The sequence below is a fragment of the Typopeltis vanoorti genome, chromosome 9 (genome assembly GCF_054136105.1).
Source record: "Typopeltis vanoorti isolate ZY-2024b chromosome 9, IOZ_Tvanoo_1.0, whole genome shotgun sequence".
NCBI classification, from domain to species: domain Eukaryota; kingdom Metazoa; phylum Arthropoda; class Arachnida; order Uropygi; family Thelyphonidae; genus Typopeltis; species Typopeltis vanoorti.
Window position 1 is genome coordinate 145,578,315 of NC_143557.1, and position 288,358 is coordinate 145,866,672.

General features: G+C 37.0%; 1 protein-coding gene and 1 pseudogene across 3 annotated transcripts; one reads left to right on the forward strand and one right to left on the reverse strand.

Annotated features, from left to right (window-relative positions):
* Positions 1-283: 283 nt before the first annotated feature.
* Positions 284-207,698, forward strand: Mvk (Mevalonate kinase). 3 transcript variants are annotated; one of them, XM_090397738.1, is made up of 9 exons: positions 284-702; positions 18,593-18,740; positions 31,387-31,537; positions 53,687-53,919; positions 74,315-74,363; positions 112,873-112,963; positions 155,134-155,253; positions 178,702-178,858; positions 207,089-207,698. In XM_090397738.1, exons 1-9 carry the CDS (start codon positions 631-633, stop codon positions 207,193-207,195), a joined length of 1,128 nt encoding a protein of 375 aa, XP_090253864.1. In that variant the 5' UTR covers positions 284-630; the 3' UTR covers positions 207,196-207,698. The 3 variants fall into 3 exon arrangements, with proteins under 3 accessions (XP_090253864.1, XP_090253866.1, XP_090253865.1); XM_090397740.1 differs by having other exon boundaries at positions 178,742-178,858; XM_090397739.1 differs by lacking the exon at positions 155,134-155,253.
* On the reverse strand, positions 16,864-17,671 carry LOC150103665 (serine/threonine-protein phosphatase 2A regulatory subunit B'' subunit beta-like; annotated as a pseudogene).
* Positions 207,699-288,358: the final 80,660 nt, after the last annotated feature.

Genomic DNA, 288,358 nt, shown 5'->3' on the forward strand with positions numbered 1-288,358 from the left:
TAGTTCTTCGGCATGAAACTCTTAGATCGTAGTTTTCGATCTCAGAGTTTCGCATACTGACTGTAAAATAATAAGGCATTTTTATCCCCTTAATTTAATTAACTTCGCCAGAAAAAAAATAGCCGTTTGGCTTTTTATATTAATAATAATAATAATAATAATTGTAATTCCTCAGCAGTTACTGAGGAATTACAATGGAATTACAATAAGTTTCTGAATCGTATGCACTTCAGATCAATCTTGATTGATGTAGGTATCAGAATTTTTTGTGCTTAATGGATGATTAAATGGTTCAAAACTGATTAAGTGTAATAAAAATGCAAACTATTTTTTAAAATTTAAGTAACAATTTTTAAACAGTTTTGAAAAATGGTCTGTGTGATACCACAAATCATCCTTCAATTATTATAGCGTCATGGTGAGGCTATTCACTATAGTAGTTTTTAGCAAGCTATTTACAGGAAAATGTAACAGAAAATGCATCTCGTAATGTGTCTTACAGGTTAAGCAGCGCGTCAGTTCCTTTATTTCCTCAACTTAAAGATACCGTAAAGAGTTTTGAATGGTTTATATGTTTAAATAAAACAGTTTCACCAATACACTTTCTTTTAAGATTACGTGTGTGTCACCATGGCGACAATACACGTGTCTGCACCGGGAAAAGCCATTCTTCACGGTGAACATGCTGTTGTGTTTGGAAAGGTAAGTTTTCTTAAGTATTGAGTTTTTTGAAAACCTCCTAAATTTTGTGTATGTTTTCCATTGCATACAGAAGAAAGTGTTGTTGGAAAAGTTATTTCCAGTTACCAATATCACCACAGTACTTCAGCAATAGAATAAGATTGAATTAATTATTAAACAAGGTGTGACATTGTATTAACCTCCATTTAAAAAATAAATGAACAGTAATTGACCATGTTAGTCAATGTTAAAAGGTAATGTTAATGTAGAAGAAATGCTGACTTTTTTATATTTTATTTTTTTAAGTGACTACCTCCCATGAAAGATTTAAGCTGGTTTGACCAGAGTTTTTCTTTTGTTTTTGTTATTTTTATATATTATATAAAAATTAAAATATAAATAACAAGAAATAGCATTTCTTGTTATTTATATATTTTTCACATAAGCCAGAAACCTTGCTCTAGAACCCAGATATGAACTTTTTCAAGCCATATCAAATCAGCTGAGTGATATTGTCACAACAGATGATGAAATTCATCTCCCACCTAAGCACATGCTCAGCTTCTGTTGTAAGCGCTGTTCAACATGCATGGGAATGATAATGATCCTGAGGGCAATAACCATTTGTTTGTTGATAATGCAAAGTTGGGAAGGATGCTGTCAAAGTTCCCAATATAGAATTGCTACTGAGTGATACATCCTACACCACACAACTATGGTCACTCAGGTCTAACAAACCATGTATTGAATACCTTGCACAGAATCATATGGAAGAAAACCACCATCACCGCAAATATGTGTTTAAAGACTTTAGCATCAGTAGCAGACTTAAAAAAGCAGCCTAATCTTAATAAATATGACTGTATTATACTTCCCAGAATTTGGGAAACTTTCTTGCCCAATATCTCAGACTTCCCAGCAGCACATAGAAGGCACTCTTCATAGGAAAAGAGTCTTAATTTATTCTAATCTAATTTCTTCAGCTTATTGTTTATTGTGTATTTTTGTGTGTTATTAAAATTTTAACATTGTATACCTGAGGTGAAATATTGAAGTGAAATATTAGTAAATTATTCCATTAAAATGAATCATGAATATAAACCAGTGCCTAAGCCTAATACTCATTTACTAATTTTTACTGTGGATTTAGAGTTGGAAGTTTTTTTTCCCACTTGGTTAGACTTTAATAAATTTAGTTTAATCCTTTATCCAAGTGTAAGCAAACAACGTTTGCACCTGAAGTATCTTCAGGACTGAAGCAACTCCTGGTAAAGGTGGACCGCTCTAATCACCACTTGTCTTAGTAACTCCCATAATGCAAAGCACATCTCCTTGCAGACATGTATAATGCTATGAATTAAGGTAAGGGCCACTACCAAGACCAGTTTTGACCTTTATTGAGGTTTCGTCAGTGGGAGCCAGACCTAGAGGTGGTGATACTAAGGTGGAAGCAATGGAGAAGTCATATTTACCTATACGAGTTGGCAAAAGATGTCTCACCTTATTATTAAATTACTCTGGATTTAGAGAAAGATGTTGGAAGTTTTTTCCCACTTGGTTAGACTATAATAAATTTAGTTTAATCCGAATCTCCATTGCTTCCACCTTAGTATCACCACCGCTGGGTCTGGCTGCCACTGACGAGACTGCAATAAAGGTCGAAACTGGTCTGGGTAGTGGCCTTTCCCATAGCATTATACATGTCTTCATGGAGATGTGCTTTGCATTATGGGAGTTACTAAGACAAGTAGTGATGAGAGCTTGGTCCACCTTTACCACAAGTTGCCTCAGTCCTGAAGATACTTAAGATGCAAATGATTTACACTTGGAAGTATAAATTTATTATACTAATTTTTACCCTACTCTCATTAATGAAATTAGTTTGCCTATGAATTTCATTATTATTATTAATATTATTATTACCCCAAGACCTCATGGAGTCAAAGACTCAGCTGGGAGATCCTTTTATCACACACAGCTCATGATACTGTGTCTTAAATACACTCAAACTCCTTGCAGACACCACACTCTCAGGCAAGGCATTTATTCATTACATATTCATTTACAACTCTGATGAAAAAAACCTGCCTCTCACTCCCTTAGTTACACCCTCTTTATACTGTTTCCAGGGATGACCTCTGGTTCTTCCCTGATTTTCCACTATTTTCTGTAGAACTTCTCCAGCATTGATCCTATAACAACCCCTTACCAATTTGTCATATCTCCCCTCTTCCTCCTGTCCACCAGACTCTGCAAATTACATCTTCTCAATTTTTCCTCCTACTTGAGATTCCAGAGGTCAGATACTACCTTAGTCAGTCTCCTTTGGACCCTTTCCAACATCTCTTCATCCTTCTGAAAACCAGGTGACCAAATCTGGGCACAATAGTCCATGCATGGCCTAATCAAAGCCTTATACAATGGAACAAAACAAGAATCTCCCTACTTCTACATGTCATTGTCCTCTGCATCATTCCCAGAAGCCTTTCTGTTGTCTTCACCATTTTGGCTATGTGTCCCCTGAATTTCAGATCCTTATCCACTATCACCCCCAGTTCTTGTATTTCCCACACCTCCAACAATATATCCTCACCAAGCATAAATTCTGCATCCCATCTTTGTTTTCCAAATTTTAAAACCTTACATTTTACAAGAACTCGCATCCCCATTTCCCTGCCCAATCACTCAATTTGTTCAAGTCTTCTTGTAAGGCCACAACATCTTCGCTACTCTTTATGGTTCTTCCCAACTTTGCATCATCTGCAAACAACTGAATATCTCTGGAGATCCAAATCTTCACTATTATCAGTGATAATAGTGAAGTTAAACATAATGGCCCTAAAACACATCCCTGAGGCACTCCACTAGTGACTTTCCTTTTCCTGGATATCGCTCCCCTATACACAACTTGTTGATACCTATCAGATAGCCAGTCTCCAATCCAGTGCACTAATATAATATCCACCCCTATTTGCTCTGGTTTGACTGTCAACTTATCATGAGGTACTCTGTCAAAAGTCTGCATAATCCAGATATATTACTGTGTATCCTTCTCCACTGTCCAAGGAAGCAGTTATTTTATAAGTTTATAAGTAAGTAGATTACTAAAACATGACCTTCTCTTAGCAAATCCATGCTGTCCATCAAAGACAATACCATTGTTGTCAACCCAATTCTGGATTCTAGTTCTCACAAGCTTTTCCAACAACTTAACCAAACACCTGACACACAGATAGGCCTATAGTTTGATGCTTGAGTTTGATCACCTCCTTTATGAAGTGGCACAATCTTGCCCTCATTACACTCCTTAGGAACTTGACTGAGTGCAAGACTTGTATTAAAAAAATATGTCAAGGGAGGGTCAACTCCTTGGCACGTTCCTTCAGAATATGTGGTGATATATTATCAAGTTCCACAGCCTTATTAACATCTAGTTTGCTCAACTCCCGCATACACCTCTTGCTTGCTTTCAGCCAGTCTCTCCTCCCCATCATCAACTGCTCTAAATCTCTCCATGAAGTCACATTCACAAAATTGAAAGACCTTCATGAACTGCTCATTTAGTATCTCCACCACACATTCCACAACAGCTGTTTTTATACCATTATCTCCAATCTATGCCATCCTTCCATAATCATTCTTTCTTTTGCTGGCCATATATCGAAAGAAATTCCTTAGGATTCTTTTTGGCTTCATTAGCTAACTGCTGTTCATACCTCTCTTTAGCTACCCTCACCAACCAAGTCACCTATCTTGCCTGGTCTTTGTAGAACTCATGGAATTGGTTACTTCCACTTCTCTTATGCTGCCTCCACAATGCCCCTTTTCTCTTTATCGCATGCTTAATCTCTTTATTGATCCATCTCACATCTACCTTATTTAACCTTCTCACTCTTGGAATATATTTAGACAATGAATCTACTAGATAGTTTTTTTAGATCCCCAAGCTGCATTGATCTCTTTTCCAGCTAACTCCTCATTCCATGCTACACCCGCAAGCTGTCTGCTGAGCTTTTCATAATCACTCCCCCTTGTGGTTCTACATATACCCTTTTTTCACTGAGGTCTTCATACTGCTGGCAACCATCCAGGTAATCACCTCATGATCACTCTCATCAATTGGTGGATGATTTGACACCTCATTTATAATTACATCCTCTGATGATATGACCAAATCCAAGACCCTCAAACCTCATGTTCCCTCTGTTACATACTGTCTGAGGTAGTTATCCCTCAAAACTCAAGAAACTCATTTACTTTACTTCCAGTTGCTACCTCATCATTCCAGTCTATATTGCCATAATTAAAATCACCTATAACGATCACCCTTTTCTTATTTACTTGGTTAATTTTATTATACATTTCATTATCACCACCACCCACATTTCCTGGTCTATGACAACATCCAGCCAAGTATTTGATTCCATTCACCTCTTCTCACACCATACTGCCTCAAAACCACTGGCACTATTTCCCTCTTGCACTATGCTTTGTATGGACATAACTCTTTCTCTATCATCAATAGCATACTCCCTCCATTTTTACCCCTTCTATCCTCACGAGACACATCACATCCTTCTATATCTATTCCTGTCAGGATGTTGTCCTCTTGGTAAACAGATGCAATTGGTGCAACCATTTCATCTACCTTGTTTCTTATACTTCTAGCATTTTTATACAAACACAACAGCAGCTCATTTCTGGATCTACAGCTAGTTCCACTGATACCACTCAGTCGATGTGATCTCTCCATGCTTGACTGGAGTCATTTCCCTTTCTGCTTATTAATTTTAGAATCCTTTTCAATTCCAACTGTTTCCTCTTGATTCCAGGTCGTCCCATTCCTTTCCTGTCTACACATGCCCTCACCTCCTCTTGGAGCATCCACCTTTCTCATGCTGTGTACCTCTGTCCCCTCTAAGCCTCCCCATTTCCCTGCTCCTCTTGCACACTCATTCTCTCATTTTCTATACTCATACCACTCACTTCTCCATTCATAACCACCTCTTCAATCTCCCCTGTCTACTCTCCTGCTCTTCCACATCACTTCCCACTTGATCTGATTCATTCTCTCTACTCACTTCTCTACCTTCCAGCAGCAGTCTCTCTAAGCGACTTGCACCATAACCATTCAAATGCTGTCCATCGCTCCCATATAGTTCACTTTGTCCTTCAAACTCATTCCACACATTAACAAACTGTACTCCCGTCTCCTTACACATTTCAGCCAGCATATCATTCATAATCCTTGCTCTCTGCCTCATCTCACAACAGTCATATCTTGGCAACATGCTGACTACCCTTCCTGTCACACTATTCTCTTTTATCCTTCTATGCAGCCTCCTGATATCCATTCTGACGTGCTCTTTGTCCTCTGTCAAATCATTCGTACCCAATGTTCCCTCTAAGCTGTGCGCAAGTGCGTGTGCACACATTTTACAACTAGCGCACAAAACAAAAAATATGCTCACACTAATTTTCAAGATGAAATTAAAATTTATTAATTAAAGAAGTTCCGCCTAAACATTAACCTATAGATTGTTTAAAAATACGGTAACTCGGCAACGCTCAAGAGAAAAGGGGGTCGAGAGTTAGAAAATTAGAAAGATTGAATGATAGAGAGAGAATGTGACACATGATTTGTTGTAATGGTTTTTACCCGAATTTTCTTAATTTCATTCTGCATCCATTTCATCTTTTGCCTCATCCAATCCAATTCAACTTCCAAATCTTGTGTCACATTCTCTCTCTATCATTCAATCTTTCTAATTTTCTAACTCTCGACTCCCTTTTCTCACTTTCACTCTCATTCATCCTTCTGAGTTTCCGTACTTTCGGTCCAACGTGTGTCCAACTTTTGCTATCATTCATTCTTTCGATTTTTTCCACTTTCAATTCTTGTGTCATGCCATTTCCGGTTTCATTCGTTCTCTCGATTTCGTTGCGTTCCACCACTCTTGCCTTACTTTTGTCCTTTTAAACATCTGTTACGGTTTTCAATTCATTTGTTTTTCTTTTTCACTTATTTTTTTTACATTTTTTTCGCCTGTCTTTCGAACGTACACTCATTTTCCCCCACGACATTCTTGCTACTCACACTTTCTGTCATCGATTTCATATTAGCATTCATCAATTTCTCATTCACATCACACTTCGCACACACCCTCATTCCATCTGCCCTAAACATCCACAAATCATTTATGTAATTGAAAGAATACATGTAGCACACCTCACACTTAACGAAATGACTGGTCTAAATTAAAGTTATGGAATGACAAAGCCACTGCCATGTTTCCTCTGCCTGTTACTACTGTAAGCTCTAATAATAATGAATTCGTAATTAAGTTTAGGCAAAAAATTCCCCACACTAATCATACTAGTGGCACACAACTTTTACAGCAGTTCTTACTCAAACAAATACTCATATATACTTAATTATTCCAAGAATAACTTATCTCAATCTGGAAAGAAGGAGTAGCCATAGTATTCAACACAAAATACGAGGCTAATATTCAACACAAAATACGAAGCAGTCAGTTCTCAAGTAGAGTAATGTGGGCAAATATGAGAATGGGGAACTGGACAATGAGACTTATTTGTGCCTGTGGTCCCACAGAAGGTTCTACTACGGTAGAAGTGGAAGAATTTTTTGAGGCTTTAGAAAAAGCTACTGACACAATGAAAAAGGAAAAGTTGGTCCTTGTTAGGGATTAAATAGCAGAGTAGAAAATGATTGCGAGACATACAAAAATAGTTTGGGAAAATTTCGAGAAAAGAGCAAATCTAATAATAATGGCAAATATCTGTTGGATTTCTGCTCAGGACATGGACTGGTTATTACTAACACCATGTTCCAACATAAAAATGTGCACAAATTCACATGGAGAGAAGAGGCAAGGAATGAGAAACGTCTCGTTGACTATGTTATTGTTGATGTTTTCTCCCTGGTGCAGGACACCAGAGTGTACAGAGGATTTGAAATTGGAAGTGATCACTATTTAGTCTTGAGCAAGATAAAATTGAATTTCATACTGAAAAGAATAACATGTAAGAAAGTTTTAAAGCAAATAAAAGTTGAGCAGCGTTCGGATGTGAACTGTAGACTAAAATACACAAAGATTATTAAAGAAAAAATGAAAGAGTTTGAGAACAGGAATCAAACCTTGGAGATTCAGTGGCAAACTCTGAAGAAAACGTTGATTGATTCTGCCAGAGAGGCATGTGGTGAGGTTGTCTGCAAGGATAAAAAAAAAATCAGAACTCTCTGGTGGACACAGTAAGTTAAAGAGGCAGTGAAGGAAAAGAAGAAAGGATATCAAAAGTTCCTGTCAAATAAGTCAGCTTTTACTCTTAGAGAATACAGAGAGAAATGCAAGAATGCTAAACACTGTGTAAAACTAGCTAAACAAAAGTCATGGGAAGACTTTGGCAAGAATATAGAAAATAAATATCAAGAAGGTGGCAAAATATTCTGGTGGTTGTTGAAGAAGCTTAGGAATGGAGAAAAGAGTGCTGTAAAAGGAGTTAAAGATGATAAAGGTGACATGAAAACGGGAGAAAAAGATATTCTTGAAGTATGGAGTAATTACTTTGAAACACTGCTAAATGAAACAAGCAGTGATGACAGCACAGTGGTAAAAAACACTGGCCATGCATGCAGTCAGGAATACATATCCATACTTGAAGTAGAAAAAGCCATCAAAGGCTTGAAATGTGGAAAGGCAGCGGGAGTAGATGGTATTCGACCAGAAATGCTGAAGTATGGTGGTATAAAAGTCTTACAGTGCCTGCACTGCATAGTTCAGAAAACCTGGACAGAGGGAGGAATTCCTGATGGTTGGAGTAGAGCTCTCATAGTACCCATATATAAAAAGAGAAATAAAACTGAATGTGAGAATTACAGAGGTATTTCCCTACTGAGTGTTCCTGGGAAGATCTATGCAAGTATACTTGAAAAACGGTTGAGAAGAATTGTGGAAGAAAAGCTTGGTGAAGAACAAGCTGGAATCAGGCCAAATAGAGGCTGTCAGGACGAGATCTTCACTTTATGACAAATAGTCGAGAAAGCATGGAAATATAACAAAGATCTCTATTTAAGTTTTGTCGATTTGGAAAAGGCATATGACAAGGTGCCAAGAGAGAAGCTATTCAATACGCTACAGTTATATGGTGTAAATGGGGCATTATATCAAGCAATACTTAGTCTTTATTTGAGTTGTAAGTCAGCAGTTAGAATTGAAGGAAGTACAGGAAGATGGTTTAATGTTAAATCTAGTGTGAGACAAGGATGTACATTATCCCCTCTATTATTCATTATCTATATGGATCACATTATGAAGGAAAGTGGTATTAAACATGATATCAAAATTGGAGATGTTAATGTCAGCTCTTTGCTTTATGCGGATGATGTTATACTTCTAAATAAATCTGCTAATGTCTGCAAAATTCTCTGACTAAATTGAATAGCTGTTGTAATAGATATGGTATGAAGGTCAGCAATAAAAAGACAAAGACAATGAAAATAGGCAGAATCATTGAAAATGTCAACTGTGTTGTGAATAGAGAACCTGTGGAACAAGTAAAACATTTCAGCTACTTAGGCACGATTTTTACTGAAGATGGTAAATTAAATATAGAAATAGACAACGGAATCAGCAAAGCTGGTATGGTGGGAAGTCAGTTGAATAAATTCATATGGAATAAGAGAGAAATTAGTCGGAACACTAAATTAGCTGTATACAAGACAGTGTTCAAACCAGTTTTAACTTATGGATCTGAGAGCTGGGTCAGAAGTGAAACACTTGACCAAAGACTAGAGACCGTAGATATGAGAGTCCTGAGAAAGATTATAGGCATGAACAGATGGCATCAATGGCAATATCATATTTAAAACGAGGTTATTAGGAAAGAACTTGACATTGTCAACATCCAGGAATGCGTTAAGCTAATCTTAGGTGGTATGGTCACTTAAACAGAATGGGCGAAGAAAGATTAGCAAAACAAGCGTTCTCTGCCAGGTTGGCAGCAAAATGACTCAGAGGAAGGCCAAGATATAGGTGGATTGATATGGTACAAAGTGCCTTAGATGATAGAAATATAAGATCTGATAATGTTGGAGTCTTGACAAGTAACGGACTGATTTGGAGGAAAATTGTAGATAGGAAGTTAGTAATGATGTAATTTTTTTCACGTAGTACTATCATATCCTGTAAACCCCTTGAGATTACATGACAGGAATTTGATGATGATGATGATGATGATGATAATGGAGGTCTTCTTACACATGTATCATACATTATGTTACACATTATCACCATTTGATTCCTATGACTCTTCATATTTCCAGACCATCTGTATATCACATCATTCTTTAATATAGTTCTTTGGCTACTCATAGTTACAGATGGTGAGATTTCAATCTATTGATGTTAAAAGTTGTGAGATCCTGATGAATAGTTAGGTTCAGATTACGAGCAATTTTATGAAATTCACGGACTAAAGAATTCAATATATGTAGTCCTGTAGGAATAATGCCTGCTAAAAGAGGTAACCAATATGTTGGAGTCGATCTAATAGAGCCAGTAATTAATCTGAAGGTATTATTCAATTGAGAATCGATAATCCTTGTGTGAGGGCTATTTAGCCACACAGGAGCACGATATTCAGCACTTCAGAATACCAAAGCAAGGGCCAAGTTTGAAAGATGAAGGTCACAACACCCACGATTTGGTCTGAAGCCAGCTTGTTCTCTTGGGACATATTTAAAAATTGCAGAGCTTATTCTATTATAAATAAGTCTTTCAAAGAGTTAATAACAACAACTGAGGAGATAAATAGGTCAGTAACTTTCCAGTTTGTAATTAGGCTTACTAGGCTTTAAAATTGAAAGTATTTTTGCTTTTTTAAAAATAGTGGGAAGTTTACCAGTTGTATGAATGTCAGTATAGAACTTAGTTAACCATAATCTTGCATTTCTTCACAGATTAATCAAAAATTCTGGATGAATGTTATCAAAACCAGGAACATTACCATGCTTTTATTTCTTTAAGGCTGCTTCAACTTCTTGTAGCGTAAAAGGGCATGCAAAATTTGAAGTTATAGGTGAAGACTTGCCAAATTCTTTTAATTTTCTCTTAATATATCTTGTATGTTTTTTATTGATTTCGATACACGATATATTAACAATATGTATTACTAGTTGATCTGGAGTAATGATTCTTACTTGTTCTTTAATCAAAGGAGCACTACCACCTAGTTTCCTAAGAATGTTCCAAGCTTTACATGCTGGAATGAGTAAAGTCTATACCTTCAACTGTATTTACCTATTTTTTCCTTTGGGATATATCCAAGTTTTCTAGAAGTTTGTCTGCTGTTTTGAGCTCATTTATCTGATATTCCTTATAAACTAATTCAAATTCTTCGCTCCAACCATGTATATGGTTATGTCTAATACCTCTAGGAATACTTTTCTTGATAGCAAGCAGGACTGCACCTATAAATCGATGAAAATTACTACTTATTGGAGGTATCCAGCGAATACATTTGTCAAGTTCATTTGCATATTTATTCCAGTCAGCCTTTTTAAAATTCCAGCATATGGGATAGGCTTTGATCTTACAAGTGGAATAGAAATACCAATGTCAATTAATATCGGTCTATGTTGACTATGAGGAAAGTTAGTTAAGACCCTTCTCAAATTTTGCATAGGGTGACCTGAATTATTTTTGCTCACAAGACATAAATCAGGCTTATAATCTCTTTTCCAGGCTGCAGATATAAAAGTGCCTTTGTCTTTGGCATCAAAGACTAAGTGAAGATTATTTAGTTAGATCCAATCAACAAGTTTTTCACCACATTCGTTGTTGCAAGTATAATTCCACTGTTCATGGTGACTATTAAAGTTCCCAATATAAATTGCGGGATGTTCAGCAATAGGAATAATTTTTTCCGGCCAAGGTGATCCAGGTGGCTTATAAATATTCGTAATTGTAATATCTTGAACTTTTATCACTATTCTATGTATGTTTTCTTCAATATTTTGAGATAGAAGAAAAACTTCTTTAAGACGATTTCACACGTACGTTGCTATTCCATATACTTCATGATAAGTTGCACCAATAGCAGTGTAACCTGGAATGCAACCTCTTTTAAGGAGCTGTTCAGGATTAGCAGCACATGTTTCCTGGACAGCAATCACATCAACATTGTTGGTCAACAATAATTTTGATAAATAATCGCATTTGGCTTTGCTAATAGATTGAATATTTAATTGACAGATATGTAGTGTAGGGCCAATGTTTCTAAATTCTGGTTTCTGCAAGTCACTATATTCAGTAGACATCATGAAATTGGCCAGGAGATCCTTAGGATGGACTGGCTGCCTATCGCTGTTGCTCATTTAGCACCACCTAGGGGACACGTATAGTTTTAGGATCACTATGGACATGAGCAACTTTGTCCTCCTGTTTTTTTACTGTATCAATCCACCTATATCTTGGTCTTCCTATAGGTCTTTTTCCTGCCAACCTGGCAAAGAACACTTGTTTTGCTAATCTTTCCTCTACCATTCTGTTTAAGTGACCATACCATCTGAGACTAGCTCTGCTAACGCATTCCAGGATGTTGACAATGTCAAGTTCTTTCCTAATATCCTCATTTTTAATATGGTATTGCCATTGATGCCATCTGTTCTTGCCCCTAATCTTTCTCAGGACTCTCATATCTGCAGTCTTGGGTCAAGTGTTTTACTTCTGACCCAGCTGGCAGATCCATAAGTTAAAATTGGCTTGAATACTGGCTTGTATACAGCTAATTTATTGTTTTGGTTAATTTCTCTCTCTTATTCCATATGAATTTATTCAGTTGACTTCCTACCATACCAGCTTTGTTGATTCTGTTGTTTGTTTCCATATTTAATGTGCGATCTTCATTAAAACTTGCTCCTAAGTAGCTGAAATGTTTTTACTTGTTTTATAGGTTCTCCATTCATAACACAGTTAATATTTTCAATGTTTCTGATTCCGATTTTCACTCTCTTTGACTTATTATTGCTGATTTTCATACCAAATTTATTACAACAGTTATTCAATTTAGTCAGGGAATCTTGCAGACTTGTAGTGGATTTATTTAGAAGTATAACATCATCTGCATAAAGTAAAGAGCTGAGATTAACATCTCCACTTTTACTATCAGCCCAAATACACCAGATCAACAGATCAAAATATATATATACAAAATCAATTAAAAAAAAAGCAGTGTCTCAAAAAAAAAAAAAAAAAAGGTAAACAGTAGCATTCCCTAGGATTATGTTCTTGGGCCCCCTGATGCTTAACTTGTTTGTAAATGGTATATTATGTGGACTGACTGGGGATCTTCAGTTGTTTGCTGATAATGCAAAGGTGGGAAGAATTATAAGTAGCACTGCTGATGTTAATTTCCTTTCATTCATGTGTTCCTTAATTATAATTAAATTTTTTGTATATTTAAAAATAATTTATTAACTAAATTAATGTCTTGTAATTTTTTTTGAATATCTATTAATGCAGATGGAACTATTCTCATGCAGCCGATAGTGCACGTGATATCACATGCTTTCAGTCGAATGTCCTTTTAATGGTTTCCTATAACTGTATTTATAATGGCTAGAAATTTAGTCAAAAATTGTATTCAAAATATTCTCCAAATATAAAATAATGTCTAGAACATATTTCAAGGTAAAAGTAATTTTATAAATAAAGACAATAAAAAATTAAATGTAAGTGATTCTGGCAATAATATTTTAAGATGAAAGTTATATCCTGTTTTTATATGACCAGAGAACAAATTCATATTATATTTTATACTAGCAATAAATTAAAATTTCTCTTCCTTTTCATTCATCAGATGATGGATTGACTCCTGTATGAAGAAATCTTTGCCATTTGGCTCTATCTTTCACCATTTATTCTCTCACCACTTTGAAGCTTGATAATTGTATCCTTTCCTTCCAAGACTGTAACCATATTCTTTTTTTAATAGCCTACATATCTTAAAACCAATTTTGCTTGCAAATAAAATAATGGTTATCTAGTTTTAAACAATCACATGATAACTTCTGGCATATTGTTATTATTAGCTTGTTATTAAAGTTATCTGTATTTAAAAAAGAAAACTGCACAGAACCATTGTAGGTGAATTGAGAATGAGGTTTGTAACCAAATTTCCTGTCAGTTTGACATTCATTCAATTTGTAAAATTATTAAAATGTTTTTTAAGATCTCTAAAAACAAAAGACCTGACTATGAACCATACTCAGGGTCTGTTGCACTAAACACTGCCCAATATTTATCAGCATAAGTAAGTTACTTGCTATAGACATACTGATGCATGCACATGCAGTGTGAAAATATATGGTCTGACTATTCATATTGACCACAATGTATTCAAAATATTCTCCAAATATAAAATAATGTCTAGAACATATTTCAAGGTAAAAGTATCTAGCAAAATTCTATAAGAAAACATATATTATTATTATTATTATTATTAAACAATACCTCATGGAGTCCAAGACTCATCTAGGCGGTCCTTTTATCTCACACACACATCTCATCATACCGTGTCTTAAACACATTCAAACTCCTTGCAGACACCACACTCTCAGGCAAGGCATTCCAATCACTCACAACTCTGCACGAAAAAAACCTGCCTCTCACTCCCCTACTCACACCCTCTTTATACAGTTTCCAGGGATGACCTCTGGTTCTCCCCTGATCTCCTGCTATTCTCTGTAGAACTTCTCCAGCATTGATCCTATAACAACCCCTTACCAACTTGTAGGTCTCTATCATATCTCCCCTCTTCCTCCTGTCCACTAGACTCTGCAAATTACATCTTTTCAATCTTTCCTCATCCTCGACATTCCAGAGGTCAGAAACTACCTTAGTCAGTCACCTTTGGACCCTTTCCAACATCTCTTCATCCTTCTGAAAACCAGGTGACCAAATCTGGGCACAATAGTCCATGTGTGGCCTAATCAAAGCCTTATACAATGAAACCAGAATCTCCCTACTTCTACACGTCAGTGTCCTCCGCATCATTCCCAGAAGTCTTTGTGTTGTCTTCACAATTTTGGCGATGTGTCCCCTAAATTTCAGATCCTTATCCACTATCACCCCCCAGATCTCTTATTTCCTCTACTTCCAACAATATATTCTCACCAAGCATAAATTCTGCATCCCATCTTTGTTTTCCAAATTTTAAAACCTTACATTTTGCAACATTGAACTTACATCCCCATTTGCTTGCCGAATCGTTCAATTTATTCAAGTCGTCTTGCAAGGCCACGACATCTTCACTACTCTTTATGGTTCGTCCCAACTTTGCATCATCTGCAAACAACTGAATATCTCCATCCAAATCTTCGCCAATATCATTAATATACAAGTTAAATAGTAATGGCCCTAAAACAGACCCCTGAGGCACCCCACTCGTGACTTTCATTTTCCTGGATATTGCACCCCCCACACACAACTTGTTGATACCTATCAGATAGCCAGTCTGCAATCCAATGCACTAATCTAATATCCAACCCCATCTGCTCTAGTTTGACTGTCAACTTATCATGAGGTACTCTATCAAAAGCTTTTGCGAAATCCAAGTATATTACTGTGTATCCTTCTCCTCTGTCCAAGGAAGCAGTCACTTTATTGTAATAAGTAAGTAGATTACTAAAACATGACCTCCCTTTAGCAAATTCATGCTGTCTGTCAAAGATTATACCATTGTTGTCAACCCAACTATGGATCCTCGTTCTCACAAGCTTCTCCAACAACTTAACCACAACACCTGACACACACAGATAGGCCTATAGTTTGATGCTTGAGTTCGATCACCTCCTTTATGAAGTGGCACAATCTTGCCCTCTTTCCACTCTTTAGGAACTTGACCAAGTGCAAGACTTGTATTAAAAAAATATGTCAAGGCAGGTGTCAACTCTCTGGCACATTCCTTCAGAATACTCGGTGATATATTATCAAGTCCCACAGCCTTATTTACATCTAGTTTACTCAACTCCCCAAACACCTCTTGCTCACTTACAGTCAGTCTCTCCTCCCCATCATCAACTGCTCTTAATCTCTCCATGAAGTCACATTCACAAGATTGAAAGATCTTTATGAACTGCTCATTAAGTATCTCCACCACACATTCTGCAACAGCTGTCTTTATACCATTTCCTCCAATCAATGTCATCCTTCCATAATCATTCTTTCTTTTGCTGGCTACATATCGAAAGAACTCCCTAGGATTCTTTTTTGTCTTCATTAGCTAACTGCTGCTCATACCTCTCTTTAGCTACTCTCACCAACCAAGTCACCCTCCTTGCCTGGTCTTTTGTAGACCTCATGAAATTGGTTACTTCCACTTCTCTTATGCTGCCTCCACAATGCCCTTTTTCTCTGTATTGCATGCTTAATCTCTTTATTCATCCATCTCACACCTACCTTATTTAACCTTATGCCTATTATATACACATAACTTATTAAAAATGAAAGAAATGCATTTCACTATGGACCTGTTAAAATAAATACACACTTTAAAAAGATATTTTTAAAAAAAATTATGATTGAAGACAATAAATATATGTACATAGTAAAAATATTTTTTCATTATCAAATAAAATAACTGTTCATTTTATGCGGCAAGTATTCATAGAGTTATTCCAGTCTTCACTATGGTATATAACCATGGTCCAATCATTCAGTTTGTTCACATCATTAGTTCATGCCAGTGAATAAACCAGAGACACTTTGCCACTAAACAGACAGTGTTGTAATAAAAATTTAAAAAAATGCACTACACATAAAAGTATGGTACATCTCATCCAGATGAAAGCCTTATCCACACAGTAATTTTTATTTCAAAATATAATTTATTCTTTTTACATCCAGGAGCTGTAATCTTTGCACATATTTTTCACAGGAACTGTAATGTTTCACTTTTTTTTTTTTAATATGACTACTTAATACCCTATATTGTTTTTTTTTTCCTCTGTCTTGCTTTTTCCCCCTTTTGTATTCATAAGTCACTTCACAAAGAGCTCTTCTTTGGCAAGAAATGTGTGTGCAATTATGTTCGTTAGAGAGAGTAGCTTTTAATAATGGTAATCAGCATAATCATACTCATCATCTTCTATATCTGAGCTACCAAGAGGTTGCACTATTCTGTGTGCTAATTTGTCTAGGTTTGGAGAGAGGTCATCCTCTTCTTGATCATACTTCTCATACATGATATCATCCTGATGTTCAGCATCCCCTTTTCAGCCACTAATAATTCATATTCTTCTGCAGCATACCTATCCCAATCAGACATCTCAGGACCTTCACCATCATGCTTTGGCCTTTGTGAAGCAAATGGATCCCTCTACTCATGGTCTAAGTATTTTTCCAAATTGAAGAATGTGTCAAAAAAATTGAAGTCATCCTAGATTTCTTAAGATCTGAAAGTGAGATTCTGCCTGGAACTTGTGGCTTAACCATGTCCAGCATTTGACATAAGCAATCCTTAAATTGCAGTGTTTCAAATCCCAAAGCTTCCATGCAGTTGCTGCAGTTATTCTTCATAAAAATACTGTAATTCATATATGGACAGATAACCATCATCATCCAGTATCCATGCAGCAAAACCAATATTCAACTCCTTGGATGCCTTTTATCTTCTTCTGATATGAGATACCATACAAACTCTGTATAACTCATCTTACCTTTTGCACTTGACCTCTTGTAACTGCACCAGAGAAGATTCTGTCAATCATTCTGGAAGAAATTGCTCCATCATTATGCCTTTTCAAATCATTTTTGTCAATGAATAGATCATGGTCCTTATCTAACTCCCAAAACTTACAGTAGATTACATAAAAATGTTCATAAGAGAAATATTCTGTTATCTGGTTGATATCTTCTTCCTCTTCTAAAAGAGAGAGGACCTGAAGAAAATTGCTTTGATTATTCATTTTAGACCATCCTATTAAGTATTTCATTGTTTCCAAGTTTTCAAAATTATGAGGACAAGACTGCCAAGATATGTAAATTTTTTTACCTATAATTTTCTAAGATTATTGAATTTTTGTCCTCATCTTTTCATTGTTTTTGTTTTGCTTAGATTGATTTTCATTCCAGAAGTTTTCCAAATTAAAGTGGAAAGGAAATTCTTCTTTCACTACGCGTTATTCCCGCTTCCTATGCAGGGTCTGCGTGTTACTTAGATGCGACTACTTGTTAGCACCACTCCCAACTGACCTGTTGCCTAGTCTACTGCTGGGGGGGGATATAATTTTTGGCTGTAGAAGCATATGTTCACAGGGCCGGTTAGCTTGCTTGCAGGATGAAAAATGGCAGATAAACTGGCGGAAAAAACCCTACTGCCCGCACCCAAGACTGGCTAACTTTGCTATGCCTAAGGAAGATCCTCAAGTTCCTCACGTCTTCGATGGGAATCGAACTTGGGACACTCCTCCTTCCCCAGGCATATGGTTACGAAGCGCAAGGCCACTAGGCTAACTGCACGGACTAAAGTTGAAAGGAAATTAAAGTTAATTATTCTTAACATGGTAGTAGTCACCACAATTTATTGAAATTATCACCATGTTACATTAAAATAAAGGATTCAAGTTTACTTAACATTTATACTACTCAAAACCCTCAACTTGAAATACACTGTACATTATTTTCTCACACCTGCTTTATTGTCAAATTTAAAAGGCCTGAATCATCTGGTCATATTGAATAATATAGAGAATATTGCTTGTAGTTGGAAATTTTTTTGCAACTTTAACCAGGAATTTGTATTTTGCTATAATTTTATGGAAATAAAACTATAGCAAAATACAAACTTTATAAAAATTTATTATTCTTAATTAAATTTTTCATTTCAGAAAGCCATTGCAATCAGCATAAATCTGTATACCAATTTGTCGCTTAAGTTTTCCAAATCAAATACAGTCAAACTTCACCTGAAAGATCTTGGAATAGAAAAGGCTTGGGATGTTTCAGAAATTGCAGAAATACCACTTTTTTTTTCTGGTTTGTAACTTTTAGTACAGTTCATTTTTCTTCAAATTTTTATAGTGAATTTCTATTAGTCTGAACACTTGAAGTTCAGACTAATAGAAACATTTCCCAATTTACATTAATGTATTTTATTTCTTTTTTTCATAGTTTTTGGGAGGATGGGTGTGCATAAGTGGCATGGATTGAACTGACTGTTTAGCCAAATATGAATGCAGTGTTTATTTACAAATGCCAGGAGTACCACAAATAAGGGAGGGAAGTTGTCAGATTGATTAAGTAAGTTCACTTTATGGGATAAACAAGAATAGAAATGAAAGAATATGGTGTTCTCTGAGGATAGGAGGAGCATGAGGGAGAGATATATTGCTGTTGATAATTATTATTATTATTATTATGATACAGGCACCTCCATGGAGTCCAAAGACTCATCGTGGGAGACTCAGTCTATTCACACAATCTATCATACCTCTCCTTGAACTCATTAACAGAAAAAGCACTCACAACTCACTTTAGCAACCTATTCTATTCATTCACCACTCTCCAAACAAAAAAATCTAGTCCTTGCATCCCTACTGACCACACCTTTATTCAACTTCCAGGGATGACTTCTTGTTCTGGTCCCTCTAGTGAAGTGCTGAAACATTTCTCCTGCATCCATCCTATAAAGTTCTTTAAGCAACTTAAATGTTTCTATCATATCACCTCTTTTTCTGCTATCAACCAACTTCTGCAATCATCCACACACCTTCATTCTATCCTCTGATTTCCTAGAGTACAGTACCGTCAATGTGATACACAGCTTGTAATCTATTTATTCCAAAATGCATAACTTTACATTTCTCGACATTAAACTGACACCAACAAACTGATAGCCTATTTAAATCTTCCTGCATGCTCTCCACATCATCACCACCTTGATTTACTATTACTCTATCTAATTTCGCATCATCAGCAAACAATTGAATACAGTCATTCCTCGACTTATGTCGGTGTTCCGTTCCATCAGGTAGGACATAAGTCGATACATTAAATCAACAGAGTTATAGGGGTTAGGGACTTAACAGTAATAAGTATACCGTCATTTTAATTTTTAAATCTTATTATAAAACTGTACTGTGCGTTACTGCTGCTATAAAACAGGAAAATAATCACCTGAATCTTCCTCCACAATCGCATCTTCATTATCTTCCCTATGTGAAGGACCAGGCTGCGGCTCTTCTGGTGTAACCTTTATTTTTTTGATGAAAATGTTCAATATGCTTTGCTTATTCCTCCTTCTTTTCATCATAAATTTATTTATAGCAAGTAAACGCATCATATGCTTTCCTATCTACTAATAAGTAGCGTTGAACGTTGGGGTCCATGTCTTCAACCATTTTGAGAACATCACTAATTGCAGAGAACATTTCTACAAGACCCTTCACTGTGAATTGTTTAACTACCTCTCATTGTTTCTCTTTTTCTTCTTCTTCCTTTTCTTGTTCTTCCTCTTCTGCAACACGTTGTTCTCCAGTTTGATCAATTCTTTTGTTGGTCAACTCTTCAGGGGCACTTCCTATGAGTTTGCTAGGCCCACTATTTCTTTATGCAATTTACAAAGGTCTTCATTTTTTTCAAAACTTTCAAAATCGTGCACAAACCTTTTTAATGTCTTTTTCCATATGCCATTCACATTGAGAGATCACTTCATCCCAAACTACAGCAATATTTTTAATAGCATGATAAATATTGAATGCTTTCCAGAATTGCATGAGAGTCTGGTCATTTCCTTCATTAGCAGAAATGGCTTGTGAAGAAGTTTTCCATAGATAATAAACCTTAAACACTACGATAGTGATGAAGCAATGACAAGGTCCTATCAGTGATTGGAACAGCTACTTTTATCATGCATAGAGGACCTGAACCAAAAGCACATACCTCTTAGCACTGTGACCATAACTGCTAAGGCATTAAGTCTCTTCAACATGTTGAAGGAGAAACCAGGTCCCAATTATGACTATGAATTTAATGCTTCTTCCGGTTGGTTTATGAGATTCAAGCAGCATTTTGCACTGCATGAAGTGAAGATATATATGGTGAATCTGCAAGTTCCGATAGAAGGGTGCTAAGGAGTTTGTGGAGAAATTGGATAAAATTATTACGGAGGAAAATTATTTGCCACAGCAAATATTTAATATGGATGAGACCTCCTTGTTTTGGAAAAGAATGCCCGAGCAGACAATTCATCCACAAAAAGCTAAAATCTATGCCTGGTTTCAGAGCTCTTAAAGACTGTGTTACAATTCTGTTAGGAGGGGGGGGGGATGTGGATGAATATAAACTGAAACCATTTGTGATATGGCACGGTGAGAGTCTATGAGCCTTCAAAAACATTAGGAAGCATACTCTTCCACTTCATTAGCGGAGATATAAGAGGTCGTGGATGTCTCAAAAATTGTTTGCAGATGCTTTAATCAACTGTTATGCAAGTGAAATGGAAAGCTATCATGTGAAAGAAAATGTAGAATTTAAAATTTTATTAATTTAATAGAGAATCCCCCAGGTCATCCATCTTATATCAGTTATCTTCACCAAGTTCAGAGTCATGTTTTTCCCTCCAAACATCAACTTCATTGATGGAACTCCCTGATCCAAATTAATGGGTCAGGGAGTTTCAGTAGTGCTTAAGGTTTATTATCTATGGAGAACTTTTCCACAAGTCATTTCTGCTAATGAAGGAAACGACCAGATTCTCGTGCAATTCTGAAAGCATTCAATATTTATCATGCTATTAAAAATATTGCTGTGGCTTAGAACGAAGTGACCTCTCAATATGAGTGGCATATGTAAAAAGACATTAAAAAGGTTTGTGAACAATTTTGGAAGTTTTTTTAAAAAAATGAAGACCTTTGTAAATTGAGTGAAAGGAAATATGGACCTAGCAAATAACCTGAATCTCGAAGTGAATGATGACTACATAGTTCAACTCATAAGAAGTGCCCCTGAGGAGTTAACCAACAAAGAATTTGTCAAACTGGAGGAACAATGTGTTGTAGAAGAGGAAGAATGAGAAAAGGAAGAGGAAAAAGAGAAACAAGGAGAGGTAGTTAGACAATTCACAGTGAATGGTCTTGCAGAAATGTTCTCTTCAGTTAGCGATGTTCTCAAAATGGTTGAAGACATGGACCTCAATGTTGAATGCTACTTATTAGTAGAAAGGAAAATATGCATTTTCTTGATGCGTTTGCTTGCTATAAACAAATTTATGATGAAAAGAAGAAGAGGAATAAATGAAGCACACTGGACATTTTCATCAAGGAAACAAAGAAGAGCTGCAGCCTGGTCTTTCACATAGGGAAGGTAATGAAGATGTGATTGTGGAGGATGATTTGGGATATTATTATTCTGTTTTAGAATAATAACTAACACACACAGTACAGTTTTATTATAAGGTTTAAAAATTAAAATGACAGTATATTTATTACTTTTAAATCCCTAGTCCCTATAACTCTGTTGATTTAATGTATAGACTTACGTCTGGACCGACTTACGTCATGCCTGATGGAACGGAACTCCGATGTAAGTCGAGGGATGACTGTATATTATTTCTTGGTATCTTTAATTTGTAAGTACACTCTACTGATTTTTTTTTTAAATTGGAGTACTAGTGGATTGCTGACATCATTATTTGTGAATTGGGCTTTCAGAGAACAAAATATCTTGCTTAATTGGTATCAAGCTACTTTTGATTTCCATAATCTCCAAGTTTGAGGTACTGAACAAGTTATGTGATTTTTTTTTAATGTTAATCCCACACTTGAAAAGTTAATAATCTATAGCACATTTTATACTGTGGACAGTGTTAAATAATCCAGGAACTTCTCATTATAAACTAAATGTGTAACTGTAGCAAACCACTTTGCATCCGTAGTGAGCAGGATAGTGATGGTCTTACACCAGGCAGTGAAAGTCATATTTAGAGTATTTATAGTCATATTTAGTCATATTTATGACTATTTAGAGATGTCTATAAACATCCACACCAGAGTGGGATTCGAACATACATTGCGTTCATTGAAAACTAGAGATTTTCTGGATACTTACCTACCAGGCCAGATATGGCTAAGAGCTGTCTTCATTTAAATTCTCTATATACTCTGATTTGAAGAACACCATGTACAATGAAGTTTGCATATTATACAAAATACAAATGGTAGGGATTGTTTTGTTCTCTTAAATTTTCTAGTATTCAGTAACAACAGTAACACCATTTCTGTTGCAAAAAATCATCCATTATCATACATAATAATGATGTATGATCATAAACATACATCATTTTGGAATAATAATCATAAGCATGCATCATTTTGGAATATTCAGCATTAGAAAATTTAGATGCTGTACCTAATTCAACATAGAGAATCTGAAACAATAAACTTCTGCAGTAATAAACTTCTATAATGAGTACGCAGCTTTTAGTTTCTTTGACGTTTGAGTGCTATTATGCAGAAGTAATATATGGATCTTGCATTATGTTTTGAGACTGAAGGTGGCATAATTTTTTGAATCCTTTGTAAACGCGAATTGTAAATTCTTGAGTAATAAATATTTCACCAAGTATATTTGTTGGGTAGAGCAATAGTGAATGCACATGATGTCAAACTTTTGCAGGACGATTTGGATAGATTGGAGGACTAGGCTAAGGTGAAAGGATGTCAATTTAATGTGGCAAAGTGTAAGGTTATGCATTTAAGAAAGGATTGTAATGCACTAAAAGAAAGGATTGTAAGGTTATGCATTTTGGGGTGAAAAGATTAGCAGCAGTATACCACATTGGTGGAACTGTACTCAAGGAGATTCATGAAGCCAGTGATTTGGGAGTGTTGGTGGATAGGGAGTTGAAGTTTAGGGGGCACATTGCAAAAGTGGCTAAATCAGCTCATCAAATCAATCACTTGGTTACTGAAGAATACTTTGACGAGCAGAGACAAGCAAGTTATTGTTTCTCTATATCAAGCCTTGATAAGACCCCATTTGACTACTGTGCCCATATTTGGGTGCCAGGGGGTTTCTTCTTGATGGGGATGAGGTGGAGAGGATTCAGAGGCTAGTGACCAAGATGATAGCAGGTCTATGGAATGAACCTTATGAGAACAGGTTGAAGATTTGTGGGTTGTTGCAGAAATTGGTTGATAGGCAGAAAAGGGGTGATAGTAAAATTAATGAAACAGAATATGATAGAAGCTCTGATATTTAAAGGTCCTGGTATCAGAGAAATTGTATTCATTCCTTGGATACCCCTCATTCCATTAGATTGTCCATATAAATTCAAATAGTTGCAATTTCCAATAAGAGTTTGCTTTGCAATGATGATTAATAAAGTCCAAGGATAGGCCCTTAGATATGCAGGTTTAGCTTTAAGAGTTGAATGTTTCGGATATGGACAGTTATATGTAGTATGTTCTCATGTTAGCAGTCCTGAGAATTTAATTATTTTTGTCGAGGATGATGAAACTTCTAATATTGTTTACAAAGAAGTGTTATAATGCTCACAGTTCTACACCATGACAAAAGCACCAAACACCAAGTCAGTACCCTGAAGTCAACTGCAGCAGTATAAGTTCACCTTAGTGAAGCTGGAGGTCTTAGGTAGTATATAAATAGAAAAGAAGTCATAAAAAATGATAAAAAGAAATTACATATAGCTTGCCATGGTACTGATGTGCTACAGATTTATCATGTTTTATGGAGACATGAAAAAATATGGCCACGGGAATGAGGAAATAGTGGTTAGTGAGTGGACTGCATTGCCTGAGAGTATGATGAGTGCTGGAATATTGAATGAGTTGAAGGCATAGTTTGATATGCTTGTTGTGGGAAAGTGGGGACTTTGCATAGTGAATCTTTTGATTCCATGCAGGTCTGATGTTAATAATAATAAAAGAAAATATATAAAAGAAATACAGTGGTGCCTTGGTTAACAACGGCCTCAGATAGCAACATACTTGGTTAACAACGAGTGGCTGTAAGAAAAAAATCTCTTGGTTAACGACTCTCGATTATGTGAACCTCTATCTGATCTAAAAAACCGGAATTTTCTGATCGCACTCAGCCACGCGTGGGAAGACGTTGAATAGAGAACAGCCACGTGGCATAGCTGTGAAGCTTCGATATGTTTGACCCATCATAGCCAACGTTTTCCGTTTATTGTTTCTTTTCTTGTAGTGTACTGTGCTTTATTTTAAAATTTGTGGTTATAAATGCGTTTTATGATGAAAATTTATGTGTTGGTTCATATAGGCAATAAATCGGCGGGTGCGTGTCACTGTTCATTTGCCATCAAAAGGCAAAATCAAATCTCATCTGTATAATAATTGTTGTATCTATAAGCTGCTAATCAGTGTATGTTATGGTAAGTGCTGTATCTAATATTGTCACCTTACAAGCAAAATGCTCTAAGTCAAAAACTGCAGGTTTCGAATTTAACTGTTAACTTTTATTTCAAAAAGTTTTTTTTTTGAACTTTTACTTTTATTTTCAGGTGACGATATGTTCTTTGTATCCCTTGTCTTAGTGTTGTACAATTTGTAATAATACCGTATTTTGCATATCTCTTTTATTTATAGAGTGAATTTTTTTTACCATGTGACAAAATGGGTCCCAAAAAAGAAAGCTAGTGAAGGTAAAAAAAAAGAAAAATTTTCTCTATTGAACAGAAGAAAGAAATAATAGCAAAACATCATGAAGGTGTGAAAGTTATGCAGCTAGCTCGAATATATGAAACCAGTCATTCTACAATATCAACCATTTTGGCTAAAGAAGAACTTATGGTAGCTAAGGTTGCTAAGGGAACTTCAAGGTCGAATGTCAGAGGGCTTCTTTTTGAGCAAATGGAAAATCTATTACTAATTTGGATCAAAGAAAGAGAAATAGGGGGCGATACTACATTTCAAAATGCAATCTGTCAGAAACAGATTTAACAAGATTTGAAAAAGAAGACTTCAGGATCAAGTTCTGAGGTAGATGATGATGATTTCAAAGGTAGCAGAGGTTGATTATGTCTCAAAGCAGCATGGAGGAAACTATGTCCTTCCTTTGGTAATGAAGAAACTTCAGATGAAGGACACAAATTGGTAAAAGGATATTGTGGCAACTGCTTATGATCTTAACTTAGAAGTAGAGGAAGAAGATGTTGAAAAATTATTGGAGATGCATGACTAAGAACTGACTACTGACGAGTTAAAAGAACTTTTCAAGCAGCAATGTGAAGAAAAGGAAATGAAAATTTCATCTGAAGATGAGGATGGAGAGAAAGAACAAATTATGACTGCTGAAATCAAAAATATTTTGGCAAAGTGGGAGGAAGTTCAAAATGTTGCTATGAAATGGAATCCAAATAAATCTGAGGTTATCAGAACTGCAGATCTATTTAATGAAAAGTCCATGCAGTTTTTCAGAAACATTTTAAAAAAGAGGCCAAAGCAAACAACCCTTGATATGTTTTTTACAGGTCTATCATCATCATCAATCATCATCATCAAATTCCTGCCATGTACCCTCAAGGGGTGTACAGGATATGATAGTACTACATGAAAAAAATTACATCATTATTAATTTCCTATCTACAATTTTCCTCCAAATCAGTCTGTTACTTGTCAAGACTCCAACATTATCAGATCTTATATTTCTATCGTCTAAGGCACTTGGTACCACATTAATCCAGCTATATCTTGGTCTTCTTCTGGGTCGTTTTGCTGCCAACCTGGCAGAGAACGCTTGTTTTGCTAATCTTTCATCGCTCATTCTGTTTAAGTGACCATACCACCTGCTAACTTATTCCTAGATGCTGACAATGTCAAGTTCTTTCCTAATATCCTCGTTTTTAATATGATATTGCCATTGATGCCATCTGTTCACACCTATAATCTTTCTCAGGACTCTCATATCTGTAGTCTCTAGTCTTTGGTCAAGTGTTTTATTTCTGACCCAGCTCTCGGATCCATAAGTTAAAACTGGTTTGAACACTGTCTTGTATATAGCTTATTTAGCCGACTAATTTCTCTCTTATTCTATATGAATTTATTCAATTGACTTCCCACCATACCAGCTTTGCTGATTCTGTTGTCTATTTCTATATTTAATTTACCATCTTCACTAAAAATCGTGCCTAAATAGCTGAAATGTTTTACTTGTTCCACAGGTTCTCTATTCACAACAACACAGTTGACATTTTCAATGATTCTGCCTATTTTCATTGTTTTTATCTTTTTATTGCTGACCTTCATACCATATCTATTACAACAGCTATTCAATTTAGTCAGAGAATCTTGCAGACTTGTAGCCGATTTATTTAGAAGTATAACATCATCCGCATAAAGCAAAGAGCTGACATTAACATCTCCAATTTTGATATCATGTTTAATACCACCTTCCTTCATAATGTGATCCATATAGATGAATAATAGAGGGGCTAATGTATATCCCTGTCTCACACCAGATTAAACATTAAACAATCGTCCTGTACTTCCTTCAATTTTAACTGCTGACTTACAAATCAAATAAAGACTAAGTATTGCTTGATATAGTGCCCCATTGACACCATATAACTGCAGCGTATTGAATAGCTTCTCTCTTGGCACCTTGTCATATGCCTTTTCCAAATCGACAAAACTTAAATACAGATCTTTGTTATATTTCCATGCTTTCTCGACTATTTGTCATAAAGTGAAGATCTGATCCTGACAGCCTCTATTTGGCCTGAATCCAGCTTGTTCTTCACCAAGCTTTTCTTCCACAATTCTTCTCAACCGTTTCTCAAGTATACTTGCATAGATCTTGACAGGAACACTCAGTAGGGAAATACCTCTGTAATTCTCACATGTAGTTTTATTTCCCTTTTTATATATGGGTACTATGAGAGCTCTACTCCAATCATTGGGAATTCGTACCTCTGTCCAGGCTTTCTGAACTATGCAGTGCAGCCACTGTAAGACTCTTATACCACCATACTTCAGCATTTCTGGTCGAATATCATCTACTCCTGCTGCCTTTCCACATTTCAAGTCTTTGATGGCTTTTCTACTTCAGGAATACATATATGGATATGTATTCCTGACCGCATGCCTGGTCAGTGTTTTTTACCACTGTGCTGTCATCACTGCTTGTTTCATTTAGCAGTTTTTCAAAGTAATTACTCCATACTTCAAGGATATCTTTTTCTCCCGTTTTCATGTCACCTTTATCATCTCTAACTCCTTTTACAGCACTGTTTTCTCCATTCCTAAGCTTCTTCAACAACCTCCAGAATATTTTGCCACCTTCTTGATATTTATTTTCTATATTCTTGCCAAAGTCTTTCCATGACTTTTGTTTAGCTAGTTTTATACAGTGTTTAGCATTCTTGCATTTGTCTCTGTATTCTCTGAGAGCACAAGTCACTGCCTCTTAACTTCCTGTGTCCACCATGGAGTTCTGATTTTTTTTATCCCTACAGACAACCTCACCACATGCCTCTCTGCAGAATCAGTCAATGTTTTCTTCAGAGTTTGCCACTGAATCTCCAAGGTTTGATTCCTGTTCTCAAACTCTTTCATTTTTTCTTCAATAATCTTTGTGTATTTTAGCCTACGGTTCACATCTAAGAACTGCTCAACTTTTATTCACTTTAAAACTATCTTACATGTTATTCTTTTCAGTATGAAATTCAATTTTATCTTGCTCAAGACTAAATAGTGATCACTTCCAATTTCAAATCCTCTGTACACTCTGGTGTTCTGCACCACGGAGAAAACATCACTATCAACAATAACAAAGTCAATGAGACTTTTCTTATTCCTTGCCTCTTCTCTCGATGTGAATTTGTGCACATTTTTATGTTGGAACATGGTGTTAGTAATAACCAGTCCATGTCCTGAGCAGAAATCCAACAGATATTTGCCATTATTATTAGCTTTGCTCTTTTCTCCAAATTTTCCCAAAATATTTTTCTATGTCTCACAATTATTTCCTACTCTGCTATTTAGATCCCCAACAAGGACCAACTTTACATTTTTCATTGTGTCAATTGCTTTTTCTGAAGCCTCAAAAAATTCCTCCACTTCTACCTTAGTAGAACCTTCTGTGGGATGGGACCATAGGCACAAATAAGTCTCATTGTCCAGTTCCCCATTCTCATATTTGCCCACATTACTCTACTTGAGACTGACTGCTATTCAAAAAGATTAGCCTCGTATTTTGTGTTGAATACTATGGCTACCCCTTCTTTTCCTTGATTGTCATTGCCTGAATATAACATTTTGTATTTATTGCTCAGAAAGATCTCACCAGTTTTGGTCTTTTTTGTTTCAGTCACCCCTATTTTGTCGATCTGGTACTTATCTAATTCCTCTACTAGCTCCATTTCTTTGCCATTCAGGCTTCTTACGTTAATAGTATCGATCTTTAACTCTGGTGATGTTGAGTTGGGGTGTGTTTTCAGATTTGTTCCAGTAGCTGGCTTTTCGCTGTTCACCCTGGTTCCCTGGCGAAAACAACGGAGGCCTTGTTTAACTGGGCGACGCCCCAGCTGGCATGAAATTTTGTCATGTTGTACCATCATTTTTTATTTTGGTTTAACCAATAAGAATACAATTTGGTTGGCTAAATCCCAAATTGCCAGCCCATCCTCGTTCATTCAGTATCCAAGTAGATACCCAACAGGGTGCACTATGCGAAGGTGATGATTGGATATTAGGTCAGAAGCCCTGGTCGGTTCTCTGCATTCCTTTAAAGGCACATTCCTTTACAGGTCCATTTGTCAAAAAACTCCGAAGTGAGCCTAGTTGTCCTTCCGATGAAGATTGATAATTAAAAACTGTTTTCATGAAAAATTCATTTTATTAATGTTAATTTTTTTGTAGCAAATACATATACTGTATAAATCAGGGGGTTCCCAACCCTATGCACGTGGGCACCATGGCGCCCATCAACCAATTTGTGTGTGCCCACCGCTGTTCAACCGTGTGCCGTATAGTTCGAAATAATCATGCAACAATTCATGGCATGCTATATGACGCATGCGTTAATGACACATGACGAGTATTAAACGCATACAATGTAAAGTAGACATGCATTCGAAGTTGTTCATTCCACTTTCTGAACTGGAATATCATCATTTTCTCCTAATTATGAAGCACTGGCCAATGAAATGCAATGCCAAAGATGACACTAACTTACATATATATATTTAAATTTTTATATAATGTAAACTTTTAAGTAATAAAACATTTGATTATAATGTAAACTTTGTATGTATTCATTTAACAAACGAATTCAAAACATTTGCTTGAAAAAATAGATGGTGCCCGTCGTCCTATCGGTATTTTAGAATGTGCTCTAGGAAACAAAAAAGGTTGGGAACCCCTGGTATAAATGATATATATAATAAATAAATGATATTTACCATATTTTTATGACATTTTAAATGAGTTTTATCTGCATTTTTAATATGTACTATGGTTGTGGGGAGGAGCCAGAACAAATTAATCAATTTTCAATTAAATCTTATGGGGAATCGTGCCTTGGATAACGACGGTAATCCTGGAATGGATTACCATCGTTAACCAAGGCACCACTGTATAAGAATAAAATGTGATTAGTAGTCTCAAGCAGTAAAGATATAACGCTGAGTAACTCAGGTGGTAATGAATGGCAAAATGAGAGGATGTTAGTGAAACAAGCTAAAGGGAATCCCTCAGAGTTGTTTTGCCACGTGCATTTGCAAAGAACGAAATATTATAGAAAGACAGTTTTAATGAATACAGATGGTAGGAGGTGATGGTAGCAGAAGAAGAAGAAATAGTTGAATTACTGAGTAATAATTTTGCTGGTGTGTGTCATTCAGGTGAAGAGAATATAGTGATAATATGATAATATGATCACTGTACTGATAAGATAATACAGTGATAATATTATCGAAATAGATGTGAGAATAGTGGTAGATAATCTGGAGGTGCTCAGAATATTACGGAATCATGATGTGAATACAATAGTTGGATTAGACAGGAAGATTAGATTATCCTACTGGAAGTTATGTCTAAAAATGAATAAGAGATGCAATTATCAAGGATGTGTGGGACTAAATTTTTATCTGGGGAGTATTAATGAGTTGCCAAAGGGTATCTAGCTTACACTGACTGCAAATGAGTTTAACCCTCCAACCAGCCATGACATCTATAGATGTCCAGATAAATCTGGATACGAAGCTCTAAAACCCATTGAATAACATGGATAAGAAGTGCAATTTGGTGTCACTATTTCATCCACATTGGCCAGTAGGGAGGTTAAGAAGAGGTATGAAAGTCATTGTGTGGATTAGAGTGAACCTTCTGCAGTGAGGCCTGCAATTCTATGGAGATGTCCAAATAATAATATATATCTGTATATAACTCAATGAAATCACTAAAAATTATAAATAATGTCAAAGAAATAGAAAATTTAAGAAAACTTTGGTTTACTCCCCAAAGTGTAAAATGGGGCCAGAAGGCTGATTTTAGTTTGAGATCTTTGGTCTATACAGAATTGTTTTCTATCATGTAAATTACCAGCAAGAATTCTTAGATAAATAATTGAAATATATAATTATAATAACCTTCCTATTTTTAAAACTGTATTTTGAATATTTTATTTATTTTTCCTCCAGGTGATGATCTAGATATAGTAGAACCAAGCGTATCTTTCCTGAATTTGATTTCTGAAAAAGTTAAACTCCATGAATTCACACTTGAAACTGAGAGACAAGCTATTCTTGTATTTTTCTTTTTATACATTAGTGTAATGAAGAGATTATCTAGGTAAGATAGATGTGCAGTATAAATAACATATTAATTTCCTCTCTTTCTTTCACTCTTCATTTAGCACAATATGGATTCCTATCACATTCAAGTTGATATGTTATCTGTTATCGCTTGGGTAGCAATTTTATGAGATAAATAGCCTTTTGTGTATGATGCAAGAACAAAAAATAATAAAGCACGAGGCTGATGTAATGGTTTTTCAGTTTGATTGTTCTCATATTGTAGAGAGGAAAATTTTAGTGCGGTTTTATTTACCAAAATGCAGGGTTGTATACTCTCGTTGAAAGATTTTAGTCACTTAGTTATACTATAAATTAAAGATGCCAAGAAACTATATTCTTGGTTTCATCCTTTATCCAAGTGTAAGCAAACAAAGTTTGCGTGTGAAGTATCTTCATGACTGGGCTACTTGTATATAGAGGCTAATGACTTCACATTAATTGCATTAGTATCCCATAATATAAAACACATATCCTTACAGACTTGTATAATGCTAAGCAATATGGGAAGAGCTACTACCCAGAACGGTTTAGTCTAAGTAATGGTTTAGAAGTCAAAAAGGTGTCACACCTTATTACTAATATTTAAAGGTACCTGTGGCATAACTATAAATAATAAATTATGTGATAACACAATAATTAACTTTAATGAAATAAAGGTACAAATATTTCATACTGAAATTAACAGTACATCATCAGTGTAGACAAGAAGCAATTCAGAGGAATGGAATACAAAGTACATAACAGTTGGTGGCTTACCAATTAAAACTGTTACCACATGCTAGAAATTAATATTAATAAATTGTAACTTTATTTCATTAAAGTTAATTACTGTGGTTATCGTGTAATTTATTATTTACACCTTATTACTAAAATACTCTGGATTGGCAATAAATGTTAAAAGTTTTTCCACTTGGTCATACTATAAATTAAAGATACTAAGATTTTAGTAATAAAGTGTGACACCTTTTGACTACTTGTTTATGGAAATATGATTTCTGTATTATTTCAACCTTGGTATCACTTCTGGGTCTGGCTCCCACTGATGAGGCCTCAATAAAGGTTAAAACTGGTCTGAGTAGTGGCCCTTGCCATAATACTTAGCATTATACATGTCTGTAAGGATATGTGCTTTGCATTATGGGATACAAAGGCAATTGATGTGAAGTGACTTCATGCAAACTTTGTTTGCTTACACTTGGATAAAGGATGAAACCAATAATATAATTTCTTGGCATCTTTAATTTAACGTATACTCTGGGTTGCTTGATTAGCGTGTTAATGACAACAGTGTCAAGTGAAGAAAGTGAAAGGTTATATGTAGTGAGTCCAAAGTTCAAAGGCCTGCAGATTATCATCTGTGAATTAAGTGAATTCAGATTATCTAAATATTTACATAAACCAGTTGTATTGGTTTATTAAGTGCTATTTCACTTATACAAGGTGATCCACAAGTCACAAAGGGAGTTTAAAATATGAATACATTCTTTGATTATTAATTTTTTCATTTTTATTTTTTTCAGGTATTCTAAGGAACAATTGGGAAATTAATCATGGAAAAGTTCACAATCCAACAGTGAACTAAAATCATGCAATTTTATTTTGAACATCAGCATTCGATTATTCTAATGAAAGAGCATTCTTCTTTATCCCATAGTCCACAAAGACTGTAGGAATAGATATTAGGAAATATTCCTTGGTTAACACTTTGTTTTCTATTTTGTAAGTGAAGCATCTGTCCATATTTTATATTGTTTATCCAGTTTCTTCGAGGTCTGCCTTTTTTTTTTTCTTTTTTTTTTTTTCAAGTTCCTGGAATAAGTCTTTCAAGAACTTGCATTTATAGATATGACTAGGCCACATATGTTGTTTGTTCGAATCTTAGTTATGATGTTATCTTTTCGACCGGCAAAATTATTTTTTGTCTTACTTCAATATTTGTGATAAGATCAGTGCATGGTATCTTTAGAAATTATCTAAAGGTATCTTTAGAAATAGCACCTCATTTCAAATGCCAGCAACCTCTTTTCGTCATCTTTTAGGAAAGTCCAAGTTTCACTTCCATTTAGAAGTACTGAATTAACTAGTGTGTGAATAAGGTGTAATCTATTTGTAATTGTAAGCTTGTTATTTTTACATAGTGGTTTTAGTTTTTGGAATGCTGTTGTTGCTTTTGCAATTTTTGTTCTAATATCCTGTCTCGATCTGCCATCTTTATTAAAGATATTGCCAAGGTATTTAAACTGATCTATTATTATTATTATATGAGACCTCCAGGGAGTCAAGGACTCATTGAGGGAGGCTGTAAATTACCCAACCCAGCTATCACACCTTCCCTTAAATTATTTCACTCACTCACTGCTCTCTGGGAGAAAAACCTACCTCTTACTCCTTTCTTGACTGAGAACAACCTTAACTTCCATGGATGACCCCTTGTTCTCTCTCTCTCTCTCTCTCTCCCTGCCTTCCATATAACGAAAAATTTCACAATTTAAAATGCTATAACACCCATTCAAAAGTTTATAGACCTTTATCATATCACCCCTCTTTCTCCTGTTAACCAGAGTGTGCAATCCGCATACTCGCAATCTGTCCTCATAATTTACATCCCATAATCTGGATATAATGTTTGTAACTCTTCTTTGCACCCTTTCCACAGCTTCTTTATCCCCTTGGAACCTGGGAGACCAAATCTGTGCACAGTAATCCAGGTGTGGTCTTATGAAAGCATTATAAAGAAGCAAAATTACTTCCTTATCCTTACTTCAACATAGCAATTATCCTCTGAGTTGTATTTGCAACTTTCGCTATGTGACCTTTGAACTTTAAATTCTTATCAAGAAATACACCAAGATCCCTTGCCTCTTCAGTTTCTTGTAGCATAACCCTGCTAATATAATATGCCGCTGGAACTCGAATCACACCAAAGTGCATAACTTTATGCTTACTAACATTAAACCGACAGCCATTTTACTTTGCCAAGATTTCCAGTCTGTTCAAATCAGTTTGTAATTGCTGAATGTCAGTAGCATCCCTGATTGCCCTGCTTATCTTTGCATCATCGGCAAACAATTGCACATCTGATGATAGACTCTGCTTGATGTCATTAATGTATAGATTGAACAATAATGGCCTAAGGACTAAACCCTGAGATACACCACTGGTTACTTTAAATCTGGGAGATTCACACCCACTATATACCTCTTTTTTATACCTGTCTGTCAACCATCCCCTGATTCAAGTTAACAGATTATATTCCAATCCCATATTCTGCAGTTTACGCAACAGCCTGTCGTGTGGTATCCTATCAAATGCCTTAGAAAAATCCAACGTTATCATAGTGTATCCATTCCCTTTATCCAACTTGGCCGTAATATTGTTATAAAATATGAGCAAATTGCTAAAACATGACCTTCCTTTAGTAAACCCATGCTGTTCCCCGCAGAGTATAGAATGCTTGTCTACCCATTTCTGTATGCAAGTTCTTACCAACTTCTCTAAAATCTTCACTACCACACCAGAGATACTAATAGGTTGGTAGTTGGACACATCAGTTTTTGCACCACCCCTTGTGCAATGGAACTATCATACATTTCTTCCATTCCTGTGGTATCATTCCTGAGCTGAGACTGAAGTTATACAAATGTGTGAAAGGCCTAGCCAATTCAGCTGAACATTCCTTTAGCAGACAGGCTGATATTCCATCTGTTCCTATTGACAAATTCTTATCCAGGTTATGCAGGAGCTCTTCAACCTCAATTTTCATGAATCTCTAACTCTTCATCCAACGTAGCAGTAGCACTGAGTACCATGCTACATACACCTGGTTGATCTATCTTAGCAAATTGATCACTCATTAACTGAATAATCTCCTTGGCTTCTGACACTCATGTGCCATCTGCATTCAATAAAGTTATTCTCCCACGTTCATTCTTTCTTTTGCTTGTGGCATAACAATAAAATTATTTTGGATTGATTTTAGCTTGCATGGCCAATTTCTTTTCATATTCTGTTTTAGCTTTTCTCACAATACTTATTACTTTTCTTGCCTGAGCTTTATATATTTCATAAATCCACTCACTCTTATTCTCATGATATTCTTTCCATATCATCTTCTTCTTGTGGATCTCTTGCTTATTAAGGCTGCATATCTATAGTAGGATTTTTCCAATTTTTACCACAATACTTCCTTCTTGACAAATATTCACAGACAAATATCTGTGCTTCAAATATTTGTCTTCAATGACAAATATCTGAAGCACAGATATTTGTCATTGTTTTTGATTTTTGGAAGCCATTTTTTTTTAAAGAATATAAGCTAATTTTGTGGTGATTTCCTGAAAATCTGATTTGTTTTCTGCTAAGAGTTCAATCATCAGTAAATTTGAGATGGTTTATTCTTCTTCTTCTTACCCATCACTCAAGTATCACAGTTCCCCAGGGCTTACAACATATTCGAGGAAGCAGTTAAATAACATTAGTGATAATTTGCATTCCTGTCTCACTCCATGCTCTGTGGAAAGGGAGTGCTATAATTCACCTTGATTTCCCTTTGATTTCAACCATCATTTCAGAAGATTAGTACAGGGTTTCAATGAGTCGTATTATTTTGCTGTCTGTTCCATAATGTTGCAGAATTTTCCAAAGGGCATTATGCCAAATAGAATCAAAGAGCTTTCTGTAGATTAGAGATAAGTTGATGGAAGTTTTTTCACTTGGCTATGCTATCAATTATATATTTGGTTTAATCCTTTATCCAAGTGTAAGTGAACAACGTTTGCACCTGAAGTATTTTCAGGACTTGGGTAACTCGTGGCAAAGGTGGTATAAGTTATCATCACTTGCCTTGGTATCCCATAATGCAAAGCACATCTCCTTGGGGACATGTATAATGCTATGTATTAAGGGAAGGGTCACTACCCAGATCGATTTCGACTTTTATTGAGGTCTCATCAGTGGGAGCCAGATCCAGAGGTGGTGATACTAAGGTGGAAGTAATGGAGAAGTCATATTTCCATATGCCAGTTGCCAAAAGGTATCATCACACCTTATTAACATTCTATGGATTAGAGATAAGTTGATGGAAGTTTTTAATCCAGAGAATTTTAATAATAAGGTGTGATGACACCTTTTGGCAACTGGCATATGGAAATATGACTTCTCCATTACTTCCACCTTAGTATCACCACCTCTGTGTCTGGCTCCCACTGATGAGACCTCAATAAAGATCAAAACCTGTCTGGATAGTGACCCTTCCTTTAGTGCATAGCATTATACATGTCCGCATGGAGATGTGCTTGGCATTATGGGACACTAAGTCAAGTGATGAGAACTTATACCACCTTTGCCATGAGTTGTCCCAGTCCTGAAAATATTTCAGGCACAAACTTTGTTTGCTTACACTTGGATAAAGGATTAAACCAAATATATAATGGGCTTTCTGTAAGTTAATAAAATTATGGTACATTACTTTATTATTATTATTATTATTATTATTATTATTATTATTATTATTATTCAGGCCTTTATGGAGTCAAAAGACTCATCGTGGGAGGGCCTTTCTAAGAAACACAAGTCTATCAAGACTCATCGAGGGAGGTCTCCTCCTAGGGAATACAAAGTATATCATTCCACTCCTTAAATGCATTGACCGTTCTCGATCTCACCACTCCATCAGGCAGTGCATTCCATGGTTCAACCACCTTCCATGCAAAGAAACCACTCCTCGCCCTCTTTCTCACAGTTACCTTTCGTAACTTCCAGGGATGGCCCCTTGTCATGACTCCTTCCTGCTATTCAACCAAGCGAAGGACCCCCCCCCCCCCCCCCAGTGTCAACCCTATAACCACCTCTCAACAGTTTAAAAGTGTCTATCATATCACCTCTCCTTCTTCTATCAACCAAACTCTGCAGTCCACACTCTCTCTCTCAGCTGATCCTCATAACTAACATTGTACAGTCCTGAAACCATCTTTGTTATCCATCTTTGTACCCTTTCCACAGTTAATTTATTCCCTTCTAATCCTGGGGACCAGATCTGAGAATAATAGTCTAAGTGTGGTCTGATCAGAGTCTTATACAACGGAATGATAACCATTTTATCTCTGCAGGTCAGTGTCCTTCTCATGATTGCAGCAATCCTCTGTGTTACCTTGACCACCTTTGCAATATGTCCCCTAAATTTCAGTTCTCTATCAATCATCAACCCCAGATCTCTTGTCTCCCCTACTTCCTCCAGTTTAACTCCTCACATAGAGTATGCAGCATCCCATCGATGTGTCCCAAACCTTAAGACACCTTACATTTTGCTGCATTAAACTGAAACCCCATTCATTTGCCCATCTATCTAGCTTATTCAAATCCTCTTGCATGGCTACCACATCTGTACTATTACTAATAACCCTTTCCTGCTTTGCATCATCTGCAAACAACTGAATATTCCCTTGCAATATATGGACAATGTCATTGATATAAAGGTTAAACAATATAGGTCCCACACTGAGCCCTGTGGAACACCTGCATACAATTTAGAAGACTCAAATATAAGACCTGATGATATTGGAGTCCTGACAGATAACAGATTAATTGGATAAAAATTATTGATAGTAAGTTGGTAATGGTATAAACATTTAATGTAGTGCTATCATAATATCCTCTGCATCCCTCTCTCTTTGGGGTATGATGATAATAATATATCTTTCAGTATATTAGTAATTTTTCATTATACTCCTTATTTCAACAATAAAATGACTGTTGTTCCTTTTCTTACTTTAGTAAGTGCATTATATACTGCTTGAAAAGAAGTCAATAGACACCATAGTATGAAGAATTAACAGCCATGGTGCCCACCATTATAAGATGTAGCACATTCTTTTGCTGCGAAGACTTCAGCAGTCCTATAGGGCATACTTTCCAGAAGTGTTAGATAGTAGCGATCAATGGGAATTTACCATTCTTCCTGTAGGCATGTAATGAGGTTCTGGACTGTTGTGGGAGAGACATTCCTTTATCTCATCTGATGCTTCATTTCATCCCACAAATGTTCAGTGGGGTTAAGATGAAGGCCCTGTGGAGCCTAGCCAAGTGTAGTGATGCCGTGTCCACAAACCATGCAGTTACAGCATCAGCTTTATGATGTGGTGCATTGTCTTACTCAAAGAGACAATGGTCAGTTGTTTAGAAATGCTACAAAGTAGGAACCATTGCGTTATCCAGAATGTTCATATATCTCTTGGAGTTCAGTGTTCATAGCACTACAAATAGAGGTCTGAGACTAAACCAGGAAATACGGGACCATAACTTCACACTGCCACCTCTGAATTTAATAGTTGAGGTTACACACTCTGCTAAGAGACGTTCACCGGGCATCTGCCACACCCACACTTGTTCATTTGCTCGGTAAAGGGCATTGCTCCATAACATAGCTTTCAAAGCTTCCATATCCCACTGTACATGCTATTTGCACCACTGAAGATACCCCTGCACGTTGATTCAGATAATGTTTGCATATTGCAGTCCTACCATGGAAATGTATGTATGAGCCTTGGTTCTCAATGTTTTTGTGCTCATTCATGCACCATTCGATGCACAGAACTCCGCATTCAATGTGTTAGCCGACGAATAGCAGTTTTTATATAATCTCAATATTTTATATGAGGGTGTGCTGAAAAGTTGTGATAATTCACCATGAAGAAATTGAGGTAGATTCCTTTCAAGTATTTCTTTAAATTTGGGAATAAAATATAGTCAGATGGGGTCAGGTCTGGCGAATAGGGTGAATGAGTCAGACATTGAAAGTCCGAGTTGTGTATTGTCTGTTGGGTTTACCATAAAATGGTAGCTCAATAAGCAGATCACGAGGCCTAGGAAGTATTAAGAGAGACCATATGAGTTTCTCTGAACTTTTCCATAGCCTGCATCCAGAAGTAAGTCAGGTTGGCTAGGACATCTACTATGGAACATGAATGCTGGAATCCATACTGGGATCACTAAATGGCAAGTCTCCAAGTAGTGGAGCAGGTTAATAATCATCATTAATTAATTGGCATTTAATTACCTTTCCATTAGTTTTGTAAGTACTGAGGTCATAGCAATTATAGGGTGATTGGTTGATATTTATCCTCTTTTTTTTGGGAACAGGCTGGGTTAAAAGCTTGTTTCCAAGCTGTTGGATAGATGCCAGATGAATGTGACAGCTTTGAAGAGACAATACAAGATATGTGTGAGTTCTGGAGCCCAAACTTTAAGTACGACTGGAGGAATACTATAAGGACCAGGAGATTTATTTCTATCAAGACAACTGAGTATTTTTTCTGATGTTCTTCTGGTAAAATTTCAGAGGAGGCATACTGTTGACAGTTTGCGGAATAGCTGCAAAAAATCTGCTTTGTTCATCTATATGAGAATTGGGAGACAAAACTGATGCCAAGAGATCTTGATTTATCCATAGCAGATGTCACCGTTATACCTTCAGGATGTGAGAGAGGTGAAAACATGGAGGGACAGAGGTTGCATCCCACAGCCTTGAGGAAGGACAAGAAGGCTTGACTGCTATTTGGACAGGAGACAAGCTTATTGAATTTTACCCTTACAAAGTATGCTTTGTGTTTGTTTCAGTTGTTACTTGCTGTCTGCTGTAAGCTGAGTGAGTGGCTGGAGTTTTTGACTGGAGCCATTGGGCATACGAGGAATTTTTGGTTTGGCTTTGGCACAATTGTTGGAGAACCCAGGTTTGGATAACAGGTCCTGCAGTTTGAATAGAGTAGAGAATAAAAGAGCTCGATACCAGTGAGAATAATTTATATTATTAGATCTGAGCAGGTGCTAGGATTAGAAGAGTGGAAGCAGTAATCACTCCATGAAAATGAGATATTGATGTCCTGGCAGTCATCCCATTTGGCACATTGTAGTGCCACAGGGTATGACTGAAAATGACTGGGAGAAGTCATTAATCGCAACAAACAGTTCCAACTTCTTTTCCATCATGGTCTGTAAAGCTCGAGAAGGTAAATCACTCTAAATTGTGGATACTGAAATCAATAAGGGTGATTATCTTGCTATTAGAGTAATTGGATTATGTGATTTACTTTAAGAGATAAATAGTCAAATAAATGGGTCAAGTCATCAGAGTTAGAACAGTAGAAGTAGGAAATGAAGGCAACAAAGTGAGGCAAAGATATCTTGAGCCAAAGCAAATCATATAAAAGGGATTCCATGTCTGATAAGATGTGGAATCCCCTTTATATGATTTGCATGTTGAAAAGTTGTGATAATCACCATGATGGAGCAAAGCAAATCACATAAAGGGGATTTCATGTCTGATAAGACATAAGATATCAATTACACAATTATGCTTCAAACCAAACAAAAATAACATGCAGAGATATTTTAAAAACTGCAACATTTAAATGTCTAACTTAGACAAGGGTGTGTTGAAAAGTTGTGATAATCACCATGAATGAATTGAGGGAGAACCATGTAACTTGCACATTATTCTACATATTCCCCACAAAGTGTTATACACTTGTTACAATGCTACTGCATTATTTGCATTCCTCTGAGAAAAGTCTTTCCTTTGTTGCACAAACCAGTTCTCAGCTGTAGATATGATTTCGTCATCTGTGGTAAACTTTGTTCCTTTTAAGTGTTGTTTTAAATTCGGGAATAGGAAATAGTCAGATGGGGTGAGGTCTTGCGAATAGGGTGGGTGAGACAGATGTTGAAAGCCCAAGTTGTGTATTGTCTGTTGGGTTTTGTGAGCAGGTGAGTTGGGCTGCAAAAGCAACTCTTTTCTGCTCAGTTTCCTGCAGTGATTTTATTATTATTATTTCAGGCAACTCCAAGTAGTAAACCGACTCATCAAGGGAGGCCCTAACATCATGTCAAGAACAACTATTCGACATTCACACAGTATCTATCATACCTTGCCTTAAACTCATTCACGGTGTTGGATTCTGAATGAAGAGAAATTTAAATTATTAATACTCTCTTCAGAATCCAACATAATCCACCATGGCAAAGGCTACATTTGTAAATATTATTTAATGTAAATCACTTATTTATAAATTAATATTCATATAACTACCTATAAATTGATTTAATATTTAATTATTTAATCAAGAATGTGTACTAATAAAGAAAAAAACTCTGTATTGAAATATTATTAAGTTATTTTATTTATTGCTATGTTAATATTATAGGAGTTTGTATTCAACATTTAACTGAGTATTAATTGAAATGTAAATATTCTTTATTTGTTCCTGTTTGTAGAGGTATAACGTTATGCAATGCCTCAATTTTAATATATTTTGTTTTGCTGTAATGGAAACGTATGTTAGATAGCTTGCACGAGTTTGGAACAGAGCGTGAGGGAGAATGTTGAAAGTTTACTAGAAAGGATTTTAGTAAAAGAGAGCACGAGAATAATTTAGGCGGGAAGAAGGGGTATATAAGCTAGGAACACTGAAAAAAGAGAAGGATATTCTAATTCGGCATTCGGAGAAGGAATCAAAAAGGAGATTGATTCGGGGAATCACAATGCGATAATAGCGAGTCGGTGAGTCACTCAAGTAGCTAATTAAAGTCTACTAGTCAAGAAGCGGTTGGCTAATAAGTTGAAGAATAACAAATAAAGCAACGGAAGATAGCTAAGTGACTACTGAATGACTAGTGATACTTTAGTTGAGATTTAATTTCAGGGCCGACCTTTCAAGGACACACGGAAACTTGAAGCATAGCACGGAGTAACTAGAGAATAATTAGAGGCAACAAGGTTGAGTTTAATGATAGCTGTGTTAAGAATTATAGTGCCTAAAGGATTAATTGAATGCCGGAGGAATGGGCAACTGTGCATATAAAACTTCAAGTTAAGGAATTATTGTGTGTTACCTTAGTTCATGAGTGATTAGTAGAATACTGAATTAGTCAAGTGATGTCTAAGATAGTACAAGCGATTTACTTCATGCAAGAACGTTTAATTATGTGTATTGTGACCATTAATTAATTCAGTTATTACTAAGAAGATTTATTTTAATGAGTGCTGTTAATTGTTTATAGTGTATACAGTTACAAAAGGTGTTCGCATATAAGTAGATGAAGAAGGAAGATTATCGGTAAGAATATTCCAACCATTGATATTCCTATGCAGAGATATATGTGAGTTTCTTCCTAAAATATCCCTATATTAACAGTAACATTTTTGCAGAGATTAGCTGAAGTGTGGATTTAAAGGTGTATACTTGTGAAAAAGTGTTGTCACCATTATATTGTATTTGAAACTTAAGTAACTGTGAGATATTTGTGTAATTAGTTACTGAGGAACTTTATGACTTTGAGCTTTACCAAGTGGTTAATTGAATTTTGTGAAAGCTGTGTTTCAGACAACAGATTTACCATTGCTTAAAATTATATGACTGTATTATCAGAAGAGCTAAAATGTTTATAATATCTTATTTAGTGATTTGAACTTAAGTGTATAATTTGTGATTCTAAATTAAATGTTTGTTTTTGTTAATCTAAAGTTGTATTTTGCCTGAATCTCTATTACTGCACCATCTATAAAAATATTCGAACCAAAGTGGGAGAGATAAGTAAGTTAAATAAACTCGGCCTGTAAACAAAATAACAACAATAAAAGAGAAATAATTGCGAGTTGGTTTTTCTTCAATTCTTGAACTAATTCAAATATAGAGTGGCGCAGTCTATAAATATAAATTTTCTCTATATTTGAACTAGAAATCAACTAACAACCTATCAACTGTTTAAGAACATCGTAATAACTAAATATCGGATCCAAAGTATGGGTTAAGACGAAATAGGATCCAACAAAATGGTGCAGCAGTCGACAGGATTTGATTCCACTAATATTAGTTAAGATATCAAGTATTAATTTTAAGATAGTATTAGCTAAAGTGATCCCAGAAACTTTAAAAGTAATTTAAAGGAATTAAAGTGGACAGGTTGTAAACTAGAATCAGGCAAAGAAAGAAATTGTTTTAGGATTCTGAATTTCTTTGTTTTTTGTTTTTAAGCTGATAAAAATTAAAATGGCAGTTTCATCTAGTTCAGAGATGGAAGACCGTGAATTTTTCAGAAGTGTGAATCCCCAACAGGTAGTTCCCCAGTTTTCAGGAGAAGACTCTGATGATGTGTTATCATTTTTTACTTTTATTGAGAAACTCAGAGAAACAGCAGGTTGGACGGACTTTCAGTTGTTGATATTACTTAGAAACAAGTAGTCTAGATGGGGATCTAATCAAGGCTCGATATAGAGGAACAATAACTTGTTTGTTCAAAAGCAATTGGCCGTAACTTTTGTCGAACACTATTCCCACCCCTATCACACCCCGATGGCTCTACTGCCTCATGATGATGGTAAATGTCCCTGAACCATTCCAGACACCCAACATGCAATCCCCCTTATATCCTTTTGCCAGGATGAAATCAGAAAAATACTGCCCCAATTAGACACAAAAAAGTCTCTTGGCCCCGATGGAATTCCCCCAATTGTTCTGAAAAAGTGTGCTCCAGAACTGGCCCCTATCCTGTGTCACCTATATATACTCTCCTACTCCACTGGAATATATCCCACAAACTGGAAATTGGCCTATATTCAGCCCATTCCCAAGAAGGGTGACAAGTCACTGCTATCCAATTACCGCCCTATCTTGCTTACCTCAGTCCTGTCGAAGGTAATGGAAAAAATCATCAATTCCCACCTCCTACATATCTTGAAGATGCTCACCAAATAAATGACCGCCAGTATGGATTCTGCCACTGCCGATCAACAGGAGATCTACTCGCATACGTCACCCATCTCTGGACAAATGCTATGGAGAGGTTTTGCGAATCTCAAGTGGTTGCACTAGATATCTCCAAAGCCTTTGACTGGGTCTGGCACAAAGGCCTACTAGGCAAACTACCATCATTCGGTCTGACCCAGGACCTGTAGGTGGATCACCAGTTTTCTGTCTGGACGCACACTGTATGTGATGGTGGATGGTTACCTATCTTCGCACCACTCAATTAATGCTGGGGTCCCACAAGGCTCCTTCCTCTCACCAACCAACCCTTCAGTATCTCCTATTCTTTCAGAGCTGTTGAATAAGTTTTCTGAATCTCAGCAGACTTTTCTTGCAACATGAAAAATTTGATGAAGATCACATTTCTGTGTTTTTGAATTTCTTCAAAACCTCTGACATGTCTTCTTATATATCCTAAAAGAAAAAGAACAAATTATTACAATTTGCTGAAATTCAGGAATAAAAGAGTTTTAAGATACTTTCTTTCTTGTGGTTATATCACGTGCTTCAATATCATTTTTTTGTTCTAGGTGTTTATGAGAACTTTTCAGATCCCCCCCCCCCATATATCTAATTCTTATGTTATATTTTAAACTTAATTGCTCCAAGTATTATTTCCCACCTATATTCAACCTATATATTAAAGTCAGTCATCTAGTAAGATAATGTATTATTATATTTCTATTTTAGTTGGTTAGAATGATTCATTTAATGATGTAGTTAATGGCCTTCTGATGATGTGCACTAACCTTGGATGAAATATATTGGAGTATTTGAATGAATTCTATATAATTTGGTTCTTTATAATCATTGGTGCCTCAAGGGCTCACTTTAGTGAGTACAAGCATGGCAAACCTGAGGTACCTGATGCTGGACCGTGCCTTACTTCACATAATATACATCTGTTATATTATCTGTAGACTGGTCCCCTCCCCATTTTTCTTTCCTTCTTTCTTTTCTTCTTGCTCCTTCCCCCCAATGCTATTAGAATATTCGAGGGCTAGAGGTGAATCTTTCCCATTTTGCTATTTCATCTCATTTTATGTGGAAAGGGCCTCTGCAACCCTACCAGTTTCTACTTGCAGTGGCTTTACTCTAAAATGCTAATATGGTTGTGCCTTATAACACATCTCATGCTGCATTGGTTGTCATGCAGAATAATCAGAGCCACATTCAGGGCCTAGGCAGACGGTCCTTTTCAAGAAGTATATTACAGTCTCCATCAAAAGTCAGTGATACTGTGAATGAGCAACACAGAAGGTATAAAATTAATCTTAGAAGGGAATTTTGCATAGGCACATGGAATGTTCGGGGTCTGCAGATGGATACTCTTAAGATTGTCTGTAAAGAAATGGGTAGGTGTAAAATTGACATCCTGAGAATTACAGAGACCAGATGGAATGGAAAAAGTCACTTCAAAAGACAGGATTTTAAGCTAGTTATTTACTCAGGTGGTAACTTAAAACATCATGGGTAGCTTAGCTGTGATACTGAAAAAAGCTCAGACAAGAATCCTTGGTTATAATCCCATTAATGATGGATACTTTCATTAGACTTAAGGCTCAGCCTACCAATATATCAGTTGTGGTAGTTTATGCACCCCACACGGATAGGTCTGAAGAAGTGAGTGAATGAGGAATTTTATGAAAAATTACAAACTGTTTTGGACTGCCTACCAAGGAGAGACATACTTTACGTCTTCTTCTTATTATTATTATTGTTATGTTACACCTCCAGGGAGTCCAAAGACTCATTGAGGGAGAGTGTGCCAACAGCATCGAACGATTGTTCCTCTTCCAACTACTAACTGCGCTCAAACTTGCTTAACTTTTTGCGAGCCATTAGTAGCAGAGGCTCTACCAATCAACCAACCTTTGCTGGCGACTTAAATGCAAAAGTGGGAAAGGATATGAGAGTCAGGCCGGAGTGTGGCATGTCTGGTCTGGGTGAACGTAACACCCGTGGTGAAAGACTGTTGGAATTTGACCATGCTAACAGATTAATTATTACCAATACTTGCTTCCTGAAATATCCATGACAGACCTATACTTGGACATCTAACATTGATAGATCAAGGCACCAGATTGTGATTACATCCTGGCTCTCCAGCAGTGGAAGACGAGCATCTCCGATGTGCATACTTGTCCTGGAGCAGATTGTGGTACAGACCATCAGCTAGTAAGAGCCAAAGTAAGACCTGCTGGGTGCCTGACCTGGGACTCCGAAAACTCCCAGGTCAGGCGCATCCCACTAGATTGGATGTTAGAGTAATTCCTAGTGGATTCACAGAAGAAACATCAACTCGGTTGGACGATTTTTTGGAGACCAATGAGGAGAACTCAAACTTACCAGAAGTGAGTTTGTATCTGTATTATCAAGGTGATAATACAGGATACAGCGAAGAAGCATCTCGGCCTAATAAGAAGACCAAGAGACCCATGGATATTAGATTCAACATGGGAACTAATCAAAAGAAGGCGGTTGGAAAAACGAAGAGACACAGGGACTGAAGAATACAAGAGATTACATAGAGAAGTCAGAAGAGTCCTCAAGCAGGACAAGGAAAAGTTCTATACTAATAAATGTAAAGAGATAGAGTTTCAGATGAGCAGGCACAATGATAAAAGGATGTTTTATTTAGCAAAAGTTTAAGCTTTAATTGAAGGTCATCAAAGACAGGAATGGAGCATTACTAACAGAAGAGTTGGAAATCAAAAACAGATGGAAAGGAACTGTGCAGCAGAGTGGATAAAGAAAATGTGGAGCCCTCTCACCAGGAATATTTTGATTTGAAACCTCCTCCACTTAGGCATGAAATTGAAAGAGCAGTTAAGCAGCTTAACAGCAATAAGGCCCCAGATGCAGATAAAATCCCAGCAGTATTAATTAAAGCCACAGGGGACGGAGGGATAAGAGTGTTTCATAGATTGATTACAAGGATATGGGAGACAAGATCATAGCCTAGAGACTGAAAGGAGTAAGTCGATTTTCATACCGCTACATAAGAAAGGTGATATGAAGGTGTGCAAGAACTATACAACTATTAGTTTAATATCTCATGCAAGCAAAATTTTACTGAAGATCATGCTAAATAGGATTGAGGCCAAAGTTGAGGCAGAGATGCCCAAGGAACAAGCAGGTTTTAGGAAAGGTAAGGGCACCAGAGATCAGATCCTTTGCCTTAAACAAATTATAGAAAATTTTAAAGAATTCAGACTCCCTCTGGTAATGTGTTTCTTAGACTACTCTCAAGTGTTTTACTGTGTTCAGCATGTGAAACTGTTGGAAGTAATGAAAATAATGGGTTTTCCTCAACACACCATCTGGTTGATAGCCAACTTGTACAGGGAGCACGAAGCCACAATAAGAACAGGTGTTGGATTGACTGATTGAGTACCTGGGATCCATTATTAATGTGAAGAATTGCTGTTCAGAAGATGGCAGAAGAAGGTTAGGAATGGCTAAAACAACAGTCAGAGACCTGTCTAAAATCTGTAAGGATGGATCTATCTCCATGGAAACAAAGTTGAGGATTTTGGATGCAGTTGTTTTTCCAACAGCAACTTATGGATGTGATAAGAAATGGATATCTGCTTTGGACATGTGGTGTTTCAAAATCCTGTTGAGGATTTCATATACTGAAAGGCGTACACATGAATGGGTGTTAGAAAAGATCAGTAAAACTTTAAGGCTCCTTAAGTATATTGACAGAAGAAAGTTTTTTTTTTATTATTATTTGACACCTCCAGAGAATCCAAAGACTCATCAAGGGAGGGCACCTGCTCTGCAGCTGTCTGCCTCCATCACTCCACTGACCTCAGCTACCTTCATCATATACACCAGCACCATCTATCTACTGCCCATTGTCACCACTAATATTTTCACAGATAATCACAAACATCCATGCCCATGGCAGGATTCGAACCCGCAGTCTTTTGGCTGGAGAGCGGATACGCTAACCACTTGTCCAACCAGGCCGGCTAAAAGTTAAAATATTTTAGATGCATAGAAAGAATTTAAGGGGGACTTCTCAGAACAGTAATAGAAGATAAAGTTCTTGGAAAAAGAGGAAGGGGTAGACCATCAATGAGATAGATGGATGTGTGTGTGTGTGTGTGTGTGTGTGTGGAGTGACTGATCTTCATAGAGTTGAGGCCGCCAGAAAAGCAAATGACAGGACTGCATGGTGAAGCCTGGTGTGGCACATCACCGAGCATCGGAGTGACCATATGGCATCTATAGATGCCCAGTGAACATATAGACAGATAGATATACAATTATTGGAGGAAGACGATCAAGAGGGATACTGAAAAGAACTTGGCTACAGTCTTTGAAGGAAAGGTGACAATTATCGAGTTTCAGAGAGATGACAGAAATGGCCAGAGATAGAATCAGATTGCAAACATTTGTTCATAGGAGACGCAAGTCATTATTTGACAGATGAGAAAGAAGAAGAATTTTTGTTACATGTGTAAGCTGTGAAATTTACTTTAATATGTTTCATATTTGTATCTGTGATGATTCATTGACTTCAAAATCAGCACATTGTGAATTCTAAAGAACGAGGCTCTAATATATAAAAGTTATAAATATTTACTGTAAACATATAAATATATACAACAGGTACAATTTTCTATATTAACTAATTCTGTTTAAGTATATCTGATATTCATACTCTCTTTAGAATTACAATCAGTTAATCCCAGTATTCTGTATACCTGTTTCTTAAATTCAAGATAAAATGATAGAGGTGAATGGAATGAAATACTTGGTAAGATGTCAAGAGCAGTCGATGATGTGGAGGAGAGACTAACTGTAAGTGAGCAAGAGGTGTATAGGGAGCTGAGCAAACTAGATGTAAATAAGGCTGTGGGACTTGATAATATATCACCACGTATTCTGAAGGAATGTGCCAGGGAGTTAGCATATTTTTTTGATACGAGTCTTGCACTGGGTCAAGTTCCTAAGGAGGGCAAGATTGTGCCACTTCATAAAGGAGGTGATAGAACTCAAGCATCAAACTATAGGCCTCTCTGTTTGTCAGATGTTGTGGTTAAGTCGTTGGAGAAACTTGTGAGAACTAGGATCCAGAATTGGGTTGACAACAGCAGTATTATCTTTGATGGACAGCATGGATTTGCTAAAGGGAGGTCATGTTTTAGTAATCTACTTACTTATTACAATAAGGTGACAGCTTCCTTGGACAGAGGAGACGGATACGATTTACGAAAAAGTGGTCCCCTCGCATTTCACCTCCTACATTTCGCTCCCTGTAGATAATGAGTAGGTTACAGAAATGTAAATACAGTCAGCTTCCGATAACTTGAATTTTTATTGAAGTCCCAGCCCCTTTAGTGGAGATTCAGTGTTAAACTCTCTCGATTACTTGAACTGAACTTCCGATAACTCTAACTTTTCCAAACAAATTTTAAAAATTACATTCATGTACAGATTGTCATGTAGCTTTTAAACTAATTTCTCCCCTTTTGTTATGTCTTCAGGGTTCTTTTTCCATTGTGAAAGGATTAACTGGAACCGTTAATCCTTTCACAATGGAAAAAATACATACTCGACCACAAGGGCGATAGTCAAATGTTAGTGACTGACATGGTGGGGAGGGAACAGTGACTAATCTTATAGGAGTCTTTTCAATAACAAGTGAATCTTGTTCTGATTTGTTTAAATTCAAACAATAAAAGTTCCTGCATCTGGCTCTTCTCACATTTCCTGGCGCAGTGGACAGCATGCATTTGCTGTTTTCAGTGCCGCATTATTGGCTGTGCATTGCGTGAACAAGCTGGGCATTGCAGGCAGTGCAATATCTGCATAGTAATTTTGCATCTTGATTGATGAATCCTGTGTGTACAATGGCAAAAAGTATTCCATCAATAAGAGGCAAAAGAAAATTGGTAGATAATGACCACATTTACGTGTTTTCAAAGACAACTGTAGATGAACAACATGGAATCTGGGTTTGCAAAAAATGTTCCACCTGCAAGGGGCATATTTGGACAGAGGGTTTGGAAGTCCCAGTTATGAAAGTCGTAACTAAACATAACCATGTAGCTCAAGCTACAAGGTCGGAAGCATTGCAATTGATTGGTCAAATACAGCAACATGCAACAACCACGAACGAACGGCCACAGCAAATTGTTGCATCAGTAATTGCAGAAGCTCATGCCAATGTCACGGCATTACTTCCTAAAAAGGATTCACTTAAACGAACCATTTGTTATGTTCGATGCAACAATGGTACTCCTGCTTTACCGAGCAATCTCCAGGACCTAGTAATTCCACAAAATTATTATTGATGGCAATGTGCAATAGTTTTTGATGTATTATTCTCAGGACGAACTGCTCCTGGGTCACATGCTTATTTTTTCCACTAGTAACAATCTTCAGTTATTGGCACATAGACAGGAGTGGTTTTCTGATGGAACTTTTAGCACAGTGCCCACTCAGCTTCATACAAAACATGTGGTTCAATTCAGTGAAGTTATTCCAGTGGTCTACATGCTTCTGCCAAACAAAACTCATGCCACATACATCAAGTTGCTTCAAGAAGTTAAAAAAATCTACAATCGGCTCTTCAACCTCAGTGACTTATGACAGATTTTGAACAAAGTGCCATGCAAGTCTTCCAACAAGAATTTCCTGGCATTGTAAATACCAGTTGTTTTTTCATCTTTCCCAAAGCGTTTTGCAAAAGGTACAGAATGAAGGTTTAAAAGCCTGATACGAACAAGACCATGAATTTGCTCATTGGATCTGAATGATTCTGACATTGGTATTTATTCCTCCTGCTAACAATATTCAAGCATTTGAAGATTTAGTTGAAGCTGATGACTTTTCCATTGAAGCTATGGTGATTGCAAACTACTTTGAAGATGCATATGTTGGAAGAAGACAATAGAGAGGCCAGCAATTACCCATTTTTGCCATCGGGCTGCACAATTTAAATTACACAACTAATTGCCAGTAATTCAGGCAATCAAAGAAACAAGACGTATGCTGTAATTTCTGCTAGAGTCCAAAGAATGGTCCAAGGTTTTCAGAATCGTAATGTGATTGATTACCTTAGAGGCATTGCAGACAACTTCGAGTTTTAAACAATAATAATGTGCATTTATTCTATTAAAACAAAATAAATTAGAATTATTAAAAAATTAGGTGTGTTATTTACATTTTTGTAGCATGCTCATTATCTACAGGGGATGAAATGTTCTGGAGGCAAATTGTGCGAGGCGAAATGTGAGGGACCACTTTTCCGGATCCTGAAGGATACACAGTAATATACTTAGATTTCACAAAGGCTTTTAATAGATTACCGCATGATAAGTTGATAGTTGAACTAGAGCGGATGGGGTTGGATATGAGATTGGTGCATTGGATTGGAGACTGGCTATCTGATAGTATCAACAAGCTGTGTATGGGGAGCGATATCCAGGAAAAGGAAAGTCACTAGCGGTGTGCCTCAGGAGTCTGTTTTAAGGCCATTACTGTTTAACTTGTATATTAATGATATTGGTGAAGATTTGGATGGAGATATTCAGTTGTTTGCAGATGATGCAAAGTTGGGATGAACCATGAAGAGTAGAGATGTTGTGGCCTTACAAGAAGACTTGAATAAGTTGAGTGATTGGGCATGGGAATTGGGATGCGAGTTCAATGTTGCAAAATGTAAGGTTTTAAAATTTGGAAAACAAAGATGGGATGCAGAATTTATGCTTGGTGAGGATATATTGTTGGAGGTGGAGGAAATAAGAGATCTGGAATAAGTGGATAAGGATCTGAAATTTAGGGAACACATAGTTTATGTTGTCTTCACAATTTGGCCTCTTCACATTTCCTTCTAGGAATGATGCAGAGGATACTGACTTGTAGACGTAAGGAGATTCTTGTTCCATTGTATAAGGCTTTGATTAGGCCACATATGGATTATTGTGCCCAGATTTTGTCACCTGGTTTTCATAAGGACAAAGAGATGTTGGAAAGGGTCCAGAGGTGACTGACTAAGGTAGTTTCTAACCTTTGGAATATCGAGTATGAGGAAATATTGAGAAGATGCAACTTACAGAGTGTAGTAGACAGGAGGAAGAGGGGTGATATGATAGAGACCTACAAGGTTCTACAGAAAATAGTGGGAGATCAGGGGAGAACCAGAAGTCATCCCTGGAAACTGTATAAAGAGGGTGTGAGTAGGGGAGTGAGAAGCAGGTTTTTTTCATGCAGAATTGTGAATGATTGGAATGCCTTGCCTGAGACTGTGGTCTCTGCAGAGAATTTGAGCATGGTATGATGAGCTGTGTATGATAAAAGGACCTCCCAGATGAGTGTTTGACTCCGTGGGATCTTGGGTAGTAATAATAATAATGAATTTTAATTAGATATTCAGGATAAGTAGAATTGGGCTGTATGAACTCATATCGTTCACTTTCTAGCTAACTGTTAAATACAGTTCTGTAGTTTCACTTGGCAATATGGAAATTTCCTTTGCAGCACTTATTATATCTTAATTTCCTTAAATACAATAGCTAAAGATCTCACTTGACTAATTCTTGAATATGTCTTCCAGTTTCCTTAATGCATGTTTCTTTCAATTTTATGAAGTAGGCATGAAGAATAATCACTCAGACAATTAGAATATATTAATTAAGCAGTTCCGAATGCATTTCCAATAAAAGGACTTTTACTGCAGATTCCATATTGCTGCTTGGGTAGCTGCTTGTTTCTCGTATACAAAAGTTCGATATATTACATTGTCAAATTATTACTTCACTTTTCCTCCTCAGAGAGTAGTTAAAGATGCATATAAAAACTTAACTCAGTAGTTATTAGACCTTTTTTTTTTGGCTCTCCTCTCTGCTTGCATATTCTTTGCTGGCTAGCATTCCAGTTACCCTGTGACAGCTGGGTAAACAACATATATTAATTTATAACATACACAACATTTTTGTTATTCCCTAAGGATTACAATATATGGTAAATGAGTTTATTACTTAAATTCATTTAAGTCTCATTTCATTACGCTACTGCTTAACCACACAGCGGTTCTGGTAATACTAAGCATATACAATTGTATTAATAAATGCAAACATGCATTTTTAGACTACTTTATCATATAACAAAAACATATTCCTTATTAACGAAATTTTTTATTCATTATATACAAAAACTGTAAAAAATGAACATAAGTAAAATGATACTGAGATTTTGACAATTATATATTCAATTTGGGATATGCATTGAGAAGTTTAGATTTGATGAATTAATTCTGTGGCATTTTCAAAAATTGAATGCCTGATATTCAAGAAGTAGTAATTATATGTTAATCCATTTTATTTCAGTCCATTAAAGGCGGTTAAAGTTGTCATTACATCTCAAATACCTATGAGTTCAGGACTAGGATCCAGTGCATCTTACTCTGTTTGTTTGGCTGCTGCCTTTCTTGCTGCATGTAAAAAAGTGGAGTCACCATTGATGCAAGATCATCTAGTATTAATTAGTAAATGGGCATTTCAAGCAGAAAAAATACTACATGGCTCTCCATCTGGAATAGATAACTCTATTTGTACATATGGTAAATGTTTTTCAGAATTATGTGTTCATCTTTTTCATGTTTAAAATCAAGACTTTATTTAGTATTAACTTATCATACATCAAGTTTAATTTAATGTTTAATTTATGGAAAAAAATCTTTGCTGAGAGTACAGACATAAAAATTTCCTATACAAAATAAATAAATAAATAAAATAAATAAAAATAAAAGATAATAAAAAATTCCTCTCCAAATATATATAAGCATGGCATATTTTACACACAGCTATCGTGACACAAGTTGCAGCTGCCCAGCATTCTTTTACAATGGGAATCCTACTGAGCACTTCTGCTCTGCCTCTTGTTTTCCATCTGCTTCTATTCTCTGGATCAGCCATCTTTCCAAACTTTTTAATGACTATTATTGTCATTTATTAAAAATAAAAAAAATTTTTTTTTTACTCTCTTAGTCTCTTCCTATAAGACACTAATGTGCTGTACATTTTGCAATCTCTTATGTGTAAATTGAAATAAATATATATAGAAAAAATGTTATTGTAGATGATTGAAACCCCAGCACCCTTTACTCAATTTCTAAGCTTTTTCAATAGCCTCCATACATTTTGCATCTTCATTGATATTGATAATTATTACGTGTTTCTTTGTGTTTTCTGAAGGTTACCTACTAACATGTGTCAGGAACTCCATATCTCTAAAAAGAAAATTTTTTCTCCCCCCTTTTTTCTTTGTCAGCAGCCCTCTCGAAAAACTTGAAACTCCTCTGCTTCTTCCTTTGTAGAAAGAAACTTCTCTAGAGCCATTTGCACCAAAAGTCTCACTGATCAGTTTCCCATTTTAAAATTTATCCACTTCATTTGTATTTCCTCATGATATTTTGTCATATTGTATTATAGTTTTTGTTTGTGGTTTAAGCCATTACAGAATATAGTTTGATTGACACAGTCCAAAATTGCCAGTCCATCCTTCAATGTTCATTATTTGAGTGGTACCTAATCACAAAGTAATATCACAAAGAATGATTGCACATTGAATTAGAAGGCCTGGATTCTCCACATTCCTTACATGCTGTATCGAGGTATTCTCTCAGTCATCTAGCTTTGAACTTTAAGTGAACCCTTAAGTGACCTTTGTTAAAATTTTATACCACAAAATTTTCATATCATCATCATCATTAGCAGCAAATTCCTGACATGTATCCTCAAGGAGTGTACAGGATATTACGATAGTACTACATTGAAGAACTTACATCATTACTAACTTCCTATCAACAATTTTCCTCCAAATTAACCTGTTATCTGTCAAGACCCCAAAATTATCAGATTTTATGTTTCTGTCTTCTAAGATGCTTTTTACATCTTAGAATCCACCTACATCTTGGTCTTTCTCTGGGTCTATTTCCTACTAACCTGGCAAAGAACATCTTATTTTGCTAATCTTTTCTCTCCCCTTCTGTTTAAGTGATTATACCAAATGAGATTAGTTCTGCTAACACATTCCTGGATGCTAACAATGGCAAGTTCTTTCCTAATATCCTCATTTTTTAATATGATATTGCCATTAATGCCATCTGTTCACACTCCTAATCTTTCTTAGGATTCTCATATCTGCAGTTTCTAGTCTTTGGTCAAGTGTTTTATTTCTAGCCCAGTTCTCAGATCAATAAGTTAAAATTGATTTGACCACTGTCTAGTATACAGCTAATTTAGTGTTTTGACTAATTTCTCTCTCATTTCATATAAATTTATTCAGTTGACTTCCTACCATACTGGCTTTGTTGATTCTGTTAGTTATTTCCATATTTAATTTACCATCTTCACTAAAAATTGTGCCTAAATAGCTGAAATATTTTTTGCTATACAGGTTCTCTATTCACAATGCAATTGACATTTTCAATGTTTCTTCCTGTTTTCATTGTCTTTGTCTTGTTATTGCTGCTTTTCATACCAAATTTATTACAACAGTTATTCAATATAGTCAAGTAATTTTGCAGATGTATTAGATTTATTTAAACTTGATGTCCCATACAATGAGATCCTAGAGAGGATTCTTGATGGAAGACTGAGGAAGGAGGTGGAGATTGCAAAGGAGCAATTTGGCTTCATGCCTGGTTGATCGACGACAGATGCTATCTTTGGGTGACGACAGATGATAGAAAAGTTTAGAGAGAAACAACGGGAGCTACATCTGGTTTTTATTGATCTGGGGAAAGCGTATGCCAAGTAAAGAAGTCTGGAGGTGTTTGAGGGAGAAGTAGTTACCGGAGAAATATGTCAGGTTGGTGCAGGAGATGTACAGAAATGTGAAGACAAGAGTTCGAACCTGCCTGGGGGAGATAGAAAGTTTTCCAATGACAGTTGCATCAAGAGTCAGCATTAAGTCTGTTCCTGTATATTATTGTGATGGAGGTGGTGACGGAAGAGGTGAGAGAAGACGCACCTTTGACTATGTTTTATGCAGATGACATCGCGCTGTGTGCAGAATCAAGAGAAGAAGTGACAGCTAAACTTGAAAGTTGGAGAAAAGTACTGGAAGAGAGAGTTATGAGACTGAGCAGAAGTAAGACAGAGTATATGTGTTGCAATGTGGATGGCAACCGGCAACCAGGAGACAGATCTAGAGCAGAAAGGAGATGTCATCAGCAAGGTCAGTGACTTTAGATTCTTAGGTTCAACAATGAAAGAGGATGGTGAGGCTGAGAAGGAAGTGAGATGCAGGATACAAGCAGGATGGAAGAACTGGAGAGAGAGAGATGGCTGGAGTGTTATACAGTATGCTATGGATACTGTGGCTCTGAGGAAAAATAACATCAGCAGGATAGAGGTAGCAGAGATGAGAATGCTTAGGTTGATGTGCGGTGTGACCAGAAAGGATCGTCTGAGAAATGACTATGTAAGAGGAACGGTGAAAGTTACGAACTTAGGAGCAAAGATACAGGAGGCAAGGTTGAGATGGTTTGGTCAGGAGGAGGGAGGAAGGATGATGAGGAGGGAGAAAGAGTAGAGGAGGAAACACGGACAGCCAAAGAAGAGATGGAGTGAGATGGTGGAGGAGGACTTCAGGATGAAGAACTTGGATGTGGCTACAGCCCAAGAAAGGAGGTTGTGGAGGAGACTCACCACAAACAGCACCCTACTTTAGTGGGAAAAGCTGCAGAAGAAGAAGATTGGATATATTTAAAAGTGTAACAGCATCTACATAAAGGAAAGAGACGAAATTAACATCTCCAATTTTGATATCGGGCTTAATACCTTTTGCCTTCATAATGTAATCCATATAGATGATGAATAACAAAGGGGATAATGTACATCCTTGTCTGACACCAGATTTAACATTAAACCACACCTTCCTGTACTTCCTTCAATTCTAACTGCTGATTTACAACTCAAAGACTAAGTATTGCTTGATATAATGCCCCATTGACAACATATAAATGTTGAGTTTTGAATATCTTATCTCTTGGCACCTTGTCATATGCTTTTTCCAGATCTAAAAAAATTTAAATACAGATCTTTATTATATTCCCATGATTTCTCAACTATTTGTCGTAAAGTGAAAATCTGATCCTGACAGCCTCTACTTGGTCTGAATCCAGCTTGATCTTCACCAAACTACCCTTCTGCAATCCTTCTCAACCATTTCTCAAGTATACTTGCATAAATCATACCAGGAACACTCAGTAGAGAAATATACCTCTGAAATTCTCACATTCAGTTTTATTTCCCTTTATATATATTGATATTATGAGAACTCTACTCCAATCATCTAGAATTCGTCCCTGTGTCCAGGTCCTCTGAACTATGCAGTGCAGCCACTGTAAGACTTTTATAACCTCCATGCTTGATTATTTCTGGTCGAATATCATCTACTCTTGCTGCCTTTCCACATATCAGGCTTTTGATGGCTTTTTCTACTTCTAAAATGGATATGTATTCCTGACTGCATCCCTGTTGAGTGTTTTTTACCAATGTGCTATCACTGACTGTTTCATTTTGCAATTTTTCGAAGTAATTACGCAATACTTCAAGGATGTAGCCGGCCTGGTTAGCCAAGTGTTTAGCATATCCGCTCTCCAACCAAGGCTGCGGCTTCGAATCCCGCTATGGGCATGGATGTTTGTGATTGTCTGTGAAAGTAATAGTGGTGATGGTGGACAGTAGAGGGCATTGGTGTAGACGAGGCGGTTTGTGGATGAGGTTGAGTGGTGGAGACGGAGAGTTGCAGAGTAGGTGCCCTCCCTCAATGAGTCTTAGGATTCCCTTGAGGTGTCAAATAATAATAATAATAATAATATCTCTTTCTCCTGTTTTCATCACCTTTATTATCTCTAATTCCTTCAACAGTTTCCAGAATATCTTGGCACCTTCTTGATATTAATTTTCTATGTTCTTACCAAAGTCTTCTCATGACTTTTGTTTAGCTAGTTTTACACTGTGTTTAGCTTTCTTACATTTGTCTTTGTATCTTTAAGTTGACTTATTTGCCAAGAACTTTTGATATACTTTCTTCTTTTCCTTCACTGCCTCTTTAACTTCCTGTGTTCACCATGGAGTTCTGATTTTTCTATCCTTGCATGCAACCTCACTATATGCCTCGATGGCTGAATCGATCAGTGTTTGCTTCAGGATTTGCCACTGAATCTCCAATGTTTGGTTACTGTTCTCAAACTGTTTCATTTTTTTCTTGAACGATGTTTGTGTATTTTAGTTTCCAGTTCACATCTGACAGCTATTCACTTTTATTAACTTTAAAACTTTCTTACATGTTCTTCTTTTCAATATGAAATTCAATTTTATTTTGCTCAAGACTAAATGATGTTCACTTCCAATTTCAAATCCTCTGTACGTTCTAGTGTCTTGCACCAGTAAGAAAACATCACTCAAAAATAAAATAGTCAATGAGACTTTTCTTATTCCTTGCCTCTTCTCTCCATGTGAATTTGTGTACATTTTTATGTTGGAACATTGTGTTACTAATAACCAGTCCATGTCCTGAGCAGAAATCCAACAGGTATTTGCCATTATTACTAACTTTGCTCTTTTCTCCAAATTTCTCCAAAATATTTTTGTATGTCTGACAATCATTTCCTTCTCTCTCTCTCTCCAACAAAGATCATCTTTTTCTTTGTGTGAGTGGCTTTCTCTAAAGCCTCAAAACATTCCTCCACGTCTATGTTAGTAGAGCCTTCTGTGGGATCCTAGACACAAATAAGTCTCATTGTCCAGTTCCCCATTCTGATATTTGTCCACATCACTCTACTTGATATTGCTTGCCATTCAATAAGATTAGCATCGTATTTAGTGTTTGATTATCATCGCCTGAATTTAACATTTTGTATTTATTGCTCTCAAAAAGAAAAGATCTCGCCAGTTTTTGTCTTTTTTTGTTTCATTCACCCCTATTATATTGATCTGATACTTATCCAATTCCTCAGGCTAGCTCCATTTCTTTGCCATTCAAGCATCTTATGTTAATAGTACCGATTTTGAACTCTGGTGATGTTGTGTTGGGGTGTGTTTTTTTTGGATTTGTTCCAGTGGCTGACTTTTTGCTGTTCACCCTAGTTCCCTGGCGATGCCCCTGCTGGCATGAAATTCTGTCATGTTGTACCATCATTTTATATTGTGGTTTAATGTTTAATACAGAAATTATAAGTTATCGAAAAAGTTAAATTTAGTTTCTTTTATTACAACTAAGTTTTTGAAGGTTTTAGTTATGCTTGTGAGACTTTTGTTTCTGCTTTCTGTCCATTAGCTTATTAATTTTGTGATGAATTGAAGTGAAATCCTAATGCAGACAGTCAGATAGCTGCAGGCAGTTCCTTTGTTTTGTTTTAAGCACCGTCATGGCAGAAAATAATTTCACAAAGATATGTGGTTGAAAAACAAAGAAGAAATCTCATTGCTATTTCATGGAAATTTGGATATTCATTTTTCATTCTTATCTAGAATTTTGAATTACTCATAGAATTAATAGTACTTTGTAGTCCTTTGTCTGATAATAATTCAGTAAGTTGGAGGGTTTTTTTCATGTGAAAGGGCTTCACAAACCACATATTTTGCTTCTAGGGATCCTCATGTTCGGGATAATACTTTTCAAATGATAACAAGTTCAATTGGCTTGCAATAATATCTGAAACTGCATTCTGTGAGTAGAAATCATCTGCTTCCATAATATAATATGAGTACAACTGAAACATTTCATTATTTCTTTCTGCAATCATATTAAGCCAGAGATTGAGTTTCTTTTTGAATGATTCGATCTTGTTCCGAGCATTAAATATTGTTATATCTGGACCTTGAAGTTTTAAATTCAACTTGTTTATATGAGAAAATATGTCGGTGAGATATGCCAGCCTGGCTACCCATTTTTTTATCTTGGAAATAATGGGACAGGTCACTTTTCTTTTCAATTAGAAACAGCTCAGCTTCCTTTCTGAGTTCATATAACCACCAACGAACTTCAGAATGGAAAATAAGATTTTGATCATCAGAGCCCATTTCATCACACAATGCTTTTACAAGTCTTGTATTTAATGCACTGTTTTTTATATAATTAATAATTTCAACAGATTGAGACAGGACTTCATTAAGCTTAGGTGCCATTTTTTTGGAGGCCAGGTTTTGCTATGAATGTGGCAATGCATTGACAATAAGTTATTGCCTGCCATAACCTTAATTTTAGTGACTAAACATGAATTTCTACCTCTAAGACAGGCAATAGGCAGCGGCATTAGTACAAACTCCAACGCAGTTTTTTCATTTGAGACCGCTCTCTTCAATGAAACCACTTAAAACTTTGAAAATTTCACTGGTGGTAGTGTGTGTGTAGGAAATTCAGAAACACTTAAAATGTCTTCATGTTACATGAAGACATTTTAAGTGTTTCTGAATTTCTGAAAGTTTCATGATGTCAATAGGCTGTACATATGTAAGTCAAATGCTGTTGTTCTGATTATCTGTAGATTTGTCCAGTTATAATGCAAACAATTTTGATTTTTTAATTTTTTTCATTGCGTTCTGTTTCTGTATCATCTGCCATATCAGATATCTGCTCTTCACCTTTTAAAACACAGATATCTGTCTTTCATTTTACTTGCTGCAGACTGGCCTAATACTTTGTTGCAAGCAGCAATCAAAGAAGGCTTAATGAGTTCTTCGCCAATGGAATACGGATTTTTACATTTAGCTATCTGTAATAATATTAAATAGGATATCATCAGAAGTGAAGTGTCAGTGGTTGAAGCTTGGGAAATAATTTTCTTTTCTATTTTAAGTGCACCTCTTTTACTCATAAAGAATTCAATGGTTTTGTTGACTAGATCGGAATGTTTTGTGTTGCCATGGGTAAGTTGTAAGGGCTTCATAGCTTCATTTCCCAGAACAGTAGCACAAATGACACATTGAAGTTGTGGCATTTGGTCAGCGTGAGGTTATTGTGTTTTCTTCTTCTTCTTCTGCAGCTTTTCCCACTCAAGTAGGGTCGCTGTTTGTAGTGAGTCTCCTCCACAACCTCCTGTCTTGGGCTGTAGCCACATCCAAGTTCTTCATCCTGAAGTCCTCCTCCACCATCTCACTCCATCTCTTCTTTGGCCACCTGTGCTCCCCCCCCCCCCCCCACACATCCATCTGAATGACCTTTCTTCCCACATACTCTTCCTCCCTCCTCCTCATATGACCAAACCATCTCAACCTTGCCTCCTGTATCTTTGCTCTTAAGTTCGTAACTTTCACCATTCCCCTTACATAGTCATTTCTCAGATGATTCTTTCTGGTTACACTGCACATCCACCTAAGCATTCTCATCTCTGCTACCTCCATCCTACTGATGTTATTTTTCCTCAGGGCCACAGTTTCCATAGCATATGTCATAGCTGGTCTCACTGCTGTCCTGTAGATTTTGCCTTTTAGATTGATTGGCTCCCTCTTATTGCATAGCACTCCAGCCATCTCTCTCCAGTTCCTCCATCCTGCTTGTATCCTGCATCCCACTTCCTAATCAGCCTCACCATCCTCTTTCATTGTTGAACATAAGTATCTAAAGTCACTGACCTTCCTGATGACATTTCCTTCCAGCTCCAGATCTGCCTTCTGGTTGCCATCCACTTTGCAACACATATACTCTGTCTTACGTCTACTCAGTCTCATACTGAGGTATGAGACTGAGTAGACGTCAGCCAAACTTTCCAGTTTAGCTGCCACTTCTTCTCTTGATTCTGCACACATCACGATATCATCTGCATACAACATGGTCCAAGGCGCATCTTCTCTCACCTCCTCCATCACAATATTGAACAGGAACGGACTTAATGCTGACCCTTGATGTAAGCTAACTGTCACTGGAAAACTTTCTGTCACATAATATATGTGACAGAAAATATATGTGACAAAAAATAGCCTGGCATATTTCTTCGGTACCTTCTTCTCCCTCAGACACCTCCAGATTTCTTGCCTTGGCACTCTGTCATACGCTTTCTCCAGATCAATAAATACCAGATGTAGCTCCCGTTGCTTCTCTTGAAATTTTCCATCATCTGCTGTAACAACCCAAAGATAGCATCTGTTGTCAATCGACCAGGCATGAAGCCATATTGCTCCTTTGCAATCTCCACCTCCTTCTTCAGTCTTCCATCAAGAACCCTCTCTAGGATTTTTATCCTAGAGAGGGTTCCAAAGGAAAACTTTCCCCTCCAAAAGGAGGGAGAAAGCTGGTAGTTTTCCCCTCATTTTTACATCCTGGAGATTTCTCTGTAGTGTTGAGTGGAAGAATCACTATTTGTTGCATCACAAACACCTTCAATAAGAGATTTCTTAACACTAAAATTAAAAGATTTCTTAACACTAAAATCTCTACTCTTATTCATATTAAAATTTAAATCTGTAGGCCTATTACTTTTAAAAAATCATGGCACTTGCATTTCACAAGCATTTACATTTACACATAGCATTTACACACTGCAATGCAAACTTGCGAAGAAACAGTATTCAGTATTACTAGATTTGAGAACTGGATACAGACTGCCTTGATCTTCAATATCAGTGGAAAAATTTTCTTTATACTTCCTTGCTGATTGGTCACTAACATTTGCAACACTGATGTTATTTTGTTCAGTTTTGAGAAGATACGGTGCCCATTGTTGTAATCGGTTTGTAGGCAATTTTTCCCGATCATTCATAAATACTTCCATGTTTAAAAATATGCAGCTTAGTCACTAACATTTGCTACGCAGATGTTGTTTAGCATTCTGACACATTTATGAATATTATTCCCCTCAGAATATTTCCACTATAAAATATTTATTCATGAAAAATGCTTAGAAAGCTAAAATGACAAATTCCAGGAGAATCTCTTGTTGCCCATTATAATTGATGCTAGGCCGTTGAATGGCAGTTGAGAAACACTGCTTTAGGGGACTGTGTTCCATCATATTCAACAATTGCCAGATTGGTGACCAAGTTTAAAACTGTGCATGCTGAAACAACAGATGTCCCCAGGGTCAAAAAGATCTTCCACAAAAATCATCACCCCCCCTGAAAACATTGATGCAGTGCATTGCCATGACCCCAAGATATTTGTCTATCCCCAAGGGATAGACGAATATAGACGAATATCAGCCAAAAACATTGTAAAGATTCTGGAGATATCCAGAGAGTGAGTTTGGGTCATTATCCAACATCTGGACATGCAGAAGCTCAGAGTAGTAGGTCCAAAGTGTTTGAATGCCAACCCAAAGAGAGAACACATGCTGTCATCTCAATCGATTTGTAGTCATTTTGAGAAATCAGATGCAAATTTTAAATTTGTATTGTGACTGCTGATGAAACATGGCTTCATCACTATGACCCAGAGACAAAACAACAATCAATGGAGTGGAGGCAAAGCTTCTCAATGGCCAAAGAAGTTCCAAACCCAAAATTCAGCATAAGATTTATCATTGCCTTTTAGGATATGGATGGTAATTGAGGTAGAACCATGTAAGTTACATGGTTCTACCTCAATTCCTTCATATTGATTATCACAACTTTTCAACACACGCTCGTACTAAGTTAGACATTTAAATGTTGCAGTTTTTAAAATATCTCTACATGTTATTTTAGTTTGGTTTGAAGTATAATTGTGTAACTGATATTTCATGTCTTATCAGACATGGAATCCCTTTTATATGATTTACTTTGGCTCAAGATATCTTTGCCTCACTTTGTTGCCTTCATTTCCTATTTCGACTGTTCTAACTCTGATGACTTGACCCATTTATTTGACTATTTATCTCTTAAAGTAAATCACATAGTCCAGTTATTCTAATAGCAAGATAATCACCCTTATTGATTTCAGTATCCAACTTGTTTACCTTCTTGAGCTTTACAGACCTTGCTGGAACTGTTTGTTGCCATTAATGACTTCTTCCAGTCATTTTCAGTCTCATGCCCCACTGCACTACAACGTGCCAAATGAGATGACCATCAGGACATCTATATCTCATTTTCATGGAGTGATTACTGCTTCCACTCTTCTGATCCTTGCACCTACTCAGATCTAATAATATAATTTATTCTTACTGGTATTGAGTGCTTTTATTCTCTACTCTACTGAAACTGCTGGACCCATTATCCAAACTTGGGTTCTCCAACAATTGTGCCAATACCATCCAAACCAAAAATTCCTCATATGCCCAATGGCTCCAGTCTACTTGCAAAATTAAAAAGTTTAATTACTTTGAAAGGTAATTAAATTCCACTTAATTAATAATGATTATTGACTGCCAATTGCCCCACTACTTGGAGACTTGCCAATTAGTAATGTAAATTTATCATATCCTGTATACCCCTTGAGGGTACATATCAGGAATATTCCAGGTGTGCTAGGTGTTCAGTGCTTATCCACGGGATAGCAATATCATCAATATTATATTTTTGAATTTATTCCCATTAAAGACTAATAATATATTTCGGCATTCATGTTCCACAGCAGATATCCTAGCCAAATCTCACTTCTTCTGGATGCAGGCTATGGAAAAGTTCAGAGAAACTTAAGTCATCGCTCTTGATACTTCCTAGGCATTTTATGGAGTTTGGCATCAAGACCTGCTGATTGAGCTACCATTTTATGTTATTCCTCCTTTCCTTTGTGAATGGATTGCCAGCTTCCTCTTCAGTTGTTCATTGTAGGTTATGGTGGATGGTTTCCTTTCATCAAATTTTTTCACCTCGCTCCTGGTGTTCCTTTGGTTCTGTGCTTGTGCTTTCACCTACACTGTTCCTTGTATACATCAGTGATCTCTCTCTCTCTATGAGGTTCAATTCTATTCTTAGGTTTGCTGATAAGTGTGTCTCCTCATCTTCGTTTTCATTTTCAAAACCTTTTAATGCCCAGTGTAATTAGTGCTTGAAGATCTTCTCTAAGAAGTGCTGTTAACATTAAATTCCATGCTACTCAAATGGGGTAAGGACAACCTGGTGAATTTTAATGCCATCAGAATGCAATTTTGTCTCATTTCCAGAAAGAAAAGCCATACCTCACTTCTGATAAAATTCTACTCGCTAACCAGGATTCCTTTCCTCCACAACCCTGAACAGTTTATAAAGCAAATCTCTGCCCAATCTTTTCCAACATTTGGGATAGTGGCCCTAACACCTCCCTCATAATGCTTGGTTTTATTCAGAAACAAATTGATAACCCTTCCCCCTCACATTCTCCTTCCAATCATTTTCAATTATTCCATTTGTTCTTAACTACGCTTGAGCAATGTACAAACATGAGTAGCTGCTGTTCAATACTTGTATACAGTTCATCTTCAAATTCATCAAACAAACTTCTCCTTCTCTGCCTTCATTACTTACACATCTGCTCTTTGAAATAGTCTTTCCCATACTGTTTCCCCAATGAATACACTCTTCAATTCTTCAAAAAGCACGTTTTTTTTTTTTTTTTTGTCCTTCCAACCAATTATCCACATGCATTACTATTTTGCTATAAGTCTTGGAACTACTTTTGTGTGGCTTTAATATATATATATATATATATATATATATATATATATATATATCAGTTAAACATATATTTATTGCTAGAAGAAATATTAAAATTCATTCTTTTTCCTTCCCTTTAGTGTTACATTAGAGGTCAGATTCACTAGAAATCAGGTAGAATAGCTGTTGATCAAATCATTGTCTCTGTAGCATACTGTGTGAAATATAATATAGCTTGTCTGTGTGTGTGTATGTATATATATATATATATATAAATATATTTTTATGAAAAAAAAAAAAAAAAAAATTGAATGACTAGAACCGAGATTTAATTAAAAAGGTTTTAATATAAACACACTACTAGTTTCGGCCTGTAACAGCCTTCTTCAGGTGACATTATAAAAGAAAAAACACTAAACATTGAGGGTTAAAAGACTATGAACATCATAGACAGTCTTTATACATAATTAGCATTAAAACGTTGTAGTTGTATTTGAAGCTGTTCTTTCATTTGTTGCATTGTTGGGAGAGTGCGTGCTTGCTGCATCACGTGAACGCCAGTACATGATTACAGCTGAATGACTATCAGGGAGGTTGTAGCTTAAGTTGTTATTTAGATGAACAGGATTGAAGATGATTTCTCTCGATTCCACAATTTTTCACATAAATTAGCAAAAGTTCTAAAAAAATACAATATCAGAACCTTGTTCACTCCACTTCCAAAGATCCGTTCCTTAATTAGCCACCCAAAACCTTGTCATCATCAACTCAAATACCCTGGCGTATATAAAATATTATGTGACTGCGATATTCCTTATTTCGGGCAGACAGACAAATCTGTTGAAATGCGTATGGAAGAACACATGAGAGACATTACTTACAAGAGACAGCGAGCAAGTGCATTATCAAGTCATATCCTCTTCTCGGCTAATCCTAATGATGATAACCAAAGTCACAAAGTCTGCTGGGAAAAATCTACAAACATCTTCCGTTGCAGTGACGAAATAGAGAGAAAAATTGTGGAATCGAGAGAAATCATCTTCAATCCTGTTCATCTAAATAACAACTTAAGCTACAACCTTCCTGATTGTCATTCAGCTGTAATCATGTACTGGCGTTCATGTGATGCAGCAAGCACGCACTCTCCCAACAATGCAACAAATGAAAGAACAGCTTCAAATACAACTACCACGTTTTAATGCTAATTATGTATAAAGACTGTCTATGATGTTCATAGTCTTTTAACCCTCAATGTTTAGTGTTTTTTCTTTTATAATGTCACCTGAAGAAGGCTGTTATAGGCCGAAACTAGTAGTGTGTTTATATTAAAACCTTTTTAATTAAATCTCGGTTCTAGTCATTCAATTTTTTTTTTTTCATAAAACTATGTATGTTAACCGAGTCAATGATCATTCTGTCATATATATATATATATATATATACACACACACACACACAGACAAGCTATATTATATTTCACACAGTATGCTACAGAGACAATGATTTGATCAACAGCTATTCTACCTGATTTCTAGTGAACCTGACCTCTAATGTAACACTAAAGAGAAGGAAAAAGAATGAATTTTAATATTTCTTCTAGCAATAAATATATGTTTAACTGATATATATATATATATATATATATTAAAGCCACACAAAAGTAGTCCCAAGACTTATAGCAAAATAGTAATGCATGTGGATAAGTGGTTGGAAGGACAAAAAAAAAAAAAAAAAAAAAAATCGTGCTTTTTGAAGAATTGAAGAGTGTATTCATTGGGGAAACAGTATGGGAAAGACTATTTCAAAGAGCAGATGTGTAAGTAATGAAGGCAGAGAAAGAGAAGTTTGTTTGATGAATTTGAAGATGAACTGTATACAAGTATTGAACAGCAGCTACTCATGTTTGTACATTGCTCAAGCGTAGTTAAGAACAAATGGAATAATTGAAAATGATTGGAAGGAGAATGTGAGGGGGAAGGGTTATCAATTTGTTTATATATATATATATATATATATACTAGGGGCTCTGCACCCCCCCCCCCCTGGCACCTGTGCCCAACCCCCTGAGTTCCGGGCTGGTAAGCCAGAGACATAAAACATGACATAAAAACGTTTCAAATTTCGGCTTATCTTTTTATATATATAGAGTAGATATATATATATATATATATGTATGTATATATATGTTGATCATTAGTTGCATTTACTTGGTGATTAGATATGTTCATCTTGTTTTGACTGACTGGAACTGAGAAAACAGATAACAAGGTAATTTAATGGAGCACACAACATGTTTCATCAAAACGACTTCTTCAGGTGTGGTAACACTTAAAGGAAATTTAAAAAACCATTAAAACACTGTGCCATTATAATAACAGACTTGTGAACTGAAGTTAAATTTGAATTGTCGTTATAGTCCGTTCTGTTGTTGTGCAAATGTGAGCATATGAGTTCATACATATGCCAGTATCTAATGGCAGAACTATGTGAGTCAGGTAGACAATAACTGAGGTTGCTGTTGATGTGGGACAGGTCTAGGACAATTTCTTTGGGTTCAACTATGCATCGTTCTACTTCATCATGATAAATATAAATATTTGATGTTGCATTCCAATCTACTCCATGTTGGCGGCCTTCATCGTTTGTGTTCACTGAAAATAAGACGTGACCTGTGCGCTTGCTCTGATTCTGTTGTATAAAATGTCTCTCTGATGTTTCTCTAACCTTAGGAGGATTTCTCTAGCCTTAGTAGGGATGTTTCTGATATTTCTCTAGCCTTAGAGAAATATCAGAAACACATATTATTTTATATACACCGGGGAACTGAAGATGGTTATGAGCTTGTTTTGGGTGGCTTAGAACTGACCTTAGTTTTGGAAGAATTGAAAAACACGTTTTTATATTACATTTTTTCAAAATTCTTTCTATTTCTGGGAGAGCGAGCTGATTTACTGTAAAGAAATAACACCCTTGGGGTTGTTAGGGATCTCTGTGTTGTTTCGAGGGTGCTGGTAGTTGCCTCTTAATGTTTTTGGAAGAGTATCCCTTATTTAAGAAAGTTCTTTCTAGATATTTAGTCTTCTTCATCGGACAATACTGAGTGAGCATGATGAGCCAATGCAGAAATGACACCTAACTTTTGTACGGGATAGTGATGTGAGAATGCATGTAGGTTTCTATCTGTGTGTGTGTGTGTTGAGTGTGTGTGTGTGTGTGGATAAAGGATTAAACTAAATATTTAATTTATAGTCTAACCAAGTGAAAAAACTTCCAACTTCAGACAGATGGCAAACAACTTTAATCAGCACTTCGTGAACTCTGTCCAGAAACTACAGGAAACATTTTCTCCTCACACAAAGAAACATTCTCCACTAGGACCACCAGCAACCCAGTGAATGTGGTTCCCCACAGCAATAACAAAAGAAGAACTGTCACTTGCAATTCAACAAATTAACCCTAACAAAGGACCAGGAATAGACCAAAAGACATCAAAAAACACTCGACTAACTTTATCCAGTTAAACTAAAACTGTTAAATAAAATCTTCGAAATGAGGCACATACTTAAAACACTAAAGACGGCATTAATCGCTCCCATACATAAACATGGAAAAAGAAACATAAGTAATTACAGACCCATTGCCACCTTTTCTGTAATCAACCAAATCATGGAGTGCATTGCATTGCAAACTCTCCACATACATTGAAAAATTCCAATATAGTTTTCAAAAAAATAAAGGAACAGCAACACTCCTGTAAGATTTCAGAGACCTAATAAATGCTGGATTAGATAAAAACAGAATACACAAAATCTTGTTGAACAAACTAACACATATTGGAATCAGAGGTCATCTACTCTAGTGGTTCAAAGCATACATGTAAAACAGAAAGCACATCACACATATAGCATCAGCACACAGCAAAGAGGTACCGGTAAGCTGTGGAGTACCAAAAAGGACTGTTCTATCTCCACTCTGTTTAACATATACACACAATATTAACCATCTTCCCCTAAAAAGTAAAATCTTCTGATATGTACACAACACAGCTATAGTATCAATTCACAATAATGTAAATATCGCTTACAGAAACATACAGCACGACATCAATCAAATCACTGAAAATAACTGGATAACTGAAAATGGAATATATATAAACCCTGAAAAACAAAGCTAATGATATTCAAACATCCCAAACCCTACTCATAGAAATAAATATCTCACTGTCCAACATCCATTCTCCTATACACAAAGTGCTGATCTTAAAACCACAACCATCACACAGGTGAAAACAGTGTTATCTCAGACTTCACTTCGATGCTGATCAAATTTGGAATAGCTATACAAATCATCTACACAACAAACTCAGGATTATAGCAAGCAAACTATATTGATTAAAAGACATTGCTCTGACACACACAAAAATACTAATCTATAAAGCATTAGATGAAAACATTTTAAGATACACAATTGCATCATTTGCATTCTGCACAGACTACAAACTTAACAGATTACAAACGTTGCAAAATAAAATGGTAAAACTGATATTCTTGGAACAAAGAGAACAGCCCACACTCGGTACTAACATACTATTGGTTGACCAGCCAGCCCCTCGTATATGGGCCCAACATAAAAAAAAATTGGCAGCAAGGACAGAACACAAAATATTTAAGGTGAAACACTTATGCCACTACACAATCATGTTAAAACATTACTTCAGTCCAACCTACAGAATAACTAGAACAACATATCAGATAAGACCACAGTCAACAAACTACATAACATATAAGTATAATAATCACTACGAAAAAGCCACTCGAAACTTCTACATACCTGACATGATAAACAAATTGCCATTTGATGACAGAAACTTAGGGACCTACAGAGAGCTGAAGCAGGTGCTATATGAATGTTATAGCAAGACTGAAAATTAGAGGGAAATCACGCTCTCTCTCTCTCTCTCACATACACACACACAAACCGATAATAAATCCCTCTCAAACAGCATTACAAGGACACAGACACGGCATATCCAAATCCCCCCCCTCCTTCAAAAAAGTTAAACCGTGCTCAAACAGTGATAGTCTGTGGGCATATGTACTCACCTCTACATGTTAACTGGAAAAAAACATTTATATATATATATGTATATATAATTTATATTAGGGTTAGTTACCCAAGTAATTTTATAAGCTTGGTTATTTAACTCCTAATCCCAAGTATGAAAACAATTAAGTTAGCGGCTGAAACATAGTTCAAGTTTGAAGATGGTACAACACCAGTGCAACTCATTGTAAAGGTGGTTAAAGGTCTGATCACTATTCTTAGTATTTTCCCATAAAGTGAGATGTACTTTACATATATATAATGATATATATCATTGTAATAAATTTTTTAACTTGGAGATATTGTATATTAGGATAACCAAGTTATTTTATAAACTTGGTTATTTTAACTCCTAATCCCAAGTATGCAAACAATTAAGTTTGCGCCTGAAACAAAGTTCAAGTCTAAAGATGGTACAACACTAGGGCAACTCATTGTAAAGGTGGGTAAAGCTCTGATCACTATTCTTAGTATTTTGTTGTACTATCTTTAGACTTGAACTTTGTTTCAGGCACCAACTTAATTGTTTGCATACTTGGGATTAGGAGTTAAAATAACCAAGTTTATAAAATAACTTGGTTATCCTAATATACAATATCCCCAAGTTAAAAAATTTATTACACCTATATCTCCTCCAAAGATTTTTATTAAAAATAAAAACACCTTGTTGCAACTTCTATAGGTAAAGTTGATAAGGCTCCGTATTACTATAACCTTGGTATTATTTAGGGTCTAGCTACTCACTGAGGAGACCTTCAAAAAGGTTGAAACCAGTCTGGGTACTGATCCCACCCATAATGCATTGCAGTATACATCTTCTGGTGAAATGTGCTTCACATTATGGAAAAATACTAAGAATAGTGATCAGAGCTTTACCCACCTTTACAATGAGTTGCTCTGGTGTTGTACCATCTTTAGACTTGAACTTTGTTTCAGGCGCAAACTTAATTGTTTGCATACTTGGGATTAGGAGTTAAAATAACCAAGTTTATAAAATAACTTGGTTATCCTAATATCATCATCATACGTATCAAGGATTTAGGCCTAGCATGACTTGTTCCGGCCTTAGAAGTCATCGTTTAAGAGGACGTCCTGGTTTTCTTTTTCCTAATGGCTTGTACTTTAAGGCTTGTTTTGGTAATCTTTCTGTTTTCATTCTTTGAACGTGTTCCATCCATTTATGTTTATATTTTTTAATTTTTTCTATTACTGGTTCTTGGTTTAATTCTTTCATAATATCTTCGTTTCTTTTGTGATCAAATAGGGTATACTTTGCAGTTTTTCTCATAAACTTCATTTCTGCTGTTGTTAATCTTTGGTTTGTCTTTTTGTTTTATTGTCCAGATTTCGCTTCCATACATTAAGACCGGTAAGGCTAATGTATTGTATACTTTTAGCCTGGTTTGTTTTCGAACTAGGTTTGGTTTAAATATAGTGTTAATTACACCTGTTATTTTTAAATATTTTGCAATTTTTACGTTTATATCTTTTTCATTTTCATATGTGATCATACATCCAAAGTAGTTAAATGAATTCACCTGTTCTAAGATCTTGTTATCTATTACTATTTTAGTTCTTGCTAGATGTTGTCCTTTAAAGACCATAGTTTTTGATTTTTCTGTTGATATTATCATACCGTAATCTTTGGATATCTCATTTAGATTTAAAATAGCTTTCTGCAAGTTATCTTCAGAATTTGTAATTATTATTTGGTCGTCTGCAAAGAGGAGAGTGTTTAAGTTAACTGTAGGTGAAAGTTTAATTCCTTGGTGTAAATTTTTACTCCATTTTATTGTTATTTCATTTAAGTAGATATTAAAAAGAGTTGCTGAGAGGGGACATCCCTGTTGGACCCTTTGGTTTATCTCTCTTGTATATGATAGCTCGTGATTTAATCTTATTTGTATTTGATTATTTTCATATATACTTGTGATAGCTTTTAGGATATTATTTGGTATTTGTCTTTCTTTTAATATGTTAAATAATATGTTTCTTTTAACTTTGTCAAATGCTTTTTCAAAGTCAATAAATGCAATATGTGTTTCTAAATTATATTCTCTTCTTTTCTCTACTATTAATTTTAGGCAAAAGGCTGGGTCTATACATGATCGTCCTTTTCTAAATCCATTCTGTACCTCTAGAATAAAGTTTTTGGAATATTTCATTAGTTTGTTATTTAAGATTCTGCTATATATTTTGTATCCTAATATATTTATCATTATATATAAGTTTCCAATCCCATACATATAAACAGTTAAATCGACACTTGGCTAGCAACTGGTATTGAAACAAAACCACTAAGCCACCACCATCTATTATCTTCTTCAGATAAGCTCTGCATAAGTTTCGAGGAAGAAAACAGAAATGCCATCAAAACAAACAAAATTATTATTATAATAAATTTAGTTTAATCCTTTATCTAAGTGTAAGCAAACAAAGTTTGCACCTGAAAATATCTTCAGGACTGGACTGAGGCAACCTGTAGTGAAGGTGTACCAAGCTCTCATCACTCCTTGTCTCAGTGTCTCCCATAATACAAAGTACATCTCCCTGCGGACATGTATAATGCTATGCATTAAGGGAAGGGCCACTACCCAGACTGGTTTCAACCTTTATTGAGGTGTTGAAAGTTTATTTTTCACTTGGTTAGAGTATAATAAATTTAGTTTAATCCTTTATCCAAGTGTGAGCAAACAAAGTTTGCACCTGAAAGTATCTTCAGGACTGGGGTAAGGTGGTACAACACCAGGCCACTCCTTGCAAAGGTGGAGCAAGCTAACAACACTCCTATCTCAGTATCTCCCATAATGCAAAACACATCTCCTTGCGGATATATCTAATGTTATGCATTAAGGGAAGGACCACAACCCAGACTAGTTTCGACCTTTATTGAGGTCTCTTCAATAAACTTCCAACATCTTTAGAGAAAGATGTTGGAAGTTTATTTTGCACTTGGCTGGACTATAATAAATTTAGTTTAATCCTTTTATCCAAGTGTACACGAACAAAGTTTTCGCCTGAAAATATCTTCAGGACTGAGGCAACTCGTAGTAAAGGGATATATGGGGGATACTGAGACAGGAGTGATGAGAGCTTGGTCCACCTTTACTGCAAGTTGCCTCATAAAAATTCTCATTATTATATTTTAATGAAGTTTTGCAAATGACTTTGTGGAATTAGACCATTTATTGTTATCAGAGTTGAGCAAATACTTGGTGTAGTTTCAGCTATAATAATGGAGGGTTATTACTTTGAAAAATATATTTTTATTTCTGAAATTAAAAATAGTTTTTACATTTTCAGATATATTTTTAACAGAAAAAGTTTATTTTAGTTAACTTATCATTACAGGTGGTGCCCTTTTATTTCAGAATGGAAGTATTATTGATACATTGTCTTCGTAAGTATTATTATTATTTCTAACCTCCATGTTGATATAGATTCATCATCAGAGGTCCACCTTAGTCTGTCATACTACTCTTTAAACTTATTTACTGATCCACTGTTTGCACTTTTATTGCCCTTTCACAGAATGCTTACTTACTTTTGTCTTTGTTCTTTCCTCTGTATGAAAAATTTTTCCTGTGTCAGTTCACTTGAACCTTTCAACAGCTTAAATAGCATACCTGCTCGCCAACTGACAGGTTATGGGTTCAAATCCCACCTTTGACATGAATGTTTTGTAAATGCCTGCTTCAGACGAGCATGATAGTTCTTTGAGTTTCATAGGACTTGTCTTGATTGTTTAAAAAAAAAAAATCTCTAACCAAACTCTGTAGTGTCCATGTTTTCAGTCTCTCCTCACAACTAACATTGTGCAGTGCCAATATCATTTACATTATCCACCACCAAGATTACTTCATCCCTTTCAGATACCAGTGACCAGATGTAAGCATAGCAATCCAAATTTGATCAGAGTTTTACACAATGGAACCACCACCTTTTATTTCTGCAGGTCAATCCTACTCAATATTTGAAGCAATAACCTGGGTTGTCTTCACAATATATCTACACTCACCCCTAAGATCATTGTAGAAAATTTTTTCACTTGGTTACAAAGTAAATTATACTTATCAAGAAATTATGTTATTGTTTAATCCTTGGTTAAAGATACCATTTCATTTGGTTACAAAATGGAAAAAATTTTTACATCTGTCTTTGATATAGAGTATTTTAATAATTAGGTGATACATTTATTTTTTGCTAATTGTATATGGAAAAATATATGACTTTTGCATAAATTCAATCTTGGCATCTTTCTGGGTTTGGCTTCCACTGAAGATTTCAATAAATGTTGAAACTGGCCTGGGTAGTAACCCTTCCCATAATACAGAGCAATATACACATCTAATAGGAAGTGTGCTTTGCATTATGGGGTGCTGGGGCAATTAATATGATGTCAACAGTCTCTATACAAGTATACAGCTTCATATGAAGATGCTTCATGTACAAAGTTTATTTGCTTATTATTATTATTATTATGGGCAGCTCCAAGGAGTCCTTAAACTCATCAAGGGAAGCCCAACTTCATGTCAAGAACAACTATTCAACATTCACACAGTATCTATCATACTTCACCTTGAACTCATTTACAGTCATGGCACCCACAACAGACTCTGGCAGCTTATTTCACTCATTTACCACTCTCCAAGTAAAAAACCTAGCTCTAACACTCTTGTCAACCACACTCTTGCCCAGTTTCCATGGATGGTCCCTAAGCCCTCCTACCACCAGTCCTATTCTCAAAAATATCTTCTGAATTAATATAGAAACCCTTCAGTAATTTGAATGTCTCAATCATATCACCCCTTTTTCGCCTATCAACCAATTTCTGCAGCCCACAAATCTTCAACCTGTTCTCGTAAGGTTCATTCCATAGTCCTGCTATCATCTTGGTCACTAGCCTCTGAATCCTCTACACCTCATCCCCATCAAGAAGAAACCCTGGCACCCATATCTGGGCACAGTAGTCTAGATGGGGTCTTATCAAGGCTCGATACAGAGGAACAATAACCTGCTTATCTCTGCTTGTTAAAGTATTTTTCAGCAACCAAATGATTTGATGAGCTGATTTAGCCACTTTTGCAATGTGCCCAATAAACTTCAACTCCCTATCCACCAACACTCCCAAATCCCTAGCCTCATCAGTCTCCTGGAGTTCAGTTCCACCAATGTGATATACTGCTGCTAATCTTTTCACCCCAAAATGCATAACCTTACACTTTGCCACATAAAATTGACATCCATTTTCCTTAGCCCAGTCCTCCAAACTATCCAAATCATCTTGCGAAATTTTGACATCCTGTGCACTCACTATTGCTCTGCCCAACTTTGCATCATCAGCAAACAAGTGAACACTTCCTCTCAGATCCTTTCCTATATTGTTAATGAACAAATTGAAAAGTAGTGGTCCAAGAACAGAACCCTGCAGCACACCACTAGTCACAGGTTGTCTTTTGGACTCTACTCCTGAATAAATCACTCTCTGATATCTCTCCATCAATCACCCTCCTATCCATCTCACCAACCCTATATCCATCCCCATATGCTGCAGTTTATTAGAATTCCATGTGGTATCCTGTCAAAGGCCTTAGCAAGGTCCAGTAGAATCACTGTAAACCCATTACCCTTATCCAGTTCAATGGTCACTGTGTTATAAAACGTGAGCAAGTTACTGAGGCATGATCTACCCTTCACAAAACCATGTTGTCCCCCATACAGTATCCCATTTTCATCTATCCAATCCTATATTTCTTTCTTGACTATTTTCTCCAAGACCTTGACAACAATTCCTGATATGCTGATCGGCTGGTAATTTTCAACAGCAGTCTTGGAACCTCCTCTATGCAATGGAACTATTTTCCCCTCTTTCCACCCCCTTGGGTCTAACCCAGACCCGAGACTCAAATTAAACAAAATGGTGAAAGGCACTGACAATTCTTTAGCCACTTCTCGTACGGCACGAGCTGGTATACCATCCAATCCCGCAGATGAATTGACATTGAGGTTTTGTAATAGACTATTCACCTCCACTTCATTCACCACAATTCCCATATAAGCTGTTGGTTCTTCCATTTCTGCAATGTCACCACCAGGATGATATACTCTTGCAAAGTGCTCACTCAGTAATTCTACTATATCAACTGATTCGGTTACCTTCCTACCATCGGCATTCTTTAAGATCATTCTGCCATATACATTTTTTCTTTTACTTGCAACATATCGAAAATATTGTTTGGGATTCTCTTTAGCCCGCATGGCTAATGTTCTTTCATAATCCGCTTTTGCTTTTCTTACCACATTTGTTACCCTTCTGGCCTGGGCTTTATACCGTTCATGTGCCTGCAGGTCACCTTTCTCCTTAAATTCTTTCCACAGTTGTTTATTTTTTTGCAGCTCAAGCTTAATGGTGTTATTCATCCATTTAATCCTACTTGATTTATTATTCGGACTCTAGGTATACAGTCAGCCATTGCCTCCTGCAAACACTTCTTAACCACCTCTCATGCACTATCAATATCCAGCCCTTGCAGTTTTACATGCCATGGCATTGAACCAATCAAACTCCTAAGTTTGTCATACTTACCAGCCTGATAATTCCACATGTACCCTGTCTTAATTATAAATTTCACACCTTTAGCCACCTCCAAGTTAAGACCCTATGATCACTCTCACCAATTGGTGGCAACGTGGTCGTATTCATTACAGCGAAATTCTCAGATGCAATTACTAGGTCAAGCACTCTCTGACCCCTAGTATTTTCCATTACATGCTGTCGCAGATAGTTATCCCTTAATAACCGCATAAAATCCAATTCCTTCCTCCCATGTGTCCTCTCCTCCCTCCAATCAATGCTACCATAGTTGAAATCTCCCATAATAATTACCCTCCTTCCACTCATTTCTTCTATTTGCTTATGCATGCTGTCTCCAACATCTTTTCCATCGCCTGGTCTATAGCAGCACCCAATTGTATATTTTGTTCTGCTAGCCTCAATCTCACACCAAATGGCCTCAAATGTGCTCTTTTCTCTATCCTGCAATTCAGGTTCTATTCTCCTTGGCTGCAGCTCATTAGCTATCATCAATAATACTCCTCCCCCCATTTTATTCTCCCTGTCATTCCTGAACACACTATACCCCCCCCCCCCTCACATTCAATCCCACTAGCTATATCATCTTCAGTCAGCCATGTTTCACTAATGCCAATAACCTGTGGTTTGGAAGTGCCAACCAAGGCCAAAAATTCTTCCTTCTTGTTCCTAATACTTCTAGCATTAGTATACATGAATTGCAGACCTCCGTTGGCCCCATTCCTACCTTGATGCCTTATACTAACTATCCCATTCTGATTTGTTGTCCTTATTCTCTCGGGCATATTATACTCATTCATACACTCAACTGCCTCCCTAAGGTCTGCATATCTACTTCCCCCACCCTTTAATAAATCTAGTTTCCCTGATTCTGCACATCCACTTCATTCAACAACACTTTTTCAAGTCTCCTTACACCGAATCCATTCAAATGCAAACCATCCATCTTATATAGATCCTTTCGCCCATCGAACTCACTTTACACATTCCCAAATTCCACACTAATCGTCATACATAACTCACGCATAAAATCATTCGCCATTATGGCCCTCCTTTTAAACATTTCACTGTCATACCGTGGCAAAAGACTAATCATTCTAACTCTCTCACTCTTTTCTTTTGCTACCTCAAACAATTCATTCAGGTCCTCTATCATTTCCATTTTATTTCCTTTGAAATCATTCATACCTGCCACAACTATCATTTCTTTCACTCTTTGCTTTTGCTCCCTAATTGACTCACTTACATCCTTAATGGTCGCACCAGGTTGGTACGATTTTGTCAAATTCTCTACTCTCACATCTCGTACTAATGAATCTCCATACAGCACTCGCCCCCTTCATTTTGTTTACATTCACACTCATACTCTTATTTTTCCTATCATACTTTTTTTTATTGGCTGGTACACTCGGTAGACATTTGTGCATACCCTCCATCTGCCGCTTTGATCTATGTATCGCTCCGCTCAACAGCGCGACCTCACTCATTGCATCTATCTCATCTTTTTTATTATGTGATAAACCATTAATTTGCTCTGCATTAATGCCTTCATTCATACTTTCTACATTCACGCCCTCACAGCTCTGGTACAGCCTTACAATTTCTTATCATATCGCTGTTTTCTACATTCTGAAATTTGACAAACATATCAAACTCATGACCTGAAACACACTTTAATTCCTCATTTTCCCTACATTTTCTGCACATATTCACTCCACTATCATCATCTAACCATACTCCAACCGCTCTCTGCAATGCATACATTTCGCAGATAGTACACTGAATAATCTCCTTTATGTTACCGTTATTGAACAAAGATGGTGAACCATTATTACTAGCCGCCATGTTTCTTCTTACCGGAGCCATGTGCTATCGTATCTTATCGAATTAATAATTGAAACAACACCAAAATACACAAACAGACACACTAAGATACGAAAAGCAAACAAAACTACGTAATATTCAAGCAAAATTGTCAATGATAACTTAAAATAACACTTATCTTATCAGGAGCTCTCAACAAACACCACACACGACGAGTCCCTCTAGCGGCCAAAAACAATCATATATTTAATCCTTGTGTTTAACCCTTGACTGAAATTATATTTGGGTCAAGGGTTAAACAAGAATATAATTTCTAGGCAAGTATAATTCACCCCAGGATCCCTTCCCTTGCATCCTCATTCCTTCCAGTACAGCATAACTCAATCAGTTGAGTATGAATTCCCATCTGTGGATCCCAAATTTCAAAACCTTTAGTTTGTTTTAGTTGCATTAATCTTATAACCCCATTCATTTGCCAACTTTTCCAGTTTATTGAAATTGTCTTGATAAAACATCAGCACTATTACTAATAATTCTCTCAAGCTTCACATCATCTGTTAACATCTGAATATCTCTGTATCATTCACATAAAGATTGAACAGTAATGATCCTAGTACTGAGCCTTTATGGAACTCCACTTATAACCTTCCTACTCCTTGATGGTGCTCCCCATATAGTCAACTCTCTGATATCTATCAGAAAGCTGGTTATCAGTAAACTAACCTGATATCCAAACCCATATGTTGAAACTTACGTACCAAATTAACATGTCGTACCTTGTTAAATGCATTTGCACAGTCCTAAAACAATGACAGTATATGCCTTATCGTTATCCACTGCTCTTGTTACCCTATTATAAACGGGCAACCCTGACTAACAATGCAAGAGTGCTCCCCTACCAAATCCATGGTGGCCTGCCTAAATAATACTATCCTCATTTTCCCAATTCTCTATATGAGTTTTTACCAATTTTTCCAAAATGTTAACTACAGGAGAAGTACAAACTGATCTGTAGGTTGACACTTCCATTCTACCACCACCATTATGCAATTGTGTTATCTTATCCTCATTTCACTCCTTGCATTTTGTCCCATTGCAAGACTTTCATTAAACAACCAGGATAATAGCATGGTCAGTTCCATAGCACATTCCCTTAAAGCATGTATTGAAATTCTATATACTCTTCTGCCTTAATGTCATCTAGAGTGCTTAGTGTTCAGAATATATCATTCACTTATAATTCTTTACCTCTGCTTATTCTTTACCTTGATACTCATCTGTGTCATTGCCTTGGTCACCTAGCTGCCATCTCCAGCAGTGTAGTCATTTTTCCTCCTACTTTTCACACAGTGAAAAACTCCTTGGGATTCTCCTCGGATTGCAACACTAGTCACCTGTTATATTCTAATAGCTTGTTCCTTATTATACTAATAACTTTCTTATCATGGGTCTTGTATTCCTCATGCAATTGTTCTTCACTTCTCTCTCTCTCTCTCTCTCTCTCTCTCTTTATTTGCTTTCCATAACCTTTCTTTCATCTTCAATTCCTGTTGAATTTTCTAGTCATTCACTTTACTCCACATTACTTTATCTTCACTTGAGATATACAATCTATTATTGCTGTTAACAATTTTTTCTTAACTGTCTTTCTTGCACTATCTCTCTTTCTTCAAATTCTTTAATCCATTGTAGTGCTCAAAGCTGATTTTTAAGTCTATTATACTTGTCTGCCTTATAACTTCATAAAATCCACATAAATTCCTTCCTTCCACCTTGATACTTCTATATGCCTGTTCATCCTCTAAGTCAGGACTACACGGTCCTGATTTAGAGGATGAACTGACCTACCTCAACTGGGGGGAAAGTATGACATCTCAGTCACAATCCTCTGATGCTAATTGCCAAGTCCAAAACTCTTGATTCTTCCACAAATTGTTCCACAGATTTTCTGAAATTTTGTTATTTTTTTCATCTATATCTTTATCTTTTAGATGCATTATTATGTAGCCTAAATAATTGAACTGTGTCATCTATTTTATTATTTTATTTTGATCTGACATGATCTCGACCTTTAAATGCCATAACTTTCATTTTCATTTGTGAAATTTTTAAATTATATTGTTGGCTTATTTAATTCATAAATGATTTTTGAAGGTCATCTTCATTGTCATATAATTTGATCATGTAATCTGAATAGAGTTAGAGATAAACTACATCCCTGTCTAACATATTGATTAATTTCAGTCTTTTCTTTGTTAATTGATTACCTAACTGTAACTGTATTTTTGTATCTTTATATAAACTTTTGTATAGCTTGTACCAAATGTAATGGATATCCTTGTTTTTTCATAATATTGCATAGTTTTTCTTTGTGTATTTTTGTATTTCTATATTTAATTTACCATCTTCACTAAAAATCATTATTAAGTAACTGAAATGTTTTACTTGTTCTATAGGTTCTTCATTCACAATGCAGTTGACATTTTCAATGATTCTGTCTATTTTCATCGTCTTTGTCTTTTTATCGCTGAACTTCATATCATATCTATTACAACAGTTATTAAATTTAGTAAGAATCTTGCAGACTTGTAGTGGATTTATTTAGAAGTATCACATCGTCCGCATACAGCAAAGAGCTGATATTAACATCTTGTTAATATTAACATCCAATTTTGATATCATGTTTAATACCACTTTCCTTCATAATGTGATCCATATAGATAACGAATAACAGAGGGGATAATGTACATCCTTGTCTCACACCAGATTTAACATTAAATCATCTTCCTGTACTTCCTTCAATTCTAACTGCTGACTTACAACTCAAATAAAGACCAAGTATTGCTTGATATAATGCCCCATTGACACCATATAACTGTAGCATATTGAATAGCTTCTCTCTCGCCACCTTGTCATATGCCTTTTCCAGATCGACAAAACTTGACTATAGATCTTTGTTATATTCCCATGCTTTCTCAACTATTTCCCCGTAAAGTGAAGATCTGATCCTGACAGCCTCTATTTGGCCTGCAACTAGCTTGTTCTTCACCAAGCTTTTCTTCCACAATTCTTCTCAACCATTTATCAAGTATTCTTGCATAGATCTTGCCAGGAATGCTGAGTAGGGAAATACCTCTTTCCCTACTGATGCTATGAGAGCTCTACTCCAATCATCGGGAATTCATCCCTCTGTCCACGCCTTCTGAATTATGCAGTGCAGCCACTGTAAGACTTTTATAACACCATACGTCATCATTTCTGGTCAAATATCATATAGTCCTGCTGCCTTTCCATATTTCAAGCCTTTGATGGCTTTTTATACTTCAAGTATGGATATGTATTCCTGACTGTATGCCTGTTGAGTGTTTTTTACCACTGTGCCCATCACTGCTTCTTTCATTTAGTAATTTTTTAAAGTAATTACTCCGTACTTCAAGGATATCTTTTTCTCCTGTTTTGATGTCACTTTTATCATCTCTAACTCCTTTTGCAGCACTCTTTCCTCTATTTCTAAGCTTCTTTAACAACCTCCAGAATATCTTACCGCCTTTTTGATATTTATTTTCTATGTTCTTGCCAAAGTCCTTCCATGACTTTTATTTGACTAGTTTTACACAGTGTTTACACTATTTCTTACATTTGTCTCTGTATTCTCTCAGAACACAAGCTGACTTATTTGCCAGGAACTTTTTGATATGCTTTCTTCTTTTCCTTCACTGCCTGTGTTCACCATGGAGTTATGATTTTCTATCCTTGCAGACAACCTCACCACATGCCTCTCTGGCTGAATCAATCAGTATTTTCTTGAAGGCTTGCCACTGAATCTCCAAAGTTTGGTTGCTGTTCTCAAACTCTTTCATTTTTTCTTCAATAATCTTTGTGTATTTTAGTCTACAGTTCACATCTGAGAACTGCTCAACTTTTATTCTCTTTAAAACTTTCTTACATGTCATTCTTTTCAGTTTGAAATTCAATTTTATCCTGCTCAAGACAAAATTGTGATCACTTCCAATTTCAAATCCTCTTTACACTCTGGTGTCCTGCACCAGGGAGAAAACATCACTATCAACAATAACATAGTCAATGAGTTTTTTTTATTACTTGCTTCCTCTCTGCATCTCTCCATGTGGGGCATCTGTTTGTGGTGGAGGTGACCTCCCAGTGATGGTGCTGGCCCTTTTTATTCTTCCTGTTTTTCTTTGCTTTTCTTCCCGTATTGTTTGCTCTACTTCTCCTGAGTCTTTTTCATTATCCTTTTTCCAGACCACCATCACTGGGATCCAACGCCCTGCTGCCCCTTTTGCCATGTGGTGCGACCCGTGGACATCCGTAAAGGGGGATCCTGGTAGTCTTGAACTACTTTGTCCCCTGCTTCGGTGAGACGGCTGGTACTTGATGGCCCAGCCAGGATCAATCGGCTAGTGGGCTTGCCTGCAAGGGTCAATGGTGTTTCAGTAAGTCTCACCCCATGGTTCGGGGTCGGGATTCTAGACCTGCTGCAGTGCCGGTATAGCGTCCTGCGTAGCTCTGGTGTTCCACTCCTGAGTGCAGTCTTTGCTTGCCATGTAGTGGTCATCCATGTGTGGCTCCGTGGTGGGTGGGGATCTCTGGCACCAAATTAAAAATTCCTTAAATATGAATTCTTCATTATCAAATGTTGGGACTTTGTTAGGGTACTATCATCAGGGACCCTAACAAAGTCCCATCCAAATACTGATAATATAGACACAGCATATGGAAACAGAAGTAAGAAACAAAAGATATCGGATATTAACATAAATGTACCAACCTTTTTAATCATTCATGGAACGGGTGAAAAACCAATTGTGAAAATGTCGCCCTTCTTTATTCAAAAAGGTTTAGAAGGACTGGCAGGATCTCCCAAAACTGTCAAGAAATTGCTTTCTGGTTATATCCTCGTGGAAATAATGTGCAAACAACATTCTGAGAAACTACTGAGAGAAACGACAATGGGTGGAATACAAATTGCAGTAACACCTCACAGAACACTCAATTCCAGTAGAGGAGTAAATCAGAATGGGATCTCCTTGATGTTCCTGATGAGGAGATATGTTCAGAGCTTAAAGATCAAGGAGTGATGGGTGTGAGGCACATCCTGATATGCAGGGATGGTTGCCTGGTCTCAACCAAGAACATCATCCTTACTTTTGATACACCTAGGCCTCCGACATCTGTAAAAGCAGGATATCTCAACTGTCCTGTTAGAATATACATCCCTAATCCTAACTGCTGAGATGCTTTAAATGTCAAAGATATGGTCGTGCCCCAACTGCCTGTCGTGGTTCTACTACCTGTGCCCGATGTGGTAGTAAAGAACATGAAAATAAATCTTGCTGTGAAAAAAAACGCTAAATGTGTCAACTGTCAGGGAAATCATCCAGCATACTCTCGTGCATGTTAGAAATGGAAAGATGAAAAAGAGATACAAAAAATTAAAACAGAACAAAACATAACATATCAGGATGCAAAAAGAAAGCTAGCCATCATTACAGCTGTTCTACGATCCTCTTATGCTGAAAAAGTAACAATTAAAAAGTGCCAACAGCAACTCAGACATGTATGTCCATTCTATGATTTGATAATTTCACCATATCTGAACTTTACGATCGCAAGTGCTTCTCTGTTGAGCACATTAATCACAAGAGCTATGGCCTTACTCCAGAGACAACATCAAAAATGGTCCCATTCAATGAAAAACTCATCTGTCAAAAAAATTATGGTGGAAACTTCACTCAAAGATAAACCACCAGACACTCGCACAGAAAAAATGGATACCTCAGTATCCACTGAAAGCAAACTAAGTATACCAACTGACCCTAAAACATTTGATGTTCTGAACACTCTACCAGAGGAAGAGATGGACACTGGCCCTCATACTTCCCTAAAACAGTGGATAAATAAAAATCTGACAAAGGTAAGCCCTCAACCTCTCGAAAACCAGACAAGTCAATAAAATCAAAACAATAGGAAAATTTTTACAATGGAATTGTCGTGGGATCTGCCAGAATATTGACAATATCAGGATGTTGCAGAAACACAAACCTTTCTGTTTGTGTCTACAGGAAACTTACTTAAGACCCAACGAGGACCATACCTTTAGGAATTTCACTGTTGTATGTAAGGATAAAACTGGAGATGGTTCTGCTCACGGAGGAGTAGCTATCCTAGTGGGCAGTCATACTCCTTTCCATCAGGTCCAACTTAATACTTCTCTGGAAGCGGTAGCGATTCGCTTCTCTGTGGGATTCCTTATTACACTATGTTCAATTTATTTACCACCAAATGCTGAGTTAAATGAAATTGATCTTGATAACCTTATCTCGCAACTGTCTGAACCCATACTTTTGATGAATGACTTTAATGGTCACAGTACTCTATGGGGTAGTGCCAACACTAATAGACTAGGTCGAATCATTGAAAAAATTCTTGATAATAATAACCTTTCCCTTCTAAATAATAAACTCAATACTTTCTTCCATATGCCTACCCGCTCATATTCTGCAATTCATCTTACAATCTGGTCCCCTTCCATTCTTCCACTGCTCATTCCAACATATATTATTATTATTCAGGCCTCCATGGAGTCAAAAGACTCATCGTGGGAGATCCTTCCTAAGAACATAAAGTCTGTCAAGACTCATCAAGGGGAGCCCCCCCCCCAAGAAACACAAAGTCTATCATACCACTTGTTAAATTCATTGACCATTCTTGCTCTCACCACTCCATCAGGCAATGCATTCCACGGTTTAACCACCCTCCACGCAAAGAAACCACTCCTCACCCTCTTGCTCACAGTTTTCTTTTGTAACTTACGGGAATGGCCTCGTGTCATCACTCCTACCCGCTGTTCAACCAAGCGAAAGAACTCCCCTAGTGTCAACCCTGTAACCACCTCTCAACAGGTTAAAAGTCTCAATCATATCACCTCTCCTTCTTCTATCCACCAAACTCTGCAGTCCACATTCCCTCAGCCAATCCTCAGAACCAAAATTGTACAGTCCTGAAACCATCTTTGTCATCCATCTTTGTATCCTTTCCACAGTTAATTTATCCCCTTCAAATCCTGGGGACCAAATCTGAGAACAATAGTCTAAGTGTGGTATGATCAGAGACGTATACAATGGAATGATAATCTGCAGGTCAGTGTCCTTCTCATAATTGCAGCAATCCTCTGTTACCTTTACCACCTTTGCAATATGTCCCCTAAATTTCAGGTTTCTATTAATCATCAACCCCAGATCTCTTGTCTCACCTACTTCCTCCAGTATAATTCCTCCCATATAGTATGCAGCATCCTATCGATGTTTCCCAAACCTCAAGACCTTACATTTTGCTGCATTAAACTGACACCCCCATTCATTTGCCCATCTATCTAGCTTATTCAAATCCTCTTGCAGGGCTACCACATCTGCATTATTACTAATAATCCTTCCCAGCTTCGTATCATCTACAAATAACTGAATATCGCCTTGCAATCCACTGGCAATGTCATTGATATAAAAGTTAAACAATATAGGTCCTAGTACTGAGCCCTGTGGGACCCAACTTGACCCTCTGCCTCCTAGAAACTGCTCCACCATACACAACTCTCTGATACCTATCAGACAGCCAATCCTGAATCCAGTTGACCAATTCTGACATCCAGACCCATGTGCTCCAACTTAAATATCAGCTTATCATGTGGCACCCTGTCAAATGCCTTCGCTAAGTCTAAGAAAATTACAGTATATGCCTCTCCCTCATCTAATGTTCTTGTAACTTTATTATAAAAGGCTAGCATATTGCTAAAACAAGAGTGCCCTTTCACAAATCCATGTGGACTCTCACAGATAACATTACCCTCATCTGCCCAATGCTGTATACGGTCCCTCACTACTTTCTCCAAGATCTTAACAACTACTGATGACACACAAACTGGTCTATAATTAGACACTTCCAGTCTGTTACCACCCTTATGCAATGGCACTATCTTGCCTTCCTACCATTCCCTGGGCACCTTTCCTGCAGCCAGAATATGGAAGTGATCACTTTCCTGTTCTTTGTGCAATGTCTTCACAGGAACCATGTTCACCCACATGGATACCTATATGGAAGATGGACCAGGCTGACTGGAACACTTTCTCTCTCATCTTGCAAAATTTAATGCTGATGCCATCAGTCAAACATCTATCAGTGAAGCTGTAAAATATATAATAGAATGCATTGTCCTGGCAGCAACAACCTCCATCCCAAAAACATCATCTCGATTTCCAGTGTATCCAAAACCTTGGTGGAACCCAGAATGTCAGGCAGCCAAAAAAGATCAACACAGAGCATGGAGCATATTTCATAGATTACCCCCACCACATCAAATTTAATAACTTTCAAGCATGCTTGAGCCAAACACGTTTTGTAAGACGTCAGAGTCAAAAACAATCATGGATCCAATTACTACATAAATTAATCAAATGACTAGTCCAAAAATTGTATGGGATAAAATCCGGAAAATAAAAGGCCGATATAGTGCACATTGTTTGTCCATCTTAGACTGTAATGGAAGTGTTCTTGCTGATCCCAAAGCTATTGCAGATACTTTGGGAGAAACGTTTGCTAAAATCTCAACAACAGCTTCATTTTCTCCGGAATCTTTATTACTGAAAGAGCAGCAAGAGAAAGAAAGGCTTAATTTTTCCACCATTTTTCAGCCATATAATCAGCCATTTGCCAAGGAACTAAAAAAAGCTTTCCTACAATCTTACTCTAGTGCAGTAGGACCTGATGGCATCCATTATGAAATGATAAAACACCCACCATCATCTTCTATGGATCTTCTTCTCTTATTATACAATAGCATACATGCAGAGGAAGAGTTTCCAAATTCTTGGCATAAGTCAGTTGTCATTGCTATCCCAAAACCAACTGTCTATTGTCATTCTATTGCTCTGACCAGCTGTCTTTGTAAGATACTACAGAAAATGGTTAATGCCAGATTTCTCGTATTTGGAAAGCAACAGTCTTCTTTCGAATACACAATGTGGTTTCCATAGACATCGATCAACTTTAGACCATTTAGTTCAGTCAGAAACTTGTATAAGAGATGCATTACTGAAGCGAGAAAATCTTGTCTCCGTTTTTTTTGACATGGAAAAAGCTTATGACACAACCTAGAGATATGGCATATTAAAAGACCTTTGTAACCTAGGTCTCAAAAAGGACACATCCCTATATTTATTAAAAACTTTCTGTCCAGGTGAACTTTCCAAGTCAAAGTGGGAATTACGCTATCTCCGCAAATTACCATCATTCGGTCTGACCTAGGACTTCTGTAGGTGGATCGCCAGTTTTCTGTCTGGACGCACACTGTGTGTGATGGTAGATGGCTCCCTATCCTCGCACCACTCAATTAATCTTGGGAACCCACAAGGTTCTGTCCTCTCACCAACCCTGTTCCTGCCAATGACCTACTGCAATTGACCTCCAATCCAATACACAGTTTTGCAGATGACAGCACACTACACTCCTCGCTTGCATTTAATAAGCCTTACCCTACACAACTCACCTCATCTTACAGAACATCAACCACCACCACCCTCAACTCCGATCTCCAAGCCATTCTACAATAGGGTTCGGATAACCTCATAAATTTCAATGCCAACAAAACCCAGTTCTGTACTATTTCCCATAAAAAATAACAACTTTTTCCCAGTATCCTTTTCGACGATACCCAAATTTCCAGACAGCCTGAGATCTCACTCTTCGGAATCACCCTCACATCAAACCTCTCCTGGCATAAACATATTTCAAACATTGCATCCTCACCCTCAAAAAAACTAGGATTTCTCTTCTGCCCAAGACGTTACTTCACCCCTGAACAGCTACTAACATTATACACGTCACAAATCTGCCCAACTATTGAATACTGCTCCCACATATGGGGTGGGACCCCTAAAAGCTCTTTCAAAATGTTCGACTTAATACAGAGGAGAGCAATTAGACTTATCAATGATCCATCCCTTACCAACTCTCTCCCCCCACTTTCACACAGACGTTTGGGTGCTCTGAAGTAAGTATGTTCTACAAATATTTCCATGGGAAATGCTCATCCGAAATAACATCAATAATTCCCCCTCTCAGTAGTAAGCTCATTGGAACACGTGCAGCTGCTGCACAACATCCCTTGACAGTACACCTAGAAACATACAGAACAAATTTCTTTTCCCCTTCCTTCATTCCTGCAACTGCTGCACTGTGGAACAGTCTGCCACCTGCTGTGTTTCCCAACGAATACAATTTAGTCATTCAAATCAAATGTAAACAAATTCTTCCTTTCCCAACCCACCACCCATACACAATACTAATGTAATATAGGTTGACCAATCAACCTCCTGTGTATGGGCCCAACATAATAAAAAAAATTAAAATAAAATAAAAAATCTTGACCATATCTTTTAGAACAAGGTGTTCCCCAAGGCTCTGTCTTAAGTTTAACCCTTTTTGCTATTAAAATCAACTCAATCATTGAACAGCTTCCTCCCACTGTAGACAATGCTCTATATGTTGATGACTTCACAATTTACTGTCACTCACGTAACATGAGGGTAATTGAAAGACAACTTCAGCAAGCAATTGATCATGTCTCTCTCTCTGTGAGCTCTTAATAATGGGTTTAAGTTTTTGATAGAAAAAAAAGTGTCTGTGTACACTTCTGTCGAAAACGCACTCATCACCCAGATCCTGAACTGTTATTCCTGAACTGAAGAATGGGACCTACTGTTATTCCTGAACTGAAGAATGGGACCTACTGTTATTCCAATAACTACAGAAACCGAGTTCTTGGAACTCATTTTTGACAGAAAACTCACATTTCTAGTGCAGATTCATCAACTAAGAGAAAAGTGCAAAAGAACTTTGACCCTCCTTCGTACTCTATCCTCGTCTGGGTGGGGTACTGATCGAGCTTCATTGCCATCTTTATCGTGAACTTATACGTTCAAAGCTGGATAATGGGACACAAGTCTATGGTTCGGCAAGACAGAGTAACCTATGAAGGTTGGATTCCTTCCATCATCAGGGTATATGGATAGCTACTGGTGCCTTTTGCACCTCACCCACTCCAAGTCCCTATGTAGAAGCAAATGAACTGGCTCTATCACTTCGACGGAAGCAGTTATCTCTTAATTACGTCCTAAAAATAAAATCTCTCCCAGATCACCCTACATGGAATAGTATCTTCTCTCTGCATTGGGAAGCTCAATATCACACACATCAAACTGCTATACATCCTTTTGGTATGCATATTAAAGGAATTGTGCAAGCTGTTAGTATAAATGTTGACAACATTAGCTACACTAAACATAACAACATTCCTCCATGGCAGGTTTGCACACCATCGTGCAACCTCTCACTTTGTCAGCTACAGAAATCTTATACCCCATCATCCATTTACCTACAATTGCTTAATGCACACAGAGCAGCACACGCTGATTTCGTACCCATCTATACTGATGGTTCAAGAACTAACACCTCTGTTGGCTGTGCTGCTGTGTTTCCTGACATTATTATCTCAAATCAAATCCCACCAGACTGCAATAATTATACAGCAGAGTTACATGCCATTCAGCTTTCACTTATGCATATAAAAGAAAACTGCTGCCAAAAGTGTATAATTTATACAGACTCATTGAGCTCTTTACAATGAGGATTATAAAATAATCCTCATCCAGTACTTTATGAAGTGCTACACCTGCTTCACAAAATGAAAATCCTTAATTTCGATGTTCAGTTCTGCTGGATTCCCAGCCACGTCAGAATTAAAGAAATGAAGCTGCAGCTGCTAAATCAGCCCATACCTTCTCCACATACTATTTGACAGTTCCATATACATACTACAGACAACTTATAAGATCAAAGCTAATTGCTCAGTGGGAGTTAACATGGCAAGAAACATCAACAAACAATTTTTTCAGTTAAAAATGCTTTTAAAGCCTCGAGGTTTATGTCACATTATTGTATATTCAATCCTTTGGTTTGCAGGTAGACTTGTGTGTCGTTAATTTCTAGAAGGATGGAGTCCCACAGGCCAAATAGGAAGGAAAATTATTGTAATGCAACAAGCAGCAGGCCAGCATCTGACCTGGTAACTATATTTTCTTCTTCACCAATTAAATGTTATACAGCACTTAAGATTTTTGAGTAATTTTTTTACAACACTCACAGCATCTTCTCGTGCACTCCATGGAGTTTCTACTACACGCTTGGTACTTTGACCAGTGACTGAGGTCAGAAAATCCAAGTGATGGATTGAGGAAGAAACAAACGTGAACAAATGCTCCACAGTTCCAAAAAAGGTAACAGAATTCACAGCAACAAAAGCTGCGTGTACATCTGCCAGATTCATCGAGTGATTTGAACATATGACAAATTCCGCTTTTCCATTAATTTTCTTGATGCATCTCTGAACGCCAGTATGTTGACCAGCCATCACAGCAGCATTGTCATATGCAAAGCTGTATAATTTAGAGGAGACCTCCACACAGCCTTTAAAGGAATGAAGGAGAACCGACCAGGGCTTCTGAACTAATGTCCAATCCTCACCTTCTCGTGGTGCACCCTGTTGGGTATCTACCTGGATACTGAACGAACGAGGATGGGTTGGCAATTTGGGATTTAACTGACCAGATTGTATTCTTATTGGCTTAAATGGGGCTTTGTCTGGTTAAACAAGGCCCCCATTGTTTTTGCCAGGGAACCAGGGCGAACATCGAATAGTTAGCTACTGGAACAAATCTGAAAACGCACCTTAATTCAACATCACCAGAGTTAAAGATTGATACTATCAACATAAGAAGCCTGAAAGGCAAAGAAATGGAGTTAGCTGAGGAATTAGATAAGTACCAGATCGACATAATAGGGGTGACTGAAACAAAAAAGACCAAACTGATGAGATCTTTCTGAGCAATAAATACAAAATGATATATTCAGGCAATGACAGTCAAGGAAAAGAATTTTTTTTTCATTGTGTCAGTAGCTTTTTCTAAAGCATCAAAAAATTCCTCCACTTCTACCTTACTAGAACCTTCTGTGGGACCACAGGCACAAATAAGTCTCATTATTCAGTTTCCCATTCTTATATTTTTCCACATCACTCTACTTGACACTGCCTGCCATTCAAGAAGTTTAGCCTCATAGTGTTGAATATTATGGCTACTCCTTCTTTTCCTTGATTGTCATTGCCTGAATATATCATTTTGTATTTATTGCTCAGAAAGATCTCACCAGTTTTGGTCTTTTTTGTTTCAGTAACCCCTATTATGTCGATCTAGTACTTATCTAATTCCTCAGCTAGCTCCATTTCTTTGCCATTCAGTCTTCTTATGTTGATAGTACCAATCTTTAACTCTGGTGATGTTGAGTTGGGGTGTGTTTCAGATTTGTTCCAGTAGCTATCTTTTTGCTGTTTGTCCTGGTTCCCTTGTTTAACTGGGCAACACCCAGTTAAATTTTGTCATGTTGTACCATCATTTTCTATATTGGTTTAAGCCAATAAGAATACTATTTGGTCACTTAAATCCCAAATTGCCAGCCCATCCTCATTCGTTCAGTATCCAGATAGATACTCAACAGGGTGCACCACGAGAAGGTGAGGATTGGACATTAGTTCAGAAGCCCTGATTGGTTCTCCTCATTCCTTTAACACGTTCGCTGCCAACTACGAGTATACTCGTAGTTGGCAGCGAACGTATTAAAGGAATGAGGTAGTTGGTAAACCAGCCACAAAAGCCAGCTACGAGTATACTCTTTTGACGCTTACCACCGGCAACAAGATTACTGTACTGACCTTGAAGAAGTGAAAATGCTTGGCTTGTGGAGCTAGCATCAAAACTGTATATTCTCATAGATGGTATATGCTCTGCACAAGCCAACTACAAGTATACTCATATGATGCTTACCGCTGGCAACGAGATTACCGTACTGACCTTGAAGAAGTGAAATTGCTCAGCGTATGGGAACAGACTATGCTGAAGTAGCGTGGCAGCGAACGTGTTAAAGGCTATTTATCATACGTTTATATCACTCGATGAATTTGGCAGATGTATATGCAGCTTCTGTTGCTGTGAATTCTGTTATCTTTTGTGGAACTGTGGAGCGTTTGTTCACGTTCGTTTTTTCCTCAATCCATCACTTGGATTTTCTGACTTCAGTCACTGGTCAAAGTTCTAAGCATGTAGTAGAAACTCGGTGGAGTGCACGAGAAGATGCTGTGAGTGTTGTAAAAAAATTACTCGAAAATCTTAAATGCTGTAGAACATTTAATTGGTGAAGAAGAAAATATAGTTACCAGGTCAGATGCTGGCATGCTGCTTGTTGCGTTACATTAATTTTCCTTCTTGTTTGGCCTGTGGGAATCCATGCTTCCAGAAATTAACGACACACAAATCTTCCTCCAAACCAAAGGATTGAATATACAACAATGTGACATAAAGCTTGAGGCTTTAAAAGCATTTTTAACTGAAAATAGGGACATATTAGTTAAAAATTCAGCTTAAAAAATTCAATCCATGACTATCCCCAGATCGTCACAAATTTCTAGCTTACGCCAAAGAAATTTGTGACGATCTGGGGATAGTCATGGATTGTCAGTGTAGAAAGAAGAAACTGATGGCAGGTGAAAAATCATGAGATGCTGAATTGTCATATGAAACTGAGTTGAGGAGAGGAATGTTTTTTTTACTGGACAGAGTGATCACAGAAATCACCACGTCATTTCAACAGCTTAATGTTCTTGCTGAAAAATATGTCTTCCTTACTCCATCGAATCTTTTGAATGATAAATATGAATGTTAACTAAATTATGATTACAAATGACATTAATAAGGAAGAGTTCCTCATTGAGAGAAAAAGACTTGGAGTTTTATTTCTGTTTTCTGCTGCACAAGACAAAACAGTGACGTGGAAAGACAGTCTCCCTTGAACTTTTGCACTTTATTCTAAAATACAGTCTCAAGAACTCGGTTCTAAATATCATAATACTACGGCGAATTTTCCTCACAATTGCTGTAAGTGTTTCTGGTTGTGAGAGGAATTTTTTAAAATTATAATTAATTATGAATTACCTAAAATCTACAATGAGTATCTTCCATTTAGGAAATCTTGCCATATTGTCTATAGAACAGCAATTGAGTGATGACTCTGACAATGTCATCGATGATTTTTCTAACAGAGAAGCAAGAATGTTGGAATTAAAGTTTTACTTTAAAAAATAAAGCAAACAATTTATTTCCCTATACATTGTTTTGACTCTTTGTAGTATTTTGGTGTGTATTGAGAGGGGGTGGCAAACTCAGGGACTGCCCGGGGGGGGCAAAAGCTCTAGCTACGCCACTGGCTCTGCAATATAGTGTATACCCTTCTCATTTCTCATTCCGCTGTTCCTGCATGAAGCCATTTCTGCTATATTCCACTCTTGCAACTAGTTTCCCCTACCCTCACTCGTGTGCACACACACACACATGCTTTGCCAGAAAACAGCAGTTTCCCCAAATGCCTACATCCTTCTCTAGTTATATAATCTACATCATGCTTACAGCTCCTTTCTGTTCTCAAATGTATACTCTAAGCATCTACATATTTCAGACCTCTTCCTACACATTCTCTCTATCATTTCATTCATTATTACTGCACTTCTCCTTCACTTTGCATTACCATACCAGGGTAACACACTCACTGTATTCTGTTTCTCGTATTTCTGCTGCAGAATCCCTAACATTGATTTCAAATCTCTTGCCAGACCACTTTACCTCATAGGTTATTCATACTAACCCTCACTGTCATCTTTTCAACATTATCACCCTCGCTTCATTACCATTGCACTGTCATTCCTCCAGGCAAGCACTCCTCTAACATTCTACTTTGCACATCCTGAATTATCAAATCTCCATATATCACACCTCTTACAGCTTCATTCATTCTTTTCTGCTTCCACTCTCTCTGCTTAAGTATTTCAAAAATGTTTTTCTCATTTTCTCATTAAAAGAAACTTCTGACCACTTAATTTAATTTTAAATTAAATTTAAAATATTTACAAATTTTTTAAAGAAATATTTGAATTATTTTTTCCCCCTTAAATTATTTAGAGCTTTGTAGTGTTTTACCTATGTTGTATATATGTTTTTTGATGCATTCTCCATAATACATAAAGCACTTATTCTATTATATCTGACCATTATGCATATACTATGCTGCAGCACTAGCTGGTTAGATGTTAATGAAATTTGGGATCTTTACTAACATTTGTCAAGATAGTATTATGAATTTTGGTTTAAATGAAATCAGTTTTAGTTGCAAAATTAGCCAGGAATTCTATAAAATTATAGTAGGTAATTAAAGTTTACTGTCATTATCATCTTCCTCATCTGCATAAGGTAGGTTGAGGCCACCATTAATAAGTTTACTGTACACAAGAAAAAACTGTGTTGTAAACAAATGATATCACTGTGCAAGATTGCTATTTCATTATTGGTTAGTTGTGCAGTTTTCCAAATGGATATGTTCAGTCAAACAGCACAATGATTTTGTAATAAATACAGTATGTTATAAATAGTCTAGTGGAATTGGCGTGAGCCATGATTTGGGTATGAAATTAAGCTTTTTTTGATATTTCCTTTAGGATCATCATACTTGTTAGATACAAAAGAATCCACTGACTGTATGATCATGAAATGTTGATTAAACAAAATCTTATTTTTAACTATGAGGATCACCATTGTCAGTTTTTTTTTGTGCATCTCAAGAATATTTTGATATTTTGCTAATCGTAATTTTGCTTTATGTTATTTGCATAATGTAGTCTAATCATGAGATCTTTTCATTGAAGGTATTCTAAACGAGTTTTGGTTATAATAAATTAGTTTAATCCTTTATCCAAGTGTGAGCAAACAAAGTTTGCGCCTGAAAGTATCTTCAGGACTGGGGTAAGGTGGTACAACACCAGGGCAACTCGTTGCAAAGGTAGAGCAAGATACCAACACTCCTGTCTCAGTATCTCCTATAATGCAAAACACATCTCCTTGCAGATATGTCTAATGTTATGCATTAAGGGAAGGGCCACTACCCAGACTAGTTTCGACCTTTATTGAGGTCTGTACAGTGGGAGCCAGGCCCAAGTTGAGATACCAGGCCGAAGCATTAGCAGGTCATCTCTACCTATGGGTAGAGATGACCTGCTAAACTCTACCACTGGGTAGTGGCCCTTCCCTTAATGCATAACATTAGACATATCCGCAAGGAGATGTGTTTTGTATTATAGGAGATACTGAGACAGGAGTGTTGGTAGCTTGCTCCACCTTTGCAACGAGTTGCCCTGGTTTTGTACCACCTTACCCCAGTCCTGAAGATACTTTCAGCTGCAAACTTTGTTTGCTCACACTTGGATAAAGGATTAAACTAAATTTATTATACTCTAACCAAGTGAAAAATAAACTTTCAACATCTTTCTCTAAATCCAGAGTAATTTATTAAAAAAGGGTGGCACACCATTTGGCAACTCCTATAGGTAGAGATGACCTGCTAATGCTTCTGCCTGGTATCTCAACTTGGGCCTGGCTCCCACTGAAGAGACCTCAATAAAGGTCAAAACTAGTCTGGGTAGTGGCCCTTCCCTTAATGCATAACATTAGACATATCTGCAAGGAGATGTGTTTTGCATTATAGGAGATACTGAGACAGGAGTGTTGGTAGCTTTTTCCCTGGTGTTGTACCACCTTACCCCAGTCCTGAAGATACTTTCATGGGCGAACTTTGTTTGCTCACACTTGGATAAAGGATTAAACTAAATTTATTATACTCTAACCAAGTGAAAAATAAACTTTCAAAATGAGTTTTGGTTAGTCTTCCAGAACTTGGGGGAAAAAAAAGTACTTGGATATGGAAGAAAGTACTTGGGAGCAGCCAGTAGGCATCAGAAGGTTGCTTATAGTGGAGTGTAATCAAAACAATTTGGGGTGATGAGGAGTGCACCAGAGCTCTGTACCATAAGCACTACTCTTTAATTGGTACATTAATGATAAAATGGAAGATGAAGAGGGTGGATATTCAGTTGTTTGCTGATGTTGCAAAACTGGGTAGGACAGTAGTTGATAAAGGTGATATGGATATCTTGCAGGATGATTTAAATAAATTAGCATTGTGGGCAAAGGACATTGGTTATCAATTTAATATTGTAAAATATAAGGTCATGCACTTTGGGATGAAAGGATTACATATTTCATAACATATTGATGACACCAGTTTACAGGAAATTGATGAGGCTAGAGATCTGGGATTGATGAGGGATAGATATTGGAAGTTCAGAGGACCAGAGGGACAAGGGGTGTACAGAGATATAGAAAGATTCACCTACTTTGAGAAGCATATAGTATAAAAATGGCCTGTTTAAATGTGATATTAGAGCATGTATTGCTGTAATATCACATTTAGAAGGACAATAAAATATAGCTAGCTACAATACTACCTCATCGATACACTTGTTAATTTTGTCTTACTATACGGATTTGAGAGTTGGATGTTACTAAAAAAAAAAAAAAAAAAGGAAGATGAGAAAAGACTAGTGGCCTTCGAGATGAAGTGCTACAGAAAACTTTTGAGGATAACTGCACGTATAACAAATGATGAGGCTAGAAAGAAAATCTTTAACATTGCCAGAACTCAAGAAATATCATCACGAAAATACATCAGAATTAGCTCTGGTGGCTAGGCCATATTATTAGATCAAATGTACCCAAAATAACACTTCTATTAAAATACACTGCAGGCAATCTAAAATCACCTGGATAAATAATGTTAGACAATTATTGAGAGAAACACCTGGAGAGAACATGTTAAGACCATCACCTTCATAGTGCCCCAACAGTCTACACAAACTATGGGGAAGAAGAAGAATATGTTAATTATCCTTTCTTTTAGGCTTACACGGTGATCCAAATGCATTTTTGAAAATTATGGAGACAACTACCGTGTTTGAATAAAAACTTTAGTTTAATATAACTAAAATCTACATTCGACATTTCGACCTTTATGTCAAGGTCATCTTCTGGAGCATACAACTATACACAGGAAACAAGCTACACTACAATCAAACTGGTTTGTTAAAGACACTGACCAACCACTACAACACTGGTCGGCCTGACCTCTGGTGGAAAAAAAATATACATCAACGCTAGAGTCCTATTATTAGTGTTATCTGTTGGTTGTAGAATACATTGGGCACAACGACAAGTATCTATCTATATACATATATTAACATCATGTACACATTCCAGCCAGTTGGTATGGAATGGTTTCTAATACTAGCTGAGGATTGGCTAGAGTTCTGACTTATGCTGGATCTTATATATTAGGTAGGTTGAATGTGTGCCATCCAGATCCTTGGAATTTTCATGCCATCTTTGTTGTTAATATTTAGGTGGTTTATCAGGATTTTGCAGGCTTCCTTAAATTTCCTTTCGTATCAGGTTTTTGTACGGTGTAAAGAGCAGGTGCTTTTCCAGTTGATTTGGTGTAAGGTGTTGAGTGCGTGGTCTGAGAGGCCTGCTTCACCATAATGGTTATATTTAATTTGTCTAATGTGTTCTTTCTTGCGTATAGGGATTGTCCGTCCCGTTTCACCAATGTACGGTAAGTTACAGGTGCAGCGGATGCAATAGACTCCAGGATGTGCTAATGGGAGGAGAGGATCCTTAGAGGAGTTGAATATGGTTTTAAGTTTAGTGGGTGGTTTAAAGGTGACATCGAGGTTATAATGTTGTAGGATTCTGTTGATTTTTTCCGATAACCCTTTAATGTATGGGATGGTTATGGTTTTACTGTAATCTGGATTCGTTTTTGTTGTAGTTTTATGGAGTATTTTATTAACAGTATTTTTGTTATAGCCATTATTTATGAATGTGTTGCTGATGATTTTTAGTTCTTGTTTCAGGGCTTGCTGGTTAGAGAAAATTTTTGTGGCTCTGTTTTTAAGGGTGTTAATGACTCCATATTTTTGTGATGGGTGGTGGTATGAATTAGCACGTATGTATTGGCCAGTGTGTGTCTATCCTTCATGGTTTACCGAAAACCGACACACACTGGCCAATACTATTAAATATTAGCCACCTGAACAAACAACACGAACGCATACAATTTACCATCGAAATCCAAAATTCACTCCCGTTCCTAGACATGTGACTAGTGTGTCGATGGTAAATTGTATGCGTTCGTGTTGTTTGTTCAGGTGGCTAAGGAATGTGTTTAGCGTTTGTCGCCCGTGCGGCCAGATCGCAAACACGTCGTCAACGTATCTAAGCCAGACTGTTGATCTTAGCATGGCGGAATCAAGAGCCCTTTGCTCAAAGGTTTCCATGTAGAAGTTAGCAATTGGGGGGGGGGGGATAGTGGTGAGCCCATGGCTGTGCCTTCTTTTTGTAGGTAGAATTTGTTTTGCCACACGAAGTAACCGGACTGTAGTATGTGGGCAAAGAGGGCCGTAATGTCGGGCGGAAATTTGTTCTGTAGTAGGAGAATTGTGTCATTGATGGGGACATTAGTGAAACGGGCAGAAACTGACTAATAAGTCTTCTTTGTCGAGTGTTATGTTTTTAATTTTGTTTATAAATTGTTGTGTGTTTTTTATGTAGGAGGGAGAATGACCTACCAACTCCTTGAGTGTTGCTGCTAATTTCTTGGCTAAGTGGTAATTGGGACTGTCTATTCCTTCCACGATTGGTTGAAGGGGCACATTTTGTTTGTGTATTTTTGGAACCCAATATATTTTTTTTGGGGGGGGAGGGGCAGGCAGAGTGGGGTTTGAGTTTTTTAACTGCCACTTCTTGGCCACCAGACATGGTTAAAAAACTCAAACCCCACGTACTACAGTCCGGTTACTTCATGTGGCAAAACAGATTCTACCTACAAAAAGAAGGTACAGAGGCTCACGACTATACCCCCCCCCCCATTGCTAACTTCTACATGGAAACCTTTGAGCAAAGGGATCATGATTCTGCCACAATAAGACCGACAGTCTGGCTTAGATAAGTTGACGTGTTCGCGATCTTGCCGCATGGGTGACAAATGCTAAACATATTCCTTAGCCACCTGAACAAACGACACGAACGCATACAATTTACCATCGAAATCGAAAACCAAAATTCGCTCCCGTTCCTAGACACACTAGTTACACGTCTTCCTTCAGGCAGTCTATCCTTCACGGCCTACCGATAACTGACACACACTGGCCAATACATACATGCTAATTCATACCACCACCCATCACAAAAATATGGAGTCATGAACACCCTTAAAAACAGAGCCACAACAATTTGCTCTAACCAGCAAGCCCTGAAACAAGAACTAAAAATCATCAGTGACACATTCATAAATAATGACTATAACAAAAATACCGTAATAAAATACTCCATAAAACTACAACAAAAACGAATCTAGATTACAGTAAAACCATAACCATCCCATACATTAAAGGGTTATCGGAAAAAATTAACAGAATCCTACAACATTACAACCTCAATGCCACCTTTAAACCACCCACTAAACTTAAAACCATATTCAACTCCTCTAAGGATCCACTCCTCCCATTAGCACATCCTGGAGTCTATTGCATCCGCTGCACCTGTAACTTACCGTACATTGGTGAAACAGGACGGACAATCCCTATACGCAAGAAAGAACACATTAGACACATTAAATATAACCATTATGGTGAAGCAGGCCTCTCAAACCATGCACTCAACACCTTACACTAAATCAACTGGAAAAGCACTTGCTCTTTACACTGCACAAAAACCTGGTACGAAAAGAAATTTAAGGAAGCCTGCAAAATCCTGATAAACCACCCAAATATCAACAACAAAGATGGCATGAAAATTCCAAGGATCTGGATGGCACACATTCAACCTACTTAATATATAAGATCCAGCATAAGTCAGGACTCTAGCCAATCCTCAGCTAGTATTAGAAACCATTCCATACCAACTGGCTGGAATGTGTACATGATGTTAATATATATATATATAGATAGATACTTGTTGTTGTGCCCATTGTATTTCTACAACCAACAGATAACACTAATAATAGGACTCTAGCGTTGATGTATAATTTTTTTTTTTTTCCCCACCAGAGGCCAGGCTAACAATTGTTGTAGCGGTTGGTCAGTGTCTTTAACAAACCAGTTTGATTATAGTGTAGCTCGTTTCCTGTGTATAGTTGTATGCTCCAGAAGATGACTTTGACATAAAGGTCGAAACGTCGAATGTAGATTTTAGTTATATTAAACTAAAGTTTTAATTCAAACACGGTAGTTTTCTCCATAATTTTCAAAAATGCAATATGTTAATTATTTATCTCTTAAGATGTTACAAAAAATTTGGTTTGAAAATAATTTTTTCAGAATAATTTGATTGCGGCACATTTAATCCGTCTCTCTTGACTGTGTACCGCTTAATTAGCGGTATACAGGAATAAAAAGGCGTTAGCTGATTTTATTTTTTTTTTAATTTGATTGCGTTTATCTAGTCAACTGATATTTTTCAAAATGTTCCTAAATTCATATTACTTGAATTATAACAAACATTCGCAGCTTTCAGAAGGATAACTTCTTCTAAAGATAATACAATCCTTATTCTGTAATATTGTCAAGTAGTAAAACCAGAAAAATCACACAACTTGTACATTTGAAATTTCTAGCAAAATCTATAAAAAATTTAACATTAAATAAAAAGTTAATTTAATGGGGCTGGCAATTTGGGATTTAGCCGACCAAATTGTATTCTTATTAGCTTTGTTGGATCCTGATTGATGTGTCTGAAAGGACAGACTATTCACTCAGGATTTAACATGTTTAAAATGAAGGCTGAAGGAAGAAAAACTTGCACTCCAACAGAACACAAGGGAAATTTCTAAATTTATAAGAAAATATTTTCCTTTTACGTAAGATATCATAATACTATATTGTTTTATTTATTTATGAGAAGAGAATTATTTGTTCATTTGAGATGACTTATTTTTCTGTGAATCACTGAGTAACCTGTGAGCAAAGGTCTAATGGTTGCATGCATGTTAAATGAAAAGCCCAAGGCAGTGAAGTACACGGAAAGCAACTCACGTTCGCCTTCCGTGAAAGAGCGCTCCCAAAGCAGGGAGAAAGTAAGGGACCAACCTGGGGACGTGTGGGAAATTCAGAAGGAAAAAGAGGGCGCTAACAAGAGAAATAAAAGGGGCTCGCGAGGTCAACGAAGTGCTCTTTTCTCATCTCATCGATTGTTGTTCCGAGGTCTTCCTGTTCGAGTGGATCGTGCACAAGACAGCGATGTGTAATGGCGGGAGATTCAAGTAGTCTGTTCAGTGAACTCCTGATGGAATATCAGCGTGTGATAGCGAGCGCTCTCCTTGGAAGCGGTTGGAGGCACGGGCATGCCCGCAGCTAACCTCCAACAACGAGGAAACGATGCTGTATTCGAAGATAGGCCTACCGAACTACCAGACCCTGCACGTGGCGTGATGGAAGATCCAATTCGCGGGCAACACAAAAGGTTGAAAAGACCAGCAGACCTGATTCCAGCTCAGTGATGGTAAAATAGACTTTTGTTTGTTTCATGTTAATTAGAAAGCATTGGAGAGAAGAAATTACCTTGTGATATGATTGATGTTTGGACAGTCCAGCTAATGATCTCTAAGTAGAATTTTGTGATATGTAGCATAATTGATGTCCATCTGGCATATTGTCCTGGACCGATTTATTAATGAGAGACATAGAATCAAATTTGTGTGATATATATTACAGGTAGAATTGAATTGAGATTGCTTTGATATTAAGCCTCAGAGCTTAGAAGTAAAAAAAAAGAGAGAGAGTTATTGTTTGGTAGTACTGTGCTTAATGATATGCTTAGTTTTGTTTGATATGATTTTTGAACTAATTTAGTGTGAATTGACTTTATAACCTAGAATTGATTTTGCATGACTGAGTTTATTGAATATGTGGTATAATATAACTGTAAATGTGTTTCAAGTTTCAAATAAACATGTATTTTGTTTAATTCTGAGTCTTACCTGAATATGATAGTCAACTCGCACTCATAAAATTCTGAACCATAAGCGGGAGGGGATTGATAGTTAAAGAATTAGTTTAAAGGCCACGACTGTCAGTAAGGGTTTACTAATGAGTTCATGCATAAGAATCTGGGAATGTCTCACTGAATAGAAATCCACTCTATTATAGGATATAAGCTGGTGCAGCATTAAAAAAACAAATTTGCATATATCCGAAAAGGGGACAAACTCAAAATTTTGGTAAGCATAGATATGACTGCAGAGTAGATAATAGGAAGAAGTAAAAGTAAGGGTTTAGCAATAGGTAACAATCTAACAGCTTAAACCAGTGTAGAAAATGATGGTACAACATGACAAAATTTCATGACAGCTGGGGTGTCGCCAGGTTAAATAAGGCCCTAGTTGTTTTCGCCAGGGAACCAGGGTGAACAGCGAAAGTCAGCTACTGGAACAAATCTGAAAAAACACCTCAACTCAACATCACCAGAGTTAAAGATCGGTACTATCAACATAAAAAGCCTGAATGGCAAAGAAATGGAGCTAGCTGAGGAATTAGATAAGTACCAGATCGACATAATAGGGTGACTGAAACAAAAAAGACAGAAACTGGTGAGATCTTTCTGAACAATGAATACAAAATGTTATATTCAGGAAATGACAATCAAGGAAAAGAAGGAGTAGCCATAGTATTCAACACAAAATACGAGGCTAATCTTGAATGGCAGGCAGTCTCAAGTGGAGTGATGTCGGCAAATATCAGAATGGGGAATTGGACAATGAAACTTATTTGTGCCTATGGTCCCACAGAAGGTTCTACTAAGGTAGAAGTGGAGGAATTTTATTGAGGCTTTAGAAAAAGCAACTGACACAATGAAAAAGGAAAAGTTGGTCCTTGTTGGGGATCTAAATAGCAGAGTAAGAAATGATTGTCAGACATACAAAATTATTTTGGGAAAATTTGGAGAAAAGAGCAAAGCCAATAATAATGGCAAATACCTGTTGGATTTCTGCTCAGGACGTGGATTGGTTATTATTAACACCATGTTCCAACATAAAAGTGTGCAAAAATTCACATGGAGAGAACAAAGTTTGGTTTTGGTTTATAGTTTATTTGGCACAAAAACTACAAAGTTCATATTGTGCCATTCTAAAGGTGTAATTTAATAAAAAAAAAGATGGCACACCTTTTGGCAACTCCTGTAGGTAGAGATGATCTTGCTAATGATTCTGCCTGGTATCTCCACTTGGGCCTGGCTCCCACTGAAGAGACCTCAATAAAGGTCGAACCTAGTCTGGGTAGTGGCCCTTCCCTTAATGTATAACATTATACATATCTGCAAGGAGATGTGTTTTGCATTATGGGAGATACTGAGATAGGAGTGATATTAACTTGCTCCACCTATGCAACGAGTTGCTCAGTGTTGTACCACCTTACCCCAGTCCTGAATATACTTTCAGGTGCAAACTTTGTTTGCTCACACTTGGATAATGGATTAAACTAAATTTATTATTGTAGATAGGAAGTTAGTAATGATGTAAATTTTTCATGTAGTACTACCATATCCTGTACACCCATTGATGGTACATGTCAGGAATTTGATGATGACGATAAAAATTTAATTAACTAATTATAAAGAGTAATGTTTTATTCGATTAATAGTACACAGTAAGTACATTGTACTGCATTGACAATAAATACACTAACTGTATAAATTAATACTGAATCAAGACCTGCTGTTAACAGTAATGAAGTCATTGAAATAAAATTGAATAGTATTTAATAGAAATTATTGCCATAAGCTGTTATATCCATATTTCTGTATATATTTACCTATTCATGCCTGTAAACTATGAATCTTCATCATCATCAACAACCATGGATCCAATGCCCATAGGTGTCTGCTGCCATCTTGATATGATTCTTCCATTGCATTCTATTTGTGCAAGATGACTCAGTTTATGTATAGAGTTTCCGCACCATTTGACGATGTCATCAGCCCATTCTCTGTTTGGTCTTCCTCTTTTGTTCTTTCCTTCAATCATTCCAAACAGCAACATTTTTAATTTTCTCTCGTCATTCATTCTACATATATGGCCAAATAGATGTAGTTTTCTTTTGGTTGTATTCGTCTGTAGATTTCCTCATTGTTCACTTTCGGTATCCAGCTTATTCTCAAGATCTTTTTATAGCACTTCCTCTCAAATGCCAATATCCTCTTTTCAGATTCTCTCAGGAGTACCCAGGCCTCGCATCTATAGTGCATGCTGCTGAAGATCCATGTTTCTACAATGCACAGTTTAGTTTGCATCTTTATAGCTCGGCTCTTCCATATTTTGTCCATGGCTTTTAAAATAGTTGTTGCTCTGGCTAATCTAATTTTTATCTCTTTTTTGGGATCCAAGTCATACGTCATGTGGCATCCAAGATATGTGAAGTATGTAAAAATGTGGAACACTTTTTCCAGTTGAAATCTGTCTATCGTAACTCTGTTCAGTAACTCCTGTTGGCCGAATATCATTGTTTTAGTTTTTTCAAAGTTGACATTTAATCCATATCTTTTTTCTTCTGTGTATAGTGTTTGCAATGTCTGTTCCAGCCTTGTGTTAAATTTGGAATGAACACTAAAATTGTAATTTGGTGTTTTATTCAGATTTAACATAAAATGCAAAATTTCCCTAAAGAGAATTACTTGTAAATAGATAATAATAGAAATCCTTGTACATATAATAATAATAGTCCATTCATATAATTTTTCTATGTAAATATTTTGTAGATGGTCCTTAAATAACTAGCAAGAAATAAAGTAATGTAGTGGTGATATTGTAACAAGAAGGTCAGAGTTTAGAGTAAACTATTGTAATCTGGTTATAAACACGACCTCAGGCAGTTGTTATATGAACCGAAGGCATGTTTGTTGGCTGCCCACGCGAGAAAGCAATGAGAGGAGAAGGTGCGGTGTGCAAGGAGAATTAAGTGGCGTCTGCAAATCAGTGACGTATTAGAGAGAACAGACACGGAGCATATAAAAGTTATAGCGACACGAGTTTGCGTTCTTTTTGCCTTTTTCATTCCTAGTTCAGGTTTTGGTGTTTTCCTCCCTCTGCGGTTTTTCGTGTGGAGGGTTGTAGCTTCGAGGGCGACAGAGTCGAGAGGGAGTCAGTGGTGGTGATATGGTCAGAATAGCAGAATTGTCCGAGCATAGCCATCCATGCGACGGGATAAACAGCGTATGCTGTAACTTCATGTAGCTCCAGCCGTACTCTTCTGCCAGACAGATTCTTGGACATAAGGTAAAGAAGTGATTCATGATTAAGGTCATCACCAGGAAGTCAAGGCAAGGAACAACAGCTCGATGTATAGGGAGATGACCTGAAGGAATCCTACAAGAAGAAGACACGATGAAAAGTATTTCCTAATGAATTTGTCTGGTTGGTAACATAAAGCTTTATTTCTTATTGTATTGTGTAATTGTTAGGCTAGAGTGAGCTACAGTGTAAAATTTCCTGTGGATCGGACTTGTTAAGACAGATTTTAAGACTTTAGTGCCTATTCCTCTAACAAGGATCTTTATAGTTATGGAAGTGTAGAGTTACAAAAATTATCATTAGTTTTAAGGTTAGTTTGAATTCAAAGTATTGTATGTGCATTAATTGAGGAAGAAGTAAGGCATTCATCTACATATTTGTGTTAAGTAATCTGGTTATAGACATTTTGGATTTGTTAATATCACCTAATGAGAGAAACCTATTGTGAACTAGATCTTATTTGTTAATTTTTGCATAAATAATTTTAGGCACCTTCATTTAGCATAGTTTTGATTAACATGTATTGTATTTTAGAATGAATAAATTTCTTTGTTTCTTAACCCAAAATACGTGTATGATTTTCCAAGCCAATGCCCCACATTCTAAAAATATCAAACCTGTATAAGTAAAAGCGTGGCAACTGCTGTTTAGAAATATTAGTAAGGGCTTGTTTAATGTTGATATTTATTGGAATCATGATAATCTGTAGGTCAAATCCCTGACAAGAAGTTTTCTCTTGAATAGGAATCAAGATGGTGCAGCTAAACAAATAAATTTTCTTGGTTCCGAAAGGGACTCGATACCAGAATTTATAGATCAGAGAGAATTCTCCTTGTTTGAAGACTTTGCACTTGATTTAAGATTGAAGGAGAGGCCACGAAAGATTACAACAAAGGCGCAGTGGACAAGGGATATAGTTGAGGGTTAAACAAGACAAGATTCAGGATTGAAAGAGTTTTAAGAGGCAGTTAATACAAGCAATATAGAAAACACATTAAATAGTAAAATAACAGAAATAACACTTGCTGCATCTTCTTCAATCAGGACGATGTCATCTGCAAAGCAGAGGTAGTTTATTTTCATGCCATTTATTGAAATGCCTCCACCTTCTTCTTTAATCTTATCTAGTGTTCTTCCCATATGTGTGATGAAGATGATTGGTGATATTGGGTCCCCTTGTCTAGTGCCTTGACTAGTGGCAAACCAATCTCCAGTCTCACCTGCTATTCTTATTTTTGAATCAGAATAGCAGGTGAGCAAATCAGTTTATTGTCCACATTGGATTTCAAGACAGCCCATGTTATATTTTGGTCAATATTATCAAATGCTTTTTGGAAGTCCGCAAAACAGCAATATATCTTTTTGTTCTTTCTTCGAGCTTTCTCTGCTATAGTCTTAGTGCGAGTATTTGTTGCACTGTACTTCGATCTTGTCGAAATCCGGCTTGCTCATCTGGAAGATGTGCCTCCATATGCCCCTTCAGGCGTTCTGTTGGTATTTTCATCAGCACTTTGCCAAGATGACTCATTAATGCAATAGTTCTGTAATTGGTGCATTTTAAAGCACATCCTTTCTTATGAAGAACAACCAAGACCAATTTTTTTCTACTCTCCCCTGATCACCATATTTCATTACATAGCTTATGTATTTCTTTTACAACTGATTCTCCCCCATATTTTAGAATCTTGCCTATTATGTTGTAATTTCCAGGACTCTTGTTGTTCTTGAGATGTTTTAAAGCCTTATTCACATCTAAGACAGGACTATAGGTTATAATAAATAACCAATAGTCCTGTCTTTCTTTTTATGATAATCTTACTCAGTTAATAAAATGTCTTCACACATTGGATAACCCACGAGTTAGATAATCAGAAAATCCTACTCTAGAAACCAAATACAGTACTTTTTTAAGCCATTTCAAGTCTACAATAAGTAGAATAATGGTCTCACACCAGCCAATCATGTTCATAAACATTTATATTTGTTACAGGAAGATCTGAACTTGAGTTTTTACATCTGTTATTCTGCATTCTTTCTACATGTTTTGTCTTGATAAAGGGATAAATTTGAATGCATCCAAGGCCTGCCATTAAGAATCTGTCGATGTTGTGACAAGAGCTAGAACTGTTTATGTGATTAGCATGGTTGTTATTTTCATTGTAAAAAAAAAGATAAATAAGCTTGGGAATGTGCCTTGGTGTTAGTGGTTTTGGTCACAAAATGGCTACTCATATCTGGAGGATAATCATGCAATCTTTCAAGTGGTTATTTTATCTGTTCCTCAGAACTTGGGTAGCCATTTTAAATTTTCATTCAAAACATAACTTGGTTTGGTGGGAGGTGTATATATATATATATATGCATGTGTGCATTACCAGTCTATATTAAGATCTGTTGCAAAGGCAAGGTCAGCTAAAAGTTGCTTTGTTTTAAAGGAACTTTATGTAGTCCTTATGTTCTCCACACTTAACCTCAGTAAGGAAACAAAACGGATGAAATCCTAAGCATTGTTAAGTAGGTTGGAGATGTTGTTGAGAGCACAGCTTGATTTATATTTGTTCAGAGAACAGATGAGTTGTTCAACCGGACTTTTAGAGCTTTAGAAACTTTAAGCCTTTAGACCTTTGAAGCCTTTAGAAACTTGAACATATAGGAAGGGGCACTCGTGTGGTGAAAGAAGTAGTGGTGTGTAAAGAGCACTCCAGTTTCAGATAAGTTTTTTGAAACAATTAATAGTATATAAGTGTGTTCATGAGTAAGAGTTGCTATAAAGGTTGTGTGCTTATAGTGTTATTAGTGTGTGGGATATTTTGTTTAAATTTATTTACAAATTTGTTGATATTAGAGCTTTAGCAGTAACCAGCAAAGGAAAGATGGTGGTGGCTTTGTCCGTACAGGAATTTAACTTCGACTTAGTCGTTTCACGAAATGCGAGGTGTGCTATATGTACTTGTTTGATTACATTGATAAACTGTAGATATTTAAGACAAGTGGAAGGAGGGTGTGTGCGAAGTGTGAGCTGAATGAGGACTTGATGAGTGGAAATATGTTGATGAAAGAGAGTGTCAGTAACGAGAATGCAGTGAGGAGAATGGTGCTTGTCTGATAGAGGACAGTGAAAAAATGTTAAAGTTTTGAAAAAGAGAATGAGTGATCTGAAAAATTTGATTGATGGTAAGAAAGATGAAAGTGATGCAAATGAGGCAGAAGGCAATGAAATTGAGAGAATGAATGAAAGCGGAAGTGTGATACAAGGTTCGAAAGCTCGAAAAATCGAAAGAATGAATGACAGCGAAAGTTTGATGCAAGGTTCGAAAGTACGAAAACTCAAAAGGATGAATGAGAGTGAAAGTGTGATGCAGGGTTCGAGAGTTCGAAAATTTGAAAGAATGAATGACAGCAAAAATATAATGCAAGATTTGAAAGTTGAGTTGGTTAGGATGAGGCAAGAGATGAAATGGATGCAGAATGAAGTTAAGAAAATTCTGGAAATGTATGAGAGAGCAAAAATTATGTTGTTATAAAAGAGGTAACAAAAGACCCTTGAGTGGTGTTATATGGTGATTCAATTATTAAAGGTGTGCTGGATGAGAGGATACACAAAGTATGTTTTACTGGAGGTAAAATGAGTACAGTGATTGAGGCATTAGATATGAGAAGTAAGCGAGCAAAAGGGTTTGTAGTTTTAATAGCTACAAATGACTGGACTGCGAACAAAGAACATGTTAGATTGGATATCAGGAGATTGCTTAGATGTATAAAAGAGAATATTGTGATGGGAGAGGTAGTAAGCGTATTGCATTTAGGTATGGTGGTGATATGAGGCAGAGCGCAAGGATTATGAATGATGTGTTAGTGGAAATGTGTGAGGAGAAAGGAGTGCAGTTTTTTAATGTGTGGAATGAGTTTGAAGGACGAAGTTAACTGTGTAAGAGTGATGGACTGCGTTTGAGTGGTTTTGGTGTAAGTTGCTTGGAGAGACTGCTGCTGGAAGATAGAGAAATGAGTACAGAGAATGAATCTGATCAAGTGGGAAACGATGTGGAAGAGCATGAGAGTAAGACAGGAAAGATTGAAGATGGTTATGAAGGAAGAGGTGAGTGGCATGAGTATAGAGAATGGGTGTGCAAGATGGACAGGGACGTGGGGAGGCTCAGGGTGGACAGGGGAACACAGTGTGAGAAAGATGGATGCTCCAAGAGGATGTGAAGGAATGTGTAGACAGGAAAGGAAGGGGATGACTTGGGATCAAGAAGAAACAGTTGGATTTGAAGAGGATTCTAAAACGAATAAGGAGAAAGGGAAATGGTTTTTGAGTTGAATATGGAGAAATCAAGTTGAATGAGTGGTATCAGTGGAACTATCTATAGATCCAGGAATGAGCTGCTGTGCTTGTATACAAACGCTAGACATGTAAGAAACAAAGCAGATGAAATGGTTGCATTAATTGAGTTTGTTCACCCAAAAGTTATTTACTGCACTTATCATACCTCTTCTTGAATTCATTTACAGATGAAGAACTCACAACTGAGTCAGGGAACGCATTCCACTCATTCACCACCCTCCAAGCAAAAAAAAAAATCTAGTTCTCACACCCTTGTTAACCACACTTTACCTTAATTTCCAGGGATGACCTCTTGTTCTTCCATCACTATCTCCCAGCTGAAATATTTTCCCCTGCATCAATCTTATAAAAACGTTTTAGTAATTTAAATGTTTCTATCATATCTCCTCTTCTCTGCCTATCAACCAACCTCTGCAATCCACAACAGACTCTCATTCTATCAATGTAGGGAGCATATTTTACATCACTCACCAACTTAGTCACCCTCCTCTGAACATTACCTACAACCTCCTCATTTCTGAGGAATCCAGGTGACCAGACTTGATCACAGTAATCCAAATATGGAAGTATCAATGCCTTATAAAGGGGAATAATAACCTCTTTATCTCTGGATGTTGGTGTGTTCTTCAGTAACCAAGTAATCTTATGTGCAATCTTGGACACCTTAGCAATGTGCCCTCTGAACTTCATCTCCCTTTCCACCAACGCCCTCCCAAGTCCCGAGCCTCATCAATCTCTTGGAGTACCGTTCCATCAGTGTGGTACACAGCTGGTAATCTTTTAATCCCAAAATGCATAACTTTACACTTTTCCACATTGAACTGACATCCATTACCTTTTGCCCATTTTTGCCAGCTTATTTAAATCATCCTGCAAACTCTCAACATTAGCTTGATTTTTTATTGCACTACCCAACTTTGCATTATCAGCAAACAACTGAATATCTCCCTTCCAGCCATTTCCTGTATCATTTATGTACAAACTAAACAAGAATGGCCCAAACACAGTGCCCTGAGGCACACCATGGTCACCACCTATCTCATCCTGGACTCTGCTCCTTCATACACTACTTTCTGGCATCTCTCCATGAGCCATTCTTTTATGCATATCACCACTTCAGTATCCATCCCCATTTGCTCTAATTTGTGCACCAGTATACCATAGGGTATCCTGACCATACCAGTTTAAAACCTGGTATGGTCCTTAGGGGACCATGCCAGAGTTTAAACTTAAGTTAAATAACCAACTAAGAGGCATTGACAATACCTAAGCTGATAGTCCATCTAAACCTATAGCAGTGGTTGCATTTAAATTCTGCAATATACTATGTACCTCTGATTTATCAACTTCAATTCTCACATTAGTTATTGCTACAGCTACAGAGATATCCTTATTTGGGTGACTTTTGAAAAGTCTATCACTCATTAACTCTACTATTACATCTGAATTGGTCACCTCAATACCATATATACTTTATATTTTTACATTATTATCGTTATCCTTGTGTGTACTATCTTTTGTAATCCACGACTCAATTATCCTGTGAGATTTTCTTATTATGGTGTCAGTTGCTTCTAAAATTGCTTTGGAAAATTAACATGTTAATAAATGATACTTAACATTACCATTACTCATTATCATTATAAGATATTAATCAGATTATTTATATGTGATATGCCAAAATGAAATGCTTTACACTGTTTTATTCATTAATTTATTTATTATTATTTTTTTAAAATTTTCATATAGCTTACCACCACTGAAAATACTTCTGGTTGACACAAAAGTACCTCGCAGCACAAAAGTTCTTGTATCAAAAGTCAGAGAGAGGCATGATAAAGCAAGTGATAATATTATTTCAGTCTTTTGGTTAATATCTACTCATTTGTTATCTTGTTTTTAATTCCTTTTTTACATTATTATAGAAAACTACTGAATATACTTAATTGTTTGTAATATAAAAAACATCATTGTTATCAAATTCCTGCCATGTGTCCTTACAAGAGGTGTACAGGATATGATAGTACTAACATGAACAATTTACATCATTAATAACTTTCTATCTGCAATTTTCCTCCAATCAGTCTGTTACTTGTCAAGACTCCAACATTATCAGATCTTATATTTCTATCTTCTAAGTCACTTTTTACCCTATCAATCCACCTATGTCTTGGGCTTCCTCTAGGTCTTTTTCCTGCCAACCTGGCAGAGAACTGGAAAGTCACTAGTGGAGTGCCTCAGGGGTCTGTTTTAGGGCCATTGCTATTTAACTTGTATATTAATGATATTGGTGAAGACTTGGATGGAGATATTCAGTTGTTTGCAGATGATGCAAAGTTGGGACGAACCATAAAGAGTAGTGAAGATGTTGTGGCCTTGCAAGAAGACTTGAATAAATTGAGTGATTGGGCAAGCAAATGGGGATGTAAGTTCAATGTTGCAAAATGTAAGGTTTTAAAATTTGGAAAACAAAGATGGGATGCAGAATTTATGCTTGGTGAGAATATATTGTTGGAAGTAGAGGAAATAAGAGATCTGGGGGTGATAGTGGATAAGGATCTAAAATTTAGGGGACACATCGCCAAAATTGTGAAGACAACACAAAGACTTCTGGGAATGATGCGGAGGACACTGACATGTAGAAGTAGGGAGATACTTGTTCCAATGTATAAGGCTTTGATTAGGCCACACTTGGACTGTTGTGCCCAGATTTGGTCACCGGGTTTTCAGAAGGATGAAGAGATGTTGGAAAGGGTCCAAAGGCGACTGACTAAGGTAGTTTCTGACCTCTGGAATGTTGAGTATGAGGAAAGATTGAAAAGATGAAATTTGCAGAGTCTCATGGAGAGAAGGAAGAGGGGAGATATGATAGAGACCTACAAGTTGGTAAGGGGTTGTTATAGGATCAATGGTGGAGAAGTTCTACAGAGAATAGTGGGAGATCAGGGGAGAACCAGAGGTCATCCCTGGAAACTGTATAAGGAGGGTGTGAGTAAGGGAGTGAGAGGCAGGTTTTTTTCGTGCAGAGTTGTGAGTGATTGGAATGCCTTGCCTGAGAGCGTGGTGTCTGCAAGTAGTTTGAATGTGTTTAAGACACGGTATGATGAGATGTGTGTGTAAGATAAAAGGACCTCCTAGATGAGTCTTTGATTCCATGAGGTCTTGTTTAATAATAATAATAATAATAAAATAATAATAATTTTTCTTCTCCCATTCTGTTTAAGTGATATACCGCCTGAGATTAGCTCTGCTAACACATTCCTGAATGCTGACAATGTCTTTCCTAATATCCTCCTTTTTTAATATGATATCCATTGATGCCATCTATTCATGTCCCCTAATCTTTCTCAGGACTCTCATATCTGCAGTTTCTAGTCTTTGGTCAAGTGTTTTACTTCTGACTCAGCTCTCAGATCCATAAGTTAAAATTGGTTTGAACACTGTCTTGTATATAGCTAATTTAGTATTATGACTAATTTCTCTCTCTTATTCCATATAATTTTATTTCAATTGATTCCTACCATACCAGCTTTGCTGATTCTATTGTCTATTTACATATTTAATTTATCATCTTCACTAAAAATCATGCCTAAGTAGCTGAAATGTTTTACTTGTTCTATAGGTTCTCCATTCACAATGCAGTTGATATTTTCAATGTTTCTGCCTATTTTCATTGTCTTTGTTTTTTTTTAATGCTAACCTTCATACCATATCTATTACAACAGTTATTCAATTTAGTCAGGGAATCTTGCAGACTTGTAGCAGATTTGTTTAGAAGTATAACATCATCTGCATAAAGCAAAGAGCTGAGATTAACACATGCAGTTCTGATAACAGGTTTAATACCACTTTCCTTCATAATGTGATCCATATAGATAATGAATAAGAGAGGAGATAATGTACATCCTTGTCTGACACCAGATTTAACATTAAATCATCTTCCTGTACTTCCTTCAATTCTAACTGCTGACTTACAACTCAAATAAAGACTAAGTATTGCTTGATATAATGCCCCACTGACACCATATAACTGTAGTGTTTTGAATAGCTTCTCTCTTGGCACCTTGTCATATGCCTTTTCCAAATCTTTTCCAAAGATGTGTATACCTCCATACTTGATCATTTTTGGTCGAATATCATCTACTCCTGCTGTCTTTCCACATATCAGGCTTTTGATGGCTTTTTCTACTTCAAAAATGGATATGTATTCCTGACTGCATCCCTGTTGAGTGTTTTTTACCAGTGTGCTCCCATTGACTGTTTCATTTAGCAATTTTTCGAAGTAATTGACCATACTTCAAGGATATCTTTTTCTTCAGTTTTTCATGTCTTTATCATCTCTAATTCCTATTACAACACTCTTTCCTCCATTCCTGAGCTTCCTCAACAACCTCCAGAATATCTTGCCACCTTCTTGATATTTATGTTCCATGTTCTCACCAAAGTCTTTCCATGACTTTTTTTAGCTAGTTTTAAACATTTTATATTTTAAATAATAAAATAAAATAACTACAACTTTAAAAAAAAAATAAATAAAATCATAAGTTACACAGTGTTTAGCTTTCTTACATTTGTCTCTGTATTGTCTAAGAACATAAGCTGACTTATTTGCCAGCAACTTTTGATGTGCTTTCTTCTTTTCCTTCACTGCCTCCTTAACTTCCTGTGTCCACCATGGGGTTCTAATTTTTCTATCCTTGCATACAACCTCACCACATGCCTCTCTGGCTGAATCAATCAGTGTTTTCTTCAGTGCTTGCCACTGAATCTCCGAAGTTTGGTTCCTTTTCTCAAACTCTTTCATTTTTTCTTGCATAATGTTTGTGTATTTTAGTCTACAGTTCACATCTGAGAGATTTGCTTTAAAACTTTCTTACATGTTCTTCTTTTCAATATGAAATTGAATTTTATTTTGCTCAAGACTAAATGGTGATAACTTCCAATTTCAAATCCTCTGTACACTCTGGTGTCCTGCACCAGGGAGAAAACATCACTATAACATAGTCAATGAGACTTTTCTTATTCCTTGCCTCTTCTCTCTTTACTTTATTATAGAAAACTACTGAATATACTTAAGTGTTTGTAATATAAAAACCAACAATTCAGAAATTCAGAATATTTAATGATTGGCAAAATGTTTAAAGCACGTGCCTTATATGGTTAGCCTTATATGGTAATTACACTAAAAGTACAAGTAAGAGATGGAACTCTTTATTAGATGAAATCATACGCTGCGATAGGAGTACTGTCATAAAAGGTATGTTTGTATTTTGGGAGTACTTGGCATTTTTATGGGTTGCTGAAAGTTCTCAAGAAAGGGGATATCCTTTGAGATCTCTTATTAGCACTGATGTTTCAACCTATAAAATTGAAAAATTTTTATCATAATTATTGAGCGCCAATTTGCAGTTTTTATAGATTGTGTATTAGAATTTCGGTGCATTTCTTTATGATGAAGATGATGATGATCAGTAAAAATTATCAAATTCCATTGATTTGATGGTCACTTTGGATTTATGTCCCTGTTTATGAACATCCCATTTGCTGATGCTCTGTAGTTGTTATTCTAGGTTGTTTATTGCAATATAATTAATTTTTGGCTGTCAGTATGATCTGGTAGATTGGCTAACTATTATTTGAAACATCTGGATGATATATTTGATATATCTCAATGATTCGACCTGAGCTGTCATTTTGGATCTACTATTTTATGGTCTTTATGTCAATGATATTGTCATTGGACTACAAGGAGATATTCAGTTGTTTGCAGATCATGTGAAGCTTGAAAGAGTTATTATTAATAATAATGTTGTTGTTTTGCCTCTTCAAAAGGATTTCAATAAGCTGGAAAGGTGGGCAATTAATGGGAATATCATTTTAATGCAACTAAACATAAGGTTTTGAAATTTAGGATCTACAGATGGGATGCTTTATACACGTGTTACTTATTGGAGTTGCAGTAGAAGTGGAGGAAGCAAAGGATCTTGGAGTGATTGTAGATAGAAATTTGAAGTTCAGATATTTCAAATTATTTTGAAGTAAGTATCTGAACTTCAAATGTATTTTGTCAAAAATATTTTGACATATTGCAAATGTGAGAAAATGAATTGCTGCAAATATTGAGGAAGATATGGAGTAGCAGAGATAAAAATGTAGTGGTTCCATTGAAAGCTCTGATCACATCTAGATTACTGTGTTTAGATCTGGTTTTACTGGTATCTGAAGTGGATGAAGTAAAACCTTGGAGAGAGTGCAGAGGTGAATAACAAAATATATATCAGTTCTTTCTTTCAAGGTTCCATCGTGGACAGTATTCATTGTGTAGAATTTATGGAGACCAAAACACACATATTAGAACAATTACTTGACTTATAATTAAGAAAATAACACTCATGATTTTAGCCTTTACATTGAGGTCATCATCAATAAAGCATACATATGAACAAGATACAAGCTGCATCACACTACACAAAAGTAAGTTAAATCTGAAGGGTGGGCAAATGTTAATTGTTGGACTCTTTGTTAATTGTTTATGCTAACAATTAACAAAGCCTGACCGTTGGCAAAAAAAAAATAAAATAATAAAATAAAATAAATAACTACAATTTAAAAAAATAATAAATAAATAAAATCAATAAAGACTTTTTTATACATAAGTATAATAACATACAGATGATTAAAAAAAAATTCAGCAGAGCTACATTAAATGCATGGGATTCTGACATCATGATATGGATTCTATATAGGTCAGATGGGTTGCATTATGGTAAAACAGGCCTGTTAGACCATGTACTCTGCATACACATCACAGAATTAACTGAAAAGGCACCAAGTCCCAACACCATACTAAAACCTAGTTTGAAAGAAAATTTAAGAAAACTTGTGAGATGCTGATTCATCATACTAATCTTAATAACAATGATGAGTTAGTAATTTCAAGAATTTGGAAGAGCATCTGCAAACCATATAGGATCCAGATCATGATGGCAGAACCCAACAAAAGAAAACCTTAAGACAAACATGACTGTAAAGATGTATTTGATGTAGCTCTGCTGAAAATTTTTTTATAATCATCTGTATGGTATTACACTTATTAAGTATAAATAGTATTTATTTATTTATTTAAAATTTTATTTATTTTTAATTTTGTTTATTTATTTTTTCATTTTATTTAGTATTTATTTATTTTTTTAAAATTTAATTAATTAATTTTTTTTTTTCACCAGAGGTCAGGCTAGCATAAATGATTAACAAAGTAGTTAGATTTAGCATACTTTTCTGTAGCGTCATGTAGCTTGTGTCTTGTTTGCTCTAATATGTGTGTTTTTGCCTCCATAAGTTCTACATGATGGAAACTAAAATCAGGACTGTACAATGCTGAGGATGAGAATGGACTGAGCATGCAAACTACAGGGTTTGATGGATAGAAGATGAAACAAGAAGGCATATGCTTGAGACATTGAAGCTATTAAAAGGTTATTATCAGATTGCCACTGGGGAGATTTTTCATATGGTGGACATGGAGGCCATCCTTGGAAGTTGCAAAACGAAAGTAGTAAGTAAGTGGTAAAAAGTAAGTTTTTTTTGCATGGAGAGTAGTGGGGGAGCATGGATTACTGCATTGCCAGATAGGATGGTAAAAGTGCAAATGGTGGATGAGTTTAAGAAGTGTTATGATAGACTGCAACTGCTGTTAACATCCCACAATGAGTCTTACTCCATGTAGATTCTGAATAATAATAAAAAAATTCATTCTTTGGCTACATCTTGAAAATGACTTGATTTCCTTCTTACAGATAATTAGTTTTCATCTATCATTCAAGATAATTATGAAAAAGAGACTGCCAGTAGTTTGTCTTTTTGACATCATGTTTATCTAAACCTCCTATGGCTCTTTTTCCATCTTGTGTTTACTGTTAAACTGCCTTTACTGTGACAGGTGGGTAAAATGTTACTCCATAGAATCCCACCATTTGTTTCTCTGATTCAACTTTACATTAAAAAGTTCTCATGGTAAAATTCTTGATGCAAAAATTATTATTATTATTATTCAGGACCTCCTTCATGGAGTCACAAAGACACATTGTGAGAGGCACATCTTAGACACTGCAAAGCCTATCATACTGTTCCTTAAACTCATTCACTGTCTGCACTCCAGCCATCCCTCAAGCAATGCATTCCATGGTATAACCACTCCATGCAAAAAAAAAAAAAGAAAAAAAGCCACTTCTTGCCCCTCTTACTCACCACCTCCTTTTGTTATTTCATGGGATAGCCTCTTGTTCTTGTTTCTTTCCCCTTGTTCTACTGTATGAAAATCTTCTTAGTGTTAATTTGGTCCGCGCAGTTAGCCTAGTGGCTTTGCGCTTCGCAGCCATATGCCTGCTGGGGAAGGAGTGTCCTAGGTTTAATTACTGTCGGTGATGTGAGGAGCTAAAGGATCTTCTTCAGCCATAGCCAAGTTAGCCAGTCTTGGGCATGGACAGTAGAGTTTTTTCCCCAGTTTATCCTGGGATTTTTTATCCTGCAAAGCAGGCAAACTGGCCTTGAGAACTCAACACTACTGACATAGGAGATACACTGGAGCGTAGGACTGACCACCTTATCCTGTGAACGGTTTGAGGTCCGATGATTAATAAACCCTCGACACTGCAAGATAAAAGAGGGAAAAAGAAGATGAGATGAGTGTTAATTTATAAATGCTTCTCAATAGCTTTAACGTTTCAGTCATATCACCTGTTCATCTTCCATTCACTAAATTCAACTCTGCTACTTGCATGCCCTCATAACTAACATTTTACAGTTTTGATATAATTTTTCTTCTACCTCTGTACCCTTTTCAAGGTTACTTCATCCTGCTTCAGATCCCAGTGACCAGTTTTGTGCACATTAATCCACTCTAATCACAGTTTTATACAGTTGAATGACCATCATTTTTATTTCTGCTGATCAATGTCCTCAGTATAGTCCTCTGGATTGCTTTCACTACTTGCAATTTGTCCTCTAAACTTCAAATTTCTATTGACCATTGTTTGAAGATTTTCCTCCTCTATTTCCTCTGTTTTCACCATTGGAGCATACAACTTCTGGTCAGATTCCAAATTTCAAAACCTTACATTTAGTTCAATTAAACTGTTCCGCTGCCACTTATATATTTGGTTTAATCCTTTAAATCTAGCATTGCCCAAGTGAAAAAACTTCCATCAACTTATCTCTAATCCAGAGAATTTTAATAATAAGACGTGACACCTTTTTGGCAACTGGTATAGGTAAATATGACTTCTCCATTACTTACACCTTAGTATCGCCACCTCTGGGTCTGGCTTCCACTGATGAGACTTTAATAAAGGTCAAAACTGGTCTGGGTAGTGGCCTTTACCTTAATGCATAGCATTATACATGTCTGAAAGGAGATGTGCTTTGCATTATGGGAGATACTAAGACAAGTGATGTGAACCTATACCACCTTTACCATGAGTTGCCCTAGTCATGAAAATACTTCAGGCACAAACTTTGTTTGCTTATACTTGGATAAAGGATTAAACCAAATATATAATTGCTAGCATAGCCAAGTAAAAAAACTTCCTTCAACTATGAACTCAGCCTGGAAAAAATTGTGACCTGAGTGTGCAAGGTACAGATTTTGAAGGTTTTTTTCTGCCGAGCTGGAAGAATCTGTGGTTGATGAAATTGTGTGTCTGTGCAGATCCATGGGATTAGAATTTGACAATGCTGATGTAAAGGAATTGATTAAAGATCATCAAAGAGAGTACCACTGAGGAGCTGAAAGAACTGCAAAAGGAGCAGCATGAAGAAGTTGTTAAGGAACTTTTTTCAGAGGAAGAGTAGGAGGAGGACCCAGTAAGAAAACATTTACACTGCTGAGGCTGATATAACATATCAAGAAGAACTATTAGAACTTAAATATGATGAAGAGAGCAAATTGAATTTCAATAGTAGTGGATATCAAAAACTCTGGCAAAATAAAAAAAAATCCTGCCTTATATCCAGATATGTGGAAAATATATTTAATTTACTGATACCTTTCCCTAAATCATATCTAGTGGAATCAGGCTTTGGTGCTGTGAATTATATGTCACCAAATGGAGAAACTGCCTGAAAATCACAGAAAGAAGAGACCCTCACTTGTTCCTTAAGAAAATCGAACCAAATTTCCAACATTTAGTTTCTGAGCATCAGACTCAAGGATCTCATTAAATTAAAGGTGATTTCAATTAATTTTATTGTTGTATGTATGTTATTTTTGGGGTGCTTAAGGGTCAAAGCTATATAACTGAGAGGAGACCTTCATATAGCCTTCAAAGGAATGTGGAGAACCAACTACGGCTTCTTACCTAATGTCCAACCCTCACCTTCTTGTGGTGCGCCCTGTTAGGTATCTACCTGGATACTGAACGGACGAGGATGGACTGGCAGTTTGGAATTTAGCCAACCAAATTCAAATGATGGTACAACATGCCAGAATTTCATGCTGACTGGGTCATCGCCCGGTTAAACAAGGCTTTTTTGTTTTCACCAGGAAACCAGAACAAACAGTGAAAAATCAGCTACTGGAACAAATCCTAAAACCCATCCCAACTCAACATCACCAGAGTTCAAAATTGATAGTATCAGTATAAGAAGCCTGAATGGCAAAGAAATGGAGCTAGCTGAAGAATTAGATAAGTCCCAGATCGACATAATAGGGGTGACTGAAACAAAAGAGAGCAAAACTGGTGAGATCTTTCTGAGCAATAAATACAAAATGTTATATTGAGGCAATGACAATCAAAGAAAAGAAGTTGTAGCCATAGTATTCAACACAAAATATGAGGTTAATATTCTTGAATGGCAGGCAGTCTCAAGTAAAGTGATGTTGGCAAATATGAGATTTATTTGTGCCTGTGGTCCCAAAGAAGATTCTACTAAGGTAGAAGTTGAGAAATTTTTTTGAGTCTTTACAGAAAGCAACTGACACAATGAAAAAGGAAAAGTTGGTCATTGTTGGGGGATCTAAATATGATCTAAATAAACATGTTCCAACATAAAAATGTGCACAAATTCACATGGAGAGAGAAGAGGCTAGGAATAAGAAAAGTCTCATTGACTATGTTATTGTTGATAGTGATGTTTTCTCCCTTTTGCAGTACACCTGAGTGTACAGAGGATTTGAAATTGGAAGCGATCACTATTTAGTTTTGAGCAGGATAAAATTGAATTTCATATTGAAAGGAATAACATGTAAGAAAGTTTTAAAGCGAATAAAAGTTGAGCATCTCTCAGATGTGAACTGTAGACTAAAATATACAAAGTTTATTGAAGAAAAAATGAAAGTGAGAACAGGAACCAAACCTTGGAGATTCAGTGGCAAGCCTCGAAGAAAACTCTGATTGATTCAGCGAGAGAGGCATGTGGTGAGGTTGTCTGCAAGGATAGAAAAATCAGAACTCCATGGTGGACACAGGAAGTTAGAGGCAGTGAAGGAAAAGAAGAAAGCATATCAAAAGTTCCTAAATAAGTCAGCTTTTACTCTTAGAGAATACAGAGACAAATGTAAGAAAGCGAAACACTGTTTAAAACTAGCTAAACAAAAATCATGTGAGGACTTTGGCAAGAACATAGAAAATAAATATCAAGAAGATGGTAAGATATTCTGGAGGTTGTTGAAAAAGCTCAGAAGTGAGGAAAGAGTGCTGTAAAAGAAATTAGAGATGATAAAGGGGACATGAAAACAGGAGAAAAAGATATCCTTGAAGTATTGACTAATTAATTCGAAAAATTGCTAAATGAAACAAACAGTGATGACAGCACTATGGTAAAAAACACTGACCAGTCATGTGCAGTCAAGAATATATATCCATACTTGAAGTAGTAAAACCCATCAAAAGCCTGAAATGTGGAAAGGCAGCAGGAGTAGATGATAATTGACCAGAAATGCTCAAGGATGGAGGTATGAAAGTCATACATTGGCTGCACTGCATGGTTCAGAAGGCCTGGACACAGGGAAGAATTCCAGATGATTGGAGTAGACCTCTCATAGTACCCATATATAAAAATGGAAATAATTGAATGCGAGTATTACGTAGGCATTTCATTACTGAGTGTTCCTGGTAAGATATATGCAAGTATACTTGAGAAACAGCTGAGAAGGATTGTGGAAGAGAATCTTGGTGAAGAACAAGCTGGATTCAGGCCAAATAGATGCTGTCAGAATCAGATTTTCGCTTTACAACAGATAGTTGAGAAATCATGGGAATAGAAGAAAGATCTGTATTTAAGTTTTGTAGATCTGGAAAAGGCAAATGACAAGGTGCCAAGAGAGAAACTATTCAATACGCTGCAGTTATATGGTGTCAATGGGGCATTATATCAAGCAATACTTAGTCTATTTAAGTTGTAAGTCAGCAGTTAGAATTTAAGGAAGTACTGGAAGATGGTTTAATGTTAAATCTGGTGTGAGACAAGGATGTACATTATCCCCTCCGTTATTCATTATCTATATGGATCACATTATGAAGGAAAGTGGTATTAAACCCGATATCAAAATTGCAGGTGTTAATCTCAATTCTTTGCTTTATGTGAATGATGTTATTATTATTATCATCATCATCATCATCATATATCAAGGATTTAGGCCTAATATGGCCTGTCCTGGATGACTTTGAAGTCATCGTTGAATCGTTTAAGAGGATGTCCTGGTTTTCTTTTTCCTAATGGCTTGTACTTTAAGGCTTGTTTTGGTAATCTTTCTGTTTTCATTCTTTGAACGTGTTCCATCCATCTATGTTTATATTTTTTAATTTTTTCAATTACTGGTTCTTGGTTTAATTCTTTCATAATATCTTCATTACGACATTACGGCCCTCTTTGCCTACGTACTAAAGTCTGGTTACTTCGTGTGGCAAAACAAATTCTACCTACAAAAGGAAGGTACGGCCATGGGCTCACTATTATCCCCCCCAATCGCAAACTTCTACATGGAAACCTTTGAGCAAAGGGCTCTTGATTCCGCCACGCTTCGACCGACAATCTGGCTCAGATACGTTGACGACGTGTTCGCGATCTGGCCGCACGGCCGACAAACGCTAAACACATTCCTCAGCCACCTAAACAAACAACACGAACGCATACAATTTACCATCGAAATCGAAAACCAAAATTCGCTCCCGTTCCCAGACACACTAGTTACACGTCTTCCTTCAGGCAATCTATCCTTCACGGTCTACCGAAAACCGACACACACGGGCCAATACATACATGCGAATTCATATCACCACCCAGCACAAAAATATGGAGTCATAAACACCCTTAAAAACAGAGCCACAACTATTTGCTCTAACCAGCAGCCCCTGAAACAAGAACTAAAAATCATTAGTGACACATTCATAAACAATGGCTATAACAAAAATACTGTCAATAAAATACTCTATAAAACCACAACAAAAACGAATCTAGACTACAGTAAAACCATAGCCATCCCATACATTAAAGGGTTATCGGAAAAAATCAACAGAATCCTACAACATTATAACCTTAATGTCACCTTTAAACCACCCACTAAACTTAAAACCATATTCAGCTCCTCTAAGGACCCTCTCCTCCCATTAGCACATCCTGGAGTCTATTGCATCCGCTGCACCTGTAACTTACCGTACATTGGTGAAACAGGACGGACAATCCCTATACGCAAGAAAGAACACATTAGACACATTAAATATAACCATTGTGGTGAAGCAGGCCTCTCAGACCACGCACTCAACACCTTACACCAAATCAACTGGAAAAGCACCTGCTCCTTACACCTTACTTGGAAAATTTAAAGAATCCTGCGAAATCCTGATAAACCACCCAAACATCAACAATAAAGATGGTATGAAAATTCCAAGGATCTGGATGGCACACATTCAGTCAACCTAATTTGAAAGATTCAACACAAGTCAGGACTCTAGCCAATCTGCTATTATTAGAAACCATTCCACTCCAACTGGCTGGAATGATGTTAATATAATGTTAATATATGTATATAGTAGACAACACAAATAATAGGACTTTAGTGTTGATGTAAATTTTTTTTTTTTTTTTTTTTTTTTTTTTATTCACCAGAGGTCAGGCCAACAATTGTGGTAGCGGTTAGTCAGTGTCTTTAACGAATCAGTATGATTGTAGTATAGCTTGTTTCCTGTGTATATTTGTACGCTCCAGAAGATGACCTTGACATAAAGGTCGAAACGTCGAATTGTAAAATTTTAGTAATAGTAAACTAAAGTTTTTATTCAAACACAGTAGTTGTCTCCATAATTTCCAAAAATGCATTCGGATCACCGTGCAAGCCTAAAAGAAAGGATTCATAATATCTTCGTTTCTTTTGTGATCAAATAGGGTATACTTTGCAGTTTTTCTCATAAACTTCATTTCTGCTTTGTTTGTCTTTTTGTTTTATTGTCCAGATTTCGCTTCCATACATTAAGACCAGTAGGGCTAATGTATTCTATACTATTAGCCTTGTTTGTTTTTGAACTAGGTTTGGTTTAAATATAGAGTTAATTACTCCTGTTATTTTTAAATATTTTGCAATTTTTATGTTTATATCTTTTTCATTTTCATAAGTGATCATACATCCTAGGTAGTTAAATGAATTCACCTGTTCTAAGATCTTGTTATCTAATACTATTTTAGTTCTTGCTGGATCTTGTCCTTTAAAGGCCATAGTTTTTGATTTTTCCATTGATATTATCATACCATAATCTTTGGATATCTCATTTAGATTTAAAATAGCTTTCTGTAAGTTATCTTCAGAATTTGTAATTATTATTTGGTCGTCTGCAAAGAGGAGAGTTTTAAGTTAACTGTAGGTGAAAGTTTAATTCCTTGATGTAAATTTTTACTCCATTTTATTATTATTTCATTTAAGTAGATATTAAGAAGAGTTGCTGAGAGGGGACATTCCTGTCGAACCCCTTGGTTTATCTCTCTTGTATATGATAGCTCATGATTTAATCTTATTTGTATTTCATTGTTTTCATATATATTTGTGACAGCTTTTAGGATATTATTTGGTATTTGTCTTTCTTTTAATGTGTTATATAATATGTTTCTTTTAACTTTGTCAAATGCTTTTTCATATATTTCATATTATTATTATTATTATTCAGGCCTCCATGGAGTCAAAAGACTCATCATGAGAGGTCCTTCCTAAGAACATAAAGTCTGTCAAGACTCATCGAGAGGAGCCCCTCCCCCCCCAAGAAACACAAAGTCTATCATACCACTCCTTAAACTCATTTACCATTCTCGCTCTCACCACTCCATCAGGCAATGCATGTTATACTTCTAAATAAATCTGCTACTAATTTGCAGGATTGCCTGACTAAATTTAATGACTGTTGTAATATATATGGTATGAAGGGCAGTATTAAAATGACAAAGACAATGAAAATAGGCAGAAATATTGAAAATATCAACTGCATTGTGAATGGAGAACCTATAGAACAAGTAAAGCATTTCAGCTATTTAGGCACGATTTTTAGCGAAGGTGGTAAATTAAGTATGGAAATAGACAATAGAATCAACAAAGCTGGTATGATAAGAAGTCAACTGAATAAATTTATATAGAATAAGAAAGAAAATTAGGCAGTATTCAAACCAATTTTAACTTATGGATCTGTGAGCTGTGTTAAAAGTAAAATACTTGACCCAAGACTAGCGACCTCAGATATGAGAGTCCTGAGAAAGTTTAGGGGCCTGAACAGATGGCATCAATGGCAATATCATGTTAAAAAATTAGGATATTAGGAAAGAACTTGATATTGTCAGCTTCCAGGAATGCATTAGCAGAGTTAATCTCAGGCGTTATGGTCACTTAAGCAGAATGGGAGAGGAAAGATTAGCAGACAAGTGTTTTCTCCCAGGTTGGTAGGAAAAAGACCTACAGGAAGACCAAGATATAAGTGGATTGATACAATAAAAAGTGCCTTAGAAGACTGAAATATAAAACCTGATAATGATGAGGAAAGTTGTATATCGGAAGTTAGTAATTGATGTGAATTCTTCATGTAGTACTATGATATCCTGTACACCTCTTGAGTGTATATATCAGGAATTTGATGATGATGATATATAATTTTTTTTTTTTTCAATTTAATAGTGGGCAGTAAGGACATTTTCTCTTCACTAAAGTTACAAAAGTGGGCACTAAATATTGAAAGGTTGAAGAGCACTGATCTAACGGAACACTTAAACAAAGAGAGCTATGAAACTTTGCTTTATCATCCAAACCTGAATAGAAATGATGGACTGAAATTATTTGTTTTATGGAATTTGTGTATGTGTGTGTGTGTATATATATATATATATATATATACTGCTTATAGAATATGTGAAGAAGTACTATTTTCCATAATACAAATAGTACCTTACATATTCAATATGCCCCCCCACAAACACACGCGCACACACACACACACACACAGTAAGGAAATATATATATATCTATTCCGAGTTAATACAACAAAACATCATATATATATGATGTTTTGTTGTATTAACTCGGAATTGGGATATGTTCATACTTTTTTGTACTGACTGAGATCCGAGAATTAAAACAAACAATTCAATTTATTAATTACGCAACATGTTTCATCGAAGTGGTCAACTTCTTCAGGCATGGGAGAACATAGAAAGCCAATAAAAAACACTATAAAAAACATTGAGTCACTATAAAACTATAAATTTGACTATAAACCACAGTTAACCTCTAACTGAACAGTGAGTTAAAGCTCTTTAGAAACCTGTGCGCGTGTGACTCCATGAGTGCACCAATATCTGATGGCAGAGCTGAATGAGTCCGGTAAATTGTAGCTGAGGTTACTGTTTATATGGAGAGGGTCCATGACAATTTCTTTAGACTCGACCATGCAGCGTTCTACCTCGTCGTGGCATATGTGAAGGTTTGAAGTTGTTGTCCAGTGTATCTCATGTTGGCGGCAGTCATTATTTGTGTTTACTGAAAACAGGACATGGCTTGAGAGGGCACTAGCTCTGGTTCTTTTGTTAGCAATGTCTCTTCGGTGTGTTTTTCAAGATGTAGGAGGATGGATTTTTCCGTTTGGCCATAGTATGGTTTTCCACAGTCACATGTGATTTTGTACACACCTGGGAATTGTAGATGGTTGTGAGCTTGTTTGTATTTGCTTAAACTTGATCTTAGTTTGGGAAGAGTATTTTTAAAGGCTTCCTTAGACAACTTGTCATGGAATTACGTTAAAGAAATAAGTACACGCCACGCATTAAGATCTCAAAACTTAAAGAAATTTAAACTCATCAGAAAGTTCATGGGGTGCTTAAGGGTCAAAGCTGTATAACTGAGAGGAGACCTCCACATAGCCTTTAAAGGAATGCGGAGAACCGACCAGGGCTTCTGACCTAATGTCCAATCCTCACCTTCTCGTGGTGCACCCTGTTGGGTATCTACTTTGATACTGAACGAACGAGGATGGGCTGGCAATTTGGGATTTAGCCGACCAAATTGTAATCTTATTGGTTAAACCAAAATAAAAAATGATGGTACAACATGACAAAATTTCATGCCGGCTGGGGCGTCGCCCGGTTAAACAAGGCCCCCGTTGTTTTCGCCAGGGAACCAGGGCGAACAGCGAAAAGTCAGCTACTGGAACAAATCTGAAAACAAACCCCAACTCAACATCACCAGAGTTAAAGATAGATACTATCAACGTAAGAAGCCTGAATAGCAAAGAAATGGAGCTAGCTGAGGAATTAGATAAGTACCAGATTGACATAATAGGGGTGACTGAAACAAAAAAGACCAAAACTGGTGAGATCTTTCTGAGCAATAAATACAAAATGTTATATTCAGGCAATGACAATCAAGGAAAAGAAGGAGTAGCCATAGTATTCAACACAAAATATGTGGCTAATCTTCTTGAATGGCAGTCAGTCTCAAGTAGAGTAATGTGGGCAAATATGAGAATGGGGAACTGGACAATGAGACTTGTTTGTGCCTATGGTCCCACAGAAGGTTCTACTAAGGTAGAAGTGGAGGAATTTTTTGAGGCTTTAGAAAAAGCAACTGACACAATGAAAAAGGAAAAGTTGGTCCTTGTTGGGGATCTAAATAGTAGAGTAGGAAATGATTGTAAGACATACAAAAATATTTTGGGAAAATTTGGAGAAAAGAGCAAAGCTAATAATAATGGCAAATATCTGTTGGATTTCTGCTCAGAACATGGACTGGTTATTACTAACACCATGTTCCAACATAAAAATGTGCACAAATTCACATGCAGAGAAGAGGCTAGGAATAAGAAAAGTCTCATTGACTATGTTATTGTTGATAGTGATGTTTTCTCCCTGGTGCAGGATACCAGAGTGTACAGAGGATTTGAAATTGGAAGTGATCACTATTTAGTCTTGAGCAGGATAAAATTGAATTTCATATTGAAAAGATTAACATGTAAGAAAGTTTTAAAGTGAATAAAAGTTGAGCAGCTCTCAGATGTGAACTGTAGACTAAAATACAGAAATATTATTGAAAAGAAAATGAAAAAGTTTGAGAACAGGAATCAAACCGTGGAGATTCAGTGGCAAACTCTGAAGGAAACATTGATTGATTCTACCAGAGAGGCATGTGGTGAGGTTGTGTGTAAGGATAAAAAAATCAGAACTCCCTGGTGGACACAGTAAGTTAAAGAGGCAGTGAAGGAAAAGAAGAAAGCATATCAAAAGTTCCTGGCAAATAAGTCAGCTTTTACTCTTACAGAATACAGAGACAAATGTAAGAAAGCTAAACAGTGTGTAAAACTAGCTAAACAAAAGTCATGGGAGGACTTTGGCAAGAATATAGAAAATAAATATCAAGAAGGTGGCAAAATATTCTGGAGGTTGTTGAAGAAGCTTCGGAATGGAGGAAAGAGTGCTGTAAAAGGAATTAGAGATGATAAAGGTGAAATGAAAACAGGAGAAAAAGAAATCCTTGAAGTATGGAGTAATTACTTTGAAAAACTGCTAAATGAAACAAGCAGTGATGACAGCACAGTGGTAAAAAACACTGACCAGGCATGCAGTCAGGAATACATATTCATACTTGAAGTAGAAAAAACCATCAAAGGCTTGAAATGTGGAAAGGCAGCAGGAGTAGATGATATTTGACCAGAAATGCTGAAGTATGGTGGTATAAGAGTCTTACAGTGGCTGCACTGCATAGTTCAGAAAGCCTGGATAGAGGGACGAATTCCCGATGATTGGAGTAGAGCTCTCATAGTACCCATATATAAAAAGGGAAATAAAACTGAATGTGAGAATTACAGAGGTATTCCCCTACTGAGTGTTCCTGGCAAGATCTATGCAAGTATACTTGAGAAACGGTTGAGAAGAATTGTGGAAAAAAAACTTGGTGAAGAACAAGCTGGATTCAGGCCAAATAGAGGCTGTCAGGATCAGATCTTCACTTTACGACAAATAGTCGAGAAAGCATGGGAATATAACAAAGATCTGTATTTAAGTTTTGTCGATTTGGAAAAGGCATATGACAAGGTGCCAAGAGAGAGAAGCTATTCAATACGCTGCAGTTATATGGTGTCAATGGGGCATTATATCAAGCAATACTTAGTCTTTATTTGAGTTGTGAGTCAGCAGTTAGAATTGAAGGAAGTACAGGAAGATGGTTTAATGTTAAATCTGGTGTGAGACAAGGATGTACATTATCCCCTCTGTTATTCATTATCTATATGGATCACATTATGAAGGAATGTGGTATTAAACCTGATATCAAAATTGGAGATGTTAATGTCAGCTCTTTGCTTTATGCGGATGATGTTATACTTCTAAATAAATCTGCTACAAGTCTGCAAGATTCTCTGACTAAATTGAATAGCTGTTGTAATAGATATGGTATGAAGGTCAGCAATAAAAAGACAAAGACACTGAAAATAGGCAGAATCATTGAAAATGTCAACTGTGTTGTGAATGGAGAACCTGTGGAACAAGTAAAACATTTCAGCTACTTAGGCACAATTTTTACTGAAGATGGTAAACTAAATATAGAAATAGACAACAGAATCAGCAAAGCTGGTATGGTGGGAAGTCAATTGAATAAATTCATATGGAATAAGAAAGAAATTAGTCGGAATACTAAATTAGCTGTATACAAGACTGTGTTCAAACCAATTTTAACTTATGGATCTGAGAGCTGGGTCAGAAGTAAAACACTTGACCAAAGACTAGAGACCGCAGATATGAGAGTCCTGAGAAAGATTAGAGGCGTGAACAGATGGCATCAATGGCAATATCATATTAAAAATGAGGATATTAGGAAAGAACTTGACATTGTCAGCATCCAGGAATGCGTTAGCAGAGCTAATCTCAGATGATATGGTCACTTAAATAGAATGGGAGAGGAAAGATTAGCAAAACAAGTGTTCTCTGCCAGGTTGGCTGGAAAACGACCCAGAGGAAGACCAAGATATAGGTGGATTGATATGGTACAAAGTGCCTTAGACGATAGAAATATAAGATCTGATAATGTTGGAGTCTTGACAAGTAACAGACTGATGTGGAGGAAAATTGTAGATAGGAAGTTAGTAATGGTGTAATTTTTTCATGTAGTACTGTCATATCCTGTACACCCCTTGAGGGTACATGGCAGGAATTTGATGATGATGATAATGATGAGAAAGTTCAATTTGCTCAAGTCAACACAAGAACAGGCAACTTTTAATAATCTTCATGAAAGACTTAAAAAATTAGTGATAAACAAATTGTCGTACGTTTTAAATCATGACGAGGAACAAATTCTCAGTAAAGGTTTCAATTTTGGCCTTGCACTTAAAAGTATTCTCAAAGAACTATTTCTAAAGGAGAAAGCTGTTTCACTAATTCCTAATACGGATGCGAGTTTATTTCACATGGAAGCAATATTTGCGATCAATAATGCAAAACCTCTATCTGATAATATCTCCCCTGGTGAAAGGCTTGCAATCAAAACTCTAAAGAATAAAGACATTGTTATCCTACAAGCTGACAAGGGTAATGCAACTGTAGTTCTAAATAAAACAGACTACCAAGAAAAAATCTTAATGTTGTTAGAGTCGGATACATACTTGGAAATTGAAAGGGACCCAACGAGAGAGATACATGACAAAACTAATAACATTCTACAAAAGACCACAGAACTGCCACGAAACATGCCTTTCCATTCGTTCTTTACATCCACTCATTCCAAGGTTGTATGGTCTCCCTAAGGTACACAAAGAAAACTGCCCACCGAGACCTATAGTAGATAGTATTGATTCACTCACCTACTGGTTATCAAAATATCTGACATCATCCTTAAAAGGTTTTGCAGGAAAATCTCCTTCTTATATAAAAAACTGAACTGACTTTGTCTCTAAAATTAAGATTTCTGACATCATGATGAGCTTTGACGTAGTAGCTCTCTTCACGAACATTCGACACAAGAAGTTCTCCATATTTTAAGCAACAAGATTTCAAAGATGATGTTTTCTCTGCTATCTCATTGTGTTAACTCTGGCTACTTTGAATTTGAAGGAAAAATTTACAAACAGAATAAAGGATTAGCAATGGGCAACCCCTCTCTCCAATACAAGCCAACATCTTTTTCGAGGACTTCAAACAAAAGGCAATCTCCTCTTCTGCATTTAAGCCAAAAATTTGGCTTAGATATGTTGATGACATATTCCTTATCTGGGAACACGGTATTGACAATCTTCACACTTTTTTAAATCACTTAAACAACTTCCACCAAGACATCAAATTAACCACGGAGATCGAAGAAAATGGATCTCTACCTTTTCTGGACCTAAAACTTACCAAGACATCTGACTCCACAAAATTCTCAATCTTTAGAAAACCTACACACAGACGGATACCTGCATGTATCCTCACATCACTATCTGGCACAGAAGATGGGCATCATCTCAACTCTAGCACATCGCTCCAGATCTGTACTGTCAGATGAAGAAAGAACTAAAAAATGAACTACAACGTTTTAAAAGGACCTTCAAAAACAATGGCTACTCTTCAAAAACTATCAATAAACAACTATACCGCCATCAACGAAACAACGTAGAAACACACGACAACCCCATATCTCCTTGCCATACATCAGCACGCTCTCCAAGAAACTAAGAAGAATTTTGGGAAAGTTTAACATAAAAACGTGCTTCTCTACTCTTCCCAAACTAAGATCAAGTTTAAGCAAATACAAACAAGCTCACAACCATCTACAATTCCCAGGTGTGTACAAAATCACATGTGATTGTGCAAAACTATACTATATCTAAATGGAAAAATCCATCCTCCTACATCTTGAAAAACACCGAAGAGACATTGCTTACAAAAGAACCAGAGCCAGTGTCCTCTCGAGCCATGTCCTGTTTTCAGTAAACACAAATAAAGAAGTCCACCAACATGAGATAAACTGGACAACAACTTCAAACCTTCACATATGCCATGACGAGTTAGAATGCTGCATAGTTGAGTGTAAAGAAATTGTCATGGACTCTCTCCATATAAACAGTAACCTCAGCTACAATTTACCGGACTCATTCAGCTCTGTTGTCAGATATTGGTGCACTCGTGAAGCCACATGCGCACAGGTGTCTAACAATAGAACTTTGACTTCGACTGTAGCCCCAGTTCAAAGTAACTGTCGTTTATGGTTTTATAGTGACTCAGTGCTTCTTTATAGTGTTTTTTATTGGCTTTCTATGTACTCCCACACCTGAAGAAGTCGGCCACTTCGATGAAACATGTTGTGTAATTAATAAATTTAATTGTTTGTTCTAATTCTTGGATCTTAGTCAGTACAAAAAAGAATGAATATATATATATATATATAATGCTTATCTGACTTAATATCTGACAGTACAGCTGAATGAGTCCGGTAAATTGGACCAGGGATTCTGACCTAATGTCCAATCCTCACCTTCTCGTGGTGCACCCTGCTGGGTATTTACCTGGATACTGAATGAACGAGGATGGGTTGGCAATTTGGGATTTAGCTGACCAAATTGTATTCTTATTGGTTAAACCAAAATTAAAAATGATGGTACAACATGACAAAATTTCATACCAGCTGGGGCATCGCCCAGTTAAACAAGGCCCCCGTTGTTTATGCCAGGGAACGAGGGCGAACAGCGAAAAGTCAGCTACTGGAACAAATCTGAAAGCACACCCCCAACTCAATATCACCAGAGTTAAAGATCTGTACTATCAATAAGAAGCCTGAATGGCAAAGAAATGGAGCTAGTTGAGGAATTAGATAAGTACCAGATCGACATAATAGCGGTGACTGAAACAAAAAAGACCAAAACTGGTGAGATCTTTCTGAGCAATAAATACAAAATGTTATATTCAGGCAATGACAATCAAGGAAAAGAAGGAGTAGCCATAGTATTCAACACAAAATATGAGGGGCTAATCTTCTTCAGTGGCAGGTAATCTCAAGTAGAGTGATGTGGGCAAATATCAAAAAAGGGTATTGGACAATGAAACTTATTTGTGCCTATGGTCCCACAGAAGGTTCTACTAAGGTAGAAATGGAGGAATTTTTTGATGCTTTAGAGAAAGCAGCTGACACAATGAAAAAGAAAAAGTTGGTCATTGTTGGGGATCTAAATAGCAGAGTAGAAAATGGTTGTCAGACATACAAAAATATATTGGGAAAATTTGGAGGAAAGAGGAAAGTTAATAATAATGGCAAATACCTGTTGGATTTCTGCTCAGGACATGGACTGGTTATTGCTAACATCATGTTCCAACATAAAAATGAGCACAAATTCACATAGAGAGAAGAGGCAAGGAATAAGAAAAGTCTCATTGACTTTGACAGTGATGATGTATTCTCCCTAGTATGGGACACCAGAGTGTACAGAGGATCTGAAATAGGAAGTGATGACTATTTAGCCTTGAGCAGGATAAAATTGAATTTCAAATTGAAAAGAATGGTATGTAAGAAAGTTTTGAAGCGAATAAAAGTTAGCAGCTCTCAGATGTGAACTGCAGACTAAAATACACAAAGATTATTGAAGAAAAAATGAAAGCTTTTGCGAACAGGAACCCAACCTTGGAGATTCAGTGGCAAGCCTTGAAGAAAACCCTGATTAATTCAGCCAGAGAGGCATGTGGTGAGGTTATCTGCAAGGATAGAAAAATCAGAATGCCATGATGGACACAGGAAGTTAAAGAGGCAGGGATGAAAAAGAAGAAAGCATATCAAAGGTTCCTGGCAAATAGGTCTGCTTCTGCTCTTAGAGAATATAAAGACAAATGTAAGAAAGCTAAACAAACAAGAAAATAAATATCAAGAACGTGGTAAGATATTCTGGAGGTTGTTGAAGAAGCTTAGAAATGGAGGAAAGAGTGCTGTAAAAGGAGTTAGAGATGATAAAGGTGACATGAAAACGGAAGAAAAATATCCTTGAAGTATGGAGTAATTACTTCAAAAATTGCTAAATGAAACAAGCAGTGATGACAGCATAGTGGTAAAAAACACTTACCAGGCATGCAGTCAGGAATACATATCCATTCTTGAAGTAGAAAAAGCCATCAAAGGCTTGAAATGTGGAAAGGCAGCAGGAGTAGATGATATTCGACCGGAAATGCTGAAGTTTGGTGGTATAAAACTCTTACAATGTCTGCACTGCATGGTTCAGAAGGTCTGGACAGAGGGACGAATTCCTGATGATTGGAGTAGAGCTCTAATAGTACCCATGTATACAAAGTGAAATAAAACTGAATGTGAGAATTGCAGAGGTATATCTCTAGTGAATGTTCCTGGCAAGATTTATGCCAGTATACTTGAGAAATGGTTGAGAAGAATTGTGGAAGAAAAGTTTGTGAAGATCAAGCTGGATTCAAGCCAAATAGAGGCTGTCACTATCAGATCTTCACTTTATGACAAATAGTTGAGAAATCATGGTAATATAACAAAGATCTGTATTTAAGTTTTGTCTATCTGGAAAAGGCATATGACAAGGTGCCAAGAGAGAGAGAGAAGGTATTCAATACGTTACATTCATGTGGTTCAATGTTGTATTATGTTACATCATATGAAGCAATATTTAGTCTTTATTTGAGTTACAAGTCAGCAGTTAGAATTGAAGGAAGTACAGGAAGATAGTTTAATGTTAAATCTGGTGTGAGACAAGGATGTACATTATCCCTTCTGTTATTCATTATCTATATGGATCACATTATGAAGGAAAGTGGTATTAAACCTGTTATCAAAATTGCCAGTGTTAATCTCAGCTCTTTGCTTTATGTGGATGATGTTATACTTCTAAATAAATCTGCTATAAGTCTGCAAGATTTATTATTATTATTATTATTATTCACTCCTCCAAGGAGTCAAAAGACTCATCGAGGGAGGTCCTTCCTAAGACATAAAGTCTCTCAAGACTGATCGAGGGGAGGTCCCCCCCCCTGAGAAACACAAAGTCTGTCATACCACTCTTTAAACTCACTGACCGTTCTCGCTCCCACCACTCCATCAGGCAGTGCATTCCACGGCTCAACCACCCTCCACACAAAGAAACCACTCCTTACCCTCTTGCTCACAGTTTCCTTTCGTAACTTCCAGGGATGGAATCTTGTCATCACTCCTTCCTGCTGATCAACCAAGCGAAAGAACTCCCCAGTGTCAACCCTGTAACCACCTCTCAACAGTTTAAAAGTCTCAATCATATCACCTCTCCTTCTTCTATCCACCAAACTCTGCAGTCCACATTCTCTCAGCCGATCCTCATAACTATCGTTGTACAGTCCTGAAACCATCTTTGTCATCCATCTTTGTATCCTTTCCACAGTTAATTTATCCCCTTCAAATCCTGGGGACCAAATCTGAGGACAATAGTCCAAGTGTGGTCTGATCAGAGACTTATACAACGGAATGATAACCCTCTTATCTCTGCAGGTCAGTGTCCTTCTCATAATAGCAGCAATCCTCTGTGTTACCTTCACCACCTTTGCAATATGTTCCCTAAACTTCAGGTTTCTATCAATCATCAACCCCAGATCTCTTGTCTCCCCTACTTCATTCAGTATAACTCCTCCCATAGAGTATGCAGCATCCCATCGATATTTACCAAACCTCAACACCTTACATTTTGCTGCATTAAACTGACACCCCATTCATTTGCCCATCTGTCTAGCTTATTTAAATCCTCTTGCAGGGCTACCACATCTGCACTATTACTAATAATCCTTCCCAGCTTCGCATCATCCGCAAACAACTGAATATCCCCCTGCAATCCACTGGCTATGTCATTAATATAAAGGTTAAACAATATAGGTCCTAGTACTGAGCTCTGTGGGACCCCACTTGTAACCCTCTGCCTGCTGGAAACTGCTCCACCATACACGACTCTCTGATACCTATCAGACAGCCAATCCTGAATCCAGTTGACCAATCTGACATCCAGACCCATGTGCTGCAACTTAAATATCAGCTTATCATGTGGCACTCTGTCAAATGCCTTTGCCAAGTCTAAAAAAATTGCAGTATATGCCTTTCCCTCATCTAAAAATATTTTCAACGAGGATAGGATTCGAACCCACTCTGGCAGAGCCCAATGGATTAACAGTCCATCGCCTTAACAACTCGGCCACCTCATCAACGACAAGATTTGCTGACTAAATTGAATAACTCTTGTAATAGATATGGTATGAAGGTCAGCAATAAAAATACAAAGACAATGAAAATTGGTAAAATCATTGAAAATGTTAACTGTGTTGTGAATGGAGAACCTGTGGAACAAGTAAAACATTTCAGCTATTTAGGTACGATTTTTAGTGAAGATGTTAAATTAAATATGAAAATAGACAGCAGAATGAATAAAGGGGTGCTTAAGGGTAAAAGCTGTATAACTGAGAGGAGACCTCCACATAGCCTTTAAAGGAATGCGGAGAACCGACCAGGGCTTCTGACCTAATGTCCAATCCTCACCTTCTCGTGGTGCACCCTGTTGGGTATCTACTTTGATACTGAACAAACGAGGATGGGCTGGCAATTTGGGATTTAGCCGACCAAATTGTATTCTTATTGGTTAAACCAAAATAAAAAATGATGGTACAACATGACAAAATTTCATTCCGGCTGGGGCGTCGCCCGGTTAAACAAGGCCCCCGTTGTTTTCGCCAGGGAACCAGGGCGAACAGCGAAAAGTCAGCTACTGGAACAAATCTGAAAACAAACCCCAACTTAACATCACCAGAGTTAAAGATCGGTACTATCAACGTAAGAAGCCTGAATGGCAAAGAAATGGAGCTAGCTGAGGAATTAGATAAGTACCAGATCGACATAATAGGGGTGACTGAAACAAAAAAGACCAAAACTGGTGAGATCTTTCTGAGCAATAAATACAAAACGTTATATTCAGGCAATGACAATCAAGGAAAAGGAGTAGCAGCCATAGTATTCAACACAAAATACGAGGCTAATCTTCTTGAATGGCAGTCAGTCTCAAGTAGAGTAATGTGGGCAAATATGAGAATGGGGAACTGGACAATGAGACTTATTTGTGCCTATGGTCCCACAGAAGGTTCTACTAAGGTAGAAGTGGAGGAATTTTTTGAGGCTTTAGAAAAAGCAACTGACACAATGAAAAAGGAAAAGTTGGTCCTTGTTGGGGATCTAAATAGTAGAGTAGGAAATGATTGTGAGACAACAAAAATATTTTGGGAAAATTTGGAGAAAAGAGCAAAGCTAATAATAATGGCAAATATCTGTTGGATTTCTGCTCAGGACATGGACTGGTTATTACTAACACCATGTTCCAACATAAAAATGTGCACAAATTCACATGGAGAGAAGAGGCTAGGAATAAGAAAAGTATCATTGACTATGTTATTGTTGATAGTGATGTTTTCTCCCTGGTGTAGGACACCAGAGTGTACAGAGGATTTCAAATTGGAAGTGATCACTATTTAGTCTTGAGCAGGATAAAATTGAATTTCATATTGAAAAGAATAACATGTTAGAAAGTTTTAAAGCGAATAAAAGTTGAGCAGCTCTCAGATGTGAACTGTAGACTAAAATACAGAAATATTATTGAAAAGAAAATGAAAGAGTTTGAGAAAAGGAATCAAACATTGGAGATTCAGTGGCAAACTCTGAAGGAAACATTGATTGATTCTGCCAGAGAGGCATGTGGTGAGGTTGTTTGCAAGGATAAAAAAATCAGAACTCCCTGGTGGACACAGGAAGTTAAAGAGGCAGTGAAGGAAAAGAAGAAAGCATATCAAAAGTTCCTGGCAAATAAGTCAGCTTTTACTCTTACAGAATACAGGGACAAATGTAAAAAAGCTAAACAGTGTGGAAAACTAGCTAAACAAAAGTCATGGGAGGACTTTGGCAAGAATATAGAAAATAAATATCAAGAAGGTGGCAAAATATTCTGGAGGTTGTTGAAGAAGCTTAGGAATGGAGGAAAGAGTGCTGTAAAAGGAATTAGAGATGATAAAGGTGAAATGAAAACAGGAGAAAAAGATATCCTTGAAGTATGGAGTAATTACTTTGAAAAACTGCTAAATGAAACAAGCAGTGATGACAGCATAGTGATAAAAAACACTGACCAGACATGCAGTCAGGAATACATATCCATACTTGAAGTAGAAAAAGCTATCAAAGGCTTGAAATGTGGAAAGACAGCAGGAGTTGATGATATTCGACCAGAAATGCTGAAGTATGGTGGTATAAGAGTCTTACAGTGGCTGCACTGCATAGTTCAGAAAGCCTGGACAGAGGGACGAATTCCCGATGATTGGAGTAGAGCTCTCATAGTACCCATATATAAAAAGGGAAATAAAACTGAATGTGAGAATTACAGAGGTATTTCCCTACTGAGTGTTCCTGGCAAGATCTATGCAAGTATACTTGAGAAACGGTTGAGAAGAATTGTGGAAGAAAAGCTTGGTGAAGAACAAGCTGGATTCAGGCCAAATAGAGGCTGTTAGGATCAGATCTTCACTTTACGACAAATAGTCGAGAAAGCATGGGAATATAACAAAGATCTGTATTTAAGTTTTGTCGATTTGGAAAAGGCATATGACAAGGTGCCAAGAGAGAAGCTATTCAATACGCTGCAGTTATATGGTGTCAATGGGGCATTATATCAAGCAATACTTAGTCTTTATTTGAGTTGTGAGTCAGCAGTTAGAATTGAAGGAAGTACAGGAAGATGGTGTAATGTTAAATCTGGTGTGAGACAAGGATGTACATTATCCCCTCTGTTATTCATTATCTATATGGATCACATTATGAAGGAATGTGGTATTAAACCTGATATCAAAATTGGAGATGTTAATGTCAGCTCTATGCTTTATGCGGATGATGTTATACTTCTAAATAAATCCGCTACAAGTCTGCAAGATTCTCTGACTAAATTGAATAGCTGTTGTAATAGATATGGTATGAAGGTCAGCAATAAAAAGACAAAGACACTGAAAACAGAATCGGCAAAGCTGGTTTCGTGGAAGTCAATTGAATAAATTCATATGGAATAAGAAAGAAATTAGTCGGAACACTAAATTAGCTGTATACAAGACTGTGTTCAAACCAATTTTAACTTATGGATCTGAGAGCTGGGTCAGAAGTAAAACACTTGACCAAAGACTAGAGACCACAGATATGAGAGTCCTGAGAAAGATTAGAGGCGTGAACAGATGGCATCAATGGCAATATCATATTAAAAATGAGGATATTAGGAAAGAACTTGAAATTGTCAGCATCCAGGAATGCATTAGCAGAGCTAATATCAGATGGTATGGTCACTTAAATAGAATGGGAGAGGAAAGATTAGCAAAACAAGTGTTCTCTGCCAGGTTGGCAGGAAAACGACCCAGAGGAAGAGCAAGATATAGGTGGATTGATACGGTACAAAGTGCCTTAGATGATAGAAATATAAGATCTGATAATGTTGGAGTCTTGATAAGTAACAGACTGATTTGGAGGAAAATTGTAGATAGGAAGTTAGTAATGATGTAATTTTTTTCATGCAGTACTGTCATATCCTGTACACCCCTTGAGGGTACATGGCAGGAATTTGATGATGATGATGATGAATAAAGCTGGTATAGTAGGAAGTCAAATGGAATAACAGGGAAATTAGTCAAAATTAAAATTCAGCTATATACAAGACAGTTTTCAAACCAGTTTTAACTTATGGATCTGAGAGCTGAGTCAGAAGTAAAACACTTGACCGAAGACTAGAGACCACAGATATGAGAGTCCTGAGAAAGATTATAGGCATGAACAGATGGCATCAATGGCAATATCATATTAAAAACGAGGATATTAGGAAAGAACTAGACTGTAAGCATACAGGAATGCGTTAGCAGAGCTAATCCCAGACGGTGGTGTGGTCACTTAAACAGAATGGGCGAGGTAAGATTAGCAACGCAAGTGTTTTCTGCCAAGTTGGCAGGAAAACGACCCAGAGGAAGACTAAAATATAGGTGGATTGATACGGTACAAAGTGCCTTAGACGATAGAAATATAAGATGTAATAATGTGGGAGTCTTGACAAGTAACAGACTGATTTGGAGGAAAATTGTAGATAGGAAGCTAGTAATGATGTAAATTTTTCATGTAGTACTATCATATCCTGTTCATTCCTTGAGGGTACATGTCAGGAATTTGATGATGATATATACTGCTTGTAGAATATGTGAAGAAGTACTATTTTCCATAATACAAATAGTACCTCACATATTCTACAGACACACACATATAATATTTTAATACTGATACTGTGTCTGTTTTTTAAATTTGTCCAGTTAGGAAATGAATGTATTTTACACCATACCACTCTATATCATGAGTCCTCTAGTTTTCTCATTTACTTGTTAATTTGAAACACATACTGAAGATGCCAATAACACTAGTGAGAAAATTATGTGCTAAATAAAAAATTTGTGAGTATTGAATCCATAGCTTGTTTTTTATCTAGCCTTTGAGTTGTGTTATGATTTTGAGATCATCTAGTTGACTTACTAATGGCCTGAAGTGTGCCTGAAAAGTCCATAAAGCTGAGGACACCTAGCTCACCCATATTGCTAATATGTGCTGTAGACTTTCATGGGTTACTCTCATGAAAAAAAAAAGAAAAAAAAAGAATATCGTAAGTTGGCCAAGGTTACTGTGATACTGTAGGTCATTCATTATATAAATTTCTTATTTGTACATTTTAGAATCTGTGAAATACCTGTAGATTATAGGAGCTTTTATATTTTCTGATTATTTATAGAACAAAAAAATGTAAGTTTCTTAAAACTTGATGTTAATGCCCATTATTTTAATTTTGCAAAAGGGGCAGGGTACATCTTTTGCAGTATTCCATCATTTGTCATTGCTTACAATAGTTACATACATGCACTCACCTCACCAAGTATATGCTGATAGTAGAAGATTCATTTATAACAAATATCTAATAGAAATTGTTTATAATTATACGTACAGGGCAATCAAAATTAAAGGCTTTGGTGAATGGCACCCAGTGATCTAAATGCTGTGAAACTTTGCAGGAATACATTGTGCATCATGCAGAAGCAGTATCTGAGAAACAAAAAAGTAGTTCCAAAATTAATCAGCAGAGGCATTGCATGATGTACCGAATGTAGATGTAGTAATTTTTCTATGTATGTAAGATGGAGAAAAGCGACACAAGCATAAATAACACACTTTTATTCACTTTCATTATGCATTCACAGGCTGTACTGTTCAATGCATTGCCCTTCCCAGTATGCCAAAATTGAATCTTTTGCACAGTGTGTTCAATGGCAGAATGCAGCATGTTATGCATGTGCTGCAGTATGCTGTCTTTTAGTGTTGGCAAATTATCAGGATGATCCCAATAAACTGCCTTTGAGAAATCCCTGGGGGTGCTTAAGGGTCAAAGCTGTATAACTGAGAGGAGACCTCCACATAGCCTTTAAAGGAATGTGGAGAACCGACCAGGACTTCTGACCTAATGTCCAATCCTCACCTTCTCGTGGTGCACCCTGTTGGGTATTATTATTATTATTTCGGGCGATTCCAGGAGTCCTTAGTCTCATCGAGGGAGGCCCTAAACATCATGTCCACACAACTATGCGATTACATTCATACAGTATCTATCATACCTTGCCTTGAACTCATTAACCATCATAGCACCCACAACAGACTCTGGCAGCTTATTCCACTCATTTACCACTCTAAAAGTACCACACTAAAAGAACCCAGCTCTAACACCCCTGCTAACCATACTCTTGCCCAGCTTCCATAGGTGTCCCCTAGTTCTCCCACCACCAGTCCTCATCTCAAAAATATCCTCTGAATTAATCCTATAGAATCCCTTTAGCAATTTGAATGTCTCAATCATATCTCCCCTCCTCCACCTATCAACTAGTTTCTGCAACCCACAAATCTTCAACCTGTTCTCATATGGTTCATTCCATAGACCTGATATCATCTTAGTCACTCGCCTCTGGATCCTCTCCACCTCCTCTCCATCAAGAAGGAACCGAGGTGACCAAATGTGGGCACAGTAGTCGAGATGAGGGCTTATCAAGGCTCGGTACAGAGGTACAATAACTTGCTTGTCTCTGCTCGTCAAGGTATTTTTCAACAACCAAGTGAGTCAATGAGCTGATTTAGCTACTTTTGCAATGTGCCCCCTAAACTTCATCTCCCTATCCACACTCCCAAGTCCCTGGCCTCATCAATCTCTTGGAGTACAGTTCCACCAATGTGGTATACTGCTGCTAATCTTTTCACCCCAAGATGCATAACCTTACATTTTGTCACATTAAATTGACATCAATTCTCCTTAGCCCAGAACTCCAATCTATCTAAGTCATCCTGCAAGACTTTGACATCTTCTGCATTCACTATTGCCCTACCCAACTTTGCATCATCAGCGAACAAATGAATTGTTCCACTTAGATCCTTCCCTATATCGTTAATGAACAGATTAAACAGCAGTGGTCCAAGAACAGAACCCTGCGGCACACCACTAGTCACAGGTCGTCTTTTGGACTCTACTCCTGAATAAACTACTCTTTGATATCTCTCCATCAACCAACCACCTATCCATCTCACCAACCCTATATCCATTCCCATATGTTGTAGTTTACGGATTAGTATTCCGTGTGGTATCCTGTCAAACGCCTTTGCAAGGTCCAGCAGTATCACTGTAAACCCATTTCCCTTATCCAGTTCAGCCGTCACCTTGTTATAAAACTTGAGCAAGTTACTGAAGCATGATCTACCCTTTACAAAGCCATGCTGTCCCCTGTACAGTATCTCATTTTCATCAATCCATTCCTGTATTTTTCCCTTGATTACTTTCTCCAAGACCTTGACAACGACTCCTGATATGCTGATCGGTCGGTAATTTGCAACCGTAGTCTTGGATCCTCCTTTATGTAGTGAAACTATTTTCCCCTCTTTCCACACCTTCTGGACTAAACCAGACCTGAGACTCAGATTAAACAACATGGTCACGGGCACTGATAATTCCTTAGACGCTTCACACAAGACCCGTGCCGGTATACCATCCAATCCCACAGATGTATTCACATTAAGGTTCTGTAATAGACTAGTCACCTCCACTTCATTCATCACTATTCCCGTATAAACTAATGGTTCCTTCATTTTTTCAATGTCACCACCTGGATGATATGCTTTTGCAAAGTGCGCACTCAGTAACTCCACTATATCGACTGATTCAATGACCTCCTTACCATCGTCATTCCTTAAAATCATTTTGCCATGTACAGTTTTTTTCTTGCTTGCAGCATATTGAAAGAACTGTTTGGGATTCTCTTATGCTTGCAAAGCTAATTTCCTTTCATAATCTGCTTTTGCTTTTTTTACCACACTTGTTACCTTTCTGGGCTGCACTTTATATAATTCGTGTGCCTGCAGGTCACCTCTTTCTTTAAATTCCCTCCACAGTTGTTTCTTTTTTTTGCAGCTCAAGCTTAATGGTGTTATTCATCCATTTAACCCCTACTTGTTGTACTATTCGGACCCAAGTTATACAATCGGCCATAACCTCCTGTAAATGCTCCTTGACCACTTCCCATGCTCTATCGACGTCCAGCCCTTGCAGTTGTACATGCCATGGCACTGATCCAAGCAATCTCCTAAGCTTGTCATACTTGCCAGCACGGTAATTCCACATATACCCTGTCTTAATCGAAAATTCCACACCTTTAGCCACCTCCCAGGTCAAGACATTATGATCACTCTCACCAATAGGTGGCAACATGGTCATATTCATTATAGTCAAATTCTCAGATGCTATTACCAGGACAAGCACTCTCGCACCCCTAGTATTTTCAATTACATGCTGTCTCAGATCCTTTTCCTTCCTCACATGTGTCCTCTCCTCCTTCCAATCAATGTTACCATAGTTGAAATCCCCCATAATAATTACCCTCCTTCCACTCATTTCATCAATTTCCCTATGCATACTATCTCCACCATCTATTCCATCACCTTGTCTATAGCTGCACCCAACTGTATATTTTATTCTGCAAGTCTCAATCTCACACCAAATAGCCTCAAATGAGCTCCTTTCACTATCCTGCTATACAACTTCAATTCTCCTTGGCTGCAGTTCATCAGCTATCATCAATAATACCCCTCCCCCCATTTTATTCTCTTTGTCTTCCTAAACACACTATAACCCACACATTCTATCCTACTAACTATATCATCTTCCGTCAGCATTGTTTCACTAATGCCAATAACCTGTGGCCAGGAAGAGCCAATCAAGGCCAAAAATTCTTCCTTCTTGTTCCTAATACTCCTGGCATTAGTATACATGAAATGCAGTGATCCCTTAGTCCCACTCCTATATTGATGCTTTATTCTAAATGATCCATTCCCATTTTTTGTCCATAGTGCTGGCTCGCGTACATTATATACATTCTTACACTCATCTGTCTCACTGATGTCTGCATATCCATCCCCCCCCCCCCTCCTTGGTAGTTCTAGTTTCCCTGGTTTTGCACATCCATTTTCACTTCCTTCAGCAACACTCTTTCCAGTCTCCGCACACCAAGTCCATTCAAATGCAGGCCATCCATTTTGTATAAGTCCTTTTGATCTTCAAACTCATTCCACACGTCCACGAATTCCACACCACACCGTCTGCATAACCTACGCATAATGTCATTTGCGATTAATGCCCTCCTTCTAAACTCCTCTCTGTCATACCGTGGCAACAGACTAACCATTCTAACTCTGTCACTCTTTTCTTTCGCTACCTTTAACAATACTTTCAAGTCCTTTCTCATAAAAAATTTATCAAATTTCAATTCATTCGTACCCGACTATCTACTTGGATACTGAACGAACGAGGATGGGCTGGCAATTTGGGATTTAGCTGACCAAATTGTATTCTTATTGGTTAAACCAAAATAAAAAATGATGGTACAACATAACAAAATTTCATGCCATCTGGGTCATCGCCCGGTTAAACAAGGCCCCCCCGTTGTTTATGCCAGAGAACCAGGGCGAACAGCGAAAAGTCAGCTAGTAGAACAAATCTGAAAACAAACCCCAACTCAACATCACCAGAGTTAAAGATCGGTACTATCAATGTAAGAAGCCTGAATGGCAAAGAAATGGAGCTAGTAGAGGAATTAGATAAGTACCAGATCGACATAATAGGGGTGACTGAAACAAAAGAGACCAAAACTGGTGAGATCTTTCTGAGCAATAAATACAAAATGTTATATTCAGGCAATGACTATCAAGGAAAAGAAGGAGTAGCCATAGTATTCAACATAAAAAACGAGGCTAACCTTCTTGCATGGCAATCAGTCTCAAGTAGAGTAATGTGGGCAAATATGAGAATGGGGAACTGGACAATGAGACCTATTTGTGCCTATGGTCCCACAGAAGGTTCTACTAAGGTAGAAGTGGAGGAATTTTATTGAGGCTTTAGAAAAAGCAACTGACACAATGAAAAAGTAAAAGTTGGGCCTTGTTGGGGATCTAAATAGCAGAGTAGGAAATGATTGTGAGATATACAAAAATATTTTGGGAAAATTTGGAGAAAAGAGCAAAGCTAATACATAATGGCAAATATCTGTTGGATTTCTGCTCAGGACATGGACTGGTTATTACTAACACCATGTTCCAACATAAAAATGTGCACAAATTCACATGGAGAGAAGAGACTAGGAATAAGAAAAGTCTCATTGACTATGTTACTGTTGATAGTGATGTTTTCTCCCTGGTGCAGGACACCAGAGTGTACAGAGGATTTGAAATTGGAAGTGATCACTATTTAGTCTTGAGCAGGATAAAATTGAATTTCATATTGAAAAAATGTTTTAAATTGAAAAAAATGTTTTAAATTGAAAAAAAGTTTTAAAGTGAATAAAAGTTGAGCAGCTCTCAAATGTGAACTGTAGACTTAAATACACAAAGATTTTTGAAGAAAAAATGAAAGAGTTTGAGAACAGGAATCAAACCTTGGAGATTCAGTGGCAAATGCTGAAGAAAACATTGATTGATTGAGCCAGAGAGGCGTGTGGTGAGGTTGTCTGCAAGGATAAAAAAATCAGAACTCCCTGGTGGACACAGGAAGTTAAAGAGGCAGTGAAGGAAAAGAAGAAAACCTATCAAAAGTTCCTGGCAAATAAGTCAGCTTGTGCTCTTACAGAATACAGAGACAAATGCAAGAATTCTAAAAACTGTGTAAAACTAGATAAACAAAAGTCATGGGAGGACTTTGGCAAGAATATAGAAAATAAATATCAAAAAGGTGGCAAAGTATTCTTTAGGTTATTGAAGAAGCTTTGGGATGGAGGAAAGAGTGCTGTAAAAGGAGTTAGAGATGATAAAGGTGACATGAAAACTGGAGAAAAAGATATCCTTGAAGTATGGAGTAATTACTTTGAAAAACTGCTAAATGAAACAAGCAGTGATGATAGCACAGTGGTAAAAAAACACTGACTAGGCATGCAGTCAGAAACACATATCCATACTTGAAGTAGAAAAAGCCATCAAAGGCTTGAAATGTGGAAAGGTAGCAGGAGTAGATGATATTCGACCAGAAATGCTGGAGTATGGTGGTATAAGAGTCTTACAGTTTCTGCACCGCATAGTTCAGAAAGCCACGAATTCCCGATGATTGGAGTAGAGCTCTCATAGTACCAATGTATAAAAAGGGAAATAAAACTGAATGTGAGAATTACAGAGGTATTACCCTACCGAGTGTTCCTGGGAAGATCTATGCAAGTATACTTGAGAAACGGTTGAGAAGATTTGTGGAAGAACAGCTTGGTGAAGAACAGGCTGTCAGGATCAGATCTTCACTTTACGACAAATAGTGGAGAAAGCATGGGAATATAACGAATATCTGTATTTAAGTTTTGTCGATTTTGAAAAGGCATATGACATGGTGCCAAGAGAGAAGCTATTGAATACGCTGCAGTTATATGATGTCAATGGGGCATTATATCAAGCAATACTTAGTCTTTATTTGAGTTGTAAGTCAGCAGTTAGAATTGAAGGAAGTACAGGAAGATGGTTTAATGTTAAATCTGGTGTGAGACAAGGATGTACATTATCCCCACTGTTATTCATTATCTGTATGGATCACATTATGAAGGAAAGTGGTATGAAACATGATATCAAAATTGGAGATGTTAATGTCAGCTGTTTGCTTTATGCAGATGATGTTATACTTCTAAATAAATCCGCTACAAATCTGCAAGATTCTCTGACTAAATTGAATAGCTGTTGTAATAGATATGGTATGAAGGTCAGCAATAAAAAGACAAAGACAATGAAAATAGGCAGAATCATTGAAAATGTCAACTGTGTTGTGAATGGAAAACCTGTGGAACAAGTAAAACATTTCAGCTACTTAGGCACGATTTTTACTGAAGATGGTAAATTAAATATAGAAATAGTCAACAGAATCAGCTAAGCTGGTATGGTGGAAAGTCAATTGAATAAATTCATATGGAATAAGAGAGAGAGAAATTAGTCGTGACACTAAAATAGTTGTATACAAGACCGTGTTCAAACCATTTTTAACTTATGGATCTGAGAGCTCGGTCAGAAGTAAAACACTTGACCAAAGACTGGAGACTGCAGATATGAGAGTCTTGAGAAAGATTATAGGCGTGAACAGATGGCATCAATGGCAATATCATATTAAAAATGAGGATATTAGGAAAGAACTTGACATTGTCAGCATCCAGGAATGCATTAGCAGAGCTAATCTCAGGTGGTATGATCACTTAAACAGAATGGACGAGGAAAGATTAGCAAAACAAGTGTTCTCTGCCAGGTTGTCAGCAAAACGACCCAGAGGAAGAACAAGATATAGGTGGATTGATGCAGTACAAAGTGCCTTAGATGATAGAAATATAAGATCTGATAATGTTGGAGTCTTGACAAGTAACGGACTGATTTGGAGGAAAATTGTAGATAGGAAGTTAGTAATGATGTAATTTTTGTCATGTCGTACTATCATATCCTGTGTACCGCTTGAGGGTACATGGCAGGAATTTGCTGATGATGATGAGAAATCCCTAGAGCTAGAAGTCGCGGGGAATCAGATCACAGCCATACAGTGTGAAGTGCATGGCTGATCACTGTGGTTTCCATGAAATGCGTCGATATATGAGCTGTAGCATAACAAAATTATTTATCATATTGCTATTCTTCTTGGTAGTAACTGAGCAGGTCACAGCACCTGACTGGTTAAAGTCCTCAAAGAAGAATGGTCTAATGATAAAGGAAGCTGTAAATCTGCAACCATACCCGAAGTTGTGGATATTCACAGTTTTTCAGATGAAAATAAGTCTCATCTTCCCGCAAAATCATCCATGACCACGCAGTGAATTGGCCATGGCCAATTCACTCTAGCAAGAAATGTTAAAGTGAATGTCAGTTGACTTTCAAAATCCTGGTGGTGCAACTCCTGTGTATTTGGACAGTTGTGTTTTGATACAGCACATACCCTGTAGGAACCAACACTGCTGTTCATGGCCTTCTCCACTATGTCAGTATCAGCTTCATTCACTTGTGAACTAATTGGTTTGTAACCTCTGCCAGGTCTAAGTTCCAATGATTCCATTTCTTCAAACAAGTAATCATTTGTTGCAGGCACATGGAGATAGTGGATCTCATCAAAAATTTTTTCAGGCAATGTAATTTGCACAGTGCAGCAATAGCATTGCAATTGTATAGGTATAATAAATTTAATATGATTAACGGCTATTTTAGCCTGTTTTTGTTTAGGAGTGTCCCTTATATTTAATACATTGGCTAACATATCTCAAAAGGGGTATATATATATATATATATATAATTTAGGACATTACGGGCGAGTGTAGAAGGCAAGGCAATTATGGCAGAATAAAAAATGTTGAAAAATTATGTACATACCTTGATTTTGGTTTAAAGATGCCTTCTAAATCCAAGCTCTTGTGGGAGGGGGGGGAGAGAGGGAAAGAACATGGGGATGTACTTTGGACACGGGAAATAAGTTTGGGAACCCGGGTTACTATTAATAATATATATATAAATATATATATATATTATTTTGTTGTGGGGAGAGGGGGGGAAAGGAAGGGGAAGGGTATCCTTATGTGGAAACTGGAGCAAGGGTTTACGGGGTGTGGACTGTTTCGGCCATCGTCGGAACTTTGTGGGAATGGCGGTAGGGCTATGTCAAGGCTGCAAGAAGTGTCTGCCAAATTTGGGCATTTGTTGTCGCTAAATGGCCGGAGGCGTGGCTTAATTTGTAAGTTTTGGATCGTCCAACATTCGAAAATTAGGTAGGGGCGGTGGATGTTGATAGAATTACCATCACATTTTAGGCAATAGTTTTGGATATTCTAAGCATCGTTTCGTTTTCTTGTTTGTCAATGATTATGGCTTTGTCAATTTGGGGAATGTGTTTTAGTTCAAGGGCATGAGCTGCAATTTCAGTCTTCCCTGTATTCTGTGGTTTGTTTTTCTTTTTGATGTTGCGATGTTTTTTCGTGTTCAGATATTCAGGAATGGTAATATTGCAATCCCTGAAGTGCTCTTGTAGTCTAGTCCATAACGACCTAATTGTAGAGCCCGTGTAGGTGACGTCACAGTCTTTTTGACAAGGGAATTTGTAGACTACGTTGTGTTGTTCGAATAATTCTTTATGAGTGAGAGATTTAGTAGGTTTTAGGAGCGTTCCTAATTTATGGTTTGTGGTGAATACTAGCTTATAGTTCGTGTTTTTGAAAATGTATTTGTAAGCCTTGTATGTGTTTTGGATGTATGGCAATTTGATGACCATGCATGTCGGGAAGTCTGCTTTTGTTGTATTATTGTTAAGACGGCATTTTGCCGTAAAGTTCGCATAATTTATTAGATGCGTGGGGTAGTTTCGATTTTTGAAAACCTGTGTTAAATACTTGAGTTCAGTGTTAAGAAAATTGCTGTTGGTGGAGAATTTGTAAGCATTGATAAATTGTGATAGGATGACTGATTTTTTTAACGGAATATGGGTGGTATGAATTGAAATGGAGGTAGTTTCCGACATGTGTGGGCTTGTGAAATATCTTCGTGGCAATTCTGTTATGGCTTCTGATTAATGTAATATTTAAGAAATTGATAGATTTGTTCTGTTCTGTTTCCATGGTGAATTGTAGTCTGTTGCTAAAATCGTTGAGGGATGTTTGTAAGGCGGAGATGTGTGAGGGTTTGCCAATGCATAGAATATCGTCTACGTATCTGCCATAGAAGGTGATGCCGGGGGGGAGGGAAGGGTGGAGTAGAAGTGATTCAATGTGTGCCAGGAATAACTCCGCTAATTGTCCACTGATGTTTTGGCCCATTGGGAGACCGAAAATTTGAACATATAAGGAGTTGTTGAATTTAAAGAAGTTGGCGGATATTGTGAGTTTAATCAAACTAATGATGTCATTTGGTGTTAATTTTGTGCGTGTGAGTAGGGTGTGGTCCTCGGAGAGTAGTGTGTGTACGATGTCTAAAGTTTTGGGAACATCCACGTTGGTGTATAATGAAGTTGCATCTAGTGAGGAGAGGATGTCAACCTGGGATGGAGTAGTGTTGCTTAATTTCCAGAATAGGTCATCTGTATTTTTGATCGTACAGATAGATGTTGTTAGTAGTGGTTTGATGAGTTTGGCAACAAATTTGGATAAAGGAGCTGTGGTGGTGTTCTTGTAGGAGACTATGGGTCGTATCGGATAACCGTCTTTGTGGGTTTTGATGTTCCCGAACATATAGGGGGTGCGAGTAGTGCGGGGGGTTGTGTGTCTCATTGTGGTTTTATCTATTTTGTTTTGACTTTTTAAGGTGTGTAAGGTGCTGTTTATCTGTTTTATGAGGTCGGGGGTAGGATCATTGTGGATTATTTGGTAGGTGTGTTGGTCGTTTAAGAAGGCCATTGTTTTGTTGTGGTAATCCGTTTTATCGATGATGACCACGGTGTCACCTTTGTCAGCTTTTGTGATCATGATATCGGGGTTATTTTTTAAAGATAAGAGGGCACTTTGTAAGTTGGGAGTGATGTTGGGTTTTACTATTATTTTGCTATTTATAATGTCGTTTATCTTTTGGAATATTGTGTCTCTGTTTGGGTCATTTTCAAGTTTCGCTTGGATTTCGATGATGATGTCTTTTTTCGGTACGAATTTAGGGGATATCGCGAAGTTTAGACCATTGTTTAGGATGATAATCTCGTCCGGTGTGAGAACGTGGTGTGATAGGTATTTGATGGAGTTGTCAAGTGTGGGTCGTGAGGTGGGGGTGTCAGAAAGATAGGAAACAGTTGTCAAGTGTGGGTCATGAGGTGTGGGGTGTCAGAAAGATAGGGAACAGTTGTCAAGTGTGGATCGTGAGGTGGGGGTGTCAGAAAGATAGGGAACAGTTGTCAAGTGTGGGTCGTGAGGTGGGGGTGTCAGAAAGATAGGGAACAGTTGTCAAGTGTGGGTCGTGAGGCCAATGTATTAAATATAAGGGACACTCCTAAACAAAAACAGGCTAAAATAGCCGTTAATCATATTAATAGTGTTTTAGAGGAGTAGCATGGGAATTTCCCAGAAATTATACTTAATAATAAATTTAGTTTAATCCTTTATCCAAATGTGTGCAAACAAAGTTTGCGCTTGAAAGTATCTTCAGGACTGGGATAAAGTGGTACAACAACGGGCAACTCCTTGCAAAGGTGGAGCAAGCTACCAACACTCCTATCTCATTACCTACATCCTACATCATATCAAAGTGGTGCTGTGCCACTTTACCCTAGTCCTGAAGATACTTTCAGATGCAAACTTTGTTTGCACACAATTGGATGAAGGATTAAACTAAATTTATTATAGTCTGATCAAGTGAAAAATAAACTTTTAACATCTTTCTCTAAATCCAGAGTAATTTAATAAAAAGGTGGCACACCGTTTGGCAGCTCCTATAGGAGGAGATGACCTTGCTATGCTTCTGCCTGGTATCTCCACTTGGACCTGGTTTCCACTGAAGAGACCTCAATAAAGGTCGAAACTAGTCTGGGTATGGCCCTTCCTTTAATGCATAACATTATACATATCCGCAAGGAGATGTGTTTTTGCATTATGGGAGATACCGAGATAGGAGTGTTGGTAGCTTGCTCCACCTTTGCAAGGAGTTGCTTGGTGTTGTAACACTTTACCCCAGTCCTGAAGATACTTTCAGGTGCAAACTTTGTTTGCACACACTTGGATAAAGGATTAAACTAAATTTATTATAGTCTGACCAAGTGAAAAATAAAGTTTGAATTATTTAGGTAGTACAGCTTCATGAGCAAAGCATGTTTGGGCAGGATTGGTACCATTACTGTGGATGGTATTAACAACCAAAATGAAGGGAAAGTCCATCCTTTTTAACTCTCGTGACACCTGGCAAGTTGCACGATATGCAGATTCCATGCATTTGGTGTTTATAATGTCCCTAATAGTGACTTTTGGAACTACTATTTTTTTTATAATTTTTTTTTTTTTATCTCCAGATATTGCTTCTGCATAACACACAATATATTCCTGCAAAGTCTTGCAGCATTTGGACCACTGGATGGTGCTCCGCATTAAACAGGGATATTTTAATTTTGATCACCCTATTTGTGTGTGTGTGTGTGTGTAGGAAGATTGATTTACTCGGTTGATATACATTTAAAAAAAAAAATTAATGACTAGAAACCGAGAAACATTTATATATATATGTGTGTGTGTGTGTGTGTGTGTAAATAAGTTTTTTTACCTTGGGCAATGTATATTAGGGTTACCAAGTAATTTTATAAACTAGTTTATTTTACTCCTAATCCCAAGTAAGCAAACAGTTAAGTTTGTGTCGAACGTAGTTCAAGTCTAAAGGTGGTGCAACATCAGGGCAACTCATTGTAAAGGTGGGTAAAGCTCTGATCACTATTCATAGTATTTTCCATAATGTAAGGCACATCTCACTAAGAGATGTATACTGCAATACATTATGGGTGGGGTCACTACCCAGACTGGTTTCAACCTTTTTTACCCAAGGTAAAAAAACTTATTTACATCTATATCTCCTCCAGAGAATTCTTATTCAAAATAACAACACCTTGTAGCAACTTGTATAGGTAAAGCTGATAAGGCTCTGTATTACTAAAACCTTGGTATTTAGGGTCTAGCTACTCACTGAGGAGACCTCAAAAAAGGTTGAAACCAGTCTGGGTAGTGACACCACCCATGATGTATTGCAGTATACATCTCTTAGTGAGATGTGCTTTACATTATGGAAAATACTAAGAATAGTGATCAGAGCTTTACCCACCTTTACAATGAGTTGCCCTGGTGTTGCACCACCTTTAGACTTGAACTACATTCAGGCATGAACTTAACTGTTTGCTTACTTGGGATTAGGAGTTAAATAACCAAGTTTATAAAATTACTTGGTAACCCTAATATATATATAATGTTTTATTTATTTATTTATTTATTATAATCTAGCATGCAAAAGTAATAGATCCTGTCTTATCAGCTATGAATGCTATATCTGCCAATGCTTGGCTGCTGCTTCAAGAGATATCTGTAAATGAAGCAAATTTTTGCCATTGGAGTGCCATAAAGGTACTATTAATTAAAAAAAAAAGATGTTATATACTATAGTTTTCTGAATATACTACATATCTTATATTTCAAATGAAAAATCCAAATGAAAATTGCTTGTCCATGAAATAAATGAACTAAAATTCATTTTCAGGAGTGGTTGTTAAAGTATTGGAAAAGTTTAGTTAATTATTGGTTAAAGGTAAAATCCAACATTTAGTGGATAGGATGTGATACTTTATAGTGGACAGCAGCATGGCTTTGTAAAAGATAAGTCCTGTTTTAGTCATTTATTCACAAGTGTTAGCAGAATTGGATAAAGGAAATGACTACACCATGATATTGCTGGACTTGGCAAAGCCATTTGACAGAATACCATGTGGAAAACTATTACAAAAGTTGGAGCAAATGGGAATGGATATGGTGCTAGTAGCATGAATAAGAGTGGCAGACAGACACCAGAGAGTAGTATATTTTGGAGTGAAATCTAGGGGAATGAATGAGGATGACTAGTAGAGTGCCTCAGGGTTATGTACTAGGCGACTATCTTTAATTTGTATATCAGTGGTATAGGGAAAGATTTAACAGGGGGGGGGGATATTCAGTTGTTTGCTGATGATGCAAAACTGAGGAGAGCAATAGTTGATAAAGGAGATGTATATATCCTGCAGGATGATTTAAATTAATTGGCATTGTGGGCAAAGGATAATGATTATCAATTTAATCTTGCAAAATGTAAGGTACGATGCACTTTGGGTTGAAAAGGTTGAATATGGTTATCATATTGATGGTACTGGATTGCAGGAAATTGATGATGCGAGGGACTTGGGGATAATGGCAGACAGAAAATTAAGTTCAGAGGGCATATTTCAAAAGTTGGTAAAATGCCCCAAAGGATTACTTGGATATTGAAAAATACACTAACAAGTAAAGATAGGGAAGTGATTATCCCTTTTTATAAGGCTGTGATTTGACTTCATCTTGACTATTGTGCACAGATTTAGTCACCTGGGTTTCTTAGGAACCAGGAGGTGTAGAGAAGATTCAGAGATAAGTGACCAAGCTGGTGACAGGTCTGTGGAATGCTTCTTATGAGACAGGTTTGAAGGTTTGTGGGTTACAAAGTTTAGTTGATAGGCAGAAAAGAGGGGACACGATAGAAATTTTAAGATATTAAAGGAGATTTATGAAATTGATGCAAAGGAAATTTTTCAATATATGTTATTCATATATCATATATCTTTCAATATATCACATTTCAGTATAGTCAGAGAACTAGGGATCATCCATGGAAGTTGGGTAAGAGTGTAGTTAGCAAGGATGTGCTGACCAGATTTTTTTCACACGAAGAGTGGCGAATGAGTGTAATAGATTGCCAGAATTAGTTGTCAGTTTCCTGCCAGTTAATGAGTTTGAGTGGTATGATAGGCTTTGTGTGTATAATAGTTAGTTTGGGACTCCTGCGATGAGTCTCTGGACTCCATGGATAAACCATATAATAATAATTAATAATAATAACATTATTAATTCACTATTTCTGGTGCAGATTGCATTTAATTTACTGAACACTCATTTTAATGCCTGAATGCCATGTTTTGGAACCTAATGCATTACGTTCAAGAAAATTAAATAGATGTTTTACAAGAGATGTTTAACTCTTGTCTATGAAGTAAAATTTGTCAGATAATTTATTTGAATATAGTTGACTCTAATTTTAGCAAACACCATTATAACAAGCATTTCTTGTATAAAGATGCCATATTTAAACAAAGCATATATGCCACATAAAATAATTATTATTTATGTATCATAAAACATCATCAGTGTGAGTTGAAGAACAATAATAGATATTTGATCAAAAGAATAGAAAAATTCATGCATTACAATAGAATCCTTTTAAGCATACAGTCATGTATTAGCTAGGATAAAACACTATTGGGAGATGTGTGTATATGTATATATAGTTGTTTAATATAATTGAGGATAACAATTTGCCAAACTTTTGAAAGGCAGTTATTGTAATGATTAGATAAGGCCACATCCATTGATCAAGTTACTATTAAAAAATTCAGAATATACCATGCAAAGCTTCCTAGATTCTATGGTACACCTAAACTGCATATTTTTCTATTAGATCTTTTTTTTTTTTTTTTTTTCATTTATTGAGTTATCATTGCTTATCATTGCATTATTTTGTTACATTATGATTTGCATATCATTATATTACATCTCATTAATTTAAATTTTCTTTCAAAATGATAAAATTGTAAAACAATAACATCCCATGTATAGCCCAAGATCATATGCTTGTTGGGGTTAAAAAAGTGTAACAATTGCACAGCATAAATAGTACACAAAATATTGAAAATATATTTAGCGATACCCTCCAGGGAGTCAAGGACTCATCAAGGGAGGCTATGAATTACCCAAACTAACTATCATACCTTCCTTTAAATTCATTCATACTAGATGAACTCACTACCATGTACCTAAGGGCAAATTATTCCACTCATTGCTCTCTGGGAGAAAAACTTAGCTCTTACCCCCTTTCTTGACTGTGAACAAACTTAACTTCCATGAATGTCCCCCCATGTTCTCTCCCCACCTTCCATATAAACATATAACAAAAAATTTCATCAGTTGCTATCATATAATACCCATTCAAAAGTTTATCAACCTCCATCATATCATCCCCTCTTTCTGTTGTTAACCAGAGTTTCCAATCCACATACTCGCAATCTGTCCTCATAATCTACATCCCATAATCCGGATATAATCTTTGCACCCTTTCCACAGCTTCTTTATCCCTTTGGAACCTAGGAGACCAAATCTGTGCACAATAATCCAGGTGTGGTCTTATCAAAGCCTTATAAAGAGGCAAAATGACTTCCTTACCTGTACATGTCAAGGTTCGCTTCAACATTGCAATTATTGTCTGAGTTGTATTTGCAGCTTGCTATGTGACCTTTGAATTTTAAATTCCTATCCACCAATACACCAAAATCCCTTGCCTCTTCAGTTTCTTGTAGCATAATTGCTTTAATATAATATGCTGCTAGAACTCTAATCATGCCAAAGTGCATAACATTAAACTGACAGCCATTTTAATTTTCCCAAATTTCCAGTCTATTCAAATAATTTTGTAATTGCTGAATATCAGTAGCATCCCTTGTTGCCCTGCCTATCTTTGTATCATTGGCAAACAGTTGCACATCTGATGTTAGATCCTGTGTGACGTCATTAATATATAATGGGCTGAGGACTGAACCTTGAGGTGCACCACTGGTTACCTTAAATCTGGCAGAGTCACACCCCCTGTATATCACTTTTTGATATCTGTCTGTCAACCATCCCGTGATCGATGTCAAGAGTTTATATTCCAATCCCATATTCTCCAGTTTATGCAACAACCTTTCGTGTGATATCCTATCAAATGCTTTAGAAAAATCCAACATTATCATAGTGTATTCATTCCCTTTATCCAACTCGGCCATAACATTGTTATAAAATAATATAACATTGTTATTTTAAAACCCATGCTGTTCCTTGCAGAGTGTAGCATGTTTGTCTACCCATTTCTGTATGTGAGTTCTTGCCAACTTCTCTAAAATCTTCACTACTATGTAAGAACTACTGATAGGTCGGTAGTTAGATACATCAGTTTTTGCACTGCCCTTGTACAATGGAACTATCATACATTTCTTCCATTCCTGTAGTATCAGTCCTGAGCCGAGATTCAAGTTATACAAGCATGTGAAAGCTCGTACCATTCCTTGAGCAAACGGGCTGATATTTCATCTGTCTCTATAGACAAATTCTTATCCAGGTTATGCAACAGCTCTTCACCCTCATTTTCATGAATATCTAACTCTTCATCCAATGTAGCAGTAGCACTGTGCACCATGTTACATGCACCTGGTTGATATATCTTAGCAAAGTGAGCACTCGTTAACTGAACAATCTCATTAGCTTCTGACTCGAATACCATCTCCATTAAATAAAATTATTCTTCCACATTCATTCTTTCATTTGCTTGTGGCATAATGATAAAATTCTTTTGGATTGCCTTTAGTTTTCATGGCCAATTTCTTTTCATACACCGATTTAGCTATCCTCACAATACTGGTTACTTTTCGGGCCTGAGCTTTATATATTTCATAACTCTTCTCAATCTTTTTCTCATTATATTCTTTCCACATCCATTTCACTTTCAACTTATTTATTCTTCGAACGCTAGGGATACATTCTGATACTGCCTCATTTCAGCACTTTTTCAAAGATTCCCATGCATTGACATTTTTCTCATTCAGTAACTCATACCATGGGACCAAAGGTAGTATTCACCTAAATTGATCATATATTCCAGTTTTGTAGTTTAGCTTGTAACCTGCTTTAATTCGAGCATCACAATTAGATATTTCTCAAGAAAGTACGGCATGATCCCTGTCACCAATTGGTGGTAAAATAGCCATATTCTTGACAGAGATCCCTTTTGACGCTATTAGCAAACCCAACACACTCTTTGAACTCGAGTTCCTTCTTTCACATGCTGCTTGAGAAAGTTGTCTCACAAGAATTCAATAAATTCCTCTTCTTTCCTATCACAAAATTTGTCTTCTACCCAATCAATGGTTGGAAAATTAAAGTCACCCATAACGACCATTTGTTTGGTACCCTTAAGACTAAATTGGCAATGCATTTCTTCGTACCCTGCAACTGAGCTGCCAGGTCTGTAGCTCAACCCCTTTGTTTCTAATGCTCCTGGTATTTGTATATAGACATAATAAATTACCACCTAGCCTATTCTTATAATTAGATATGCAGTCTATTTGGTCTTGTTCTAGAATTTTCTCTTTTCCCTCCTCAGACATACTTAAAAGGTCCAAACAAAAAGCATATTTTTCCACCCCTTCACCACATACATAACTTGGAAGACATTTGTATCTTTATCATGTTTTTATAATTGAACTTTCACACACATTTTCCCCCGTTCCTCCCTAGATGATCTAGTTTCCCTGACTCTCTGCATTAGATCTCATACCAAGAAGTAATTTTTCCAGGCTTCTAATGCAAAATGAATTCAAGTGGCAGGCCATCCTTCTTATACAAGTTTTTTCTGCCATCAAACACACCCCTCACATCTAAAATTCACATCCGTATCTTCTTCACAGCCTGCGCATGAAACCATTTGCTATCATTGCCCTCCTTCTCTCAGTACTGTCATATCTGGATAATAATCCTGCAGACAGTTTTTCCTCTCTCACATTTCTTTCTCGCTTCTTCCAACAGACCTTTCATATCTTCTCTCATACTATATTTTTCGCCACTTAAATTATTAGTATCTACCAGAACTACCATCTCTTTTACGTTTCTTTTTTGGTTTTCAATTGCATTTGTCATATTTTTAATTTTTGTTCTCGGGAAACTAGAACACTAAATTAGCTGTATACAAGACAGTATTCAAACCAGTTTTAACTTATGGATCTGAGAGCTGGGTCAGAAGTAAAACACTTGACCAAAGACTAGAGACTGCAGATACGAAAGTCCTGAGAAAGATTACAGGCGTGAACAGATGGCATCAATGGCAATATCATATTAAAAATGAGGATATTAGGAAAGAACTTGACATTGTCAGCATCCAGGAATGCGTTAGCAGAGCTAATCTCAGGTGGTATGGTCACTTAAATAGAATGGGAGAGGAAAGATTAGCAAAACAAGTGTTCTCTGCCAGGTTGGCAGGAAAACGACCCAGAGGAAGACCAAGATATAAGTGGATTGATACGGTACAAAGTGCCTTAGACGATAGAAATATAAGATCTGATAATGTTGGAGTCTTGACAAGCAACAGACTGATTTGGAGGAAAATTGTAGATAGGAAGTTAGTAATGATGTACATTTTTCATGTAGTACTGTCATATCCTGTACACCCCTTAAGGGTACATGGCAGGAATTTGATGATGATGATGATGATGGGAAACTAGAGGTGACTCTCTCAGCAAGTGCAAATTTTAAAATTGAGTCACCAAACCATATTGTTATGTCGTGGCTCTTTTCCTAAAATAATTTACTTTCTGAATTTACCTCTTTACAATGACTTACAAAATTTCCCTGACTCTAATATTTGTATCACTTCTTACATGTTCATTCTATAAAGAAAGCAAATTCTATATCTCTAGCCAATTCCTAATTTTACTCACATGCTTACCCTGACTGTTAAAGGTTATTCCTTGCTAAAAGAAACGACTCCTCTAATTTCTTTCTGGGACCGTCTTTTCTTCAGATATTGACAAATTTATTTTTTAAAGCTGCGCCAGCCAATATCTTAGAATAGAGGGGACTCATATTCAGGGAAACTTTTCCAGACTTTTGGTGCACATAGGTGAATAAATTTAGTGCTTAAAGTCATAAATTAAATGCTTTACTGTGGCTAAGTAAATTCTGGTTTGCAGTCTTAACCTCTATAACAACATGTTATACCTTTCTTTCAATTCTCCCCCCCCCCCATGGTTCAGATTAATGAGTGGTAGTTTTGATTCATATCACAGGCAAAACTCAGGTATAGAAGAAAAAACATATTTATTGGAATCTAAAGACATATACACTTAGACAAATCTCACTTTCAATTAGTTCAATGACATGCTAAATCAAGCTGTATCAAACTGATTAAAACTCTGATGAACATTAAATGAAACATGAACACTAAATCCTTCTTTTAAGTTAGAGATTAAACACACATAATATGCACATTATACACTTCTAATCAATATCCTATCTATTATGTTAGTCTTGCACATTAAACTAGTCATAATCATCTATAATCGCTCCAGACAATTTGTCTTATGAACATTAGCCACTGCCAAATAATCACTTAAAGTTCTTAAATACTGTCCATACTCGATAATTACACTACGATGATCTTTCCCCTTTAGTGACTGGGTAATTATACAACAAAATCTGTACTTTACCATTTCTTGGGGCAGGATTTCCAGGTCCGTCTGAACTGTCCTTCTTTGTTTGAATTACTTCTCAATACTTCCATAAGCCTGTGTCCACGTGGTGGGTCACTATGGTCATCAGATTAAGCTGTGCTCTGCACCCGGTGTTGTTTCCCGTGTCTATTCTTGATCTGTTTTGGGTCATCCTTGTTTCTACTGTCGGTTCATAGAATACATCCGTGATATTATTCCGTCGGACTTTCAGCGAAGGAGCAAAGACAGCATATGCCGACATGTCACGCTTTAGTACCCGGCAGAAATTCAGACATCGAAGAGAAAGGTGCACCGTCTGATATCGTACTATCGCCAAGAAACACCATCAGGAACTTCCGGTCCATGGGAGAAGTCAAATCATCATCCAGCAAAATAGGTGAAAAAAGCCTTGAGAAAGGGGTGCAAACTCTTTTTTATTTTCCCTTCACTTCTCCCCTTTTAGCACCCTGTTACTAGCTGCGATAGCGCCCTCTTACTTTCTGCGATCTTTTCCCACCTGCTACTTTCTTCGTCCGTGGGGATTTCGGCACATTGTGAGATCTCTAGCAGCATCTTCTGGGAAACCAATGTGCGTCACTTTCCAAGGTTGCCAATGCCTCAGGCCCACCTGTGACCTTTGGACTATTGTTTACATCTAATTTACCCTTTCATTGTATACATGATGCATTCATATAATACTAATTTATACACAAAGTTCTTTATATGGCATTACAATTTTACTAAAAGGAGGTAATTCTATTTCTATTTACAGTTAGTACTTTATTTCTTCTGCTCGAGTACAAGTTTTTTTCTCTCAGCTGATGTTTCTGACTTGTTAAATCTGAATGAATTGTTTCCTTTTAAAAATTCTTCATTCAGGATGTAACAAGGTCCCCCTTTTTTTTTTAGAAAATTTCTTTTTAGACGTCCCTCAGTCGTCTGGGAATGACCCTTCCATCTTGCCTGGGTCTAACTTTTAACGTATGCTTAGGCAAGAAAACGGGCTCTGCATCCTTTCTAATTGCTCTTCCTTTCCTATAACTTGTACTGTTAAGACTATCTAGTTCTTCCCGAGTCATGTACAGGTTATCCTTTAGTTTCTTATAGGAGGTCATTGGTCTCTGCTTAATACATGCATAATTGATTGCCAACGTGTCCACATCTGTCTCATTTTCACACTTGTTTGTACCTTCATCATATGCGTGTCCCTCCTACTTTTAGGTCAACTGTATCAGGACATTCTAGCACTTCCAACGAGAAGATCTTATTACCTTCTGACCTAGTAAGTGTACCATGCTCAGTGTCTCCCTCCATCAGTTTTTCCTTCCTCTCTCCCTGGGATTTCCAATACATATGAGCATCTCTCTCACTCTGAGCTAGTGATCCCCTTCTCCCTTTCTTACTTCTCCTTATCTCCTAAAAACTGACTTTCCTTCTAGAATAATTGCATGAGAAATTATATTTTGTATGGAAGTCATCTCCCAGAATCAGTCTTAGATGTGGGAGGGAGTTTCTTGGCAATACTATAAAATTATGCCATACATACATATCAAAATCGAGTAATCCTGCTTTCAATCTTACCGATTTTGTTGCATGAATGGTAGAGGGGGGATATTCCTAGAAGCCTGATAGGTCTTCTCAGATGTTTGATTCTCCCTTTGACGTAGGACTCCAGCTCCCTGAAAAAGCTTTCTGAGGTAATGGAAGCTTGAGAACCAGTATCAATCAGTGCCCTGAACTTTCTTCCACAAATCTTTCCCTCTACTGTAATTCCTGGGGTTTGTCTTTGATTTCGTCACCCCACCCTCTCCATGCTTGTTTGGTGCACACATGGGACTTGGCCTCTGGTGATAATCCCCTTTTGAGTTCCCTTGCCTAACAAAACAATTTCGGGCAAGATGCCCTATTCTGTTACAATTATGGCACCATGGAGGTTCTCTCTTGTTGACTCTCTTAATGTCTCCGTCTAAGGACAAAGGAGATTCGGTAGTGTCTCTATTAGACAATTCTGTCAACCATTGCATTACCATGTAATGCAATGGTTGACAGAACTATCTTATCGATCAACGGTCTCTGCAACCTCTCAACTTCCTTGTGAATTAAACTAGTTGTTCTCTCATCCTGAAGGAGGGTACTTTCTTGATTTCTTCTAGAGGCTGCCGTCAACTGACCAAGCACAGCATTGAGTCGTTCCATAACAGGCTGCTGTAATCTTTCAACTTCCTGCCTAATTAGTGAGCGAACCTCACTTAGATCAGGAACACTAGCAGTAAACCTGCAAACTGACTTGGCTCTACTTTCCTCGTTTCCTTTCTGGACCGTCTATCTTTCTTTCTTTTCTTGGTATTCCTTCACAGTGCCCAGATTCCTATTGCTATCTCTCTCTTCCCTAATTATGTTAACTGATCCAACAGTGGCTGCAGGACAGATGTCTCCAAGCAGCTGTTCTCTTTCCTTTATGGTGGCATAGCACTCTTCTAAGTTGGAGATTTTCTTTCCAAAAGCTGTCTCCCTTAGTTCTTGTTTTAACCCTATCCTAAAGTGCTGGAAAATCGCCCAGTTCAAATGGTGCTTGTCTTCATTCGAGATGCTTAGAGTACTGGTGAGAGTCAACAACCTATTATGGAAATCCGACACACTTTCTTTATCCTTTTGTATCATTTTCTGGAGCTTCCATAAATTTGTCCCTACATTCTTTACCCCCGAGAACTGAGATATGAGGATCTCCTTAAATTTCGAGTAGTTCAGGGTCTGTTTCAAAATTGGTGAGGAGTACAAATATGTTTTGTCTTCCCCACTAGCTTGCTGCATAGCAGAATAAGTAGTTGAAAGTCACTCCATCGACCAATATTTCTCAGTTCCTCAATATATTCAAAGAATGTTATCACATCTGATTCTTCTCCAGAAAACAGAGGAAATACCTGTTGTGGGTTTATTGTTCTGAAAAATTCAGAATCGTTCATCTCAGAACTAGTTGGGAGAAACATACTTGTACCAGAGCTTACACTGAAATATAAGATTATTTTCTCAAAATTTCTACTATTTCCAACAAATTTCTGATTGCCTGAGATGAACCAAAGACCAACTCACTGTTATAAGTCAATTTACTTAATTTTTTTTCGGGACCCCCCCCCCCCCCCACCCCCCCCCCCCCCCACCCCCCCCCCCCCCCACCCCCCCCCCCCCCCACCCCCCCCCCCCCCCACCCCCCCCCCCCCCCACCCCCCCCCCCCCCCACCCCCCCCCCCCCCCACCCCCCCCCCCCCCCACCCCCCCCCCCCCCCACCCCCCCCCCCCCCCACCCCCCCCCCCCCCCACCCCCCCCCCCCCCCACCCCCCCCCCCCCCCACCCCCCCCCCCCCCCACCCCCCCCCCCCCCCACCCCCCCCCCCCCCCACCCCCCCCCCCCCCCACCCCCCCCCCCCCCCACCCCCCCCCCCCCCCACCCCCCCCCCCCCCCACCCCCCCCCCCCCCCACCCCCCCCCCCCCCCACCCCCCCCCCCCCCCACCCCCCCCCCCCCCCACCCCCCCCCCCCCCCACCCCCCCCCCCCCCCACCCCCCCCCCCCCCCACCCCCCCCCCCCCCCACCCCCCCCCCCCCCCACCCCCCCCCCCCCCCACCCCCACTTTAAGTGACCATACCACCTGAGATTAGCTCTGCTAACGCTTTACTGGATGCTGACAATGTCAAGTTCTTTCCTAATATCCTCATTTTTAATATGATATTGCAATTGATGCCATCTGTTCATGCCTCTAATCTTTCTCAGGACTCTCATATCTGCGATCTCTGGTCTAGTGTTTTACTTCTGACTCAGCTCTTAGATCCATAAGTCAAATTTGGTTTGAACGCTGTCTTGTATACAGTGTTCCGACTAATATCCCTCTTATTCCATATGAATTTATTCAATTGACTGCCTAGCATACCAGCTTTGTTGAATCTATTATCTATTTCCATATTTAATTTACCATCTTCAGTAAAAATCGTGCCTAAGTAGGTGAAATGTTTTACTTGTTCCACAGGTCTCCCCGTTCACAACACAGTTGACCTTTTCAACAATTCTACCCATTTTCACTGTCTTTGTCTTTTTAATGCTGACCTTCATACCATATCTATTACAACAGCTATTCAATTTAGTCAAGGAATCTTGCAAACTTGTAGCGGATTTATTTAGAAGTATAACATCGACTGCATAAAGCAAAGAGCTGACATTAACATCTCCAATTCTGATATCATGTTTAATACCACTTTCCTTCATAATGTGATCCATATAGATAATGAATAACAGAGGGGATAATGTACATCCTTGTCTCACACCAGATTTAACATAAAGCTATCTTCCTATACTTCCTTTAATTCTAACTGCTGACTTACAACTCAAATAAAGACTAAGTATTGCTTGATATAATGCCCCATTGACACCATATAACTGCAGCGTATTGAATAGCTTATCTCTTGGCACCTTGTCACATGCCTTTTCCAAATCGACAAAACTTAAATATAGATCTTTGTTATATTCCCATGCTTTCTCGACTATTTGTCGTAAAGTGAAGATCTGATCCTGACAGCCTCTATTTGGCCTGAATCCAGCTTGTTCTTCACCAGGCTTTTCTTCCACAATTCTTGTCAACCCTTTCTCAAGTATGCTTGCATAGATCTTGCCTGGAACACTCAGTAGGGAAATACCTCCCTCTGTAATTCTCACATTCAGTTTTATTTCCCTTTTTATATATGGGTACTATGAGAACTCTACTCCAATCATCGGAAATTCTTCCCTCTGCCAGGCATTCTGAACTATGCAGTACAGCCACTGTAAGACTTTTATACCACCATACTTCAGCATTTCTGGTTGAATATCATCTACTCTTGTTCGTTCATTAGAGTTCATTTGTTCGAGCAGATCTTCAAGGCACTGTTTTTTTTTCAGAATATTAATGACACTTTATTTTCGTGTTGGGTGGTGGTAGGAGTTATGTGTATATATTAGGCGAGTATGTGTTGGTTTCCGGTAAACAATTAAGGAAAAATTGCCAGAAGGAAAACATGTGAAAAATGTATCTAGAAACGGAAGTGTGTTCTGTGTTTCAATCTCAGTTGTGAACTGTGTGCATTTGTGTTGTTTGTTTAGATGGCTAAGGAAAGTGTCTGGTGGCCATGAAGCCAGATCGTGAAAACATCATCAATGTATCTAAAGCCAGACTTTGGGTTTTAAAGCAGAGGAATCTAGAGCATGTTGCTCAAAATGTTCCATATAAAAGTTAGCATTTGGGGAGGGGATAATGACAAGCCCATGGCTATGCCTTCTTTTTGTAGGTAGAAAGCATTTTGCCATACAAAATAACCAGAACGTAATACATACCCAAAGCGCGGCATGATATCTGGAGGGAATTTGCTCTGTTGAAGGAAGGATTATGTCATTGATTGGGACATTCGTAAAGAGGGCAGAGACATCAAACTAACTAATAAATAATTTTTTTCTATTGTAATGTCTTTGATTATGTTTATGAAGTGTTGTGTGTTTCTGATATAGGAGGGGGAATGACCTACCAACTCAATGAGTGTTGTTGCTAATTTCTTGACTAGGTAATAATTCGGACTGTCTATACCTTCAACTATCAGCCTGATTGGTGTTTTGTTTGTGTATCTTTGGTAGACCTTAAATTCTCGAGGAACAAGTGTAGTGCAGAAGTAATTTTTTTACTGCATCGTCGGGCCATGTAGAATAACCGGTGTCATTGTTTCTTTAGCTTACTGTGTGAAAGGTAACTCAGTTGTTCTTGTATATTTATTTGTATATATTCCAGATGATGACTTTCATATGAAGATTGAAACGTCGGGAAATTAAAAGTTATTTATAACACAGTTGTAAAGTCCGTAATTTCTAAAATCAATGCTGATCGCCATGCAACACTAAAAGAAAGGATTCTGATAATTCATGGAGACTCGACCCACAAGCGATGCAATCAATATGGTAAGTTGAAGATTCATGTTTTTGGTTTGACCAATCAACTGGCATTTGTGAAACGTAGGGACAGCAATATCATTCCAAATTGCATCCATCTAAAGAGAAAATTTACCTCAAGAAAGGTGCAATGAATATACCACCTCATGGAGAAACCGTTACTCAGAGAACAGATCCAGGCTACTAGAAAAAACTTGGCATTTACTCAAAACCTGGTACAAAATGAAAAATCTGAACTTAAGTTACTTGAATGCAGATATTTGGATTATCCTCGAAAAGATTACGGACAACACGGCAAATCATATCCTTCAAACTAAGAAAGAAAATCTCATATCCAAATTTCATAGACTAAAAGAATGACAAAACCAACGGACATATTTGAATTTCTCCACAGTGAACATTGACAACTAACCAGAAGCAAGAACCAACAGGAGCCACCAATCGCCTGCAGGTAACAGTAACGTAGTTAACCTACCCAACCATGCCTTGAACAAAAATGAACTCTCGCTACTCTGCAAAAGTCTAAATTTTGAAGTAGCACCTAGATCGATGAACAAAATTGATTTTATTTGTAATATTGAAAGAGGCTTAAGATTCATCCCAAATACCATACATTCATACATACATCTTCAAGCCCCACTCTTCTTAATTGGGTTCTGTGGGAAAAAGCTGCAAGAGGAACTTCCCATGGTCACGATCCTCTGCCACCAAGTTCAGGTGTTCTGGTGGGATTCTCAAACGTGTCCACCCAAGGTTTTGGATATAATCTATCCAGCGAGTCCTTGGCCTTCCATGTGGCCTCCCACCCTCTGGCTTGGCAAAGAGGGCCTGCTGAGGGAGCCTCTCTTGTGGCATTCTGACCAGGTGCCCATACCAGCTTAACTGTGATCTCTCAACACGGAGAAGCAGCGGTTGAGTATTGAGGGTTTCCCAAATTGCAGAGCTTCTGACTCTGTCGAGTTTTGTCAGCCCTGCAACCCCTCGAAGGAACCTCATTTCAGCCGCTTGGATTCGTGTCCGCATTCTTTCGGTCATTACCCAACTCTCATGACCGTAGGTGAGGATGGGGACATAGACTGTATTGAAGACAGCCAGCTTTGAGTTAAGCCTTCTGGCTTAACTCCTGCTTCAATACTACTGAACGGCCAAGCTCCCGCAATATTGAGCTTGCTAAGGCAATTGGAGTATCTAGCTCTACGTCTCATTTTCCATCATTCGTGAATATGGACCCAAGGTATTTAAACTTCTCCACCTGTTTCATTGGGACTCCACTTACATTTAGAGTGCACTGGGATGATTGTCTTGAGACCACAAATGTTTCAGTTTTGGCCACACTGATCTTCATTTTGGCATCTGCACAAACAGCTACAAACCTATCCAGGGTCCGCTGGAGGTCATCTGTGGAAGAGCTAAGCAGAACTAGGTCATCTGCAAAAAGCAGACGTCCAATGCTACAATTTCTAATTCTGACACACTCACTGCCTCGGCTGTGCCTTTCAATCCATCATCATCATCATCATCATCATCATCAAATTCCTGCCATGTACCCTCAAGGGGTGTACAGGATATGACAGTACTACATGAAAAAATTACATCATTACTAACTTCCTATCTACAATTTTCCTCCAAATCAGTCTGTTACTTGTCAAGACTCCAACATTATCAGATCTTATATTTCTATCGTCTAAGGCACTTTGTACCGTATCAATCCACCTATATCTTGGTCTTCCTCTGGGTCGTTTTCCTGCCAACCTGGCAGAGAACACTTGTTTTGCTAATCTTTCCTCTCCCATTCTATTTAAGTGACCGTACCACTTGAGATTAGCTCTGCTAAAGCATTTGCCTTTCAATCCAGTCCATAAATATTATGAAAAGGAGGGGTGACAGAACACACCTTTGGTGGAGGCCAACGGAGACTGTGAAAGGTTCAGACTTTGTGCTGTTTACCCTGACACAAAACTCTGAGCATTCATACAGGGACTTGATGGCAGCTAATAGTTGACCATCCACTCCACACTCCTGTACTACTTCCCAAAGCTTATCCCGAGGAACCCAGTCATATGCCTTCTCCAAGTCCACAAAACATGTGTAGACGTTCTTGGCATATTCCCAAGATTTCTCAAAGACTTGCCGTAAAGTGAAGATTTGGTCAGTTGTGCTTCTACCAGGACGAAAGCCACATTGTTCTTCCTGGAACTTTGACTCAACTATGCTCCTGCACCGTCTTTCCAAGCACTTAGCATACACTTTCCCAGGCAGGCTAAGCAGAGAGAGATGCCACGATAGTTACTGCAATCCTTCTGGTCTCCCTTCTTAAAGACTGGTATTATTATGCCTGTCTGCCATTGCTTTGGTGTTCGCCCAGATATCCAAGCAGCGTGACACACTTGAGTCAGCCAGAGAACACCGTCTCGAGTTAAGGCTTTTAGCATTTTGGGCAGAATTTCATCATCGCCAGCAGCCTTGCCCGATTTTAGCGATTTTATTGCTAAATGGACCTCTTCTGCTGTTAGACTAGTCATTGCCCCGATCTGCACCTCTTGGATGTCCACAACTGCTGGGCCACCCGGGTTACGAAGGTCTCAAAGTATTCCCTCCATCTGTGGAGGATATCCTTCTTGGTTGTTAAACGTGCACCATCAGAGGCCTTAATTACCCTTGCTGTGCACGATTTCTTCCCTCGAAGGCGGCGAATGGTCTGCCAGAATACTTTGTTTGCATTTGCATAGGATGAATCTAATCTTTCTGCGAGGGATTCCCAAGCCTTCTGCTTTGCTGTCTTTACTGCCTTAGCAGCAGCTTTTCATGCCTCAGCATACTGCAAACGCATCTCAGGTGACCTGACTCTAAGCCATGTTAGGTAGGACTCCTTTTTTGCCCGGACAGTTTTTTTGGACTTCTTTGTTCCACCAAGGTGTCCTTTTCTCACTGCCCATTGCCACGCCGAGCCGCTTTCTGCCACACCATGAGAGTGCAGAGGCAGTGACAGCTGTTCTGAACAGCTTCCATTCCTCCTCAACATCTGCAGTATGCTTGGGAATCTCTTTGAACCTGGAGGAAATGTCATCTGCAAAATTCTTCCTCACAGCCTCATTTTCCAATGTCTCCCATTTCACGCGGTATAGCTGCTTAGGCCTACCAGCATTGATGGTAGCATCTGGTTTCTGAAGCCGTAGAGTACACGCAACAAGGTGGTGGTCAGTTGACAATTCTGCCCCTCTTCTCACACGAACGTCCAACACTGAGGAAAATAGATCTGCTGAGACTATAAAGAAGTCAATCAGAGACCTTTGTTCTAGTATATCCCTGTACCAGGTATACTTATGGACTTCTCGGTGCTGGAAGAAGGTATTCATTATGGACAAGCTATTAGTACAGCAAAAGTCCAATAATTTCAACCCATTCGCGTTAAGGTCAGGGGCACCGTTCCTCCCAACCACAACCCTCCATGTCTGGTCGTCTGTTCCAACATGTGCACTGACGTCACCATTAGCAGGGCTGATTACATGTCTGCCACCCTGTCAAAAACAGCATCCACTTCCTCTAGGAAGGCAGAGTATTCTGACTCCAGATTAGGTGCATAGGCTTGCACCACAGCCAAATCATGGTTTTTCATCTGAAGCCTTAATACACATACCCGTCCCCCCAATGAAATCCACTCAGCAACACAGTCTGACAGCTGGGGGCTTGTGAGAGTCCCCACACCCGCCTGAGCAGACATTGTCGGGCTCACACCAGAGTAGTAGAGCTTCCACCCCTTATCCAGGTCGACAGTTCCAGAGCCTCTCCTCTTGGTTGAAGAAAGCCCGACTAAGTCTAGCCGGTAGCGCTTGGCTTCCTCAACCAGTTCCAACTCCTTCCCTGTCAGAGAGAAGATGTTCCAGTTGCCTAAAGCCATAGTCTGGTGCCGTTGTCATTGCCATTTCCGTCCTTTTGCAGAACCATTTCTTTGCGCTGCCCCTAAACACCTCGCCAAACGGGTAGCGGGCCCATTGATGAAGTTTCCTCTAGCAGAGTGTTGAGGAGTGGTTTCTAAGGGAGACTGTAACATATTTTTCAAACGGGTCCCTCTGCCTAAAACCCGAACGCGTCCCTTGGTAACCCACGCGACAGACGATGCGGTAAGAACATTTTTTGATGGCCTGATCATGTTACAGTGTTTGATAATGTCCTTTTAGCACAACACGGAATGACATAGAAAAATAGGAAAGATTCCCCTCGAATACTCTAATAGCATTTGGGGGAAGGAGCAAGACGAGAAGAAAGAAAGAATCAAGGGAGGAAGAGGAGGGACCAGTCTACAGATAATATAACAGATGTATATTACATGAAGTAAGGCATGGTCCACCATCAGGTACCTCGGGTTTGCCACACCCGTACTCACTAAAGTGAGCACCTGAGGACCCAAATACCATAGCAGATAAAATATGTTTAGAAAATGCCAACATCTTAAATATAAATTATAACAAAACAATAGCAAGCAATTTAAAAACATGAATTAACAGCCGTGAAATCATTAAATTCAAATCCGAACATCGTAATAACTAGGGCCGTTAAAGGAAGTGCCACCGTTATTCTAAAATGAACCACATATTTAGAAAAAATGAAGAAGTGGAGGAATTTTTTGAAGCTTTAGAGAAAGCAACTGACAGAATGAAAAACGAAAAGTTGATCCTTGTTGGGAATCTAATTTTAGTATTGGTATTAGAATTACTTTTTTGCCAGCAAAGATTGGTTGGTTGGTTGGTAGAGGCTCCGTTACTAATGGGTCATGCAAAAAGTTAAGTAAGTCTGAGTGCAATTAGTAGTCGGAAGGGGTTCAGTCGTTCGATGCTGTTGGCACTCTGCTGAGGACTGGCCATTCTCACAGGATTAACTTCGGCCTGTAAACTGACGTATGCCAGACCTCTGTACCCTCGAGGGCACTTGGGGGATATGACAAATTAGAATTGCTTTCAAGCCTCTGTGGAGTCCAAAGATATCTTGGGAGGTCAAACACTCACATCCCACAATAACTATCATACCTGTCCTTGAAGATATTCAGTGTTGGAGCACTCATCATCCACATTGGCAACACATTCTACTCATTCACCACCTTCCACGCAAAAAATATGCTGTTCCCTTCCTTACTTGCTTGACATTTGTACATAGTTTTTTTTTACATGGACCTTTGTGCAGTTTCCAGGGAGTTATCTCTCATTCTCCCATCATCCATTATCATCATCATCATCAAATTCCTGACAGGTGCCCTCAAGGGGTGTACAGGATATGATAGTACTACATGAAAAATTTACATCATTACTAACTTCCTATCTACAATTTTCCTCCAGATCAGTCTGTTACTTGTCCAGACTCCAATGTTATCAGATCTTATATTTCTTTCATCTAAGGCGCTTTGTACCCTAAAAAACCACACTTATATCTCGGTCTTGCTCTGGGTCGTTTTCTTGCCAACCTGGCAGAGAACACTTGTTTTGGTAATCTTTCCTCGCCCATTCTGTTTAAGTGACCATACCACTTGAGATTAGCTCTGCTAATGCATTCCTGGATGCCGACAATGTCAAGTTCTTTCCTAATATCGTCATTTTTAATATGATAATGCTATTGATTCCATCTGTTCATGCCTCTAATCTTTCTCAGGACTCTCATATCTGTGGTCTCTAGTCTTTGGTCAGGTGTTTTACTTCTGACCCAGCTCTCAGATCGATAAATTAAAATTAGTTTGACCACTGTCTTGTATACAGCTAATTTAGTGTTCCTAATAATATTTCTCTTATTCCATATGAATTTATTCAATTGACTTCCTACTATATCAGCTTTATTGATTATGTTATATATTTCCATATTTAATTTACCATCTTCACTAAAAAATCATGCCTAAGTAGGTGAATTGTTTTACTTGTTCCACAGGTTCTCCATTCATAATGCAGTTGACATTTTCAACGATTCTGCCTATTTTCATCATCTTTGTCTATTTATCGCTGACCTTCATATCATATCTATTACAACAGACATTGAACTTAGTAAGGGAATCTTGCAGACTTGTAGTGGATTTATTTAGAAGTATAACATCATCTGCATAGAGCAAAGAGCTGATATTAACATCTCCAATTTTGATATCATGTTTAATACCACTTTCCTTCATAATGTGATCCATATAGATAATGAATAACAGAGGGGATAATGTACATCCTTGTCTCACACCAGAGTTAACATTAAACCATCTTGCTGTACTTCCTTCAATTCTAACTGCTGACTTAAACTCAAATAAAAAATATTGCTTGATATAATGCTCCATTGACCCCATATGACTGTAACGTATCGAATAGCTTCTCTCTTGGCACCTTATCATATGCCTTATCAGATCTACAAAACTCAAATAGAGATCTTTGTTATATTCCCATGATTTCTCCACTATTTTTTGTAAAGTGAAGATCTGATCCTGACAGCCTCTATTTTCAGAATCCAGCTTGTTCTTCACCAAGCTTTTCTTCCACAATTCTTCTCAACTGTTTCTCAAGTATACTTGCATATATCTTACCAGGAACCCTCAGTAGGAAAATACCTCTCTAATTCTCACATTCAGTTTTATTTCCCTTTTTATATATGGGTAGTATGAGAGCTCTACTCCAATCATCGGGAATTTGTCCCTCTCTCCAGGCATTCTGAACTCTGCAGTGCAGGCACTGTAAGATTTTTATACCACCATACTTCAGCATTTCTGGTTGAATATCATCTACTCCCACTGCCTTTCCACATTTTAAGCCTTTGATGGCTTTTTCTACTTCAAGTATGGATGTGTATTCCTGACTGCATGCCTGGTAAGTGTTTTTTACCACTATGCTGTCATCACTGCTTGTTTCATTTAGCAGTTTTTCAAAGTAATTACTCCATACTTCAAGGATATCTTTTTCTCCCATTTTCATGTCACCTTTATCATCTCTAACTCCTTTTACAGCACTCAATCCTCCATTCCTAAGCTTCTTCAACAACCTCCAGAATATTTTGCCACCTTCTTGATATTTATTTTCTATGTTCTTGCCAAAGTCCTCAAATGACTTTTGTTTAGCTAGTTTTACACAGTGTTTAGCATTCTTGCTAAACACTGTGTAAACTCTGTATTCTCTAAACACTCTGTATTCTCTAAGAGCACAAGCTGTCTTATTTGACAGGAAGTTTTGATATGCTTTCTTCTTTTTCTTCACTGCCTCTTTAACTTCCTGTGTCCACCATGGAGTTCTGATTTTTCTATCCTTGCTGACAACCTCACCACATGCCTCTCTGGCTGAATCAATCAGGATTTTCTTCAAGGCTTGCCACTGAATCTCCAAAGTTTGGTTCCTGTTCTCAAACTCTTTCATTTTTTCTTGAATATTCTTTGTGTATTTTATTCTACAGTTCACATCTGAGAGCTGCTCAACTTTTATTCGCTTTAAAACTTTCTTACATGTTATTCTTTTCGATATGAAATTCAATTTAATCCTGCTCAAGACTAAATAGTGATCACTTCCCATTGCAAATCCTCTGTACACTCTGGTGTCCTGCACTAGGGAGAAAACATCACGATCAACAATAACATAGTCAATGAGACTTTTCTTATTCCTTGCCTCTTCTCTACATGTGAATTTGTGCACATTTTTATGTTGTAACATGAATAACCAGACCATGTCCTGAGCAGAAATCCAACAGGTATTTGCCATTATTATTAGCTTTGCTCTTTTCTCGAAATTTTCCCAAAATATTTTTGTATGTCTGACAGTCATTTCCTACTCTTGCTATATCGATCCCCAACAAGGATCAACTTTTCCTTTTTCATTGTGTCAGATGCTTTCTCTAAAGCATTAAAAAATTCCTCCACTTCTACCTTAGTTGAACCTTCTGTGGGACCATAAGCACAAATAAGTCTCATTGTCCAGTTTCCCATTCTGATATTTGCCCACATCACTCTACTTGCCTGCCATTCAAGAAGATTAGCCTTGTATTTAGTATTGAATACAATGGCTACTCCTTCTTTTCCCTGATTGTCATTGCCTGAATATAACATTTTGTATTTATTACTCAGAAAGATCTCACCAGCTTTTGTCTTTTTTGTTTCAGTTACCCCTGTTATGTCGATCTGGTACTCATCTAATTTCTCATCTGGCTCCATTTCTTTGCCATTCAGGCTTCTTATGTTGATAGTACCGATCTTTAACTCTGGTGATATTGAGTTGGGGGTGTTTTTTCAGATTTGTTCCATTTGCTGACTTTTCGCTGTTCAACGTGGCTTCCTAGTGAAAACAATGGGGGGCCTTGTTTAACTGGACGACACCCTAGCCGGCATGAAATTTTGCCTTTTTTTTTTTTTTTAATCAAAAATTGCAAATGTAATAATAGAAATAGGACAACACTGTTACTGGAAGGAAAACTATCTGTAAGCAAGAATATTTATTCAATAATCAAAAATTAAATTACCTTGATGTAATTTATTTATTTTTATTTTATTTTATTTTTTTTTCACTAGAACTCATGCCCGTGAGTAGCATGTGATCAAATCATTGTTTCTCTAGCTTACGTTTGAAATGTAACGCAGCTTTTCTTGTATATTTATGTTGTTCCAGATGATGATCTTGATATGAAGAGCTAAACATCTGGATAATAAAATCTGAGTTATTCTAACATGGTTGTAGAATCCATAATTTCAAAAATGAATGCTGATTACCTTGTAACGCTAAAAGAAAGGATTGTTCACAGTATTCTTCAGCTCTTTGGTTCTGTGGCAAGAGTTCAACGTGTATAACACTAGCCATATCCAACTAAACATTTAATTAAACTTTCTGAAGGTGAAGGTCTTGTTTTGGCCGAGGTTTAGTCTCTTCCCCTGAATGAACCCGCTGCCTTTGGCATTTAACATTCTTGTAAAGTATCCAATTTTCATCACCAGTGACTACATGACTCATAAACAGAGATTGAACCTCTCAAGAATGAAGAGTAGTGGAGATATTGACACGCTCTCTTCGAGATTGTTGTTTGTCAGTTCATGAGGAACCCACTTGCTCACTCCCATCTCCTATCCACTTATTTTTGTTATCCTTCTCTGTATCCACTCCAAAGTTACATCATTCCCTTCAAAGAATGGTGACTCGATCTGAACACAGATATGTTCCAGATATTTTCTGATCAAAGCTTTAGACAATGACCACACTTATCTCTCTCATGGTCATTGTCCTCCTCAACATTGCAGCAATTCTCTCAGATCTCCTCACAACCTTCAATCAATGACTACAACTTAATTAAGTTTTAGTCATTAAGTGTATGCTATATAAAAATAGGCAGAATTGTTGAAAATGTCAACTACATTGTGAATGGAGAACCTGTGAAACAAGTAAAACATTTCAGCTACTTATGCAAGATTTTTAGTGTAGATGTTAAATTAAATATGGAAATAGACAACAGAATCAACAAAGCTGGTATGGTAGGAAGTTAAATGAATAAATTCAAATGGAATAACAGGGAAATTAGTCTAAACACTAAATTAGCTGTATACAAGACAGTGTTCAAACCAGTTTTAACTTATGGATCTGAGAGCTGGGTCAGAAGTAAAACACATGATCAAAGACTAGAGACCGCAGATATGAGAGTCCTGAGAAAGATTATAGGCGTGAACAGATGGCATCAATGGCAATATCATATTAAAAACGAGGATGTTAGGAAAGAACTTGACATTATCAGCATCCAGAAATGCGTTAAAGGAAGGGCCACTACCCAGACTAGTTTAGACCTTTATTGAGGTCTAACCAAGTGAAAAAATAAACTTTCAACATCTTTCTCTAAATCAGACCTCAATAAAGGTCGAAACTAGTCTGGGTAGTGGCCCTTCCTTTAATGCATAACATTAGACATATCCGCAAGGAGATGTGTTTTGCATTATAGGAGATACTGAGTTAGGAGTGTTGGTAGCTTTCTCCACCTTTGCAACGAGTTGCCCTGGTGTTGTATCACTTTACCCTAGTCCTGAAGATACTTCAGGCGGAAACTTTGTTTGCTCACACTTGGATAAAGGATTAAACTAATTTTATTATACTCTAACCAAGTGAAAAAATAAACTTTCAACATCTTTCTCTAAATCCAGAGTAATTTATTAAAAAAGGGTGGCACACCATTTGGCAACTCCTATAGGTAGAGATGACCTGCTAATGCTTCTGCCTGGTATTTCCACTAGGGCCTGGCTCCCACTGAAGAGACCTCAATAAAGGTCGAAACTAGTCTGGGTAGTGGCCCTTCCTTTAATGCATAACATTAGACATATCCGCAAGGAGATGTGTTTTGCATTATAGGAGATACTGAGTTAGGAGTGTTGGTAGCTTTCTCCACCTTTGCAACGAGTTGTCCTGGTGTTGTATCACTTTACCCTAGTCCTGAAGATACTTCAGGCGCAAACTTTGTTTGCTCACACTTGGATAAAGGATTAAACTAATTTTATTATACTTGCTAATCTTCATATATGATTTTTTAAACTAGTGATACTATTTATGAATTAAGTTATTGATGTTTCATGCAGGATTTAATATTAATGAACCAACATCTCCTGAACTGCTTAGGAGTTGGCCATCCTTGCTTGGATACTGTGTTCCAGAAAGCTACATATCATGATTTATGTGCCAAGTTAACTGGAGCTGGTGGAGGAGGATGTGCTTTCATAATGTTGCCATCTGAAGGTAAAAGCAAAAAATATTATTTTATTTCATTTGCATTTGTGTAGACTACTTGTAAAAAAATGTACAGCCATGCATTAATTTTATTATGACATTTCCTCTCACAAAAGGTTTTGGGAGAGGAAATTTCATTCCTCTTCCTCCCAGCTCGTATACTAACTTTTCATGCAGTAGTCTATCAAATTCCTTTATGAAGTCTAAGAACACCACTGTATATAAGTTTCCCTTATCATGATAGGCAAGAGTTATCCTTTTCAATCCCATGCAGAATATCTCTTATCTGTCAACAAATGCAATTCTTGTATTTTTTTCTTAATCAATCTCTCCAATATCTGAATTGTTAATTGCAGATATACAGACATATCTGTGTATGAAAACTTTTGTCCCAGCACCAGTTTTCTTCAGTGGAACCAGCTGTTTTGCACATCGTTTCCTAAAAATACAAGGTGATATATCACCAATTTCCACAGCCTAATTAACATTTAGCCTACTCAACACATTCATACACCTCTGGTTCTTTTGCTAGCATTTTTTTTTCTTTCTAAGTGTTATGCATCATTCATACAAGTATATCATGATCATTATTATTGCTAGCCAATTTTGGCCCTATCTTATCATTAAGATATTTTGTCCTTTTTTGTCATCAAGACAAGTGCACAAACAAAATGCTCATTACATAATTCTACAGCATCCTCTGTCATAGCTATCATGATCATTTACCAGCATTACCCACATAAAATTATTCTTCCACATGCTCTTGTCACATAGCTAAAGACTTTTCTTGAGTTTCCCTTGGCTTGACTGGCTAGTCTCTTGTATTGTGCTTTTCCTTCCTTCTTTCCCACACAGTTGATTCCAGTTAATTGGGACAGTCATTTTTTAGGAGAAGTCTAGAAGAACAAAAAGAAAATAAGAATATAACAAGAATTTGTGTAATTTATTTGGGACATAATGCCATTTAAATGGCCTATCCAGTAACCTCCACCACATGAAGGATTACAAATATTACATAAATCTGAAGATTTTATATCATGAAGATAAATTACATACTTGGAGCAATTGAAGAAAATTTACTGGCATAATTTTCAACTGTTAAGGAGATCAGCTCAAAAGTAAATATTTTACAAGCAGTACAGTTTATAGTTGATGGTTGGTGAGGAATAAACAACATGATCTTTCAAAACTTTCCTTCATGCTTACACGGTGATCAGAACACATCATTCAAATTATGGAGACAACTACCTGTTAGAGTGAAACTTTAGTTAAAATAATTATTAAAGTTAAGATAAACCAAAATAAACACATGACATTTTCACCTTCATATTAAGGTCATCATCTGGAGTATACACATATAAACAAGAAACAAGCTGCATTACAATCTACATGTCATGCTAAAGTTACTGACCAACTTTACAGCTGTTGGCAGAACCTCTAGTGGAGGGGAAAAGAAACCTTACTACATCAAATCTAGAGTCCTATTATTATTATTATCCATTAATTTACAAAATGAGCCTATGTAGCTCAGTGGATGTGGCGTTTGCACACCATGGTGCTTTGCCGCACGAACAAAGACTTGGTTTCGAGTCTAGTCGGCGACTAGAGGAAATTTTTCTAAGCCTTTTTTCGACCGGTTCCCGAGTTAGTCGATCTCTGGCACGGGCAAGCGGGTTTTTCCTCCTGGAAACTCGGGTTTTTTGTCCTGTAAACTCAAGAAAATCGACCGTAGAACCCACATTATTTCAGACATTAAATATATTGTGTTAGGGTTAAGGATCACGAGATGGCGGCACATTTGAGCCGTCTCTCTTCACTGTGTACCGCTTAATTAGTGATAACCTTGGGCCATCTATCTCTGATTGGTACCAGTGGAGATTGAACTGCCCACTCAGTCTCCAAAAGTTAGATGGGGCTAAATGGCCTCGTCTACTTCCGTATACAGGAATAAAAAAGGCATTAGCTGATTTTTTTTTTTTTTTTTTTTTTTTTTTTTTTTTTTTTTTTTTTTTTTAAGGTTACAAAATTAAGCTGGTGAGCAACATGTTTACAAAAAAAAAATTAATAAATAAAAATAAAACTATTACTTATATAAGTATGCATATAAATTACAGCCAGCTGTAATTTATATACTGAATCAGTATTTATTACAGCCAGCTGTAATAAATACTGAAAAATTGCTTAGAGTCCAAAGTCGGGGTTTGCTGGAAACTAAGTGGGCTGAATGTGTGCAATCCAAATTCTTGGTATTTTTATGCCCTTATTATTGTTAAGATTGGGGTGGTTAATCAAAATTTCACAGGCCTTTATAAATTTCCATTCATTCCAGGTTTTTGTATGATGTAACAAGCAAGTACTTTTCCAATCAATTTGGTGTAGGTGTTGAGAGTGTGATCTGAGAGGGATAGGGCAGGCTCGCGGTTTAGAGGTGGAAGAGGAGTGTGTGTTCCAAATAATGACTCTGGATGTCAGTAAAGCTGTGGGACTGGATGGTATTTCACTACGAGTTTTGAGAGAATGTGCTGGGGAACTGACAGTGCCTTTGATCTGCCTTTTCAATGAAAGTCTGGCTGCGTGAAAGGTGCCCATGGAATGGAAGAAAGATAAGATAGTGTTATTGCATAAGGGCGTAGCAGACTGGATGTGTCTAACTATAGGCTAGTTTGTGTTTCATCGGTAGTTGTTAAGATCTTGGAGAAATTAGTGAGAGACCATATACAGTATTGGGCAGATGAGGGTAATGTTATCTGTGAGAGACAACATGGATTTGTGAAGGAGCGCTGTGTTTTTAGCATTATGCTAGCCTTTTCTAGTAAAGTTACAAGAGCCTTAGATGAGGGAAAGGCATATACTGCCATATTCCTAGACTTAGCAAAGGTATTTGACAGGTTGCCATATGATAACCTAATACTTAAGTTGCAGCACATGGGTCTGGATGTCAGATTGGTCAACTGGATTCAGGATTTGCTGTCCGATAGGTATCAGAGAGATGTGTATGGTGGAGCAGTTTCAAGGAGTCAGAGGGTTACAAGTGGGGTCCCACATGGCTCAGTACTAGGACCTATATTGTTTAACCTTTATATCAATGACATTGTCTGTGGATTGTAAGGGGATATTCAGTTCTTTACAGATGATGAAAAGCTGGTAAGGGTTATTAGTAATAGTGCAGATGTGGTAGCCCTGCAAGAGGATTTGAATAAGCTAGATACATGGGCAAATGAACGTGGGTATCAGTTTAATGCAGCAAAATGTTAGGTCTTGAGGTTTGGGACACATCGATGCATACTCTATGGGAAGAGTTAAACTGGAGGAAGTAGATGAGACGAGATCTGGGATTGATGATTGATAGAAACCTGAAATAAAGGGACATATTGCAAAGGTAGTGAAGGTAACACAGAGGAGTGCTGCAATAATGAGAAGGACACTGACCTGCAGAGATAAAAGGGTTATCATTCCATTGTATAAGACTGATGAGACCACACTTAGACTATTGTTCTCAGATCTGGTCTCCAGGATTTGAAGGGGATAAATTAACTGTGGAAAGGGTACAAAGGCAGATAACAAAGATGGTGTCAGGACAGTACAATGTTAGTTATGAGGATCGGCTGAGGGAATGTGGACTGCAGAGTTTAGTGGATAGAAGAAGGAGAGGTGATATGATATAATTGAAACTTTTAAACTGTTGAGAGGTGGTTACAGGGTTGACACTGGAGAATTCTTTCTCTTGGTTGAACAGCGGGAAGGAGTCATGACAAGGGGCCATCCCTGGAAGTTACGAAAGGAAACTGTGAGAAAGAGGGTGAGAAGTGTTTTCTTTGCATGGAGGGTGGTTGAACCATAGAATGCATTGCCTGATAGAGTGGTGAGAGCGAAAACGGTCAATGCGTTTAAGGAGTGGTATGATAGACAAGTGTTTCTTAGAAAGGACCTCCCGTGATAGACTCCATGGAGGCCTGCATACTAATAATAATAACATAATTCACAATAGAATAGTGCAATATTTTGGACACACATGTAGAAGGGAAGACAACTGCCTGGAAAAAACAATCATCTAGGGTAAACTGTGTGGGAAAAGAAAAAGAGGAAATCAACTCTACAGGTAGATTGACCAAATATCAAGAATCATTGAACTTTAACTAGAACAAGCCATAAGGGAAGCACAGGAGAGAAAGAAATGGCGAAGCATCATCAGGAAGGTCATGAGTCCTTAGACATGAGGAGATCCAAGACAGAGACAGGTGTAATAGATGCAATAAAGTCCAGGATGTGCCAATGGGGGGGGGGGGAATAATAATAACATAATTCACAATAGAATAGTGCAATATTTTGGACACATATGTAGAAGGGAAGACAACTGCCTGGAAAAAACAATCATCTAGGGTAAACTGTGTGGGAAAAGAAAAAGAGGAAATCAACTCTACTGGTGGATTGACCAAATATCAAGAATCATTGGACTTTAACTAGAACAAGCCATAAGGGAAGCACAGGAGAGAAAGAAATGGCGAAGCATCATCAGGAAGGTCATGAGTCCTTAGACATGAGGAGATCCAAGAGAGAGACAGGTGTAATAGATGCAGTAAAATCCAGGATGTGCCAATGGGGGGGGGGGGAAGGATCCTTAGATGAGTCGAATATGTTTTTTAATTTTAAAGGTGGTTTAAAAGTAGCATTAAAAATTATAATGGTGTAGGATTCTATTAATTTTTTCTGATAACCTTTTAATGTATGGTGGGATAACTATGGTTTTACTATAATCTATATTATTTTTTGATGAAGTTTTATGAAGAACTTTATTAATGGTATTTTTGCTATAGCCATTATTTATAAATGTATTGCTAATAATTTTTAATTCTTGGTTAAGAGCTTCTTCATTAGAGCAAATTGCTATAGCTCTGTTTTTGAGTGTGTTAATGACTCCAAATTTTTGCAAAAACACTGATTGATTCAGCCAGAGAGGCATGTGGTGAGGTTGTATGCAAGGATAGAAAAATCAGAACTCCATGATGAACACAGGAAGTTAAAGAGGCAGTGAAGGAAAAGAAGAAAGCATATCAAAAGTTCCTGGCAAATAAGTCAGCTTGTGTTCTTAGAGAATACAGAGACAAATCTTAGAAACACTGTAAAACTAGCTAAACAAAAGTCATGGGAGGACTTTGGCAAGAACATAGAAAATAAATATCAAGAAGGTGATAAAATATTCTGGAGGTTGTTGAAAAAGCTCAGAAATGGAGGAAAGACTCTGTAAAGGGAATTAGAGATGATAAAGGTGACATCAAAACAGGAGAAAAAGATATCATTGAAGTATGGAGTAATTACTTTGAAAAATTGCTAAATGAAACAAGCAGTGATGACAGCACAGTGGTAAAAAACACTGACCAGGCATGCAGCCAGGAAAACATATCCATATATGAAGTAGAAAAAGCAATCAAAAGCCTGAAATGTGGAAAAGGCAGCAGGAGTAGATGATGTTCGACCAGAAATGCTCAAGTATGGGGGGTATAAAAGTCATACATTGGCTGCACTGCATAGTTCAGAAGACCTGGACAGAGGGAAGAATTCCAGATGATTGGAGTAGTGCTCTCATAGTTCCTTTCGTAATCATTTAGTATCCACATATCGGGTGTGATTGCCCCAATATGTTTTGCCAGTCATGTTAGCCTACTGAGAATTCACCCAGTGTCTCCAGGGGAACAACGAGGAGGTGTGACTTGGATTTTTACCCCCTCTCTCATAGCACCCATATATAAAAAGGAAAATAAAATTAAATGTGAGAATTACAGAGGCATTTCATTACTGAGTGTTCCTGGTAAGATATATGCAAGTATACTTGAGAAACGTTTGAGAAGGATTGTGGGAGAAGCTTGGTGAAGAACAAGCTGAATTCAGGCCAGATAGAGGCTGCTAGGATCAGATTTTTAATTTATGACAGATAGTTGAGAAATCATGAGAATATTACATGGATCTATATTTGAGTTTTGTGGATCTGGAAAAGGCATATGACAAGGTGCCAAGGGAGAAGCTATTCGATACGCTACAGTTATATGGTGTTAATGGGGCATTATATCAAACAATACTTAGTCTTTATTTGAGTTGTATGTCAGCAGTTAGAATTGAAGGAAGTACAGGAGGATGGTTTAATGCTAAATCTGGTGTCAGACAGGGATGTATATTATCCCCTCTCTTATTCATTATTTATATGGATCACATTATGAAGGAAAGCGGTATTAAACCTGATATCAAAATTTCTGCCCGACATTATGGCTCTCTTTGTCCACGTACTACATTCCGGTTACTTTGTGTGGCAAAATAAATTTTCTCTACAAAAATAAGGTATGGCCATGGGCTCACCTCTTCCCCTCCCAATTGCTAACTTTTATAAGGAAGCATTTGAGCAACATGCTCTTGATTCCTATACTCTAAAACCTACAGTCTGGTTTAGACACCTTGACGATGTTTTCGTTATCTAGCCACATGGTCACCAAATTTTAAACACATTCCTTAACCACCTCAACAAACAACATGAGCACATAAAATTTACTATTGAAATTGAAAATCAGAACTTGCTCCCTTTCTTGGATACACTAGTCACACATCTTCCCTCAGGCTGTCTATCCTTCACTATTTACCACAAGCCTACACATACTGGCCAATACATACATGCTAACTCATATCGCCACCCTTTCCAAAAATTTGGAGTCATTAACACTGTCAAAAGCAGAGCTATAACAATTTGCTCTAATGAACAAGCTCTTAAACAAGAATCAAAAATTAATAGCAATATATATATAAATAATGGCTATAGCAAAATATTAATAAAGTTCTTCATAATACTACATCAAAAAATAATATAGATTACAGCAAAATAATATAGATTACAGCTATCCCATACGTTAAAGAGTTATCAGAAAAATTTAATAGAATACTACACCATTACAATCTTAATGCCACTTTTAAAGCCACCTTTAAAATTAAAAAACATATTCAACTTCTCTAAGGATCCTCTTTCCCTACAACCTGGAGTTTATTGCATCTATTGCACCTATCTTACCTTATATTGGAGAAACTGGACGTACAATCCTTATCCATAAAAAAGAGCACATATGACACATTAAATTTAACAATTTTGGTGAAGCAAACCCTGACTTTAGGACTTTAATTTATTTTTATTATTATTATTATTATTATTATTACGGGCAACTCCAGGGAGTCATTAGACTCATCGAGGGAGGCCCCAAATCATATTCATCAACTATTTGACATTCATACAGTATCTATCATACCTCGCCTTAAACTCATTCACTGTCACAGCATCCACCACAGACTCAGGGAGAGCATTCCACTCATTCACTACTCTAAAAGTAAAGAACCCAGCTCTAACACCTTTACTAACCACACTTTTGCCCAGTTTCCATGGATGTCCCCTAGTCCTCCCACAACCAGCCCTGTTCTCAAAAATATCTTCTGAATTAATTTTATAGAAACCCTTCAGTAATTTGAATGTCTCAATCATATCTCCCCTCCTCCGCCTATCAACCAATTTTTGCAACCCACAAATCCTCAACCTGTTCTCATATGGTTCATTCCACAGACCTGCTATCATCTTGGTCACTCGCCTCTGGAACCTCTCCACCTCCTCCCCATCAAGAAGAAACCTAGGTGACCAAATCTGAGCACAGTAGTCTAGATGGGGTCTTATCAAGGCTCGATACAGAGGAACAATAACCTGCTTGTCTCTGCTTGTCAACGTATTCTTCAGCAACCAAGTGATTTGATGAGCTGATTTGGCCACTTTTGCAATGTGTCCCCTAAATTTCAATTCCTTATCTACCAACACTCCTAAATCTCGTGCCTCATCAATTTCCTGGAGCACGGTTCCACCAATGCAGTAAACTGCCGCCAATCTTTTCACCCCAAAATGCATAACCTTACATTTTGCCACATTAAACTGACATCCATTCTCCTTAGCCCAGACCTCCAATCTATCCAAATCATCCTGCAAAATTTTGACGTCATCTGCATTCACTATTGCTCTACCCAACTTCGCATCATCCGCAAACAAATGAACTGTTCCTCTCAGATCCTTTCCTATATCATTTATGAACAAATTAAACAGCAGTGGTCCAAGAACAGATCCTTGTGGCACACCACTAGTCACAGGCCGTCTTGTGGACTCTACTCCTGAGTAAACCACTCTCTGATATCTCTCCGTCAACCACCCTCCTATCCATCTCACTAACCCTATGTCCATCCCAATATGCCCCAATTTACTGATTAGAATTCCATGTGGTATCCTGTCAAAGGCCTTGGCAAGGTCCAGTAGAATCGCCGTAAACCCATTACCCTTATCCAGTTCAGCCGTCACTGTGTTATAATACGTGAGCAAGTTACTGAGGCATGACCTACCCTTCACAAAACCATGCTGTCCCCGATACAGTATCCCATTTTCTTCTAGCCAATCTTGTATTTTCCTCTTGACTATTTTCTCTAAGACCTTGATAATGATTCCTGTTATGCTGATTGGCCGGTAATTTTCAACAGCAGCCTTGGAACCACCTTTGTGCAGTGGAACTATTTTACCCTCTTTCCACCCCCTTGGGACTGACCCAGTCCTGAGGCTCAAATTAAACAAAATGGTCAAGGGCACTGACAATTCTTTGGCCGCTTCACGTACGACATGAGCTGGTATACCATCCAATCCCACAGATGTATTGACATTGAGGTTCTGTAATAGACTAGTTACCTCTACTTCATTCATCACAATTCCAGTATAAGCTGTTGGTTCTTCCATTCCTGCAAAGTCTCCACCTGGATGATATACTCTTGCAAAGTGCTCGCTCAGTAAATCCACAATATCGACTGATTCAGTTACCTCCCTACCCTCAGCATTTTTTAAGATCATTCTACCATGAGCATTTTTCCTTTTACTTGCAACATATTGAAAAAACTGTTTGGGATTCTCTTTAGCCTGCGTGGCCAATTTCCTTTCGTAATCTGCTTTTGCTTTTCTTACCATCCTGGCCTGAGCTTTATACTGTTCCTGCGCCTGATGGTCACCCTTCTCCTTAAAATTCCTCCACAATTGTTTCTTTTTTTGCAGCTCAAGCTTAATAGTGTTATTCATCCATTTAACCCCTAATTGATTTATTATTCGGACTCTTGGTATACAGTCAACCATTGCCTCCTGCAAACAGTTCTTAACCATCTCCCATGCACTATCAACATCCAGCCCTTGCAGTTTTACATGCCATGGCATTGAGCCAAGCACACACCTAAGCTTGTCATACTTACCAGCCCGGTAATTCCACATGTACCCTGTCTTAATTGTAAATTCGACTCCTTTAGCCACCTCCCAAGTCATGACTTTATGGTCACTCTCACCAATTGGTGGCAACATGGTCATGTTCATTACAGCCACATTCTCGGTTGCAATTACTAGGTCCAGCACTCTCTGCCCCCTGGTATTTTCCAATACATGTTGCCGTAGATAGTTGTCCCTTAATAAGCGCATAAAATCCAATTCCTTCCTCCCATGTACCCTCTCCTCTTTCCAGTCAATGTTACCATAATTGAAATCACCCATAATAATTACCCTCCTTCCACTCATTTCTTCTATTTGCTTATGCATACTATCCCCACCATCCACACCATCACCCGGTCTATAGCAGCACCCAATTGTATATTTTGTTCTGCTGGATTGTATCTCACACCAAACAGCCTCAAATGCGCTTTTTTCCCCATCATGCAGTTCAACTTCTATACTCCTTGGCTGAAGATCATCAGCTATCATCAATAACACTCCTCCCCCCTTTTTATTCACCCTGTCACTCCTGAACACGCTATACCCGTCGCATTCAATCCCACTAGCTTTATCATCTTCTGTCAGCCATGTTTCACTAATACCGACAACCTCTGGCCTGGAAGTGCCAACCATGGCCAGAAACTCTTCCTTCTTGTTCCTAATACTCCTGGCATTAGTGTACATGAATTGCAGAAGCCCATTTATCCCATCCTTACTTTGATGCCTTATACTAACTATCCCATTCTGATTTGTTGTCCGTTGTACTCGCTCGGGCATAATATACTCATTCATACACTTAACTGCCCCCCCCAAAATCAGCATATCTACTCCCCCCCCCTTAATAAATCTAGTTTCCCTGAGTCTGTACATCCACTTCCACATCATTCATCAACACTCTTTCAAGTCTCCGTACACCAACTCCATTCAAATGCAATCCATCCATCTTATATAAGTCCTTTCGCCCATCGAACTCATTCCACACATCCACAAATTCCACACCACTCTCCATGCATAACCCACGCATAAAGTCATTGGCAATTATGGCCCTCCTTCTAAACACTTCACTGTCATACCGCGGTAAGATACTCACCATCCTAACTCTCTCACTCTTCTCTTTTGCTACCTCAAACAACTCCCTCACATCCTCTATCATTTCCATTTTGTCCTGTTTCAAATCATTCGTTCCTGCCACGATTATCATCTCTTTCACCCTCTGTTTTTGCAGTCGAATAGATTCGCTGACGTCCTTTATGATCTCACCCTGCTGGTACGACTTCGTTAAATTCTCAATTATTACGCCTCTTAATAGCGAATCCCCATACAGCACTCGCTCCTTCATTTTATTGACGTTTGCAAACATTCTATTATTTGCCGTCGCAGACTTCCGCCGGTTATTTGTCGGTACGTTCAACACACATTTTTCCATACGCTCCAGTTGTCTTTTAGCTCTGTGTATGGCACCATTCAAACGGGCAATTTCGCTACTCGCATTTATCTCACCATTTTCGTTATCGATCAAATCATCCATTCTTTCTGTGTTTCTACCTTCAATTACATTTTCGGCGACGTTCTCACACCTATCTGGCACTACCACGCAATTCTCTAGCACACCGCTATTTTCTACATTCTGACTATCGTTCACGATATCGCTCTCGACACACGAAACACGCTTGAAGTTCTCGTTCTCTTTACACTTTTTACACATATTAACTCCACTATCACTTTCTAACCAGACTCCCACCGCTCTTCGAAAGGCATACATCTCACAGACAGCACATTGCATAAATTCGTTTACATCAAAACTCTTAAACAAACATGGCGATCTGGCCGCCATTTTTTTCTTTATCGGTGCCATGTGTGCGCTATCTTTTCTTAAAAATAATAATTAAAATAACAGAAAACACGCAAAAATTGTACAGACACACCAAGAAACAAAAAGCAAACAATACTACTTAAAATTCTAGTAAAATATCTAATGTTAACACAAAATAATACTAATCTTTTCAGGAGCTCTCGACAAGCCGACGATCTAATCAGTGCGACACCAAGCGGGCCAATAAAAGCTGAAAACTTTAAGCAAGTTTTCAGCTTTTATTGGCCACAATCTATACCAGTTGGCTGTAATTTATATGTATACTTATATAAGTAATAGTTTTATTTTTATTTATTATTTATTAATTTTTCCTTTTCATAAAGATGTTACTCTCCAGTTTAATTTTGTAACCTAATGGATAATAATAATAATAATAGGACGCTAGCTTTGATGTAGTAAGATTTTTTTTCTTCACTAGAGGTCAGGCCAATAGTTGTAATGGTTGGTCAGTATTTAGCATGCCATGTAGATTGTAGTGCAGCTTGTTTCTTTGTGTAAGTGTATACTCCAGATGATGATCCAGATAAGATCTGGAGTATATGTGTATACTCCAGATCTTAATGTGAAGCTTTAAACGTCAAGTGCTTATTTTGGTTTATATTAAACTAAAGTTTTACTGTAACACGGTAGTTGTTTCCATAATTTGCATGATATATCTTTCAAAACTGTTTTGCTTGCTGTGGTTTTAAACATTTAGTCATATGGATAATAGTGAAAATTATATCCCAATAGAAGTGAACCAAATCAGAAACTATGAAGAATTGCATCCATTAATGTTAGTATTCAGTGCTGTAATGAAGATCAGAGGTGGCTTGTGCATAGGCACAGCGGAACTGAAGCACCCCCAATTTTTCTCGCTATATAAATATATTTATTAATTTATTTATATTTGCTTGTAATATTTAATTTTATCATCAACAATCCTATACAATTCTATTATTTTGTATAAAAAATAATAAAAATCCATCTTGTAGCACTTAGGGGGTGGTGAAGGACACTAGCAGCACTGTGTTTACCACAGTTTCATATTGCTACATGCACAAGCTATGATGTGCATGAGATGCGAGCTATTAGCGTAAAGTGGCACTGTCCGTTGCACAGTTCCATTGTTGTTTATATGCAGTTTTCGCCAGTAATGGAGTGTTCGTAGTACTTATTGTGTTTACTCCATCTCTAAATATTTGGGCATTAAGATTAAAGGATTTAATTGTAATGTCCAAAAATTGTACTAAACTGTATAATTTTATCGATGATAAAAAATATTTTTTCATGTTTAATTTTTTTTTTAAATTTTTACCGTAATTTTGATATTTTATCCAAACATGTATACACTGTACTTACAGTGTGTATGTATATTTTGAAAGTTGCAGCACCCCCAAGATTTCAAGCCATGAGCCGCTGCTGATGAAGATTTTGTGAATGAATTTTCGAGCATATTTCAGCAAAACATCAGGGGACATTAGAGGAACATGAAAGTGATGAAGATGACACTCCAGAGTTTGAACCACTACCTAACCAGAATGCTAGAAACTTTATTGCTGAACCTCATGCAGAAAGACAACAATGGCAGTCCTATATCTGCATTACATATCTTTGCTGAACTTGTTTATTTACAGTCAATCAAAAAATAAATAAATAAATCAGGTTACATTCAATCAATTTCAAGAACAACATCATCATCATATAAGAACTAGGAACTCCTTTATATTTATGTGGTGATCATTTCTTCATATTTTATCTTGTATTTATGTATTTTATCTTGTTAAACTCCACCTCATGACCAGCCATGCAGTCAGGAATACGTATCCATACTTGAAGTAGAAAAAGCCATCAAAGGCTTGAAATGTGGAAAGGCAGCAGGAGTAGATGTTATTCGACCAGAAATGCTATAGTATGGTCGTATAAGAGTCTTACAGTGGCTGCACTGCATAGTTCAGAAAGCCTGGAAAGAGGGACAAATTACCGATGATTGGAGTTGAGCTCTCATAGTACCCATACATAAAAAGGGAAATAAAACTGAATGTGAGAATTACAGAGGTATTTCCCTACTGAGTGTTCCTGGCAAGATCTATGCAAGTATACTTGAGAAACGGTTGAGAAGAATTGTGGAAGAAAAGCTTGGTGAAGAACAAGCTGGATTCAGGCCAAATAGAGGCTGTCAGGATCAGATCTTCACTTTACGACAAATAGTCGAGAAAGCATGGGAATATAACAAAGATCTCTATTTAAGTTTTGTCAATCTGGAAAAGTAACATGACAAGGTGTTAAGAGAGAAGCTATTCAATACGCTGCAGTTATATGGTGTCAATGGGGCATTATATCAAGCAATACTTAGTCTTTATTTGAGTTGTAAGTCAGCAGTTAGAATTGAAGGAAGTACAGGAAGATGGTTTAATGTTAAATCTGGTGTGAGACAAGGATGTACATTATCCCCCTCTGTTATTCATTATCTGTATGGATCACATTACGAAGGAAAGTGGTATTAAACATGATATCAAAATTGGAGATGTTAATGTCAGCTTTTTGCTTTATGCAAATGATGTTATAGCCTCTCACATAGCGTATTTCATGACTCATTCTTTTCTACTTATGCACTTAACTCTATCATTCTTAATCACATTATTATATTAATTCTTAGTTAGCTACTTATTTAATACAAATTCCTTGTTTAGTCATAATACATGTTAATACATTCTTTTCTTTTGCTATTTTAACTAAACAATAAACCTTACATTTCATTCATTTTATACTGGATGCAAGAATATTTTATCATCATCATCAAATTCCTGCCATGTACCCTCAAGGGGTGTACAGGATATGACAGGACTACATGAAAAAATTACATCATTACTAACTTCCTATCTACAATTTTCCTCCAAATCAGTCTGTTACTTGTCAAGACTCCGACATTATCAGATCTTATATTTCTATCGTCTAAGGCACTTTGTACCGTATCAACCCACCTATATCTTGGTCTTCCTCTGGGTCGTTTTCCTGCCAACCTGGCAGAGAACACTTGTTTTGCTAATCTTTCCTCTCCCATTCTATTTAAGTGACCATACCATCTGAGATTAGCTCTGCTAACGCATTTCTGGATGCTGACAATGTCAAGTTCTTTCCTAATATCCTCATTTTTAATATGATATTGCCATTGATGCCATCTGTTCACGCCTCTAATCTTTCTCAGGACTCTCATATCTGCGGTCTCTAGTCTTTGGTCAAGTGTTTTACTTCTGACCCAGCTCTCAGATCCATAAGTTAAAATTGGTTTGAACACAGTCTTGTATACAGCTAATTTAGTGTTCCGACTAATTTCTTTCTTATTCCATATGAATTTATTCAATTGACTTCCCACGATACCAGCTTTGCTGATTCTGTTGTCTATTTCTATATTTAGTTTACCATCTTCAGTAAAAATTGTGCCTAAGTAGCTGAAATGTTTTACTTGTTCCACAGGTTCTCCATTCACAACACAGTTGACATTTTCAATGATTCTGCCTATTTTCATTGTCTTTGTCTTTTTATTGCTGACCTTCATACCATATCTATTACAACAGCTATTCAATTTAGTCAGAGAATCTTGCAGACTTGTAGCGGATTTATTTAGAAGTATAACATCATCCGCATAAAGCAAAGAGCTGACATTAACATCTCCAATTTTGATATCAAGTTTAATACCACATTCCTTCATAATGTGATCCATATAGATAATGAATAACAGAGGGGATAATGTACATCCTTGTCTCACACCAGATTTAACATTAAACCATCTTCCTGTACTTCCTTCAATTCTAACTGCTGACTCACAACTCAAATAAAGACTAAGTATTGCTTGATATAATGCCCCATTGACACCATATAACTGCAGCGTATTGAATAGCCTCTCTCTTGGCACCTTGTCATATGCCTTTTCCAAATCGACAAAACTTAAATACAGATCTTTGTTATATTCCCATGCTTTCTCGACTATTTGTCGTAAAGTGAAGATCTGATCCTGACAGCCTCTATTTGGCCTGAATCCAGCTTTGTTCTTCACCAAGCTTTTCTTCCATAATTCTTCTCAACCGTTTCTCAAGTATACTTGCATAGATCTTGCCAGGAACACTCAGTAGGGAAATACCTCTGTAATTCTCACATTCAGTTTTATTTCCCTTTTTATATATGGGTACTATGAGAGCTCTACTCCAATCATCGGGAATTCGTCCCTCTGTCCAGGCTGTCTGAACTATGCAGTGCAGCCACTGTAAGACTCTTATACCACCATACTTCAGCATTTCTGGTCGAATATCATCTACTCCTTTCTGCCTTTCCACATTTCAAGCCTTTGATGGCTTTTTCTACTTCAAGTATGGATATGTATTCCTGACTGCATGCCTGGTCAGTGTTTTTTATCACTGTGCTGTCATCACTGCTTGTTTCATTTAGCAGTTTTTCAAAGTAATTACTCCATACTTCAAGGATATCTTTATCTCCAGTTTTCATGTCACCTTTATCATCTCTAACTCCTTTTACAGCACTCTTTCTTCCATCCCAAAGCTTCTTCAACAACCTAAAGAATACTTTGCCACCTTTTTGATATTTATTTTCTATATTCTTGCCAAAGTCCTCCCATGACTTTTGTTTAGCTAGTTTTACACACTGTTTAGTTTTCTTACATTTGTCTCTGTATTCTGTAAGAGTAAAAGCTGACTTATTTGCCAGGAACTTTTGATATGCTTTCTTCTTTTCCTTCACTGCCTCTTTAACTTCCTGTGTCCACCAGGGAGTTCTGATTTTTTTATCCTTGCACACAACCTCACCACATGCCTCTCTGGTAGAATCAATCAATGTTTCCTTGAGAGTTTGCCACTGAATCCAAGGTTTGATTCCTGTTCTCAAACTCTTTCATTTTCTTTTCAATAATATTTCTGTATTTTAGTCTACAGTTCACATCTGAGAGCTGCTCAACTTTTATTCGCTTTAAAACTTTCTTACATGTTATTCTCTTCAATATGAAATTCAATTTTATCCTGCTCAAGACTAAATAGTGATCACTTCCAATTTCAAATCCTCTGTACACTCTGGTGTCCTGCACCAGGGAGAAAACATCACTATCAACAATAACATAGTCAATGAGAGTTTTCTTATTCCTAGCCACTTCTCTCCATGTGAATTTGTGCACATTTTTATGTTGGAACATGGTGTTAGTAATAACCAATCCATGTCCTGAGCAGAAATCCAACAGATATTTGCCATTATTATTAGCTTTGCTCTTTTCTCCAAATTTTCCCAAAATATTTTTGTATTTCCTACTCTACTATTTAGATTCCCAACAAGGACCAACTTTTCCTTTTTCATTGTGTCAGTTGCTTTTTCTAAAGCCTCAAAAAATTCCTCCACTTCTACTTTAGTAGAACCTTCTGTGGGTCCATAGGCACAAATAAGTCTCATTGTCCAGTTCCCCATTCTCATATTTGCCCACATTACTCTACTTGAGACTGACTGCCATTCAAGAAGATTAGCCTCGTATTTTGTGTTGAACACTATGGCTACTCCTTCTTTTCCTTGATTGTCATTGCCTGAATATAACATTTTGTATTTATTGCTCAGAAAGATCTCACCAGTTTTGGTCTTTTTTGTTTCAGTCACCCCTATTATGTCGATCTGGTACTTATCTAATTCCTCAGCTAGCTCCATTTCTTTGCCATTCAGGCTTCTTACGTTGATAGTACCGATCTTTAACTCTGGTGATGTTGAGTTGGGGTTTGTTTTCAGATTTGTTCCAGTAGCTGACTTTTCGCTGTTCGCCCTGGTTCCCTGGCGAAAACAACGGGGGCCTTGTTTAACCGGGCGACGCCCCAGCCGGCATGAAATTTTGTCATGTTGTACCATCATTTTTTATTTTGGTTTAACCAATAAGAATACAATTTGGTCGGCTAAATCCCAAATTGCCAGCCCATCCTCGTTCGTTCAGTATCAAAGTAGATACCCAACAGGGTGCACCACGAGAAGGTGAGGATTGGACATTAGGTCAGAAGCCCTGGTCAGTTCTCCGCATTCCTTTAAAGGCTATGTGGAGGTCTCCTCTCAGTTATACAGCTTTGACCCTTAAGCACCCCTTTATTTTAGAATATTTTATTAATTAAATTATTCTTTTTATGCAGGGGTTTTTATTTATGTTATTTATTTTTCATGTTACACCATGATAACTGAGAATATTATATTCTTAAGATATCAGGTGTAACAATGCCATCTGTTCACGCCTATAATCTTTCCTCCATTCTTAAGCTTCTTCAAGAACCTCCAGAATATTTTGCCACCTTCTTGATATTTATTTTCTATATTCTTGCCAAAGTCCTCCCATGACTTTTGTTTAGCTAGTTTTACACAATGTTTAGCATTCTTGCATTTGTCTCTATATTCTCTAAGAGCACAAGCTGACTTATTTGACAGGAACTTTTGATATGCTTTCTTCTTTTCCTTCACTGCCTCTTTAACTTCCTGTGTCCACCAGGGAATTCTGATTTTTTTATCCTTACAGACAACTTCACCACATGCCTCTCTGGCAGAATCAATCAATGTTTTCTTCAGAGTTTGCCACTGAATCTCCAAGGTTTGATTCCTGTTCTCAAACTGTTTCATTTTTTCTTCAATAATCTTTGTATATTTTAGTCTACAGTTCACATCTGAGAGCTGCTCAACTTTTATTCGCTTTAAAACTTTCTTACATGTTATTCTTTTCAATATGAAATTCAATTTTATCCTGCTCAAGACTAAATAAGTGATCGCTTCCAATTTCAAATCCTCTGTACACTCTGGTGTCCTGCACCAGGGAGAAAACATCACTATCAACTGTAACATAGTCAATGAGACTTTTCTTATTCCTAGCCTCTTTCCTCCATGTGAATTTGTGCATATTTTTATGTTGGTATATACAAATAATTAAACTAATATACAAAGATTTCAGAATGATGAACAAGAATCTCCGTAACTTCTACACGTCAGTGTCCTCCGCATCATTGCCAGAAGCCTTTGTGTTGTCTTCACAATTTTGGCTCTGTATCCCCTAAATTTCAGATCCTTATCCACTATCACCCCAAGATCTCTTATTTCCTCCACCTCCAACAATGTATCCTCACTAAGCATAAATTCTGCATCCCTTACATTTTGCAACATTGAACTCGCATCCCAATTTTCGTGCCCAATCACTCGATTTATTCAAGTCTTCCTGGTTCTATGGTTAGAACCAGGAAGGCTTGAATAAATCGTTACTATTAGTTATAGTAATTAGTTACTATAATTACTATAACCATAGTAATTAGTTACTATGATTCATCCCAACTTTGCATCATCATCTGCAACTGAATATCACCATCCAAAACTTCACCTATATCATTAACATACATGTTATTCAGTAATGGGTCTAAAAGAGATCCCTGAGGCACTCCGCTAGTGTCTTTCCTTTTCCTGAATATCGCTCTCCCATACACAACCTGTTCATACCTATTAGACAGCCAATCTCCAATCCAATGCACCAATCTAATATCCAACCCCATCTGCTCCCGTTTGACTATCAATTTATCATGAGGTACTTTATCAAAAGCCTTTGCGAAATCCATTTATATCACTGTGTATCCTTCTCTTCTGTCCAAGGAAGCAGTCACTTTATTGTAATAAGTAAGTAGATTACTAAAGCATGACCTCCCTTTAGGAAATCCATGCTGTCCATCAAAGATGATACCATTGTTGTCAACCCAACTCTGGATCCTAGTTCTCACAAGCCTCTCCAACAACTTAACCACAACTCCTGACACACAGATAGGCCTATAGTTTAATGCTTGAGTTCGATCACCTCCTTTATGAAGTGACACAATCTTGCCCTCCTTCCACTCCTTAGGGACTTGACTGAGTGCAAGACTTGTATTAAAAAAATATATCAAGACAGGTGTCTATTTCCTGGCACATTCCTTCAATATACGTGGCGATATATTATCATGTCCCACAGCCTTATTAACATCTAGTTTTCTCAACTCCCGATACATCTCTTGCTCACTTACAGTCAGTCTCACCTCCCCATCGTCTACTGCTCTCAATCTCTCCATGAAGTCACATTCACAAGATTGAAAGACCTGTATGAACTGCTCATTAAGTATCTCCACTACACATTCCGCAACAGCTGTCTTTATACCATTTTCTCCAATCAGTGTCATCCTTCCATAGTCATTCTTTTTTTTGCTGTCTACATATTTAAAGAACTCCTTAGGTTTCTTTTTGGCTTCATTAGCCAACTGCTGTTCATACCTCTCTCTTTAGCTACCCTCACCAACCAAGTCACCCTCCTTGTAGACCTCATGGAATTGGTTATTTCCACTTCGCTTATGCTGCCTCCACAATACCCTCTTTCTCTGTATTGCATGCTTAATCTCTTTATTCATCCATCTTACAACTACCTTATTTAACCTTCTCACCCTTGGAATATATTTAGACATTGCATCTACTAGATAGTTTTTGAAAATCCCCCAAGCTGCATTGATCTCTTTTCCAGCTAACTCCTCATTCCATGTTACACCCACAAGCTGTCTCCTGAGTTCTTCATAACCCCCCCCCCCCCTTGTAGTTCCACATATACCCTTTTCTCACAGAGGTCCTTACACTGCTGGCAACCGCCCAGGTAATCACCAGGTGGATGATTTGACACCTCATTTATAATTACATATGAGATGACCAAATCCAAGACCTTTAATCCTCGTGTGCCCTCTGTTACATAATATCTGAGGTAGTTATCCCTCAAAAACTGAAGAAACTCATTTTCTTTACTTCCAGTTGCTATCTCATCATTGCAGTCTATATTGCCATAATAAAAATCACCCATAATGATCACCCTTTTCTTATTTGTTTGGTTAATTTGATTATACATTTCATTATCACCACCACCCATATTTCCTGGTTTGTAACAACATCCAACCAAGTATTTGATTCCATTCACCTCTACCTCACACCATACTGCCTCAAAACCACTGGCATTATTTCCCTCTTGCATCACTACTTTGTATGGACATAACGCTTTCTCTATCATCATCAATAGCACTTCCCTCCCCTCCCTTTTTACTTTTTCATTCTCACGAAACACATCATACCCTTCCATCTCTATTCCAGTCAGGATGTTGTCCTCTTTCAACTGTTTAATCGTGAATGAGGCCTGCTGTTACTGGACTGACTTTCATTCAGGATCTAACAAGAACAGAGCCTAAATCAAAAGATACCTGTACTGCTGGTGCAAATTGTACTATAAATAAAAAGAATCGGAAAACCTCATCCCACCGTGGAAGGTAAAGGGAACAAGGATATTGAGCTCCGAAGGGAGTCCTCAGGCTGATGACAATCGTGTTGTGGACCAAAAGCACAATGACAACGGCGAGGAGGCAGAATGTAGTTTGTCCCCTGAACTCACCGGAAAGAAACATTCTGAGAAAAAAAAATTTCTTTTTGTGAAAGAAAAATTTAAAGGAAAAGGGGGGGGCCTTTGTTGGATCGTGAATGAAGCCTGCTGTTACTAGACAGACTTTCATTCAGGATCCAACAAGAACAGAGCCTAAATCACAAGTTACCTGTACTGCTGGTGCAAATTGTACTATAAATAAAAAGAAAGGGGCAGGGATAAAGTGAACCATGTAAATATTAAATGAGTGCATATCTGTTTACCCAAAGAGGGAAAAACACTGTAGGTTATGTTGTATGTGATATGTCAAGGAAAAGGGATATATGAATTTATAGTGAGGCGACATATTTGACTAACTAGCACCCCAAGAATAGGCTGTGTGAAACAGCACATACTTCAGTGGTGACTAAGGGCCCAGAGGTCATGACCTTGGCAAACTGATTAATGATCCTTACAAGCAAGGTTCGTGAAGAGACAAACGTGGACCATTCTCTGGGAGGAGCTCTCTCGCGTGTTCAAGTGCAACGTCATTGAAACGACCGTGACTGAAAGCTGCAGTACAATAATAGTTGGTGGTCAAAAAAAAAAAGGGGAGAGTGTAGGGAACGTGAGGAACGAAGGAGGGAAAAAAAAGGAATGTGATCGAAGCATGGAGGACAGGAAGCATCAGCCATAGAACAAATGGGTGCCAGTGAGGACGGTCAGATGAAGTCCGATGGAAACCTCTAAATGCAGACCGACGAAGAAGCTCGGGAACAAGTGGAACCTCAACAGTGATGTCCTTCTAGAAGGGTTCATAAGTCCTGGAGATGCATGGCAAAAAATTCCCACCGACAGCCAATTTCCAGTGCGTATTGATCCAAAAGGGAGAGTGCTCCACAAAGTGAGTCAAGTCCAACCGTGGTTTGCACGTGACTCGCATGTGGTGACGAAGTGTGACTATATGCTGCATCAAATGGTAATGTACAACTTTGCTATATCTAAAATATGTTAAATGTTGAAGGGAGAAGCAGCTAAGACCTTTCATTAGGGAAGCCGAGAATATTTGTCGGTATTGGAACTTATAGTGACCTTGGACTGGTAGTCTGAAGACCCATGATCTTCACATCATGCATATAGGTGTCACTTTAGCGATCTCTCCAGAGATCCATGTTCATATAATTAATAATATATGATTATATCTATAACATTCTTAGAAAGCAGTCTTGTCCTGTTTAAAATTGTCATATATTACCATGAGAGCGTTTAAATTTTGAAATAACAATTAGCTGATTAAATGATTTATGTTCTATGTATCCTAATCTTGTTAAAATTAAACTTTGTGTTTCTTGTTAAATCCTTGTCACTGAATTGTGTTTGAGAATGACATTGCCACTCACCAACATACGAACTGTGGTAAAAGGAGAAGAGTATCTAAATAAATTTAGTAAGGTTAGGGGAGGGCACGACTGCAAAAATCCCTGAATCCATACACCGTTCTATCTGACTTGGGTCAAGTAAGATAAATGCCGGATTCGGGAAGGACCTGTGACATTTAAGGGGTGACTCTAACTGGCGCAGAACAAAGAAATTTGTTAGAGTCCATGATCCGAGGGACCTTTGGATCCCAGATCACAGGAAAGCATGCTAATAGGCCATATACAAGGCTCAGAACAAATATTCCGCATTGTGGCGATGTAACGATGCTGCAGCAGTTGACATGATGTGAGTAGATCACAGTGAGTAGGTCTTGATCTCAGACACAACATCCAGGCAGTGCAAAAGAAATAATAGATTAGATAAGCCAAGAGTACAGGTATGGCTACATCATCAAGCTCAGAACTGAGTGACCCTAATTTCATAAAAAGCAAAAATCCCCACAAATCATTTCCCAATTCTCTGGCATTTATACCGATGATGTCAGAGCATTTTTTGACTATATAGAGGAACTCAGAAAAATAGGACGATGGAGGGATTTTCTGCTGCTCGTTCTCCTTCGTAGCAGACTAGTCGGTAGGGCGAAATCCTTTTTCTACTCCTCGTCCAACCGAAGATTTAAAGAAGCCCTAATCTCCCAATTCTCAAAAACAAAGAATGTCGGACCCAACCTTTGGAAACTTTAAACGGTAGTCCAGAAAGAAAAGGAAGGAGTTTCTGAGTTTCTACAACAGGTTACTCACTCCTTAAATGTACCCGACAAAGAAAGACGTCACCTTGATTAGGCCGTTTTTCAAAATTTCCGAATCGGGCTAAAGCAAGATCTAAAACAAGCGGCATTTGGAAAGGGAATAAGTAATTTGAAAAGCTGCTTGGGGACATTTCCCCTGCAACTACCATAGGCTCCGTCAACGTGGTCAGAGAGAATAGAGATACCAATAAAGACCACGCTCCAAACAAAACAGAAATAGATAGGAAGTAAAGACAATGGGGCAAAGGAAATGAAGAGAAACATGAGACAGAATCAATCTGCAGCATCAACCTTATGCCCTGTGATGACTGCGGAGTTCGTTCTATCGTCAAACAGGAGATCGAGAAGATGCAACAACCTCTCGTTGAGCGGCTGGACACTGCACTCAATAAGTTAAAGATGATCCCTACTAAGAATCATGAGCATTTCCCATACCAGGAGGAGATTATAGGTATAGTAAGGGGGGGAAGTTGAAAGGCTACAGGCACCTATGTTTGAGAAAATGGATACCATCATGAAAAGATTGGACCAAGTATTCCCCAAGAATGAAGAAACCTCCTTCCCTGTTTCTAACTCGGGTGGAGAGAAAAGAAGAGAACATCACAAGGAAACACCCCAATGCTATACCTGTAACAAATTATGTTACATTGCTCATGACTGCTATGCTTCATCCAGTAGATTCCAAGCTAGATATCAGGCAGAGGCATCATCGTGCATATGCACAAGGTTTCAAAAGAAAGGGAATGGAAAAAAGGGAAGGCAGACACCGGGGATAACCATAGATGTGACAACCTATGGGAGGAACCTTAAGGGGATCAACGATACCGGCCCCCAATACTCTATGATTCCTGAGAAAGTTATCAGAGGAATGGAACCAGAAATAAATAGAAGATTGAGACACATGAAAAACCCTATCAAACTCTCGGGCATATCCCCTTTCGCAACCCAAATTACCAGAAGTATCAGACTGAGAGTGAGTCTGCCGAAGTTCGGCATGTGCACATAGCATACCTTCCTCGTCACACCCACAAGTTCATTACCTCACGTGGGACTGCTTCTGGAGAATGACTTTCTCACAAGAAATAATTTTGCTTGTAGCTATCCAGAGAAGGTGATCCTATTCCTCAAGAAAAAGGACTCTGCTACAACAAGACCAAGTTTAAGAAACCCAAATAGGGAGGATGCTCCTTTAATTCGTGTGCCTGACAGATTGGGGGAATCTAACCCATCCAAAGAAAAAGAACATCCTGCTGATGGGATTCGACCAGAATCGGAAAACCTCATCCCACCGTGGAAGGTAAAGGGAACAAGGATATTGAGCTCCGAAGGGAGTCCTCAGGCTGATGACAACCGTGTTGTGCACCAAAAGCACAATGACAATGGCGAGGAGGCAGAATGTAGTTTGTCCCCTGAACTCACCGGAAAGAAACATTCTGAAAAAAAAATTTCTTTTTGTGAAAGAAAAATTTAAATTAAAAGGGGGGGCCTTTGTTGGATCGTGAATGAGTCCTGCTGTTACTAGACAGACTTTCATTCAGGATCCAACAAGAACAGAGCCTAAATCACAAGTTACCTGTACTGCTGGTGCAAATTGTAGTATAAATCAAAAGAAAGGGGCAGCGATAAAGTGAACCATGTAAATATTAAATGAGTGCATATCTGTTTACCCAAAGAGGGAAAAACACTGTAGGTTATGTTGTATGTGATATGTCAAGGAAAAGGGATATATGAATTTATAGTGAGGCGACATATTTGACTAACTAGCACCCCAAGAATAGGCTGTGTGAAACAGCGCATACTTCAGTGGTGACTAAGGGCCCAGAGGTCATGACCTTGGCAAACTGATTAATGATCCTTACAAGCAAGGTTCATGAAAAGAGACAAACGTGGACCATTCTCTGGGAGGAGCTCTCTCACACGTTCAAGTGCAACGTCATCGAAACGACCGTGACTGAAAACTGCAGTACAATAAGAGTTGGTGGTCGAAAAAAAAAAAGGGGAGAGTATAGGGAACGTGAGAAACGAAGGAAGGAAAAAAAGGAATGTGATCGAAGCATGGAAGATAGGAAGCATTGACCATAGAACAAAGGGATGGCATTGCGGACGGTCGGATGAAGTCTGACGAAAACCTCTAAGTCCAACGAAGAAGCTCGGGACCCAGTGCAACCTCAACTGTGATGTCCTTCTAGAAGGTTTCATAAGTACTGGAGATGCATGGCGAAAAATTCCCACTGACAGCAAAGTTCCAGTGCGCATTGGTCCAAAAGGGAGAGTGCTCCACAAAGTGAGTCAAGTCCAACCGTGGTTTGCATGTGACGAAGTGTGACTATATGCTGCATCAAATGGTAATGTAAAACTTTGCTATATCTAAAATATGTTAAATGTTGAAGGAGGAAGCACTAAGAGCTTTCATTAGCAAGGGAAGCTGAGAATATTTGTCGGTATTGGAACTTATAGTGATCTTGGACTGGTAGTCCGAAGATCCATGATCTTCAAATTGTGCATATGTAGGCTATATACAAGGCTCAGAATAAATATTCCACGGAGTGGCGAGTAACACAACCACTTCTCACTTATTCCGACAATCTTTGGGTGAACAGACACAATTAATGTAACCATTTCATCTGGCTTGTGTCTATACTTCTAGCATTTGTATACAAACACGACAGCTCATTTCTGGATGTACGGATAGTTCCACTGATACCACCCACTCGATGTGATCTTTCAATGCTTGGCTGGGGCCATTTCCCTTTCTGCTTATTCATTTTAAAACCCTTTTCAATTCCAACTGTTTCCTCTTGATTCCAGGTCATCCCATTCCTTTCTACACATGTTCTCACCTCCTCTCAGAGCATCCTCCTTTCTCATGCTATGTATGCCTGTCCACCCTGAGCCTCCCCATTTTCCTGCTCCTCTTGCACACCCATTCTCACATTTTCTATACTCATACTACTCACTTCCTCATTCATAACCACCTGTTCAATCTCTCCTAACTTACTCTCCTGTTCTTCCACATCACTTCCCGCTTGATCTGATTTATTCTGTCTCACTCTACTCACTTTTCTACCTTCCATCAGCAGTCTCTCCAAGTGACTCACACCACAACCACTCAAATGTAGCCCATTCCTCCCATACAGCTCACTTCGTCCTTCAAACTCATTCCACAAATTAACAAACTGCACTCCCGTCTCCTCACACATTTCAGCCAGCATATCATTCATAATCCTTGCTCTCTGCCTCATTTCACCACAGTCATACTTAGGCAACACGCTGATCACCCTTCCTGTCACACTATTCTCTTTTATCCTTCTAAGCAGCCTCCTGATATCCATTCTGACGCTCTCTTTGTCCTCTGTCAAATCATTCGTACTGATTAAAAACCATTAACTCCTTTGCTCACTCCCTCCTCATATCCAATGCCTCAATCATTCTACTCATTTTACCACCTGGAAAACATACCTTATGCATCTTATCATCCAATACACCTTTAATAATGGAGTCGGCATACATCGCTCATCTTTCGTTAACTCTTTCTTGCCATCATGATTTGTTTTAATATTTTTTACCTGAATTTTCTTAATTTCATTCTGCATCCATTTTATCTCTTTCCTCATCCAATCCAATTCAACTTCCGAATCTCGCGTCACATTCTCTCTATCATTCAATCTTCCTAATTTTCTAACTCTCGACCCCCTCTTCTCACTTTCACCCTCATTCATCCTTCTGTGCTTGCTTACTTTAGGTCCAATATGCTCCAACTTTCGCTATTATTCATTCTTTCGATATTTTCCAACTTTTGATTCCTGCATCATGTCGTTTCCAGTTTCATTCGTTCTCTCAATTTCGTTTCCTTCCGCCACTCCTGCCACTTTTGATTCCTGCATCATGCCGTTTCCAGTTTCATTCGTTCTCTCAATTTCGTTTCTTTCCGCCACTTTCACCTCACTTTTGTCCTTTTTAACATCCATTACAGATTTTATATTATTTGTTTTCTTTTTTACTGAATTTTTAACATTCTTTCGCCTCTCTTTCACACCATCCTTCTATTTCGAATGTGCACTCATTCCCCCCCCTCTCCTTCGACATTCTTGCTACTAACACTTTCTGCCATCAATTTCATATTTGCATTCATCAATTCCTTGTTCAGGCCACACTTCACACACACACCCTCCTTCCATCCACCCTAAACATTCACAAATCGTTTATGTAATTGGAAGAATACATATAGCACACCTCACACTTAGCAAAACGACTGAAGTCTAAATTAAAATCATGGAATTACAAATCCACCGCTATGTTTTCTGCCGGTACTCCTGATTGCATTCTTGTTGAATATTTTCTAATCTTATTTAGTAATAAGACAATGATCATTGTCTTATTACTAAATAAGATTTGATATAAGAATACTAAATATCATTGTCTTATTTAGTAATGTGTTATTCAACAGAATGTAACACAGAAGTAAGTTGAAACACACTCACACCAACACTGCTATCCTGCAGTGTTGTCACCTTCATAATGGACCACTGATTCATGCTGATTTTGCCATACTTTGGCCCTGTATTAATACAGCACAACTGGAATATAGGATTATTCAGACCAGGTTGTCGCCTCCGTAGCGCAATTGGAAGAACGATGGTACATTGCACCCTTCGATTGGAATAGGCCTAAGTTCGATTCTCGTCACGACGGGAGGAATCTTTATCTAGATGATTTCAATCGAAGGTGAGTTAGCCAATCTCATATGGAGGTAGCAGGGTTTTTTCTCCCAGAAACTCGGGTTTTTCATCCTGCATACAGACAAATCGGCCCTTCAGAACACATGCAATTTACAGACAAAAAATACTAGTTGTGGTAGGAGATAGATGGCGTTGATTCGTAGTAGAAGTGCGATGTAGTGGTTGAGACTGTTGTAGGTATCCTCCCACGATGAGTCTTCAGACTCCTTGGAGGTATCAGGAATAATAATAAAACGTTAAAGGTTACTTTTACTTTGCACTCCTCAAGTGTCCTCTGCCTATTTCACTCATAATGTGCTTGTTTTTAATTGATAGGAATGAAATTTGTGAGTTTGTGCTGTATTGCATACTTCACAAGGTTTGATGCATTGCTCATTTCAGTATGTTTCTCTACATATCACTGATGCTTTCACTGACTGTATTCTGTCTGTAGCTTATATAATAAGTCTTGGTCAACAACAAAATCAGCAGATTATTGACTAGATGTGGTATGCATGATTTCATGGTATCTATACCTTGTTTTTAGTTTATAATATATATATATATATATTTGGTAAAGAGCACACACACACACACACACACAATACTATCTCTGATGAAATAGCAGTGAATTTTATGGATGATGAGCAATATCTAATATTCTGGTAACTTAGTGGGCATTGTGTGGGGGCGATGTTGTTTCCTTTATTTAAAATGGTAAGAATATTTATTTTCACTGTATTTCTTGTTATTTTTATATTCTAGGTAAAGAGTACATAAAGAAGATGACTTCAGTAAAGGATGATATGATGAAAGCAGGGTATGATTGTTGGGAATCTGTTTTAGGAGGCCGCGGTGTAATTATTGGATAACGACATTTCCATTCCTTATGAGAATGAAAATCTTAACATTTTCTTTCAGATATATTTGTCTAGGTTACATGAAATTCTGCTGTTATTTTTTTACCACTTTTCTGCATTTATATTTAGATTTTCTGATGTGATGTTTTATTTTCAAATTGAATTATGAAGCATGTTCATAAAATGTTTATTCAAAAATTTTTTAAGCACTTAGTGTCAAAATCGTTTATATTTAAGAGAGAGCTGTATTAAGTTATTCAATACTAGTTTGCTAATGATTCTGATTTTTGATTGTTGTTCTCTGAAATAAAATTCTCTTTTTATTTTATATTCTTTTTCTCCTTTAGTGGTCAGGTTTGATCTGCTTCATAAAGTGTTTTGTATTAAATAATTTCTCTCTCAGCTAAAGTAGCTTTTGAAAAATCAAACAAGCAAAATTAAAATCTTGATTCATTAATTTGCTGTTCAATATTATATTTATTGTAGAATAATCATTTTTTTAATGTTTTGCTATTAAATATGAATGTTGAATAAATGCATTTTGTAGTTTTGCATAAAAATACAATTTATTATAAAACATATACAGTATTTCCCATTAGTTACATGATGCAATTTGAAGCAAAACTTGAACTTGTGGAAATCTTACAAGTCAAAAAGTATTGGATCATGATGATTTCTTTTTCTGTTCTGGTTGTGTATCCTTTTTGTTTAGGTTTGCTGGTACAGCACATAAAATTGCTGTTGTGTCATTATTTTGTGTGATTTATCTTAAAATTCAAGATAATTGTCCAGGTGGATCTTTATTCAGTTCATCTTTACTAAAAATAAATAATTTCTACTTTTTTGATGTTTTGAAATTCATGATTTGCATGTATGTGTTCATTACTGTTGATATACCTAGTGACATACTCTGACATTTTTCCCATTCAGTAACTGATGCTATGGGACCAAAGATTCCTGCTAAGTTGATCATAATTTCCAGCTTTATAGTTCAGCATGTAATTTGTTTTAATATGAACATCAACACAATTAGATATTTCCCAAGAAAGTACAGCATGATCACTGTCACCAATTGGTGGTAAAAGAGCCATATTCTTGGCAGAGATCCGTTCTGATGCTATGAACAAATCCAACACTCTTTGACCTTGAGTTCTTTCTTTCACTTGCTGCTTGAGAAAGTTGTCTCGCAACAATTCAATAAAATCTTCTTCTTTCTTGTCATGAGATTTCTTTTCTACCCAATGTGTGGAAAATTAAAGTCTCCCATAAAGGTCATTTGTTTGGTACCCATAACACAAAATTTGCAATGCATTTCTTTGTCCCCTGCAACTGAGCTGCCAGGTCTGTAACAACACCCCACCATAAATATACTATACACAGTTTATGATTCTGGAACAGAATGAATGTACAGCACATATCCAAAACATTCAGAAACTGGCCTAAAAGTGAATTAGAGAAGCACAGAACTCTGTATACTATATATTTTGTAAGCTTTCCAGAATTGTTAAAAATTGTTCCAGAATTCTGCATACTTCATATTTTGGAAGTTTTCCAGAATTGTTCAAAAAAGAAATGAAAACTGCTTTTGCTTCAATGTCCACTAACTGCTCTAGGATTAGATGATCCATTATGAGGTGGTTGAACATGTACTACAGATTAAATGCTCAGCCATTTTAACAATATTATGTGAAGATGCATTTCTGGATTCCTGGTATTATTTCCTTCCAAAGCCAGGCAGTGATAAAAAAAAATCCTGACAACTTACTGTATAGTACCTCTGACTGTTTGTCTGTACGATCTTGTAAAAATGATCGACTGTCCTTTATAGTTTATGGAAAATAATAATTTTTCCTCCAAGAATTAATATGGCTTCTGAAAAGATCACGGAACTTTACATCGTCTAATTAGATGAAAATCATCCTCATTTTGAATGTCTATTTACTGATAAACTTATGCAGATTTGGTCTTAGAGGGTACTCGCGCTTTTTATTATTATTATCATTCAGGCCTCCATGGAGTCAAAAGACTCATCGTGGGAGGTCCTTTCTAAGAAACACAAGTTTATCAAGATTCATCGAGGGAGGTTCCTCCAAGGAAACACAAAGTCTATCATACTACTTCTTAAATGCATTGACCATTCTTGCTCTCACCACTCCATCGGGCAGTGCATTCCATGGTTCAACCACCCTCCTTGCAAAGAAACCACTCCTCACTCTCTTTCTCACAGTTTCCTTTCGTAACTTCCAGGGATGGTCTCTTGTCATGAGACAAGAGACCATCCCTGGAAGTTACGACAGACAAGAGACCATCCCTCTCGTGACCATCCTATCATGAGACAAGAGACCTTCCCGCTATTCAACCAAGCGAAAGAACTCCCCATTGTCAACCCTGTGACGACCTCTCAACAGTTTAAAAGTCTCAATCATATCACCCCTCCTTCTTCTATCCACCAAACTCTGCAGTCCACACTCCCTCAGCCGATCCTCATAACTAACATTGTACAGTCCTGAAACCATGTTTGTTATCCATCTTTGTACCCTTTCCACAGTTAATTTATCCCCTTCTAATCCTGGGGACCAGATCTGAGAATAATAGTCTAAGTGTGGTCTGATCAGAGTCTTATACAACGGAATGATAACCATTTTATATCTGCAGGTCAGTATCCTTCTCATTATTGCAGCAATCCTCTGTGTTACCTTGACCACCTTTGCAATATGTCCCCTAAATTTCAGGTTTCTGTCAATCATAAAACCCAGATCTCTTGTCTCTCCTACTTCCTCCAGTTTAACTCCTCCCATAGAGTATGCAGCATCCCATCAATGTGTTCCAAACCTCAAGACTTTACATTTTGCTGCATTAAACTGAAACCCCCATTCATTTGCCCATCTATCTAGCTTATTCAAATCCTCTTGCAGGGCTACCACATTTGCACTATTACTAATAACCCTTTCCAGCTTTGCATCATCCACAAACAACCGAATATCCCCTTGCAATCCACGGACAATATCATTGATATAAAGGTTTATCAAGATTAAATGTTGTGTTTATATGCGGCAAAGTGAACTTCGCAACAGATCTTTCTCCAGCTGTAAGTACTGCCCTCTATGTGGATGACTTCACCATCTTTTGTCATTCATGTAATATGAGGGTCATAGAAAAACAGTTTCAGTAAACCATTGAACATCTTTCAAAATTGGGTATTGCAGATAGGTTCAGATTTTAGCAGTAGAAGACATTTTGTGCATTTTGCTGCAGATGCAATCTTCATCTGGACTAAGACTAGGGCAAACTATAATCCAAAGTGTACCAGAGGCTAAGTTCTTGGGGCTCATATTTGACAAAAAATTGTAGTTTCTTCTGTTACACATCATTTGGCAGTTAAGTGGCTTAAAGCCATGAATATTTTTGCATGCTAACTTCCACCTCCTCGGATGCTGACATATATTCTCTGCTTCAATTGTACAATCAAACCCTTCCATTTACATCTGCAGCAAAATTCTGCAAAGTCTTCTGTTTCTTTTGTCAGCTGTAAATTCATGTGCTGGCCTGGTTGGCCGAGTGGTTAGTGTATCTGCTCTCCAGCCAAGAGGCTGCGGGTTCGAATCCTGCCACGAGCATGGATGTTTGTGATTGTTTTCCACCTTCATACATTCATTCATCCAAGTATAGATACACTTTCCTAAGATGGACAGGGTCACCATGGGAGAAGTAGACCCAACCTTCCCACAATGGGAGAAGCCTTCATCCTGTAGTGGGTTGAAAATGCAGGCTGATTGTCATAACGAAATGCATGTGTGCATGCACACACACACACACATGCACACACGAGGAGAGATGCATGTATTTTTTTTGACAAGATGAACTCTGTCAGCTATAGTACAATTAAAAAATTCGACACGTACCTTTCATGATGACTAAATAGCAATTCAGAAGAAATTTATTCACTTATTTATGAGAAATAGGCAACGTTAAGGGAATGTGTTTTCTTCCAAAACATTTCTGATATATCCAAGATGTCTCAAACATACCATGCACCAAGGGAAGCATTATATGATTTATGACCCCCCCCCCCCCATTTATTAGGTTATTTCAATGTTATCTTGATCTCTAGAAGATGGTATTTTGGTTTTTGCCACTACCCATGACTTCGGTATTTTTTCGTATAGCTGCAAGTACAAAATAAACAGATTTTATTTTAATATTGAATGAATCACCATGTATTGAAAGACTTATTATTACTATATCGTTTAAAGCCTTTGGAGATTTAATTCGGTGTTTCTATAAATATTTATATGAAAATTTATTATATTATGATTTAGCATCATCAAATTCCTGACATGTACCCTCACACACACCCAGCTGAGTTGTTTATTTGGGGTCACATAATGCATTCCTTAAATTATGTTACCCTAATTTAATAAGATTCCCCTTTCTAGTGGGGTTCTCCAGGGCATGCAGACATAACTTTTATTAGATGTAGTTGTTGAAAACTTCCAGGGAAAACACTAATTTTTATTAAGTTGACTTATTTCTAGAACAGTTAGGTTACTTTCTTATTTGTAACATTACGTATCATTAAAATATTTTGCAGGTAGTGGGTAACTGTCATAAATCCTTTTTGATAATATTTTTTGTGAAAATTTCATAGGGATATCATATAAAAAATATTTTTACATAGGATTCACCAGTCTCAAAAAGTTGAAGAAATGCTAATCTAATAGTGCCTCTCTCTCTCTCTCCTACTGTTAGATGAACGTAGCAGTCTGGACGTCATTATGTGAAACAAGAAGCAAGTCCAGAATATAGCTAGAGAGGTGAGGAGCTATGAGGCTGCACAAGAGGAAGTTTTTTTTTTGTTTGCAGACACATTTATTCCTCTTCCCACGGCACTCCAACCACTGCTAAGCAAGTGGTTTTTATCGTTCAGTTTAGACTGAACTTCCTGCCTTCTCTTGGCCACAGTAATAGCCATAGAGAAGGCAGAAATTTTATTTATTTCTCATAGGTAGCATGCAAGTAAATTCGTTTATGTCACATACAGGAACGTCCCAAAGATTTTTTGTTTTTCTGTTCTGTGGAGAATAGAGAAAGGTAGCAGAGGTAAAAAATATTGACCTTGGGTGTAAAGTACTTATGCTGCTCGAGGAGATTCGGTAGTCAGTCGGTATGGAAGATGCCCTTTGGTTTTTAAAACTGGAATTCAAATCCAGTTTAGAATGCGGAGAAGAGAACCATAATGGACTTTTTGACTGAAGGTGAGTTAGCTGATCTACTTTTCAAATGAAGTTAGGCAAACAGTCAGGAGGAATACATGCAATTAGACCTATTACATTAACCTCAGTAATTCAAAGAAATAAAAGGGGGGGGAGTCCTAATAAAATGCCATTCCCTATAGCCCAGGTTAGCCGAGGAATCCCTTTACCCACCTATAAGATGATAAATCTTGGCCAAAAGACCAAATGCTTGGCTAAATTGGTGTTATTTACATGACACATTGGTGCATGAAGGTGCATTATTTATTGTTTCATTGAACTCTGTAATCACTGAGAAGTCTGATGCATTCTCAGATCCAGTTGCAAGTTCCGATTAAGGGCAAGGCTGCAGATATGGCAGATAGATTTCTTCTTATGGGATGAACACATTTTGATCAAAATGTAATTGCCAGTACTTGCATGACAAGTTCCGAGAAGTCATCGACAATGTTCTTACTTTGTCAACTTCCTGACTCCAAAAGTGCATGCTGAACCAAATCCAGCTCTATTGTTTTTGCGTTTGGTCAAAACTGGAGTTCAAGCAATAACTGAAAACTGCTTTAATGCAATGTTGAACCAGTGTGCCATACAATCCGATTACGTTCATTATGGGAGCAGTCAAGCATCTGTCACGTTACTCTGTGAAACAACTGCCGTTCTAGTACTGAATTATTCTTTCAGAAGATGAATTTCAGGATTCCAGATAAAGGACAATAATTATTGCCATTCAGAGCCAGAATGATCAAAAATTCCAACAAATTATAGTCTTAACATGCTTTCCTAAATATCGAGTGCCTGGTGTCGGTTTTGTTTGTTATGAAAAATACACATGACAAAACTTGATTTCCAGTTATATCTTATAGAAAATCTCTAAGATTACTGGTTATTATATACAAGTTTTTTAATAATATTTTTATTGATTTCTGAAATATTTAAACATATATACAATAATCATCTTGAGTGACATTTAAAATTATAATTTTACAAAATTCAACACTAAGTGCTGTATAGGTGGTTCATTTTCTGTATTGAATTTCAGTTAAAACATTTAATAATACTTTTTGGCTCAATATTAACAACAAAGATTATACAGAATTTTTGTATAATGAATAACTATTATTATTGTTATTATAATAACAATAATAAAATACTTCTGTCTGCACAGTTAGCCTAGTGGCTTTGCACTTTGCAAAGCCACTAGGCTAACCACCGACTGGAGGAACTTTTTCTAAACCTCTTCTTCCGATTCCCGAGTTAGTCAATTTCTGGTATAGGCAAGCAGGTTTTCCTCCTGGAAACTTGAGTTTTTCATCCCGTAAACTCAATAAAATCGACCCTAGTACTACATTATTTCAGACAGTAACATATCTTGTTAGGGTTATGTACCAAGAGATGGCAGTACTTGTTTGCCAGCCTCTTCATCGGTGGCTGTTATAATTAGTGAGACATGTGCCAGCTATCTGTGATTGGCTGCTGGTGGAGATTGAACTGTCCACCCAGTCTCCAAAATCTAGATAGGGTATAAAGGCCTTGCCTACTCTATAAGGGAATAAAAGGCATTAGCTGATTTAATTCTTTATTAACTTTATTATTTATACCTCGTACATGTTTACGTGTTGGCATACAAGTACTTGCCCATAAGTTATACTCATCTGTGTTGTAATCTTATGAACAATGAAACTTTACAACTTTACAATTCTGTACTAACCATGTGTACAACTGGGTACAATAATTTTGTATCACTTTAATTTTTTATTACCTCTCAGAGAAATGACATATTTTATAATATTTAGACAACAGTGCTATTAGTTCTTATGTTACACGTTTTACTCTTCATATCTTTATAATATGCATAATGTGGAATTCATGTAACAATATTAACGATCACAGTAATCATTTGCAAATATAGTTCACAGTTACACAAGGTAGTTAATATGATTACATGCTGTATTTTACATTTTATATATATATATATAAGCCTCAAGGGCTCACTCTAGTGAGTATGAGCACGGCGAACCCCAGGCACCTGAAGCTGGACCACACCTTAATGTAATACACACCTGTTATATTATCTGTAGACTGGTCCCTACTCTTCTTTCCCTCTGTATTTCATTAGAGTATTCGAGGGCTAGCGGCGATTCTTTCCTATTTTCCTATTTTTTCATCTCATGCACCTAACCCCCCCCCCCAAGTTAAAAATGGTGAAAACAAATCAGAACTCCATACCACATCAGTCGTCGCGCGGGTTACCAAGGATTGCACTGGATGTTAGGCTTACTGGACAGCCAGTGACAAGTAGGCTACAGGAGCAAGATCCACAGAACTCGAAAGTAATTACTATACTAGGAAAAAGTGGAGCATGGCTGAAAATCGACAAGTCATGCAGTGTTTCTACAGTTCATACACCTCAGGGGATTTCAAAAACTAATATTCCAACTTTGGCTTGGATGACACCCAAATTCGGAAATTTCATTCGAATGGCTGATGCAGCAACTCAGCTTCATTATCAAATGCAAAATATTTAGTGAACTTGAGCTGGAAGCACTGAAACCTCAAGCTGTAAAAGGAGACTGTACTGATCCTGAAGTGCCCAAGAATATGAATGGAGCAGAACCAGATTCCAACATGTTGAATGTTGAAAATCTTGAAAATATACAAATAGTTGAAAGGAAGCTATCAGATAAGGAACAAGAACTTGCAAGAAAAATTATCGAGCAAATGAACAGCAACCAGGAACGAGTTAGGTTTCCAGTACTGAGACAAGTACCTCAACAAAAACCGAAGGAACTCCTATAAGAGCCCAATAAAGCTGCAAGGGCTATTCCTGCTGAAACTATTGGGCAAACAAATCAACTTATGTACTCAATAACCTATGTCGTAACATCTGAATTAGGATATAAGATTTGTGAACCTAAAAGCAGTAAGGCTCAGTAACCCAAATGGAAGCATACCAGAGAATAAAATTCTTAAACTCAGTGCAGACGTGAGCAATTTGAAAAACCTTAAGGAAAAGAAGCTGAAAAGACGAATATCCGAAATAACTTCATAAAAAGATATAATACTGGAACACGACCTATTGATTAAGTATTAGAGGAAGTGAAGCAAAAAATAGTTGCATTTGCAGCTAAAATAAGAAGATACAGTGCACACATTGAACAGTACAAGCAAAATTCGATGTTTCATGCAAATTAGCAACAGTTTTACAAGAAAATTGATTGCTGCAGGAATGTTAATCTTAAAGTAAATATAAATACCAGAGACAAAGAAAATACACTTAAATTTTGGAAAAACCTATGGGACAACCTTAAGAGGCACAATAAAGCAAAGTGGATTGAGCAACTTACGAACGAATCTCAAGAACGAAAAATGGGCAATTGAAAATAACAACCGAAATGGTTCAAATGCAGGCTAAAAAGATACAAAATTGGTCAACACCCTGAGAAGGATGAATTACATGGTTACTATTTCAAATATCTAACAGGCTTACACAAGACTTGCTAACCAATTTTATGATGTTTTAGAAGGAAAGTGCAAAGAAGAGTGGCTCACAGCAGGTAAAACGTTTTTGATGATAAAGGAAAAGGTCCAAACCCAGAAAACTTCTGACCAATAACCTGCCTGCCAACAACTTTTAAGCTACTCACAGGCATGCCAGCTGATAAAATTTACAGCTGTCTTAAAGCAAATTCTCTTTTCCCAATTGAGCAAAAAGGTAACAGCAAAAATTCAAGTTTTGCAAAAGACCAACTGCTGATTGATAAAATGATTCTGAAAAATTGCAAACGTAGAAAAACCAACCTTCATATGTCTTGGATAGATTATAAAAAAGCGTTAGATTCGGTGCCTCATACTTGGATTTTAAAATGCGCAGAACTATTTGGTATTAGCGAAAACGTACAAAAATATTTGCAATCCAGCATGAAAAACTGGAAAACAACGTTGGTTCTGAATAGAGAAGAAATTGGAGAGGTGAACATAAAAAGAGGCATATCTTTCAAGGAGACTCATTATCTCCTCTATTGTTTATCTTGTCATTGATCCCCTTAACTAGAATTTTAAATAAAACTGATCAGGGTTATCAAACTGCGCAAAAAAGTGCAAAGATATCTCACCTTTTATATATGGACGCTCTGAAGTTGTATGCAAAATCAGAGATTAAACTCCGATCACTTAAAACTGTGCACATATTCAGTCAAGATATATCAATGGATTTTGGCTTAACTAATGTGCAATTGCCAGTATAACAAGAGGAAAGTTTGAGGATCTGAACGAAATCGAGCTGCTCAATGGTGAAATAATCAAAGCAATAAAATTCGAAGATAGCTACAAATATTTGGGAATTTTAGAAGCATCAGAAATTCTGCACAATAAGATCAAAGAAAGAACTAGAGCAGATTATATATGAGGACTGAGAAAACTCCTAAAGTCAATCCTTAATGCTGGAAATTTAATAAAAGCAATTAATACCTGGGTCATACCTCTTGTGAGATATTCAGCAGGCATTGTTGAATGGACCCAACTAGAGGTGGAAGATTTAGACCGAAAAACTCAAAAATTAATGACTGCACCATGCCCTCAATCCTCGCAGTGACATTGATAGGCTCTATCTATCACGCAAAAAAGGAGGTAGAGGATTATTACAAGTGAAGCAAGTTATTGAAGAAGAAAAACGAAATTTAAATGATTGATTATCTGCAGCAAACAACGGGAAAATTTCTAATTGAGGGTAAGGAAAGAGGGTTTATTTATTTAAACCCATGGAGTCAAAATTGGAATACAAAACCAACCAAGTATAAGTGAGAACTGAAAGATGGAAAAATAAGGCATTGCATGGAAAATACCTTGGCTGCATAGAGGACAGCGAATTGACCTGGCAATGGTTGAGAAATGGAGCACTAAAGAAAGAAACAGAGTCGGTAATATTTGCAGCGCAAGAACAGGCCATTAAAACCAATGCTATGAAGGCAAAAGTACAAAAAATTCAAGAAGACAGTATATGTAGATTGTGCAAAGGAAGAAACGGTAGACCACAAAAGTGGGTGCAGCAAAATCGCACAATTTGAGTACCGTAAAAGACATGAGGTAATTCACTGGCATTTATGTAAAAAGTTTGGGTTTAAAGTATCTAAAGACTATTGGAAGCATAAAGTTCACCAGAAAGTGGTTGAGAATGAAAAAGCTAAAATATTCTGGGATTTCAAAATCCAGACTGACGAAAGCTTGGAATGTAATACACCCGATATAACAGTGATAGAAAAAAAGTGATAACAAGGGTGTTAAGTTTATCGAAATATCAGTACCAGGAGATAGTCCGATTGACGACAAAGAAAATGAAAAACTTACAAACTATCACGATTTGCAAGTCGAAGTTGAACGAATCTGGCAAAAGAAAACGAAAGTTGTTCCCATAATAATAGGCATTTTAGGCGCCATCCCTAAAACATTGAAAAAACATCTAGAAGCACTCGTGGTAGATGGATTAAAAATTGGGCAGCTGCAAAAGGCCGCTTTGTTCGACACAGCTTTCATTTTCAGAAGGGATTTCCACAGCTCATTGGCCCTTAGGTTGGGCTCGAATTAGTGGAATATAACCCCAGCCTTTTACTTAAGACTGAGAAAGCAAATCAAGCTTTGATGAATATTATATATATATATACAGTATATCTACTCTCTCTATATAAAAAGGTAAGCCGAAATTTGAAACCTTTTTATGTCACGTGTTTTGTCTCCGGCTTACCAGCCCAGAACTCGGCGGGGGGGGGGGGTTAGGCGCCAGGGGGGGTGAGCAAGCCCTAATATCAATATATATATAGAGAGAGAGAGAGAGAGAGAGAGATTTAAAATAATATAGCATATCAGTGCCTGAAATATCATATCAGGCACTGATATGATATTTATGTAACTTGATAAAATATACATTAGAAGATAGGTAACAAAAGGACTATTTACATATTACAAGTATATATTTTACAGAGAAAGAAAGATTTTACTTTTCGATATACAATAGAAAGTGCAATAAATTAATTACGATTACAGTTCAGTTTCACTCTTAGTTATATTTCAAATGAAGTGCATTGTCGTCGGCAATCCAGAACAGGGTACCAGTTGAATTTCGCGACCGTTCTTGTTTCTTTGTAGTAATCAAATTCCAGTGAAAGCCTGATTTGTAGTTTCTGCCGTACGCTACACATGAGGGTTTGTTCCGATTCAGTGATGGATGGGTGCTGGTTATTTCTTGTGTGCTTAAGGTAGAAACTGTTGATGACGGCTTTGGCACAGATAAAGAGGAAATTGCGTATTCTGTGTCTGTTTTCTTCTGTATGGATTAAATTCCAATAGTCTTCTTGGCTGTGTGCGTAGTTAAAGGTGCTAAAGGCTGTATTCAGAGCGTAGGTGATCATCGCTTTGTTTGCAGGACAGGTTAGATATGTGTGTTCCAGGATGCCTGAAACTTTGCAGAATAGACACTGATCCGATTATCTTAGCTGAAATTTGTGGAGCTTAGTAGGAGTTGGCAAGATGTTATACCATAGCCTCCACTGTATGTCGGAATCTGGTTTGGCACGCCTCGATTTATATGGAAGATCCCACTGAAAACTGGGTGGCATGTGCAGCTTAGTAAAGGAGAGGGTTAAGGATGATTTTATATTCATCTTCTTCCTCCTTTATAAGAAGGAAGAAGATGAATATAAAAAAAAGAACATGAATATAATAATTAAAATTTATAGATATATAGATATATATACACATGTACGAGGTATGCCGACTTCATTAGGTGAATACAATACAATACCAGGGAGTAAACAGCTTAAAAATATATTGTTCTTTAACAGGCACAGAGTTTAGTACAAGTAGTAGTTGTGTTGGAAATGGAGTCCGAGTGTTAGTTCTGGCGTGAAGCACTTTGCGTGCGAATGATATCACGAGTACGCCAAAAGTGGATTACAGCGCTACGTGAATCGGGTAAGCTGTAACTGAGATTGTTGTTTCGATTGGCAGAATAGAGAGCTATTTCTTTGGATTCCAAGATACTTCTCTCTTATTCATCGGAGCATTTATGGATGTTTGAAGTGAAGTTCCAGTCTGTTCGATGTTGTCGTCCTTGAACATTGGTATTAGCAGAGAATAAAACTGGCCGGATAGGGCACTAGTATGGGTTATGTTGTAAGAAATGTCACGTTGATGTTCTTCTAGGAGGAGAGAGAGATGAACCTATTTGTCTGGCCATAATATGGTTTGCCACAACTGCAAATGATTTTGTACACTCTGGAAACTGAAAAAGGTTTGTGTTTTACTTTAGGCTGACTGAGACAAGATTGGAGTTTTGGTAAGGTGGAGAAATTTCTTTTAACATTAAATTTCTTCAAGAATTTTCGCCAGTTTGAAGAAAGAGAAATTATATACGGTAAGGAGATGTAGGCTGTCTTCATTACTTTGTTGATTACGTACACTAAGACGATTATAGATACCTTTAGGAGAGCAACCGTTATTTAATAGTGTATTTTGAGGTAATTAAGTTCTTATTGAAGTTCCTCTTCTTCTGACAACAATGATCTAGCCTGATGAGCGAGATCCTTGTTGTTTGCGTACCACTTTCTGGTACGCAAACGTTTAAAATTATCCATGAGATAAAGCCAGATGATCGTCCAAGGCGTGAAGAATTTACTAATCCCAGTTTGAACCGCATTGATGAGGATAATGATTTTTTGCAGCATGCTTGTTTCTCTGATGAGGCAACATTTCTAATAGCTAGTCCAAAACTCAATGTGTGGTGTGGACTAATGCATGATCGAGTGATTGGCCCTTTCTTCTTTCTTGAAAAATAAATTAATTAAAATGTGTACTTAGATATACTCAATAATTATGCCATTCCCCATTCCCCAGCTACAGGAGATGCAACCAAATGTTATCTTTCAACAGCATGGAGCCCCCCCCCCCCCCCACACACACACTCATTGATCTCGTGATGTTCGCAATCGTCTTAATCGAGAATTCCCGAATCGCAGAGATGGTCCAATCCCATGGCCCCGAGGTCACCTGACATTACACCCCTAGGCGTGTTACCGGCGGTGCACATGTTGAAGTTGTTCATTGACTTTTTTTTCTATATGTTATGCATTGAAGTCTAACTTTGTGCTCCATTTCAAGTATCCACTGGTGAGCTATAATATATTATAATCAAGGTAAACATTATAATTAAATTTGTGGACACCCTGTACTTCAGATAATCTGAACGCTTTTTGAGATGTTCATTTATTCGCCATTGCACAACACGGAACCTCCCTTTCGAAAACTGCTTAGGAAAGCAATAAAAAGAACATAGAAGAAAGCAACGCGAAACTACAGAAAAGATGATCGGCGTCATCTGAACAAACGGTTCGCAATCAGTCTTTTTCGTGGATATGGCAATTTCGTCATAAAGGCATCATAATTATTCGCTAATGGGTCGGATCAATTACACACACACACACACACACACATAGTTTCTCACGTAAACAATTTTAGCTTGATTTATGAATTAGTACTATAGTTTTATATAATATTTTAATAATTAATATAGCTGAACATAATGTGATTGTCTGTGAAAATATTTGTGGTGTGCTTGGCGGTAGATGGAATTGATGTAGATGATGAAGGTTGTTGTGGGTGGTGGAGACGGAGAGTTGTAGAGTAGGTGCGCTCCTCCCTCGATGAGTCTTTGGACTCCCTGGGGGTGTTATGTAATAATAATAATAATTCTCTTTTATACAAAACATTTTATTATTTCTCAGATAGATTACATCATACATACAATAATAATTTATATATATACTAGGGGGGAATCTTCCCCCTGGCGCCTATGCCCCCACCCGAGTTCTGAGCTGGTAAGCCGGAGACAAAAAACGTGACATAAAAACGTTTTAAATTTCGGCTTATCTTTTTATATATATAGAGTATATATATACAGTATATCTATCTATATATAATATTTATAATACATTACATGAACACAATTGTGAATAACAGATATTTGCATGTACATAATATTTTTTAAATAATAATAATAATAATATTTTTTTTTTAAATAATATATAATTTTATTGATTTCTAAAATATTTACACATATACAATGATCACCTTCAGTGACATTCCAACTTATAATGTTTACAAAATTCAGCACTAAGTGCTGCATATATGATTAATTTTCTACATTGGATTTCAATTAAAAATTTCAATTTTTGCCTCTATATACAACACATGTTCTTCGAATCTTAACAATGGAGATTGTACAGAATTTTCTGTATAATGAATGACTAATATAATAATGTTAATAATAATAATAATAATAGTAGTATTTTTTTTCACACTGAGAAGATTTATCATACATAGTATTTACGTATATATATATATATCTATGAGACATATTTTCTGTACATTACAAAGATTCAGTACAATATGCAGATTTTTTTTTGAGAAAGAATGATTATACATACAAATTTCTGCATTTGCTTATAAGGATTACTTGTGGATGAGTGAGGCAAGTTAATCGCACCTACTTCGAAGCTTGGGTTAGCTTTTATGAAGAGAGTGGGATTTAGCCTTCGCTATTTATGTTGTTGCTACTGTTTATATATGGGATGTAGGCATTGGATGCTAATGATTTGTGATGTGTATATTAGTGTTAATGGTTTCTTAACTTTGTTGGTATATTTTCCAGAGTTCGTTTTTTAATATTCTGTAGTTATCTACGTGTTTTAATTTTCTTGGTAGGTTGTTGAGTTGCGTGGGTATCTCATGTGATCTCACAAAAGAACCGTATGTGTTGTTGAAGGGTGTGTGGATGTGGATGTAGAGAGTTGTTGTAGGTCGTGTTATACGATATGTGTCTCTGTTGTTTCGATAGGTGATGTTGAAGTAATTCCTTGTTAATGTCATGTAGTGTTTCAGGTTTTCAATGCTCAGAATTCTGTGTATCGCCATGTGCTTGTCGGATATTGGTTGTTGCGTGTAAGGTGTCCAGATCACTGTTGATACGATTTTCCTGTGTAGTGTTTCTAATTTTGTTAGGTGGCTGTTTGATGTATTTCATGTATTTGCATAGACTGTTATTCCGTATCTGAGTAGGGATTCGCAGATACAGTGATGATATAGGATTTTTTTTATGTTGGGTGGAATAATGTCTTTAACTTGGAAGAGTTTTGCTGCGATGATCCGGAGTTTGGTGTGTAGGTATTCTATATGTTTTGTCCATTTAAGGTGGGAATCTATATAGAGACCGAGGTATTTTGCGTGTGTTACAGGTTTGATTTCGGAACATTGGCAGGTATTTTTGTTGTTAATGCAGTGGTATATGTGACAATGTATCGATAGTGATGCAGGGCGTATGATTCATGGGTGGTGTAATATCAACATCTGTGTTTTGGTGCCGTTGATTAGAATTGCGTTTTGGTGGAAGTATGTTGTGATTTCGTTTAGGTGCTTTGCAGACAGCTGTGTTAATGTCCGTGTGGATTGCTAGTAGTGCCGTGTCGTCTGCGTATTGAAATATTTGACTTCTTATGGATATGTTATGAACATCGTTAATGTATATGTTGAATAGAGTGGGTGATAATATGGCACCTTGGGGTACGCCGTGTTGTACTTGTATACTCCGACTGTGACATGTACCTATTTTTGTTACTTGTGTTCTATTTGAGAGGAAGTTCCTGAACCATGTAAGCAGTGTTCCTCATATCTATTGAGTATAGTTTGGTGAGTAGTATGTCATGTTCAAGCGTGTCAAATGCTTTGGTTAGGTCCAGCAGTATAAGGACGGCGTACTTGTTTTTGTCGAGAGCTTTGTTTATTGTGTTGGCGATGTCTTCTAATAAAGTAATGGTGCTTTTTGTTTTCTGAAAGCCATATTCGTTTTGTGAGATGATGTTGAACTTCGGTAAATAGTTCTATAGTCTGGTGTGTGTTATTTTTTCTAGAATTTTTGAGACGACTGGTATATAGCTATTGGTCTGTAGTTCTGAGTATCATTTCTTTTGCCGTGTTTTGTATATTGGCGTAATTACTGCAGTTTTTAGTTGTTGTGGAATAATGCCTATGTCGAATATTATGCTGACGAGTTTCAAAAGTATTGGATTTATTTGTTCCAAGTGTGTTATAAAGTCTGTGAATCTTATTTTGTCTATTCCTTGAGTGCTCTTTGGTTTTAGTTGTAGGAGTGCTTCTTTCAGTTCCTGTTTTGTTACGGGTGTAAAATACATCGTTTGTTGTTGACTTTGTGTCGGTAGTTTTTTGTTGATCGTTGGTAGTTTGTCTTTTTTGAGTTGTGTGATGTTGTTTGTGAAAGCATGGTTGAATGAGTCTGCTAGTTCCTCTTGGTTTGTGTCCTGACCGAAGCTTTTTACAATAAAATCTTGTGCTGAAGTTTTCTTTTTTCGGGTTACTAATTCGTTGAGTGTAGCCCATGTTTGCTTAATGTTGTCGTTATATTCCATGAATTTTTAGAAGTAGTAGCGGCTTTTTGCCCTACGAATTTTTGTTGTTAGTTTATTTCTTGTGTTTTTGTATAAGGTTTGTAAATGTGTGTTACTGGGTGACTTTTTAAGTTTTTTCCATTGATTTTCTTTTACAGTAATATTATTTACTATGTCATCATTTATCCATGGATTGTTGTCTGTTTGTCGCCTCGTTTGTGTAGGTTTTGTTGCCTTTTTGTATATTTCTGTGAACTTCAGTTGAAAATTCTCGTATAATGTTAAAGGATCGTTTATTTTAAGTAGGGAATTCCAGTCTGTATTTTTTACTTGGTTATCGACAATGCTCTTTAGTATGATCGAGTTTTGCCGACTTCTGTGGTGGTGGTTTGATAAGACGGATATGGTCTTGATGTTCCAAAATGCGTTTATGAAACGATCTGGAAATCTGTTCATAAACGTAAAAATCTTGCATCACACAACACGGAGTTGAAAACCCAAACCATAGGATCCATTGGAAAAAGACCAAACTTCTACATAGATCTTTACATAAAGCTGAACGTTTATATAAAGAAACTTCTGAAGCCCTACTTCACAGACCAAATGTAAACCTAATGACATTCTTGCTATTCTTAAAGTATGGGAAATTGTTATACAAAATTGTGCAAAAGAATTTTTATATATGTTATCTTATTTTAATGTAATCTATTTCCCCCCATCCCTCCAAATATATTTTAATTTAATTCTATAACACGCTACTGCATATTGGAATTTCATTGTAATCATGTGCCCTAACTGTATGTTATTCCTAGTATTGTTTGAGTTAACTGTACTGACGATGTCCTGAGATACTTAGGATGAAATATTTACTTATTAAAACATTACTCTGGTTATTATGTGTGTTTGTTTAGTCACGAATTTTCCACAGGTTTCATTGTACAATAAATACACATTTTTTTCCCATATCAGTGTCATCATTTATTATTATACATGGTATTGACATATAGATTACAATAATTTGCGGTCTATGATTATGATGTTTAGTTGAATGAGGCGGACTAACCTCCCCTCACGCCCCTACTTCGAGGCTAGGATCAGCTTTTATGAAGAGAGTGGGATTAGCCTTCACTATTTATGTTGTTTGGTACTGTTCACACTTATATACACTTATATTAACCCACATACAGATGACAAATCGTCCAGCATCCAACGCTTACATTCTATCAATGCTATATTAACTGTGTTGGTATAGTTTCCAGAGTTCATGTTTTAATGTTCTGTAGTTCTCTATGTGTTTTAAATTTCTTGGCAGGTTGGCATGAGTTGTAGAAGGGTCTAGGGATATGAAGATTTGTTGTTGTGGGTCGTGTTATGCGATATGTGTCTCTATTGTTACGGAAGGCAATGTTGAAGTAATTTCTTAGTAACTTTATGTAGGGTTTCATATTTTCAATGCTCAGGATTCTGTGTATATCATAAGCGGTTCGGATATTAGTTGTTGTATATAAGATCTCCACATCATTGTTGACACAATTTTCTTATGTAATGTTTCTAATTTTGTTAGGTGGCTATTTGATGTGTTTACGTAGACCGTTATAGTACCTGAGTAGAGATTCGCAGATACCTTGATATAGGAGTTTTTATGTTAGATGGAATGTGATTCCATCTAACATAAAAATTAAAATTATTTGGAGGAGTCTTGCTGCTACATGTAGGTAATCTTTATGTTTTGTCCATTTAAGGTGGCAATCTATGTATAGGCCAAGGTATTTTGCATGCGTTACGGGTTTGATTTCAGGACACTGGCAAGTATTATTGTTTGTTAATGCAGTGGTATGTGTGACAGTGCAGCGATAGTGGTGCAGGGCACGTGATTCTCTGATTATGTATTATTAACATAATCTCGAGATGAAAGAAAAGCCATAAAGATTTTAGTAAAAGACTGAATGTGTGATACAGAGTCTCTGTAAGTTACATCCCTTTGTATATTTTCTCCTATAATCTAGGAGATATGTTGTATATGGACTGTTAAGACTTAGTTTAATAATAATAAAAAGTGTCCATAAGAGAGTCAATTGGTATATTAGAAGTTGATGTAAAAATAACTTAACAGAGAGTTTGCTAACCTCTTTGCGAGTAAACTATAAGTTTAATACGTTGAATTTGTAAGCAGAGAGTAAATAAGCTTTTGAGTTAAAGAGATTATTTAGTGTTGAAGTGAAAGGGTTCTAATTTTAGGCTAAAGATTTTATAGATGGGTAAAGAAAGCAATCTCCCTGTCGTTTGTATATTCCATATTTTAATGTAAATAAATGTGTTTTAATTATTTGTTAAAAGAGTGCTGCCTGATCCTTTATTTTTCAACTGCACTGTTCCTAAATAAGTCGGACTTGTGAGCGGGAAATAACTAAGGCATTAAAAGCGCAGTTTAATTACTTTAGAACCACGACTGTTTATGTAAACTTTGTTGAAGGAATTTACGCCAGTAAGAGAGAGAGAGAGAGGGACAGATCTACTGGAAGTTTTATTCAGTCTTATGCCGAATATTTGATATAACGAGGGCTCAAACTTTCAAATAAAATTTTCAGTGTTCATAGGCATACGACTAATAAATACAGAAGGTGGATAAACATAATATGCAGTAGAGTAAATGAGTAAGGTTATTACGAGTGGCAAAGCGTACACTGCTAATTAGTAAAATAAGAAGAAAAGAAGATATTACAATAAACACGCAACGGACAGCTTATTGGTACACTGACATAGTATATCAAGGTATGTGCTAGTGATTGAAGAAGTGTGGTAAAGAGTATTTATGTTAATATATCCTATTAGGATGAGCCTATGTGTTGTATGGGGTTCAGTGCCACTCACCCATGATTCTAATTCATGCAGAAAGCTGAGTGGATTATTATCTGGGATCTGTATATCGTGTTTATTGTGTATTTGATACCATTGTGGCTATTTGTGACTTCCAAAATTAGTGTTTCCGAATATTCGAAATGAGTTTGTTTTTCGGACACACTGTATTTTTCTTTGATAAATGCCATGATGCCACCTCCTCTTTTGTTTGGTCTACATAGTTTTAGGTTTGGTAATTATTAATGTTGTATGCATAACTTTCTGTGTCTTTGCAACTTCTGTCAGTATTAGTGGATCTATGTTTGTCAAGGTGTAGTTGAGCTGTGTTATCAATGTAAGCCAGTGTTTCTTTATAATTCTTATGTTTGTGTGTATGATAGTGAAGTTGGTATTTGTGGAAATGTTGTCTGTCCATTTCTTCAAAGAGTCAAAGGCCTTGAAGTATACATTGTTTGACTGGATATGTTCACCTTGATTTGACATCTCCATTAATAGTTTTTAAGGTGATTTTAAAGCTTAGATGTGGAGAATTAATATTTTATAATATTAATTCTCCAAATTTTATAATCCAGATGGAGTGAGGGTTACTGATGCAGAAGAGGTTGTTCAGTTAATGAGTGCCCATTTCGTTAAAAGCTATCAACCTAGTGAACACAACATTGAGCTCACTGTTACCTCTTCACTAAATGAAGAAACGCAGGTGTGTGAGACTGATGTATTAGAGCAGTTGCACAAACTGAATAAGAATTCAGCATAGGGACTGGAATATCAGCATGTGTGCTAAAAGAGTGTTCAGATGAATTGATCATTCCTTTGACCAGGATGTTTAATATGAGTCTCAGAACAGGGAAGATTCTGCAAGAATGGAAGGAATGTATGGTAATTCCATTGCATAAGGGTGGTGCAAAGACCAATGTATCAAACTATTGACCAATTAGTATCTCAGGAGTGGTGGTGAAGATTTTAGAAAAATTAGTTAGGATCCACATTCAGAAATGGGTTGACAGTGAATCTCTAGTTTGCAATGAACAACTTGTCTTCTGTCTTTTCTTTTCGTATACCCTCTATTTGAAGTTCTTTTTTACGTTCTTTTTGTAGTATGTGTCCGACTTGGCATTTCAGGGTGTTATGCTCTTTCAGCAGTTCTTCATTTTCGCTCTTAAGGTTTATTTCTACAATTAATTTTGTCTTTATGTCTAGCACAGTTTCTAACATATCTTCAATTGTCACATTATTGTAATGCATGTACTCGAATTTTTTGTTAATTTGTTCCATGTGTGTATTTAGCAAGCCTTTAATTATTGTTATTATTATTATTATTATTATTATTATTATTATTACGGGCGACTCCAGGGAGTCCTTAGCCTCATCGAGGGAGGCACCGAACACCATGTCCACACAACGATACGACATTCTCACAGTATCTATCATACCTTGCCTTAAACTCACTCACTGTCAAAGCACCCACAACAGACTATGGCAGCTTATTCCACTCATTTACCACTCTAAAAGTAAAGAACCCAGCTCTAACACCCTTGCCAACCACACTCTTGCCCAGCTTCCATAGGTGGGCAAGAGTGTCGTTAGCAATATGTTTGAATGAATCTAACTTATTAGTAATTTTAGGATCAGGAAGGGACTTACTTTATGTGTGTCATTGCTTTTGCTTGGTGACTTCATTTTCTCATGTCATTGCAGACGGAGCCATTCGGTTCGTTTCACAGCTCTTTTGCTTTCCACATGCTTTCTGAGATCTCAGAGCATTGGTAGTGTTGTCTTTGTCCACATCCAGAGCAATGCGGCCCGTTCCCTTCATCGCTTAATGATTTATTGCACTTGTTACAGCTCATCGTGCTTGACCTTCAATGTTTCAGTGACTTTTGGACTTTCTTCCCTTTTAGCAACTGCAGAGATGGAGTTGTAGAGTAGGTGACCTCCCTCGATGAGTCTTTGGACTCCCTAGAGGTGTTATGTCATAATAATAATAATAATAATCTTAGTTGCTAACGTGTCAACAAAAAAAATAAAAACAGTAGCTCCTCTGTTATATCTGAGGCACTTTCAAGCAAACTGAGCAGACTACTCAGGCACTTTGTCTGTCTACAGCCAGAACACAATCAGATGTTAATACATCTCATTATGTCAGTCTTTGGTGTTGTTTTCCCACATATCATAATCTGGGAACTCAAAGCTCTATATTGTAATAGTATATTTAGAGCTGTACAATATATCAGTATGTTTCTAAACCAAAGAGATGTATTGCCATATAGCTTAGTTTGCCTCATACAAAGATGAATCGCTACCAAACGGCCTTTTATTTACATCATTTCACTTAGCCATCTTCAGACAGTACGAAGTATGTTGAATCACTCATATGCTGAAATGTAACGAGGGTGAAGTGAAAGCAAACATCCATTACATGAATTATTAGCACATCATGAAACAAAATTAACACGATAATAACAAACATCACAAAACAGACAGAGGGAGGGGGGGGGAGATTATACAATTGTAAGCAATTAATCGTACACATGCTTTCAGCGCAGTCTATGCAGGTTTCATTACGAGCATTTGGTTTGTTCTTGCTTGGCTCTGCATACGTCATATTAATTTTACACACTCCTTCCTATCGAAGTATGATAACACGCTCGTGTGTGAGTTTATTCTTCATTTTTAACCCTTCACCATATTTTATTAGAGTACTGTCACTTTTCTAAAGGCCAGTGCTTCTTTTCTGAAAAAAAAAGGTGACGGTGCTCACCATGACGATGTTATTACACCAACTTCCACACCTTTAACATATGCTCCGATATACCCTCGTCAACTCGCTTTGTTGGCATGTTTTGTGCGCTGCACTCTCCTTTTGGTCGTAAATCTTTTTTCTTAATGACATTAAGAAATCTCGCAATAAGAAATTCTCCAAAATAATTGATTTTACCATTTGATGACTTAGCTGAAATTTTCGTTCGCATATGTTTATCGACGATAAGACTTCTGACATCACAACACGTTTTGCAGCCCAACATTTTATTCTTGACATACAGTCACTCGTTTCTCTCGCAGAAGTAATTTTTCTGCAAAAATGTCCAACATTCAAGCCAATCATTATCAGAATCTGCTTCCTTTTGACCATGTGGATCTTCGTCATGGTTTCGTGATCCTCTTCACCAAGTATTTTCGGTACTAGTTTTCTGTTTTACAAGATCACAAGCAGATTCAACAATTTCTGCTTCTTCAGCCTTACTTCTTTTCTCATTGGCATAAAGTAACTACTTATTTTACTCATTTTGAACAATGATTGCACTGATTTAACTTAGATTAATTCAAAACTCCAGTGAACACATGCATATTGCAGAGTGAATATAGAATTGATAAACCGATATTGGAAGCAATCGGAAGTGAACACAACTTCCTGATTCCGGTTGCGTACCAACCTATGAAACAGGAAAGCAGGGTACCAACTTATGAATAATCAAAACTAAAAATTCAATTCCCGAATACAGTACCACCTACCGGAATATTTATAATGCATTTTGCTGTCAGTAAATCGCAAATTTTTAAAAATTTAAAAAGAAGTGCCAGTACTGCATACCGTTGCGTACTGCCAGAAAAAAAGCACTACACGGCCATTGCTTTTATGTTCTTAACATTCTGCACGAGATTTACACTGAGGCTGATTTTATCAGTCTTCAAAGGTGTCTTCTGCTTTATTTTTAATTTATTTATGTATTTTTTGTACGAAGAAGCTTGTGTATATATATTTTTAATTTACCAATTTGCATATATTTCTAACGCATTTTATCGCCGCATACTTCAGTTTCACACGCGACAGCTTTTGTTTGTATTCGGCTCTGAAATTATGTTGAATTTAATATACACTTAATTTATATAATTTGGCATTGCCGAAGTGAAGCCTTTTGGCTCTTTATTTTAGTAAAAACTTTTTTAAAAAATATTTTTTCATGATATACCTGTTATTTTTATTTCCTTAAACATTGTTATTGCACATTTAGGAACCTTCGGTCACTAAAATCCCCCTTCCCTCAATTATGGTGTAATGCAGAATGCCCAGCAGTTAAGAAACTCAAGACTATGCATTGTGAATCCTCCTCCTCCTCTTTCGATACCATTGTTCAAAAAGATAATTTAATTCCTTGTTAATGTCATGTAGTGTTTCAGGTTTTTAATGCTCAGGATTCTGTGTGTCGCCATGTGCTTGTCGGATTTTGGTTGTTGCGTGTAAGGTGTCCAAATGACTGTTGACACAATTTTCCTGTGTAATATTTCTAATTTTGTTAGGTGGCTGTTTGATGTATTTGCATTGACCAGTGTTTCTCAAAGTTTTTTCGACTATGGACACTTCACAAATCCTGAAATTTTCATGGAAGACCTTCATTATTTTGTAATGTATAAATTAATAATTAATTGGTAATTGAGCTCATTTTTATTATTAATCAATAATTGATAATTAATTATTGATTAATAATTAATTAAACATCAATTAAACTATCATTAATTTAATTTTTGCTGAGAAATTAATTTAAAAATTACAAATTCCAGAAGGTGTTCTCGCGGAACACCTATTCACCTTCCGTGAAACACCAGTGTTCTGGAGAACACCGGTTAAGACCCACTGACATACACTATTATTATTTCGTATCTGAGTCGGATTCACAGAAACTGTCATATAGGAGTTTTTTTATGTTGGTTGTAACATTATTCCTTCTTTTACTTGAAAGAGTTTTGCTGCAATGATCCGGAATTTGGTATGCAGGCATTCTATATGTTTTATCCATTTAAGGTGGCAATGCATATAGAGACCGAGGTATTTTGCATGTGTTAGAGGTTTGATTTCGGAACATTGGCAGGTATTTTTGTTGTTAATGCAGCGGTATGTGTGACAGTGTATCGATAGTGGTGCGGGGCGGATTATTCTTGGGTTGTGTATTATCAATATCTGTGTTTTTGTACCATTAATAAGAATTGCGTTTTAGTGGAAGAATGTTGTGATTTCATTTAGGTCTTGTCGTGCTTTGCAGAGAGCAGTGTTGATGTCTGTGTGGATTGCTAGGAGTGCAGTGTCATCTGCGTACTGAAATATTTGACTTCTTATGGGTGTGTTATGAACATCGTTAATGTATATGTTCAATAGAGTGGGTGATAATATGGCACCTTGGGGTACGCCGTGTTGTACTTGTATACTCCGACTGTGACATGTACCTATTTTTGTTACTTGTGTTCTATTTGAAAGGAAGTTCCTGAACCATGTAAGCAGTGTTCCTCTTATACCTATTGAGTAGTATGTCGTGTTCAAGTATGTCAAATGCTTCGGTTAGGTCCAGCAGTATAAGGACGGCGTACTTGTTTTTGTCGAGAGCTTTGTTTATTGTGTCGGCGATGTCTTCTAATAAAGTAATGGTGCTTTTTGTTTTCTGAAAGTCATATTCGTTTTGTGAGATGATGTTGAACTTCTGTAAATAGTTCTATAGTCTGGTGTGTGTTATTTTTTCTAGAATTTTTGAGATGACTGGTATATAGCTATTGGTCTGTAGTTCTGAGTATCATTTCTTTTGCCGTGTTTTGTATATTGGCGTAATTACTGCAGTTTTTAGTTGTTGTGGAATAATGCCTGTGTCGAATATTATGCTGACGAGTTTCAAAAGTATTGGATTTATTTGTTCCAAGTGTGCTATAAAGTCTGTGAATCTTATTTTGTCTATTCCTTGAGTGCTCTTTGGGTTTTAGTTGTAGGAGTGCTTCTTTCAGTTTCTGTTTTGTTACGGGTGGAAAATACATCGTGTCGGTGGTTTTTTGTTGATCGTTGGTAGTTTGTCTTTTTTGAGTTGTGTGATATTGTTTATGAAGGCATGGTTGAATGTGTCTGCTAGTTTGTGTCCTGACTTAACCTTTTTGCAATAAAATCTCCTTGTGCTGAAGTTTTATTTTTCTTATTTTTTTATTTTTCTATCTTTCTTTCTTTATTTTTTATTTTTTATTTATTTATTTTTATTTAATAATAATAATAATAATAATAATAATAATAATAATAATAAATTATTTAGCACTACACATATATAAAGAGCGTGAAAAAAATAGTATCTGTATCTGACAGACGTAGCCAAAGAAATGACGCAGATACATTGTTGCAAACACCGAACAATTCACACATCAGTGAAAAAGAAGTATTGTTTGGGGCAAAATCTCATAAATCGAAATGGTCGTTTAATAGTTTCTTTGTTACAAATGCAACAGTGCATTTAATAATAGATGTACTAAATCACATCCGTATACCTGATGTAGAAAAACTTTAATATAATATAAAAATATGACAGTCATTTTAGAAACTATTGAGGCTAGGATAGTATATTTTGTATATAAGGATGTTAAGCGTAATCTGCTTCAAACTAGGCTTTTTTGCGCAACCTTTTTTTTCAACTAGTTTTCCATTGTAGTGTCTGCATTACAAAATTTTAACGTGTGTGTATATACACACACCCACAATTAACAGACTCCGGATTAGCATCCTAATGTGCCATGGATGTTGCGAAAATCTTTAAGTTGTAGTGGCTTTCTGTCCCTGGTGTAAAACCAAGCATCCCACAACCGTTCATGTTGCTCCTCAATAACCGATTATCAAATTTTCTCTGTTCTGTTTTCTTTCCATTAATTTCGGGTTCATGCATTTGGTTGTTGGGTTTTCATCAGCAGTAAGCTTTGTTTTCTTTCATTCGTTTTTGGCACTGTGTATTTGTTTTTTTTTTCTTTCTTTATTTTGGATTTATGACCGCAGCAATTAAGGCCGTGATGGTAATGCATTTTGTTTCTCGTTTTATTTTATTTTATTACAATAACCTGCATTTGCAACTATAATATTTAATCTTCTTCTTCTTCTTCTGCAGCTTCTTCCACTTAAGTGGGGTCACTGTTGATGATGAGTCTCCTCCAGATCCTCCTGTCTTGGGCTGTAACCACATCCCAGTTTTTCATCCTCAAGTCCTCTTCTACCAGCTCACTCCATCTCTTCTTTGGCCGCCCACGCTTCCGCCTTCCTTGCACATCCATCTGCATGACCCTTCTTCCCACATATTCGTCCTCCCTCCTCATCACATAACCAAACCATCTCAACCATGCCTTCTGTATTTTCGCTCCCAAGTTCGTAACTTTCACTGTTCCCCTGACATAGTCATTTCTCAGATGATCCTTTCTGGTCACACCGCACATCCACCTAAGCATTCCCATTTCTGCTACTTCAATCCTGCTGATGTTATTTTTCCTCAGGGCCACAGTTTCTATAGCAATATCATAGCTGGCCTCACTACTGTCCTATAGATTTTGCCTTTCAGATTGATCGGCACCCTCTTATCGCATAACACTCCAGCCATCTCCCTCCAGTTCCTCCAACCGGCTTGTATCCTGCATCCCACTTCTTTCTCAGCTCCTCCATCTTCTTCCACTGTTGAACCTAAGTATCTAAAGTCCCTCACCTTCCTAATGACATTTCCTTCCAGCTCCAGGTCTCTCTCCTGGCCGCCGCCCACTGTGCAACACATATACTCTGTCTTACTTCTGCTCAGTCTCATACCTCTCTCTTCCAGTACTTTTCTCAACCTTTCCAGTTTAGTTCCACTTCTTCTCTTGAATCTGCACACAGCAAGATATCATCTGCATACAACATTGTCCAAGGCGCATCTTCTCTCACCTCCACCATCACCACCTCCATCACAATATTAAACAGAAACGGACTTAATGCTGACCCGTGATGCAAGCCAACTGTTACTTGAAAACTGTACAGAAATGTGAAGACACTCGTCTTCACATTTCTGTACATTTCCCGCACCAACCTGACATATTTCTCCGGAACATACTTTTCCCTCACATACTTCCAGATTTCTTGTCTTGGCACTCTATCGTATGCTTTCTCCAGATCAATAAATGCTAGATGTAGCTCTCGTTGTTTCTCTCGAAACTTTTCCATCATCTGCCGTAACCCAAAGATACCATCTGTTTTTGATCTATCAGGCATGAAGCCAAATTGTTTCTTTACAATCTCCAACTCCTTCCTCAATCTTCCATCAAGAACCCTTTCTAGGATTTTCATTGTGTGGGACATCAACTTTATTCCTCTGTAATTTTTACAGTCTTGTGCATCCCCTTTACCCTTGTAGATGGGGACAAGTGTATTCTCCCTCCATTCCTCGGGTATATTTCCCTGTTGGCAAACTTTCATGAAAAGGGTCCAACACAGGTTAATTCCCTCTTCCTCCAGTGCCTTCCATGCCTCCACTGGAATCCTGTCGGGGCCGACCGATTTTCTATCCCTCATCCTCTTCAAGGCCTCTGTCACTTCCACTCTACTGATGTTCTGCACTATCCCCTCAGAAGGCTGCCTATCTTCGTAAGTACTTGCATTTTCCTCATTCAAAAGTCCCTCAAAGTATATTTACACATCCTTTGCTGCTTTATTTCTACATTTCGTTAGTTGGTAAATTTTTTTCTGTCCTTCCTTTGTTTCTAATTGATCATACAGATCTTGATATGCCATGGCCTTCGCCTGTGCCACATCTCTCTTGGCTACTTGCTTTCTCTCTCTATACACCTCTCTGTTCTCTTCAGCTCTTGATTCATCCCACTTCTGCTTAGCTTTCCTCTTAGATGTCACTGCCACTTGTACATTATTATTCCACTACCAACCCTTCTTCTGCTCTTTAATTTTTCCAGATGTCTCACCAAGCACCTCGATTGCACAGCTCAGGATTACTTTTGAATTATGTTTCACCAATTTTGTACACTTTCCAGTTCATACGAAATCCTCCCAAATGCCATATCCCTAAAACGATTCCTCACAATTAAGAGAAACCACTTAATTGTCTTCATCCCATGGCTTCCAGAGGTTCTTATCTTCGATCTTATTTTAAAGTCTGTGCACAGCAGTCGGTGTTGCTGTGCCACTTGATCTGTTGGAATTACTTTACAATTTGTCACTGCCACTTGTACATTATTATTCCACTACCTTAAGATGTTTTCTTCTAGTCAAAATGTAGTCAATTTGTGAACTGTTGTTGCCACTTCTAAATGTTATCAAATGTTCTTCCCTCTTGTAGAAAAACGAGTTCACAATTGCCTGATGAAACGCTACAGCAAAGCCCACAACCCTCTCTCCTTCCTGGTTCATCATTCCCACTCTGTGGCCACCATGCACCCTTTCACAGTCTCTATTCTGTCTCGCTATGTGTCCGTTCAAGTCTCCTCCGACAATGACCATCTCATTTTCTTCCAGTTCCGTCATTTCTTCATCTAACACGTTCCACAACTCATCTTTCTCCTCTGCTGTACAGCCAACTTGCGGGGCATATACACATAATATGACCACCCGCTCTTCTCCAAGATCCAATTTCATTCGCATGATCCTGTCGTTTCTCTTACCTACTTCCAGTACTTCGCCTTTCATTCTGCCACACACCACAATTCCTACAGCATTTCTTCCCTCGTTATTCGCTCCAGAGTAGAACAATTTATATCCATCTCCCAGTTCCCTTGCCTTTCCCCCTTCCACCTTGTTTCCTGCACACATAAAATGTCCAACTTCTTCTTCCTCATCATGTCTGCCACCTCTCTTCCCCTTCCAGTCATGTTTCCAACATTCAGTGTACCCACTCGCAACATCCTCTGCACCTGCTGGGCTCGCTTGTTTAACCGCACCCGCCCGAGATGCGGTAGCCCTCGTCCACGTCTCGCAGCTGTAGGGCGATGTGGCTGCGCATCGCTTAAGGGGTACGCCCTAGCCCTTATATCATTTTCTCTTTGACTCATATCATAGCTAGAGCTGGCAGTGAAGTTTCACGACCGGATGCCCTTGCATTTATCCGGGCTTGGAACCGGCACTATTGAGGCTAGCTCGGTGGCTGCATAAGACGTGAGCTTAGCAAGATAGGAAAGATTCACCCCTAGCCCTCAAATACTCTAGTAGCATCAGGGGATAGGAGCGAAGAGAGGAAAAAGAAGCAAAGAAAGAGGGAGAGGGACCAGTCTACAGAATAATATAACAGATGTACTTAAATATAAAGAGCCAATAGGCTTCATGTCGGCGATATAAACATTATGTAAATTAAGGGGATATTAAATCCCACATTGTTTTAAAACCGAATAAGAAACTCAAAGATTGGAATGATAGAGTTTCATGCCGAATATAGTAAACTATAAAAATATCGGCGATTACTAGCGTGAGCTAATGCAAGTAGTCCTAGTACGTAGCACAATACCGGACAACTCGCAGCAAAGGTGGTAAAGTTCTGATCGCTATTCTTGGTATTTTCCATAATGTAAATACACATTTCCTAGGAAATGTATGCTGTTATTACATTATGGCAGTAGGTGACTACCTTTTTATAGTTTACTATATTCGGCATGAAACTCTCTGATTCCAATTCGGTTTTAAAACAATGTGGGATTTAATATACCCTTACTTTAAATAATAGATGTATATTACATGAAGGCATGGCCCAGCATCTGGTACCTTGGGTTTGCTATGCCCGTACTCACTAAAGTGAGCCCTTGAGGTAAATTATAATATTTAATAATTTTTAAAATTATAGCTCCTTCTGCTCCCCCCTTTCCCATTTAGTCAATGTATGTTGAATTATGAAAATAAGTTCCCTTCTTCCAACCGATTGTTTAAACTGCTTTGTGTGAACCCATCAGAGCTACACAGGCCGAGGAAAGATAGTTTTGGCCACGTGCTGAAGTGGGAAAAATGACAATTGGTTTTAAAAATCAGTTCGTTAAGCGGGATGTCGTAAATCGCACCGTAATTTCTTATAGTCAGTGTAAGGTACTCAGTTTACGTTTCTGGAATTAAAGTTTTAAACTCCAGAAGAGTACACGAAAATACCCATCAAACCATTATGCTGCACTTAAAATGATAAACACAATTAAGCAAAAGTGCAAAAAAAAGTTACTAGATTTACTAACTAGAACTTATTAAAATAAAAATCTACACGCAGGTTCTTCTGAACTAAGGAATACATTTCCCTGTAGTATGTAACTTCCACTGTTACTGCTTACATGCTACAAAGGATCTGAGTTAGGTATGTTCATATCGAACAGCATTATATCCTTCGATTAAAAAAAACTGAGTTGGATTCTCATCGCGATTCTCTTATCAAGCGACGAGAGGAATCTTTAAAAGTGGACTTTTTCAGCTGCACGCGAGTAGCCGCCATCATCCAGTGATAGTAGGATTTCCTCTCCCTTTCACTTTGATTTGTTCATTCATCATTCTGGCCAGTTGGCCATAGCACATGCAATTTATGGACATAAAGTACTATTGGCGCACAGTAGATGGCGTACTTAGGTGTGTAGATGAGTGACGGCAAACCTTTTTATCCAGGCCTGTCAAACATCTTTTGTTTTAAATATTGACGTTGTTGATGTACCACTTACATACATGCATTATAAATTTAACTACATAATCATAGATGGTAACTTATACATAACATATTAGGCTATTTATTTAATAGGACATTGATATAAAATCTATGAATTCATAGGTATTATTTCTGGGAAAATTCCCATGTTATGAATTCATATTATACAATTAATTTAATAAAGTAAAATATCTTGTTTTCATCTAAATAATAACTTGGCAAATGTGAAACTAAAAATTGAATTGAACAACACTATACTTCCATATAATAAATTCCCTAAGTACTTGGGAGTCACACTTCACCGTTCTCTCACTTTCCGGCAACATCTTTCAAACTTGGTTTATAAACTAAGGACATGTAATATCCTACAGAGATTCTGTGGCGCTACCTGGGGTTCTAGAGCCTCTACTCTTCGGAAAACAGCCCTTGCTCTGGTATTCTCAAGTGCTGAATATTGTGCTCCTGTGTGGCTAAACAGCCCTCACACAAGGATTATAAATTCTCAATTGAACAATACCTTAAGATTAATTACAGGCTCTATTAGATCGACCCCAACATATTGGTTACCTCTTTTAGCAGGCATTATTTCTACAGAACTACGTAGTTTGAATTCTTTAGTCCGTGAATTACAAAAAACTGCTGGTAATACAAACCTACCTATTCATCAGGATCTCCCAACTGTTAGCGTCAATAGATTGAAATCTCGCCATCCATCACTACAAACAGTACAAACAACTAGTACTAAACAATTTTAATCTTTTATCAAAGTGGGAAGAAACATGGAAGGAAAATACGAAAGAACATTTGCATAACATCTTTAAAGGTGATCAAATCATCAAAGGATCAGATCTACCTCGCAAAACATGGACGGTACTAAATAGAATTTGGACAAATCATGGCCTATGTGGAGATACTCTCTATAAATGGAACAGCCAAACATCTTCAGAATGTGACTGTGGTGCTCCACGACAGACTATGCAACATATTGTAACAGAATGCATCTTCCGTGCTTATCAGAATGATTGGAATGACTTTTTACAAGCGGCTCCTGAAGCTGTGACCTGGATTACGAACTTAGATCTGAATTTATAATGATATACAGTATATATGTTACTTTTCCTTATTATAACATATTAAGACTTTTACTTTTAACTCTTGTTTTAATTTTCCAACTTCTTGGATTAGATCATCTGTGTTTTCCTTTAAAGTTTTTATATATTAATTCTTTAAGTCTGTTTTTATATAATGACATCATGATTTTCTTTGTTAACATCATGTTTTTGCCATGCGTTATGTATATATGTAGTGTTGGATTCTGATTATATAGAGATAAGAGTAATTATTATTTGGTTCAGAACCCAACATGATCTTCCATCACAAAGGCTACACTTGTAAATATTATTTAATGTAAATAACTTATTTTACAAATTAATATTCATATAACTACCTTTAACTTTATTTAATATTTAATTATTTAATCAAGATATATGTATTAATAATGAAAAGACTGTATTAAATATTATTAAGCTATTTTATTTATTACTATGTTAATATTATAAGAATTTGTATTTGATAAATTAACTACGTATTATTTGAAATGTAAATATTCCTTATTTATTCCTGTTTGTAAAGTTTAACGTTATGTAATAGCTCAATTTTATTATATTTTGTTTTGTTGTCATGGAAACGTATGTAAGTGAGCGAGCACGTTTTGGAACACCACGTGAGGTTGATTGAAAAGAGTTTTAGAAAGAAATGACGTGAGCAATTTAGGGGGAAAACAGATATATAAGCGACGAGATTATATGAGAGATTGAATCAATCGACCGTGAGATGCGGTGATTGATTCATTCAATCCAATACCCTTGGAGGGTAATGGATAGCAATGCTGTAGCTAATGAAGCTCTAACTGAGGCTGGGCTATTGCTGTTACCCTCCTGCCATGATCAGAGCTTTAATAATAGCTCAATAACCTTATCCCTACACTGTCCGCTACAGATAACGGGAAATATGAAAAGCATTCTTGCTTCGCCCCTTTAACCAGTCCTTATAAGGATAAGGATAAGCGACGAACGCTGGAATTATTAATTAGGAGATTAGAGATTTATAAGAGAGAGATTGGTATTAGGTTGGAATCGGGCATTCAGCATTCGGCAATCACAGTGCGATAATAGAGAGTCGGCAAGTCACTCGAGCAACTAAATAAAGTCTACAAGTTGAGAAGCAGTTAGCTAATAAGTTTCAGAATAACAAATAAAGCAACGGAAGATAGCTGAGTGACTACTGAATGACTAGCGATACTTTAGTTGAGATTTATTTTCAGGGCCGACCTTTCAAGGACACACTGAAACGTGAAGCATAGTACGAAGTAACTAGAGAATAAATAGAGGCAACAGGGTTGTGTTTATTGATAGCGGTGTTTAGAATTATAGTGCCTAAGGAATTATTTGAATGCCTGAGGAATGAACATCTGTACATATAAAACCCCAAGTTAAGGAATTATTGTGTATTGCCCTAATTCAAGAGTAATCAGTAGTGCTTCATACAAGAACATCTAATTATATGTATTGTGCCCGTAAATTAATCCAGTTAATGCTAGAAGATTTATTTTAATGAGTGCTGTTTATTGTTAAACGTGCTTACAGTTATAAAAAGTGTTTGTGTGTATGTTCATGAAGGAAGAAGATTAACGGTAAGATTATTCCAACTTTAATATTTCTGTTCAGAGAAGTGTGTGAGTTTCATCTTAGAATTCCCTGATGTTAACAGTAACTATCTCGGAGAATTAAAAGAAGCGTAAAATTAAAAGTGATTGTTTGTGAAGAAGTGTTACTGAAAATTTTATTGTATTTGGAATTTAAAGAACTGTGAGAAGACTGTAAAGTAGAGATAGCAGAATTACCATTGTCTGAGTTTGCACGACCGTATTGCCAGGAAGGCTGAAGTGTTTCTAATAACTTAATTAGTGATTTGAAGTTAAGTGTAAAACTTGTGATTCTAAATTAAATGTTTGTTTTTGTTAATGAAAAGTTGTATTTTGCCTGAATCTCTTTTACTGCACCATTCATAAAATATTCGAACCAAAGCGGGAAAGTTAAGTAAGTTAAATATACTCGGCCAGTATATAAAATAACAGCATATAAGAAAAAGGTTAGTTAAAAGTTGCTTTATCTTCAATTCATGAACTAATTCACACATAAAGTGGCGCAGTCTTTAAATATAAATTTTCTTTATGTTTGAATTAGAAATCAACTTGCAACCTATCAATTAGTTAAGAACATCGCAATAGTAATCATGTCGGATCCAGAGTATAGATTAAGAAGAAGTAGGATCCAACAGTAGTGTGTACATTTTCATGCTACACAGACAGCACTCAATTCATTGCTCAATCTATTTCTCCCTTTCGATTTGATATTATTTAAGGCAGAAAATAGAGTTTCACAAGAGTATGTAGAAGAGAAAATTGTTAAAAGAGCTTTAGCAAAGATTTTAAGAGCATGAAAGTATTCGGGAATGCTATTCCACATGCTTAGAATTTCACAGTCTGAATTGTTACACGTGGTATCATGCAGACTTTCCACTCAAGTTCTTCGAATTCATTTCTAAGAGCAGTAAACTTTATTTTCCTGATAGGATTACACTGGAAGTCGGCTATTGCATTTCTAGATATTTTAAATCCAACCATTCAAAGCCATCTAATTTAAGATCAATGAATTCTGTTTAATCAGGATACTTTATGAATTGGATTGTTTGTTCCAACATTCGAGATTGCTCATATCTAGAAGAAAACTGCTCAGTTACTGACTTTAGAACTTCTATAGATTGGTTGATATGTTGTTCACGATTTTGGGGGTTCGTTTCTTTAAAATAAATTTTCACTCCTGGGAAATACTTAGAATTGTTACTTTCTAAATCTTGTTGAAATATTTTGAGTTTATTCTCAAAGCCAAACATAACATCGACAGATTTTCCGAAACTTTGCAATTGCATATTAACTTCATTCAGGTGCAATGAAAAATCTGTGAAAAACATTAGCATACTGGGCCAAGCAGAATCGTTCAACTGAGAAAATTCGTATTCCCTTCGTATTTAAATAAAATTTAATTTAATTTAAACATTCAACAAACCGTTCAAGTACTTGGCCACAACTCAACCATCAAATATTATTGTACATTAATAGACCATTGTACACTGATTCTACTTCACTTAAAAGTGAATTAAATTCTCGTTTGTTTAGAGCCCTGGCAGCAATAAAATCGGTTACCTTTGTCACAATTCTCATCACATCATCCAAATCCTTTAAGCCTGATTTCGCACACAGTGTCTCCTGATGTATAATACAATGGAAAGGTTTCAAACCAGGGGATGACCAACATATTCTGTAAATTGTTTCATAAAACCGACATTAGTGCCAACCATATTAGGCACGCCATCAGTTATAATCGAAAATATTTTCAATAAATCTATCTGTTTTTCACGGAGCACTTTAACAACACCTGTCGTGTTTTGAGGTAAATTTTATACGTTTATCAATTCCTCGTGCATAGAATCACTGTGAACATACCTTGCAATAATAGCCTATCGAGCTGATGATGTAATATCTGTAGTTTCGTCGAAACAAATGGAAAGACAATGGCATGAGTTCAAGTCTTGTTGTATTTGATTTTCTATACTAGCATTAATTGATATAACTCTGTATTTAATAGTATTCCTACTTAATGGTAACTCTTTCGTGCGCTTTACAATAGCTTCCTTATTATGAAAGTTCTCAAATAAAAATGGTGCGCACTTTACGAAAGTTTCTTTAATATAATCAATCACTAAGTGATTTCCCATGTTCAACAATAGTATGTGAAATACTTACGGCTACGAAATTTGATGGTCCTGAAATTTTGATTCTGCCAGTTTTAGATGTTGCGATATGTACTCTTTGCGTTCTTCAAAAGTTTTTCTAGGAGCCATTTGTGCTTAGTTTCAAAATGTCTTCTTACATTCCAAGTTCTACTCACAGGTAGCTCACTCACCACACAATTTACAGAGAACTTTATCGCCTCTATCAATAAAACCACGTTGTTCAGTCCAGGCATCTTGGAAATTTCTTCCACTTCCTTTCTGCGATAATTTTAGTTTTTATTAGTGCTAGCTGCCATTGTAAAAGGGTTCACCAATTAAAAAAGCGCACAATTATATACAGCAGTAATAATTAATAAGAACTTACAATTACTGGAAATGAATTATACACCAGCAACTCAAATTGCTTAAGTGGTAGACATGCAAGACTACCACTATTTCTTTCAGCAGGGTTGCCAGATTTATTACCAGTACGTTCGTAGCAACCTTGTTACGTTTTACTCTCTATCATGCTACCAAATAGCAGCTATTTAGTAGGTTTTGTTGCGATGTCATCGTAAGTTGTTACTATTTGCATTATTTAACAAAATTTACTGCAACTATAAAAATGTTTTCATTATTTACTCAGATAAATTTAATATTTAATGCTGCAAATTATATTTTTTGTTAAACAGGTTTTAATGTTTAGAACTTGTATTACTCAGTCAAGAGACTTGGAATGCATGCATGCATGAACGAATTTCACACAGAAGTCAAATGAAAACTTTAAGTTTATAATGTATAAAGCACGTATGTAGAAGTTTGTATCGTGTAATATTGATAATAATTTTTATAAGTGTTTATAATATCATATGACTATGCAGAAATTATGATTAAGAAAGAAATTGTAAACTTAAAACGCTCATGGTTTATAGGCTAATTACAAAATAAAATAAAAATAAGCTAACTACAAAATAAAATAGGCTAACTATAAAATATAATTCTTTCAATGAACCGAAACCTACTTTTGCCTTAACTGAGAGCGATTTTACACGATTTATCGCAGTTTTTTAAATCAGAATACCAATATCATTCAAAATCCCAGGTGTATCACCTGAAACCCTCAAGTGTGTTAGTACTGACACGCGTGTCACAGGCTCGCCATCACTGGTGTAGATTGAGGATTAAGTATTGGTGATTGTGGAGGTTTGTGTGAAGGTTCCTCCCAGGTTGTGTTCTTCGAAAAGATCGCGTAATAAGAATTTGAATGGCATGGCAACCCTGGTTGTGGTTGAAACATTCCACCACCTTTCAAAATCTGAATCATCATTTTCCAAGTTTTTTAGATTGGAATTAGTTTTCACACAACATTCAGTACGTCATGTAAATATGAGGTAGAAGATTAATTTATCTACCCTGGGAACTATTTGGTAATACATCTGGAGGATTATAATCTTCATAACTTCCCTTCCCACCATGTCTTTATTAAAAAATAAGCGTGGAAGAATTAAAAAAAAAATAATAACTATTTCGAACACCCCTTCAATAGAACACAAAGATGTGAAACATACAAAGCAATGGAGAAATGCATTACTCTAACATTTATGCAATACCGTACAGTACTTTGCCACATGCTGTGCGACTTTTAGGGCCTACACTATTCCTGGCAATTTCGTATGCTACTCTGGCTATCATTTTGCTAGTCAGCTTTTCCAAATTAAGGAGACTACAACATAAGTTTGCATAAATTACAAAAACGTATATATAACGGTGGGGAAAAAGTAACAAAACACGCTCTTTACAAACAATTCCCACATTGTGGGTGATAGCATGTGCAACTTTCATTTATTCATTTAAAGACATCTGAAGACGATACCTAAAATGGCTTGCATAAGTTTTAAAAAATTCCTTTTGAGAAAATAATATGCAAACTTCTCATTCTCTGGTAGATTATTAAATCTGAGTTAATCTCGTCTTCAATATATCCACTTTTCAGGATTCGCATAAACTATTGGTCTCGAGAGCAGGGGCGTGGCCCTTCCCAGGTACAAAATGTACTATAGGTTTGCGGATTGCCCTTCATGGATTGGAATAACACAATTCATCATCCTGGAAGTTTATCTTCAACTTGAGACGGCGTTACTTGTTTTTGGTAATTCTATGATATTCTTTGCTATGTGCTATTAAGTTGTATTTGTCTGCTCTAATGAAAAATATCTCTTAAGTCATTGTAACTTTATAAATCTGCTTCCCTTAATAAAAACTAATGTGTATCAACTACACCTGGCCAGCGAACTTCTTCTTCTTTTCATTGTTCTACTATTTGCAGTTCAATTGATACAGTTGCAAAATCGAAACACGCAGAGATTCAGATCAATATTTTGAGCTGTAAGTGATAATTTTGTGCAAAATGCTTTCGATATATTCAGAGCATAGACATTTCAGTTCACTTGCGAATAAACTGGATGTTGCTCTTATAATACGCATAGTACTTTATTTCAATGCAATGCCATATCCCCGATGGCTGTGATAATAAGATGGATGATGCTGTTGTCCTGTTCTGTTTTAATGTCGCTTTCTTACAGCGACCGTTTTTCATCTTCCCTTCTCTTTAAAATACTGTTTAATGCAACCTGACTGATGAAGACTGACTTAGGCAAACTTGGTAACAAAGCTGCCCATGGACATACTGCTACAAGAAAATGCTTCATTAAGTCATCATTATGATGCATATTAAGGATTTAGGCCTAGAGTGACCTATTCCAGCCTCTGAATCATCGTTGAATCTCTTAAGAGGACGTACTGGTTTTCTTTTTCCTAATGGTTTGTAATGTAAGGCTTGTTTTGATAATATTTCTGTTTTCATTCTTTCAACGTTAAGTTACTTCATTAAGACACTGATTTATTATTAAAAATTTTAAGCGAATATAATTTAATCGCTTTAGTATCATTGACGTTATTGTCATAAACTCATGACAATAGACTGACAAGCGAAGTCAGCAATGAATCTGTTGCCAACTAACATACTTTATTTTATAATTATTTAAATCACCATCGAAAATAACATCATCGACTATGTCCGTTCAGCCTTGCAGTAACCTTTCTAGTACTGTAAAGCCAGACACTAAGAAGAAAGACCATTATAGGTCTGACTAGATTTTTTTTATTGATATATATATATATATATTTTTTTTTTCTTTGGCATCCGGTTTTGAGATTGTCGATCTCTGCCAGGCAAGTAGGATTTTTTCATCTGAAACGGAGTTTTTTTTAATGTTTTTTTTTTCTTTCCTCGTATCTCAATTCGATTCTAGAACTCATAATGTTTCGAACAGTACAAGAGAGCGTTTAGAATCATGGTATCTCGGCAGTTTTTCACTGTTCTTTTTTTGTATTACTTCTGAAATCACCACATTAACTATATGATAACTCATGCTCAGAACCATTATCTGCAAATAATTCAACAGACTCCTTTACTCTTGAAGATTTAGTCAACGCTTAAACAACACAAGAACCATAGAAGCCCAGGAGAAGATGGTATTAATATGGAGAACTTTTCAAATACTTGGGAGACAGTTTCAGATACAAATTACTAGAATTCATAAATAAGATTCTGAATGGTCAATTACTTATAAAACTGGCAAAACGCTATGATCGTTCCCATTTTCAAAAAAGGAAATATTAATGAATGTCAGAACTATTGCAGCATTAGCATTTTAAATACTGGATATAATAATAAATAATAAGCAGTACTGATTCTAGGGGTTCTGGCGCTCTGAAGCAATTTTAAGCTGAGCGACCCTTACTTTTGTTAAATGTATAAGGATAAAAAATCAAAACACATTTTTATGTAAAATTGTGAAGTTAGTATTCATCTTCTTGTGGAGTTAGTATACAGATAGTATTCATCGTATCCAGCAAAATCTGGATACGATGAATACTATCTGTTGAAAGAACATATTGAAAGAAGTACAATTTAGTCATCATGTCCATTTGAAGGTGCGATAATCCTTCACACTGAAGCAGTGGTGTAGCTAGCTAGAGCTTTTGCCGCCCGGGGAGATCCCTGGTTTGCTGCCCCTCTCAATATACATCAAAAATTCTACAAAAAGTCAAAACGACGTATAGGGAAATAAATTAAAACACTGTTTATTTTTGAAGTAAAACTTTAATTTCAAAATTCTAAACTGTTATTTTTCTTGCTTTTCTGTTAGCGAAATCGTCAATCACATTGGCGAAGTCTGTTTCATAGTAATCTATATATATTTCATAGTAAAAAAAAACCAACTAACGCCTTTTGTTCCCTAATAGGGAGTAGGCGAGGCCTTTATACCCTGTCTAGCTTTTGGATAGTAGGGTATTGAACTGAGTGGACAGTTCAATCTTTACCAGTAGCCAATTAGAGATAGCTGGCCCATGTCGATCACTAATTATAGACAGCCATCTATGAAGAGACTGTCAAACAAATGCTGCCATCTCTTGGAGCCTAAACCTAACAGGATATGTTACTGTCTGAAATAATGTGGGTACTACGGTCGATTTTCTTGAGTTTACGGGACGAAAAACCGGAGTTTCCGGGAAGAAAAACCCGCTTGCCCGTGCCAAAGATCGACTAACTTGGGAACCGGTCGAAGATAGGCTTATAAAAAGTTCCTCCATTCAGCGACTAGACTAGAACCTAGGTCTAACTTCAAGCGGCCAAGCGCAGAGGATGCAAACGCTACTTCCACTGAGCTACACACGCCTCATATTTCATAGTAAGGTAATTCTTAATCAATTTTATTTAAAAAAACTCCTCTCACAACTATAACACTTACAGCAATTGTGCAGAAAAATCGCAGTAGTATCACAACATTTGGAAATAAGTTCTTAAGACCGAATTTTAGAATTAACTGCAAAAGTTAAAAAAAAAGGTTCAAAGTGCTGCCTGGGGCAGACAGCCCCCTCGCCTCCCCCTAGCTACTCCTCTGCACTGAAGAGAACACTTAACCTGATATAGGCATTTCTTGTTATAGGCTGCTTCTAGGCTGCCTATAACAAGAAATGCAGTTCCTTGTTCCTTGTTGGGTAACTGGCCTTTTAGTTATATTGTATAGACTCAAAATATAGAAATTATTTTTACTTTTATTTTAAAATGTTTAATGCCAGGACAAAATAAGAGATCCTTGCACTTAAATATTGCATTATCTTGGAGAACCAATGTCATTTTTATTTTTGTGCTAATTTTGTGTAATCTCTCAGTCGACGATACATTTTATTTGTTCTCGAAGAACTTAATTCAAGATACTTATATGCAATATTATTTTTTTAAAAAAAGGGCTTTCGACATTCCAGATTATGCTAATTTTATTTTTGTTCAAAATCAAATTTCGTAGGACATTTCACAGATTGCGTGAAGGACGCGCTTTGTTTTATACATAATAACAGGAAAATCTTTAATCACATCATATGTGAAGGGTACATCCCGTGAAAAGTACGAAATTAGAAGAACGTAGATATTTATAATTCAGTTATTCTGAGCGGTCGTGGCAGTGGGAGGGGGTCATTAGAATACTTCAAAACAAACATAAAATTTTAATCAATCCCGTATAGGAATTATGTTGCTTCCACCCAAGAAAGGTTATTTGAGAACGGTAAAGAAACAGCAATGTTATTATTCAAATTGGCACCCTACAAATAACAAAATTAATAAAAATTTGTTTCGTTTTACAAGTAAGAGTTAAATCGAGATACTACTGAATATAATTTTGCGATAATTTAAAATTAACTTTGAAATAAGAATGTAATGCAATTTAACGTCTTGTTCATAGAAGCAGAAAGAGTTGTTCTCAAACCGCAGTAATATATCTAATATGTAAGCATGACAACGTGACATACATATTTCCATGTATTGCAGTAGTGCAAGGCAAAATAAAAAGTGATACTCAAACCTTATTTATTGCAATAAATTTTGCTTGATAGCATTTTTCCCTCAGAATATTTGATAACAATTGCATAACACAAGTGCCGAAATTAGCAGGAATAATTTCCACAATAATTTCTGTAACACATCTTCCAAACTGAATATATACATACGGGTATACAGAATGGTTCAAAATTCCACGTACAAACTTTGAGGGAGGTAGAGAACATCAAAATCGACCATATTCAAATATGAAAGCATGACTGAAAACGCCACCGGAAAACAGGGACACAAAGATACAGAAGGCAATAAGTATTGTAAAAAACTTTATTAGGCGTAACTGAACAGTTCAATAGTAGTTGGATACAGAATATGGTAAACGAGGTGCATGTCTGCAGGGACACACGAAGGGTATGTATCGCCCGGGTGCAAACTTTTATCGCCCCCCCGAATACTGCATTGTATAACCCAAATGAAATATTAGCTACATAAAATGCGCCCTGTCAATGTTGCTCCCCGAGTGCGGAGTACCCCTTTCATCCTCGGGTGGCGCGGCCCCGCATGTCTGCCATTTCAGCGTTAGTAAAACGACGCATGTTCTTCGTACGACGTCGAAATGTTGAATGAGGAAGCCACAATTGCTTACCTGGAGCGCTGGCGAACAGCGCCTCCTATCACTTTCGGGTGGCGTTTCCGGTCATGCATTCTTACGTGAATATGGTTGATTTTGATGTTCTCTACCTCCCCTCAAAGTTTGTATGTGGAATTTTGAACCACCCTGTATATCTTGAAAACAACCGAAATATTGACTTAGAATTTCCTAATGGAAGAAACTCCGGGAAACACAGTTCACGCTTCTAAGTCAGGAGGTCATAAACGTTAATAATCGACTACAGTTTAATCATTATCATTATTTCCAATGTTCAGTTGACGAAAACAGCAAGAAAATAATCACCTGCACTTTCTTTTCAAAAAACACAAAGTACATTATCAGTCATACTTCATTCTGAAATCTCCACCCACTGCAAAAGAAAATACTACATATTTTATAATAATAATAATAATAATAATAATAATAATAATAATTATTATTATTATTATTATTATTATTATCATCATCATCATCATCATTATCTGGCATTTTCTTTTTGTACAAAGAAGTTATCACCATATTTGGAAAGGATATTTACCTCTAGTTTAAGCAGGTGGCAAAGTAGCAATACTTTTATTTCAATTTTACACTAAAATGTATCAGTATGCTTCCAAGTGATTTAAGTTTGTACCAATTCTTGCGAATGGTTTTGAAAATAAATTATTTCATGCATCAGCAGGATGAATAGGTGGGTCCTCTTCCCCCCCCCCCCCCAAAGCTGAACGCTTTGCAAACATACACCTATTTTTAATTTTAACCTCCCAACCGGCTGGTATGGATGATATAGTCAGCCCTCCCTAGCTTTTTTCATGGATCAAAACTTCGTCGGCATTCTACATTTCATCATGTCATTACCTTCCTCCACCGTTAATCTCGTTACGGCTATTCTATAGCCATTAGTGGATTAACTGTTGCTGAGTGACCTTTGTGTGTTGCTTAGAATTTCATTTACTGTCCTAAGTTATTTGACCTTTCTTGCCTCTAAAATGATTTATTGTGTCTCTTCCCAAAAATTGAAACGAATTTCACATATGCGAAAGAAATCAATCCTGAAATGACCACTGATCAGCTTTTGCAATGAATATATTTAGTGATAATAAATTTGGTGTGTTTTATTCTACAAATCAGTGCACCGGAAGAGTTGCACTGATTGTTCTTTCACTTTACGTATAATAATTGAATACTTTTTTTTCGAATTTCAGAATTTTCAAATGTTTGCTTTGAAAATATTATTTCAAATATTAATATTTTTAAATAATATTTATTGAAATAAATAAGTCCTTTTGCTTTCGTTTCTAGCCAAATAGCATTATATGGCTCATCACATTTCAGTTTTAGAAACGATTTTTAGTTATTCATAAAGACAAAATAAAAAAAATGTTAAAATGCTAAATTGCATTACTCGGTTTCCGATTGTGTCTTTTTTGGTATCAAAAATTTATATCCAATGATATTTTATCAGTGATTCTTTGCCTTCGTCTTTTATTTATTTATTTATTTATTTATTTATTTGTATTATGCATTTTACGATAATATCTAATGCATATCCTTGTAGATATGTTGAAAATATGTGAAAAATATCATATACGGAATGATTAAAAATTTTTGCTCATTTTGAAGATTTTCTAATGCTTTCCCCCCGCCTCCATTTATTCTCTCCTGAAACTGAATTGCATAACTACTCTAAATTTCTATACAGGTTTGAAAGCTTTTCTAGTCATCATTCAAAATCAATTACTTCATTTTACCATTTTGACAAAAGATATACGGCAATCAGATTGTACCGTGAAACTTCTAATTCTGTTCTATTTATTTGCAATCTAAAACCAGCTGTTCTACTGTCCACTGAAATTATGTGAAATTTTAGAAATAATATGCTATATTTTCACCATGCAAAATTGTTTATATGATTTACACGATACCATACAAAACAAAGTTTAGTAGTATTATTTCTGTTTGTTTTTCTTTAAAAAAATTTAAATATTACTTCTGCTGCTGGAAGCTATTTCTGAAATAATCTATGTCTTATAAATACTTGGTAATATCCTCTTAGCTGGAGGAAAAGTTGAAGGCTTACTCAGTGCTATTGAGAAGAAAGGGGAACACTAAAGTCGCACTGAAGTGCCTCAGGCTGTAGTGCAGAATATGTCAAGAATGTCTTGTTTCCTTTTCGATTGTTGATTACCTATATCCTAACAGAAATACTGACATTTCGTTTACATGCTTATACATTATTTATGCCAAAATAATTACTTAATTTATAATGATCAGTTTCACTTTTATTATCAAAAATTAGAAATTAAATCATACAATTATCTTGAAAAAGAGGATTTGAATTATTTTCAAAGAAAAGGTGCATATGCGTTTCATAATCTTCTTTTTTTTTTGGGGGGGGGTATAGACCTAATCAATCTGCGGATATTTCAGATAATTTATTTCATAAATCGTTCGCAAGACAGCTGTTACAAACGTAAATCACTTGGGGAACATCCCCATTCATTTTAGTGTAAAATAGTAGCAAAGGTTCAGTTACTTTAGATATCTAATCTAGAAGAAAATGTTATGTCTGCTGAGATTAGAATCTTACGTGAATAATTTTTCTGACATGATTTCTCTATTCGTTACAATGTAACCAATTTCCAGATTTTTTCCCTCATGCAGACTCCATGTTATATGCAGTAATTTCTTCTTTGTACTACAAGAAAAAAAATCAGATAACAGAAGAAAAATATGCAGTATTTTCTTTTCCACTGGCTGAATTTACAATGTTCTTTCTATGTGTTTTGAAAGAGAAAGTGCAAATGACTTTTTTCTTACTATTTTTGCCATTATAACATCTCATATAATTATAAGAGTGACATTTTACCATTTTTCTCCCACACGAGAAATAGAAATAAGGTAGTAATAATATTGTTGATTATGTCAAACTTCATTGTAGCAGAAATTTTTATTACAAAACTTTGTAATATATATCTCCGAAACAAGAAAATTGGAACCCATATCACATTAATGTTGAGTGTTGGCAAGGTGAAAATGTTCCCGTTATTATTTATATATTTCATTTATTAACTAGGGGGAGCTATGCCCAACCCCCTGTGTTCTGGTCTGGTAGGCCAGTTCCATTGTGATAACTCGAAAGGGGGGGGGGGTTCCGGCCCTGAATTCTGATGACTCGAATTTTGAAAACTCGACACTCTGGGTAGCCCATGAGTTTCAAAACGTTTCGAAAAACATGACATAAATTATAAGAGTGACATTTTACCGTTTTTCTCCCAAACGAGAAATAGAAATAAGGTAGTAATAATATTGTTGATTATGTCAAACTTCATTGTAGCAGAAATTTTTATTACAAAACTTTGTAATATATATCTCCGAAACAAGAAAATAATGCTTTCGCAATTTCTATTCTGTATTCTAGATATGTTATGATAGACAAACATTTTTTCTTGTGCAGGAGGAAACTGTTCCAAATAACAAAATCTAATACATATCCAAACACTTTTTTAATAATATTTTTTATGCTGTTTCCTCATTACAGAGTAGAATGATAGCTGCTGAATGCGCCTGTCGACTCCACCCATAGTGTCGTTGTAGGTTTTTCTTTCTTCAAACCATGCTTCTCCACGGATTCCGTTGATGGATTGTGCAGGGAAGACAGCATAAAAACATCTTTTTTGTCTTTCCAACGTAGTGTAAAGACTCTCCCTCGCTGATAAGCTCGGATTTCCCCCTTCGATAGTTTTCCTGAAGCCAGATCTGGAGGCATATCTCGCCTTTTTGCATTTACAGTACCATAACTATCTGTACAATGCTGTAAAAGCAAATCAACGAGTTCAGGACACATATAGCAATTATCCATTGTAATGCAGTAACCTTTTCCCAGTAAAGGGTCTCTCAATATCAGACAATATACATAAATAATATGTATATTGTCTGATTTATAATTTGTTAATTTATAATAATCACCACATAGTTTCAGTATCGAATAATTAAAGTTATGTGGAACAATTACTAGAGAAAAATAACGAATTAAATAAAAACTGTACCTATGTTTCATAACAGTTTTCGGGTGTGTGATAGTAATGCCACGGGGGGGGGGGGTTAAACTATCAGAGGCGAAATAAAGTTCAATTCTATTGTGAAAGGAAATGAAATTTTGATATACATATTTTGAATGATAAAAAGAAGCAAATCTATCGCTTACTTTAAAAATTGGAGAATAAAATATCTGAATTATGCAGAAAATATAAATTTAAATCATAACTGTTAATTTAATTTTGTAATGACCAATTATACAAGGAAACCAAGAAAGTGAAAGTACAAAGAAGAGTAGATTACTATACAACATGAAGAAAAAATTTAGTGATATGATTAAAGAATTTCATGTTATTCTCTATAAAGCAAAGTTGCTCAAGCGTGTCCTAAAGGAAATCTGTGAAGTATTATTCGATTTCGAAAGTTTTGTACAAAAATAAATTAATATAAACTGGAACGTCGGCATCCAGTTTTCTTTTCTTTTTTTAAAAGAATATTTCAAATAATTATCGTGAATTAATTTCTTTGAGAACAAAGAAAAATTTTTTGTCTAGTAAGCGATTAGAAAAAAATTAGCGCAAAAAAATAAAAAATTAAATTGGTTCTCCAAGGTAAGGCTTTGTTCACTTAAATATTTTTAAGTGAAGAAATTATACAAGATCTTTATTTTGTCCAGACATTAAAATTGTATTGTACAATAAAAAGAGAAAACAAAAATATAAATAATTTCTCTATTTTTAGTCTATCCTATATAACTAAAATCCAGTTGACCAGCATGGAACAAGGAAGTGCGTTTCTTGTTATGGGCACCTGAGAGGCAGCTACGAACGCGAGATAATCCGATTAACCGTTCTCTTCAGCGTGAGGGTTTATCACACTTTCTAATGGACATGAGGGTCAAATTGCACTTCTTATCCCTGTTCTTTCAACAGGTGGGCTGAAACATATCCAGATTTAGTTGGACGTCGCCGTTTGGAAGGTTAAATATTTCTTTCTTAAATAACTGCATCAAATTAAGTTTTCGATAATAAAAGTGAAATTGTGATTATTACAAATCAAGAAATTATTTTGGCATAAATATTGCATCAGACTAAAAGAAATCTCGGTATTTCTGTGTTAGGATATATTTGAAGACATTGCTGATGTGTTATGCACTGCTGGTTGAGGCTCTTTGGTGTGACTTTCAAAGAAGTAGTCTTTCTTTCGCAGCAGCATTGAGAGTAATTTAAGCTTTTAGCCTTTACCTCCAGCTGAGATTATTGTTAAGTTATTTCCAACAGAAGTAAAAGTCGTCATATTTGGAATTTTTAAGAAAAAACAACAACTTTATTTTTTGTTGCACACATATAAACGGTTTTTATATGGTGAAAATATAGAATAGAATTTCTAAACCTTAGAATGATGTCAATAGGCAGCTGAATAAATGATTGTAGAGTGCAAAGAAATAGTTCGGGATAAGAGGTATCTTTGGCAGATAGAACAATATTATTGGCTTACTTCTTTTATCAAACGGTGAAATGAAGTAACAGATATGGAATACTGTCTGTGAAAACTTTCAAACCAATAGAAAATTTGTCAATATTTGACATAAAAAATAAATGTAAATAAAAAATAAAGACTTAAAGAAATGCATGCATTTTTCTTTGATTTTTAAATCCTCAGATTAAATTTTGAATCTACTTACCTCGGTGTGAATTAGCTACACACATTCACTGTGTGTTTAGCAAACAACAATTCGAGGATATATAAAGTAGAGTTTAAACCGGGTAAACGTGTGCGAATCATCATGTCTTAACTGTCGAATGTTGGCTGCATGTAACAAAGAAAGTCGGTAGTGTAAGGGCGCCCTTGTAACGCTATGCCCAGGGGACCACCTGGCTTGTCTAGTGCTTCCACCAGCTCTATATTTCTCTCTATATATACATAAAGAAAAATAACTTTCAGTTTTTGCTAAATGTTATTGAAAGTCGCAGCATTTATTACAATATATTTAATGCATATACGCATTTAATAAACGCTAATATTAAAATATGCTTTTATTTTATTATTACTACTAATTTCAGCGCCCCCTTGATGAAAGCGTCTGATGCATCGCAGCCGGTCCTGAGTATGGATGTTTGTTAAAGACTCAACTGGATGATGATTTGTATAGCCGAATATAACGCTGCTTTGCTTACTGGATTTTAATATGCGTAAAAGAAATCTTCTCTCCAGGTTAGGGCTTTTCCTCTACTATATTTTTCATAATATAAAAAATCCGTTCGCCTCGTTCATGCATGTGGGTTGTATAGGGAACTCAATTTCAGTAGTGAAAAAATACGATTCGCATAAAAACTAAATATTTCAATCAATGAATCTATGCTAATCTGTGAATGAACTGAAGGATAAGATGGTTTAACTGCAGTCAACTGTCTGAAAAGAGGCAGCTCAGATCCTCTTCATGTGAAGATTTTGATCCGCACATTTCAAGAGCTGCAGATGCTTCAGATGGAGAAAGTATTTCCAACATAAATTGTGTTTTCTTCCTGTACAAAAGGAAGAGGAGAATTGTGAACGCACAGAAACTGACAGGATGCATAACTGAGATGCAGCAGAAGTGTTGACATGGCAAAAATGTAATCGAAAAATTACCACAAAAGAAGAAATAAATAATTGATTAAATTCTTAGGTTCATATAAAACAGAGACCGAAGTTTGAAAGAAATTAAAATTCACCAAATGAAAAACATGCTAATGTTGAGAAATGTATTATAGTTTACTTCAATTAGGAGGTCTCTATCTCACACTGTTTCATGTTCTTTTCTTCTTCCCGACCAAGTAATATAAAGGAATTCTGGCTCCATGATGTCGATAAGGAAGTTAATTTGCTTACAGAATCATAAATATAAAGCCGACAATTTAGGAATACAATCAGCCTGAAATCCGAACTTACTTGCAACAGAACATGAATGCAGAAGCATGAGTTGGTCTCTGTTGACGAAGTCAATAGAGAGCAACAGACAGAAACTCTAGTTTATATTCAACTCGTTTAAATATTTAATAGCGCTCTGATGCAATTCGAAGACACCATCCAAGAATTTTCTTTTTCCAACAAAGAGATGTCTGTTGATTTCGATGATCCAATGCGACGACGCATTACAAACTATTATATTTGATCGCTCTCACAAGTCTCGAATGTATCTATAACGAGGATATTTGAGAGATTATTACAAGAACCACCAGTCTTCACAATGACAGCCATGATCGTTCGCATGGATTGGCGCAGAGATAACATTTTGTTTCTTTCCAAAAAAAAAATAAATAATGAAAACACCTCACTCTGGAGAAGACGACATGCAAAGCCTTACTCAGCCTATTCCCTTACTCAGCCTATTGATATCAGTCAGTTTCATTCAGTATTCAAGTAACCATCTTCAGTAATGAAAGTGATCCTGGAAGCAAAACGAATCCGAAAATGTTAAGGGAAATTAACATGCTTGTCGGACACGATTACGTGAATTGTCTTAAAGGAGCATCAACTTTTCAGAAGGAAAATAGATTCGAATTTTGAACATATATTATAATCTTTAATTACACTGGACAACACATTACGTTTGCTCCTTTCAACAACTATTAAAATATTAATAAAAAAAACCAAAGCGACTTTTTGATAAATCATTCTGTGCACAAACGTAAATTTAAATTAACATATGACGCGTTCTTTCTTTCTTTCTTTTTTTGATGATTTCTTCATTTCTCACCTTATTGGTCTTATTTATTTCCTTATGAGTTTCTATATTCAATATGAAACGTTTCTCTAATTAGCCATGATGGTTTTTCTGCTGTTTGAATGCAATACACAAAAACATTCCTTACCGCATTTTTCACGAAATAAGCCACATGTACCGTTCTACCGGGGATTCCATTTCCCCCCAAACGAATTTTAGCGTTTTAAACATTTCTTTCCTGTTATTTTAGTTTCATCTTACGCTTTCATGAATAGAAATGTATTACCAAGATTTCTCACTGATCTCTCTTAAGTCAAATGCTGTGTGCTGATAAATTGTGCTTCATGTGAGATCAAACATATTCCCTCAATTTCGCATCCAACACTTGCCTTAGATTCTTCACGTTCAATCAAAGAAAACTACTGTTGTGCTGTTATCTGCGAAGCACATAGAAGGGTGCGAGTTAAGATGAAACCCATTTCCTAGCCTGGATTCTGCAATTCATTTAAGCCAAAACCAATGGGCTTAAACGAATTTTAGCCCATTCGTTTGGGCTAAAAACTTCTACAATGGATTTCAAATAGGACATTATAATTTATTTTCTGTTTACAATAAAAATGTTTATCATACTAAAAAGAAAAAAATATGCAAGAAAGTTTTTAAAATGTGTGTGTAGCTCAGTGGAAGTGGGACTTGGTTCCTCTGTGCTTGGCCCCCTCGAAGTTAGACGTAGGTTCAAGTCTAGTTGCTGACTTGAGGAACTTTTTCAAAGCCTATCTTCGACCAGTTCCCGAGTTAGTCTATCTCTGGCACGAGCAAGCGGGTTTTTCTCTGGGAAATTCTGATTTTTAAACTCAAGTCCTGTAAACTCAAGAAAATCGACTGTAGTACCCACATTATTTCAGAAAGTAACATATCCTGTTAGGTTTAGGTTCCAAGAGATGGCAGCATTTGTTTTACAGTCTCTTCATCGATGGCTGTCTATAATTACTGATAGACATGGGCCAGCTATCTCTGATTGGCTACCGGTGGAGATTGAACTGCCCACTCAGTCTCCAAAAGCTAGTAGGGTATAGAGGCCTCGTTTACTCTTTATTAGGAAATAAAAGGCATTAGCTGATAGCTGATGAAGTTTTTAAAAGAACGTTGACAACTTTCCTAGGTTATCTGTACACTCAAATAAAAACGAAAAGACAAGCTAATTCATTATTAATGGAAGCAGGTGATGAATTTCTTCATAAAGATCAACTAATGACTTTCATTTCTCTATAGGGAGTATGACGAGACTGTATGGCACTATCTAACTTTTTGTAGACTGAGGGAGAAGTTAAATCTCCACAGGTACCCAATAAGAGATATACCATTACTAATAATAATCTTCTTCTTTGAGTGCCATCTCCTATCGGAGGTCGGCGACCATCTTGGCAAATTTTGAGCGATTCTCAGCTATTCTGAGCAGTCTCTCAGAGTTCATACCAGTCCACTGTCTGATATCTGCCAGCCAAGATTTTCTTCATCTTCCTTGTCCTCTTCTTCCATTTATCTTCCCTTTTGTAATCAATTGAAGTAGCTTATATTTTTCATTACGAAGTAGGTGACCAAGATATGCAGTTTTAGTAATTAACTAGTAATAATAATGATCTTAATATTATTAATAAAATTTTACCCAATCAATCAAGCTTTATTATTCTACATGATATTTACAATCTATACACTGCCTGGAAAGAAGTCAACAGACCAACTATAGTGTGCAGAAAAAACTTCCATCGCACACACCTTTATAAGATGTAGGATGTCTTTTCTCTGTGATAACTGCAGCAATCTTATGTGGCATAATTTACACAAGCCAATGAAAGCGATCAATGGGACCTTTGGACCATTCTAGCTGTATACATATAATGAGGTCCTGGACTGTTGTGAGACAGTCTCTTGACCTCATCCGAAACTTTAACTGATCCCACAAATGCTCTACATGGTTTAGATCATTTCTCTGCAGAGGCAAGTGAAATGTAGCGACGTTCATGTTCTCAAACCATGCAGTTACAGTACCAGCCTTACGACCATGCATCATGCATTATCTTGCTGAAAGAGACAATGGTCAGTCCCTTTGAATCACGACAAAGTAGGAAGCATTGTATTGTCCAGAATATTCAGATACCTCTTGGAGTTAAATATTTTGCATTCCTCATCTTCCCAGAGGTGTAGACATTTCTTTTGCCATTGGTTTTGTACCCTGCATCACATGTTTGTAACTGGCATAAATTAGATGCTACCAAGGCAGTGCAACTGAGTCCAGATGAAATGGCCATGACAAGGGAACTGTCATAGTTTGAAAGAGGCATTGTAATAGCATGCTATTTTGCAGGTTTATATGTTCGGCAAATTGTTGACAACTTGGGCCATCCCTGGACAACAATCAGTAATTCCATAGTAACATAGAAGTATAGGGAATGAACTGCAAGTGCTACCCACAGTGGATGACCAACGAACCTCATCACACGTGACCACAGGGTGATGCGAAGTGTAATATGTAATAAGTTTTAATAAAGGAATACCGTGAGCAGATATATAAATACAATATTAATAACGGAAAAACTCACGTAAAAAGATTATTTAATAGTATAATTTTTGCCTGTGTGTCACAGGCAAATTAATCTTCAGTACAAATTAAACAATAACTGTCAATTCCAAAAAGCGCCACCTGAGTAGCTAAAATTCAGAACCGAGGTTTATAACATGAACATTAGCACACATTTGACTAGCCTCCACAGAGCCCTTATCTTAACCCTACATCATCCCATAAATGTTCATCTGTGGGATGAATGCAGGGTTGGGTGAAGCAAATAAAAATGTGAAAGCTCAGGAAACTGTTGGCCATTCTAGGTTAATCACTATGCTATTCACTGTACAGCTTGGTGTCGGTAAGGAAACTGCTAGATTAATGTTATAGATTTGCATAAGAGGAAGATTTCTTTGAGGTTTGTGCTGCACCGTGTGTGCCTGTGAAGCAGTTTTTGATTTCGAAATCTATCTATGCGATCGAATATCTCTCATATTCGCCACATTTGGCTGCTACAGACTTTTCTTCATCGCTGAGATGAAGTGTGCCTTTAAGGGGAGTTTTTCAGCAACTTTGGGACATCCAATGCGGGCAGTTGGATGTCCAGAATCTGATGGAGGTTTCCATTCAGAACTTCCTGCATGTCTTCGAACACCTGCACAACAGATGTAAACATTTTGTGGAGTTGGTGAGAGATTATTTTGAATCTAGTTATTGACAATTCAAAATATAATTATTAATTTTGGTATAATAATTGTTGTCTCATTACTTAACGGCACAGTATTTACATAAGATTGACTAAACGAAAAAATTTGGGGAAGAATACAAAAGATTAATATCATAAAAATATCAGTGGATGTGGCGTTTGCACACCACCGCGCTTGGCCGCACGAAGGAAGGCTTGGTTTCGAGTCTAGTCGGCGACTAGAGGAAATTTTTCTACGCCTTTTTTCGACCGGTTCCCGAGTTAGTCGATCTCTGGCACGGGCAAGCAGGTTTTTCCTCCCGGAAACTCGGGTTTTTCGTCCTGTAAACTCAAGAAAATCGACCGTAGAACCCACATTATTTCAGACATTAAATATATTGTGTTAGGGTTAGAGACCACGAGATGGCGGCACATTTGAGCTGTCTCTCTTCACTGCGTACCGCTTAATTAGTGATAGCCTTGGGCCATCTGTCTCTGATTGGGTACCAGTGGAGATTGAACTGCCCACTCAGTCTCCAAAAGTTAGATGGGGCTAAATGGCCTCGCCTACTCCCGTATACGGGAATAAAAAGGCGTTAGCTGATTTTTTTTTTTTTTTATAATAAATTATAAGAATTATAATAACGAGACTTATAATGCATTTCCGGCTTTCGGTCAAAAAATACAGCTTGCTGCTCTTGTCATTTTCGTTTCGGAAAACAAGGGAATCTTTCTGCCATATAGCAGTCGCAACAACAACAACAACAACAATAACAATAATAATAATGATAATAATAATGCCACACTTCGTGCTCTGGAATTTTATTTCCAAGGTAGAGAGCCCTGACACTATTTCTTTTAGGACTACACCCCTGGAGATGACGTGTTTAAAGGTGACAGAAATATGGATCCACAGATTCTGGTTATATGGAATAGTTACTCTGAAAGTTATTAAATAAAATAAGTTGTATCAAAACAGTGGTAGAAATAAATATTTAAAATGAATATAGTCATGAGTACATTACAATCTTGTGGACAAGCTTAGGTGTGGTGGAAATTATTTAGGAATGATTTAACGGTATGATATAAAACAACAGGACAATTAAAAATAAATGATTTATTTAATAACTGGATAATATTTGGTTAGTTTTAGACCAGTTTCATTTGGACACAAACAATTATCATAAAATATTTAGAAAACAATTCCATTTGTACCGAACAAGCATTTGTTGGTTAAACACCATGAAACCTTGAAGAAATAGAAGTTTTTGCTGCGGTCAGTTCTTAAGTTTGAGTTGATCTTTGAATGACCGACTTTCTCATTTCAGGTAAATTAATGCAGTCATTTATGCTGTGATTATTGTTATTAACATTATTTTTTTTCCACAAATGATTCATCGTGAGAGGGTGCTGTATAACACTGAAACCTTCAATAGTAGTTAGTCCTATATTTAGCATGGTGTGCAATGTGGGTTGCTGATAAGTTTTTGTGTACGATTTGGAATGCTTCATTGTTGACTTATAAAATTAATTTTCTCTCTATTTCTTCAACTTCGGCGATTTCTGTATGTGGCACATTGAGTTTTCCCATGGCTGCTAAAAGGTAAGAACTTGCATGATACGAAAATCTTAAAACTCTAAGCATATTACACTGCTCTTATAGCCTTTTACTAACGAGATATATATCAATCATTGTGTAATTCATATTTTTGGTGAACATGGTGACGGTTTTAGTTGAATTAATATTTGTTTGTGTGATTATTACAGGTACTCTGTTTACTTGTAATTTCAATAGTGAATTTTCTTATTTGTTTCTGTTGTCTGAATATGAAATGTTGTTAAGCCTAACTACACAAACGTGGCAGTGTATAGGTAGTAGAACATTTGATTATGGTGATTAGAGTTTCATAGTAATTGTATTTTTGAGAACTCTTTAGAAGAAACAGTTCTATGAAGCTATATTTTGTTTAAAGGATTGCCGAATAGTAGTTTTAGAAATTTTGTTCCTGTAGCTAAACCTAATTTATCACATACGTGTTGACATACGTGATGACAACACAAAATTAGAAAATATTTGTTGTCTTGTTTGCTGATATTTCGCTGGTTTGATATTCAGCATCTTCAGAGCACGTAAACAGTTTATCACAGTACGTGAAATAACAACAATTTGGTATTAAATTAAGGGGATAAAAATCCCTTATTATTTTTCAGCCAGTATGCGAAACTCTAAGATCGAAAACTATGATCTAAGAGTTTCATGCCGAAGAATTATCGGCGAATCCAAGCGTAAGTTACCACCTGGTAGTACAACACCAAGGCAACTCGAAGCAGAGGTGGAGCAAGCTCCCTCACTATCCTTGATATTTGGTATATCAGTGGGACTAGTTTTTTTTAAAATTTAAATGCATACAGCATAGGGAACTAAAGTCCTAATTATTCCTAAAATTCAAATTGTTGTTTCGTGTACTGTGACAAACTAATGTAGATACTAAAGATACTGGATACAATGCCAGCAGAATATCAGCAAATGTTTATAAATATTATTTTCTTATCGTTTTGTATTGTCATAAGTGAATTCAAGATCCATAGATCTTGTATCAGCAGAAGAGTTTGGGGGATATCGTTCGATGCTGTTGGTACACTCTCCCTCAATGAGTCTTTAGACTCCCTGGAGGTGTCTAATAATAACAATAATAATAATATTAATGAGGCAATGTTGTTCACAAGCGAACAAAGACCCAAGTTCACAGCTTAACCAGTCATCAACATAACATTTCCCTCCTCATTCATATATAAACACTAGTGTTACTCGGAAATAATTTTCAGTCTTCTGTGCTGGTGGATGGATCACCATCTGGAGATACAAATGTGAGATACAATCTAATGTGATAAAGTATTTGGTTGGCTGCTTCTACTATAGGCCAGGGAATGCAAAGGATGATGTGGGTGATATGTATTGGCAGATAAATTCAATAAGTAAGGGGATGGGTAACTTTAATTATGTGAATATAGATCGGAAGGAGGAAAGGTCATATGGGCAGAAGGTAATGGAATTTATGCAGCTTCTTAGAGATATTACCTAAGGCAGCAAATAATTACCTGCAGTTGATGAGAGTAATCATTCAGTTGTGACTTGGGAAGTGGCTAAGCATGTGGAATTTTGAAAAGCACAAATTCCATCCTCTGTCACATTCTAAAGTGCATGAAATAACCATAATTTTGGCCGTAAATACGTGTGCTATCATCATTAGTAAACGAGGACTGACAGAAAGACCATGCTTTGGACACAGAATTAGATGCAAGGAAGCAAATGTGCAATAGAGATGCTCTTTTAGAGCCAGCATCAGCAATGAAACAATCATAACTGTGACAAGTATGGTATAAATTTACCAAAAATTTAGGAAACACTCATTTTAAGACCAACTCCTATTTAACAACTGTAAAATTGCTTCCGTTTATCTAATTTTAGGAGATATTAGGTTAGAACTTTAGCTCTTTAGTTTGTTACAATTTGAATTGCTGTCTACACTAATATAGCAAGACAGTTTTGTACTCTGATGTGATACAGGTTTAAAATCCAGTGAAATATTAGCTATTGAATATGTTATTTATTAATTGCTTTTCATGATGTCTTTATGTTGTTTATTACCATCAAAACATAGATATGTACATTTCAGTATCGGAGATAGATAAAACTAATTAAACATAATATGGACTTACATTTTTTGTAGCATAAAGTTTTCTAGATAAAGATGAAGCTTTCAGAAATATGGAAGAGTTGATATTTAACCAAAATTGCACACATACATAAGTATAACAGTTTACAGGAGTATAAATCAAAAGGTCTAGATCAGAGATATCATATTTTGTCATAAAGTTGAATGTGAGAAATACAGATGAATTTAAGTAATAGGGAAGACTTAGATATGTGGGTAAAAGAGTAGTGTGCCCACCCAGAATGAGTCCTTGGACTGGAAGTGAGCACATAATAATAATTTCCCTACTGAGTGTTTCAATAAGATATACACACATACTTGAGAAGAGTAAACCTAGAATGAACATTCTGGGTTGAGGTTGTAGAATCAGATTTTCATTTTGAGACAAATAGTCAAGAAATCCTGGGAATATAACTAGAGTTTGTACATTTTGTATAGCTGGAACAGGCAAATGACAAGGTGCCAAGAGAAAAGCTTATATAGCATCAAAGAAGTTGTATACAGTAAATGGGATATTATATTATATAGGCCATATAATACTTTAAGCCAGTACCTTGAATTAAAGGATACAGAGGAAAATGGTTTATCTGTTCACTTGAAGAAATTTGGCATGAAACCTGATATCAAAATTAAAGCCTTATATTCAGTGCTTGATTACAGATCAGGATGTTATTATGTGGACATCAATGAAATTGATGGATCATGGATTTTGAAGACAATTTTGAAAGCTCACACTAGCCATTATAGATAAATACAACATTCAAAAACCAGCTCTGGTAATCCACCTGTCAATTGTCACTCTTCAAGGAAAAAAAATCTTGTTCTCAATCCCTTACTTACCAAACTCTTGTATGTCTTTGAGCACCACCTTATATTCGGCTGGATGATACATCCTGGCAAAGTAATCACGTAGTAATTAAACTATTTCTTTTATCTTTGTTGCCAGTTTTACCAGCTGCTTTCATTAAATTTATTCCACTGGAGTAATTCTTTTATTCATTACACAGCAAAAGAATTCCTGGATTTCTTTTATCCTGTTTGTCTTATTTGCCTTTACTGAAATGCTGTTCACATTTCTTGCTTGTGCTTTGTTTATTCATGAATTTATTCTTCCTCTCATGGTTACATGAATGCTGCTCACTGTGTGTAGAATTTGTGGTGACAAAAAACATGTTAGAGCAATTATTTTATATACATTTAAGAAAAATAACACTTGACATTTCAAACTTTATATCATAGTCATCATCAGGAATACATATATATCAACAAAACACAAGCTACAGTCACAATACACATAAGTAGGCTATAGTTTAAAGGGATTTGTTAACTATTTGCACTAGCTTGGCTTCTGGTGAGAGGAAGATCTTCCCCTTTTTCTTAATAGCACCTTAATCCTCCATAGAGGACAGGCATGACTCTGTTGATGGCAGTTCTTGCTTTAGTAATTTTCTCACACATTATAATAAAGTAACTACAGGGTAAAGGGAACGAATACACTGCAGCCATTTTACACATAGTACTGCTAACTGACAGGTATCAGAGAATAATGTATAGAGTGGCGAGTCTAAGAGGATGGTTACCAGTTATGTAGGATACTTTGCTTGGAAGATTATTTATTATCAGGATTGGTCTTGAATAGTGATATGCAGTTATTTGCTAATGATGCAAAGTTGGAAAGGGTGATAATGGGCATTTCCATTACAGAATCCTTGTGGGTTAATCTAAGCAAACTGGTTCTGTGGGAAACTGTCAATATTAAAATGACATTCACTGTCATTTTAATATTGATAAGTGCAATGTCATTTAAGTTTGGCCGATGACATTGTAGGTAGAGTATTATATAAGAGTAATTGCCCACAAGTCATTAATAAAACTGGGATGATGGTAGACAGTTGTTTAGGACAAAGGTGATTATGGATCACCTTAGCATCATGGATAATCACAACACTGACTTTTATGAGTAAGGAAGTCATTCTTGCACTGTAAATGGCTACGATAAGACTTCATCTTGACTAACTTGTGTTCAGGTATGGTCACCTGAGTTCAAAAGAGATAAGGAGACAGTTGATCCAGTGGTAGGTAACCAAGATGACAAGGTCCCTGGAATTACCTTCAGTTTATTTTCATTCTTTTGAGAATAGAATTTTGACCATATTCCTACAATACACTGAAGGAATATGGTCTTCAAAATTTGAGTAATAGAATGAAGAGAGGAGATATCATAGAAACATGAGTTGGTAAATGGATCTTACGGTATATACACAAATAAGATTTTTACAGCTCGTAAGGTGTGATGAATTTTTTAAAGGTAATTTTTTGTAGTTTATTCACATTTTATAATAAGGCGATAGCTATAACATTCAATAGAGGAAATGACTATACTATGATACTGCAGACTTTGCAAAAGCAATTGACAAAACACTGCATGGAAAACTATTACATAAGTTGGAGCAAATGGGAAAGGATAAGAAGTTGGTAGTATGGATGGGAGGAGAGGCTGACTATCAGTTATCAGAGTAGTATATGGCGGAGTGTAATCTAGGAGAATGAGGATGACTAGTGGAGCATCTCAATGCTCTGTACTAGAGCCACTACTACTCAGTTTGTATATTATCGAGTTGATGAGAGCGATTACCTGGGGGGGAGGGTAATGTGAGAAAAGGATATATATGAAACTACAAGGCTGGTGATTATGAGGAGCTCAGGAGATGACTGCAGGTGTAGCATAAAATGAGGAGTTAGCTGGAAAGGAGATCAATGCAGCTTAGGGAATATTCAAGAACTGTCTAGTAGAAGCAATGTCTGAATGTATTCCAAGGGTCAGAATGTTAAATAACATAGGCATGTAATGGATGAATGAAGAAAGATTAAGCATGCAATACAGGGGGAAAAAGGCATTATGGAGGTAGCATAAGAGAAGTGGTAATAAGCAATTCCACGAGAATTACAAAGACCAGCAAGGAGGGTGACTTGGTTGGTAAGGGTAGCAAAATTGAAGTATGAACAGCACTTAGCTAATGAAGCCAAAAATAATCCTAGGGAGGTTTTTCAATATGTAGCCAGCAAAAAAAGAATGATTATGGAAGGATGACATTGATTAGAGAAAATGGTATAAGAACAACTGCTGCAGAAAATGTAGTGGAGATATTTAATGAGATGTCTTTCATTCTTGTGAATGTGACATCATGGAGAGATTGAGATCAGTTAATGATGGGGAGGAGAGACTGACTGTAAGTGAGCAAGAGGTGTATGGGGAATTCAGCAAACTTGATGTTAATAAAGCTGTAGGCCTTGATAATATATCACCACATTTTCTCAAGGAATGTGCCATGGGAGTTGACATCTGCCTTGACATTTTTTATGAGTGTTGCACTGGATCAAGTTCCAAATGAGTGGAAGGAGGGCAAGATTCTGCTGCTTCATAAGGGAAGTGATAAAACTCAAGCATTAAAGTATAGCCCTATCTGTGTGTCATATGTTGTGGTTAAGGTGTTGGAGAAGCTGGTGAGAACTAGGATCCAGTATTGGGTTGAGATCAATGGTATTATCTTTGCTGGACAGCATGGATTTGCTAAAAGAAGGTCTTGTTTTAATAATCTACTTGCTTATTACAATAAGATGATTGCTTCCTTGGACAGAGGAGAGGGTACACAGTAGTGTACTTAGATTATGCAAAGGCTTTTGATAGATTACTGCATGATAAGTTGATAATCAAACTAAAGTGAATGTGGTTGGATATTAGATTAGTGCATTGGATCGGAGACTGGCTGTCTGATAGGTATCAGGTGTATATGGGAGAGCAATATCCCAGAAGAAGAAAGTCACTAGTGGTGTGCCTCTGGGGTCTGCTTTAGGGCATTACTGTTTATTCTGTATGTTAATGATACTGGCAAAGATTTGGATGGGGATATTCAGTTGTTTGCAGATGATGCAAAGTTGGGATGAAGTATGAAGAGTAGAAAAGATATTGTGGCCTTACTAGAAGACTTGAATAAATTGAGTGAGTGGGCACAGGTATGGGGATGCAAGTTCAATGTTGCAAAATGTAAAGTTTTAAAATTTGGGACACAAAGATATAATGTAGAATTTATGCTTGGTTCGGATATATTGTTGGAGGTGGAGCAAACGAGATCTTGGGGTGATGATGGATAAGTATCTGGAATTTAGGGGACATATTGCCAATATTGTGAGGAAAACACAAAGAATTCTGGGAATGATTCAGAGGACACTGACTTGTAGAAGTGAAGAGATTCTTGTTCCATTCCGTAAGATTTTGATTAGGTCACACATGGGCTACTCTGCACAGATTTGGTCACCTGGTTTTCAAGAGGATGAAGAGATGTTGGAAAGGATCCAGAGGCAACAGACTAAGGTAGTTTCTGATCTCTGGAATATTGAATATGAGGAAAGGTTGAGAAGAGGAAATTTACAGAGTCTAGTGGCTAGGAGGAGGAGGGGTGATATGATACAGACCTAAAAGCTAGTTAGGGATTGTTATAGGATCAATGTTGGAGAGGTTTTACAGAAAATGATAGGAGATCAAGGGAGAACCAGAGGTCATCCTTGGAAGCTGTTTAAGGAGGGTTTGAGCAAGGGAGTGATAAGCAGGTTTTTTGCATGCAGAACTGTGAATGATTGGAATGCCTTGCCTGAGAGTGTGGTGTCTGCAGAGAATTTGAGTGTGTTTAAGGCATGGTATGATGAGCTGTGTATATGACAAAAGGATCTCCTAGATGAGTCTTTGACTCCATGGGGTCTTGTGATAATAATTACTATTATTATCACAATATCAAAATATCCTCAGGGATGATTTGAAGAAATTCATATTGTGGGCAAAGAATAATGGTTGTCATTTTACTGTTGCATAATGTAAGATTGTGTATTATGTGCACAATATTACCATACCATCAGTTTGATACATGCTTTGTATCAAACTGATGGCATGGTATGGGATTGGAGATTTGAGTGTAATGTTGGACAGAGTTGAAGTTCATGGGTATATTGCAAAAGTTGGTAGAATAGCTCAAAGGATTGTTATTGTTATTATTGTTCTGGGCAACTCCAAGGAGTCGACAGACTCATCGAGGGAGGCCCTAACATCATGTCAAGAAGAGCTATTTGTCATTGACACAGTATCTATCACACCTTGCCTTGAACTCATTCACGGTCGTAGCACCCACAACAGACTCTGGAAGCTTATTCCACTCATTCACCACTCTCCAAGTAAAATACCTAGCTCTAACACCCTTGTCAACCATGCTCTTGCCCAGCTTCCATGCATGGCTCCTAGTCCTCCCACCACCAGTCATATTTTCAAAATTATCTTCTGGATCAATCTTGTAGAAACCCTTCAGTAATTTGAATGTCTCAATCATATCACCCTTCCTTCGCCTATCGTCCAATCTCTGCAACCCACAAATCTTCAACCTATTCTCATAAGGTTCATTCCATAGACCTTCTATCATCTTGGTCACTCGTCTCTGGATCCTCTCCACTTCCTCCCCATCACGAAGAAACCCTGGTGCCCATAACTGGGCACTAGTCCAGATGGGGTCTTATCAGGGCTCGATACAGAGGAACAACAACTTGTTTGTCTCTGCATGTTAAAGTATTTTTCAGAAGCCAAGTGATTTGATGAGCTGTTTTAGTTACTTTTGCAATGTGCCCCCTAAACTTCAATTCCCTATCCACCAACACTCCCAAATCCCTGGCCTCATCAATCTCCTGGAGTACGGTTCCACCAATGCGATATACTGCTGCTATTCTTTTCACCCCAAAGTGCATAACCTTACACTTTGCCACATTAAATTGACATCCATTTTCCCTAGCCCAGTCCTCCAAACTATCCAAATTATCCTGTAACATTTTGACATCATGTGCACTCACAATTGCTCTACCCAACTTTGCATCATCAGCAAACAAGTGAACACTTCCTCTCAAATCCTTTCCTATATCATTGATGAACAAATTGAAAAGCAGTGGTCCAAGAACAGAGCCCTGTGGCACACCACTAGTCACAAGCTGTCTTTTAGATGCCACTCCTGCATAAACCACTCTCTGGTATCTCTCCTTCAACCACACTCCTATCCATCTCACCAAACCCATATCTATCCCCATCTGCTCCAGTTTACTGATTAGGGTTCCATGTGGTATCCTGTCAAAGGCCTTGGCAAGGTCCAGTAGTATCATTGTAAACCCATTACCCCTATCCAGTTCAGCTGTCACTGTGCTATAGAACGTGAGCAAGTTACTGAGGCATGATGTACCCTTCACTAAACCATGTTGTCCCCCATACAATATCCCATTTTCATCTATCCAATCCTGTATTCTTTTCTTGACTAATTTCTCTAAGACCTTGACAATGATTCCTGATATGCAAATCGGTAATTTACAACAGCAGTCTTGGAACCACCTTTATGCAGTGGAACTATTTTTCCCCTCTTTCCACCCCCTCAGGACTAACCCAGACATGAGACTCAAATTAAACAAAATGGTCAAGGATACTGACAATTCTTTAGCTGCTTTTCGTACTACACGAGCTGGTATACCATCCAATCCCACGGATGTATTGACATTGAGGTTATGCAATAGACTACTCACCTCCAGTTCATTCACCACATTTCCCATATAATCTACTGGTTTATTCGTTTCTGCAATGTCACCACCTGGATGATATATACTTGCAAAGTGCTCACTCAGTAACTCAACTATATCAACTGATTCAGTTACCTGCCTACCATCGGCATTCTTTAAAATCATTCTGCCATGTATATTTTTCCTTTTACTTGCTACATATCTAAAAAACTGTTTAGGATTCTCTTTAGCCTGCATGGCCAATATTCTTTCATAATCCTTTTTTGCTTTTCTTACCATACTCGTTACTCTTCTGGCCTGCACTTTATACCGGTCACCTATCTCCTTAAATTCCCTCCATAGTTGTTTCTTTTTTTGCAGCTCAAGCTTAATGGTGTTATTCTTCCATTTAACCCCTACTTGATTTATTATTCGGACTCTAGGTATACAGTCAGCCATTGCTTCATGCAAACACTTCTTAACTGCCTCCCATGCACTGACTTCTAGTCCTTGCAGTTGTACATGCCATGGCACTGAACCAATCAAACTCCTAAGCTTGTCATACTTTCCAGCCCGATAATTCCACATGTACCCTGTCTTAATTGAAAATTCCACACCTTTAGCCACCTCCCAAGTCAAGCCCTATGATCACTCTTACCAATTGGTGGCAATGTGGTCATATTTGAGCCAAATCCTCAGATGTAATTACTAGGTCAAGCGCTCTCTGACCCCTAGTATATTCCATTATATGCTGTCGCAGATAGTTATCCCTTAATAACTGCATAACATCCAATTCCTTCCTCCCGTGTGTCCTCTCCTCACCTCCAATCAATGCTACCATAGTTGAAATCTCCCATAATAATCACCCTCCTTCCACTCATTTCTTCTATTTGCTTATGCATACTGTCACCACCATCTTTTCCATCACCTGTTCTATAGCAGCACCCAATTGTATATTTAGTTCTGCTAGCCACAATCTCACACCAAATGGCCTGAAATGTGCTCTTTTGTCTATCCTGCAATTCAACTTCTATTCTTCTTGGCTGCAGCTCATCAGCTTTCATCAACAATACTCCTCCCCCCATTTTATTCTCCCTGTTCTTTCATTCCTGAACACACTATACCCATCACATTCAAATCCCACTAGCTATACCATCTACAGTCAGCCATGATTCACTGATACTAATAACCTGTGGTCTGGAAGTGCCAAACATGGCCAAAAACTCTTCCTTCTTGTTCCTAATACTCCTAGTATTAGTGCACATGAATTTAAGACCCCCATTAGCCCCAACCCTACCTTGATACCTTATATTAAGTATCCCACTCTGATTTGTTGTCCTTATTCGCTCGAGCATATTATATTCATTCATACACTCAACTGCCTCCCTAAGGACTGTATATCTACTCCCCCCCCTTAATAAATCTAGTTTCCCTGACTTTGCACATCCACTACATTCAGCAACACTTTCTCAAATCTCCTTACACCATAACCATTGAAATGCAAGCCATCCATCTTATATGGATCCTTTCGCCCATCGAACTCACTACACACGTCCACAAATTCCACACCAATCGTCATACATAACTCACGCATAAAGTCATTCGCAATTATGGCCCTCCTTTTAAACATTTCACTGTCATACCGTGGCAAAAGACTAATCATTCTAACTCTCTCACTCTTTTCTTTTGCTACCTCATATCATTTCTATTTTATCTCCTTTCAAATCATTTGTACCTGCCACAACAATAATTTCTTTCACCCTTTCTTTTTTCTCTCTAATAGACTCAGTTACATCCTTTATGGTCGCACCAGGTTGGTACGATTTTGTCAAATCCTCTACTAACACCTGGTACTAACGAGTCTCCATACAGCACTCTATCCTTCATTTTGTTCATGTTCACACTCATACGCCTATTTTTCCTGTCATACTTTTTATTATTGGCTGGTTCATTCAGTCGACTTTTGCTCATATGCTCTAGCTGCTGTTTGCCCTTTGTATCGCACAATTCAACAACACGATCTTACTCATTGCATCTATCTCATCTTTTTTATTCTCTGTAAAACCATTAATTCTATCATTCACACTCTCACAATTCTCTGGTACAACCTCGCCATTTCTTGTCATATCCCTATTTTCTTCATTCTGAAGTTTGACAAAAATATCACCCTCACGATCCGAAATACACTTCAATTCCTCATTCTCCCTACATTTTCTACACACATTCACTCCTTTATTATCATCTAACCACACTCTGACCACACTCCGCAAAGCGTACATTTCGCAGATAGTACACTGAATCATCTCCTTTACTTTACCGTTCTTGAAAGAAGATGGCAAACCATCATTACTGGCCGCCATTTTCCTTCGTACTGGAGCCATACTAGTAACGTATTTTATCAAATTATAAATTATAAACACCAAAAACACCCAAATAAACGCACTAACAAAGCAAAGCAAACAGAACTACGCAATATTAAAGTAAATTTATCAACGATAATTGAAAATAACGCTTATCTTATCAGGAGCTTTCACAAACACTACACACTACGAATCCCTCTAGCGGCGACTTCCCAACATAGATTATGTTATAAAACACTTTAGTACACTAACTACATTAATAAAACTACCATAATATGCTAAAAGTACACAATTAAATCTAACAAAATATTAATAAATCAACAAAAATCACAAATCTTTCAGGAGCTCTCCGACAGTATGTCCTTTCACCAGCTAGCCTCGACACCATCCAGGATTACTTGGATGTTGAAACGCTTTCTCTCAGATCTTCTCATGTCTGAGGACCTGTGACCTTCTTGATTATGTTTCACCATTTCTTTCTACCCTGTGCTTCTCTTATTGCTTGTTCTGGTTTATGTCCAGTGATCTTGATATTTGGTCAATTCACCTGTACGGATGGTTTTTCTCTTTTTCGTTTCCCACATATTTTGATGATTACCCTGGATGATTAACTTTCCAGGCAGTTTCCTTCCCTTCTACATACAGCAGATTTTGTCTCTTCATTTTTCTATCCAAGACACTCTTAACATTCTTCTTCTTCAGCACCAGAGCTCGAACGCCTCAATTCATCTATCATCTTTTGTCATTGTTCAAGACTCAGGAGCATAGAGAAGAATTGAAAAAACTAAGGTTTCTATTTAAATTTGGTCTTGGAGATGCACCCACCTTTCCAGATCTCAGTTAAATCAGTCATTGCTTTCTTAGCTAGTGCTATTCTTCCTATTTCTTTCTAACATCCATCTTTTTATTTGTTATTATCGCTCGAAAGTAGTTGAAATTGTTGACAATTTCAATTCCTTTTATACCTATCTCTTCTGCATTGTTTAAAATCATTATTTTGGTTTTATCTTGATTAATTTGTAAACCATGGCTTAAGATTTCCCATTCTAAGTGATTTAGGATGGGTTTTAATTCCTGTTCGTTTGTTGCTATTATCACTGTGTCATCTGCTTATTAGGGATTGTTTGGCCACCTAATTTAATGCCTCCATTCCACTTTTCTAGAAATCTTTTCATTATAGTTTTGCTGTAAAGGTTCAATAGTACTGGTGAGAGTATGCATCCTTGTTTTGAACCTTTTTCAAATTGGAATGCAGGGTACACTGAGTTTTCAATTCTTACTGTTGCTTGATTTCCTTGATATAAATTCTTTATGACGGTTACTAGATGGTTTGTTATTCCTGATTCTTTCATGATATCCCATAAAATATCCTTTATGTTTGGATAATACTTTATCCAAAGTATCTCATACTTTGGATAAAGCATTGATGAAGGCTTAAGTTGAATTCCCTTGCTTTTTCGATTATTTGTCTGATGTTAGATATATGATCTCTAGTTCCATGACGTTTTCTGAATCTTGCTTCTTCAGAGCTCTGATGGTCTATTAAACTTTGTAATGTTTCCTTAATAATGTGTAGTAAAATCTTGCTGGTATGTGAGATAAGGGCAATGGTGATAGTTTTCACATTTGTTGTGATTGCCTTTTTTGTAGATTGGGATAATGGTTGAACTAGTCCAGTCATTTGGCCATTTTCCAGATTTTGTTGCATAAATCATGTATTCAGTTGCTGCATTTTCACTAAGGTTTTTCAGCATTTCAGCCAGTATTGAATCAGGACCTGGAGCTTTGTTATTCCTTAATGTTTTGATTGCTTATTCTACTTCACTTTTGAGAATTTCCGGTTCCGTTTCCATGTTTCCCATAGCTCCTTCATCTTCTTGTTGAATAGCTGAGTCCTTGTAAAGCTCAGAGCAATACTCTTTCCATCTTCTGGCTATGTAATTAGTGTCATTTAAGATCTTGCCATTTTCCTCTGCAGTTATATTAAGTTTTGATTTGAATTTTTTGGCTATATCCTTAACCTTCTTTAATAAATTTGTTGTGTCATTAGAGTTGGAGTGTCTTTCTGTTTATTTATAGATGTTTTGGATATAGCTCTTTTTATCTCTTTGACAAGATTTCTTAATAACTTTATTCAGGTTGAGGAAATATGGGTTTTGCCAATCTGATGTTTTAATTTGTTTCCTTTTTTCAATTAGTTCTAGGGTTTCTTTTGTAGTCCATGGACTGCCATTCTTCTTTTTTATTGGTATGTGTTTGGCTGCAAAATCTGCAGCCAAACACATACCAAAAACGCACCTAAAATGTCCATTTTAAATTTGTTGTCCATTTGTGAAAAGTCATATCTTTTGTTGCTGTTATTCTTGTTTGTTTTCAGATGGATCTTTAAATTAGAGATTAATAATTGATGGTCTGATCCACAGTCTGCACCTGATAGTGTTTTGCTGTTATTATTAGTGTCGTCCATCCTCTGACAATCATCTTGTAGTCGATTTGATTCTTACATCGATTTTCAAGTCCTACCCATGTGTCTAGTCTCCTCTTGTGCTGTTTGTACATAGTGTTAGTGATTGCTAATTCCCTTTCAATGCAGAACTCCAATAGTTTTTCTCCTCATTTGTTTCTAATTCCCAGTCCTTATTTTCCAATAATTCCATTTTGATGATCATCATGTGCATTGAATCCCACACTAGCATTCATGTCTCCTAGAACTATTCGAATATCCTTTCTTGTTATTGTATCCATAGTTTCATTTAGGTTTTTTTAGAATTTCTCACTTCATCTTTTGCATTTGATGTAGATGAATAAACGTATATCAATATTGTTGGAATTGGATTGGTGTTTAACCTTACTGTTATGATTCTGTCACTGACTGGGTTGTATCCTTTTACTGCTTTACTTATGTTTTTATTATCAATGATGGCAACACTCTTTTCACTGTTATGGTCTGGAAGAGAAGAACACCTTGTTTCCCTTATGTGTTGTAAAATGACCACATTCTTTTCAGTGAGTTTCAGCCATCCCTAAGATTAGTATCTTATTGCCTTCCATTTTGTTCTGTATCATGTCTAGTTTCCCAGGTTGCAGGAGTCTTCTGATGTTTCATGTTCCTATCTTGAAGGTGTTTCTGAGAGTTATTTTATGATAATCTGATTGGTGATTTTGTGGGCTGGGATTGTCATCAGTCTTGTTGGTGTCATTGTTCCTCAGCCTAGTCAAATTTGGTCTTTGTTGCACATTCCTTTCCCCTCCATGTTTAGAGGTACCACCTTGGTGTGCCAGGATGGTTGCTGCCCCCTCTGGTATAAGTCTGAGTTGTCATGAAGGTTATCATGGGATAATAGTAGAGTGGTTCCCATTACCTTCTCTACTGCAGTATCCTGGCCAGAGAGATGAACAATTCGTCATAGCCCAAGGTTATCATGTTGGAGCCAAGTCTGTCCTCTGGATCTCCACCTCGTAGTATACATGCTACAAGAGGTTAATACTAGTAGCGCCGCTGCCCACTACTAGGTATGTTAGTGGTTAATTGAAAAAGGAGGAAACATCCCTAGCCCTTGAATGCTCTAATAGCTCTGGGAAGAATGGAGGACCTCCTCCTGGAGACAGAAAGCTTAAAGTAAAGAACTCTCATTAGGAGGAATTTTAGTATGAGGGTAGAAGCAATAAGTGGAATAAGAGAATAGTATGACCAAAAGCTTGAAATAGATCATACTTAGCTCTGGGACCCCAGGTTACCATGTCCGTGCCTGCATACCCCATGGGGATGGTGAATAATCACATTAAAATGTGAAGACAGGGAGGTTATTATCCCTCTTGGTGATAGGTCTGTGGAATACTCCATTTGAAGATAGAATGATGGTGTGTGGGTTGTAAAGTGTAGTTGACAGGCAGAAAAGAAGGAATATGATAGAAACAAGATACTAAAGGGATTCTTTATGATTGACCCAAAAGAAATTTTTCAGCTTATGGCAAATAAAGAACTAGAGATCATCTCTGGAATTTGTTTAAGAGTGTCATTAAGGGTGTGCAGACTAGATGTTATGCTTGGAATGGTGTATTTGTGGAATGGATTTCCAGAGGTAGGTGTGAGTGCCCTGACAATGAATGATAATAAGGAAAGATATGTTAAGTATTGTGTGTATGAAGGCCAGAGTGAGTCTCCCATGATGAGTTTTCTGACTTCATAGCGATACCTGTATATTAATTGGTCACAGATTGGAAATAGGAATGGTCAAAGAGAGAAAAGGAAATAGAATATATACATCTACTGCTAAGAGATAATTCCTCCTCATTTCAGATGCACACCACTTTAGTGTGGTGGTTGATATGAACTTTGATCAGAGATGGCGTTTATGTATGGAGAAGTGCAAGTTTCTCCTAGTAGGATCTCCTATGTCAGACAGGCATGCACTGGACACATAGAAGAAGGCATTGTCGACATATATTTTGCCAAGAAAATCTAATGAACACAGGCTTAAATTATTCATATGGGGTCCCAAGGTCAGAAGGCACCAAATCAGTTATTGGCAACATCAGAGGGAAACTTCCAATGAAATTAAAGTTGGATTAAAGCCTTCAGGAAGGTTATTCTCTAGTAGAGTTGATTTCAGAAGAACGTGTCTCCACTTTACTGACTGATATAAAATAGGAACATGGAATGTAAGAAGTAATATATGTGAAGGAAAACTGGTAATGGTAACAAGAATAAAAATCAGAACAACTCAGATTGAGATTTTAGAAATAACGAGCTTAGATGAACAAGAATGGGTCACTTCAATACTGATGACATTAGGATTTACTACTCTAGACATGAATATTTCAGAAGAAATGAAGTGGCATTTATAGTTAGAAGAGAGGATGGAAACAACATTTTAGGATATTACTTTGTGTCTGACAGAATAATCTAAATCAGAATAGATGCATATCCAGTGAATGTCTCACTTATACAAGTATATGCATCTGCTGTAGATGCAAGTGAACAAGAACTAGAAGAATTTTACAGTAGAGTGCAACAATTAGTGAGCATTATAGATAACACAGATTTTCTTGTGATTTCTCTTAGGTTTGGAATATAAGTGAGAGAAGCAGAAATTGTGTAAAGGACACTTTATTGTTAATATATCGAAGTCATATAGATCACAATTAGAGAAGTGCTATCAAGGAGCACAACACAACCTGCTGCTGTTGACTATACAAAGGATCAAGAATTAATGATTGCTGAAGTTAAATAGAAATTAAGGGCTAAGAAGAAGCAAAGCGACAATTGGAATTTACTTAAATCATATAAATGAAACATTCAAAGTAGAAGGAGAAAAAGTTACAAAAAAGTTACAAAATTTGAATGAGGAAGAGAATTAGAACTGCAGAAAGAAACAATATGTACAGTAATGAAAGAAATAGGAAGAAGCTGATTAAATGAACAAGATGAAGCATTGTAAATGTCCGACAGAAGAAGTTATTCAGATAACAGAAAAAAAGAAAAATGAAATATCAGAAAAAGAAAGGGATAGACAGTTTAGTACAGATTTTCAGATACAGACCAGAACATAAAGAAAAACATTTAAACAAAAACTTAGAGGAAATAGAAGATAGTAACATTATAGTCAGAAGAAGGGATGTTTACAAAGATAAATGAGGTTACAGGACAGTTCAACCCTAGATTAGGAATTCTAAAAGAGTAAAATAATTTGAGAAAACGTTGGATAGAAGAAGTGAAACAAAAGTGGAGAAATATGGGTGAGGAGTTGTGCAAGAAATATATTAATATTGAAAATAATTTAAAAGGAAAAAATTTGTTTAAGGACTTATGATAATGCAAAGTCAGGTTATATGGAGAATCAAACAGCTGCCAAAAAAGACAATCTCCTTGAACTGATGGACTGTCAGTGGGATCGATGAGAGCAGCTGGAGACAAAGTAGTGAATATCTTAACTGAAAAAAAATCTGGCAACAGATTTGAAAGAAAATATCCTGAGAGAGATTGGAAAACATCAATGTTTATTCCTCCCCCCCCCCCCCCAAAAGCCAAATCTTAGAGAATGTGAGAATTAGAGAACCTGGAGTGTCTATGTGCGAGCTAAGTATTTTCTTTTTTTTTTATGTGAATGTGCAAGAGAATTATCATTGCCTCAGATGAAGTTTTTCAATCAAAGTCATAGCTCTGGCAAGGTTCCAAAAGAGTGGAATGAGGGTAAGATAGTTCCAGTACATAAAGGTTGCAAACTACAGTCCAATTCATATCTCAAGAACGTTTGTTAAAGTATTGGAAAGAACGTTTGTTAAAGTATTGGAAAAAGTTGATTAAAGGCACATTTCAACGGTTGGTTGATATAGATACGATGCTGTGTAGTGGGCAGTACAGCTTTGTGAAAGGTAAGTCCTTGTCTTAGTAATTTATAATAAACTTACAGCAAATCCATGGCAGTTGTGTGTGGTTAGTAAGGGTGTGCAGACTAGATATTTTGCATGGAGAGTGGTGAATGAGTGGAATGGATTTCCAAATTACTCGTGAGTGCTCTGACAGTGATTGAGTGTAAGGAAAGTTATAAGTTTTGTGTTTATGACAGTAGTGTGGGTCTCCCGTGATGAATCTATGCTCTTCATGGAGATACCATATAATAATAATTTTGTATTTTTTGCAATTTTTATTTTGTGCAGTCCTGAAACCATTCTCCTGAGACAAACATTGAACCTTTTCAAACCACTTCATTATCAAATTCCTGACATGTAAACTCAAGGGGTGTACAGGACATGATAGTACTACATGAAAAATTTACATCATTACTAACTTCTCATCTACAATTTTCCTCCAAATCAGTCTGTTACTTGTCAAGACTCCAATATTATCATTATCAGATTTTATATTTCTATCGTCTAAGGTACATTGTACCGTATCAATCCACATATATCTTGGTCTTCCTATGGGTTGTTGTCTTGCCAACCTGGCAGAGAACACTTGTTTTGGTAATCTTTCCTCACCCATTCTGTTTAAGTGACCATACCACTTGAGATTAGCTCTGCTAATGCATTCCTGGATGCCGACAATGTCAAGTTCTTTCCTAATATGCTCGTCTTTAATATGATATTGCCATTGATGCCATCTATTCACGCCTCTAATCTTTCTCAGGACTCTCATAACTGCAGTCTCTAGTCTTTGGCCAAGTGATTTATTTCTGACCCAGCTCTCAGATCCATAAGTTAAAACTGGTTTAAACACTGTCTGTATACAGCTAATTTAGTGTTCCGAGTAATTTCTCTCTTATTCCATATGAATTTATTCAATTGACTTTCTACCATACCAGCTTTGTTGATTGTGTTGTCTATATCCATATTTAATTTACCATCTTCAGTAAAAATCGTGCCTAAGTAATGAAATATTTTCCTTGTTCCACAGGTTCCCCATTCACCACACAATTGACATTTTCAACAATTCTACCTATTTTCATTGTCTTTGTCTTTTTAATGCTGACCTTCATACCATATCTATTACAACATTTATTCAATTTAGTCAGAGAATCTTGCAGACTCGTAGTGGATTTATTGATAAGTATAACATCGTCCGCATAATGCAAAGAGCTGACATTAACATCTCCAATCCTGATATTATGTTTAATACTACTTTCCTTCATAATGTGATCCACATAGATAATGAATAACAGAGGGGATAATGTTCATCCTTGACTCACACCAGATTTAACATTAAACCATCTTCCTGTACTTCCTTCAATTCTAACTGCTGACTTACAACTCAAATACAGACTAAGCATTGCTTGATATAATGCCCCATTGACACCATATAATTGTAGCATATTGAAGAGCTCCTCTCTTCGCACCTTCATATGCCCTTTCCAGATTGACAAAACTTTGTTATATTCCCATGATTTCTCAACTATTTGTCGTAAAGTGAAGATCTGATCCTGACAACCTCTATTTGTCCTGAATCCAGCTTGTTCTTCACCAAGCTTTTCTTCCACAATTCTTCTCAACCGTTTCTCAATTATGCTTGCATAGATCTTGCCAGGAGCACTCAGTAGGGAAATACCTCTGTAATTCTCACATTCAGTTTTATTTCCCTTTTTATATATGGGTACTATTAGAGCTCTACTCCAATCATTGGGAATTCGTCCCTCTGTCCAGGCTTTCTGAACTGTGCAGTGCAGCCGCTGTAAAACTTTTATACCACCATATTTGTTGCATTTCCGGTCGAATATCATCTACTCTTGCTGCCTTTCCACATTTCAAGCCTTTGATGGCTTTTTCTACTTCATGTATGGATATGTATTCCTGACTGAATGCCTGTTGAGTGTTTTTTACACCTATGCTATCACTGCTTGTTTCATTTAGTAATTTTTCGAAGTAATTACTCCATACTTCAAGGATAACTTTTTCTCCTGTTTTCATGTAACCGTTGTCATCTCTAACTCCTTTTACAGCACTCCACTCTTTCCTCCATTTCTAAGCATCTTCAGCAACCTCCAGAATGTGTTACTACCTTCTTGATATTTATTTTCTATGTTCATGCCAAACTTCTCCCATGACTTTTGTTTAGCTAGTTGTACACAGTGTTTAGCTTTCTTACATTTGTCTCTGTATTCTCTAAGAGCACAAGCTGACTTATTTGCCAGGAACTTTTGATATGCTTTCTTCTTTTCCTTCACTGCCTCTTTAACTTCTGTGTCCACCATGGAGTTCTGATTTTTCTATCCTTGTAGACAACCTCACCACATGCCTCTATAACTGAATCAGTTGGGTTTTCTTCAAGGCTTGCCACTGAATCTCCAAAGTTTGGTTCCTGTTCTCAAACTCTTTCATTTTTTCTTGAATATTCTTTGTGTATTTTATTCTACAGTTCACATCTGAGAGCTGCTCGACTTTTATTCTCTTTAAAACTTTCTTACATGTTATTATTTTCAATACGAAATTCAGTTTTATCCTACTCAAGACTAAATAGTAATCGCTTCTAGTTTCAAATCCTGTGTAAACTCTGCTGTCCTGCACCAGGGAGAAAACATCACTATCAACAATAACATAGTCAATGAGACTTTTCTTATTCCTTGCCTCTTCTCTCGTTGTGAATTTGTGCACATTTGTATGTTTGAACATGGTGTTAGTAATAACCAGTCTATGTTCTGAGCAGAAATCCAACAGGTATTTGCCATTATTATTGGCTTTGCTCTTTTCTCCAAATTTTTCCAAAATATATTTGTATTTTTGTATTTCAAACCACTTTCATGTCTCTAATAAGTTGGGTTGTGGTTTTATATCAGATAATGAAAATTCTCTCTCACCTAAAGATAATCACATATATAGTGCGCTTTGAACCAGCAGCCAGTTGGTTGGATAGCAGATATAATAATCACTCAGTCAAGAATATTGTCATCTTGTATTTTTTATGTCATCAAATTCTTGATATATATTCTCAGTGGTTTTGTGCAGGATATTTTGATACTATTACATGAAAAAGTTACATCATTACTTACTTCCGATCAATAATTTTCTCCAAATTAATCTATTATCTGTCAAGACAGATATTATTAGATCTTATATTTCTGTCTTTTAGTGCACTGTTTTTTCTGTATCAGTCCATCTACATCTTGGTCTTTCTCTGGGTCTTTTTCTTGCTGGCCTGGAAAAGAACACCATTTTGTTTTGCTAATCTTTCTCCTCCCATTCTGTTTAAGTAACCATAACACCTGAGATTAGCTTTATTAATCAATTAGGATATAGGAAAGTTCTTTCCTATATCCTAATTGATCATCTGGATTGATGCAATAAATTTTTCCCACTCGCTTAAATATCTTTATCATATCACCTCTCTTTATCTACCAAACTGCAATCCACATCCTTTCAACCTCTCTCTCTCTCCATAACTTGCAGTTGCAAGTCCTGATATTGTCTTAGCCATGGACCCTCAATGTCTCCACATTACACTGAAAACCAGGTGACCAGATTTGAGCACAATAGTCCAAGTATGGTCTGACCAGTGCTTGATACTGTGGCACATCCCCTTCCTTATCCCTACATGTTAGAGTACTTCTTATCTTAGCAGCACTATGACAGCCTTTGCAACACTAGCAATATGCCCTCTAAACTTCAGTCAACTATCAACCCCAAATATCTAATTTCATTCTCTTCCTGCAGTACGGCACAATCGATGTAGTACACACCCATATCTGTATTCCAGTATTCATCACTTTGCACTTCCTCATGGCATAAACTCCCTTGTCGCAGTAAAAGATCTATTCAAATCTTCCTCTAAGCATTAACAGTATCAATTTTCTGCATTAGAAATCATTATTTCTAACTTAGCTTTCAGATCCATAAGTTAAAAGTGGTTTGAGCACTGTCTTGTATACAGATAATTTTGTGTTTTCACTAATTTCTATCTTATTCCATAGAAATTTATTCAGCTGACTTTAACCAGTTTTCCAATTCTGTTGTCGATTTCCATATTTAATTTAGCATATTTGGTAAAAATAGTACCTAAATAGCTGAAATATTTTACTTGTTCTGTAGGGTCACCATTCATGTACAGTTCATGTTTTCACTGTTTGTCTATTTTCATTGGCTTTGTCTTTTTATTTCTGATTTATTTTCATACCAAAGTTATTGCAACATTACAAATTTATTGCAAATGTTTTAATATATATAGTGAATAAGTTATTAGAATGGCTATCTTAGATGAAGATTCAGCAGGAAGTAAGATTGAAGACAATAAAATAAAGAATTTAAGATATGCAGATGATACAATCCTCATTGCATAAACTAAGGAAGATGTGTAGCATTTGATTCTGTTTAGTGAAGTGGAAAAGCAATTAAGCTGGACCTAATCTAAACATCAGTAAAACAAATAGCTTCTGCAACATAGTTAGCCTCCAGTCTTACTTCCTGCTGAATCTTCATCCTCATTTGTTATTGAGAAAGATAATAGAGATGATTGATAGCCATGATTTACTAAGATAAGAAATAAGATAAAAAAGATAAGAATGGTCAATGCGAAGATAATTTTAAAAAAGCATACCTATAGGGAAAAAGCTATGTTAAATTTGATGAACAATATAGAAGATATAGATGTTAGTGAGGCCAAAAAAGTTCCTTGTTAAAGCAATGGTCTTTTTGCTAGTGATGTATAGATTTGAAAGCTAGACCATTAAGAAGAAAGCAAGCAAATTGATTTATTTGAATTATGGATGTATGGAGAAGACTTAAGAATCCCATGGTACCCAAGAATGACTAATAAGGTTTTAAAGAATATCAAAACAGAATGTTCCTTGGAAGCATTGATTGCTAAACAAAAGTTAATGTAATTTGGATATATATATATATATATATTTTTTTTTTTTTTATTTTTTTTATTTTTTATTTAACTTGTTAAAATAAACATTACACGATAGGTAACAAGGACTATTTACATATTATATATTATAAGTTTTTAAGTATATATTTCAGAGAAAGAAACACTTTCCTTTCGGGTGTACAATACAGAATGCAACAAATGAATTAAAAATTTACAGTTCAGTTTCAGTCTTAGTTATCTTTCAGATGAAGCACATTGACATCGTCAATCCAGAAGAGGGTACCAGTCGGATTCCACGCCTCTATGAATTTCGCGACAGTTCTTGTTTCTTTGAAGTGCTCAAGTTCCAATATCAGCCTATTTTTTAGTTTCTGACGGAGGATATACATGAGGGTTTGTGCAGGTTCAGTGATGGATGGGTGCTGGATACTACTTGTCTGTTTTAGGTAGAAGCTGTAGATGATGGCCTTAGCGCAGATGAAGAGGAAATTGCATGTTCTGTGTCTGTTTTCTTCTGTGTGGACTAAATTCCAGTAGTCTTCTTGGCTGTGTGCGTAGTTACAGGTGCTCGAGGCAGTATTCAGGGCGTAGGTGATTATCATTTTGTTTGCGGGACAGGTCAGATATGTGTGTTCCAAGGTACCTGAAACGTCACAGAATAGACACAGATCCGTTTCTCTTAGCTGAAATTTGTAGAGCTTAGAAGGAGTTGGCAAGATGTTGTGCCATAGTCTCCACTGTATATCGGAATCTGATTTGGCACATTTTGATTTATATGGCAGATCCCACTGAAAACTGTGTGGTATATGCAGCCTTGTAGATCAGAGTGTTAAGGCTGAATATAAGAAGGGTGAGGATGGGGACACTGACCTGAGGAAGTGGTATATTTTCTTGTAGTTGGAGGGAAGAATTGGAAGTGAGGCTTCAGATTGTACAAGATGAAATATTGGCCCCGAGCAGTTTCTAGAAGGAATACGGATTTCCTGTAGCGATATCTGGATAGGCTTTTATAATGGAGGCTTGCAGCTGTTGATATTGCTTTTCAGTTTTTGGGTTATTCATTGGTAGGCTTGTGAATGATTTCCACTTTAGGGTGTGGGTTAGGAGGTCTCCTATGACTTATTCCTGCCCAGTTCCATGTAGGGAAAAGAAAAGGCTGGCCCGTTGTGAGACTTGTGATGTTCCTGTTCGCAAATAGTGGTTCTGTAAGTACAGCTGATTCTGTTGATCCTGTGAGTGTGTGTGATGAAGTCCTGTGTTTTTCCATTGCTGTAGAGCGTCTTTGTAAAAAAAGAGGTAGTTTAGGAGGAGATGGTGCAGGACTGGCCATTCGGAGGATTGTGGAAAGTGTAAGTCCTCTGGTGGATGATTTCGTGATGTAATCGAAGGTGGTCACATAAGTATGATTGCATTGAAGTGTTTTTAGGAGGAGGATTATCCTGAAAGATATAATCTTGTTTTCAAGGGAAATCAGGCCTTGACCTCCCTTGCGAGTGTCTTGCCTAGAGTTGAGGGTATGTTGTCCAGTGAGTTTTGTTCCAGAGGAAACGTTTGATTTCCTTTTGAATGTGGTGGAGAAATTCTTCAGGAGATGTGAGTACTTTGAGGGTATGCCATAAGATACTTGCAGCCATCTGGTTAACTATTAGTACTTTTCCTCTAAGTGAAGACATGGAAATGCTGTTCCATTTACCTAGCACCTGTTTAAAACGATTGTGCAGCTGTGTCCAGTTCAGTGTGTTATATATTTTGGTGTTGCCAAGGTATACACCTAAGTATCTTTGTCCTTCGCTTGACCAGGTACATTCGATCGGAGAATCATTTCTAGACTTCCATCTGCCCTGAACACAAGCCCGTGGTTTTGGCAGAATTTAATTTGGCCCCTGAGGCTTGTGCATATAGTCTGTGTGCTTCCTCGGTTACTGTCATTTCTTCTTCATTTTGTACTATTACAGTGACGTCATCGGCATATGCTGATAAGGTAATTTTTTGATGTGGTTCTATTATTCTGGTTCGTTTGGAGATGATGGTGTCGTGTATTCTTTTTAAGAAGGGTTCTATGGCCAGTGTGTATAATTGACCAGAGAGGGGACATCCTTGCTTGATCCCTCGAGAGTATGACAAAGTGCGAGTGAGCCTGTTGTTGATTTTTAAACAGAAGTGTGCATCTCTGTAAAGCAATTGTACTGTTTCAATGATGAGAAGACCATAGCCAAATGCCTTTAGAACTTCATAAAGGTATTCGTGCTCTACCCTGTCGAAAGCTTTCTCCTGATCAAGGCTGACGAGTGCTAGGTCTTCATGTTGGCTGTTTGCGATGTGGATGAGGTCTCTTATTAAATGGAGGTTATCATGTATTGATCTTCCTGGGACAGAGTACATTTGATGTTGACCAATAACTTCAGGCAGTGTTGGCTTTATTCGGTTTGCTATAACTTTGGAAATTATTTTGCACTCGGTATTAATTAGGGAGATTGGATGGCAGTTTCGGATATCCGTGTGGTCTCCCTTCTTTGGTATCAATCGTGCTACTGAGGTCGTGACGGATTGTGGGAGGCCATTCATGTAGGCTTCTTGCAGTGTTTCGAGGAGAAGTGGTCCGAATTGATTCCAGAAGACTTGGAAAAACTCTGACGTGAGACCATCAAGGCCAGGAGATTTGTTCTTTGGCAAGGATGTGCATGCGGTTTTCAGTTCATGTAGCGTGATTTTCTTTTCTAAGTGGTTCCGATCTGTTGTAGAGATTTTTTTTGTTTCTTTCAGTATTTCGTGAATGGCATGATGGGATGTTCCTGCAGTACTGTATGCATTCTTGTAGTATTGTAGGATTTCACAGGTGATTTTTGTTGGATCTTCTGTGATGCTGTCATCTTGAAGTCTGATAGCAGAGATGGAATTTGCTGCCTGGCATTTTTTTTTCAAAGAGAAGAAATATTTTGTGGGGGCGTCTGAAAGATTTATTTGTGTATGCCGCGATCTAAGTAGGGCACCTTTTGCCGATATATCTGCCTGTCTTTGCATGGCTTGGAAGGCAGAATGATGTTCAGGGCTTTCTTCTGGGAGATACTTGAGCTGTTCTTCAAGTTGTCTGATTCTAATGTTCTTCTGTTGATTTTTCTGGTGACTGTAGATCTGCGTAAAGGATTTTATTCGTGATTTTAGGTGGGGCCACCATGTTTTCATTGGTTCTGTATCCACTTCCGAGTGAGTGAGGTTGGTTATTAATGCCTGAGTGTTTATTATATAATCTGGATCTTTCAGGAGAGTATTGTTGAAGATCCAGTAGGCACTTCCTGATTTGGATGCTTCCAAGGATAATGAAAGTTGCAGCTTGACGAAACAATGATCTGAAATGTAGAAAGGGATGTGTGAGATGTTTCTGACTAGAGGCAAGGTATGTTTGTAAATGTAGTATCTGTCCAGTCGTGCTTGGTAGAGTGGCCTATTTGTCGCTGTGATTGCTGACCTCCATGTGTAGGATTTCTTATCAGGATGTTGATGCCGGAAGACGTTGATGAGTTCATTATCGTTTACCAGTGTTTGAAGTTTGTTTATTAATTGGCTACGATGTTCAGCACACTGAAGTCTGTCTTTTTCTTGGTCAAGAGTGCAATTAAAGTCTCCCGCTATTATGACATGTTTTTGGTCTATACTAGACAGATGGTTTTGAACGAAATCCAGGATTTGTGATGCCAGAGCATCCTGCTGTGGTATGTAGATGTTGAACACATGCAGGGTATTATGGTTGGGTGCTATTATGTGAGCATACAAGGCATATCAGCATTCACTTTTAGTTTGTAGGGAGATCTATGATGTACACCTAAGCTAACTCCTGCTCCATGATGTTGTTGGGTTGCAGAGTGCTGTAAGTCATAA

What these genes read in the sequence shown, in the direction of transcription:
- Mvk (XM_090397738.1), top strand. Translation starts at nt 631, where the DNA reads ATGGCGACAATACACGTGTCTGCACCGGGAAAAGCCATTCTTCACGGT. An exon ending in GTAATGAAGAGATTATCTAG is followed by an intron (nt 31,538 to 53,686) that starts GTAAGATAGATG and finishes ATTTTATTTCAG; the next exon opens with TCCATTAAAGGCGGTTAAAG. An exon ending in TCAGAGAGAGGCATGATAAA is followed by an intron (nt 112,964 to 155,133) that starts GCAAGTGATAAT and finishes ATTATAATCTAG; the next exon opens with CATGCAAAAGTAATAGATCC.